At 41.4% G+C, this 288,358-nt stretch overlaps 1 protein-coding gene across 2 annotated transcripts; it reads right to left on the reverse strand.

Annotated features, from left to right (window-relative positions):
• Positions 1-4,501: 4,501 nt before the first annotated feature.
• Positions 4,502-162,766, reverse strand: LOC117515972 (zinc finger protein 469). Of its 2 annotated transcripts, XM_034176808.1 has the most exons (4): positions 162,654-162,766; positions 113,054-113,266; positions 105,754-105,872; positions 4,502-17,562 (listed from the first exon to the last, which is right to left on the reverse strand). In XM_034176808.1, the coding sequence occupies exon 4, from the start codon at positions 17,371-17,373 to the stop codon at positions 5,605-5,607; it is 11,769 nt and encodes a 3,922-aa protein (XP_034032699.1). In that variant the 5' UTR covers positions 17,374-17,562; positions 105,754-105,872; positions 113,054-113,266; positions 162,654-162,766; the 3' UTR covers positions 4,502-5,604. The 2 variants fall into 2 exon arrangements, with proteins under 2 accessions (XP_034032699.1, XP_034032700.1); XM_034176809.1 differs by lacking the exons at positions 105,754-105,872; positions 162,654-162,766 and having other exon boundaries at positions 113,054-113,344.
• Positions 162,767-288,358: the final 125,592 nt, after the last annotated feature.

Consider the following 288,358-nt stretch of genomic DNA (forward strand, 5'->3'; position numbering starts at 1 on the left):
GTATGGTAGAGTGGCCAGACAGAAGCTACTCTTTAGTAACAGGCACATGGTCATGTTTGGAGGAAACCAGGCACCATCCCAACAGTGAAGCATGGTGGTGGCAGCATTATGCTGTGGTGATGTTTTTCAGCAGCAGGAACTGGGAGACTAGTCAGGATTGAGGGAAAGATGAATGCAGCAATGTACAGAGACATCCTGGATGAAAACCTGCTCCAGAGTATTCTTGACCTCAGACTGGGGTGACAGTTCATCTTTCAGCAGGAAAATGACCCTAAGAACACAGCCAAGATATCAAAGGAGTGGCTTCAGGACAACTCTATGAACATCCCTGAGTGGCCCAGCCAGAGCCCAGACCTGAATCTGATTGAACATCTCTGGAGAGATCTGAAAATGGCTGTGCACTGATGCTCCCCATCCAACCTGATGGAGCTTGAGAGGTGCTGCAAAGAGGAATGGACAAAACTGCCCAAAGATAGGTGCAGCAAGGTTATGGCATCATATTCAAGAAGACTTGAAGCTTGAGGCTGTAGTTGCTGCCAAAGTTACATCAACAACATATTGAGGAAAGGATGTGAATACTTATGTACATGTGATTTTTTTTTAGATTTTTTATTTGTAATAAATTTGCACCCCTCCCCCCCAAAATACCTCAAACATTTTTCATGTTGTCATTATGGGGTGTTGTGAGTATAATTTTGAGGCAAAAAAAAAAATTTCATCCATTTAAAAAAAAAAGTGGAAAAAGTGAAGCGCTGTAAATACTTTCTGGATGCACCATATATGGCTTACAGCAGGACGACATGTACAACAACAGATGGCGAGCATTCCACTGACGATGACTCATTTGTTCAAGTTGTTTGAATTCACAAATGTGAGAGGATTTGATGCTTTTCTCTGTTCTGGGTGAAAGGAAGAAAATCCACTGTTTTATGTTAATGGCTCAATGTTGAGCCCAAGCACCGGGCCTCATCAGATTTTAAATTTCAAAACACAAAAAACAATGCATTTGCTACACCTATGGTTGAAAATTTAAGTTACAGTTTAAGAAAAACTACTAAATAAAAAAACAAATAATATATATAAAATTTAACAGCATTAAATTCATCATTTATTTACGTTGGTCCAAAGTATCCTATTTCAATGTTAAAGAAATGGAAGAAAATGATTCATTTATTTATTTGTGTCACATCATAAATTCAGATCAGCAAAATTTGCTCAACTCTTAACATGGATCATCTGTCCACAAAATAAGACAAATGCCATATTTTGAGATCTAGCATCCACACAAACAAGGATGATCTCATAAAATCCACCCTCATCTGTCTCTTGGCAATAATAATTAGCTGTTGGTAAATAAAAAAAAAAAGAAAGAAAAATATTTATAATTGTACTTTCTTTGTTCTATATTGATGTTCTTGCTATTACACTGGTTGTCACTGAAGCAAAAATGCTAAATTATAGGTCACATCTAAGGTCTAGGAGCATGTGCTGGTGTGTTGCATCTACTACACTATGGAACTGTCCTGGGTCCTGGCTGGCAACCAACCTCCCAGCCAGACCGGTCCATCGGCTGCTCACTAAAGTAACCATCGATCTGCTGTAGACAGGTGAAACTTGGGCGTCCCTCTGGCCTTCTGCAGCTGCTGGGATCCTTAACACTGAACCCGTGTGTTGGATGTTGGCAACATGACCAAAAATCACAGCTGATGTCTCCTCACTATGCACGTAGTACTCCTGATCTGTGTTTTTCTAATTAACTGCTCATTTGATACAAAGTCACTAGTAACTGACACTCTGAAGAAACCCGGTCTCAAAGACATCCAGTCATTACCTTAAGTGACTAATTAACTTCCAAGTCTCACAGTCATAGAGTGAGACAAGACGCAGCAGGATCCTGAAGACACAGAGTTTCAATAACCTGCAAAGATATTGCCACTGCCAAACAAGTCTGTCTACTAAGGTCTTCATAAGTCTTATGTGTCTCTCGACCTGAAAGGTTCCAGAGACAAAAATATCACTGCTGAAATAACCTAAATTATAGACATTGTTATATTTTAGCCACAGTTATATAGGTGGGTTAGATACAACCCCAAATCCAAAAAAGTTGGGAAGGTGTGGTCAATACAAACACAACAACAACAACAAAAACAACAACAATCATTGACTTTGGTTTCTAGTATATCACTACAGACAATATGATATGTTATAAAATTTGTGGTCATTACAAAGCTTATAAATCCTTCAGAGCTGTCAGGGATGTCTTGGTGGCTTCCTTCATCAGTCTCCTTCCAGGATCATCACTCAGTTTTTGAGAACTGTCTGCTTGATACAGATTTACCGTACTGTTTGTAATTCATAACGACTGATGTAAATTAAGTCCAAGACATCTTCAGTGACTTTGAAATGTCCATGTATCCATCAAATGACTTGTCTCAAGAAATCTGTACAAGTGATGATTTAAAGTTTCTACTTAAACTATATTGCCCATCCAAACTTTAATATGAATGTGCTGCAGGCATTGAATGCAGGAGTGCATGTATATTAACAAATGAAATGAAGTTGACCACACAAAACATGAAATATCTTGGGTTCATACGGTCTATAATGAAGCAGAAGTCAGCATTTTCTGATTTGAGGTTGTCTTATAATTTTAGTATAGAGTAATAATTACGGCATGAAAGACTGCCCGTGATTCCAAATCGGCTGTTGTAGCACAAAGTGTGACACCTTGGTTCCAATCAAGTGTTACTGCTGTGAGCAGTTGTTTTATCCATGTTAAATGTTTAAAGGATTGTAATGAAAGCCTGATTGCCTTTGTGACAGCACCTCACCTGCTACAACAGAAGCTGTGAATCAGACGTTCATCACTAATGTGCAACGCTTTAGTATCTCTTACTGAGTGTGAATTTGACTCATCTGTAGGCAACTTTGATAAACGATCAGTGAAGCAGAGGCAGGTGTGCAAACTGCTGACACTCGTGCTTGCACCAAAAACATGGGTTCTGTCAGCAGGAAGGCATGCTGAATGAGAGTTGTGGTTACTTGTGTGTACGTGTGTGTGTGTGTGTGTCACCGCTAACTCTGTTGTCTGCGCCAACAAATTTACGTTCACAAAAACAACTTACAAATTTACAGGGGTGATGTGAAACCTAAGATGAGAAATTATGATGTTGATATTTCAAAGTCAACCCATACATGAACTATCTGGAGGTGTTTGAAGCTTATATACTATGGTCCTTGATATGAACAATTTCCTGTTATAAATTCTTTATCAGACCTCATACAATTCTTATTAACATGTGTTAATAAGACTATATCAAAATTATTAATAGCAAAACAAACATATATTATTAGATTATAAGACATAGTTCTGCAAACACATAGTTAAATGTTAATACGTGCTTAGTTATCTGCTAATAAATGCATAATTGTTTATACATCAATCTAAAAATTTAGTTAAACTCGGTAAATACATTTTTTTTTCAGACTGAAATGACTGGCAAAATGACTTGAAGACCAACCAGAAGTCTGTTTGCTGTCGACTAAATATTTGAGTAGCCAACCTGGAAAGCTGAGAACGTTCACAGATAAACTCAATAAAATTTCAAATTGTATTATAAACAATTGTAAGAAAGTCATAGGGCTTTTATTCATGTTCTAATCCTTTTACAGGCTTCTTATGAATATCTAAGTATGTAATAAACATGTTATTATTGACATTTAGAACATATTAATAACCACCTTAGAAGGCGTTATAAGGGACTTACTACTAATTAACTAATGCTTATTACCATAACCTTAATACAAAGTGTAACCAAACACTTTTAACAAACCTGACAGTACTTTTATATGTTTAATTGTATTACAGACAAGCTTTAAAATTAACGTGTTTCTATGTATTAACCTGTTTCTATGTATTTTTATTTTTATTTTTTTTAGCAGTCTTGACAGCCAGCTGGCTGTCAGTACGACTAATGTGTGATCTTTCTGTTGTATCATCTGAATGTCCCAGTTGCTGAGAAATAACCATTTTCTCTCTTCCCTTTCTGTCTGTTCTTCCTGCCCTTCTCCCTTTTGTCTTCCTTTTCTTGGCTTTTCCAGTCAACCAGCTGACGACTCCGTGTTTTTTCTGCATGTCTGCTGCTGTGTGTACTATGGCTTTTTATTCCTATGTGATGATGAAATGTGCTCATGTAGGAACAGAAGCCATGTTACACATAGTAAGAGAGCAACGTGACAGATGTCAGAGTTTTTCCACAGCTGCTCCACAGTCTTCGTGGAGACTAACGTGTACCTGTCGCCTCTTTAACACTTCCCAGCAGTAAAGCTGCATTAATGCTCTTCTCTCGCACAGTGATGTAGCTCGTCGTAGCACTGCTTTGTTTTCTGCGCACCTGTTTTTGCCTCCACGCAGGAGCAGCTTCCACTGTTTTCACTGTCTGACGCATGTTGACGTCGGCCCATTTGCATGATATGTCATTGATAAAAGACAAAAAGAAGAAGAGACAATACAGAGCTTTAATAACCAACTATAAAAGAGGCACTTAGTGAACAACTTTACAACTTGCAAGAAGCATTGCATTTCCCTTTCTGTTCACTGACATTTTTGCACATTATTAAAATAAAACTTTGACATTAAGCATAACACCAAACAATATTCTACCTACAATATTATACAATTTAAGATACATACAGTATAAACAAGATAAAGCACCTTTTTTGTCTTTGTAAAACCATTCATAATTAAACACTTGGAGTTACAAACAGGTGACTGAGTCGGTGATTTGTGTGTGTGTGATTATCAGTGCATGGGGAGAACTGAAATACAGATTTTGGGACTGGGATGTCCATGTATGCACCTGAGTTTAAATTCGTGTTTTCCGCCAACCTGCATACGAACAATATGGATGGTCTGCACAGTATATCGTTATTACTTAAGAGAACCAGTTAAAAAAAAATACAGTTGGATTGTTGTCGCTGCTACACAACTCCCTTCTGAGGACTTTGGTGTTCACATTACAGCACAATGTAGCACCAGGTATTGTTTACACAAAAGGTTAATATGTTGAATGTCACTGTAGTACAGTAAAGTAAAAATAATGCAAAGTGAATACGAGGGGTGTGTGTATGAAAGAGGCACAGACTTCAGTCCAGCTCAGTTATATTGTCATTTGGTCCTTTTTTGTAAAAGAAAGAATTAAAAAAAGTCTTAAAACTGCAAAATCCTAAATGCAAAATTAACATGCATTTCTCAGAAGAAAATCTTTTACTGTATTTTCAAGTATCATTTTTTTTCTCTTTATGTATATGAAATGTAACCTCACAAATGAATAATATCCAACAAAACAAAGAAATTCAATATCTCCCCTGCTCCCCCAAATAGCATCATCATCATTGAGCCAGAATTCATATCTGCCTTGAGTCCTCACATTTGTGTAATAAAAACACATGTACAAAGAAGACATAAAGTGACTACGTAAATATTTTAACATAACATTTCACAGAAAATAGCTGTGCAATCTCATTCGCCATAAGGAATTGTCTTAATTATTTATAAATGTCAAATTTACAGTCTCTTATTCACAGATCCCCCCAAACCCCCTCTCAGTTCATAGATTCAGATGTGTCCTTCCGTAAAGGAATTTTAAAGCTAGTGAGTTTCTGGCCAAACAGCTGGCTTAGGAGGTGGTTCTGGGACTCTGCTGTCCGGAATGAATGGCTTTCCACTGACCTCACTCCCATCTTTGGGCGAGATTTATTCAAGGAATTGCTTATGGGAATTGCTGACACGTTAGAAACCGGGGGATGCAGTTGGCGGCTCAGAGGTGCCCTTTTGTTTTTATAATCCCCATTAAGATGTGCCAACATCTCAGCCTTCTTTGGCACACAGTTATCAAGCAAACTTCTTTTTGATTGCAAACCCAAGTTTGTGGCCTTGCACTTGGAGACGATTTTGTTGCTAACGACGTCGTCCCGCACCGAGGACAACACGGGGTATTCATTCGGTCCGTCGGACTTTCTTTGCATGGACGGGTTCGCACATTTGTTGGGGCGAAATTTCTTTTTGGCCCTCGAATCAACGCCAAAGTTCTCTTGAGTGGCCGGAGAGGAAACTCTTTGCAGGCCGTGTGTTGATTTCAGCTCTTTCCTCTTCTTTTGTGGTCTGACAGATTCTCTGTCTTCATTTGTGAGCGAAGCGGAGAGTGTTACCTTGGAGTGGTAAGTGGGTGTTGATTGTGCAGCTCTCAGGCTGCTCGATGAAGTGCTGTTTTTAATGATATCGCCTGCTTTGGCTGGCGAAGCTTTAGTTTTCATCTGGCTGCTACTTTCCTGCTCAGCACCATGAGAAACAGTTTGCGCTTTGCCATCAGTGCTGCACACTTTCGGCATGGTTAGCCACTGCTCGTCCTCCCTCTGCTTCTCTGTCACATCAGCAGCTGATTCATGCTTTGCTGAGTCGGGCATCTTCAGTGTTATTTGATTTTCTCTAAACGAGATCTCACCTCGTTTTACTTCAGTTTGAACAGTTTTACTTTCAGCACAGCCTTCTGCAGATTTTTCCTCCTCCACATTATCACTTTCTTTAGCACCTGACCATGAGCTTGTCTCTGCTCGGATGCAGACTGACTCAATTTCCTCTTTCACATCACACGGCTCTGTAATTGATTTCCCATTATCTTCTTTACTCAGAATAGGTGAGGGAGGTCGGTCCATTTCCTCCTTCTTCGGTGAAGAGTTCACGTGAATGCATTGCTCCAGCTCCAAAAGTAGCTCTGAGTAATCCTCAGCAACATCTTCAGTCTTCACATTTGTGCTGTTTGCATCACTCTCAAATTCATTTGTAGTTGTCTGTGTGGAGTCATCTGCTGTGAACACAGAGGCTTTTGAAGACTGTGTTTCAGAGTTCTGGCTGAAGTGCAGGGAGCTCACACTGGCGATGCCGCTGTCTGAGCTGTTTTCCTGCAGACTATCAGTGAAAATTCTCCTCTTCTTACTTGCAGGTGAATCGCCTTCGTCTTCTTTGGATGCAGATGCTTTGACAGGTCGTACAACGCCTCTGAACTTGAAGATTTTGTTCCCCCATGACAGATGTTTCTCCATGTGACGATCAAATTGTTCCTTCTTGGAGAACGTATAGTTACAGGTGCTGCAGATGAAGGATTTTTTGATCACATGCATGACATCGGCGCACAGCTCACAGGTGTATAGGGTGGTGTGCTTTGAATCCAGCTCCTCCACCTCCTTGTGGGTGCTCTTTAAATGGTCTTTAAGCTCCTGGGCCTCCTGGTAAGAGACGGGGCATTTGTGACATAGGAAGATCTTTTCTAAATTGTGAACCACTAGGTGTCTCTGAAGCTTGAATGGTTTGGGGAACTGTTTCCCACAGTGGTGGCAGTCTCGTGATGGGTCTTTGCAGTTGGGATGCATCTCCACACTTTTAGCTGTGTCTGTTTTGTGGAGGACCTCCAGTGGTGTCAAAGTGCTTGGCTTTCCACCGGCACTGTTGCTGCTTTTGCTCCTGTGGACCTTTGGCTCTGTCCTGTCTGAGCTTTTCCCCTCTCCCACGTCTCCAGTGGGAGCTTTTTCCTGTTCTTTAATGGCTTTGCTAGACACCTTGTTAGCTTTGCTTGGTCGGTGCTGCATGATGGAAGTGATAAAGTTCTTCACAGCTGTTTCCTGCATAAAGCAGCCAGTAATGCCAAGCATGGAGCCTTGTGTCTGACCCCTGCGGGCAAACTGAGTGGCATGCTCTCGCAAATGTTCATTGTACATCCACACGTCTGATATCTCCTTTAGACACATTCCACATGTCCATATGCCTGTCTTGTTTTTTGCATGCTTCTCTCTCAGATGGTCTCTGAGTTGCTCCCTGGAGCTGAACTTGCGTTGGACACACATGTAGCAGGTTGGGGGTGGGGAAGGGTTGTGTGACAGCTTGTGGAAATTTAGCTCTCCAAGGGTGAGGAACCATGTGAAACACACTTTGCACTTGTACTGCTTATCTTTGACCTTTATGGTGCCATCTTGTCGCTTCCTGCCGCGTCGCTCGGCTGTTTTTTTGGCCTTTTCGTCATCTCTATTCTCCTCTTCAACAGCTACAATGGAAGGAGCCACTGAGATTTCTTTATTTGAGTCAAAGAACTGAATTTCTGGGAGTTGAAATGTCGTGTTGATGTTCTGAATGTCAATACTGTGGAAATTTTGGACGCTATCTGGAGCAGGTGGCTCTGCACAATAGGGTGCAGATGGCAGTGACACAGGTGCAGTGGACCCTTCTGCTTTACTTTGGTCTGAAGAGCTGTTGGTGCCTGCACTGAAACCACTAAAATCACTGGAGCCACTCCATTCTATTGAAGATTTATCAATAGTGCTCACGAGTGGATTCAAGAGGTTGCTGTCGAGTTCTTTATTGTTCTCAGGAATGCCATCGTGATTATTAGCCTTTTGCTTGACATCTGACAGAGGCTGGGTATCACCTTTCATAGTACCATTGTGACACATATTCAACATGATGGCATCATCCATAGATATTGTCTCATACTCGCACTCGTTGCTCTTATTGTCAGTGAATGGCTTGTCTGCTTGCTTTTCTGTGCACTCTTTATTTTGCACATAGCTGTCGGGAGGATGGTAGTCCTGTGTCACATGTGAATTGGGTGATAGCATCTGTCTTTTGTTTCTTTTACCGTAAACTCTTGGGCACTTTTTCCTTTTTGTCTCATCATCTCTGGGGAACAGCTGTGAGAATGTGGTGTCGTCATCAAGCAAGGCCTTCAAATCGGGACTTATGCCGGGAGGGCTGAGAGGAGAAGAATTCAAACAGGACACAGGAAGCACCTTCTCTGAAGGGCTGCTAGTTTTCTTGCATTTGATCTCAACTGCCACTTTTCTAAGAATCTCTTGGGTAAGACTATCTTTTGCTCCATTTGGTTCAGCCATCTCTTTTTCTGCATGTATACTCTTTGGGGACTCATTGCATTTTGATGTAACACTGTTGTCTGAACATACACTGAATTCCGTATTGCTGTTTGTTCGTGTTTCACCACTTGCCATTTCTGTAATACTTGTACTTTTTTTCTCTTCAACATTGCTGGCTTGATTTGATTCCACAGTCTGGTTAAGTGCATTTGTCTCTTTTGTTGGAGATGTGGCTGAATCTGAAGTAAGCTGGGGGAATTCCTCTGTTCCTATAATACCTTTGTCAATATCCACAGTGACTTTCTTAAGGGCCTCAGGAGATTTGCATGGCTTATGTGGTCCGTCACCTTTGAATTCTGGAGTTATTGCTTGAAGAATGTCAGTTTTCAGTATATTTAGAAGCTCATCAGAGAAAGGGTCATTCTTTATATTCGATTCTGTAGTTTTGTTCTTTTTTGTCTTGCTGTTCCGCTTTGCTTTTGTTACCAGTTGAAGGTTTTGATGCCCTATTGCTGCTGTACTTGTCTCGGTTGTCGTTTCCTTCAGGGCAAACTCTGCTACTTTAGATTTGAGAATGTTGTTTGTCTCAGAATAGGGAGGCTCAGACAGCCCGTCTATTGTTGTTTGGTAGCATGCTTGTAAATCGTCTTTATGTTCTTTCTCTGTAGTTTGTGATGGTTCGTAAATGAGCATCATCTCTTGTTGTCCTGATGTTTTGTTTGGCAGGCTGACATGTTTCTCTGTGCGAACCAAATGTTTCATGGCCTTATGCCTCTTTAACCCTGGCACAGTCCTGAAACACATGAAGCAGTGTTCACAGGTCACCTTTGCTTGTTGAATGTTGGTCTTTGCACTTGTCTTTTTTGCCGACGCATCTTGGTGGGTTGTTGAACACTGGCCAGTCTTGATTGCTGATTGCCTCCCAGAGAGGTCTGGATGGACTAGTTGTTCCTTTTCACAGATGAGGAGTGATTTTGGGGTGGGTGGTTCATCTGAAATACTTTTTACGGGAAGTGTGCTGTCCTCACAAGGTGATGTGCCAAGAGTATCTAGTTTCTCTGATTCAACCTTTTTTGGCGTATTGGTGGGAACATGCAACTGATCAAAACATCCACTTAGATTACAGCAGTCCTCCAAATCCTTCTTAACGCTGCCAGTGGAGGAATCTGTGGTTTTAATTTCAGGTGAAAGACCCAATGCAAAGCACGTCATATTTATACTTGCTTGCATAGCTAAGGAGTCATGTGATGGACTTGTTTTAGCACTGTGCATTGATACTGATGTGTTTAACGCAGTTTGAGTTTTGTTGAAAATAAGTGCAGGTTTGACACAGGGGTCAGATGCTTCAGATTCCTGACTGGGACTGCTCTTGATATCTGGTTTCTCTTCAGGTTTACTAGCAGGGGAAACTGGTAGGCACTCATACTGGTTCAGCTGTGGAGGCATGTCTGTGATGGCACCATAGTTGAGAGGGATGATCTTGAAATCATACAGTGGCTCACTTTTTTCTGATACTTCTGAAGGTTCTGCTGTGAGTGGAGAAGGAATATTGGACTCTGAGCTGGGAAACTTACACTCTATAATTCCCAGCTCTAGGTGAGGTGGACTTACCAAAGAATATTCCATCTCAGTCGTTGTGTTCAACTGTTCATTGACATCTAAAGCTTCTTGGACATTTTGGTTATCATCTTTGTTTCTGGGAGATTTTGGATTTTGATTTGATCCTTGCTCTGCTGAGATATTATTACATGTATCCTCTTCTATATCCATTTTCTGCATGGGTGTTTGATGAGAATTTGTAAAAACGGGGCTTGTTGGTATAGCCATGTGTAAAAAAAGACTCTCACCCACCTCCTCTCTGCACGGGGAGTTCTGCTGACTTGCCATGAAATGAACAGGGAGATGTTCTTTGATGTACTGAATGCTCAAAATCTCATCTTGTTGCTGAATATGAACAGATGCAAGTTCTGTTTCGGCTTTCAGATTTTCATGGAATTTATTTACTTTGCAGGAGTCACTGTCAATGATGTCACCAGAAATGCTCATCAGGTTGCTTTGCCCTGCTGTGGTCTGACTCTCTTGGAAGAGTGAGCAGTGACTTGTAGCTTCTATTGTGGTTTCCTCTGTTGGAACTGGACTGCAAGGCTTATCTGCGGTAACTATGTCTGATGGTTGATTAGTTGCAGGACTAGCAGGGTTACAGCTTTCTGCAGACGTAAGTTCATTTAAATTATCTTGTTTAGTTGTTCCAACACTTATTTCACCCATGACGTTATCTGCACGCTCCACTGTCAAGTCACATGCACTTGAAGAACTAAAGTTCTCACAGTCACGCTTATCGGCTAAATGTTCTTCTAGTGCTGTTTTCATTGCAACCTCCATTTTCTCTATAATGTCTGCATTGGCTTCAAGTGGAACTGGTGATGAAGGATGACCAGTGCTTCCTTTCACTTGCCCATAGCTATCTATGTTAGCTTGTTCTGCACCATCACTGATGCTTTTGAACAACAGATTCACTTTGCCTTCTGCATTACTGCTGCCACAGGACTTCTCAACCATCTGCGGGTCACACATCACTGTATTTGAACTATTCTCAGTCATATCCTCCTTTGTTATGTCTGCGGTCTCTACTTTGCCGTCATCTTCTGTGTGCTCACTTGGCTGCAACAAAATTGGCTGGTTTCCATTGACTGTGGGGTCAGCGCCGTTAGAAAGCGACGACTGTGACTCACTCAGAATGAATTCAATATCATCCTTCCGCTCATTGATATTTGGAGGTGATAATATATTCTCCTTCCCGGTAATTGCTTCCTTTTCACAATGAGCTCCTCTCTCAAATGCATCAGTTGCCTGACATTCAATTTCTTGATGTTGTTCACTCTTGAGAGAGGTGACATTCTGCTCCTTATGCTCTGATATAATGGGCTCTTTTTTGAATATGGAATCTGAAATAACTTCAAGGCTTTTCATGAGGTTTTCAGTGTACCTTTTCTGCTCTAAAATGTCTTCTTTTGTCTCTATGGAAGTTTCTCTTTCAGCGTTTCTCTCCTTTACTTCATGGCCCTGATGGACCTCTGACTCTTCCATGTTATCAGTTATCAGATCTGGTCCATGGCCCTCTTTTCCAGTGAAGTGTTCTACGGCCACTGGTTCATTGTGAGCTGGAATGTGGGGGCTGTGATGTCCACTGATCAAATCAAACTGGAGTGGACTGGACCACGGCAGTTCTGGTTCAGTGAAAGATTCAGGAGGCATGGTGGTTACTGGGGCATCAATGGATTGAATGGGACACCTGATATTCAGATCAGTGCTTTCATTCTCTGATTCATCACCCAGACGTAAAGGTGAGAATTTGCTCATCTGCAGCTGCTTGGGGTCATTGTGAACTAGCAGTGGTGGGCTTTCTAACTTAGTCGTCTGAAGCTGGTTTTCGAGCTCGTTCACTATTCTCTTTATCTCCAGCTCATCCTCTGATGCACAGCTGTTGAGATTTGCACTGTAGTCAATTATTTTTTCTGGTAGAGACAATGAAATGTGATTATAATCAGGTTTCTTTTCATTTGGTTTCTCTGAGTTGTTTTTGTACTGCGATATCTCGTCTGGAAGCACTGGGCTAACATCCACTATAAGCCCCCAGTCTCTTTGTTCAAGGAATGGCGAGAAGGAATTCACAAAGTCTTCCTTTTTATCGGCTGCATTGTCTATTGAACTGAAACTCTCTTTGTGTATTGGCATATCGGGGTAAAGGCCAGTGTCAAATCCAGTCAGGTCCCCAAACATTGATGAGGTGTCGAATGAAAGTGGAGATTTCATGAGACTCTGTTCCTGTTCCAGGGGGTAGGGCATAAGTTGGGGCATATCTTTTGGTATTAAATGGCCTTTTGTTTCAGTGGGAGACAGACACACCTCATCGATCAAAGACGTGGAAAGAGATGCAGATTTTGTGTCTAGGTCATTCACTAGAGTAACTGCCTCATTTGTCATGCACAAAGTGTCACTCTGTTTTTCAAAGGTGGATCTGTCTGACAGCTCAGGCTGTGGTGCTTGAGGACCTCCACTATCAGTCCGTTTGTCCTTTACGTTTCTGTTGGTTTCTTTGCGGATGATATGAGGTTGGGAATCAGAGTGTAACGGGTTGTTATCTGTGTTGTTACACTGTGTTTGTTCATTGTTTGGGCTCAGGTTTGCGCTCTGCAGGGTGTTTCTGTCAGTTTCTTTGCTGTACGATAGCAGTTTCTCTCTTGATTTAGTATGTGAGCTTCTACATTTTTCAGGGGTTTTGACTGCATCCTTTGTTTTATGTGAGGACGGTACAGGTTCAGGAACGTCTGTGTTGGAATGATAGTGCACTGGATTCTCCATGCTGTCTTTGTTATCAGAAAGGCTGGGTTTATCAGTGTTATACTTCTTGACAGTTTTAGTGAATGTTAGTGCAAGTGTGCTGGACTCTTTACATAATTTCTGTGGGGGGGATTTTTCGTATGTTTTCTCCTCTGGAGAAGCTGTCTTCTTCTCATAGTCTGAGTCTGTGCGATCAGTGCCTTTGGGGCTGTTGATGCTATCACCAGAAACGCTGATAGATGTGCTGAGTTCACTGCTTGTGGATGACCTGCTTCCCCTTCTTCTGAGTCTCTGGTGAGACCCGCTCTTGTCAGGGGAGAGTGATACCTCTTCACTTTTTTTCACTTCGAAGCACTCCTTTGACTCATGTCTCCATGCGGCCTGGTCCCTTTCACTTCTCGCTCTCCACTTGCACTCTTTTGTGTACGTGTATTTACACCGACTGCTTTGATTCAGGCGACCCTGGCTTGAGATCTTGACAGGTTCACACTCATCATCTGAGTCTGAGACATAGTCGTATTCTCCAAATGCAGGATTTTGTACAGTGGGAGTTAGTCTCTCCATTACCAAAGAAAACTGGAGGTTTTTCGTACCTTTGACATGGAGCTTATGGAGCTTATTTTTCTGTTGAACAATTTTGTGAATAAGTTCTTTGCTCCAGGTGCCCCCTCCTGTGCTTTTCCTCTTGCTATCTTTCACTGCGGTTGTTGATGTTGGTGATGTGGAGGGCTGGGAGGGAGTTGACCCTCTAAGTGCAGAGCTATCCTGAAAGCTTTTGACACCACAACGCTCAGAAAACTTGCTGGATAGGAGAAATTTTGGTGTGCTTGTGCTTTTGTCCCCATTCTTACACTGTTTTCTTCCTTCCTTTGCTTTGTTGTCTTGTTCCCTCATCTTCTCCCTTGGAGCAATTCTTGAATTTTTATGGGAAATGTCTTTTTTTATGTTCATTTTCTCATCTTGTTCCAATTTCAGAGGTATTTTCTCAAGCTTGCGTTCAGCATGCTGCTTATTTGCCGCAGCACTCTCACCATCAGAGTCATAAAAATACCTTCCATGTGTGAAAGACCTGCCATCTTCTGACGCTTGTTTGTGTTTGCTCTCAAACATCATCAGTTCTTTGCTTTTCAGAGTTTGTTTGTTTGCTGTTGCTTTGACGGTGGTGACGTCATCATCAGCAAACGCATCTATAAAGCTACTATCTATCTCTGCGTTGTCTGACTGATATCCCAGTCCATTCAAGGCTTCAGTGATCAGGCTGTCCAATTTGGCATCTTCCATTTCTAGCTCAGGGAGCGGGACAGGTAGTGTGCCAGAGCCAGAGAACAAGTTGAGTTTCATTGGATCATCCTTATTATCTCCTTTTGTTTCACTGTCTGGTAGAAGCTCTCCATTTTTATTGAGGCCCAGTAGAGATAGATGAAGGTCAGATGGGCATCTTGACATGGAAAGGTTTGAAACAGGTGACACCACTTTCGATGGCTCTGCATGGAACTTTCTGGCGTCTTCAGGCTTTGGTCCAACTTTGAGGTCATTCTGTGCTAGAGAGTGCTGAGCACAGTATTGCTTATGGCCGAGGAATGAAGCCACGTTGTTGAAATTCTGATCACACTGCTTGCATGTCAGGAGCACATCTAACTGATCGAGATTTGCTGTAGCTAATGAGGTGGCTAACAGCTGATGTGCAGAGTATGGTGGTGGAGGTTGGTGATGATCCACTCCAAAACTGTCTATATAACCCTTGTTTATATCTATAGTTGTCTTTGGGTGTGCATTGATTTGTAGGTAGCTCATTGTATCATCTTTGGCTCTGTCTGGTGCATAAGGAAGATTTCGAGGAGCATCAGAATGGAACTGGTGAGGGTGAGTACCTATGTGATTTGAAGGTAGTTGAGCTTTGGGTTGGGGTTGGTAATAAAATGTGTGTGGGGGTGCTGACTTTGACATTTGACTGTCCTCTGAACTCAGGTTTACTGGGCTGGTGGACGCTGGAGAAATGGAACTGCAAGTACTGCTTGATGTGAGGTTATGTACTGGAGAGGGCAAGGGGGATTCATAAGGAGACACCATCATAAGCCCCATGGGTGGAACTTGCAAAGGTGGATAGCTGTAGTTTCTTGATGGTGCTCCGGGAAGAGACTGGTTGAGTCCAAAGTAAGGAGATTTATTTTTTGACTCACATATTTGTGCATGGCTCATCTCAACCTTAAAAGATGAAACTGTGTTACTGCCGTGTTTTACAGCCTCGTGTCTTTGATGAGTAAACGCTTCACTTGTTCTGCTGTTTTGAAAGGAATCTGGGCTTTTCAAGGAGCTGTGTTTATGTGACTTACTGTCATCCTGCAAGTCAGAAGGAACAACCAAATAAGCCAATTTTTTGTTGTTGATTTGCCTCGATAACTCTATTCGATTTTGGTTGGGTATTGCAGAAGTTGGATGTATCTGCTGCCAGGGCATTCTGCTGTTTTTAGAGGAATTTGGCCTTTGTTCAATTGCTGGTTGATTGTGAAACTGAAACTTATCATTATTCATGTCAGTATACTGCAGCATGTTTTGATCAGACAGTGAATATGTCTTTTTGGGCCCCTCCCAGGAGTGTGACATCCTATTTAAGACCTTATTATTAATGTTTTTATCAAAAGGTACTGAGCCTGTATGAATACTACTGACTGGAGAGTTAGTAAACCTTTTGTTTGAAAAGTGCAATTGGGGGCATGGGCCTTGTGAATTAGTTCTTGGATGGTGCACATTTGCTTGACTAAGTGTTCTTTGGTTGTTAGCTGTGTCTTTGGATTGACAGTTCCTCTTACTCCCTGATGTGATGACTGCATCACTACTGTCTGTCTGTCCAATAGTCTGTGTGCCGTCTGGTAGGGTAGTCTTCCCTGACTGCTCTGAATGATGTGAGATGGAGCTAGAACTGTCACTACTGACTGAGTCCTCATTCAGATTCCGAGGACACTGGACGGAGGATGCTCCGGTTTGGATAAAGTGTGACTGTTGTGGGTGTGAATAAGAGCTTCTGTTCTCGGGCTGTTGTTGTTCATTACTGAACCGAGTGCTGTTTTGAGCAATGCTTTGGCCTTCTGCAGATATAAAGGAAAAGGAGTTGTGAGTCACATGAACAGACCCTACAGAAGAATCTGACAAGTCTTGAGATTTAGAGTTCTGTTCAGAAGGAAAAGAATCAGTTGCTGATTCCTCCAAAAAGTGATAACCATACTGAAATGGACCAGGCACAAAGGCATTTCCCTTACTGGTTTCTGTAAGCGCAATAGGCTTTTGTGTTGATAGTCCATAGTTAGCACCATTAAAAGTCCTTTCAGGAGACTGCCAAGCATTAGACCCACTCAGCTGAAAGTCTGACAGGATCAGCTGACTGCCTGGCTGTGCACTGCTGTTCTCCATTGAGGCAGGTTGCTGCTGAGACAGGGGTGGATGTGGGTGGGTTGATGTCCCACTTGAGGATCCCAGTGCCTGTGAGGTATAGTTTGTAGAGGTACGATTAGAGGTGGCCTCCTGGAAACAATGGCTGTAGTTGAGCTCTTCTTGCTCAGCCTCTCTCTCTGGTATACTGGGATTGTGGAATCTGTAGCTGCCCGAGACTGGGCCACGGCTGGAGTCCAGCTTCTTGGGTGGTGAAAACTTCTGCTGTGGGTAGGCAATACCAATGTTGGGGTTGGAGCGAGGATTTGTGATGCTTAGTCTGTACAGTTGTTGTGGGTTGCCACGCTCTGACTTTCCTGACCGCTTGGCCTTCTCTCGGATGCGGCCCTTTCCACTTGGAGACTGAGGGCTGCTTTTGCTACTCGACCAGTTCCTGTCGGTGGCAAATTTTGATCTGTTCTGCAGTGACCTGAAGTCAATCTTCCCTGCCTGCTGTGGCCGTATTATAGCTTCACGCTGCTGAGTACAGTCCCGTTCTTTTTCTATATTCCCAGCCTGGGCCTCTGTGCCGCTGGCTCTGGCCTCAGAGCTAGCACTTGAAAAGTGCTCTGAAGACTCCTTTGTGTTTTTGCTACTCTGCTGTTCCAGCACTGTTCCCTCATCCTGCAGTTTGGACTCAGCGTCCACTTCTTTGACAGCATGCGTTCGCTGAGTCTCTCCTGCCATCGTGCACAATGCGTGCAGTGAAGGCCTGGTTTTGAGAAGTGCTATCTGGGAGACAGAGGCATCATCTTCCTGGTAGGATGAATCAGTAAGTGTCCAGTGTCAGCAACTGCAGGGATGGGACACCTCGGTGCAGGCTCATCTATTCACTTTCATTGTGAACTATGTGTCTGGCACCACAGCAAAGCCGACCTGGAAAGACAGAATAGAAAGGAAAAAGATAAGCACTTTTACTCTCTTCATTTTAAAACAGGAAACTGATTAAGCTATTGGCATTTCCAAACTAAATTTGGCAATTATATTCAAACAATGGAACTATGTACATTTCAACATATGGCAATTTTGTGCATTTTCTTACAAAGCTACAATTTTATCTGTTGTTTATTAGGTGAGAAAATAGAAAAATGAGCAAAGACAAGTAAAATAAATCAAATGTCACCCATTAGTTTGAAAAGTACCTAAGTACAAGTTTAATACTTCTGTTTTCTGCCAGCAGAGAGCACTATTGCAACATTACAAAGTCACACCATCAGAATCAGAAGCACTGCTACTATCCAAAGGGAATTTCAAAATACTGCCAAATGCACTCTCCAAAACTTGAAAATACCAGCATTTAAATTTTGACAAAAACAAAAAGACATTTCAAACAAATAAAAGTTGTTATATGTGAGTGTTGGTTTCCTGCTTGGTGACCATGGATTGATGACTGCACACGTATCACAGGCAAAATCCTCTATGTAAACACACAAAGAACACAGCCGGGTCTCAAAATGATGAAGTACATTTATGGCACCAAGGATGAGAAAAATACAGCGTGAGGATCCAAAAAGTACCGCCAGTAAATGAATCACAGGCTCCTTAAGAACAGGGACACAATGCCACAGTGTTTTATTGCTGTGGAGGACTGCAGGTTTAGATCATGGAGGAATATCAAGGATTAGTCAGTAAGCCATAAGACAGTGAAAACTTTCTTCTGTCTTGACTTTTTTTTTGTTGCTTTTTTCAGGCATCCCAGACAGTTCATCTCAGGCTCCATTTTACTCTCCATTGCTACTGCTTTTTTCTTTGAAATGCGACCAGATAAAACTTACACTTGTAGACTTAACACCAAGATCTAATTTCAAGGCCTGTTAGCTAACTGCCACGGACAGCCCTGTTGTCTTTTTCCTTGACTGTTACCTAAGACAGTGTTTGAAGGTTGCCAACTGGTGATTCAGTCTTATATAGAAGACAGAAGTCATCAGATCACAACAGCCTGTTAGAGTAATATCATTTTAATGCAGTTTGTTTATATATGGCCCTCACCCCCACATCCCCCGTCCAGGGTGAGGCACAGACTCTCATCTCCTTCATGGGAAATCTGGGGATAACCAAGGCACCAATTGGTCTCAGGGCCTATATAGGACTTATGATAATTCTTCTTCTTCTTATTATTATTATTTATGTAGCACCAAATCATAGGACAGGCAACTTCAAAGTTCTACAAGATCTAAGATCTCAAGCTGAACACCCTTTTGTGTCACATATCAATTAAGAGTTTAACAATGAACAAATAGAAAATCATTTTTAAAGTAAGAGATACCACTACATTGATACACAGACCCTTGTATCGAAGTACTATGAATATACTATAAATGTACTATGAACCGGTCGATGGCTCGATTATAATGCTATTTTAAGCTTGTTTCACTGCTACTTGCAAGTCTTCAATCTTTCCTAAAAGTTCAAAGTTCGAAGAAAGAAAAAAATCAACATGTCCAATAATGGTAGTGTAATTTATACCTGGTTCATTATGTAATTTACTGCCCCTTTCCAAGAACCAAATCACTGTATTCCTCATTTTGGATTCATTAAAGGTCGCAATGAAAGCTGGACCGGGACCCTCACAGACAGTGTCCATCTTGTGAAAGGCCCAGAAAATGGGTCATACAGCACTTTTTATACAATGTGAGCATTTACAATGGGTGTAGTTTAGTCTTACATTTCTAATGTTACTGGCTCTCACAGAAAGGGGGAGCCCTCCCTGTAACTACAACTTAGACATAAATGATGGAAGTAAAACTTAACTCTTATGTTTAATTGTTAAGCCAGATCCCAGGTACTTCCATTCAAATAGCAAAAGCAAACACTTGATAACTAACATAAAATAAGGACTTAGCACAGATATTATCTAACAGTAGGCAGCATAAAGGGTAAATTTACCCACTTGAAATTTACATTAAGTTCTCAATTTGTTCATTCTGTTATACCAGTTCAAAACTGTAAAATTATGCTATGCTAACAATAGCTGGATTCTTCTGCTGGAATTCTCCCGTGCTGCGCTTTCTGCTGCTGGATGTGGTACTGCCCCCAGTGGTGAACAACAGGCAAGCAGAGGTAGTGCCAATGTGCTGCACCACAGGAGCAAAAGCCTAAATAAGGACCCTGTTACCCTGTTTTTTTATTTTTTAAAATTGGACATGTATTTGAAGGTAAGCAATGTCTACATTAAAGAAAGACAATATGAGATTACATTGTATTGTCCTGAATTAAAATGCACCAAATCAAATTGTTCCATAATATTAAGTATTGTTCCATAATATTAAGTATTGTACATGTCATCCAGAAAGTATTCACAGCGCTTCACTTTTTTCCACTTTTTTTTTATGTTACAGCCTTATTCCAAAATGGAGTAAAATAATTTCTTTCCTCAAAATTCTACACACAATATGCCATAATGACAATGTGAAAAAGTTTTTTTTTTGAGAATTTTGCTAATTTGTTAAAAGTAAAAACAAACAAACAAACAAACAACAACAACAATAAAAAAAAAACCCTAAGAAATCACATGTACATAAGTATTCACAGCCTTTGCCATTGAGCTCATGTGCATCCTGTTTCCACTGATCATCCTCGAGATGTTTCTACAGCTTAATTGGAGTCCATCTGGGGTAAATTCAGAAGACTGGACATGATTTGGAAAGACACACACCTGTCAACATATAAGGTCCCACATTTGACAGTGCATGTCAGAGCACAAACCAAGCATGAAGTCAAAGGAATTGTCTGCAGACCGCTGAGACAGGATTGTCTCTAGGCACAAATCTGCAGAAGGGTACAGAAACATTTCTGCTGCTTTGAAGGTCCCAATGAGAACAGAGGCCTCCAACAGCTGTAAATGGAAGAAGCTCAGATCCACCAGGACTCTTCCTAGGGCTGGACGCCCCTCTAAACTGAGCGATCAGGGAGGTGAGCAAGAACCTGGTTACTATGTCAGCATTCCTCTGTGGAGAGAAGAGAACATTCCACAAGGACAACCATCTCTGCAGCAATCCTGTATGGTAGAGTGGCCAGACAGAAGCCAGTCCTTAGTAAAAGGCATGCCTGCCTGCAGTTTGTCAAAAAGCTCCTCAATGACTCTCAGACCATGAGAAACAAAATTCTCAGGTCTGATGAGACAAAGATTGAACTCTTCGGCATGAATGCCAGGTGTCATGTTTGGAAGAAACCATGCACCATCCCCTGCTGTGGGGATGTTTTTCAGTGACAGGAACAGGGAGACTAGTCAGGATTGTGGGAAAGATGAATGCAACAATGTACAGAGACATCCTGGATGAAAACCTGCTCCAGAGCGCTCTTGACCTCAGACTGGGGCGTTGGTTCATCTTACTGACCCTAAGCAAACAGCCAAGATATCAGAGGCTTCAGGACAACTCTGTGAATGTCCTTGAGTGGCCCAGCCAGAGCCCAGACCTGAATCCGACTGAACATGTCTGGAGGGATCTGGAAATGGCTGTATATCGACGCTCCCCATCTAACCTGATGCAGAGTGTCCAAATATAGGTGCACCAAGCTTGTGGCCTCATATTCAAGAAGACTTGAGACTGCTATCAAAGGTGCATCAACTAAGTATTGAACAATATAATATATTTATAATAATAAATTTGCAAAAATCCCCCCCCCCCCCCCAAAAAAAAACCCTTTTCATGTTGTCATTATGGGATATTGTGAGTAGAGGAAAAATGAATTTACTCCATTTTGGAATAACAAAATGTGGAAAAAGTGAAGCGCTGTGAATACTTTATGGACCCACGGTACCTGAATTATATCCCATGCATCAAGATATGTATGATATAATTTTATAAGGGAGAGATGCACACCCGTCATACCAATGGTGAAGGCCTCCTACTGTGTATGAATGTAAATGCACTGGCAGTAATGATCGCTGTGAAATGGGAGGCCGCAGTGGACTACCCTTGTAACAGTTTCATCGCAATGAGCTCTCAGTCTTTTAGGCTGAGATTCATACACAGTTGGGTGAATGGATGATCATATGTATTTGATTGATGTTGGCTAAATGGACTGCATTTATATAGCGCTCTTCCATCTGCATCACAATAATAATACAATAATGCCTACAATTAACCTCAATGTCAGGGTGCTGCCATACAAGGTGCTCACTACACACTGGGAGCAACTAGAGGATTAAGGACCTTGCCCAAATGCTTAGTGATTTTCCAGGTCAGGCTGGGATTTGAAACCAGGATCCTCTGGTCCAAAGCCCAATGCTTAACCACTAGACCATCACCTCACCTTGCCTATGTTCAAAATCCCCCTGATGATGCTATGTGCACCAACACTTGTCCACACTCTTCTGTGCATTATACCAACTGCAAGATGGTTGTACATCTCCACAATTTCTATATGTCTTGCTTTGCCAATTAAAGCAGAGCAGCACACGAGGAGTGAAGTGTGTTTTGATTCGTGAATATGTCATCATAACACTTGGGTAACAGATCAAGTACGGGATTGCCTGTTGGGGTGAAATACAGCAGTGGGGACCTTGTGTGCCCAGTGGCCAGCCCGGCTATGAATAGTGAGGGTATGTAAAATCTCTCTGTTTGAATAGGATTTCCCTTCTATATGCATCTTCAATTTATAGTAATTTTTAAAATAATACAGTATTTAGTGTATGAAGCTCCTCGTTTTTTCAGTAAAATTACTTTATTCTTAAATATTACAAATAGTAAGTCAATTATAATATCTTATTAAATAATATCTTATTTTTTCAAATTGAGTTTGATCAAACTTTCATTTATACCTCACCAGATTTATCAATGCAACTTTTGCGTAAAAGCTTACCACACGCGAGGCTGATTTTCACAAGCTGCTGTGCACGCATGTTGTTGGGAAAGCTCAGAAACTCACAACTCGAAAAAAAAAAAAAAAAAAAAACATTTTTCTACTTTAGAAAGAAAAATTGGGCTTGTTCGATTCGGGCAAGGTTATAGAGGATCTGTGTTGTCCGATCATATTTTTACTGGTCCCAGACAAACGTTAATGCCCGAAGGATGTACTGTTTCAAAATTTTTTTTGAGGGCTTGTAGCAGTGCCCCTCCTGCAGGTGGCGCTCTAGACAACCACCTATATGGCTTATGCCAAGAGGGTCTGACTACAAAGGCCCAACAGGAACCCTGAATACGAGAAGGCTAACGGGCCCTGGTGAAACAAGAAATCCTCTACAGCGGATCAAGTGAGAGGAGGTGATGCGTCGTAATCCAGCGGCTGTGAAGCCGGATGAAGGTTGCCGCAGGTCCTCAGACCCAGATCGTCTGGGATTTCCCAGCCATCAGACCAGGCTAAGGATCTGTCAAGGATGTTGTTTGTCAGCGTGCAACAACATCCCTCATTAAACACAGATCAAGATGAACCGTCGATGTAGATCCCGTTCGTGAATCGATGAAGAGGGGGCACTTTAACCGTTGTAGTACTGAAGACAGCGGCTCTGATAAAGCACAGAATCTGAAGCTTCTGAACGAGATCAGGTTGATATAATTGCAGTGACAACCATTCCAGAAGATTTGGGCTCACTTTTCTTGGTCTTTTTTTTGGTATTATAAACCGTGATGAAGTGTCCTTAAGTCAAACATTGATTTGATTGTTTTGATCCCTAAATGTGGGATTTATAAGGACAATTGCATGGCTTTTGTTGCTGCCCAGTAAAACCTCCAAGTCACTTGTGGGATGAGTCCCTTCTCTGTTCTAAATGTTTATTTCTACATCTTTTTTCTGGATGATTCAGATCTGGTCACACACACAGCCCAGTCTCACGTTTTTTTTTTTTGTTGGTTTTTTTCATGCTCCCATGACAAAATGCGTCAAATTTTTGTGACGGGGGTTTTTTTTTTTTAAACTCACTATTACTAACCCTACTCCTACCCCCAACCCTAACATTCACCATAACCTAATCCTACTCCTTCCCCCCACCCCCCACCCATGCATCTACATGATTATCAAGTTAAAGAAGCACATTGCAATATTGCATTCTTTAATTTACAATAGCTTAAAACCAGAGGCACACTGAGGAAAACATGCCACTTTTTAACAAAAATTAATAATTTCTGATTTCTGAATATGACAGAATTAGTCTTTTGGGTGGATGGTGACAGACTGCACATATAGGAATCTTCTGTAAACAATGACAGAATAACTTCACAAGTCAGGAGTAAATGTAAATGACAGAGCATTACTTTAGGAGGTGGGGAACAAGCCTGTAACAATGTCTGGTGGTGTTATTGATGGTGCAAATAGAAATGGTATGGCATGTTAATTAATTTACAGTGTGAAATGAGCTCACAGCCCCACAGGAGGAGATTGCTGCTCCAGGGGCACTGACGTAGACGACTTATAGTCCCCAAAGATCTATTTATTCAGTAGATAAAGTCCTTGCCTTTTCATATGCATGCAGATGAGGACAGGAACTGGCGAGTTTTGCCTGAACATTGTCTTGAATGCAATGTTTTTGTCAATTGATTAATGCATTTGGACATTGACTGACAAATAAAACATACACAGAATGTCTTTCCAGGTCTCCTCAGGTCCAGATGAACCCCTCTCTGTCATATTTATCCTCGTCTTTTCTGTCTCATCATCTTCTGGTAAACTTCCCAAAGGTATTTAGCAAGTTGAGCGGGAGGCTCGGGGCTGAGACCTGGCTGGGTTTAGGCCTGGTTGTGAAAAATCGCATCCCCTCTACAGCTTCACAGAACCTGAAAGCCAGAGTGTCTGCTGCTCTGTCACCAACTGGAGAAACTGGTGTGAATAACCATGCCAGCTTCTCCACCAGGCAATGGTTGATCCAGCACTGCACAGTTAAAATCATACATCACAGGCCAAAGTATATTTGCCCAGACTAGCCGCTGAAGTTTGACATCAAGGATGAATGTCTCCAGCTACAAAATTGCAGTACCAGGCTCACAGTGGCCTCATAGAAATAGCACCAGAGTCTCAGCTGTCAGTTTACAAAGAGGACAGGGTCATTTAAATCCTAACAAATGGCTTGTTCACTTCCTCTGAACAGCTTAACAACTATTCACATACACAGATTCCCTCCTTATAAGCCAGAATGACTTTACAGCACTGTATTTATACATATCAATCTGCCAATTTGGCATGGGTTACTGAGTTTTATCTCGAGAAGGAGAAATTGCTCTTGGATTGCATATAAAGACAGTGTGGTGGCAACAGAATTGCAAACTGGGCAAGATGATATCAAATTTTGTGTGACTGCTCTAAAATTTGTTCCATAAAAGTGTGTTTCAGCAGGGTTTACAAGTCAATTAAGGTTGTGTGTGGGCGTGTTTCTGTGTGCGTTTTCTGTCCTGGTATCAAATCAACAAGCCTCACTGGGCAGCGACGACTCATACGGTTGCACCACAACACCACCCTGATGCTCGAGAGTGCTGAGTGCTCAAGAAATGGTGTGTTTGTGGTGTCAGTGTATGAATGTAGATGTGTATTTTGTATATGTGTGTCTGTGCATATGCAACTAAACTTGTTTTTTATTCATACCTCACAGAAGGGTGTGTATTGGTGTGTCTCTCAGGGATGAGGAAGTGGGTAAAAGGTGCATGAATAAAAACTTAATTTCCTGAAGTCCCCCCCCACCCATCATTTTGGTGCAGGATGTACACAGCCTTGGCTTAAGTGAAAATATGCCGGTCACACGGTGAAAAGCCTGTAATTGCTTTTGCAAGTTTTATTTTCCAAAAGACCAAAGTCCCCACTAAGCTCCATATCTCTCAAAGCGAGTTAGCTTAAAACCCTAAAGGCTGCGTGTCAGTTTCTTCTGAGCCATTCAATATATATATATATATATATATATATATATATATATATATATATATATATATATATATATATATATATATATATATATATATATATATATATTTTTTTTCCAAGCACGCTTTGTGTCGCCCTGCCTCAGACTGGCATCCTGTCCAGGGTGTACTCCGCCTCACACCCTATGACTGCTGACCCTTAACTGGCGTAAGCAGGTATAGAAAATGGATTGACGGATGTTTTGTATCTGTAGCATATACACAATGATGTAAAATAAATAATAACAGCTAATCCTTGACATGAAAATATGTGACTTGAATAATTTAATATCTCAGCCTTTTGCTATTGAAGGGGAACTACAGTATTTTTTATTTGGGCTCTAATTTCAAATGTTTTTGAGTTAATCTTTTTCACTCAGGACAAAATCAGATTTAGAACGTAAACACCATTGTGGGCTAAAATGGTACATGGTGTTATTGCATGGGTCAAGCTAAAAACACTCACAGTGAACCACTTCTTGAAGGAAGCATTCTGTAGAATAGAATGCCTTTATTGTAACTATATGTATGTACAATGAGACTAAAAGCAACTCCTTAGTATAAACATATAAAATAATGAAACAATAAGGGGGGATAAGGTGCACAGTCTGAGGTGTATATACAATTGCAAAAAATAAATACTATTTTTGCAAGAAGTCTGAGTATGTATTTATATACATTGTGATATATTGCTTGTTATTACTTAGATGTTACACAGCAGTATTGATCATATGCAATGAATAATGGATATTGGACAGAGAGTTGGGGATAGATACAGACATTTCACAGTAATGTGTTTCACAGTGCTGTGCAATGTCTGTATCTATCCCCAACTTTCTATGTAAGACTGAGCTCCTCATCAGCAATCGACCAGTGTTGCCAAATGGACTGGGAGGCTAAGGTAAGCAGCCAACTGTATAAGTGGTTGTAGTAAAAGGTTGTTTTATTCACATTTAATGGGGTGATCTTGTATGGATCCTCTACATCACAGGTGTCAAACTGATTCCAGAAAGGGCCAAGAGGGTGCAGGTTTTCTTTGCAACCACCCACTGCACCAGGTGATTTCACTGATTAACTGATTCCATCTGCTCAAAGTGATGTTAATCAGTGAAATCACCTGGTGCAGTGGGTGGTTGCAAAGAAAACCTGCACCCTCTTGGCCCTTTCTGGAATCAGTTTGACACCTATGCTCTACATGCTATCAGACACTTCTAATGGAATAATTTTGACCTCTCCAGTGGTGACAAGAAGCTGTTTGCTGTGTGTTTTTAGCTTGCCCGATACAATTATACCATGTAGCCAGTTAGCTCTTGATGATTGGGTGTTCTAAATCAACACTTCTAAAGCTGTTCTAAAGCAACGCACCAATTAAAATCATTTTTGTCCCAAATGAAAAGATGAACACAAAAACATCTAAAAACAGAGGCCTGATTGAAAACTACCAGAGTTCCCCTTTAAAGCCAGCAGCAGGCAAAAGGCCTTTTATAACAATGTAAGTCAGTGAGAAGTATTAAGAGGAATTTCCCAACAAATGCAACTTTTCCAGGTGCTCATTTATTGAAAAATCATCACACAGTAGTCAGAAAGACCACTGAGAGAGAGAAGATAGATGAAGATGAGAGGCGGAGGTGATGAGATCAGTAAGAGGGCAAGTGCAGAGGAAAGGAAGAAACATGTAGGAAGGCTGCATAAACTATTAAAAGTTACTTCATTGAAAATGTATTATTTCACAATAAAATATCCTCTTGTAGACTCGAAAATTGACTCAAGAGAAGGCTGAAGATGCTCAGTAATGGAGAATACCAGCTTTAGGCAGTTTGGATCCACAGCATGTAGAACAGAGTCCAAAAGAAAGCCGCACTCATCATATACATGTGCCAAAATGTATCAAAACAAGTTTCAAACCTTCCAGAATGCCATTCAAGCCAAGAGGCAGTGAGAATTTGATTATTCACGGGAGAGTATTTCAGTGGAGTGTTCATTTAAAGACAGGAAAAATCATAAATAAATGGGTGTCAGATGCAAAGGGCATGCTGTGCAGCCCACTTCTCAGTCGGGTGAGTATTGAAGGGATGCAGTGGGGAGGATCAGGTGGCAGAATAAAAGCCGTCTGACTGCTCTCATCACACGTCTCGCAGCATGACTGGCCCAGGAATGGGAATGTGCAGTGAGAACAGCTGGCCCAGAGCCCATGCTAGGGCGCACCGCCAAAATCTCGGTCAGTGTGCCTGCCTGCTCTTCCGTATTTTTGGAAACATCCATTATGCAAGCCATTTGCCTTTAGGATCCTTGTGCTTATGACCATTCAAAGGCAGACTAGGAGGAGAGATATGTCAGCGATGTGAGAAGAGCCACGCGCTGCTCCAAACCGCTTCCACAATCCAACAGGAATCAGCAAAATGCTGCTGTAAGTGTAATCATCAGTACAGAAACAGTGGATGTGTGAACATAGTGGTTTGTCAATTTATGATCGACTTGACAGATTAATTGCTGCCATCTGTTCTCCTTGATGCTGTGGAGGAAGACTTCAGAATATTTCAAAGATACCAGCGTCTGACCACTTCAAATGAAACAGTGAGCAAAATACTCCGGGCTTGTTATCCTTATGTCTCCATACCTCCAGCACACTGAACCCCGCCCCAAAGCCAATGTGGTTAGCTGCACGGCGGAGACGATGGAAGGAGCAAGTGTGTGCACGAGTGTCTCAGTATGTGTCTGCGTGCGTCCGACTGCATGTGTCTAAGAGGGCTTTGGCGTGTAATTCCAGAGGCTCCCCATACCACCTCCCAAGTTTTTTCCTCTTTCTCAGACAAGTTTTCTTTTTCTTCTTCTTTTTTTTTAAACTAACCACTAGCTTCTGGACTAGGTCTGTTTCCATATTCCTAACCACAGCATTCCACAAACATGATGGAATCTTTGTTTATAGTGTTTAAAGGCTGACACAATTTCCCTTAATTCTATTTGTGATATTAATGGTGTGGGGATGCAAAAATAAATTATGTGGTATGTGGTAAATTATTACATTACAGAGTAGGACAGGATATTAGAGACTGGGCACTGTTAACAAAATTTCCTGCCTCCCACCTAATATCCCGATAACCTTATCCTTAGTGGACAAAATCCCACTGCATTCCTCTTTTCATCGAATCAATATTTTCTCTTCCCTTCTTCTGTCTGGGCCAAAGTATTTAGTTGTTTCTTAAATCGGCTAAATCATATTAAATGTAATCGAAACTGTTCGGGGACAGACTAAATCAGATAAGAATTCCTTAACCAGTGTGTAAACTTAACTATCCCTCAGAGTTTTGAGGATACACACTTGAATTTTGCTGGAAGAGTATTTAAAAAAGATGAACTTGAAGTCTTAGAAACTCAGACCAAGAATCTGGGGATCCAGCAGCTGTTGGTTGAAAAATATTGTGAGATTTAGGAAGAAAAAGACACTCCATCAACATTTTTCTTTGCATAGTCATAAAGCTCCAGAGATGTCTTTGGTTCTAACTTCACACGGGGTAAAAAGGAAGCAATTTTAACATTTGGGAAAAGTACTGAGTGAAAAGAAGTGAATCTGGTTGTTGTGGATGGAAGAAATGCAAAATTCAATATAGGATGTCTTGAGTTCAACGATTTCTGCCACATACTACAATGCAATCAAAAGTTTTAAATTTCCACACAGATCTGCCAAATGAAACTTCTGTTGAAAGACTTGAGAGTAAAATCAACACATGCACTTTGGAAAACAAAACTTGGGCACACTTCATTTTTCTCCGTGTGTTATTGTAACATTTTATTTCTCTATCTTCTCTCCATTCTTACAGTTGGACATGTTTCCACATACACATAAATGGTGTGCACACATCCATATCTGGCCCACGAGCAGAGAAAGCACATGCATTTTTATGTTTTTAATATAGTCCTATTTTGTAAGTGTTTTTGGTGGCCTGGTTACCAAGAAAAATGTGCAAATGTAATGTAATTCCTGGTTATCTTTTGAATTTATATAACAAATTAGTCTGTCATCTGGTCATCAACATTAGAGTTTATGTTCAAATGGACAGCCCTTTTTCATACAGTTGTACCTTTTTGGTTTAAATTAACTGCAGTACATCAAGTTTGGTCTAGTGGTTAAGTGTTGGGCTTCAGACCAGAGGATCCTCGGTTCAAACCCTAGTCTGGCTGGACAATCACTACTACTCCCGGTGTGTAGTGAGCGCCTTGCATGGCAGCACCCTGACATCAGTATGAGTGTGTTTGTGTGACTGGATGAGTGCACCATATAAATGCAGTCCATTTACTATTTGCTCTGACCGTAGATAGTTAAGAAACTACACTGTTTGCGCCCAGCCGAGACACACCTGTGCTGGAATTTGGTCCTGTTTAAAGCAGATAGATGGCTACTTCTGAGAGGCGGGGAAGGACCAATTGTCTCACTTGGTGGTTGCTATCCAGGACCCAATGCTGCTCTTTATAGTGGTGGACATGGCAATGTGTGGCACCAGCACATGCGCTCAGAACTGACTTGACCTGGTGTAACTATGAATGCACTCTAGAGTTTTTAATCATTGCTTAGTTAACATTAGTTTAGAGGTTCTCAGTGGTTGACAGTAATTTACACAGGTATATTATTCATGTTGAGACTTCTTTTTGTTCTCCATTATCATTTACATATCATACTGTAATCAAACCAGAGGTCCTGGAGAAGAGTTTGGTCTCACTACCAGTATTGTGAAAAGTAACTTTGACAAGTTACTTTTTTAGTTGCTTTATACAGTTGCTTTATGCAGTTACTTCATTAGCAGCATTATGCAATTACTTTATTAGAATCTGCCGAAAACTTGCAACTAATAAGTAATGTAACTAATAAGGTAACGATTAATGTAACTTGGTTACTCGTAAGATTGAGCAATCAGCAAAGTAACTCATCAGCAAAGTAACTAATAGTTACTTTTCTGAGTACTAAATCTTAAAAATAACCAAATTAGATTATGAGTAACTTTATTAATTACATTCAGCAGCTGCCGACAAGGTGTCCGCAGCTGCTAATGAACTAACTGTATGAAGTAACTGTAAAATATAACTGTATAAATTAACTAATGAAGTAACTTTCCAAAGTTACTTTCCCCAACACTGCTCACTACCACCAAGGACAATGAACAGAGATGAGAGCAGATTTGCTGAGATCCCAACCTCAGGAGAGTGAGACTGTGTCTGCCCCCCCACCCCCCTCCTGTGGCTCAACCCTCTCATAATTTCACTAACACTGCATATTTTGACAACAGCACTTGTGCCCTCATAGATAATGCATAAGTGGCAAAACACGTCAACGATACATAAAACAAATCTCCTATGAGGAAGTGCTCTGGATATGGTGATGCCACAGTAATGATTTCTTCAGGTGTCATCAGGATGGTGTCTCATGGTACACTTTAATCTTTTCAGCAGCCATGAAATTCAGTATTGCTCTGCAAAAGAACTAAGTAAATGCAAAGTTAGGCAGTATCATCATCATCTGGAACTGTGTGAGTTTCAGAAGAATATATATGTGAAAACTACAGCACAGATCATATTAACTTTATCCCTGTGAAAACCAATACAACATTCTAGTCATGCCCATGGTGTGCGAGGGTGTTGTTTTTTGTCCTGTGTGTCCATCCGTCCATGTATGTATAAAATAACTTGAGGAGTTTTGATCCAAGTTGGATCAAACTCTCAAAAGTCACAATCCATCTACTGCTGCCAATTGAAGCATGGACGTCCCCTTGGACTTCTCCAGCTGTTAGGGTCCTCAACACTGAGGCACCAATCATGCTGGATCATGCACAGAGGAATGTGCCACATGAAAAAAATGTTGAAGCTGATGCTCCCTCACTTTGTCACAATGCAAGTGATACTCCTCATCTGAGTCTCCTTACGTAACCACTCATTTGGCACAAACTAATTCCAGTGGTAACAAAGGATCCTCTGAAGAGACCTGGTACTAAAGACATTGAGTCATCACCTCAGGTTACTGGTTAGCAACCAAATCTCACAACCATACAGTAAGGCTAAAAGCATCAACACCCTAAAAGCTTGGATCTTTGTTCTCCTTTAAAGATATCAGTATTGCTGAAAACCTCAGCAAGGGACAAGAACTAAAAGATTGCCAAGATAAATAAATGAGTTCAACACTTTGTAGTGCATACAGATACACTTCTGATGGCTGATTCCAATAATTAATTGAAAGCCTGAATCTTAGATCTGGATAAACCCAAAACACTCCAATTCCTTACTCGGCTTCTCAAGTGCTACAATTAGGGTACCCATTGATTTCACAAACATCTCAGCATCGTCCGTACAGTCAACATCAGTAACACTTTCCCCACCAGCAAAAGTACCTAAGCTGCTAGTTTCCACAACCCCACTCATCACCCAGTCCATGCAATCATTGAATAGTGTAAGATCCAGAACATATCCCTGATGAATGCCTCTCACTGTGAAAAACTCAGAGATTCTACACCTGCTTTGTACAACACTGACACTGCACTGACTATGATGTCCAGTAACTTCATGGGGACAAAAAGGCCACACAGAACTGAATATCACAGTATCACTGACATCTTTTTGACAAATAATTAATTTGCAGAAATTAGTTTAAAATCTGTAAGGCATAGGTGTTTCATGTTCTGAGTGCCTCCTCTTGTTTGATTTGATTCTCAAGTGCAAAGATCTGAGTGAGCCTGAAGTGAATGTTCTTTGAATATGATGATTACAAGAGTGGAAACATGGGCTCTTTGCCTTGGGGTCACCTTTCTGAAAGAGTCATATTTTAGTGTGCCTGGGCTCTGATGAAAGCGACAGAGAATACTGAGTGTTTCTTTGGTGTAAACTCCAAAGTACCTGCAGGGCATACTCATGACTTTTTGACTTTATTAAAGGCCATTACTTGTAAGGCCCAGGGGGAGGTTTCTGTGTTTCTATATAGCCATACAAGTTAGTGAAGCGATAACACATGACCTAAAAGGGGGCATTACTTGCGAGTGTAAGCTACATAAATGCAAAATATATTAATGCCAAATGAAATAAGCACATTCTCATGAAATGTGGCATTCCTGTGAGACATCAGAAGCAGCAGATCCATAAAAGCACTATTTATGAATGAACCTTTTGATGTACAGTGCATCTGGAAAGTATTCACAGCGCTTCACTTTGCCCATATTTTACAGCCTTATTCCAAAATAGAATAATTTTTTTTGTTCCCTTAAAATTCTACTCACAACACCACATAATGACAACATGGAATGTTTTTGTTGTTGTTGTTGAAATTTGATAAATTTCTTAAAAACAAAAATTTGGCTGGCTAGAGTAGAGTAGAGCCACTTAGATGCCTGGTCTTGAGAACCAGGGATGGTAGGTTGAAAAGCTTTTTTATCCCATGGGAACTCTCCCTACCCACCCAAGCAGCTCAATATGTATGTATATATATATATATATATATATATATATATGTGCAATGACGATAAACAGCCCTGACAATAAACATGCTTCTTTCTCTACAGTGAAGCATGGTGATGGCAGCATCATGCTGTGGGGATGTTTGTCAGTGACAGGAATTGGGAGACTAGTCAGGATTGAGGGAAAGATGAATGCAGCAATGTACAGAGACATCCTGGATGAAAACCTGCTCCAGAGCACTCTTGACCTCAGACTGGGGCGACAGTTAGTCTTTCAGCAGGACAATGACCCTAAGCACACAGCCATGATGTCAAAGGAGTGGCTTCAGGACAACTCTGTGAATGTCCTTGAGTGGCCCAGCCAGAACCCAGACCAGAATTCAATAGAACATCTCTGGAGAGATCCGAAAATGGCTGTGCACTGACGCTCCCCATCCAACCTGATGGAGTTTGAGAGGTGCTGCAAAGAGGAATGGACAAAACTGTCCAAAGATACAGTAGGTGCACCAAGCTTGTGGCGTCATATGAGGTCTGTTAGAAAAGTATCCAACCTTTTTATTTTTTTCAAAAACCTCATGGATTTGAATCACCTGTGCTTGCATGAGCCAACCTTGAACCTTCGTTCGCATGCGTGAATTTTTTCATGCCTGTCGATTGCGTCATTTCCTGGTAAGCAGCCTTTGTGTGAGGTGTGTGTCGTGCGCTCAGCGTTTTTTCATTCCAAGGAAAAAGACAGAACAACTGGAGCAGCGCACCTGCATCAAATTTTGCCAGAAACTGAGTGACAGGCAGGTGGAAACCATTCAGATTATTCAGACGGCTTTCGGTGACGATCCTATGGGCATCACACAGATTAAGGAGTGGTACAACCGGTTTAAAGACGGCTGCACAATGGTGGAGAGCAAGCCGCGCTCCGGGCAGCCATCAACATGCTGAAATGACCAGATCATTTCCAAGGTGAACGCTGTGGTGATGTGGGACCGTCGTGTGACTATCCGAGAAATTGTGGAAGAGGTGGACATCAGCACTTTTTTTGGCACATTCCACTGTGACAGAAGATTTGACCATGAAAAGAGTTGCAGCGAAATTCATGCCGATGGCTTCGGCACGAAGCTGCTGACGGAGCAAAAGCACCACCGCGTTGAAGTCTCACAGGACATGCTGGACTCCGAAAAATGATGCCCACCTCTTCCACCATTCGGAAGATTCAGACAGCTTTCGGTGACTTTTCAGTCGTGTGACTCTCCGAGAAATTGTGGAAGAGGTGAGCATGTCACAACGTCCTGTGAGACTTCAACACGGTGGTGTTTTTGCTCCATCAGCTTCATGCCAAAGCCATCGGCATGAATTTCGCTGCAACTCTTTTCATGGCCAAATCTTCTGTCACAGTGGAATGTGCCGAAAAAGTGCTGATGTCCACCTCTTCGGCAATTTTTCGGAGAGTCACACGATGGTCCCACATCACCACAGCGTTCACTTTGGAAATGATCTGATCATTTCTGCATGTTTATGGCTGACTGGAGCGCGGCACCCTCTCCACCGTTGTGCGGCCGTCTTTAAACCGGTTGTACTGCTCCTTAATCTGTGTGATGCCCATAGGATCGTCACCGAAAGCCATCTGAATAATCCGAATGGTTTCCACCTGGCTGTCGCCCAGTTTCTGGCAAAATCTGATGCAGTCGCGCTGCTCCAGTTGTTCCGTCTTTTTCCTTGGAATGAAAAAACGCCGAGCGCATGACACACACCTCACACAAAGGCTGCTTACCAGGAAACGATGCAATCGACAGGCGTGAAAAAATTCATGCATGTGCACGAAGGTTCAAGGTTGGCTCATGCAAGCACACATGATTCAAATCCATCAGGTTTTTGAAAAAAATAAAAAGGTCGGATACTTTTCTAACAGACCTCGTATTCTAGAAGACTTGAGGCTGCAATTGCTGCCAAAGGTAGATCAACAAAGCATTGAGCAAAGGCTGTAAATACTTATGTACATGTGATTTCTTAGTTTTTTATTTTTAATATATTTGCAAAAAAAAAAAAAAACTTTTTACATGTTGTTATTATGGGGTATTGTGTGTAGAATTTTGAGGGAAAAAAAGAATTTCATCCATTATGGAATAAGGCTGCAACATAACAAAATGTGGAAAAAGTGAAGCGCTGTGAATACTTTCAGATGCACCGTAAGTTCATAAGTTTTCAATTAGGAAAGAAGAATGTTTCAGGTTTAACAAGCTCGCGTGTGAGTACAGTTACACAGTCCGTTTGATATAATTGTATATTTACAGATGTGTCAGTGTGCTTCTGCACGATTTATGTGTGCAAGTATTTTCATGTACAGTTAAACTCCCAGTAACAGCGCATGTGGCTGTTATACATGTTGGTGTTTGTAGACTCTATGATGTATAAAAGCTACCTTTAACAGTTTTGCAAGGTGTTTTTTGTCAGATTTTCCAAGGTTAAAGACTGACACACAGATGAGTGAATAAAAGGGAGAGAAGACTTGATGGCCAGGAAGTAATTAATTTCCTAAAAACTGAACAACTTTGAATGCACAATGCACGGTGGTATAAACAGTTCCGAAATAATCCCAGGACCTTGAAAAAAAAGACTGTGTCAGAAAACCATAAAGAGTAAACGTCCACCTTCGAAATTTCAAACCACAGTGCCAGATGTACAGTATCATATCCTGAATCATGCACTCGCATCTTTCCTTCTTTCCTGCTGTACTTTTCTCTCCTAAACACATACGCACAAATGTACGCACGCATGCATTGCGCACGCACACACACGCGCGCGCACACACACACACACACACACACACACACACACACACACACACACACACACACACACACTATGTTATATTTTCATAAATATTTCTGATTAGGGGTTTTATTCCTCTGGAGTGTTTGGAGAAACAACTGAATTAACTCTGAACCAACCTTCAACAAAATCTGGAATAATATATAAATAAATAATCAGTCAAAATGCCTCGGAAAAAACAGGAAAATGGTATGTTTTTCTTTTTTTTTTTGACTATTTGGTGTTGCATTATGTTTTTCCTTGTACAGGTCCATATTTTGTTAAATTCTTAATGATAATTAAAGTTAATTCATTCAGTGCTATTTCAAATCATATTTTCAACATCTCTGTGCATTTTATTAATGGATTCATGGTAAAATGCTTTACTGATCCAATGTCTTGTTGTACAGATAAATATAAAGAAATTAATTTGATTTTTTTGCTCGAGCCTGTTGGCGCCCTCATACTGCACATACTGATTTAAAGGAGTCAAATTATAAACCTTTTAAGCAAGTTAATAGCAGTCAACAGATGCCTTGCGACAAATTTGATAGTTTTTGTTGTTGTTGGCATAATGGACTTGTTGCTGCACTCTGTGGGAGTAAGTCTGGTGCTGTCTTCCATCAGAGGACAGAACACCTTATGAAGGGTCTAGGGCAGTGGTTCCCAAACTTTTTCAAGACAAGTACCCCTTTGGGCATTTGAGTTTCAGTCATGTACCCCCTGTCACCGGCGGACTTGACATGTCATTTAAGTTTTATCAACCACATAAAATTACATCATATATACGAGGTCTGTCAATAAAGTATAGGTCCTTTTTATTTTTTTCAAAAACTATATGGATTTCATTCATATGTTTTTACGTCAGACATGCTTGAACCCTCGTGCGCATGCGTGAGTTTTTCCACGCCTGTCGGTGACGTCATTCGCCTCTGAGCACTCCTTGTGGGAGGAGTCGTCCAGCCCCTCGTCGGAATTCCTTTGTCTGAGAAGTTGCTGAGAGACTGGCGCTTTGTTTGATCAATATCTTTTCTAAACCTGTGAGACACATCGAAGTGGACACGGTTCGAAAAATTAAGCTGGCTTTCGGTGAAAATTTTAACGGCTGATGAGAGATTTTGAGGTGATACTGTCGCTTTAAGGACTTCCCACGGTGCGAGACATCGCGCAGCGCTCCCAGGCGCCGTCGTCAGCCTGTTTCAAGCTGAAAACCTCCACATTTCAGGCTCTATTGATCCAGGACGTCGTGAGAGAACAGAGAAGTTTCAGAAGAAGTCGGTTTCAGCATTTTATCCGGATATTCCACTGTTAAAGGAGATTTTTTTTAATGAAAGACGTGCGGACGGGTCCGTGCGGACGGGTCCGCGCGTTGGGACGCAGCCAGCGCGGTGCGGCGGCACAGGAAAAACACCTCCATGTTGATAACCATTTGTAAAATCCAGGCGGCTTTTGATGGCTTTCAGTGGAGTGAGTATATGAGAAATTGTTTAACAGCTGGACATGTTCCAACTTGTCCTTAAGGCTTCCAACTGAGGTGTTTTTCCTGTGGCGGAGCGTCACGGTGGCTGCGAGCCGATGCTGCAATCCGCCCGCACGTCTTTCATTAAAAAAATCTCCTTTAACAGTGGAATATCCGGATAAAAAGCTGAAACCGACTTCTTCTGAAACTTCTCTGTTCTCTCACGACGTCCTGGATCAATAGAGCCTGAAATGTGGAGGTTTTCAGCTTGAAACAGGCTGACGACGGCACCTGAGAGTGCTGCGCGACGTCTCGCACCGTGGGAAGTCCTTAAAGTGACAGTATCACCTCAAAATCTCTCATCAGCCGTTAAAATTTTCACCGAAAACCAGCTTAATTTTTCGAACCGTGTCTACTTCGATGTGTCTCACAGGTTTAGAAAAAATTTTGATCAAACAAAGCGCCAGTCTCTCAGCAACTTCTCAGACAAAGGAATTCCGACGAGGGGCTGAACGACTCCTCCCACAAGGAGTGCTCACAGGCGAATGACGTCACCGACAGGCGTGGAAAAACTCACGCATGCGCACGAGGGTTCAAGCATGTCTGACGTAAAAACATATGAATGAAATCCATATAGTTTTTGAAAAAAATAAAAAGGACCTATACTTTATTTACAGACTTTATTGACAGACCTCATATACCACAATATACAGACACATTTGTGTGTATCATTTATTAGAATAACAAATGTTTTATTAACTTCAAATTTAGTGGGCTGAACCTTTGAGGCACTTATTAACAAAACCTACTGAAGCCTCATTTCAGTATCTGCCTTAATTAAAACAATTTAAACCACAATGTGAACAATTATAATGCAATGGAAAACTCCAATGTTTAATGTGAAGTGTGGGCTTGACTGGATGCACACAGCTCAGTAATGTTAGGCTCAATGCGTGAAAGGCTGAGTCTCAAGTCATTTTCAACATTAAGTCTGGCTCTGTATTTTGTTTTCATGTTCGTCAGTGTGGAAAATCCACTTTCACACAAATACGTAGTTGCGAATGGCATGAGAGTCTTAATAGCGCGCTTTGCAAGTGCAGGTTGCTCCACGCGCAAGCCAATCCAAAAGTCAGTCAGTGTCTTCTGATTAAATTCTGCTTTTAGCGATCCATCTGTTGCAATGTCAATAAGGCTCTCCTGTTCCGCTGTTGATAAAGACGTGGTCACGGCACTAAATGGATGACGTATCCACTCGTTTGACCCGTCCGCCTCAGGAAAATATCTGCGCAGCTCTGCAGACAGTGCACCAAGGTGCGCCTTCATCTCTGCTTTCACGCAGCCTCTCAGTCTGAGTTCGTTTGAGCACAAAAACTCATGCAACACTGGGAAAACTTCGGTATTGTTTGACTCAAGGGAGTTTATCCAGAGTTTTACCTTTTTGATCATGGCCTCAGTTTTATCTTGAACATTGAATATTGTTACAGTTAGCCCTTGTAATCCAAGATTTAATTCATTCAGATGTGAAAAAATGTCACAAAGATAAGCCAGACTAGTGAGAAATTCTTTGTTGTGCAAATGTTCTGACAGGGCAAAATCATGTTTACTGAAGAAAACTTTAAGTTCATCTCTCAACTCAAAAAAGCGAGTTAATACCCTGCCTCTTGAAAGCCAGCGCACCTCTGTGTGTAATAACAGCGTCTCATACTCACTGCCCATTTCATTACACAACGCAGCAAACAAGCGCGAGTTCATGGGCCTGGCTTTCACAAAGTTGACCATCTTTATGGTGATGTCCAAAACATTCTTGAGGTGAGCAGGTATTCCCTTTGCAGCCAGCGCCTCACGGTGGATGCTGCAGTGTACCCATGTGGCATCTGGTGCCACTGCTTGAATGCGTGATACCACACCCCCATGTCTACCTGTCATTGCCTGTGTGCCATCTGTGCATATACCCACACATCTATCCCACATTAGGCCGTTTGTGTTCACAAAGTTATCCAGCTTTTGAAAAATGTCAAGTGCAGTGGTCCTTTCCTCAAGAGGTTTACAAAGAGCATGTCCTCTGTTACTGTCCCTTCATGTATGTAACGCACGTATACAAGGAGGTGTGCAAGGTCAGCAACATCTGTGGACTCATCCAGCTGTAGAGCGTAATACTCGCTGCCTCTTACCTGCTGAAGAAGCTGTTTCAAAACGTCCTCAGCCATAGCACTGATACGTCGAGAAACTGTGTTGTTCGATGACGGGATAGTCCGTATAGTCTTTTTTGCCTTTTCCCCAACATTGCTCCAACCATATCTGAGGTAGCAGGGAGTATTAAATCCTCCACTATAGTGTGTGGCTTGTTAGTTTTAGCAACTCTATAGCTGACCATGTATGATGCTCGCAGCCGGTTCCTGTTGGCAGTGTCTGTCTCTGCAATACAACTTTTACTTGCAGATAATAGTTTCAGCTGACGCTCAAAGTATTCACGTGGTTTATTTTTCAAATGGGGATGACTGGTCTCTAAATGCCTGCGCAATAGTGATGGCTTCATTGCATTTTGCGATAGAACTTTTGCACAATTAACACACTGAGGGCGAAGAAATCCACCCGTGTTAACACACGTGAAACCAAGAGCAATGTAGTTGTCATCATATTTGCGATTCTTTGATGTCTTAGTCTCTCGATTAAATAGTCTTTGGTCTTGATCAAAAGTCTGCTGTCTCACACTGCGATGCTCTGCGTCTCTGTCACCGCTGTCCTCTTTGATGCTGCTGGCTACGCTAGCTTGACTCTCGCTAGCCACACAAACATCGGGGTCATCGATCAGATCTGAGTCCGTCATAGTCGCTGTAGTTGGACAATCAGCTGGACTGTTATCGCTAGCACCAAGCTGACTAGTTGTGGCAGGTGTCTTGGCACTGGGCTGTTTTCTTCCCGTTAGCCACTTGTCCATATTGCCGCTCGTGTGGCGGGCTCATGGGGCGGCTAAGTGAGCTGCGCTGGCATGGCAACAGGTGTCAATCACCCAGATAGTCACACCCATCTGTTGCAATAAATTGACTCAACACTAGATGGTAGCATTTACACACATGTATAATAGTATTGCTTCAGACAGCTTATCACAATTACAGCGTGTTATGACATTTTTTTTTCTTTTTTGCTCATTGCCCCGCATACCCCCCACAGGCACTCACGTACCCCCGGGGGTACGCGTACCACCATTTGGGAACCACTGGTCTAGGGGGTAAACTGCTGTAATCTGATACCTCAGAACTTGAGTAGGTAGTAGTTTTAATACTCATACTTTTGGTTTGCTTGCTGCTCAGTCTGACTTCAAGCATGAACATGAGCAGTGCTTTTTTTCAGCTGATGATGATTTTAAAAACAAGCTGGAAACAGGTTGTGACTTCTCAGGATCCCCAAATCGTTGTTACAGTAGTGCTCAGAATAATAGTAGTGCTATGTGACTAAAAAGATTAATCCAGGTTTTGAGTATACGAGTTCTGTTAGAAAAGTATCCGACCTTTTTATTTTTTTCAAAAACCATATGGATTTGAATCACGTGTGACTGCATCAGCCAAGCTTGAACCTTCGTGTGCATGCGTGAGTTTTTTCACGCCTGTCGGTTGCGTCATTCGCCTGTGAGCAGGCTTTGAGTGAGGTGCGGTCCACCCCTCTCATCTATTTTTTATTGCGAATAAATGTCTGAACGATTTGGAGCTTTGCTGCATCAATTTTTTTCCAGAAACTGTGAGAGACCTCCAGGTCGGAAAATTAATATGGCTTTTAGGGACGATTTTATGGGGATTACACAGATTAAGGAGTGATCCAGACGGTTTAAAGACCGCCCACAACTGCTGAGAGCGCGGTGTGCTCCCAGCCCCCATCGACAGGCTGACACCCCGCTGGAACGACCAGATCATTTCCAACGTGAAGGCTTTGTTGATCCGGGACCTCATCTGACTTTCACAAAAAGGCTGAAGATGTGGACATCAGCACTTTTTCGGTACATTCCACCGTTACAGGAGTTTTTTTCATGGAAAGAAAAGCGGAGGGACGCGCCACGGAGCCGTTCATTACGCGGGACAAAACCACCTCGGTGTTGGTCTCACAGGATGGCTTAAAGGTGGATTTCAGATGGATTCCGGTTGCTTTTCAGTCGTGTGATTATCTGATTGTGATTGTGCATGAGCTGGACCTGCCTCAACATGTCCTGGAAGGCTTCATCACGGCGTTGCTTTGCGCCATGCCGCTCCACCGCGATGCGCAGAATTCCTCCGCACGTCTGTCTCAATGTGCCGAAAAAATGCTGATGTCCACTCTTTTCACAATTCCTGTGCTAGTCAGACGACATACCGGATCAAGACAGCGTCCAGTTTAGAAGTGAACGGCACATTCCACTGTTACAGGAGTTTTTGTTATGGAAAGAGGAGCGGAGGGACGCGCCACGGAACCGTTCATTACGTGGGACAAAACCACGTCAGTGTTGGTCTCACAGGACGGCTTAAAGGTGGATTTCAGACGGCTGTCGGTTGCTTTTCAGTCGTGTGATTATCTGATTGTGATTGTGCATGAGCTGGACCTGCCCCAACATGTCCTGGAAGGCTTCATCATCCTCTTTCCATGACAAAAACTCCTGTAACAGTGAAATGTGCCATTCATTTCTAAACTGGATGCTGTCTTGATCCGGTATGTCGTCTGACTAGCACAGGCATTGTGAAAAGAGTGGACATCAGCATTTTTTCGGCACATTGAGACAGACGTGCGGAGGAATTCCGCACGTCGCGGTGGAGCTGCATGGTGCAAAGCAACGCCGTGATGAAGCCTTCCAGGACATGTTGGGGCAGGTCCAGCTCATGCACAATCACAATCAGATAATCACACGACTGAAAAGCAACCGGAATCCATCTGAAATCCACCTTTAAGCTGTCCTGTGAGATCAACACTGAGGTGGTTTGTCCCGCATAATGAACGGCTCCGTGGCACGTCCCTCCGCTTTTCTTTCCATGAAAAAAACTCCTGTAACAGTGGAATGTACCGAAAAAGTGCTGATGTCCACATCTTCAGCCTTTTTGTGAAAGTCAGACGAGGTCCCGGATCAACAAAGCCTTCACGTTGGAAATGATCTGGTTGTTCCAGCGGGGTGTCAGCCTGTCGATGGGGGCTGGGAGCGCGCCGCGCTCTCTGCAGTTGTGGGCGGTCTTTAAACCGTCTGGATCACTCCTTAATCTGTGTAATCCCCATAAAATCATCCCTGAAAGCCATATTAATTTTCCGAACGGTGTCCACCTGGAGGTCTCTCACAGTTTCTGGAAAAAAATTGATGCAGCAAAGCTCCAAATCGTTCAGACATTTATTCGCAATAAAAAATAGACGAGAGGGGTGGACCGCACCTCACTCAAAGCCTGCTCACAGGCGAATGATGCAACCGACAGGCGTGAAAAAACTCACGCATGCGCACGAAGGTTCAAGCTTGGCTGATGCAATCACACGTGATTCAAATCCATATGGTTTTTGAAAAAAATAAAAAGGTCGGATACTTTTCTAACAGACCTCGTATTTCTTATTGTTACATGGGAAACAAGGTACCAGTAGATTCAGTAGATTCTCACAAATCCAACAAGACCAAGCATTCATGATATGCACACTCTTAAGGCTATGAAATTGGGCTATTCGTAAAAAAAAAAAGGAGAAAAGGGGGTGTTCACAATAATAGTAGTGTGGCATTCAGTCAGTGAGTTCGTCAATTTTGTGGAACAAACAGGTGTGAATCAGGGGCCCCCTATGTAAGGATGAAGCCAGCACCTGTTGAACATGCTTTTCTCTTTGAAAGCCTGAGGAAAATGGGACGTTCAAGACATTGTTCAGAAGAACAGCGTAGTTTGATTAAAAAGTTGACTGGAGAGGGGAAAACTTATACGCAGGTGCAAAAAATTATAGGCTGTTCATCTACAATGACTGAAGTGGACTGATGAGAGTAAAATAGTTCTTTTTGGGTCCAAGGGCCGCAGACAGTTTGTGAGACGACCCCCAAACTCTGAATTCAAGCCACAGTTCATAGTGAAGACAGTGAAGCATGGTGGTGCAAGCATCATGATATGGGCATGTTTCTCCTACTATGGTGTTGGGCCTATATATCGCATACCAGGTATCATGGATCAGTTTGGATATGTCAAAATTCTTGAAGAGGTCATGTTGCCTTATGGTGAAGAGGACATGCCCTTGAAATGGTTTTTCAACAAGACAATGACCCCAAGCACACTAGTAAATGAGCAAAATCTTGGTTCCAAACCAACAAAATTAATGCCTCACAGATGTGAAGAAATCATGAAAAACTGTGGTTATAAAACTAAATACTAGTTTAGTGATTCACAGGATAGCTAAAAAAGCAGTTTGAACATAATAGTTTTGAGTTTGTAGCGTCAACAGCAGATGTTACTATTATTGTGAACTCCCCCTTTTCTACTTTTTTTACTAATAGCCCAATTTCATAGCCTTAAGAGTGTGCATATCATGAATGCTTGGTCTTGTTGGATTTGTGAGAATCTACTGACTCTACTGGTACCTTGTTTCTCATGTAACAATAAGAAATATACTCAAAACCTGGATTAATCTTTTTAGTCACATAGCACTACTATTATTCTGAGCACTACTGTAATTCCATGTGATAATCCAGTCATTGTGGTGTCAAGAGTTGTGTTGTGCTTCTGAAGTGAGCAAAAAAGAAAAAAGAAAGTTCCCTCGAAAGGCTCCGTCTTATGCAGTGGACAGCTGCCAACTGCCAGCAAACTTTCAGCGAAGCTGTCCAGTGGCACGCGCGCGTATGTGCAACCCATGCGAGCGCTTAGTGGAGCACACATGGCTGAGTGATAATTGCAGCCCCACGCATGTGCGCAGAGCACTTGTACGCATGTGCACGTGAGGTACGCATCACTGCCTCCCAGTCCGTTCCTGTGTTTGCCATCCAGACGTTTGGACATCGGGCAGTCTGCAGCGCCTTTTGTGGCTGTGTCATCTACCTGTTGTCTACATGCACTTTGGATGCCATTGTGCAGGTGTGGACAAGGTAATCCGGATGTGTCCTGACACTGCTGACCACGGCTCTTTTCCTGTAGACTGCGTCGGATTATGGCAATATTCCTGCACATTCTTGCTGTGTGATGGGGGCTTTACTCTCAAGCTGACAGAGGATGGGCCACAATAGGAGGTCATTTCATATTTGGAAACCCAAAAACAACTTCTCTCTTCTGCCTCTGGTGGTGATCAAAGCCAATTGACTGAAGTGGAGAAGTTAAAGGAGACAATCCACTAGTTTGCAAAGCAGATAAAAGAGGACGATGAGGAGATCAGAAGCTTAAAGAAAACAATTAAAGAAGAGGCAAATGCTAGCATCAACTTTATAGTCCAACAAACAGCAGATGTGAAAGTTCTTAAAACAGAACTGTATGATATGGAAAATCAATCCAAAAAGAACTTTCCAACATGAAGCATGATTTCAAAAAAGTGATGGAGGAGGGAAAAACACTTTCTCCAAGAAAAATAGCAAAATCGCAGGAAACAAGTAAAGTGGAAGACAAATGTTTCACAAAAGAGATGGCAGCCCAGGAAGACCAATTTAAAAGAGAGGATGGCCCAGGAAGACCGGCACAAAAAAGAACTGGAACACAAAGAAGGGATTTTTAGAAAAACAAGAAAGATTAAAAACAGAGCTGGAAGGTAAACTGGCCCGCTTCCATAAAGTGTTGGCAGCCAAAGGCCAGTATAAGAAAGAACAATTCCGAATGGAGCTGAAAGCCAAGAATAACTGGCTTAAGGAAGAACTGGAGGCCACAAAGAAAGAATTCCATAAACAGCTTGAAGCCAAAAACAACTGGCTTAAGGAAGAATTGGAAGCCCAGCAGGAACAATTCTGTAAGGAGCTTGAAGCCAAGGACAATGACTTCAAGAAAGAGCTGTAAACCCGGCAGGACCATTTCCAGAAGGAACTTGAAGCCAAGGACAACAGCTTCAAGGAAGAGCTGGAAGCCTGGGAGGAACATTTTCTTTAAGGAATTTGAAGCCAAGGACAACTGGCTTGAGAAGGAGCCGAGGAGGCAAACGATTGCAAAGAATTTAAAGTCAAGGAGGACAGTCATCAAAAACCTTTGTTCAACCAGAAAAACACTTGACATTGTTACATTGTTGGTGGAATTTTGTTTTTTTGCTGGGTTCTTGACAGCAAGACACCTAACAAATAAAGATGGAGAGGAATGGATGGTGGAGAACTTATTACATTGTGAAATAAGCAAAACAACAATTTTGGAATAAATAAATAAAATAAAAAAATAAAAACAATGGTTATGAACAGATGGTTCTGAAGGGTGTATATACAGTATACACACACACACACACACACACACACACACACACACACACACACACACACACACACACACACACACACACACACACACACACACACACACACACACACACACACACACACACACACACACACAGAGGTCAATGCTGGGACAAAATAAAACATTTACAGAAGACTTTGGAGGAACATTAGTTCAGTTATTGATGGGATTGACAGTCAGGGCTTAATGCCAGAGGAAATACTGCTGATACAAATGAGTTGAGGTTATGTGGAGGTAAGGATTTTGGGCAAATCTGAAAAGTTTTTGCCTATAACATTCTTCTGGAATGTACTATTTTAAGGCAAGGGTAGAAACAGTAGCATAGAAAAAACAAAAACAAAAAAACAACACCTGAGCAATAGTTCACTTTTGCTCACACATTTTTACTCAAGTACTGTACTTAAATACAAATTTGAGGTATTTTACTTGTACATACATATTTTCTGCTACTTCACTAAATTTATCTGATAGCTTTATTTACTGGTTACTTTGTAGATTCAGATTAATAAAAATGGTATTATTATTATTATTATTATTATTATTATTATTATTATTATTACTTCCTGTATCGTCAAGTAAAAGATGTGAAAGATGTGCCCACTATGAATCTGTAAAAATGCCAAAATCAGTAGTCCTCTGGTTAATGGCAAAGAAAGAATTCCAGTGAGTGTTTGCATGAGTCAGTAGCAGCATTTTCCAAATTCACCCTTCCTGCCTCCTTTAAATAGTCTGAGGAAATGTCCAAATGACCTAATTACAGCTCAGGCTTTCCTAAGGAGCTGTGTCAGTGCATGACACGGTATTCAAAAATACAGTCACCCAGCAGCTGGCAAAACCAGTGCTGGTTCTGTTTGGTTTTATTAGTGTTATGGTGCGACAGGGAGCTGGATTTTGTCTGTGTTTGTCTTTGTTTTGTCTTGGCTCTCAAAGCTTCATGGCTTCTCCTCTTCTCTTCAAACACAGCCATTTCCAAACTTAACGACACCGAGGCTCACTTTGAAATCTGAAAATCATATGGGGCCCACCCAAATCTGTAATTACAGCCTTCACACATACATGACATACGTATATATATATACGTATATATATATATATATATATATATATGTATATATATATATATATATATATATATATATATATATATATATATATATATATATATATATATATATATATATATATATATATATGTGTGTGTGTGTGTGTGTGTGTGTGTGTGTGTGTGTGTGCTGGTTCTGCACTTTTCTGCATCCACAACACCACAAAGCCACCTTGGGTCTTGAGTGGCAGCCACCTAGACAGACAAGTGGCCCATTCCTACATCTCTAATATATATATATATCCTGTCCAGGGTGTACCCCACCTCACCTCACGCCCTATGAGTGCTGAGATAGGCTCCAGCCCCCGTCCCCACCCCCGTGACGCTACATTGGAGTAAGCGGTTGAAGATGTGTGAGTGAATGATCTCCCATAGTCCATCTGCAGTACCTTCATGAACCTCCAGGATTTGCAGAAGCTGAACAATTTCCCATAGAAACAGGTTTGATCTGAGCAATTCAAACTTTACTGTATCAGAATCTAAGTATAAAAAGCTGACTGTGTCTGTGTGTGTGTGTGCTCGCCACAGCTGCAGTAATTAAGCAATCAACACCAAACTTGCTATGGTGACGGGGGGCACCAAGGGGGAGTTCACTGGGGCCCTTAAGCTCCGGTCACACGGCACTAATGAAGGACATCGAAGCCAAAACGAAACAAGAAATCTGGACGTACATTGACTTTCGGAGACATCGTTCGGAGACATCGTTCGGAGACATCGTCGTCCAGCTTCATCCAGCTTCGTTCCTGTAGCTGGCGCTTCTTCAACTAACCCTAACACTAACTGTTGAAAAATGTGAATGAATCCTGACGACAACCTCAATTCGTCGGTATGCCGTTTTGCTTTCTGTGTTGACGGTTCCTCATCATATGCGTAGTTTCTGTTCCGTCAGCGTCCAACTTCGTCCAACCTCCCAAGTCTGACATCTTGCATGAATGTTGATGATATCCGAACAGATCAATAACTAAAGATCCGATGAGCTGAACATGATTCGTCCATGTGTGGGATGAAAAGCAACGTTTTCATGCAAAAACAATAGTAGCAAGAACGTTTTATCAACTACTTTAACTATTCACGCACGTTCCAGCAACAAATGAGTGGAACATGCGTGTGGGCACATGTTGTTGTGAAGACAAACCTGTTGTCAAGACAACCAAATCCCACACCTGCAGGTGCCGCGCACACCACAGGCTGGCTGCAGACTTAATCACAGGCTGGCGCTCGGTCTGATACCCGCTATCAAGTCATGTCATCATGAATGTTTCATTTTGATTTTTTTTAAAGCGTCAAGGTCACCGTTTGCTTAGTTTTTCTTTTGTTAGTTTCGGTTTTTTTTTCACCTTTTCTCAATGATTTGTGACTTTGTGACACAACAATAGCTGAACGAAGGAAAAAAGTCACAAAGTCACATTTTTCAACAGTTTGAAAATTATGGTGAAGCACCAGCTACAGGAACGAAGCTGGATGACGGTTAAACGATGTCTCCCAAAGTCAACATAAGTCCAGATTTCTTGTTTCGTTTTGGCTTCGGTGTCCTTCGTTAGTGCCGTGTGACCGTGGCTTTAACTAAAGTGACATGAAATATACAATGACATGACTAAAATTCATCTCTCTTACCTGTTTGTAGAACGGGTAACTCAGCTAATAATACACAAAGTAGTGCAACCTCTGAGTTGTACAATATTCACTAATATACAGTTAAACTATTTTTTTTCAGGGGTTCAATTCTATTTTGTGCCTGAAATATTTTGGTATACTTCAGCAGGCTGCCTGGACACATGCAGAAATGTAGTGCTCGGAAACATTAACAATGCGAACCACTGAAAGAAAAGCCTCATTCATAGAAATGTCATTTCCATGATTCTATGTATATTCTTAAATTGTGTGTGTTGGTTTAGCACAGAGGGAGACGGGACGCCGTATGAATCCTGCTCTAAACCACTAATGGCTTGGAAATAGCCAAGACAATTAAAGTAAAATGAAGGGGGAAAATGATGGACTGCTTGGAGTGCCACATATTCCAACTCTGTGTTTAAATTAAGAGCTTCATCAGGAGCCCACCTTTGTGAGTGAGGCCCTTTTCATTTGCAGCTGCAAAAACTATAAATACAAAGTGGGGATGTGATGCGATGTGACCCCACACTGGTACAGGATCTGAAATCAGATATGTGATTTTAGCAGTTCACTTACACCCATTATGGTATTTGGGAAACCCAAATGCTAGCTTTATGAGAGGGAGTGAGGGAGGAGAGATATGAAAAGGAAGGGAAGGATTCCAGCGGCTGGAGTTCTGAGTGCTCACTGCCAATCTCTCTCAGTTCTGGATGGGATAGTACAGCAGCTTTTCTGTGACAGACAAAGTTCAACAGGTTCTGTTATATCAGGAACCGGAAAAAATGAACCTGCTCTACACCTACAGCTCCATCCTCCATTTCCAAGTTCAGTGCAGCACCAACTTCATGTTAATCACTCCTCATCTTGTAACACCAGATGATTTCATGGATAATCATTTAGACTGTGATGCAATCATGTCAAATTTTGGCAGAGACTTTTCAAGCACAACAGTGAGATCTTGTCCCATCAGATAGCAGCAGCAGCAGCAGTCCTTTATCTCTCCCTTCCTATGCCTTTTAATGTGCTTTCACATCTACCTAGTTTGGTCCAGGCCTTCCGACTTTTCAGTTTGGTATGAATGAAAATAACAAGTGTGAAAGCTGCCTCCAACTGTGGTCTGAACCAAAGGACCAAAATTTGGTTCAACCAAACAATGTGGTTTCGGTCTGGATCAAAATGAACCATGTTCTGTTCACTTGCAGTGTGAAAACGCTTATTTGATGGTTAGGACTTTTGGACCAATTACAGGAAGTTGAAACAGGTTATCATCGTCCATTATTAAACAGTAGTAGAATAAAAGATACTGACAATAATTTAAATGATTGAAAGATACAATGGAGTTTTGGCATCTTGCAGAGCATTATTTTAAAACAGGAAGCTGTGGCTCTGATGGTAACCAAGCGGTAAACTTCGATGGACTCACAAGGCCCACTCTGAAAATTTTCAGTTCCTTGACTGGCTGCTTGAGGATGTCTCCAAAAGTGAGCAGTTTCCCATGGAAGCTGATGTTGAAATGTCCAGATTTAGAGAACAAGAAGAAGAAGAAGAAGAGAAGAAGAAGAAAAAAGTATGCTTCAGCCTGGTACAAAATAAAACAAAAAAAGGTTTCAGTCTCTATAGATAGGTTAATTCTCCTGACAGATCATTTCAGACATCTGGGAGCCACTATTTACATTGACTGAATTATTGTGCAATATAATTAAATTAACGCACCTATTGGTACCTTGAGCCATTCGGTCCAGTTAATCCATAATTACTGAGAAAATAAGTGGGTCCTAAGATTTAATGTCCACACCAAAACAAAGAGTTATGAGAATCACCACATACACATATACAATTCCCGTGAATATGCTTTAATAAACACCTGAACCAAGGTTTATCCAAATATGGGTTAGTTGTGATGTCAGCAATATGGTGATGCCCAGAGCAGCAAACTTTGGACATTATAAGGCTCTTCCAGGTCTCTATGGAAAACCTATGAGTGATGTTGTGCAGAGTTTGCCCAGTACATATACAGACTATGATAGTTCCTTAATTTTTTTCTGTGGTTATAGGTTAATTACTCTCTGTAAGATCACACTATTTATTTATGTTTACCTCCTTAAAACCAGATTACTCTCTGCACTTAAACAGAACATGTCTCACTGCCTGTCTTTTCTCCTCCATCAAAACATAACAAGATTTGTTTTGTCTTTGTTGCTGTGATAGGCAGAAAAAGTTGAAAATTTTTCACGTTTGATTGCAAGTGCCTTTAAATTGTGTGCTGCTGGTAAAAATACTGTAAAAATAATAGTGTAGTTGCAATGACAGGTATCTGTACACAAATTTTTCTCCATTCAAATGAAACTACCTGGCAAACTGACAGCAAGCCAACATCAGATGCACACACGTCTATTAACACCCAATGTCAGGTACAGGGAGATGCAGCTGACATTAATGATATCAGGATGTCAGTACATCAAGAAAAGTTCTTTCATTGCGATGTGAACCCAAACAAACCGGACCACACGTATACAAGCATGGACCTTGGTACGGACCTTGTTCTAGACTTTTAGATATGAAAACACCCTAATTCCCATGTGGCTCTATTCTATGCCACTGATAGGTAATCAGAGTGGAGACGGAGTGCCAAGAAGGTGCAGGTTTTTCTTCCAGGCAATCACCTCAGCAATAATTATTTCCACTTTGAGTTGAGAGGGGATGCTAATCAGGAAAATCACCTGTTGAGGTGAAAAGCTGGAACAAAGACCTGGCACATGGTTACCTACCACTGAACTGTACCTTGTATCTACAGCAGGAGGACGACCCCATGTATCATGGTGTAAAACAGGACCAAAAGGTCTGCCATTGAAAAGGGGCTCTGTACTGCATCGCAAGATCATCTTACATGACCACTTCCTGTTTCCGACCCCCTCCTCAGAGGCAGTCGTGTGTGCCAAGGCCAAAAAAAGCGCAAACAGAGGTGTTCAGTCCATCCAACGGCTGAGCACAGGACTCCATTCATCGTCTTACCAATGTTCCTCCCTTCTTCCCTTCTGACAGCTTCAGAATGGCTTTATTTTAAAATTCACAAGTATTCCCATCTCGGAGGCACGGAAACCAACTGGCTGCTTATTCTCTCTTTGAAGTAGTGCTTGACAGACATGCTGTGTCACTGCTGCCCCCAGATTGCAAAGGTGAATGAAGCAGGTGTGAGGTATTTGTATCTTCTCTGGCCCAGCTGTACTGCTGCCATCTGTCTTGTTACACAAGATGGGAAAGAGAAGAGCAAGTGTCACAGATAACAAGACAGGTCAAAGCTAACCATAAAATATAGGGACACTTCAGGGGTCAGCAAGCCCTTTTTTATGGACAAACTGTCTTCGCCTGTCTGCCTCCCAAAATCTGAGTTTTAATGAGAACTAGAGAAGCAGTGGAAGATATGACCAATTTCACACTTTTAATAGAAATGCAACAAAAATCACAGAAAAATGCTGCTATAGAAGATGAAATAGTATCTACAATGTCTATTTGAAGCAGTAAAGTCATGAAATTTATCAAGTTTTCTTGTGGCAAAATTTGGGGCAGATTAAACTATTTGTTGCAAAACAAAAAAGGATCACTTTGCATCACGACTCCCATTGTGACAATGCAATTGTCTTGTGACTGAGGAAGCAGTGCTACTGTGTGTGTGTGTGTGTGTGTGTGTGTGTGTGTGTGTGTGTGTGTGTGTGTGTGTGTGTGTGTGTGTGTGTGTGTGTGTGTGTGTGTGTGTGTGTGTGTGTGTGTAGACCTGTACTCAGATCTGTAATGCCCCGCTTATACCAGACTGAGACCTATATAAGACCTACAAGATCATGACATTTTGTCAACTCTCAGAAGTGTTGGCTGGTCTCCATTGTGAGCCATTATTGTGTTTACACCAAGCTTGCATTGCGACTGAATTGTGTGAGTGAAAACTATGTTAATATCAGCGATCATTGATGCAACCCCGTGCAGAGTCAATTGAGAGTCTATTACAACCCAAAGGATCAGGTTGAGAGTAGGGATGGGTATTGATAAGGTTTTATTGATATCGATGCCACTATAAATTCTGTTTATCGATCCAATTCTTTATCGATTCCCTTATCAATACCTCCTGTAGATTTTCTGTGTACTAAAACTAGGCTTTACAGGTTATATGTCAACAACATTTTATTGCGACTTAAAGAAAAATTTGGCAGAATGTAAAATTGGACGCCTGTGATGCGATCCCGGATAAGTGGTTGACTATGAGTGATGAGTGAGTTAATATCCGCGATCTTTGATGTAACCCCGTGCAGAGTCAATTGAGAGTCTATTACAACCCAAAGGATCAAGTTGAGAGTAGGGATGGGTATTAATAAGATTTTATTGCTATCGATGCCATTATAAATTCTGCTTATTGATCCAATTCTTTATCGATTGCCTTATCAATACCTCCTGTAAATTTTCTGTGTACTAATACTAGGCTTTACAGGTTACATGTCAGCAGCATTTTATTGCGACTTAAAGAAAAATTTGGCAGAATGTAAAAGTGGACACCTGCGATGCGATCCCGGATAAGTGGTTGACCATGAGTGATGAGTGAGTTAATATCCGCAATGTTTGATGCAACCCCGTGGAGAGTCAATTGAGAGTCTATTACAACCCAAAGGATTAAGTTGAGCATAGGAATGGGGATTGATAAAACTGTATTGATATCGATGCCATTATCAATTCTGCTTATTGATCCGACATGTCTCACTTTTAGGGCCCTGCCCCACCGGCGTTTAGGAGGATTTGCGTATGGATTGCACACAAAATTGGCCCATATTCGCCAAACATCCGCAATATCCGTGTAACATGCCTGTATGAGTCGGCCGTCATCCGAACACATCCGTGATCATCCGCAGAGGCACGCATATCCGCAGCCAGGGTTTCTGAGCTGCTCAAAAATCTGGATGCGGATAACATCCGCCTTACATACTCCATACATACTCAATTCATACACAATACATACTCACTCTATGAGCTGTATATCTGCTGTTAACCGCTGATATCCGCAACTGACAGGAATTTGCAGCTTGGCAGCGGACCGGGACAGTGTGTAAAACAGATATATATCGTGCCCATCATGTCCACATCACAAACTAAAATAAGTTGTAGCGAATGCATACAAATTGGCCACGAATAAAGCGTTTTTATTACATCCGCTTTGCAGCTGATTTGCGGACAATCTGTGAATGCATAACAAACACGTCACGTAAACCCAAAGTACTATATGTGGCAGAAAGCGACATACCTGCCAGTCAGTGCCGGTCCGGCTGTGTAAATCCACAAAGACGTAATAGCTGCTGCAATCGCATCTCCTCCAGGACTTTTATTTAACACCAACAAAAGGAAGAGTTGCTGTTTAGCCACAACTCACGCTGAAGTCTGTTTCTGTGACACTCTCAAAAAAAAAAAAAAAAAACGCCGTCTCACAACCCGAGCCACTTCCCCCCTCCCGCTCCCCAAATCATGAACAGTTAACCCTCGCATGACAACATGAACATTAACTCTGTGATCAACTTGTCCAAGTCCAGCAAATGCTCCAGAGGCTGTATTGTTGGTGTGAATAGTGATGCTGAAAGGCCAGAGTGAGCTTATTTTATGACCGCAATGCAGATGCCGTGCATGCGCAAACACGTGCGCGGTGTATTCATAATATACACATAATACTGCTGTGATAATCGCAATGCGTCGGATCCGTTTCCTCACTAAATGCATTATATAACCGTGACTGTTCATCATATATTCGCTATATATTATTAATATATCCGTAATTCATACTGGGACATGTGTCATTTTTGGCCATTTTTGTTGCGGACGACAATGAATGCCCGTAATTTGTGTACTCAATTCATGCACAATTGATCCTCTCCCCAGTGGGACAGGGCCCTTACATGTAAAAGTGGACGTTATCATGAGCTGCACTGACATTTTCCCCTGCAACATTTTCATATTCCTTTAATCACAACTTTTTGGCTTCTGGAAATACTGGTTGTGGGACTTTTGTAGTAATGCTGAGTCAATCTGTCATTGGCTCAGTAAAGGTAGGAAACTAGGATCTTGAAGATAGTAGATTTCCACTAAGCCAGATTATGTACTGTATACAGCATCCCTATAAGAGCCAACAAGTCAGGAGTATTTAAGATTCTTGGGGAAATGACAAAGTGGCCAAATAACTTAAGATAAATAAACCCAGAGCATCAATAATTAGTCTGTCACTACACTGGATGTTTTTGCTTTTCCATCTCCACATTGCCACAGTGTGTTTTCACTACTGTCCTTGTCATTTCTACCTTTAGTCACTGGGGTCTGCCTTGTTTTTCTACTTTAAATGCATTAAAACAGCACCCGATATATTCATTCCTACCTGGGGGATAAAAAAACATTTCGGCTCCCGGCTCCCTGGGCTTCCCCCTCGGATGTCAGCCTCAGATGAGGGTGAGAAGAATGACGCTCTGTACGGCCACTGCAAGAAGCCTTCATGCAGCCACAGCTAGCCCACAGAAAGTGTGCAACACTGACACATGATGGCAAGAACAGAACCAGTACTGATCCAGGCCTTGCTATCCCCTACATTAGACAACATCGGTATTGATCTAATCCACACTGGACAGGACAGCAGTACTGAAACAGCATGTCCACTGATGCAGGATTACCGCTGTGTCTGACCAAATCAGACAGCACCACCTCTGATTCAGCTAGAAAAAAAAGATTTTTTGCAAGATTCTGTTCAGTTGGGTCAGTGAGCACCTGCAGTGATACAGGAAGATCACGACCCACCACTCAGCTGAGATACTGAATGACCAGTCTGACAGAAACAACACCGCTGGCACTTAATGGGCTTTATTAAGGCACCATAATGTATCTAATGGAACCAAACCTGTGTTTACAGGACTAATCTCTCTATGATCTCTATGATCAACAAACTCAGTCATCCTGCACTACTGTAAATTCTTTTCCACTCTCACCTTATTGGTTTTGCCATTCAGAACAGGAGGCCTTATTATAGTTTAGTGGCCGACAGGAGGCTGAAGAACAAACCAAACCCCTGGCAGAGCTCACATCATTCCTCTCAGACTTACTGAGCCTCACTGGAGACCAGTGCTGGAGGCTTGTATAGAGAAAGTGGCTTCTGTGAACCAACTGTACCCAAACGTTTTGGCTTCCCATGCCTGTGTGTGAGGTGGGCTGCTGGGCCAAGCCAAGAGTGACCCAGAAGTAAATGGTGTGTATTTTGTTTTTTGTTTTCCTCAACTCAGAGTGAATGGATAATATATCTCTTCCTGAGTGCTTGATGGGTTATTAAGTAAAATCAGCAAATGTAACAACAATTATTTTCCCCCCTGCGATAAGCTATAAGATGAATGAGCATAATGCACTACAGGCAATGCTACAACAGAATGGAAATTTCATGCTATACAAGATTAGTTTATTGCTTCAGCTTCAAGGCAGAATATTCAGGAAATAATTTCGATATCTGAGAGATTTTTACAAGGTTTTTGCAATATACTTTGTGGTATTATCACTACAAAGTAATTTTAACCCTGGACAAAAAGACAATAACTGCTCTGGTAATCTGACATTTGACCCCAATAAACTTGCCTTCACCCAAAGGAGGGAGAGTCATAGATTCCCTCTGCTTGATGCTACGGAATCTGGAGTTAACTGCACCAATGGGCCTCAGGGTCTATTTAGGACTTACTTTGACCGTAATAACTAACGTTTGATAAATATGATCTTGCCTGGGCTGTCCTAGCACCCGCCTCCAGTGACAAGTTTGGTGGACATTGGATGTCCTCACAGTGAAAGACATCACTGTGACCTCTCTTTCCCAATTTTCTTGACTTTGCAGACAATCTACATTTTAAAGACAAATCTGGGCTTGATGGCATCCACATATCAATTTGGTGGAATCAGCCTATGGATCTGGGGAGAAGGAGGAAAACAAACATATCAGTAAACTACAATTTTGATCTTTGACCCATCAACTTGACCTTTACCAAAACAAACTACACACCCACACCACCACAGCAGGTTTTTGGTACAACAGCCAGGTTGTAGAAATTGTCCAAAGAACATTGGCGTTGCAGTTGCATGATATTCTCAGATGTATCAAATTGTAATGTTTTGTTTGCCCTCTTGGTTCCAGTACAGCAATGGATGGTGCCGCTTCATAGGTACTGAGACATGTCCAAAAACTGAATATTTGGTAGCACGCAAGTTGCACCACAGGGGACGCAGCTCCTTTCTGGTTCTCCATCTAGTGTGGGAGCCAAAAATCAGCAGAACAAAGATCATAGCTAGGCTAATGTTTGCATATTGTTCATGGTTAAGACATTAGTTAAGGGTTCATTTTAACTCCTTTAGTCACCATTAAATGCTGATACTTTGTCGCAGCCCCTGATGCCAGCACTGGGATAAAAAAAGCTACACCTCCGTCTCACATTCACTATTCAAAAGCTTTGATGTCAACACAGACGTGGGGAATCCCCCATTGGTGGGGTTAGGGCAATACAGATTATAGGCACATACCAGTATGCAGTAGGTATTCTGCCATATCAGACATAAAAGTGTTTGCACTGAACTGCGTGTGCCTGTGCAGGCATTAAGGTGCTTACTGAGTGTTGGCAGTGTTGGCTGAGGGTTGGCATGGGCTGTACATGAGCATGACTGCAGCTATCACACGAGCAATCTGCTGCAACACGACCACACTGCTGTGACCATTCATTTTCCCAGTGTGGAGGTTTAGCTTCACTGCAGTTATGCAGTAGCAAGATAACCTGACAAGGCAGCGCCATTTGATGAGTCTTGGGATAAGGCCGGCCATACCGACCGCACACACAGCGATGACGCGTGTGTTTGTGTAGTTTTCTTCATTCAGTTACAGCAACAGAGTGATTTTACCACCGCTGACTCCTATCGAACATTCACTCACTGTGGGTGCTGAAAGATACAATAGGAACTGACACTGGCACAACACACAGAGTCTTTTCATGAAGCAACACAACACTTAAATTATCATTCATCCACAATGAATCATACTTTGCCCTTTCTTTTTATTTTTACAGCTGTTCCACAACGAGAGCTGTTCAAACACTTTACTCCTCTGCAACTGTAAAAGACAAGAAGTCCTAGAATGTTGCAAGAATCAGTTCTCACAGTCACTCTGTCTCCTCACACTGCACAAAAAGGCAATCAACAATCCCTCCCTTGACCTTTAAAAGCCATAAGTTTCATTGCCCACAAACAATTTGCAGACTTTATTTTCTATATATACTGTAGCCAAATTACTTCAAATTATGTCATATCGACTGTTACAAATTCAGCAACTGGAAATTATTAAAGAAACACTAAAGTATTTTGCGGGACTGTGGCTGCATGCCTAATAGAGGCCTGAGATGACACACAATGCATCTGGAAAATATTCACAGCGCTTCACTTTTTCCACATTTTTAATGTTACAGCCTTATTCCAGAATGGATCAATTCTGTTTTTTTTTTCTCTCAAAATTCTACTCACCACCTGCATAATGAGATCATGAAAAAAAGTTTTTTTTTTTTTTTTTTTTTGCAATTATTAAAATAAAGAAAAAAAGGGGGTGGTGGACAAGTGGTTAATGCGCTTGGTTCAGTGCAGAAAGCTCCAGGTTCAAATCCCACCCCTGCCACATTTCCTCCATGTAATGTGGAGTTGCGTCAGGAAGGGCATCCGCCGTAAAACCTGTGCCAGTTCACATGCAGATTCACCTTGGATTTGCTGTGGCGACCCCGAGTGCAAACAAGGGAGCAGCCGAAGGGACTTTAACTATTAAATAAAGAAAAACAAGTAAGGAATCGCATGTACATAAGTATTCCAACCCTTTACTCAGTATGTTGTTGATGCACATTTGGCAGCAATTGCAGCCTCAAGACTTCTTGAATATGATGTCACAAGCTTGGTGCGCCTATCTTTGGGTACTTGTGTCCATTTCTCTTTGCAGAACCTCTCAATCTCCATAAGGTTGGATGTGAGTACGGTGCACAGTCATTTTCAGATCTCTCCAGAGATGTTCAATTAGATTCAGCTCTGGGCTCTGGCTGGGCCACTCAAGGACATTCACAGAGTTGTCCTGAAGCCACTCCTTTGATTTCTTGGCTGTGTGCTTAGGGTCATTGTCCTGCTGAAAGATTAACCATCACCCCAGTCTGAGGTCAAGAGCACTCCGGAGCAGGTTTTCATCCAGGATGTCTCTGTACATTGCTGTATTCATCTTTCCCGCAATCCTGACGAGTCTCCCAGTTCCTGCCACTGAAAAACATCCCTACAGCATGATGCTGCCACCACCATGCTTCACTTGCGGGATGGTACCTGGTTTCCTCCAAACATGACTCCTGGCATTCACACCAAAGAGTTCAATCTTCACCTCATCAGATCAGAGAATTTTGTTTCTCATAATCTGAGGGTCCTTCAGATACCTTTTTGCAAACACCAGGTGGGCTGCCATGTACCTTTTACTAAGGAGCAGCATCTGTCTGGCCACTGTATCACACAGGCCTGATTGGCTGCAGAGATGGTTGTCCTTCTGGAAGGTTCTCCTCTCTCCACAGAGGAATGCTGGACCTCTGGCACAGTAACTATTGGGTTCTTGGTCATCTCCCTGGCTAAGGCCCTTCTCCCTGATCACTCAGTTTACATCAGCAGCCAGCTCTAGGAGGAGTCTTGGTGGATCCAAACTTCTTCCATTTACGGAAGACGGAGGCCACTGTGCTCATTGGGACCTTGAAAGAAATGTTTCTGTACCCTTCCTCAGATTTGTGCCTTGAGACAATTCCTTTGACTTCATGTTTGGCTTGTGCTCTGACATTCACTGTCAACTGTGGGACCTTATATATAGACAGGTGTGTGCCTTTCGTAATCATGTCCAATCAACTGAATTTACCCCAGGTGGACTCCAGTTAAACTGTAGAAACATCTCAAGGATGATCAGTGGAGACAGGAGGCATCTGAGCTCAATTTTGAGCTTCATTGCAAAGGCTGTGAATACTTATGTACATGTCCTTTCTTAGCTTTTGTATTTTTAATAAATTAGCAAAAATCTCAGAATTTGTTTTTCATATTTTTATTATGGGGTATTGTGTGTAGAATTTTGAGAATAAATGGTAAATGGACTGCATTTATATCATGCTTTTCCATCTGCATCAGATGCTCAAAGCGCTTAACACATCAATGCCTCACATTCACCCCGATGTGAGGCTGCTGCCATGCAAGGTACACACTACACACCAGGAGCAATAGGGGATTAAGGACCTTGCCCAAGGGCCCTTAGTGATTTTCCGATCAGGCTGGGATTTGAACCGAGGATCCTCTTTTCTCAAGCCCAATGCTTTAACCACTAGACCATCACCTCCCCCACTCAGCTCAGAAAAGAATTTCATCCATTTTGGAATAAGGCTGTAACATTAAATGTGGAATAAGTGAAGTGCTGTGAATACTTTCCGGACGAACCATATGAGTCATGAAAGATAAAACAGAAAAAAGAAAAGAAGAAACTATCATAAAAATCTGAAATTGTGATACAAAAAGGTAAAAGAAAACCAACTATGACCAATTATGCTATTAATTAATTATATGTTGTGCTTTAAGTTTCTGTTTCACACTATGCTGACATACAAATGGCACTGGACTTGGTGACCACCAGCACCAGACCTTGGAAATGGGAAGAAGAAGAAGATGAAGGATGAAAAAAGAGAGAAACTGACCAACTCACTTTGAATGACATAAAATCAACTACATCAGCTCCTAATTTCCATCATGCATGTGATGATAAGATTGTACCCTGCAACAGGCTCAGACATGTCAATCAGCTGGTGGACATGTCTGTGCTATATTATATAAGCAAAACAACAAAGGTTTGCGTTTTGTTTATCCTCATTATATGCCCTTTTGATTTGGTGAGTTATGAGACGACAGCGTTTACACTCACCGGCCATGTTATTAGGTATGCCTTGCTCGTACCAGGTTGGGCCTCGTTTTGTCTTCAGAACTGCCTTAATGGCACAGATTCAACAAGGTGATGGAAACATTCCTCAGAGATGTTCATCCATATTGACATGATGGCATCATGTAATCACTCATTCAGTTCTCCTCTGACTTATGATATCAACAACGCATTTTCATCCACAGAGCTGCCGCTCACTGGATATCTTCTCTTTTTTTTTTATCCTCTGTAAACCTTATGGTTGTGCCTGAAAATCCCAGCATCAGCAGTTTCTGAAATACTCAGACCAGCCCATCTGGCACCAACAACCACGTTCAAAGTCACTTAAATCCCCTTTTTGTCCCCATTCTGATGCTCTGTTTGAACTTCAGCAAGTCATCTTCACCACATCTAGATCCTTAAATGCACTGAGTTGCTGCCATGTGATTAGCTTATTAACTATTTACCATGAACAAGCAATTAAACAGGTGTACCTAATAAAGTGGCCGGTGAGTCTATTAATTTATTTAACTTGTTTAACTATCTTTTATCTTTATCCATCTTTTTATCTGTCTATTAATGTACTCACTGGATTTTACAGGGCATGTGCCTAAGCTTTTCCAAAGCCTAACAATGAACAAAATTAACACCACAAATATGAACTAACCGTGAGCATTTCCTTTTGCCACTGTGTGTATCAGTTTCTTTAACCTAAAATGGAAAAAAAAAACAGACTAGGAGAGCAAACTATAAATTGACAACGTCTGTATGCAAGCAGTGTGTTTGTGCTGACCCACATGCAGCTCTGATGAACAAAACATTTGGCCAGTCTCTTGGGAATGGAAGTCCTGTCACAGTTCATTAAAAAGCTGAGACAGCGACAAACCCGTGTCAGTAACCCTGACCCCTTGACCCCTCAGCTCAGCATTGTCATCCTCATGCTGCCTTCACTCACCACCACCACCAGAGAAACCACCAGACTGACTTATTGCCCTCACAACACTTTGTCATGCCAGCCTCGCGTGCTCCACCATTTGTGTTGGCACAGACTGCGTCCAGCAGGAAACCTATTAATCTTGAAGTAGTGGGTCTTTAGGGACCATGGGTGAAGAGAAAGTGCTGTCGGTCAATTAATAAAAACACTCTCAGTCATAAATAGAAGCTAGAATTTCAGATTTTGAAGAAGTAGAAGTACTACATCTATGTGAGTTGCATGCATGTACAATGGGACGACCTTGGGTTTTTGTTGTTTTGTTGCTGTTCAGTAATGCAGCATGAAAGGAAACAATGCATCCAACTAAATTCCCTCATGCTGCAGATGTGCATCAGAAAGCAGCTGCTTTCACATGTAATCATTGCAAATCTCTTACATAACTCAATTTGCTTATTATATGCTCTCCTTATACACAACCAGGCAATAGTACCCGTAGGCATGAAGACAGTAAGGAGTACAGCAATCTGACATTTGATCCCAGTGACCTTTACCTTCACCCAGGAGTATAACAATCTGACATTTGATCCCAGTGACCTTTACCTTCACTCAGGAGTATAACAATCTGACATTTGATCCCAGTGACCTTTACCTTCACCCAGAGGACTGACCCCTGGCTCACCCTGCCAGGGCAATTCTGGGTACCACCTAGGTGTGGTCCACATTTAGTCCATTAGAGATGAAAATCAAATTCCTTCACCTGTGGCTAGCATTTTATTTTAATTTTTTAATTAACCTTTGTTTAACCAGGAAGTCCCATTGAGATTAAAAACCTCTTTTTCAAGGGAGACCTGGTCAAGATGGGCAGCAGCATAAAATAAGTACAACTACAGACACAATATAAAAACAATGACATCACAAGACCACCTACAATAAAAGAAGTATATCAGTAACATTTTAAAACTAGTTCATTGCACAGAATTAAGAGCACTGATAGCTTAAAGAAGCTGCCTCTAAATCCTTAAGTTTAAATTTAAACTCATTCAGAGAAACTAGGTATTCCAGTTGCAAACTATTTTGCAAACTGTTCCATGCAGTGGGGGCAGAATAACCAAATGCCTTTTTCCCAAGCTCAGTACAGACGTTTGGAACTGAGAGTAGGTAAAGGTCATGGGAGCGCAAGGAGTATTGTTCAGTACTCCTTGGCATAGTAACAAAACATAGGCAAGATGGAACCAAACCCAAATTCACCTTGTACATGAAAATATAGCAATGATGAAGCCTGCGGGTGGCCAAAGAAGGCCAACCCACCTGAGAATATAACTTGCAATGATGAGTCAGGACTTTACAATGTGTTATAAATCTCAAGGCGGCATAATAAGCACTGTCAATTTTATGAAGACACTGAGCAGAAGCACGCATATACAAAACATCACCGTAGTCCAGCACACATAAAGTGGCAGCAACAAGCTGCTTTTTTACATTAAAAGAAAAACACAACATATTAAGAAAGTAGAAACCCAATTTCAGTCTCAGTTTTTTCACTAGTTGAAGCACATATACTGTGAAAGTTAGGGAGTTATCAATTAAAATACTCAAATATTTATAAGAACTAACAGTCTCTATGATCCTTCCAAACAGAGTCACCACAGCAGGGATGTGTGCTCTAAACTATGAGTTAATAAAGATCATAAGTTTGGCCTTTTCAGCATTAAGAACAAGCTTTGGCTGAAGTAAGGTATCCTGAATAACATTAAAAGCATCTTACAGGATCTCAATGGCCAGGGCAAGAGTACATGCACAACAATAAATAACTGTGGCATCTGCATAGAGATGAATACATTTTGACCCAGGTTATTTATATATAGGGTAAATTAAAGGGGACCTGAAATAGAACCCTGTGGTACACCCTTGGAGACTGATATGAATTCAGAACACAGACCATCATGAGTAATATGATGGTCTATGTTAGTGACTGAGATGTCACTAACATAGCACCAAAACCAGGCAACTGATTGCTCCGAGAGTCCTGACTGAAAAAGTCTAAGATTTAAAATACTGTGACCACCACATCGAATGTCTTAGACAAATCTATAAAAAGCGACGCACAGTGCTGTTTCTTATCAAGTGCTAGCGAGATGTCATTTATCACTTTCAGAACAGCTGTGACGGCACTGTGCTTTTTCCTAAAGCCTGACTGATAAGTAGAAAGAATGCCATTATAGAGCAGAAACTCTTTTAATTGGTTACTAACCAGAGTTTCAAGGATTTTGGCCAGGTTTGATATCGGCCTATAGTTGTTTAAACAAGCTGGGTCACCTCCCTTCAATAAAGGGAGGGCAAAGGCGGATTTCCACAACCTAGGAACAACCTTAGTTTCCACTGGTATAGTATACTAGTTAGCATACTGGCATAGTATGGAACTGTGCTTCCTATTCTTTTAATTCATCTTATTAATGGAACAGGTTGCAGCCCCTTAGTGAAGCTCAGGGCGAGCTGTCGACAGTCACCTTAGGGCCCTGTCCCACTGGCATTTAGGAGGATTTGCGGATGGAATGCACACAAAAGTGGCCCACATCCGCCAAACAACCGCAATAACCGTGTAACATTCCTGTATGAGTTGGCCGCCATCCGAACACGTCCGTGATCATCCGCAGAGGCACGCATGTCCGCAGCCAGGATTTTTGAGCGGCTCAAAAATCCTGCTGCGGATGAGATCCACATCACTGCCTGAACACATACTGAAGACATATGCAGGACATACACAACCAATGCGCCGCATATCCCCTGTCATCCTCTGATATCCGTAACCGACGGGTTGGCGCGGCTTGGCGGCAGACCGGGACAGCGTGCAAAACAGATATGAAGTGTGCCCAGCACGGCCACATCACGGTCGCAAATGGTATGTCGCGCATGCAGACAGAGTGGGCACGGATGAAGCGAGTGCATCACGGCCGCTGTGCCCCTCATGGGGGTGCCTCCGTGGTCGCCTTCGCTTCTGTTCCCTGTTATATCCGCTTTTCTTCCTCATGTATCCGCCCACCTTTGTTACGGACGCTCAGCTTTTGTCTCCTCATTTCATGTGCAAATCCTCCTAAATGCCAGTGGGACAGGGCCCTTAGTATTCTCTCTGTTTCCCTGTCGATTTACTGCTGATTAAGTCATACCTTAGGTGCAGTTATTTCTGGCTGACTGATTCTGCTCTTTTGCTCTCTATCCAAGGCACCGAGGAGACATCCTGGGCGCTGTACTGACCACGCGATGCCCTGGCTGAAGCTAATGCAGCAGCTGCATTGGACTTCCTTGCTGAGGGTGACCTCTCTGAGCCACTGCAGTCTGCTTTTGGAATGCAGTCTTCCATGAAGACAGCTTTTACTAAAGTGAAACTGACGAGGTAATGGATGGACATTGGCCTTGCACCCCAGGGTGCTCGACATAGCTCATGATGCCCTGTGTACAGTGCCAATGACTGTGCACTAACCTCAATAATGCGCTTTGTTTTTGATTCTATTCTGGGTTTTCCCTAAAAGGGTAATTCTGGGGTTAACCTACATCCACACAGCAAGGTGTGTGGAAACTGGCCTAAGTACTTTGGAGGAGCAGTGGAATGAACAAAAGAATGAAGCAAGAAAGAAAGAAACAAACATTTGTAAAAAAAATTATAGCATGATGTAAAGAAAAACACTTCTCCTTTTTTTATGCAAAAGATACAATCAGATATAATCTGTTTGCCAAGAGCCTCTGCATCCCTTATTTCTCTCTTTTATGCAGTAACAGGATCAGACTGTAATTAAAATGAAATATACGGTTGTAAAGTTTTAAGAAAGAAGGTTCAAAACAATAAAAGGTTGAACCGAGCTTGGAAAATCAGTCACCGAAACAGTGACAACCCAAATCGCCTGCAGTCTTATGGAGAAAGAAAATCAAAGACACGGTGTTATCTAAATAGAAATAACTTACTTTTGTTTATGGAAAATACAGGGGTGAGTCTTCCTTGAAAGTAACAGAGACCTCCAGACTGAATATGAGTGTGTGCAAGGAAAGTAGTATGTCTAAATATGAATACAAAATGAAACGCTTTCCATGTCAATAGGTCTTGGCTTCCTTTTAGAATAAATATATAAATGGTATTTGGTGGTTCAGGGTCCCAGTGAGTTCTTCCTTGTCTCACTTCTCTCAGACTTTTGTTTTTGGCACGGATGCTTGGATGCTCTCAGTGAATGAGTGCTGCAATCTCCACTGCAGGTCCCATCATGAAATTAACTAATTATTCGTGACAGTGGAAGTGCAACATAGGGATCGTACAAACTGCTTTAGATTTGAAGTGTTGGGGGGGATACAGTTCAGCAGAAAGAAACAGCAACCTCCAGTGCTGAAGAATGAACCTAATGTGGGAGTGTCAAATCCTGCAGTTCCCAGAATGACCACTTGAGGCTTGCTCTGAAAGTGAGTCAGTTTTCATAGATGCCTATGGTAAAATTACCATCTATGGGGACAGAAAAGATTGAAGCGTTTGTGGTGTCTATAGCTAATTTCCCTGTTCATTACAACTTTATTTGTGGTTTTATATAACTCATGGGTCCAAGCTATTTTCAGCAATGAAGTTATGAATAGTTAAAGGTGTGGTTGCACTGAGTGACGGCTAGTGTGCACTCACCTGTGTTAGTGCTTTCTGAGCATTTTATTATAAATACTTGAGATAATATAGCTTGCTGTGTAGTTAATTGTATTAGCAGACCATCTAAAAAGCACGTGTGCCAGTATTTCCATTGCGTTACATTACTATTATTAGCTCTGTGATATTAGCTACACTGATGACGCCACGGTTACTGAGACAATGGTCACAGATTTAATATCTGCACCCAATGAAACCATAATGAAAATATGAATTAATCAAACACCCGAACCAAGCTACATATCCTGTTAGTCTTAACTAGTTACTATAAGACAGGTGGGTGGTGTTACTGCCATAAGTTTGGTTTATGTATTTTATTTTGTATTATGCATATTTTACATGGCATTAGGACTTTTATTTTGAAAAGTCCCAGGTAGGAACTATTGTTTGTTTTGTTGGTTCCACTGGTGCACCTAATTGAGATGCATGCTCATGGTGAGAAGTAAGCATGGCAAGTCACGGCAAGAAAGGCCAATTTAAGTTGAACTAAACTTGGAAAGTGTATAAATATATAAATAAGACCTCATTTCTGCATCAGGGATTGGGTCAGATAGCGACCTCTTTTTTGACATTAAGAAGAGGCAGAAGTGATAAGTGGGTTTAGGCTTTATTTGTCCCACCCAGGTCATGCTAGTCCACACTCCCACCAGTTCTCTGAAAGTGCATGTCTTTGAAAGTGGGAGGAAACCAGATCACCTGGAGAGAACCCACACAAACACGGGGAGAAAATACAAACTCCACACAGAAACGACCAAGTTGAAGGATAACCTGGGACCTTCTCGCTGTGCTGACCATGCGATGCCCTGACTGAAGCTAACGCAGCAGCCCCATTGGACCACCTTGCTGAGGGTGACCTCTCTGAGCCACTGACCAGCCTGTCTGGCACCAGCAACCTGCCAACATTTGGTTCCCAGGGCTGATGATGTGATCCGGCTGTGATGGAGGGCATTAAGACAAAACAGTTGTTCAGTGTGGCTTATTACTCTCTTTATAATGGAGTCCTGAAGCATCTGCAGTTAAGTCTTAATGAAAGACTTCCTGGTTGGACTCTGCCACCAGGTTGTTGGTGCCAGTCACTCTACTGCATGTGACGAAGGGTTTGTCCAGAAAAAATGCCATCTACGGTAAAGAAATGGTAGAATCCAGCCAAACCTGAGCAGATTCATTCCAAACTCTTCAGAAATACCCATCCAAGGGTATGACTAATGAAGGATGGCATGCAGAATTCTCCTTACTTTGAGCAGAATGACGCTTGTGAATAAGAGCAATGATTGTTTTAGTTTCCAATGGAGGATCTGAACATCTCAGTGCCACTGTCAAATATTTTTAGAACCCATTCCACCCTTTGTGCAATGCTTCTCACAAGGCTTTAGTATAAACTACCAATTCCAATTCCTAAAAAAACAAACAAACAAAACCCACCTCCGTCTAGTTCCATTAATTTTCCTGGAAGTCAGGAAAAAAAGAATAACAAGAATAAAGCAAGGATGAGACATTAGTTTGGGTGGCTGGCTGAACTGGTACAGTAGCAAACTGTGAGTCAGACTGGAAAGTGAGGAAACATTTGAAGAATGGATGACGATGTGGTGCGAGTGATTCACGACTTGTGTGGTAAACCTCTCAGAGAAGGGCAATGCCACTGGCCCTGTAAAAAAAATCCTCTGTTATTTCATATTTCCAAGCACTAAGTGTTTTAATTGCTGCACCAAGACTCACAAAAGCCTCATCGGTGAAACAGGTGTGTAATAGCAGCACGGTGTGGTAGAAGAGAACAGATGACACTCGGCAGTCACTCGAACTTCTTGAACTCATCTCTCTCATCTTACCAAGCGCTCTTCCTTCTTTGCCTTCTTTGTTCCGTCTCTGCCCTCCCACTACAGTTCTGTTTTCCATATTAACCCCTCCCTCTTCCCGTGTCCGCCCCCCCCTTCTCTCTTCTTTTTGTTTGGTGCTCTCCAGCACTTTAGCTCCGTCTCTCTTTGGAGACAGACTCTTTAACAAGCCTGCCCCAGTGGGCAGTAGACAGAAAGGGGAGGCTATTTTTAGATTGCACACAGATTAAAAGTGGAACGTTTTTCTTCATGCTTGTAAAGCGCGCTCTCTCCGTCTTTCAGTCTGTAATGGAGTTCAGCATCTCCGTGGGGGTTCTCATGTTACCTCCCCCACAAATACCCTTCGCTTCCCCTGCGCCAGACTCATCAAACCCCCACCACCACCGCCACCGCCGCCACACTCATCCTTCCCAAACACTGACATCATCTGACAGAATGAACTCCTTCCTCTGCCTCTGGGGGCTGATCTGTTCGGTCTGTACAGCATGAAATGGGTGAGTCTCAGCTCTTAACACAAATCACAGGCGGGAGGAAAAAACTAGCTGTCAGAAAATACACATCTGCTGCAGCAAAACAAGCGCAATAGATCACTGCAACCTCGGCGTAGTTCTCCTCATATGACCTTTTCCTCAGCGGTACGCTTCCAGCCCCCACGCTCCACTGCATTAGACTGGAGGCGGCTTTTACATACACACATACGTATAAAGCCGCGTTAAAAGAATCAATCACGCGACACAACTGCATTAGGTATAATTAAAGTTTTATCCAAGAGTCGGGGAAGTGACGGGTACGCTGACGTCAGCGCTTTCCTGTCTTGGAACAAAACCAAAGTCTGACATTTTCTTCCTGTCTCCGTACACACACACACACACACACACACACACACACACACACACACACACACACACACACACACACACACACACACACACACACACACACACACACACACACACACACACACACACACAGAAATTTCCCCACCATGTGGTTTGCCTCAGTACTGGTGAAGGAGACATGGCTCTCTGGGTTTTCCTAGTCCTCCATGCACTGACCCAGGCCTTTATCTAAGCTCCTGCTGCATCCATTGAACTGATGTGTTTCTTTGAAAATGATCTCTTTTAAGTTGTGCATCATTTTCTTCAGTTTAATTTGACGAAACAACCCCTTGAAGAGTGGCTGATATTGTGTGGGAGGTGGCAGAGTCCAAGCAGGAAATCTTTCATTAAGACTTAACTACAGATGCTTCAGGACTCCATTATAAAGAGAGTAATAAGGCACACTGAACAACTGTTTTGTCTTAATGCCCTCCATCACAGCCGGATCACATCAGCAGCCCTGGGAACCAGCAGACAATAAATTGTAGAACTTGTAGGTTTCTGACTTACAGCTGTGTTTTGAAGTTGTTTGTGGTCAAATGTGGGACTCAAAGACTTTGTAAAGGTTAGCTGTCCCACTTTTCGATCATGAATTTTCTTTGTATCATTATAAAAGGAAGAAAAAAAACTGATGTGTGAAAGTGGCAGAGTTAACTGAAAATGAATTCTAATCAAGGAGCCCTCTGGTGTGTTACAGCACATCAAACTATTTCTAATTCTTCTTTTCAAATATATTTGATTGGTGCATTGGGATTTGGAGTCAATTACATGTAAATACATCCTACAACTTTACCAAAACACTGGCCGTCTCGCTCTTCCTTATCCAGCACTTCATCTCACTCACGGGAAAAACAATGCAAAACAAAATGTCAGCAGTAATGGTGAATATCTTCTATGAAATTCAACAGAGGAGGCCAAGTGTTATTTCATATGCAGCGTGCATGTGACAGCCTCTGGTTGAATGAAGAGGCTTACGGCAGCTCTGGCTCGGCTCCACTGTTTGTTCTAGTTAGAGGGAAACCTGATCGTAATACCCCTGCTCTGCCCAACCTCTTACTCCCATCATGCTTCCCTCTGCGTCTGTCACCCTGAGTGATGGAGGTGGCTGCACCAAAGTAGGTTTCTACCATGTCATAGAGCTATTAGGAGTTAAAAAAAAACTCCAATGAAGTTCCTTTCCCTTGACTGCCAAAGAATGGGTATTTATGTTTGTATTTGGAGACAAGAGAGAAAGAATGATGGAGGTAAAAACTGAAGCAGTGAGAGTAAAAAATGATAACATCAGTGCTCTGTGGTGATACAACACTCAGGGGATTCGCGATATGCCATTAGATGTCCCTTACCAAAAAATAGTACTGATAAGTATATAAAAAGTAAACTGGAAGTATACTTGCATGTACTACTTTTTGGTAAGGGGTGAGCTTGTGTCTACAATGCAAACTCAGACGTGCCCAGGCTGAGAAAATAAATGCACCAAAGAGAAAGACAGGCTTAAAAGTCTGTGGGACAATCAGGCCATTAAGCTTCCATTTGACAGAAGACATCTGAGAGTTGATGGTTTCACCTTTCAAAACTGCTGCAGGACAGGCGTTTGTGCTGGAAGGCTGTAGAGCAGTCATGTTATTAGCATACCTGCAGCTTCACCTCTTCCAGAAGACATTCATTTCACATGACGTCTCGGCAGCAATAAGCAAAAGTATTTCTTCAGTAAATGTGAATATTTTTAAAGGAACATTCTCGTCTTAGAGTCCTAATAAGGCATGCTGACAGTTACCAATGTGACATGGAGCCAAACAGCATGACTGTTGCTGAAGAACTGTAGTTGTAGTTTACTTATAATCAAGACTAATGTGCATGAATCAACATTTCTGCAAATGCACCACACTCTAAAAACATTAACCACTGTCTCAATGAGAAAAAGTGATGTAACAATTTGCATAGATTTTTTTTAATTTTTTTTTTTATTTCAACTTAACTAAAGTTATTTCAACTTAACTAGAGAAGTCTGTGACATTAACTCACTTGAAAGTTTAAATAACTAAGTTGAAATACCTTTTAAAAATCTATGCAAATTGTTACATCAATTTTTTTCATTGAGAGAGCAGTTCCTTTTTTAGAGTACAGTGCTACCCAGAAGGATATTTTTCTTCCCTTGTCTAGTGTGTAAAGATGCTCCTGAAGACTAGTAACATGGTAAATGAAACTGTTTATGTTAAAACAGGTAAATGATACTAAACCACAAGACCATGACTGGAATTTAATGAAAAGCAGACAAGCAATAAATAGTGAATGTAAATTATAATAAAAAAGATACTAATTATGCACATGTATAAACCATGTAAGAAAGACTAGTGGTTTTTAACCCCCCTCTCAGTGTGTACTACTCTAGTATGAGTCTCATATCTTGCAGAATATATACAAATTTTAATAGTGCTCCTCATGAAATGGTGCTCCAGCTCTTTACCCTTGCATGGATATTAGAGGAGGCTTGAGGTTATGTACAACTGGTCCACATGTGTTTTGTGGCCTTGGACAAGGGATGACCAGGTCCCCTGAGCTGTCCTGTGAGGTACTAGGATTGCTACAACGCACAATTCAGTCTCTATACGTCCAAAGTAGGAGCAACATCCACATTCTTGCCCTCACATCAGACCTGTTCTCTGTGGGTGTTTGACTCAGCCAGGGCTGTTATGGTACAAACTTCCTAGGTCTGCATAAACACACTAATGACACCCTTGTTAGCCCACTGTGCATGAAACACTCCCATAAACTGTGAATGCATCTGCCTCCATAGTATGCTATCTGTATCTATTGTATTTACTTGCTGGGATACTGTGACGCAAAGGGAGAGGTTCTGTTAGTTTAGTCCAGCTGCACAAGCCCACTCACACGATTCAGCTCAAGATGGACATCTTTAAGAGTTTGTACAGTAAAAGCTAGTCACCTACAGTCTTTTGTCAAAGCGCTATCATGAAGTATGAAACTGATATCACCTGGATTATATCTGTTTTGTCGAACATGCTGCTAAACAGGACTGAGCGCAATTTGGGCACAATTCACTTTTTGCAGTTCACCACACTGGGTATTCTGTTTAGGATACTTACTTTAAATTTAACTTATTTCAGTTATGTTTAACTTATTGTGCATTTTATGTGTATATATTCTGCACATCTTTTACTTTTCTTTACTTTCATGCCTTCACCAGGCCTTGAGTATGGAATTTTGTTCCTTTCATGTATTACATGCTTGGAATGACAATAAATTAATCTTGACCTTGATGATAATTTACACTCGAGCCAGATTTATGCAGGCTTAATATTTACCAAAATAAATTAAAAAAATGTGCATGTGATTTCCTTCAAAGAAAATTATATTTAAAAAGGAAGTCCTTGTTGTGAGAATGTGTGTACCTTATGGCTGCTTCACACCATCTGTACACATAGTTTGCTTGTGGGATCTGAATGTGATATGAAAATGTGCAATACAAAGGCATCGGGCTGAATATAATGCTCAACAGCATTACTTTTGTTCTATTGTGCTTTTTCGGTGACCGGTCACTGGAACAGACACACAAGTGTCACTATGTAAACAGCTGAAGAATAGCTTAACATTTCAGATTTTTTTGAAAACGTGGAGATCAGGTTTGCACATGTTTGCAAAGTTCCACAAAGATGGAGATGCACACTACAGAAACATTCATATGCAGAACTTTATAAATTCTTTCAAAACATTATATAGGTTAACAGGAGGTTAACAATGACTGCCTCACACGGTACTATTGTCTAGCAGGGTGTCGGTAGAAACTATGCTACTGTTGGGCAAAGAAGAAATAGAGAATTTTGAATGTTGGCAGGATGGCTGATAAAGGAAGAGAGCTACCTGATATGAGAGAGAGGTGAAAGGTAAACATACAAGAGACCAAGTCGAAGGAAGGTCTCAGGAGCATCTGATGTGGGTTTAAAAAATGTTCCACCATGGTGTGGATGAGGAAATAGTGTTTAGGAAATGTTGAAGGAAAAGTATATTAAGAGTGTGGTAGAGTTGAAACAACTGACAGAGTGATGTTGAATGTCATCAGCACATATGTCCTGCAAACAGGGTGTAAGATGGAGAAGAAAGACTTCTGGACTGAGTTAGATGAGGTGGTACACTCAAAAAAAAAGGAACAGTTGTCTCAGCGAGAAAAACTGATGTAACAATTTGCATAGATCTTTTTAAAAGTTATTTCAACTTAGTTATTTCAACTTTCAACCGAGTTAATGCCACAAGATGTCTCTAGTCAAGTTGAAATAACTTTATTTAAGTTGAAATAACTTTAAATCTATGCAAATTGTTACATCACTTTTTATCATTGACACAGCAGTTCATTTTTTAGAGTGTAGAGAGTGTACCCAAGGAATAAAGATTGGTGATTGTAGCAGATACAGTTCCCTCCAAAAGTATTGGAACACTTGGTATTTCACACATTTTAATTTGTTTATGCCATTTCAAATACATAAATTTCTAAAATTATCTTCCTTAAACTCAAACTCAAAGCCAATCTCTACAACCTGATATAACCTGATTCATTAAAAATATAAAAGCCAAGATGATGGGTTGCATAAGTAATGACAATCTTTGTATAATACCTGTAAATAATCAGTTTAATTGCCAGTTTTATTCAGACAAATCAGGGGATGGATACATGAACATTTCCAAGTCACTGAATATGTCTTGGACTTTATTTATATCAATTATGAAGAAATACAAACCGTATGGCACGTCACGGTAAATCTGTGTGGAGTAGACAGTTCTCAAAAACTGAGTGACTGTGCAAGAAGGAGAAGAGTGAGGAAAACCACCAAGACACCCAGACAACCCAGAAGACGTTAGAGGCTTCTCTGGGTGTGATTGGAGAAATTGTGCATACTGCATGTTTTGTATTTTGTATCCTGTTATACAGCTTCATGATGAAGTGGTGTAGAGGAGGATTTGAAAGTTCAGCTGCAATTTGCCAGAAGGTACGTCTGAGATGCAAGCCTAGATTTAACATTTTGGTGAAAGTAAGGTTTTTTGGTTTGTAAGAAAACCTTGGGAAAAAAACCTAACAACAAAATGGCAATATTTAGCATCTTACCTATCTGTTGCCATGACTATTGAAATTGCAGTTATTGCAAGAGTCTCACTGGGATGACAGGTGTCAAATCCCAGCAGTCACATTCCATCCCTCAATGGAAACACTGTCATTTTGCTATTGTGTTTTGTCAGCATTCTTAAAATAGTACTTAACTTTTATGCAAATCTGTCATGGAAGCCCAGCAACTATTAAAGGGGAAAAGGAGTTGTACCAATTGGCTAGGTAGAGGGACTGAGGTGGAACTGAGCCAACCTGGAGGTACCAGAGCTGGAGATGCTGTGATTATCTTTAAGGGTGACAAGGTTGTCCAGCATTAGCAATGATCATATCAGAGGGACTGTGCAGGTGATATGGATTCTAAACAAAGTTAGAGAGGTGAGATTGAGAAATGTCAGAGATTTGTAGACGAGATACTCCGGGTATATCAGGAGATGGATGCTGAGGATGGAGCCACCCAGTAAAAGGAGAAGAGGAACACCCAAGAAAAGGTTTATGGATGTAATGTAGAGCATGCAGGTGATTGGTGTGATAGGAGAAGATGTAAAGGACAGACTGAAGTGAAGATGGATGAGTTGCTGTGGTGACCCCAAACATGAGCCTCTAAAAGAAGGTGATTAATATGATTATTATTAATTAAAATCAGAGGAAAAGTGGCACAAAGAACGATAAGCCATAAAACAGTATAACTAGTAGTTATGCTACAGATTATGTGACATATACAGAACTAATATAGTTTAAACAAACTTGTGGGTTATTTCAGGCTTCAGTAGTTCTCCAGCAGCATATAGGACTTTTAGTCCCCCAGAGAACACAACAGACAAGAAGATACTGCCACAATCTCTGAGCTGCCACAATCTTAACCTCTCCCATCTGCGTCAGCAGCCACACATGGTTTGCATAACAAGCCCCTTTCTTCTCATCTGAAGTTTAGTGCTACATGCAAACAGAAATTAGATATACACTTCTGGATTGTGGCATAATCTTGAGGCGTGGGCACCAACCTTCTACTGCAAAGACAGAAGAAACAACAAGAGGAACCCCAAGGGACCATTTAAACAAGAACACATGGAGGTGTTTGCAGAAAAACACACACACATGCACACACACGCGTGCACGCATTCACATAGCCATGGTGTCAGCTGTGCACCATACTGTAAATTCCACATGGTAAAATGGGTTAAGGCAGAGTCAAATATACTCCATGTAACAAGATCAATAAAACATCAGGGATCTAAGATTCTCCTCTGGGGCTGAGTTTTTCTTGGATCAATACATTTCCTGTTTTTGTGATCAGTGCAAATTACGGCCTCACAGATGTTACTACCCACTGACAAGGAACACTAAACATAAAGAAAAGAATTGGACTTTTTTTCCCTTTTGGAGTTGCAACACATGTTTGAAATAGAGTAGCTTTTCTAAATATTAAAGCAAAGAAGAATCAGGAACACCAAAAAATAAAGAAACAAAGAAACAAAACTCCTGAATGAAAAAGTCAAAGGAACTAAAGTGAATTAAAGGTGCATTGTGGCCAGTACGACACTCCCTTCAAATGACAATGTTTAACTTTAATTTATACTGAAGTTCATCATTACTCCATCCAGTCGCGTCACTCTTCTGTAACTCCCGTTTCTCACAGTATAGCCACCTGTTTTAGGCCATATACTATAATTAATTTCTTTTGGCTTCTCCTTTTTTGCTCAGGGTCGCAGTGGATCAAGCACGTTTTCATGCCTGCCACAACTCCACCTTACATGGAGAAATGACACAGGTGATGTTGACCCGGGAACTTTCTGTTTTGGAAGCAAGTGTTATGTGCCGACGCGGGTTGAGGAGCGGACCTGCGTCTGACTGAACCCAGCGCTAAATAACCAGAAACGGTTCCAAAAAACAAAACAATTTTATTATCCCCCTCTTGTGCAATACCGGTGTACAACATAAAGTGCGTTTGTCTGGCGGAGTGAAGGACGGCGCTCTCCCAGCACCCAAAGGGATCGAAGCCCGGCGCTTCTGGACTCACATCACTGCCAAACACCCCCCAGGTGGACACGACAAACTGACTCTGTGAAGGATAGAAGAGGTGAGGTAAGTCAACAGCTACAACTAACATCCTTCACAGGCACACACTATCAGCAACACATTCAGGTCTGAATTTATGCTTTATGTAAATGAGCAGCTTCTCACAACAGGTGGAGGATCATGAGTCCGCACGCCACGGCCGTGAGAAGCGAGCTGCACAATTCTCATCAATGTTCAAATATACTGCGTAACAAAATACCAAATTACTATTAACACTTATTCAGACATCAATCACCTCTGATGTGTGCTGACAGCATGTGGCCCTCACCCGTCCTCCTTCACAGGCACGATGTGTCAAACCCAGGCGCGGTCCTCAGCGTCTCACAAACGAACGTCACAAGGTCGAGTTCCCGGCAATTCTGCTTGAATCACTCATGACTTAAATGCAGAACGCCATCTCATTATCTGCTTCAGCTGAAAGTCTTTAAGTTTGCACGAGAGCATCATCCACAGGTGCTGCAAATCATGCTGATGAGGGTGAAGGACTCTTCTGCCAGCACCTTCTCCACAGACAAAAACCAGTTTGCATACCACCTGGAGAGCAAAGAAAAGAAAACAACACAAAACATCCAGCCAAACCCCCCAACACACAAAAGTACCCCCCATCAACGGAAGCCTCCCGGCGACCGAACAAACCAGGCCCGAGAACAGCACCCCCCTCTGGGGTCCATAACAGCAAGCAGACGGCGTAACGCTCCCAAGGTCCATAGCAGACAGCAGGACAGGGCACCGGGCTGGAAGGCCGGCTGGCATCACAAAACCCCAAAAAAGTCCCATATACAACCCCAACATACAAGGAAAACACAAAACCCACCCAAAACCTCCCCAGGGGACCGTCCCATCCACCCCGGGAAGAAAAGAAAAACTCCCAAATGCAAAAACCAACACAGCCCCAACAACACAATACAAACACAATTCACAAAGAAAAATAACAAACAACCCCCCCAGCATGACTTGCAGAGTCCAAACACCCCCCAGAGACCTTTACCGCCAGTTCCAGGAGAAACAGCCAAAGCCGGAATCCCACAGAGGTCCCCAGGTACACATGGAGCAACAGTGCCCCCCAGAGGACCGTACCATCAACCCCAGGAGGCACCCTCCCCACAACCCAGGAACCCCAGACCCGGCCACACTTGGCTAGTCGGCCCCACAAGCCAATTCCCCCCCAGAGGACCGTCCCATCAACCCTGGAGGTGGAACCTGGAAGAAAACACAAGAAACCCAAAAATCCAACCCCCGGCGGACTTCATTAAACTACCCCGGGGGCAAATAAAACAACCGACAAACCCTGTTACCTCCCCCAGCACCCTGAAAGACCCCAGATCACTCCCAGAGCCCATCGTCGGCTCAATTTTGGCAAACGGCACAAAACTACCAAGCTGGGGAAGGAAACAGGAAAAACTAACCCGGTCCCAACCCCGAAGCGCAGCGGAAAACCGGAAATACATCCGGTGCCCCTACCCGACCATACCACCAGCCTATCGGGAGGGGCGGAACTACCGAAATGGCGAACGGCAACAGATCGGCCCACCCCTCCGACTGAGGTATGTTCCCGCTGCACCACACCCCGGTAACACCAATGACGAACGGTCAAAGGCCCACCGAGGCTGGAGTGGAACCGGGCCCTAACCAAACCCCAAAAAAATGCCCCTGACAACCCCCCCCCCTAGGTGCAGAGGTCTTCTGAGAAACACTCAGCGTGACCAACCTGCACCACCCCATAACCCACAAGACGAACGGTCTTAGGGCGAGTGAAGTTGGGGTTAGGGAAACAGGGAAATAAAAAACAACAAAACAAAACGGCCCAATCCCAAACAGAAAATACCTAAATTCAAATAATAAAAACCAACGATTGGCTGAGTCCAGCCGAGCTCTGAACCGCCAGTCGTTCACTCCACCAGAACCGCCTCTAAATCCCCAAACAATTTATAACCCCTTACAAAAAAACAAAAACAGCCCAAATAATTTTTTTTTTGTGTCCACTATTATGCCTGTCCCAGAACACCTGGAGATACGTCATCACTATTTTTCTTGACGCTTATGTGACGGGGCAATATGGCGGCTTCAGCTCGTCCGAGCTGCATGGACTCATCCGCAAGAGGAGCCAGAGGTCCCGTCGGAGGAGTCTCAGTGGGGCGAAGAAGAGGCAGCCCAGATCTGTGTCGGGGAAAGCCCCGAGATGAAAAGACCCGCTCTGATGTCCGCCCTCTCTCGCGTCCACGCTCCTTTATCCGATCATCTAGACGAATAACCAAAGATATTAGCTCATCTAAATCTTTTGGTTCGTCACGGACTGCTAGCTCGTCTTTTAATGAATCGTTTAAACCATCCACAAACACTCCTCTTAAAGCTGCGGCATTCCAACTGGACTGAGCAGAAAAAATTTGGAAATCCACAGAATAATCCGCCGCACTCCGCCTCCCCTGCCTGAGATTCAGCAACCGTTGGGCAACGGCGTCACCTCGGAGCAACTTCGTCACATATGAGACACGGCTACCATCAGAAGAGAAGGAAGCCGGTCGCTGAGCAAAAACCAGAGAACACTGCATCAAAAACAGAGCACAGGCTTCTACGTTTCCCGCATAAGGCTCCGGATGACAAGTAATTGGTTCGGAAGCCGAATCTCTGGGTGACGGAGTTATCTGCACCGGTATCGATGGTGCAGCAGCTGGAGCAGCAGGAAGCGGAACGGCTTGCGCTGCTAGCTCCGTAACGCGGGCATCTGTTTGTTTAATTTGGTTTGCGAGATGCTGTAATTGCTCCCATATTTTCTCCAAGTGTTCTTGAACTCTTTCGGCAAATGGAACCGCTTCTGCCGCTGGGTCCATTTTAGAATGGCCGGGAACTACTGTTTTGTGCCGACGTGGGTTGAGGAGCGGACCTGCGTCTGACTGAACCCAGCGCTAAATAACCAGAAAGCGGTTCCAAAAAACAAAACAATTTTATTATCCCCCTCTTGTGCAATACTCGGTGTACAACATAAAAGTGCGTTTGTCTGGCGGAGTGAAGGACGGCGCGCTCTCCAGCGCCCAAAGGGATCGAAGCCCGGCGCTTCTGGACTCACATTCACCGCCAAACACCCCCCAGGTGGACACGACAAACTGACTCTGTGAAGGATAGAAGAGGTGAGGTAAGTCAACAGCTACAACTAACATCCTTCACAGGCACACACTATCAGCAACACATTCAGGTCTGAATTTAAGCTTTATGTAAATGAGCAGCTTCTCACAACAGGTGGAGGATCATCAGTCCGCACGCCACGGCCGTGAGAAGCGAGCTGCACAATTCTCATCAATGTTCAAATATACTGCGTAACAAAATACCAAATTACTATTAACACTTATTCAGACAATCAATCACCTCTGATGTGTGCTGACAGCATGTGTCCCTCACCCGTCCTCCTTCACAGGCACGATGTGTCAAACCCAGGCGCGGTCCTCAGCGTCTCACAAACGAACGTCACAAGGTCGAGTTCCCGGCAATTCTGCTTGAATCACTCATGGCTTAAATGCAGAAGGCCATCTCATTATTTGCTTCAGCTGAAAGTCTTTAGGTTTGCACGAGAGCATCATCCACAGGTGCTGCAAATCATGCTGATGAGGGTGAAGGACTCTTCTGCCAGCACCTTCTCCACAGACAAAAACCAGTTTGCATACCACCTGGAGAGCAAAAAGAAAACAACACAAAAACATCCAGCCAAACCCCCCAACACACAACAGCAAGGTTCCAAATCTTTATAGTGTAAAAAGTATTAAATCACCACACATTGAGGATGTTCACTCAGCTTTCTTTCCTTTTTAAAAGGTTTTATTGAGAATTTTCAACAATTTAACACCAGTTTCTATTGCTATGATACTATATATCTTGTTTAATAATCTTAATTCTCCAGTTTTCTCATTTCACAGCAAATAAACAAATCACAGCTATGACACCACGTTTGTTGGACATGTCCTTGGGTTGACATGTTTTCCTGAAGAAAAGCTTTAACACTTTAACACCAACAGATTTAATACTTTTAAATATGTTGCAAGATATATTATCTTCCTGACCTATGCCTTCATTATCACCAAATCATTTTTTTAAATATATAAGATGAGAAATTTGCTGATTTTCCTCCAGGCAATCATCTTTATACAATATGTTCCATTAGTACAACACCAGACAAAAGTTCCAGTAACATATTCCTGGCCAGTGCAGATTTATCATTCACCACTGAATATCACTTTCATCCTGCTATCCACACTCCAGGAGTGATTCATTTTCTGTGACTGTAATCTTTCATTATTCTGCTTAGGGGTTATTGCTGCTTCCCGTTTGGTCTTACTATAAATAAATCCAATTTCATTCAGACAATTTTTAACTGTGTTGTCAACACACAGTGATGGCTATAAATGCCCAGTGACTTATCATTTTTTGAACATTTTTATTGTCAAAATTCAAATATTTGAGTTTTCTATCCAATGTATTTTGCCAAACTACCTGTTAGTTTTGTTATGGTTGGAGTTTTACAATTTTTTTCCCCAATGTTTCAATTGGCAACTTTCATGTTTCCTTTCAATAAGCCAAGTTCAGCAGCTTATTATAGGCACTCTCTTTTAAGTGCAGACTAATTACTATTTTAGACTTGGGCCGGTATTTGTTTTAGAAATGTAAACTACAAGGTGATTCCATTATTTTTTCCTCAACCTTGAGTGAGTCCTTATTTTTGTCTCTTGTTGATCTGGAAAACAATATGCTATTAATTTAAATAATCCTATTTACTGTGAGGTGTGTTTCACAAAACCAGCATGTTCTACTGTTGACAACAAACTATTTTGCATCATAATTGTAATTCTATTTTTCATTTGCTGCAAATTAAGAAAACTGGGTGAACATCCTCGACATATTCTAAGGGATTAAATTCTACAATGCATCCAGAAAGTATTCACAGTGCTTCACTCTTTCCACATTTTGTTATGTTACAGCCTTAATCTAAAATGAATGAAATTCATTTGTTCCCTCAAAATTCTACGCACAATACCCCATAACGACAACATGAACGTTTTTTTTTAAGATTTTAAAAATTCATAAAAAAAAAAAAAAAAAAAAAAAAAAAGAAATCACATATACGTAAGTATTCACAGCCTTTGTCATGAAGTTTAAAATTGAGCTCAGGTGCATCCTGTTTCCACTGATCATTCTTGAGATGTTTCTACAGCTTAATTGGAGTCCACCTGGTGTAAATTCAGCTGATTGGACATGATTTGGAAATGCACATTCCTGTCTACGTATAAGGTCCTACGGTTGACAGTGCATGTCAGAGCACAAAACAAGCATGAAGTCAAAGGAATTGTCTGCAGACCTCTGAGACAGGATTGTCTCGAGCCACAAATATGGTGAAAGGTACAGAAACATTTCTGCTACTTCGAAGGTGAACACAGTGGCCTCCATCATGGAAGAATTTTGGATCCACCAAGACTCTTCCTTGAGCTGACCGCCCATCTAAACTGAATGATCGGAGACAAGGGTCTTAGTCAGGGAGGTGACCAAGAACCTGATGGTCACTCTTTCAGAGCTCCAGCATTCTTCTGTGGAGAGAGGAGAACGTTCCAGAAGGACAATCATCTCTGCAGCAATCCACCAATCAGGTCTGTATGGTAGAGTGGCCAGACGGAAGCCACTCCTTAGTTTATAGGTGCGGACCAAATTTGAACTCAATCAGATAAGATTTAGAGGTCCCCCAGAGTGACACATTTTCCTGTCCTTCCACTGACAAGGCAATGTCACCCTAACGTGAGAAGACTCTGATGCCATTATTTTTCTTGTACAGGTACATGAGATGGCTTCTAATCACAAAAAAGTGGTGGTTGATTGGTCACTCAGAGGAGAACATTACTGAAATTACTGGATTACTACATTGCTTGTTTGGGGAAAATTGTTGCTTTTGGGGGACCCCTAAACAATGTCCGATTACAACAAAATTTGGCACAGATCTTTTATTTTATTAGTGGAACAAGAACAACATGTGGCCCAAAAGATTTTGTAACATTTGACATTTTGAACAGGTCTAATACTTATGTACGTGTGATTTCTTAGCTTTTTATTTTTAATAAATCTGCAAAAATTAAAAAAAAAAAAACATTTTTCATGTTGTCATTGCTGGGTGTTGTGAGTATAAATAAATTAATCCATTTTGGAATACGGCTGTAACATAACAAAATGTGGAAAAAGTGAAGCTCTGTGAATACTTTAAGGATGCAGTGTATATTTATTTAATCTCGTTATGTCAACCATTCATTTATTTATTCATTCATTTGTTATACCTGCTTATTTAAAAGAAGGGTCAACGGGGAGCTGGAACCCATCCCAGTGGTTTATCTCAACAAGTCCCACAAAACATGGTTGCTTAAATCAGGAACTTATCTAATAATGAAGGTTATATGTTCACTCCTGTCTGAAGGCACTTCTTGGAATATTCCAAAATGTAGTGAATGTATGTATGCATAGGTGTAAACCTGACTCCAGAAAGGGCAAAGAGGGTGCAGGTTTCTTTGTAACCACCAACTCCATCAGGTGATTTCACAGATTAACAGAAGATAGGATGAGTTCATCAATGAAATCACCTGCTGGAGTTTGTGGTTACAAAGAAACCAGAACCCTCTTTGCCCTTTCTGGAGTCAGGTAGATGGCAGTCCAAATCAGCCAAACAAACAAACAAAAAAAAACCAAAACTTTCCTTACTTTCTTCAATCTTGTGATAAATGTCATTGTTTTTCACTTCTTTAACATTCTTGATTTGTGACATGACAAAAACCTGAACAGGGAAAAAATAACTGTGACTCATGTCTGGAGATAGTGATCAGGTCAGGGTCAGCTTTGGAGCGTGTGGCAGCAGTGTGCATTGTTGTGTCCATCATCTCATAGGACGAGTCCTGACTCGCAGTCAGCTAGGTGCCCTAAAGGTCCATCTATATCTCTTGAAAGTAGCCATCTATCTGCCACAGTTAGGTCTTACACTGGTGTCTTACTGGCCTCATCAAGTTGCTGTTGTTCGACAGTTGACACTCCCTCACAAGTAACCATCATTTACCAGAAATTGGTTGCAGTGATACCCAAGCATTCTCTGAAGAGACCTGCAGCAGTACCAGAGACATCTAGACATCTTTTAAGGTCAACAGTTAACTTTCAGATCTCATAAGCCCTGTAGTTATCTGCATATTGAGATATAAGTGTATACTGTGAATTGTTAATAATTATGGACGCACTGTGTCTTAAGCCTAGTTTACACATAGACGGTTTTGTCAGCGGACAGTACGTAGACCGAAGTTTGCGGTAGTTCCATCTGTTTTCGCGGCGGAAAGGGGCGGAGCATTTCGCCGGCGTTTTGGCCGCCGTACTATCCGCAAATATGCGGATAAAATGCCGCTAAATCCACCAAATAAAGTGGCGTTTTGACGCCGTAGCATCCGGCACACGTCAGGCAACGGGGGTTAATACCCAGTTCTACCCTTTACAATCGCAGGTTAAGACGCGCGTGAGAACGGCGGTGTTCTGCTGCCGCCGATAATGCCCTGTGTACCGCTGGATTTATCCAGGCAAATCCTGCGTTACTCCAGGAACTTTTGCATATAGGCACCGCCCCAGAGTATAATAGGCTGAAGCCTCTGTCACTTCAGGGGGAGGGAGATCATCCTCAGCCTTTTCTTCTCCTTCCTTTCCCCCTCCACCACAGGGCTACCCTCTGCTTCTGAACCAGACCTCTTGGTAAGTCCTTGCCGCTGCCAATTTTCTTTTAGGTGGCATACTGGAGCTTCTCTGCAAAAATATCTGGAGCTGGCCGTGAGTGAGAGGCCTGCATGCAGCGCGCTAGCGTTTTTATATTGACCGCCGCCTATCGCCCGTTTGGAACGCCGTTAACCGGGAGGTGGCGTTTAGAACGGCGTACTGTCCGCTAGCGCCGCCGTTTTGTCTGCCTCTGTCGCCGGTTAAAACGCCCTTGAGGACGCCGATGTGGGCTCTATCGCCGTTTTACACGCCGTTGATTAGGGATACAACTCTGGCCGCCAATTACGGCGGTGTAAACTGCGGCACTACAGGAAGGGTCAGGATGAAACGGTGATTTAAAAGTATCAAACGTCGTTGTTCGCGTTGTCTCCGTCATCACGCAAATTCTCCGGGAGCGCTCTCAGAATTATTCTACATGTTGAATAATTTTTTCGACGATTCCCGGTAAAGCCTGAACTAAGCCACGCCCCCTAGTGGGGCATGTTCTCCTTGAATTGCTGGCTGTCTGAGTGGTGTCCAAAAAATGAGGTGGGCTTCATAGATAATTGGCAAAGCTTCTGGGGAAAACCTGGTCTTGTTAGGAGAGACGGCATCCATCCCACTTTAGATGGAGTAGCTCTCATTTCTAGAAATCTGGCCAATTTTCTTGGATCCTCCAAACGGTGACTGTCTAGCGTTGGGACCAGGAGGCAGAGCTTTGGTCTTATACACCTCTCTGCAGCTTCTCTCCCCCTGCCATCCCCTCATTACCCCATCCCTGTAGAGACGGTGCCTGCTCCCAGACCACCAATAACCAGCAAAAATCTATTTAAGCAAAAAAATTCAAAAAGAAAAAATAATATAGCACCTTCAACTGCACCACAGACTAAAACAGTTAAATGTGGTCTATTAAACATTAGGTCTCTCTCTTCTAAGTCCCTGTTGGTAAATGATATAATAATTGATCAACGTATTGATTTATTCTGCCTAACAGAAACCTGGTTACAGCAGGATGAATATGTTAGTTTAAATGAGTCAACACCCCCGAGTCACACTAACTGTCAGAATGCTCGTAGTACGGGCCGGGGCGGAGGATTAGCAGCAATCTTCCATTCCAGCTTATGAATTAATCAAAAACCTAGACAGCGCTTTAATTCATTTGAAAGCTTGTCTCTTAGTCTTTTCCATCCAAATTGGAAGTCCCAAAAACCAGTTTTATTTGTTATTATCTATCGTCCACCTGGTCGTTACTGTGAGTTTCTCTGTGAATTTTCAGACCTTCTGTCTGACTTAGTGCTTAGCTCAGATAAGATACTTATAGTGGGCGATTTTAACATCCACACAGATGCTGAGAATGACAGCCTCAACACTGCATTTAATCTATTATTAGACTCTATTGGCTTTGCTCAAAAAGTAAATGAGTCCACCCACCACTTTAATCATATCTTAGATCTTGTTTTGACTTATGGTATGGAAATAGAAGACTTAACAGTATTCCCTGAAAACTCCCTTCTGTCTGATCATTTTTTAATAACATTTACATTTACCCTGATGGACTACCCTGCAGTGGGGAATAAGTTTCATTACACTAGAAGTCTTTCAGAAAGCGCTGTAACTAGGTTTAAGGATATGATTCCTTCTTTATGTTCTCTAATGTCATATACCAACACAGAGCAGAGTAGCTACCTAAACTCTGTAAGGGAGTTAGAGTATCTCGTCAATAGTTTTACATCCTCATTGAAGACAACTTTGGATGCTGTAGCTCCTCTGAAAAAGAGAGCTTTAAATCAGAAGTGTCTGACTCCGTGGTATAACTCACAAACTCGTAGCTTAAAGCAGATAACCCGTAAGTTGGAGAGGAAATGGCGTCTCAGTAATTTAGAAGCTCTCCACTTAGCCTGGAAAAAGAGTTTGTTGCTCTATAAAAAAGCTCTCCGTAAAGCTAGGACATCTTTCTACTCATCACTAATTGAAGAAAATAAGAACAACCCCAGGTTTCTTTTCAGCACTGTAGCCAGGCTGACAAAGAGTCAGAGCTCTATTGAGCTGAGTATTCCATTAACTTTAACTAGTAATGACTTCATGACTTTCTTTGCTAACAAAATTTTGACTATTAGAGAAAAAATTACTCATAACCATCCCAAAGATGTATCGTTATCTTTGGCTGCTTTCAGTGATGCCGGTATTTGGTTAGACTCTTTCTCTCCGATTGTTCTGTCTGAGTTATTTTCATTAGTTACTTCATCCAAACCATCAACATGTTTATTAGACCCCATTCCTGCCAGGCTGCTCAAGGAAGTCCTACCATTATTTAATGCTTCAATCTTAAATATGATCAACTTATCTTTGTTAGTTGGCTATGTACCACAGGCTTTTAAGGTGGCAGTAATTAAACCATTACTTAAAAGCCATCACTTGACCCAGCTATCTTAGCTAATTATAGGCCAATCTCCAACCTTCCTTTTCTCTCAAAGATTCTTGAGAGGGTAGTTGTAAAACAGCTAACTGATCACCTGCAGAGGAATGGTCTTTTTGAAGAGGTTCAGTCAGGTTTTAGAATTCATCATAGTACAGAAACAGCATTAGTGAAGGTTACAAATGATCTTCTTATGGCTTCGGACAGTGGACTTATCTCTGTGCTTGTTCTGTTGGACCTCAGTGCTGCTTTGATACTGTTGACCATAAAATTTTATTACAGAGATTAGAGCATGTCATAGGTATTAAAGGCACTGCGCTGCGGTGGTTTGAATCATATTTGTCTAATAGATTACAGTTTGTTCATGTAAATGGGGAATCTTCTTCACAGACTAAAGTTAATTATGGAGTTCCACAAGGTTCTGTGCTAGGACCAATTTTATTCACTTTATACATGCTTCCCTTAGGCAGTATTATTAGACGGTATTGCTTAAATTTTCATTGTTACGCAGATGATACCCAGCTTTATCTATCCATGAAGCCAGAGGACACACACCAATTAGCTAAACTGCAGGATTGTCTTACAGACATAAAGACATGGATGACCTCTAATTTCCTGCTTTTAAACTCAGATAAAACTGAAGTTATTGTACTTGGCCCCACAAATCTTAGAAGCATGGTGTCTAACCAGATCTTTACTCTGGATGGCATTTCCCTGACCTCTAGTGATACTGTGAGAAATCTTGGAGTCATTTTGATCAGGATATGTCATTCAAAGCGCATATTAAACAAATATGTAGGACTGCCTTTTTGCATTTACGCAATATCTCTAAAATCAGAAAGGTCTTGTCTCAGAGTGATGCTGAAAAACTAATTCATGCATTTATTTCCTCTAGGCTGGACTATTGTAATTCATTATTATCAGGTTGTCCTAAAAGTTCCCTAAAAAGCCTTCAGTTAATTCAAAATGCTGCAGCTAGAGTACTGACGGGGACTAGCAGGAGAGAGCATATCTCACCCGTGTTGGCCTCTCTTCATTGGCTTCCTGTTAATTCTAGAATAGAATTTAAAATTCTTCTTCTTACTTATAAGGTTTTGAATAATCAGGTCCCATCTTATCTTAGGGACCTCGTAGTACCATATTACCCCATTAGAGCGCTTCGCTCTCAGACTGCAGGCTTACTTGTAGTTCCTAGGGTTTGTAAGAGTAGAATGGGAGGCAGAGCCTTCAGCTTTCAGGCTCCTCTCCTGTGGAACCAGCTCCCAATTCAGATCAGGGAGACAGATACCCTCTCTACTTTTAAGATTAGGCTTAAAACTTTCCTTTTCGCTAAGGCTTATAGTTAGGGCTGGATCAGGTGACCCTGGACTATCCCTTGGTTATGCTGCTTTAGACGTAGACTGTGGGGGGGTTCCCATGGTACACTGTTTCTTTCTCTTTTTGCTCTTTATGCGTCACTCCGCATTTAATCATTAGTGATCGATCTCTGCCCCCCTCCACAGCATGTCTTTTCCTGGTTCTTTCCCTCAGCCCCAACCAGTCTCAGCAGAAGACTGCCCCTCCCTGAGCCTGGTTCTGCTGGAGGTTTCTTCCTGTTAAAAGGGAGTTTTTCCTTCCCACTGTAGCCAAGTGCTTGCTCACAGGGGGTCGTTTTGACCGTTGGGGTTTTTCATAATTATTGTATGGCCTTGCCTTACAATATAAAGCGCCTTGGGGCAACTGTTTGTTGTGATTTGGCGCTATATAAAAAAAAAGTTGATTGATTGAGTTGATTGATAGTGCCTGCGTTAACAACGGCGTGTGATCCTTCAGACGGCCAAAAACTCTTCCGGGACACTTCCGGGAGCTCTTACCGTCTATGTGTAAACGGGGCTTTAGTGGTTAGCACTGTTGCCTCACAGCATGAAGGTTCCAGGTTCGCGTCAACCTGATCCTTTCTGTGTGGAATTTGCATGTTCTCCCAGTCACTGTGTAGGTTCCCTCTGGGTGCTCTGGCAGCATCCCACTTCCAAAGATATGCAGATTAAGTGATTGGTGACTTTAAAATCACCATGTGTTTGTCTGTATATGTGCAACAGCCCTGTGATAGAGTGGCAACATGTCCAGCCCCAGCTCCCCTGTGACCCTCAACTGGAATAAGCGGTTTCAGAAAATGAATGGATGAATACTTATTGTCAGCAATACATACCAGCAATGAGCTTTGATTGACCGCACATCGTGGGGTATTGTGTTTTTCTAAATTACTCATAACTTCAAATTTTGAATTTCATCATGAAGTCACTTATACCAATCGAACACAACATGGACTGTTCTTTATTTAATTTATTTTGTTCACCCACAGACACACAGGTAGTGTTGTCATACTTAAAGATCTGGAGATTGGTTTTGAGACCACCTTTTCACTTACTCGGTCTTGCTTCAGAAGTGAACGCAATTCTAATCTTGACTTGGTCAAGGTGCTTCACACAAGAAAGGTCTAACCTTACCAACTCCCAGAGGAAGCAGACAGGCGACAGTGGCATGGAACTGAGGAAGAAACCTCAGGCAGACTAGACTCAGCGGGGTGACACAATATACAATAAATATACATATTAATTAAAAAATATAATAACAAAATTGCTAAATGAATTCACATTGTGCTAGCTGGGGCTTTATGTGAAAGGAGATCCCATAGTGCAATGCTCTCCTATAATAATAATAATAATAATAATAATAATAATAATTTATTCATTTATATAGCGCCAAATCACGAGTAATCGCCTCAAGGTGCTTCACAAACATTTAAAAGCAGAATAAAATGAAATAAGATTAAAACACAATAAAAAAAAATGTAACCATAAAAGGTAAAAGAAGTAAAATAAATAAAACGAATAAAAAAGACACACAATCATATAAAATACTAATAATAAAACAGGGAGAACAGATGTGTCTTCAACCTGGCTTTAAAAGTCTCCACAGAGTCCGACTGTCGTATTAGCACAGGCAGATCATTCCACAGAGCTGGGGCACGGTGATAAAAAGCTCTGTAACCCACTGACCTTTTCTTCACCCTCGGGACACACAATAGTCCTGCACCCTGTGAACGCAGAGCCCTTGCCGGCACATAGGACTCAACCAGGCCGGCCAGATAGGGGGGCGCCAGTCCGTGAACAATTTTATAGGCCAATAGTAACACCTTAAAATCCAATCTCAAGGAGACCGGAAGCCAGTGAAGGGATTCTAGAACCAGCGTAATATGATCAAACCTTCTGCTTCGTGTCAGAAGTCTGGCAGCAGCATTTTGAACCAGCTGAAGACCCCTGATGCTGTACTGTGGTAAACCAGAAAACAAAGCATTACAATAGTCCAATCTAGAAGAGACAAACGCATGAATCAGAGTCTCAGCATCAGCCATAGACAGGATGGGACGAATCTTTGCTATATTTCTTAGATGAAAGAAAGCAGTCCTCGTAATGCCCCTAATGTGGAGGTCAAAGGACAACGTAGGATCAAAAATTACCCCAAGGTTCCTCACTTTGCCAGTATGATGCATAACATAAACCTACCCATCTCCTGACTCCACTGGTCTGACTGAGTACCAAGAATGAACAAACAAATTCCGCTGTCATTAGATTTGGTTTCATCAACCACAAAAATTTCATTTGCAGAATGAATTTCAAAATGAAGCATAGTGCAGAATGGAAGTTCTGCAAGTTGTTTTCGGTCTGTTTCTCAATTTGGTCTCACCTCCTCCAAAGACACAGTCTTGACTTGGTCTCAACCACTCCAAATCTTGGCCTTGACTCACACTCCATCGTTTAAGGTCATGGCCTTGACTTGGACTGGATATAGGAGGTCTTGTAACCATCCAAAGACATAGGGCCGATTACAATGCTCTGCTCACTTGGTGACATGCAAAGTAATAAGACCAGACACACCAGGGCCCTCATTTACCAAACTGTGCCTCAAAAAGGTTTTAAATGTGTCACATGAACAAACTTTAGTATCTGTTTAAATAGAAAAAAACAACAAAATTAAATTAAAATTAAAATGAAAAAATATCTGCATTTATTAAGCAGGTGTACGCCAGCCGTACATCAGTAATTATCAGCTATTGATAAATCTCACATGTTCTAAAGCACATGATCATGCACATTCATAGCCATTTGCATTCAGAAACCACATATGGCAACAAAATGTCTGTTTGTTGCTTGGTTACCCACTGGAATAATGGCCAAGAGAGCAAAAAACAAAAACAACTTTTGTGATTGAGGTGCTCTCTAAAAAAATGAACCGCTGTCTCAATGAGAAAAAGAGATGTAACAATTTACACAGATTTGTTTTAAGTTATTTCAACTTAACCAAAGTTATTTCAACTTAACTAGAGAAGTCTGGTGGCATTAACTCAGTTGAAAGTTGAAATAATTAAGTTGAAATAACTTTTAAAAAATCTATGCAAATTGTTATCTCAAGTTTTCTCATTGAGAAAGCGGTTCCTTTTTAGAGTGTGGTCACAGCAGTGAGACAGAAAATACAAAAAAATAATTAAAATAAATACACCACTGGGTGGCATCAAAACATCCAACAGTAGCTTTGAACCCAACTATTTGTGATCGCCACTCAGTCATGGGGTCATATTCCTTCTTTACTTAGACATTAAAATCCCATTTGGACATAATTTTATCATACAACCAGTCTGCTCTGTGTGAGCCTGGTCGTGACAGATCTCAAAGCTTAAGCAATGTGGGTCCTGGTTAGTACTTGAATGGAAGACCAGGGGCTGTGTGCGATTCTCCAGGTAAAAGTGGCATTGCATCAGGTTAAAACTTGTGCCAAATCCTAAAACAGATGTGTGCTGGATCTGCTGTGACAACCCTGAACCAATGGAAGCAACCAAAAGAACAACATGAACATAATTTGAACAAGATTTACAAAGCTTGAAAAACCTTACCACAAAAACCTGCATAATGCTTTGCAGTTAACAGGACACGTAGACAATTATGTATCACTACAATTGTCTCAGAATACTGTTGTCTTTATTAAAATCTCTCAGAAAGAAGCATGAACAGTGAAAATAACGTGGCCTCATTTTAATATAAAACTGCATGTCTGTTTTTTTACTCGACAAAATTACTTGTTAATTTGAGGAAATAAAAGAACATATGTGGATAAAGCTGTGACATCAACAATGCTTTCAAATTGCAGTTCCCCTGTTCTACCACTACGAGATGGTGTGCACATGCATGGTCAGAGCTGTGTGCATATTTACACACATTTCTAAGTACATGTTGACAAATTCTATTCTTTGTATGGAAATTAAAGGTCTCCCGGCACACATTCGGCAGTCTGATACTGTGGAGAGTTTTAAGTCACGTTTAAAGACTTATTTGTTTTCCCTGTTTTATCATTAGTGTTACGATGTGTTTTTATTCTTGTATTCTTTTATGGTCATCTTTTTATTGTGTTTTAAATTTTTAATTCAGTTTTTTGTTGTTGTTTTATGTTGTGTGAAGCGCCTTGAGACGAGTTCGTCGTGAATTGGCGCTATATAAATTAATAAATTTGATTTGATTTTGATTTGTTAGCATGTGCAAAAATCCATGCATAGGATCTGTTGATAAATGACCCTGGACACTTAAACTTTTATCCTCTTAAAACAATACTGGATGCAGTCAAATTGGGTAATGGGGGGAGGGGGTGAGGGGTGGGGTATTGGGAACCATGAAATGTGTCCACAAAAGTGTGTAAAACTCTATACCTTTTTCTGTTTGACACTAAAAAGAACATTCCTAAAAGTTGTGTTCCATTATAAGGGAGCAGCTTTCCCAGTCACAAGCATCAAAAGTGTCAAACAAAAGTGAGTGTAATCAGTCTTGTTGCATAGATCACTGAGGTCAGCTGAGTCCAACCAGACCCCAGAGGTTCCAAATGTGTATCCAGCTTCCCAATGGCATTCCTTCTGAAACCCAGGAACTCTAAATAAATCACTCCAGTCAGGCTAAATTTGTTTCCATGATTATGAATGAGTGAATTGTCCGAGCCTGCATTCCTTTGCAATGTCAGCAGACCTGCGTGTCCCTGTGCTGTATTTCTGAATGCATGCATTACTGTAGCATGTGGGTGGCGAGGGAGAATCATTTAAATTGAGTGAGTTCACTTACACACACACACACACACACACACACACACACACACACACACACACACACACACACACACACACACACACACACACACACACACACACACACACACACACACACACACACACACACACCCCTTCCCCAAAACATACTGTGAATGTTTGCCTGTGCCAGCTGTGCGAGCTTGATGCTGGGCGTGTGGTGTATACAGTTGTGTGACAGAGAGCAGGGTGTGTATACACATACTCATAAACAGAATCTGGAGCGGAAGCACTGATCACCTAGATGTGCTTGACCTTCTCACCCTGGAGCTGACGTTTTATTCTTTCACTATGGTCCACATGGCCGGGCCTTTGGCCAGCGCACTGGACTGCAGCTCAAAATTTTTGTGTGTGTGAGAAAGACGCACACACGGCAGACAGTTTTTATGGCTTCATCTCGATTTGTTTATGTTCTTGATATTCTCATATTGATGTAGATATAAATGAACCAAAGGTCTGTTAGTGTGTCTGTGCATGCAAGTGTGCAATCGTGACTGTGTGTAATTCTTTGATGTTGACCACAGTGGCAATACACTCTACTGAACTTCAAATTCAGAGGAAGCCAGAGACTTGTGCATTCTTTCGCTTCAAAAACATCTGCATTTTTATGTAACTACTCAAAAAAAAATTATACTATACACACAGCCAAAACTAGAAAACAGCCTGCATTGCTGGCTTGTCTGGAGAAAAGCTTCATATAAATGCTGAGGCCAGAAAGAGTGGCTATAGCTTGAAAAACAGAGAGAAATGATATAAAGCTCAGCTGAATTTCATATCCGTCATAATACACAGACAAGGCAACTTTACCAGTCATTTGACTATTAAAAAAGTCAAGTTCCTGTTTTCATAGGATAATAGTTTACATTCTGAGCTAAGGCACCTGTACATTCAAAACCCTAGGGGCCCTATCTTGATGATCTATGGGGCACAGTCTAAGTCCATCTGTGATGTGTCCAACTCATCTTTGCTATTTACACAGCACATAACCTGAGTGTAGGGTGCAGAATGCAAAGGGGTTCGACTCTTCCTTCTCATTTAGTCATGGGCATGTTTTAAGAATAAAATGAAATAAACCAGTCAGAATAGCATGTGTCATCCCCTTTAAATGCTGAAATGCAGCAGGAACATGGAATATTTTGCATACACACTGTGATTTACAAACCAGACTCAGTGTTTCCCCTAGAGTTTTTTTCAAGAGTGGTGATACTCACTAACACCCCCCCCCCCCCCTCCAAAAGTGAGGCAATCACAAATGCAAAAACTAAAGTTAAGTGATGTGCTCATTATTTATGTAACCTTGCATTTGTGATTTTAAGAAAACAAACAAAAACCTACTTTTCACAGAACAATACACAAGTTGTTTTTCATATTAAGAATATCAAAAGTCTGGGATAACTCAGTGTCAGCTTTACTAATTACTAATTGCATGGTGAAAACAATATATTTGGTTAGAAGCAAAATTTAATGTGCATATTTCTTGTCAGAATCCTACCACCCATCACTGACAGACCTCACCCACTTTTTTTTAAGTTCAGAGACCCAGGTGAAGCGTGCCCAAGTAAAGCATGCCCATGAGTCACCAGTTAACAATCCTCATTCATGCGCTGCAGTACGACAGACTTGCTGTTGCACAAATCATCACTCAAACCATGCTAAGAATCACAATTTTCTTATTTTTTTAATGACACACTGGCTTTATCAGCACTGATTCCGGTGTAAAATGCACGAAGGGTGAAGGAGCACTTCATAAAAAAAAAAAAAAAGCAGTGCAAACGCAGAGGAAGAGGCGAAGGTGAATGTTTCTTTTTATGTCATCCAACTAATGGACAACCTTTTTTCTTGTTTTTTTAAGTAATCAAATTCTGTGGAGTAGATGTCAGATTCTGATGCCTGACATCTTCTTCTCCCCCACCGGGAGATTTACCTTCATGCTGTGGAGAGGTGCCTGTCAGTATGATTAAAAGAAAAATGAAGATGATTAGACAAATCATTGTTAAAAAATAACATTTGCTCCACACATTTTTTTTGTTTTTAGAGAATACCAGAAACAAAGTGCTCTGGACATGATGAAATGATTGATTAGTGAGATCAAAATTAATGGATTTTGGGTGTATTTTTTGTTGGCCTTATTAACAACATATTTCTTGCCTGGTGGGGCTTCTCTTTAGCCTGGCGGCCTGTCAGGCCTACAATACTGTAGGTGAAGATTGAGACTTAACTGAGAGGTCTTTTTTGTTGTATTAACAAATCTATGATAACATGTCACATCACATTTTGTTAGTCGACAGCAGACACCAAAGGTCCTTGAGGTGAAGCAGTAAAGTGACGTTTCTGTATTTTTCCATGAGTGTTTACTTTTATTTAATTCAATGGTTGTTTTCAATTCAGTTCAGTTTTAATTACAAGCAAGGTGCATGTGGGTCATAAACGGCGTTATCTACGGCGTGTATGATACCACAAATACACCGTGCTCAACCTTATGCCAGGCTTTTGGTGATATATGGCACAATCGCTTTGTGCTTCTCTATGATACCAACACAGCACTGTGCCTAACCAAACCTCAAATGTAAAACAGTACACCCATGGATGCACAGATATGTGCAACTGGACTTGCAATTTGTTTGTGAAAACCACAACTGCACAGGCCAGAAAGTACCAATAACACTTAGCGTATGCTGCTTTGTGTAGGTCTTTAGTGACTGAGTGTCTACAGTAATGGTTTAAAAAAACCCTTTTGCTTCAAAATACCGCTGTGACCTTTTAGCACAGATCCAACGTGAGGTAACACCAAAGCAGCTCTCACACCTGGTGAAGTTTGGTACTGAGTTTTCTGAGCAGTGCCTTGGTACAGACTGTACGTACATGTCTTGGGAATGTTGGCATACTGCTCAGCACAGATCTGCCCTGGCTGTCCCAAGCCAGGCATGGGCCACCAAAATGCTGTCAAACTCAGCCAGGTGTGGCAGCTGCAATACCGATAGAAACCTACTGTGTAAGTTGTATAAGTTATACATACGTTGTATGTATAAGTTGATATGCATGACTAGAAACACCCAAAATCCACCAGCACTTTACATCACGGCAGCTTTCAACTCCAAATGAGCTGAGGAGCCGCTGTAAACTGTGTCAGCAAACAGAAAGAGCGAGAAAAGTAAGAAATGAAAATATAGCAAACGTATTCATTTAAACTGAAAACAGTGACCAGTGCTAGAGCTTACAGCCTTTGGACTACTAGAAAGGGCCTGACAAATATGTGTATCTGAAGACCAGTGTTGGTGGCAGGGCTGCTATGTGGAATCTAACAGTACAGCCTGATCTTTACCTGTGACACTATGCAGACAGTTTAAATAAGAAAGAACAATAAGCTCAGTCATTGAGAAAAGAACCTCTCCCATCTTCATATATAAGGAAAATGTGCAATCCAAAGCTCCCAAGGCTGAAGCATAATTGATTCTTGCATAATCCAGGTATGGCAAATGATCCTTACACATACATAGAAAGTTAAGTCTGGGAGCATGCTCTGGTGCCGTGCATCACCGCGTCCACCACACCATGAAACTGCCCAGGCAGACATCCAATCCATCTACACCTCTTGACAGTAACCACCCATCTTCCATGGTGTGAAACATTGGAGTGTCCTTAGCCTTCTCCAGCCACTACGTTCGTCATCACTGAGGCACCTATGTGCCGGATCATGCATAAAGAAATGCACCACATGGCTAAAATGTCAACTGATGCTCCCACACAATACAAGTGATACTTCTCACTGGAGTCTTCCTAAGTGAGACAAAGCCATTCCAGCAGTACCCAAGGTTCCTCCAAAAAGACCTAGTACCAGTGATATTAAGTCTCCACCTTAGATCACTGGTTATCGCCCAAGTCTGACAACCATACAGTAAGAGAGGAAGCACCAGGATCCCGTAGACTTGGACCTTAGTTCTCCTGCAAAGATATAGGCATCACCAGACACCTCCATTCAGTGACCTTATGACTATGTAAGTTCTTCCCAGGCATCTCTTGAGCTCACAGGCCAATGATCCAGAGACATGAATGTTACTGGCACGATAAGTGAATCTCTCTCCAAGTTAAACACTTTCACGACATACAGTTGTACATACTTCTGATGACCCAGTCCAGGAAGTCATTAAAAGACAGGATCACCTTGAACCAGGACAAACATAAACCCAAACACTCCAATTCTCCACTCAGCCTCTCAGGTGCTGTAAAGATCATAGCATCGCCTGCAAAGTCAAGGTCATAAAACTTTCCTCGCCAACAATGACACCTAGACTGGTTTCCATAATCCTATCCAACACCAAGTCTATACAAAGATTGAACAGTGCACAATACAGGCAGAACACTTCCCTGAAGAACAGCAGCTTTCACTGGAAAAATAGAGTTTGTTGAGTGCTGTATTTTCACAGCACTCATGGTATTTGTGTATATGCTGGCTTTAATGTCCAACACTGTCTTGTGGATCCCACGAGCGTTCAGCATGTGCCTTGAGCATTGAGCAGCCCAATTAATTGGATGAATTGCTTTGTGAGTATCAGCACTGGCAATATTCACACAGAAAACATGCACACAAAGGGGATTCATTATCCCATTCTTCAGTGGCATGAGGTGCCACATTCATTGACTGCCAAAGCCAATTTGAGAGGTATGAAAGTTCAAGCAGCTGCAGCATGTGACTACTCTGACCCATGAAAGCAATCATTTCTGTTGATTTGATTAACATCATGGTTTCATTTCATTCAGCCATAGCAGTGCATTACACCACAAACAGCAAGTTTGCTTTCTTACAGTAAAAGTCAGCATTAATATCAATGGCAGATTCTTTCAGATAAACAGTGAAACTGAGATTACTTTAGTAAAGATAAAAAAAAACCTCGATAACCGGAGGCCTTCTATATGAACCTTTTTATAATGACATGTCTGTTAACACTTGAAATGAACGTGGTCATTTGTCCGTGACACAGAGCGCTGTTCCACAGATGACAGTCATCAGCCGTCCCAGACATAAGCTTTGAAGTCAGACTACAGCACACTCCTTTCCACCCAGTTCTCATGGTTTTGCCTTTAAATAGAGCATGACATCAGACGCTGCGCACGTCTACCGGCCAGAACCCAAAACAAATGTGTCCAAACAATGCTACATCTGGACCGAAACGCATAGTGAGAGAGAGAACAGGAATGTAACTGAAAAGAGCTTGAAAAAGGGAAAGCACTCCTAAAGCTGTTTACTTCTAGGATGCTGGCCAAGGCATCTGGGGATGTGCCCGAGCTGTAATTTATGAGTGATACCCTTTGCCGTCCACCTACCCACCACCACTCTTCATCCCCCAACCTGATGTCACAACAGCAGGTTCAAGCATCAGATAAAGCAAGCAAATATTTCACTGTCATTGCTTGAAATGTGCATTATTAATACTAATGTCATTAATGATGGATCTCTTCCATTAAGCACAACACAAGGGCTTTAGAACTGGGACACCTAAATGGAATGCAGCCATTATTAATGTTATTACAGTTGCGAGGAAATGAACCATAAAGCATGTTTAGCTTCCACCATGTGACGTATTTCCTTGGGAAACATGATTTTCAGGGGTCTATAAGTTGGGACGAAAATGATTTGGGTATCTGAAAACAGAGGCAATGCATGCAGGAATGCAGTAGAACAAAGTAGGATACAACTCTATATTAGACTATGGAGAATTACTTTTATCAGTTTTGGACCAGCCGCTTCAGTAAGACTTGAACTGTGACCGATATATTGAAAATAATATCATCAAATCATTTTTTGCACGCTGGTCTCATTCCCATTGCGTCAAGTAGTGAGAATATGTCAGAATCCTTAAGGCCTTTCACACTGAGCGCACAGCCATACCTGGCGTCATGGGGGGGGCCTTAGGGTGCCTTGCCTGTCCTTGGAGTCAGTTCGGGCTGCCCTGGACAACTGAGCCTGTCAGTCACCACAAAAAACCAAACCAACCACAAAACAACAAAATCAACCACAAATAAATAAATAAATAAAATCGCAGGCGACCATAATTATAATCTGTGCAAATTTCCAATACAGGTAAATCATAATAATATTGATAAACACACTGTGCTTTATCTGATTTTTACAGAAACGTAAAACAGAAATGATATGTGCAGTGTTGACTACTGGACCTAGCAGTGAAAGAGAGTGATAAGTAAAAAAAACTACAGTATGCTGAATTAAAAGATGGATATATGGTGTTTCTTTAATCAAGGACCATGCAGGGTCCTAGAAGAGAGGGAAAAAGAGAGTGAAAGAAACCAATTATAATCCACAAAGAGAAGAAGGGCATAGTCAAAATGATTTTGTCATGAGATTTATGTCACATTGAGAAATCCTAATTAACAGACACACTGCAGTCATTGTTACATCATCTCCTGTTGTGTTTATAATAAATATTTATATTTATTTATGGTGTCCTTTTTCCTGGTTGAAATGCAGAGATGAATGAATGAATCTACCAGACTTAACAATGTACACATTACTTTTCATGTCATTTTATTTGTCTAAAAAATAAATGTTCAAAGTTCATTATCATGTTAATCAAGAAATCATCTCATCTGAAAGAACAACAACAGATAAGTTATGGTTTTAATTTACAGATGAACATCAAAAATTTCTAAAGAACCTTTTTTTTATTTAAAACTATATTAATTACAAGTTTTCTAATTTAATATTTTTTTTTACTTCAAAATGTACAGTAATCAGAAATTAATCCTGAGGTAAAACAAATATATATATATATATATTATATATATATATATATATATATATATATATATATATATAATATATATATATACGGATTTTCTTTAGACAACTGTTGTGTAGCAGTTCTGATGTTCCTCTGGCACATTTCTGGACTCTGTTTGATGCCTCATTTCTATTGGACATGTGAAGCTACAACACAGCACGCAGCGGTGAATGTTGGACTGAGTTGAACTTTGAGCACGGTGAGTTTGACGTCAAGTGGCTGTGCGCGCTACCGGCGGAGCGTTGCGCAAGCTCAGTTTTTGTGCATTGCACTGCAATGCAGCATTTGCGCAATGCTTCTCATTGAAAATAATGGGTTCTGGAGTGATGTGCGCCACATTTGCACGCTCGGTGTGAAAGAGCGTTTAAGTGTCACTATATGAGTGACAGAGTGCGCTCTCACACTGTTCGCTGAAGTGTAAAGTGTCATGTCTTGCGGATGTTTTTCTGTGCCATGTCATGGTGATGTATTTTGTGATTTTGTGTTCTTTAAATAAATATATATAAAAATCTTCAGCATCTATAGAACTTTTGCATCTGTAGCCTGGTTATTTTATTCAGGTGTGTTCAGCTAATCAAGAGCTAACAGACACGTGAATGACCTAATCTGCTTGTGGCAGAACAGGGACAGATGGAAAATGTGTAAGGACCAGTGTTGGCAACCGCCGGTGTAGAGATTTCACTATACAGTTTCCGGTATGCAAAGGAGGAAACAGTCTGTCATGATCATTATTACATGAAACATCTTATAAGGGGATTCAAACTGGATAGTTGGACCTTAAACTGTAAAACCTGGAGGCTGCACATTACAGGATGGGTCCTATTGACAGTTTGAGGTCCATGAATGACAGAAAATATACTGCAAGCCTGTCTTTGTAGTCAGGGTGAGGAAGAAAACTTTGTGAGAGCCATGTTGGATAGGTATGATTCATACGATGCCCATGCGCTTCCCTGAGAAAGATTCAATATGCAGGTGCCTCAGTGAGGAGGACCCCAAAAAGTGCAAAATGCCAAGAAGATGCCCATCATCTGCCTGTGGCAGGTAGATGGCTACTTTCAGCAGGTGGGGGTGGACTGACCAGGATCCAGGGTGGTTCTGTATTATGTTGGATGCAGTGATATGACCTAGCTCCTTGCTTCCTACGTGCAAGATAATGTGATGGGTAACACAGTACTTTAACGTGCTTAAAAATGACAAAAACAGCTGTGTGGTCCACCAAAACTAGCTGCATAGCAAAATCCTCCAACACACAGCCACTAATCACGTTGCCTAACTCCAATCCTGTCTGCTACAATCAGCTACGTGCATTTTGATACAGCCTCTGGACTTTGCACAATCCTAATACTCTTCTGTATCAATATATCTCTGAATATAAATTCAGTCCATTTATATACAAATAAGTCTTAAGAAAGTCTTCTCAAGTACTTTCTTCTTGTTGCTAGTGTTAGAGTTAATCAGGACTGATGTGTCTGCATTCACACAGCGGACAGAGGACAAGAGTGAGGCAAACACCCAGGCCAATTTTCTGCCTTTTAGGCAAAGTGGCTAATAAACACTAAACAGCTGAACAAAAAGTTGTTTGTCAGTAGACCCCGGCTTTCTCACATACTCTCACTGAAAAAATGTACACAGGGAAACAATAACACACATCACTTACAGTATGTGAGAGCTGAATTAAATGGGTTTGTTTGTGGGAGCAGGCAGCACAATGACTTAGTGGTTAGCACTGTTGCCTCACATCAAGAAGGTCATGGGTTCGATTCCCACCTGTGGCCTTTCTGTGTGGAGTTTGCATGTTCTCCCCGTGTTTGCGTGGGTTCTCTCCAGGTGCTCCAGCTTCCTCCTACATCCAAAGACATGCAGGTTAGGTGGATTGGAAACTTTAAATTGTCTGTAGGTGAGCGTGCGGGTGTGAATGTGTTTGTCTGTCTATATGTGGGACAGACTGTGACAGACTGGCGTCCTGTCCAGGGTGTACCCCGCCTCACACCCTATGACTGCTGGGATAGGCTCCAGTCTACTGACCCTTAATTGGAGTAAGCGGTTGAAGATGAGTGAGTGAGTGAGTGAGTGAGTGAGTGAGTGAGTGAGTGAGTGAGTGAGTGAGTGAGTGAGTGAGTGAGTGAGTGAGTGAGTGAGTGAGTGTTTGTGGGAGCTCTGGGGGCCTTTTGGATTGAAGGTGTGCCCCGACAAACAGAGACTTAGGGTAGGATGGAAAATATGCTGCATCCTGTTTGATGGCGAGGACAAAGATAGAGAGGAATGAGGAAGGAGGTGGGGGAGAGATTTCAGATGAAACCTGAGGGACTCCTCATCTCAACAGTCATGTGTTTCCCATCAGGGCTGTGCTGAATCTCCTCATCCTCAGCCCCTAAATCCTATTTACAGGTCCAGTTCTAAGCATGGATAAAGCTCAGCAATCGGCAAGCGCACTGCCAGCTGGACAGATTCAGAAAAAATTGGTGAATGTAACCTACGAATAAACACTGTAACATACATGGTCCTTTAAAATGGGGATGGACGTGATTGCATTATTGGTCAGTAAACAGTGTTTTGAGAGTGACCACCGTGCTCAGCTGAGTAAGACATGAAGTGAGCAATTGTTTGTATGAAGAGGTCAAGCTCAGTTCAGTGTAGAACCTCTTCATGCTACACACAGTACTTCTGACAAAAATGCACATGAACTGCAAAATATTTTATTAAACTATGGGGGCACTCAAAGAGTTCACACCACTGCAAAAGTCAAACAGACCTCTGTTGACGTCTGTGTTGAAATTCTCCTTTTTTTGGTTCTTGTTCTTTTTTCATTGTGAGGGGTTACCCCTTTGATTGCTTCTGACAACCTTAGATCTTGATTGCTGACCTGTGATCCTGACCCTGACCTTTGTTCTTGACCATTCGTCTTTGACAGCTGATGATTGATTTTGATTGTGAACCTTTGATCCCGACCGCTCATCTTTCATTCTGATCACAGATCCTTGATCTTCTCACCTCACCAAGATAGTTATGCTTTTTGCCTCCATTTTGTCTGTCTTTACTTTGCTTCTGTAATCAAGATCAAAGTAATCAGGATTGATGAGGATCCTAGCATTTGATTCTTATTGCTGAACAGTGATACCAACTGTTGTAATCACAACAGAATCAGAATCAAAGTTCTAAGGCAGGATCAGAATCAAATAAATCAAGATCAAAGATCACACCCAAAAGATCAAGACTCAAACACAGGATTCATTCTTCAATCAAGATCAAGGAAACCAGGCTGAAAAGAATCTAGATCAAAGCTCAAAGACCAAAGGAAAGATCAACTCTTTTATGCCAGATCAACACCATACATTTATCTTCTCTCCGCTGACCCAAGGCTTACCTTTCCACCATATTTCATGAGAGATGGGAAAGGACAACTGTTTCCATTTGACAAATCTGTTCCAAATTTGTCAATCCATCAGAATCAAATAAATCAGGCAACATCAATTCCAATAACATCAGACATCTATTTCAGACAGACTATTTCCTTCTGCAAGCTCATGTGTCATTTCAGATGTCAACAGGGTCTAGCAACCAGGAAAACAGTTGTATTGATGCTGAAAACCTCTGTAGGCCTGAAGTTTTCCACACAGAAATTGATCAGGAATTGGAAAAAGTGAATCCAAAAAGAAACTGAACGATAGGCCAACTACACTCAACAAAAAAATAAACGCAACACTTTTGGTTTTGCTCCCATTTTGTATGAGATGAACTCAAAGATCTAAAACTTTTTCCACATACACGATATCACCATTTCCCTCAAATATTGTTCACAAACCAGTCTAAATCTGTGATAGTGAGCACTTCTCCTTTGCTGAGATAATCCATCCCACCTCACAGGTGTGCCATATCAAGATGCTGATTAGACACCATGATTAGTGCACAGGTGTGCCTTAGACTGCCCACAATAAAAGGCCACTCTGAAAGGTGCAGTTTTGTTTTATTGGGGGGGGATACCAGTCAGTATCTGGTGTGACCACCATTTGCCTCATGCAGTGCAACACATCTCCTTCGCATAGAGTTGATCAGGTTGTCAATTGTGGCCTGTGGAATGTTGGTCCACTCCTCTTCAATGGCTGTGCGAAGTTGCTGGATAATGGCAGAAACTGGTACACGCTGTCGTATACGCCGGTCCAGAGCATCCCAAACATGCTCAATGGGTGACATGTCCGGTGAGTATGCCGGCCATGCAAGAACTGGGACATTTTCAGCTTCCAAGAATTGTGTACAGATCCTTGCAACATGGGGCCATGCATTATCCTGCTGCAGCATGAGGTGATGTTCTTGGATGTATGGCACAACAATGGGCCTCAGGATCTCGTCACGGTATCTCTGTGCATTCAAAATGCCATCAGTAAAATGCACCTGTGTTCTTCGTCCATAACAGACGCCTGCCCATACCATAACCCCACCGCCACCATGGGCCACTCGATCCACAACATTGACATCAGAAAACCGCTCACCCACATGACGCCACACACGCTGTCTGCCATCTGCCCTGAACAGTGTGAACCGGGATTCATCCGTGAAGAGAACACCTCTCCAACGTGCCAAACGCCAGCGAATGTGAGCATTTGCCCACTGAAGTCGGTCACGACGACGAACTGGAGTCAGGTCGAGACCCTGATGAGGACAACGAGCATGCAGATGAGCTTCCCTGAGACGGTTTCTGACAGTTTGTGCAGAAATTCTTTGGTTATGCAAACCGATTGTTTCAGCAGCTGTCCGAGTGGCTGGTCTCAGACGATCTTGGAGGTGAACATGCTGGATGTGGAGGTCCTGGGCTGGTGTGGTTACACGTGGTCTGCGGTTGTGAGGCTGGTTGGATGTACTGCCAAATTCTCTGAAATGCCTTTGGAGACGGTTTATGGTAGAGAAATGAACATTCAATACACGAGCAACAGCTCTGATTGACATTCCTGCTGTCAGCATGCCAATTGCACGCTCCCTCAAATCTTGCGACATCTGTGGCATTGTGCTGTGTGATAAAACTGCACCTTTCAGAGTGGCCTTTTATTGTGGGCAGTCTAAGGTGGAAAAAGTTTTAGATCTTTGAGTTCATCTCATACAAAATGGGAGCAAAACCAAAACTGTTGCATTTATATTTTTGTTGAGTGTAAATATAGCATCAAAGTTGGTTCCCCTACGATTACAAGCCCCACCCCCCTCACCCCCAAAAAATACACTTTTAGTGCTATTTGGCACCATTTTTGTTTTGTGTGTATATGACTTTTGCTTACAGCTACAGTGTGTAGGATTTAGTTTTTTTAATTAGCATAAATGGAATATAGCATTCCTAACCATTAGTGCATAATTAGCTATAACAATAAAATGATGTGTTCTCATAAAGCACTGATCACACTGTTACGGATCAACAAACCGTATGATTCTACACGTTTGTGTTCATTTTTGTCTTGTAAAAGTCCTTTTCCCATCTGCAAAATGTGCTCCTTGTCAGCTGATATCCGCCAAGTTTGTCAGAAAGTTTTGTGTATGTTCAAAACTTTGACTGGAGATCAGGTGGATAAGCTTTCCTGCTGCTTGCATGTTTGTTTGCTGTTTTGTCCTCTGAATGTCATTTATCTTTGCTGCAGCTGCCTGACAGTTCATTCTGGCATTCTGATTGGCCAAAAGTCCAGAACAAGCAAAGAAAAGATTGACACAACAAGCACATCTCCATGTCTTGAAGAAACAGATACAGCAGTCTATTTGTGTCTCTTGCTCTCTTTCTCTCTTTCTGTTTCTCCTGCTCTATCTCAGTGAGGATATACAGCGGAGTTGTTCAGTGAGGAAACATGACGTCATGCTTTCAGACTGCCAAACTCTGCTCAAATGCAGCATATTTGTCTGTAAACTGGGAAAATACTTCTGCTCATAGCAGATCTCAGTGGAAATGTGATATCATCTGCACTGTAAAAATGATCAGGGTGATTTAACTTAAAAACTTAAATTTAATTGCTGACCTAAAAACAGTTATTCAACTTAGGAATTAAGTTACAAGTTGGCAACTGATATAACTTACCTTCTTGATTTGAATTTTTTTTTGTTTGTTTGTTTTTGAAGTTGAGTTGGCATGTTTTTAAGGCAGCAATTGGACTTAAGTTTTTAAGTTGAATCACCCTGATACTTTTTACAGTGTGTTCATTAGTGCTCCAACTTCATGTAAGACTGATGAATTTGCCTACGGACAATCCATTTGCTCTATCTGTCAGAGTGTGACTCTGCCCTAAGGAAAGAATGAGCCCTTCATATCTACTTGGGAATGGACCCCCTCATGGAGACTACCATGCTGTCACAGTAGCCCAAAAGGGTCATACTAACTTTGCCTTTTGTAATCTGTAGTGCAGTTAGAATACTGAAGAAAAAAGATGAGGAATTTGTGGTTGCTCTACACATTGTCTGCTGATTGCTTGTGTAGAAATGTAAAGAAATGAAAATATGAAAAGAAACAAAATCATGACCGCTGACAGCATAATGCAATTTGCAACCTCACCACTAGATGACACTAAACCATACACACTGTAGTCATAAATGGATCAACAAATATCATAAGAACTCCAAACTTAAAACTATTTTTAAAAAGTTGATGAAAAGTATTCATGATGGCATTATGACACCTTAGACCATGCTTGGCTCTATGATAATGACTCATTTTGATAAAGGGCAGAAGCTACAGCCCTTCATCCTGAACAGTTGAAGCATGGACCAGTGTGAGAGGAATCTCACTCGACACTACACCATGATATATTAAAATAGGACCATATTGGTACCTAACAAACATAACACAGCAGTTAATTGCAGAAAAAACACGTACACGTATTGTTGACAGTCTGTTCCTTGCAGCAAAGGAAGAGGGCCCAGAAGCAGTGCAACAGGTTGAGGTCCCATCCGTGGTTGATTGATGCAGAGATCAACTCGAGGTGCTACAAAGCCCTAAAGTGATACAGAGAAAAAAAATATATGTTGAAGCTGGTTGTACTGTATTGACTCCTCCAAATGCTATTCTTCCCATTGTCCAAAATGTGATTTGTTCCCATGATTTGATGAATCTTAAGATTATTGTGTTTTTTACACTTATATGTGAACTTCCAGAGGATACCAGTCTTTCTAAAGGGCGCACCTATTTCTTTTCTTGCAGATCATCTGTGACTAACTCATACAAATTATTCACTTTGTATATCCAGTTACTCCAGCTGGGGGTGGGGCAGAGACTATCCCAGTAGTCACAGGGTGAAAGGCAGGATACACCCTGCACAGGGTGCCAGTCGATTGCAGTGCCATATATCGACAGTTAAACACATTCACACCTATGGTCAAACTGAAGTTTCCAATTTACAGAACCTGCATGTCTTTGGATGTGGGAGGAAGCGAGAGCACCTGGATAGAACCCACACAAACACAGGGAGAACATGCAAACTCCATACAGAAAGGACAAGGCGGGAAGCGATTCCACCTTCTTGCAACAGCACTAACCACAAAGCCACCGTGTCGCGCAGATAACTCATAGAATTCCAATATTTATGAGTTGTATATTGCAGAGGATGGATATAAACACTCTGTGTGTGTGTGTGTGCGTGTGTGTGTGTGTGTGTGTGTGTGTGTGTGTGTGTGTGTGTGTGTGTGTGTGTGTGTGTGTAGTGTAGTTGGCTGTCACTTTATTTCTTGCTTTGATGATTTTACAGGCTCACAGAGCTAACCACTGAAGTTTGTTGGCAGCACACCATCATGGAACCACCAAGTTGTTTAATTATGTTGCACTTTTGGAAAAAAAAAAACAAAAACAAAAATCATTTGCTGAATGTTGGACTGAAATAATGTTTTTCATGATGCAAAAGCGGAATGCAATTGTTTGTTGTTGTTGTTTCTTTGGTGTTTTCCTTTTAATTTGGGCCACAGTGTGCGACTCAGAAGAAAAACAAAGACAACACACTGACAGTAGCTTGTTAATTAGCAGTGTTATTTGGCTTGTTAATGAGGCAATGATTTCATGAATATAACAGGCTTGTTTTTTCATTTTATAATGACGTTACCTTGCGTTCAACAAAGCACTGTGGTTTTCTGGGTGTTTTTCTTCCTCTTTCAGTCACTCTGTGCACATGTAACCTGCAGAAGACGAACATTAGGCTTTCATCTCTGTTAACTACATGATCCATGCGGATTGACGTCATATTTGTTTACAAAGTTCATACTGTTGACCAGGAAATGGTCACAGTTTTGGATCTGTGGCATTTTCACACCACAGTATGCTGTGAAACTGGTAAGTAGTCCTAAACAGTTTACAGACACAAATGTCTGCAAAGAAAATGTGGACTACATATTTTGTCACCGACTCTATCAGGGTGTGATGGTGAAATGATGAGGATGGACATCACATGTGCACGCAATGAATGTTTAGTCTGTTTGAGCTTCTGTATGACATCACCTGGTGACTACTCACATTTTGGTCCTTCACTTATTTGTATAATCCTCTGAGTCTTTTTGAGCAAAACACAGCACTATATATAAAGCAAACACTGGTTCAAAGACCACCCAAGTAAAGTCATAATATCATACGGAAACAAGCGTTTTCAACATTTTTTAAAAAGTACACAATAATTTTGCAGTTCTTGTTGTATTCTCACATTTTGAAGTACAGCTCATTTACTTCTAGAATGATCAGGGGAGATGAATAAATCCCCAGCACAGGTTTTCACTATTGAATTCTACTGAAAAGCAGATGAGGACCAGGTTAACACTGAGGCACAGAAAGCATGACCTGATCACACAGCGTGGGAATTAATGGTGACTAACCGCCATTCTATTATGTAACCTTAGTAACAGTGCTCGACAGTAACCACTGAGCTGACACAGCAAACACTCCAAATATAAAGCCATGCCTACATTTAGAATAGATAAGTCTGTCTCAGTTGGCTAAATCTGCTATACAATACATCTATTCTCTGTCTCAATTCAGTGTCTTTTCATTCATTACTCATATTAAATCTAAATTAAATTAACTTTAATTTAATGTTTATAAACTGAATAGTAGTGCTGACAGGATCTGTTACAGGAGATTATTGTGAATACCCTTCTGTCAAGATAAACTCAAGGTGTGTGTGTGTCCATCAGTTCAAAAAGAAAAAAAAAAAAAAATTAACCAAGCACCTATTGAATATTAAAATCACACATACTGAGGTCATATACTCAACAATTGTAAGAGGTTTTTTTTTTTCAGTTATTCAAAAACCAATCATTGTAAGCATTATATATGGTTTCTACAACTTTTCAAAGAGAGCCCTTTTACTAAGAAACACTAGCCTCATTATTACGTAATGAGGATGTAATAAAATAATTGGCGTTTATTATTTATTTGTCTGTCTGTTAGCAGGACTACTTCAAAACTACTGCACAGATTTTGACAAAATTTTCACCACAGATAGATATTAGGCCATGGAAGACTCCACTGAATTCTGCAGGTGATCCTGATATGGATCCAGAATCAAGATTTTACTTTATATAGGCTCTGAAGGATTACATCAAAACTACTTCATACATTCTCACCAAATTTGCACCACATAGATATTAGGACATGGAAAACTCTACTGAACTTTGGAGGTGATCCGGATCTGGATTGGAGGACGTCAGAAATCTCAGATTGCTCTTGTTTGTTTATGTATCTTTAATTGAATGGAAAATGCTTTATAATTTAGGTTTCAATCCTCATTATGTGGATCAGGATTTGGACATGACATTCACTGTCATGTGAATATTCTGGATATTTTGTCTTCTGTCCTTGGTGATATAACTAATCCTAAATTTAAAAAAAAGAGACATCCTCTCCCTGTGATCTAACATACCACATGAAATGTTCCAAATAAAATGATTCATCTCAATCTGTTGGATAGAAGTTTGTTTTTCCAGCATATCTGTACAGTAATGACTTGTGCAGAACTCTTTTCTTATGTTTATGCAGAAATAGTCTGAATCATCATCATTATATGTAAGGATAGTGAGATTAATAACATTTTTCATTGCAGATAAAGACAACTATCAGAACAAAGTTGTAATTAGAACTTGGAAGTATGGCCCTGCTGAATTTTGGGCAAAATTCATCTTTGACCCACTGCAAGCTGAATGAAAAACTTTACTTAGTGGACTGCATTTGCTACAGAAACACTGAACGGAAGTGGACTGCCAAGGTCAGGTATAGCCGCTTAGATGTCGATGTAAGTGCTCAAAAGCAGGAATGGGGCAAGCCAGCCGGGATAGCGGCTATGTTAAAAGCTAATGTGACTAGCCAGCCGTAGCATCACTGTGTTGAGAAACAATCTACTCATTGGATTATAAAAATGGACCTTTTAAGACTCAGACTCAACACCAAAGTAGAAATGAGAACCTGGTGTTGACTCATCTTCATGGAAATGTGGCTTGACTACAACATGCTGGACTCTACATTTTAGCTTGATCAAAATGCAGACATTCTGAGTAGACAGGGCTGACCGGTCAGGGAAGACTAGCAAACGGGACGTGTGACTGTACATAAACAAAGGCTGATGACTGGTGCACAAACTGCACAGTGGTCAGCAGGATGTGCACAGAGGAAGCAGAACTTTAAACAATTCAATGTCACATTGAGTCTGGTCTGCTTGAGATTTCTTCCTGTAATCAAAAACTGCTGAGGGACTCTATTTCTTACTACTGTCACCAATGCGCTTGCTTGTGGGGTAGGTCAGGTCTAGACCTGACTCATGTATGGTGCTTTGAGGTAAGTTATGTTATGATCTGGCACTGTATAAATATTCAAATTAATACCATCTGCATTACCTGCTTCGACAGTTTACATCAGAACTCATTGCAGCCATTTACATACCTCCTCCATTTACATACCTCCCAGCGCTCAGGTTAAGGAAGCCCTCAGAGAGTGACAAAACATCATTTAGTAGCATAGAGACCACTTGTCTCTTGTCACTGTAAAAACTCTGAAAATGAATGGCAGCTGTTAGATATGCGTCTGTCTCTTGCATCTAATGTGACCAAGGGGTGATATGGTCCCAGGGATGCTTGATAACATTGTAAACGATGATGTTGGAGCACCATCTCCTGGTAAAACTACATAATGATACCATTTCCAACAGCCAAAGTGTTTCTGCTTTGTTTACTTGGTAAAATAAAAGCTTTCACATCAGGAAAAATAATGCTGATACGACATGTTCATGAAAGGCTCATATCAGCTGATGTTATAGAGTAACCAGTAAATTGGTTGGGTTAGTGCCCATGGCATGGGCAACTTACACATCTGTGATGGCATCATCAATGCTGAAAGGTACATCCAGGCTTTGGAGCAACACATGCTGCTTTTTCTTTTTCAGGGATGTCCCTTCTTATTTCAGCAAGACAATGCCAAGCCACATTCTGCATGTGTTACAACAGGGTGGCTTCATAGTAAAAGAGTGCAGGTACTAGAATGGCCTGCCTGCAGTCCAGACCTGTCGCCCATTGAAAATGTGTGGCGCATTATGAAGCACAAAATACAGCAACGGAGACTCCGGACTGTTGAACAACTGAAGTCGTACATCAAGCAAGAATGGAAAGAATTCCACCTACAAAGCTTCAACAATTAGTGTCCTCAGTTCCTAAACACTTATTGAGTGTTGTTAGAAGGAAAGGTGATGTAACTCAGTGGTAAACACTGGCCCAGCTTTTTTGAAACATGCTACAGGCATCCCTGTCAAAATGAGCAAATATTTGCCCAAAAACAATAAAGTCTATCAGTTTGAACATTAAATATCTTGTCTTTGTGGTGTATTCAATTGAATATAGGTTGAAGAGGTTTTGCAAATCATTGTATTCTGTTTTTATTTACATTTTACACAATGTCCCAACTTCATTGGAATTGGCGTTGTAGAAAAGAGAATGAGGACCAAATTAATTGCCTTAATTACTTCCACCAAGGAGGTTACATCACAAAGATTTGGATCAGGATTACAAGTCAGAATCAAAGATCTGTGATCAGGATTACAGGTCAGAATCAAAGATTAGCAATCAAAAATGAGTGACTGTAAACCAAGATTAGGATCAGAATTACAGATCATCAATCAGAAACAAAGATGAGCAATCAGGATCAAAGGTCAGCAATCAGGATCTCAGAATGTTAGCGGAGAGATCAAATTAATCATGCCTCACAATGAGAAAGAAACAGAGAAAAAGAAACAGAGTTATGTGGTTCTAGTTATTGTATTAACCATTTTTAGTGTGTCTGTGTCTGTGGTGGTGGTGGTTATGTAGCGGGTCATGTTAAATTAAGTCAAAGAGTGAGAAGCAGGAGGTGGCCGTGGGGTCAGAGGTCTCCCTGCTCTGGCAAACAAATCAGCCACCTTGTGTGGATCAACAAGGGATGCTTTTCCTGGTAGCCAAGCAAGCCCATGGCAACACGAGCTGCCGGCAAACACGTGTGCGACAATCATGCCATCTGAAGGGTCTCAATCATCACCATATGGAGTCGCCACATAAACACAGTAGAGAGTAAAAGAAGGACAGAATGCAGGGATGGGGAAAGATGTTATGTGGTGCAAAAACAAAGGAGGCGACACAATAACAGACAATGAAGCACCATATGGCAGAATGCCACAACATGCCCTAAAGGCTCATTGGTGGCCGTTTTACAATGCAGCCACTTTCACCATTGCTCGAGTAAGATTAACTGTGTGATGACAGAGAACATCACGGAAGAGATGCTTCTGTTGTATAAACTGCACTCAAGTGGGTTTTTACTGTGTGTTCTATTGTTGCCCCCTGGTGCCTAACGACAAGATGAAGGTCTCCTGCTGGTACTTTTCTGTCTTATAATCCCACTAAATTCACCTTTTTCTGAACAAAAAAAGAAGAATGCTGACATGACTGACAGAGCAGATTAGAAGTGTGCACACATTCTCCCAGTGATTGATTAAGCCACACTGTGTATTATCCACTGCCTTTGATTTCTGACACTTTAATTTCAAACTATTCGCCTTAAGTCTTCATTTTGTATTTTCTTTTTCTCTCCCTCTTGCCAGCTCTGGAAAGAACATTTGCAAAGTTCAACAGCGACACAGGACCGTCTCCTTTATGGCAGACCGTGCTTGTGTTTTTTCAATTAAGCCAGGCTCCTGTACACTATTCATTTGGGAAACCATAATTCTCATGGCCCAGGAGAAACTAATGGAAAGTCACTTAGCTGATTTTTTTTTTTTCCAGGAGAGGTATTGGAAAGACCCGATCCCTAGAAGTGTGTCAGGCTAGTGCGGATGGAGAATAAATGCTGTCTATGAGAAGAAGAGAGGTGTTGATAGGAGGTGTTAAGAGTTCATGAACTCATGGAGAGAACTGAAGCAGGAAGGAAGTGAGCAAAAGAATACAGATGGACAGCTTTCCATGGGAAGGTGGATGAAAGCGAGGCCGGATCTGTAATGCCCAGCGGGAAGGAGGACAGATCCCCTGACATCACATCAAAGCTAATGTCACTGGACTGCAGATAAGTACAGATGGTCTCCTGTCCTATTATTTGCACAAATTATCCACAGTCATTGCTTGCAACATTTGCCTTAAATGGCAATTCAGTTCTGACGATGGTGCACACTGCCTTATAAAATCCTTCACATCTTATGTTAAATTATACCATAATGTGACTGTCATCTGTGCAATATTTGAGACAATGAGGCCAAAACCTGCAGAACGTCTTGTACTCGGTCCACATGTGACAATAACTTTTCCCAACAACAAAATCAATGCTGAGTATCAATTTCAAGACAAATTCATTCTATCTTATCATTAAATGTCCCGCCAGTCCTCTTCCCAGAACACGTCAACACCAGCTGATGACCAGCAGGACTCATTTATCACCACTTATATATTAACATCTCACTGACTGCTGTCATGTGCACTGGTACACACAGTCGAAAATGTACACATGCACACACACAAACCTGCCTACATACTTTCACTCACACACACACACATTAAAAGTGGGAGGGACCAAAAATGGACAGCCCCCACAACTCCTCCACCTCCTACCACAACAATCGGGAGTGACAGTAAAGGAGGACAGTGAGGGAGAGAGGCAGCGGCGGCGCATGAGAAAGGCACAGTACCAGTCTTACCTCAAGAGTGCCGCTGTGGACGTGATACAGGGGGAAGCCTCATGACTGTAGCCTTTTCTGCACTCCGGTGTCTTTGTATGTCTCAGCTGTGGTGGTGGTGGTGCTGGGGGGTGGACACTAAGACAGACAGGGGCAGCCCGGAGCAGAGTGGGAGCGGCAGTCTTTACAGGCAGCGGAGCCTCGCACCCCCGGGCCGGTCCACTCAGACTCTGCCTGAAAAAGAGAGAAAAGAGAAGTCTTCATTACCAGCTGTAGACCACGCCTCCACCCCTCCAGTCTCACCCTCCCCAGTCTCCCCCCATCCCTTCTTCTTCTTCCTCCACCTCCTCCTCCTTCTCAACCTCCCCGCTTCCCTTCTACACTCCCAGCCAGTAGCACGTTCCAGGAGAAGGGGCACAGACTGCCAAAGAAAACCTCCCATCTCCACCGCCTGCCAACACGGAGCAGTGCACAGAAACAGGGAGAAAATAGGAAGGAGAGAGAGATGATATATAGCAAATGGCTTGAATCAACAAAACACTTGTTTTAAAGTTTGGTGTTGGGTTGATTTAGCGATGCATTTTACAGTTAGAGCGGTAAAAGACCTGGTGTGGATGCAAAGACAGGTGATGTGTGGGTGAATGAGACTGAAAGTGCAGCTGAAGAAAGTGAGGCAGCCAGAAGGATAGACACAGACATGGAGGCGGACGGAAAGAAAAACACAGACACAGAAAAGGTAATCAATGTGACACAGTTAGAGAGAAGAGAATGGAGACGTTTTACTTAACTAGGAACTGTTGTAAATTCTAATTAAGACTTGCTGTAAGTTTACATCAAAAGTGTATTGCTCAAGTAGAGGTATGCCGTTCCACTTAAGGAGCAGGGATAACATTTGTATAAACTTGTCTTATGGCCCCATTAAGTTTTCAAACAGCTTCCATCTTACATGTCTAAATGAAGGATCAAAGTATTTGCTCAGTCTTCAGATTCTCCCTCATCTTCTGTGTTCTCTTCTTATGGCTGAGTGAATACTGTCTCCATTACACACAGAAAAAAAAAAATGCTTTAAAAGCACAAGATTTTTATTGTCTGTAATTATGAGGGGCTGGGTACACTAAACCTAGGCTGCTCTGCACCCTGCCCCCAGTGCCACCACACACAGACTTCTGACGGCTGAACCAGACCAAGGCAATGTGAGGCGCAAAGTCAGAGAGTCAGAAAATGCACGAAATACACTAGAAACTACAACCCCAATTCCAATGAAGTTGGGACGTTGTGTAAAATGTAAATAAAAAGAGAATACAATGATTTGCAAATCTTCTTCAACCTATTTTCAATTGAATACACCACAAAGACAAGATATTTAATGTTCAAACTGATAAACTTTATTGTTTTTGTGCCAATATTTGCCCATTTGGAAATGGATGCCTGCAACGCCTTTCAAAAAAGCTGGGACAGTGGTATGTTTACCACTGAGTTACATCACCTTTCCTTCTAACAACACCCAGTATGCGTTTGGGAACTGAGGACACTAATTGTTGAAGCTTTGTAGGTGGAATTCTTTCCCATTCTTGCTTGATGTACAACTTCAGTTGTTCAACAGTCCAGGGTCTCCGTTGTTGTATTTCGCGCTTCATAATGCACCACACATTTTCAGTGGGTGACAGGTCTGGACTGCAGGCAGGCCAGTCTAGTACCCGTACTCTTTTACTACGAAGCCACGCTGTTGTAACGTCCCTGAAAACGACGTTGCTTGGATGGCAGCATGTGTTGCTCCAAAACCTGGATGTACCTTTCAGCATTGATGGTGCCATCACAGATGTGTAAGTTGCCCATGCCATGGGCACTAAAACACCCCCATACCATCACAGATGCTGGCTTTTGAACTTTGCGCTGGTAACAATCTGGATGGTCTTTGTCCTCTCTTGTCCGGAGGACACGACATCCATGATTTCTAAAAACAATTTGAAATATGTGTTATGTGTCGGACGCAGCTCGGAGAACCGACCAGCGTTTGAAGGACCCAGTATGAAATAAGCAGAGCACGGTTCAAAGGCTAACTGAATTTAATACATAACAGTGATAATATAATAACAAAAGGTGCGGCCTGGCGTGGTGCGCTCCCAGCAGCGCTAACGGTCCGGAGCCAGAAGCTGTTTCGGACCCAAGGACCCCGCCGACACCCCCCAGGTGGCCGCAACAACCGAGTCTGTGAAAGAAGGAACCATTATGTGAGTCCACACTCTACACACAGAACACTTAAAGGTGTACAAACAGCAAACACTTCCTGGCTTGATTACTGATCAGCTTCCCAACCTGCAGGCATGGAACAATCAGTTCACAAAACTCCACTGCAGTGAAAGCTGATACATGACTAACAAACAGCTCAATACAATAAGGTGTGAGGGACACCACATTTACTGACTGTATAACTGTTAGTCACAAAATCTAACGTACCTCAGGAAGTGTGCTGACGAGCGTGAAACCTCACCCCCTCCTCTTTCACAGACTGTGCATCAAACCTGGACGTTCTCAGCATCCGCTGCTGATGAGATGGCTCCCGAGACGACGATCTCACCCGTCTGGTCACAAGGTCGGGTCTCTGGCAAATACACACTGTGCACTCCAGTCTTAAATGCCAACATGTTCCAATCCATCCAGATGCACCACAGCTGTGAGTCCTGACGAGTCGCAGGTGATCAGGGTGAGGTCCTGACAGCCTCAGCAACACAGCCACTCAGTCCCAAACGCACGCCACCTGGGAGGAAAACCAAAAGACAGAAACAAACCGGCAGCCAGGCCCCCCCAGCCATATAACAATGTGGACTCATCAGACCACAGTACACTTTTCCACTTTGTGTCTGTCCATTTCAAATGAGCTCGGGCTCAGAGAAGGTGGCGGCGTTTCTGGATGTTGTTGATGTATGGCTTTTGCTTTGCATGATAGAGTTTTAACTTGCACTTGTAGATGTAGTGATGAACTGTGTTAACTGACAATGGTTTTCTGAAGTGTTCCTGACCCCACGTGGTAAGATCCTTTACACAATGATGTCAGTTTCTAATATAATGCAGTGCTGCCTGAGGGATCGAAGGTCACGTGCATTCAGTGTTGGTTTTCAGCCTTGCTGCTTACATGTAGAAAGTTCTGAATCTTCTGATTATTTTATGGACTGTAGATGATGGAATCCCTAAATTCCTTGCAATTGAACAGCAGTACAGTAAACTGTAGTAAAGGAATCAGACTAGTGAGCGATGCTTTCAAGACAATGATGATAATGCTGGGAAGACTCCCTCAGGGAAACTGAGGTTCTAAAAGCATTGTATAGCAGCACACAGGCTAAGAAGCACACAGAGAATCAAAAGTACAAGTAAAAAACAATTTGTAAAATGTAAATACAAATATAAATACCAGAAATAGTGCTCGCTACTGTCTTACTGGCTACTACTGTTCATCTTCTTCCCGTCCCCTGTCTTCCTGTTACTCTTCCTCCCCCCAAGTAAGAAGGGAGGAGGAGTCTGTTGCATAACCAGCAGCAGCTTCTAGATAAAGTGGCACAAAGAAGAAGGAGAGAAGCAAGCCTTATCTAGGCCCTGAGAAATGTTGGTGCCCATGCTTACTTACAGATTCTGTAGTGTAAAGAAGAAGAACTACATTTTCTATAGCAATTTTCGATCTAGTAGATACCCATAGCACTTTACAATGATGCCTCACATTCACGTCCCCAGCCAAAGTCAATACCCAATTTTACAGCTGGGTGGACTGAGACAATGCAGAAGACCAAGGATACAGACAAGTGAACTCAGATCTACATTGCATATTGGCAGACAAGCTCCTTACCCACATCTTACCCCAGAGACACCCTCTCTACATTTAAGATTAGGCTTAAAACTTTCCTTTTTGCTAAAGCTTATAGTTAGGGCTGGATCAGGTGACCCTGAACCATCCCTTAGTTATGCTGCTATAGACGTAGACTGCTGGGGGGTTCCCATGATGCACTGTTTCTTTCTCTTTTTGCTCTGTATGCACCACTCTGCATTTAATCATTAGTGATCGATCTCTGCTCCCCTCCACAGCATGTCTTTTTCCTGGTTCTCTCCCTCAGCCCCAACCAGTCCCAGCAGAAGACTGCCCCTCCCTGAGCCTGGTTCTGCTGGAGGTTTCTTCCTGTTAAAAGGGAGTTTTTCCTTCCCACTGTAGCCAAGTGCTTGCTCACAGGGGGTCGTTTTGACCGTTGGGGTTTTACATAATTATTGTATGGCCTTGCCTTACAATATAAAGTGCCTTGGGGCAACTGTTTGTTGTGATTTGGCGCTATATAAAAAAAATTGATTGATTGATTGATCTTTTGGAGTTACATTTAAACACAGGGGTGCAGTTATTTCTGTTGAGTTCTGTAAAGTAGCAGCTCATATCTCTTATAGGGGAACAACTAGTCTGTGTGTGTGTGCGCACGTGTGTGCATGCACATGTGTGTACAGTGAAATAAGTACACATAATACATGTCACTGTTATTCTGATAAATTATTGTCTTCTTCATATATGATCATTTACACTTTCCCTGCAATATTTGCTCTGGGTGTTTAGTTAATTAGGAGTTACAATCAGTGCAATTTCAGACAATTACTTGTTAAACAGCAGCACATTATGCATCTAATTTCATTTACTGTTTTAGTCAACTGCATTTTAAACTGGGTCCATATAGCCTTAAGGCTATTTTGAACCGAAATTCAATACTCTGGACTGCGCTGACAGAGCACTTTCATAGTCAAAGCTCTTTATTCCATGTTATGACCAATGTGCATGTTAAAAGATGCAGACATGGCACAAAGTAGGACATTCACCAATCTTTAACTACATCTGTGCAATGCAGATTTCTTTAGCTGAATGTCTAGTGGTTTTTATGGGCGGGGGGTCTCACTGAAAATTTGCAGACCAGTTCACTGACTTACTGACTCACTGACTCCATTAATCCTGTGCTTGCCCTGCTAATCACAGGGTACATGGGAATTTCTAATGATTCATCAGGAAACAGTTTCATAACAGTAAGGAGACCCACAGATGTTACATGAAAATAAGATAGAAGAAAATGGAACAACAAGAAAAAGAAAGTAGACAAAGTTTAAAACAGCTGAAAAATTGAAGAATTCAGCATCCTGGAAGGAGAGAACAGTTCAGAGTCATTATCTGGAGGTGACAGAGAATTAAAATAGAAAATACACTGAAAAAAAAAGAAAAATTTGATTTTAATATATGTACATATACCTTGAATAAGTACATCATGCATGTCTTTTTTCAGTGAGCACATGATGAGGTCAGCAAGGATCATACAGATGTTTGGGGCTGTGCTGCACTCGAATTAACACCTCCACAGACCCTCATTGCATAATGCTGTCAAATTTACACAGTTCCACTTAACAGTATTTAAGGTTGTGGGCTGCCCTCATTGTAGGCTGTGAAAGCAGAGGTCTGAAGTTGCCATTTAGAACGCTGGAGTGGTTTAGTGAACAGTTAATGGAAGGGGAGACAAACTTATTCCATTTCACTTTTATTGTGGAGAAACACTAATCCTCTGTAGAGAGACATGGACAGCCCTTCTGCGGTGTTTTATGTCTTTATCTGGGGTTTTTTAGAAACAGATAAAAGGCTAAGCCAACATCTGAAAGCCTGTTTGCTTACTGTTTACTATGTAATTAAAAACTGCCATTGCCATAATGATGAGAAAAAAAAACATGCACAAAGTGACCAGATGATGGAGAAATAAGAGTAGTAATGAGATGCTGTCAGTGTGAGGCTGCTGTGTGTGCTTCAGCATCAAAACCTGGAATTTAGGAATGTGGGAGAATTTTGTGAAAGCATGCAATATTTTATCCAGTCACTAGGGGCTGACATGAGCTATAATATTCATACTGTACAGGGGTAGAGGAAAGTACTTTTAAATTTAGGATATAATTTTAGTCTAAAGATCATTTAATCCCTGATTTATTTGAAGAACTGTGCAAAATCCTACATATTATTACTTCTGCTATAACATAATTTATCTGATATTTGTAATCCCACAAAACAAAGGCCCCCAGAAACATGCAAACATGCAATATGGTCATGAGAGTGCAGCTCAGGAGATGTGTGTGTGTGTGTGTGTGTGTGTGTGTGTGTGTGTGTGTGTGTGTGTGTGTGTGTGTGTGTGTGTGTGGTGTGTGTGTGTGTGTGCGTTGAAATCACTGCATGATTTATCAACCTAATGTGACCTATAGCTGGTACGTCAGTAATACCTGAAAAGAGCAGTAATAACATTGTGATTAATGATGTGTACTTTCCTTTAGAGAGTAACATCCAGGTCAAAAAGTAATTAACTGTGACTGTGTCAACAGTTTTTCCATACTGTGATATCACAATAATTAAAAAACAAAACAAATTTACAACTTTTGAGTAATGTCTACTAACAGTAAGCCCCTTCGGCTGCTCCCTTGCCTGCACTCGGGGTCGCCACAGCATATACGAGGTGGATCTGCCTGTTGAATCAGCGCAAGTTTTATGCCAAACGCCATTCCTGATGCAACTCAACATTACATGGAGGAATGTGGCAGGGTTTGAACCAGGAACCTTCTGCACTGAAACCAAGTGCACTAACCACTTGGCTACCACCCCTGCCACAAAGTAAAATAATGTAAACATCCAATCAATCAATCAATCAATCAATCAATCAGTCAATCAATCAATCAATCAATCAGGGAAGACAATGTTGAGAAACAAAGTCTTGCATTCAAAGCTGGCAGCAGATCACCTTCTGCAGAATATTTATGTGCTACTACAATCAGTGCACTCTGGAGCACACAGTCATTATGTGTTCATCAGTCTACAACATGAATGAGACCTGACAGTGAATGTGTGAAGGACCATGACGTCTCATGACTGTGTTTCAATAAAAGCCACAACAGCTTAACGTGCTTGTAGCTTCTTAGCAGAGACTTGTATAAAGTATCACAGACCATTTTATTGCCAAGATGTAAAATTATATCGGCAACTGATTTTGTTACGCTGGTGGTGTTAACTAGGTAATTCTATAGTAGGTCACATCTGACAAGCAACTTAAATGAAAGGCCTACTCATTCCACCAACACCACCACTGCTACACCGCTCAATTAAGTGCACTATGATGAGTGATGTGGTAAATAAACTCTTTGACTCACTGAATACAAAACACATCAAAGGTATAATGCATAGTTTGATTATCTACTTTTTTAACTTTGTGCATGGAGTTGGGCTTCATCTTAAACATCCCCAGAGCGCCATCATTCTGTGACTGTGCATATAGAAATATCTCCTGCTTTTATAAATGTCACAAAGGTCAACAGACTCCTGAGTTCAATGAGACAAATCCACATTTTCTGTGGAGGAGAAGCAGATAGATGTGCAGACTGACAGTGCACGTTAGAGCACAAACCAAGCATGGAGTCGAAGGAATTGTCTGTGGACCTCCAAGACAGGATCATCTCGAGGCACAAATCTGGGGAAGGGTACAGAAACATTTCTGCTGCTTTGAAGGTCCCAGTGAGCACAGTGGCCTACATTACCTGTAAATGGAAGAGGTTTGGATCCACCATGACTCTTCCTAGAGCTGGCCGTCCGTCCAAACTGAGCGAACAGTGGGAAGGGCCTTAGTCAGGGAGGTGACCAAGTACCTGATGGTCACTCTGTCAGAGCTCCAGCATTCCTCTGTAGAGAGAGGAGAACCTTCCAGAAGGACAACCGGCTCTATAGCAATCCACCAATCAGGCCTGTACGGTAGAGTGGTCAGACGGAAGCCACTCCTTAGTTAAAGGCACATGGCAGCCTGCCTGGTGTTTGCCAAAAGGCAACTGAAGGACTCTCAGACCATGAGAAACAAAATTCTCTGGTCTGATGAGACAAAGATTGAACTCTTTGATGTGAATGTGAGATGTCATGTTTAGAGGAAACCAGGCACCATCCCTAGAGTGAAGCATGGTGGTGGCAGCATCATCATGCTCTGGGGAAGGTTTTCAGTGGCAGGAACTGGGAGACTAGTCAGGATTGAGGGAAAGATGAATGCAGCAATGTACAGAGACATCCTGGATGAAAACCTGCTCCAGAGCGCTCTTGACCTCAGACTGGGGCAACAGTTGATCTTTCAGCAGGACAATGACCCTATGTACACAGACAACATATCAAAAGAGTGGCTTCAGGACAACTCTGTGAATGTCTTTGAGTGGCCCTGCCAGAGCCCAGACCTGAATCTGATTGAACATCTCTGGAGAATTAAAATGGCTGTGCACCGATGCTCCCCATCCAACCGGATGGAGCTTGAGAGGTGCTGCAAAGAGGAATGGGCATAACTGCCCAGAGATAGGTGCAACAAGGTTGTGGCATCATATTCAAGAAGACTTGAGGCTGCAATTGCTGGTAAAGGTGCATCAACAAAGTATTGAGAAAAGGCTGTGAATACTTATGTACGTGTGATTTCTTAGTTTTTACCCAAGGCTATAAGATATGGCAATCGGGTATTGCGAAGGCTTTGCACCCGTCCGTCTGCCTTTCTTTATATATATATATATATATATATATATATATATATATATATATATATATATATATATATATATATATATTTTTTTTTTTTTTTTTTTTTTTAAGAAATTTTCAACTTTTTTCATGTTGTCATTATGGGGTGTTGTGAGTAGAATTTTGAATGCTAAAAAAATGAATTCACTTCATTTTGGAATAAGGCTGTAAAATAACAAAATGTGTAAAAAGTGAAGCACTGTAAATACTTTCCGGATGCACCGAATCAGAATCAGAATAGCCTTTATTCACCAAGTATCTACAAGAATACAATGAATGTCACTCCATTTTGAACTGTACTCTCTCTGTACGAGCACATATAAATTTACACTAAATGCTCAATAATTCACAGTAAAAATGTGCAAATAAAATGTGTAATAAAAAATTGTGCAAAGGAGAAACAGACAGATTGAAGTTGTACATGAGGTATATGAATTAGTGAGTTTTTTGGCAGGTTAAATTGTTCATCAGTGTGATGGCCTGTGGAAAGAAACTGTTCCTGTGTCTAGTTGTTTTGACGTACAGAGCTCTGTAACGTTGACCAGAGGGGAGGAGTTTAAACAGTGTGTGTCCAGCGTGTGATGAGTCTGCAGAGATGTTACCAGCTCGCTTCCTGGTCCTGGACCAGTATAAGTCCTGGATGGAGAGCAGGCTGGGTCTGAAGATTTTTTCTGCAGACCTGACAGTTGGTTGAAGTCTGTGCCTGTCACGTTTGGAGGCAGAGGGAAACCAAACAGAGATGGATGATGGACATGTAGAAGATGATGAGCAGTTCCTGGGGCAGGTTGAACTTCCTGAGCTGTATGAGGAATCCTCTGTTGTGCCTTTTTCCTGATGGAGTCTATGTGGGAGTTGGGAGGTCGGGAATCCCAGGAACCGGAAAGTGTCCATAGTAGACACAGTGTTGTTGAGGAGGCGGGGGTGGGGGGGATGGGGGGGGGGGGGGGTGGTATGAATTCTACTATCATGTCTACAGTCTTGAGCGTGTTCAGCTCCAGGTTGTTTTGACTACACCAGAGGACCAACTGTTCCACTCCCTCTCTGTATGCAGCCTCACCACCATCCTGGATGAGACCAATGATGTTGGTGTTGTCTGCAAACTCCTGAAGTTTGAGGATGACACCAACATCATTGGAAAATGGTCCAGGGGCCACGGCATTGTACAAACATACATCAGGAACCATTTGAAAAATTCTGCCATGGCACAATAGCAAGTTTTGAGGCATACAGAAAACATTTCGTGGCATATATGAGAATGCAAAGGACAGAAGACGGTGGTGGATTACTGTATATGTCCAAATTGTGTCCCTATTACTTGCTTGTTTACTTCTAGTAGATACTGCAGTAACAGCTGGGTAGTACATTCCTAATCAATGTTACACTGTTCTGAAAATCTGAAAGTTATCTGAAAATTCAGTTGTTTTTATGGGAAAAATAAAATAATAATTCTGTAAAATAGACAGTAAAATATGTAAATACCCTTACAGAAAACACTGTCAATTTTATACAATAAAACTGCTGTCATTTCCAAAAAATAAATAAAATCAGAATGCAGCCTTGAATCTGGGATATTCTGTTTGGGAAGCAAACACGTTAACTGCTGCTTGCAGCTGGAGCTGTGTTAGAAAAACCAGATCAACATCTGTATTCTATGCCAAATATCCTGCTGCGGCACTGAGCAAAATGGGAACAGCACAATAAAATCTTATTGAATGGAATTTGATGCACAATAACAACTGCAATTAAATTCTACTTAATTATTTAGAAACAGTATGATTTTAGTGAAAAAAAAAACTGTGGGAGTTCCTGGTTTAAAATGCATTTTTTAGTGAATTACAACAGCTTCATACCATAACATTTACCAGTTCTTCTGTAAAGGTATTTGCATATTTTTTATTTTATTTTATTTTTTACACAATTATTCTGGCAACCACAGCTGCTACTTTTTCTTTTATTTAACAGTGTAGTACATATTGAGCATTTGGATGGAGTAGGTGGTAGGTGATGTCCAGGAGCAGCATTGGTGACCCTTGTTCAATGGGGTAATTTGGGGAAAGAACTACAATATGATCCATGTGTTGGCTGAAATGATGACACCTTAAAATAACATTTGTTCAAGAATTTAAAGGTGGAGTATGGACTTCCACATTGTGCACTAGATATACATCGAGACAAGAAACTGTGTCATAGATATTTCACCAGATTTCAGCTGAGACTGTCTTAACAGGTGCTGTTGGTGAACTAAAAGTTCTCACTTGTTCCTTCCCTGTCCATGCAGCTTTTGGAGCAGGTGAAGTTCAGTGGCCAGGCTCAGTTTTGGGAATTTCTCACCTAAGACAACCATGAACAGTGATGGGCAGAGTCCATCACACCCTGGTGTGCCATTTCTGACCCAGAGAGCCCAGCGGCGGTGAACACATGCTCTCCCCCAGAGCAAATACGGGGCACCCTGGCCACTGTAGATTTAGCAGCTTGCCGATGTGTACTCGCCCCACCATGTGGACCAAGAGTGATGATGTTCCCAGGGAGACGATATCTTGGGGTTTAAACTGAGTGCAGGTGGGGTGGAAAGGTCAGAGGTGAAATAGGAAGTGTACAGAAAGAAAAGTAATAGCATAATTTCTTTATTTGAAAAGCTTTTTTCAATTTAATTTGAGCAAAAACTGGGTTTTCGTCCTTCAACTAAAACAAAAGACAAAAACAACAACAAACTAACCAACCAAAAACAAACAAACAAACAAACAGAAAGAAACGTGACAATTTATGCTGACAGAGTAACAACAAGGTAATTATTATGAAATCAACAACTAGACTGGTTGGTCAGGATAAACTGCAGCTTATTGAAATATGCCTCACTCAAAAATCTAAGTTATGTCCAGATTACAATGCTGAAATGATCAATGGGATATGTTTCAGTGTTTCGGTTCCATCTTCTGGTGTATATATTTTGTAATGGTTGAAACAGAAAAAGGTGGACAGAGCTGCCATTGAACTGTACCGCAGTCTGTGACCCACAGCAAAGCAAACAGAGAGATGCCAGGCCCTCATCTGCACAAACACTCCTTTCAATCCCTCCCCTCACTTTTGTCCCATCAATACTTCACTCTCATGGAGACCAAAGCCACCAACTCCAACCTTCCCTCTGCCCCCTCAAAACACACAGAGGGGTGAATGGTGTCCACTGTACCGTCCACCACTCCCCTCCCTGTGGGGTAGAACACAGTTTGACGAGTTTGTATTTATGGCTGGTTGGAATCTTGTTGAATGAATTATGAAAAGGACCAAAATCATCTTGATGGATGTTCATTTATATTGAATGCTGGTCAGCTGTCTGTATCTCTGTGTGTGGTCCGTGTACGCAGAATAAGGATCATGTGAGTAGAAAAGGGCAGCCGGTAAGATGTGTTAGATGAAGATAAAGATAAAACTCCCAATGACCAACAAGTAGCTTTCCAATCCTGGTCCTCTGGACCAGAAATACTGCATCTTTCCCTTTCCCATTTGTCCTTCATGTGCTCAGACCAGATCGGCTCATTCATGTGTGTTCAGGCCATCAGCAGCTGAACACACCTGATTTGGCTCATGATGTGACGTCAGACCAGGAAGAAATGGACAGTTACCCAGTAGATTGGGTCCAGAGAACTGGGACGGGAAATGTCCCAGTGATCAATGTTTCCCAAACCAGAGGATTGCCTCTGTTCACCTTTTGCTCACCACTAGGGGCAGCATCACACACATTAGCAGAAAGTGGAGCATAGAAGAAGAAGCTAAGAAAAAACCCCAGCTGTTGTTAGCATAGCATAAATAGCACAGTATAACTTCCCCATTCTGAACTGGTATGATAGCGTGAACAAATAGTGAACCGAACATCAACAGGTACATTTGTCCGTTATTGACTTGGTCATGGGCACGTCACTGCCAGATTACTTCCGCGTCAGGTCCATTGCTAGTGTGAAAATCTGCGGCTGTCGACGTGTTTTGCCACAGAGATACATTGTGTATGTGAGAGTGGTATTTGCTCTTGAATTCCAGATATAAGTAATTATTTATTTTAATTTAGTTATATTTCTCTTGTTGGGACATTAGTGTGGCCTTCAGCTATTCAGAGGATTTGGATAATATCGCTTGGGAGTGATATAAAACCAAATTAGCATCAGCAGGACTGGCATCCTGTCCGTACCAACTTGAAGCTGGACGATGGAAAAATGATCCCACACAATGGCCAGATGTTCATTATCCTGATGTATTCCTACCTCATAGACACACCAGGTATTTTTGTATTTTAAATAATTTCTGTCTTGTATGCATTGTGAACAGCTGGTCTGGCCCAGGAGGGGCTATTACTGATCGATGTGATGCATAATCCTCTTGGTGTGTCTGTCTCACTTTGTTGGTACAAGCCATTGTCATGCATTGCCAAGGCATTATAAAAAACTAAAACAGTGGTGAAAATGAAAAAAAAAACTTGCATCAACCTCATTGTCCGCGGCTGATTGTTTACACCCCAGCTGGCACTGCTAAGCATGTTGCTAAGAGCTCACAGACAGAGTGCGTCACGATGGATTCGCTACTGGAGCGAGACAAAACCACCTCCGTTTTGGTCTCACAGGACGGCTTTGAGATGGCGTTCAGACAGCTGTCGGTGGTTTTTCCATTGAGTGATTATCCGAGAAATTGTGGATGTGCCTGGACATGCCAGAACATGTCCCGTGAGGCTTCATCACGGCGTTGCTGTGCGCCATGCGGCACCACCGCGACGCGCGAAGCCTCCGCTCCTCTTTCCATGACAAAAACTCCTGTAACAGTGGAATGTGCCGTTCATTTCCAAACTGGACACTGTGTTTTATCCGGGACGTCGTCTGACTAGCACAGGAATTGTGAAAAGACGTGGACATCAGCACTTTTTCGGCACATTGAGACAGACGTGCGGAGGAATTCAAAGCCGCCCCACCACACATACACACATTGCATGCAGTATTACATGATTCTAACAGGGCAACAAAATGCTTGTTACATATGTAAATACAAACACTCATGGTTGTTCAAAGGGTTTTTATGTGAGTCTTCTGAAATTAATGGGATACAGTTTGCTCGCTGCTTGCCTTGATTGAAGAGACAGCAAAACCATAGCAGCACAAATAAGAAGAAATACAGCTGAAGGAATAGTAAAATGAAAAATATAACACAATGCTAAAATGCTCTTGGCTGTATAAGCATTGTCTTCTTTATAATTTCCAGTTTTTTAATAATTATAATAAAAAATTATAATATATATAATAATAAATTTTAGATATACACACACACATTGATTGTTATTTACATTAAGTATTAAGATCCTATTGACTATTGAACAATTTGTACATGTTCAATAAAGCCCCTCTATCAATCACTGAATCAGTCATGATCAATATTTACGTTTTAAGGGCGTCTGCACGAGGACATGCATGTGCAGCTACATGAGCTTTTGACAAGAGCTAAAGTTATCTTTGAGTTAGCGGACGTTATCGTACACGCCGTCGCAAAATGTCTTGTAAATCACTCCAGGTTACAAAAACAGCATTTTAAATTTTAGAAGTGTTTATTTCTCGCTAGCTTTTACATAATATATGACAAAGAGATTATATTTACACACAAACGAAACAGTTTGCAGCTAGCTACCAGCCTGTGACATCACCACGCTAACGTCTGCGAAATGTCTTGAAAATCACTTCATAGTTGTTATCAGGTTCCAAAAACAGCATTTTCAGTTTCAGAAGTGTTTATTTCTCGCTAGCTTTTACAGAATATGTGAGAAACATGATATGTAAATACAAGCAAAGTGGTTTTGCAGCACCAGAGAGAGGCTAGCCATTGAGGGGTCAGAAAACCAGTCAGTATCTGGTGTGACCACCATTTTCCTCACGCAGTGCAACACAGTTCCTTCACATAGAGTTGATCAGCAGCCAGGCGCCATTGAATGTGATTATTTGCCCGCCCAATTCGGTTACGACAGCAAACTGCAGTCAGATCAGGACCCCGATGAGGATGACGAGCATGCAGATGAGTTTCCCTGAGACGGTTTCTGACAGTTTGTGCATAAATTCTTTGGTTCTGCAAATCGATGGACAGACGACAGGATGGATGGATGCAAAGTCTTCACAATACCCGATGGCCATATTTGATGGCCTCAAGCTAACTCATATCTGTACAAAATTTCCATCATGCCATTCTAAAGTGACAAATATGCCAGTACAGCTATGGTGACATCACTGCCAAAACAGGAAATACATTTTGGTTGCAGCCACAGATTCATTAGTTTTTAACAGCCCCGCTGGTGGCCATACTGTCCTTCGGTTTTGTAGATGGTACAAAGGCAATGATGTGAACAAAAGTCATTGTAATGCATGCCATTTTTGTGTATGTCAATGCATGATTTCCACCTCCGTGCCTTGGAGGGTGTGTGGTAACAATAGGACTGGGGTGATCTAAGGCAGGCTTCCTTGGTTCTTGTCCACATAACCCTTTAATATGAGGCCTCCTCAGGACCAGTTGGCCATCTTTAGGCACTGTACTCTGTAATTGACCTTAAAAATACTTTCCATGGAGGTCGGCAGCCATGTCATTGGCCTTCGGCCCAAGCAGTGGCTGCATCTCCCAAGCCCAGAGGAGCCTGAGAAGGCCTCACAGGGTATATTTAGTGGTCCTATCCTTTGAGTGGAGCAGGAGATGCAGATAATGCCAGTCTGTGCATAAAACCACTCTGCCGCCCACGAGTGGGCCTCTCACAGTCACATTTCCCTCTCCCATGGGGGATTGGGTTGCTCAGGGTCAGAGGTTGGCTTCATGCATGCTGGGTAAATGTACAATTTCAGGAGAAACTGACCAGAATCCACCTCTCTTATATGAATGTTGGGCAAGGCAATTTTCTGGCCCTTAAAACAGGCTTGTGCAAAGGGAAGTAGGTAAATACCTGAATTGGCACCAGCCAGTGGGGTGGAAAAAATGAAGTGATACAGAAGAATGACATTCATTTAACAGAACCAAAACGTCCCTCAAAACATTACTACTGCCCTCATATTTTTTGATAGAAACTGGTATTGCAACTGTAAGTGGAAATTAATCTTTGAGCATCTCGTAGCATCAGTCACCTTTGATACCATATACTCTTATCGTTATTTCTAGATCTAAGTCCTGATTTAGTTGGAAAGGGGCTGTGTTATTTGAACATTCCTGCTTCATGCTCAAGCAGCACAATAAATCTCATTCAGTTTAGAAACAACTGCAGTAGTACTTGAAGCAGTAGCAGTAGTAGTACTGAAGTAGTAGTCACAGTAGTAGTGCGTACGCTTACTTGTCACTAGTAATATCTAATGCTCTTGGGGCTTCCACCCAGTGTGAACTGGTGCCCACAACAATGAAAGCAGTATTGCTGGTGTCCACCTGACACCCATGGTTTTCACAGCCAGCACCCAAGTCCTATAAATCACGAGTCCACTTGTGCACTTGTGAGCATTGTTTAACAGAAGTGTATCTGGGTCTCCAAGGAAAGAGACTGCATCTTTCAAAAAGAACAGCAACTTCATTACAGCTTATACACAGCATCCACCTGCTCAAATCACCTGCTCCACCGCTTATCCCGTCACCAACACCAACAGAGCGGCACGGCCAAACCCAGCCTTTTTTTCTAAGACCTGAGGCCCCTTGCTGGTTCCTTTTGGACATGAAACGTGTGTTGGTTGGCAGACCAAGTGTGGTCAGGGTCAGGGGCAGCCTTTGTTCAGTACTGTCTAAAACCAGAAAGTATTATAGACCACTAAAAACATGGTCTAAAGTCAAGTGCACTGAAACGGTGGAATATTCTGACATGCCTTGTGGATTCACAATGCACTTACACTCTGCTTGCCTGCAACAATATCCGGTAATGTTCATGGCTCATATTGTCACTTGTGTTTATCATAATCATAATGTCACCTGCACATATAGTGATGGAGGATTATGGTCACTGTGGTGGCAGTGGTTAGGTGAGGAGCTTGGAGGAGTGGAGCGGGAGGAGGGAGAATAAAAACATATATTTTATAATAAAAACACTTAATTTCCATGATCAGTTTGTGAGATAAAATAAATTCTCTGAGATTAATGTATCTGTGTAGGCTCTCAGTTGTCCAGGTGGTTTCCATAGTAGAGAAGCTTGAATCTTCGACTGGACTGGGTTGCTTGACGGAGGACGTTTCGCTTCAAATCGCAGAAGCTTCCTCAGCTAAAATTCTAGCTCTGGTAGTTTCACTTCTGTCTAGACTCTTGTAGAGAAGAATACTAGAAGCCACAAAAGCTGGAGTTTTAAACCTAACCTAACCTCTCCTGATGATGTGAATGACTCAATCCCAGTTAAACCTTTAATCCCAGTTTACTTTGAACCTGTTTACACCCCTGAGACAGAAATTAGTTCACCCTAAGGACAGGATCCCTAGTTACAAACAGAGCAATGTAGTGTATTCTATCAGATGTCAGGAAAACTGTAACGAACACTACATAGGTGAGACTAAGCAACCTTTACACAAAAGGCTATACCAGCACCGCAGAGAGGGTGCCGGTGGACCTCAGTCTGCAGTTCATCTCCACCTTAAAGACACTAACCACACTTTTGAGGACAAGGAAGTTAAAATCTTAGCCAGAGAAAGGAAATGGTTTGAGAGAGGAGTGAAGGAGGCATTTTATGTGAAACAGTTGAAACCCAGCCTAAACCGGGGAGGGGGTCTGAGACATGCTTTGTCCCCTGTTTATAATGGGATACTCAGATCAAAGCAGTTTCAGTCTTTTGTTCATGGTAATGAGTCATTCACGTCATCAGGAGAGTCGTCAGGGGAGCCATCAGGAGAGGTGTCCGTCTCATCATTAGGAGGAACAGCTGCCCTGTCATTAGATGGGTGCTAACTAGAGCACAACAGGTGCTAATTAGAGCTATTGTTTAGTCACTAGCCTATAGCAGTCTGCCTCTCGGTAGGAGGGGTCTGGTTAGGTTTAAAACTCCAGCTTTTGTGGCTTCTGTTATTCTTCTCTACAAGAGTCAAGACAGAAGTCAGACTACCAGAGCAAGAATTTTAGCTGAGGAAGCTTCTGCGATTTGAAGCGAAACGTCCTCGCGTCAAGCAACCCAGTCCAGTCGAAGATTCAAGCTTCTCTACTCTGAGATTAAAGTTACAAATTTATGAGACAAAAATCTCACATGAAATAGTGGTGTTTTTCTGTCACAGGACAACGTTGCTTCATTTTGCATCTTCATCACACTAGATGCTGATGCCAAATGTGCACTTTAAGGAGGTGCAACAGTTTTAAACATGCAAAATTAAGTCCTACACAGGCCCAGAGGCCTATCAGAAGGGTAGTTATCCCCAGATAACGTAACATGAAGCAGATAAGAGTCCACGACTTCCCTTAGATGGGACGCCACTCTGTCACATGCTAATTCTCCAGCTAAGCTCAAACACCGTTTTAACAGCTGGTGAACTGGGACAATGCAGATGAATTGTCTTGTCCAAGGACACAGAGAGGTAGCTTGAAGTGCAGACCTGGAAGAGACCTTGGTCTACAATGGCAACAATGCTCTGTGTAAGCCTGATCTCGTCAGATCTCAGAAGCTAAGCAGTGCGGGACCTGGTTAGTACTTGGATGGGAGACCTCTTTGGAACACCAGTGGCTGTGTGTGTTTCTCCAGGTAAAAACTGGACTTGCGTCAGGAAGGGCATAAAACTTGTGCCAAATACCAATGCGGATCTGGCTGTATCCACTGTGGCGACCCCGAACACAAAACGGGAGCAGCCGAATGGACAACAACAAACTGTACATGATGCAACATACACAATGAAAATGAATACGAAGTGACTATGAAATTAAATTAAACTGTTTTACTGCCTCACCTCAGAGAGTTTTGGTGGCTGCTGTTGCTCTATGACAGCTTTCACTAATTCATTATCACACCAGAAGATACTTCATCTGCATGCACTTTCTCAATACTAGAGTGCTGTGCACCTTTTGCACAACATCTTAAAGGAAATCGATGGGTTGATTTTATGTTAAGCCCACAAGCACACAGTGAAAAAGAAAAATTCAACACCAGCTTTGCTTTCATCTTCAAGTGGCAGATGAAACTGAACAATAAATCAAGGTGCTATCCTGTCTCTCAAAGACAGAAACTGAAGTTGATGACAGAACAAAACAAATTCCTTTCCATCGTTTTCTCATTCCTTTACTGACTGACAGTATTAGTGATAGAAAGAGTCTATGCTCCACTGAAGACAAACAACAGGACAGTAGAGTGATGTAACAAAGCCTATCTGATGTGAGTAGCTCCTTCAAGCATTTTCTGAACCTTTCCAATAAAAACAGAGGCATCACAATTGATGTGAAGTTATGACAAGTAGGAAAGAATACTGCAGCTTGGTGCCACTGGCTATTGAGATCATGAAATAGTTGCAACTTCTCTGAGGCTCTTGCCTGTCTTCATATAGAGCATCTGTAGCTTTCTGTGTGTCAGCTCTGCACAATTATTGATGAGAATGTGTTCACACCTTTAAATTCCTCTGAGAAGTAGCTGGAGTGTTGCAGTCACTTGTGCCTGCCTCAAGTCCTTGCCAATGGAAACCACAAGCCTTGGCAAGCTGCTCCACTTGACTAACTTTAGATTTCATAGCCTCTAGTAACGAGAGCTTGGATCCCACACAAAACCAAGTACCAGTCTGAATGTGTCTCAGCTACAGAATTATTGAAATGCTGTAATAAAGTAAAGGGAAATCCTTAAATGGGCTTACTGTGTGACATCTAAAAAATCCACAAGACCAAAGTCAAAAGACTACAAAAATTGGCTAAACATTTTGTTGAAAAAGCTCCATATGCTCTTACAGAGATGCCGTCTCTGAATATACTAAGTTACTGTGCAGAGCACATAACAACCATCAGTTATTTATTTTGTAAGTCTGTTTATTTTGTGAACAAAAAGTGGAAAGAGTCATAAGTCTGCTAGAAATAGTTAATGATATTAGGATTTAATTATTTATTTTGCATGAAGATGATGATACCATTTTTTTTCCCCCACTGAGACGGAAACATTACACTAAACAACTGGTTTAGTGTAGTGACCCGAGAAGAATAAGACACCAAGATAACATTTGCTTTTTAGAAGTTTGCTTGTGGTGTATCTGCCATGTCTACACTTATATCCCAATAAATTAATCACACAGAATACATAGTTTATGAACTGCTGCAGTTCAACTTAAAAAGTTAGATCCATCTCCCAAAATAGCCAGCTGCACTCGGTGTACTGGGGTGTGACCCCAATGCAAAAACAAAACATAACAAACCATATGTATAAGTCCAGAGTTTTCTCTCTCTCTCTTTTGTCAAAACAGAGGATCAGAAACAAAACAACAACAACAACAACAAAAAACAAGCATCTGTGACATATCAGGATGAACAATAACTCAGAATACTTCTAGGGTCCAACAACACAGGGGATCAGTCCACAATGGTTACAGTCTTATGCATGGAGGTGGCAGAGAGCTTTCCAAAAACAGGCTGAGTTCAGTAACAAAAGACTGTCATACCAAAAATGCCTCACGGGGTAACAGTTCACAAGGGCAGGCAATACACAGGAACTCAGAACATCAGCCAAGGTCAGTAACAGGGAAGCAGTGACTAGGAACACAGGTGACTTGTGTAAACCCTTGGAAAGCACTCAATGTTCCAGCAAAGACAGAGGAAGAGACTCAAATACTGTGGCAGAAAATTGACAGTAAGGATCAGCTATGGAACTAATGATTGGACATACATGAGATGATGACAGTTGATGACAGCTGAGGCCACCAGAGAAATTGTGCTGAAAGAAGACACAAGATGGAGCCAGAGACCAGAGGTAGAGAGAAGGAACTGTAACCAAGCCAAGGAGTACTGAAATACAAATGCCAGAGACTAATAAAACATGGATATGGCAATAAGACAGAGACTATTAACCACAAGGGAAAATTAAACAGGTAATAAAAAGAACAACACACAGAGGACATGTGACCCATGACAATAAAAAGGGGAAACTATTCAGCTAATCCGGACAGTAATACTAAAGATAGAACAATGTGGAGATGAAATCATATGCTAAAATGTGACACATGACAACAAGGACACACTTTTTCATAAGTTCAATCCAAAAAGCAACCTTAAATGTAACTTTTCAGCTAAAAGATGAAGTTGGGGAAGAGTCTTTAACTTCTCACTGAATTATGGCATTTGGCAAGGATGTGTTCTGGTGACTCAGACTCTGTTCAATGGTAGCATGGACTAGGCTCTGAGTAGTGTTGCACTGGCCTAGGTGCCATGGTTAGTGAGAAAGTCAGTTCATGTGCCACTAACAAGACGAGCTAACAGACAGTAAGTAAAATATACCATTATGACTTTGACCTTTGATGGTGTTCCAATTTGTCAAAAGATATACGGTGCATCTGGAAAGTACTCACAGCACTTTGCTTTTTCCACATTTTGTTATGTTACAGCCTTATTCCCAAATGGATTAAATACATTTTTTCCTCAAAATTCTACACACAATACCCCACAATGACAATGTGAAAAAGTGTTTTTAGATATTTGTAAATTTACACACACACACACACACACACATATATATATTTATATATATATATATATATATATATATATATATATATATATATATACCGTATTTTCCGGACTATAAGTTGCACCGGAGTATAAGTCGCACCAGCCACTTTATCCATTATAAAGAAAAATAAACCATAAATAAGTCGCACTGGACTATAAGTCGCATGGACATACAGGTATGTTAACATAAAAAGTTCAGATGATAATATTGTGACGGCTACCGTTTTTGTATGCATATTTCACCAGTCGCAACTTGTAATATGCAGAGTATGATGTTCTTTTTGGTGGCATTTTTTTCGGGCCTTCTCCGTTGTCTTGTTAAGTTATCAGTAATGTTGAAATTTTTATTTTTCTATGGTAGTCAGAAGTCACAGGAACAGTCACACAAGCCTTGAGTGCCTTGAGTTTGTATTTTGCGGACCACATTGCAAGCCGAACCATAACCCGCACCATCACTGAACGGTTCTTTTCTAACATATTACCCGCTGTGGACCATAGTACACACCAGGTGTCAGCTGCCGATGTTCGTGCAGCACCTACCTGCACAGCTCATGATCTCCCCGTGGTGTCGACGCCAGCTCTTTCCAAGTGCAGATGCTAATCCTCCGCCGTCACTCACCCAGTGCTCCCACGCAGCTCTCAGCGTCAACTTAAACACTCTGCTCACACTGATATCCAAGGGTTGAAGCTGTTTTGTTAACCCTCCCAGAATAACAGGAAGCACCGTGTTCGTCTGCTTCACACGCTGTTTCACAATCATTGTCTGGGTGAGGTGAGGAATACGCGTCCAATGTTCTGTTCTCTGATTGGTTATCGCGACCAGTGTGACCGATAGGGCGGCCGCCATACTACAGTGCCCATGATGCATTGCATTTCTGTTTCCGGTGGCCATTTTAAAGCATAGAGCGACTCTGTCACGTAAAATTGTTTTATTAAGGTAAATTAATTGAGAATCTACCGGTATATTTTTCATGCCCACCTCTTCCACCATTCAGAAGATTCAGACCGCTTTCGGTGACTTTTCAGTCGTGTGACTATCTGAGAAATTGTGGAAGAGGTGGGCATGTTACAGCATGTCCTGTGAGACTTCAACATGGAGTTGCTTTTGCTCCGTCAGCAGCTTTGTGCCAAAGCCATCGGCATGAATTTCGCTGCAACTCTTTTCATGGCCAAATCTTCTGCCACAGTGGAATGTGCCGAAAAAGTGCTGATGTCCACCTCTTCCGCAATTTCTCGGACAGTCACACAATGGTCCCGCATCACCACAGCGTTCACTTTGGATATGATCTGGTAATTTCAGTGTGTTGATGGCCGACTGGAGCGTGGCTCGCTCTCCACCGTTGTGCGGATGTCTTTAAACCGGTTGTACCGCTCCTTAATCTGTGTGATGCCCATAGGATCGTCACCGAAAGCCGTCTGAATAATCCGAATGGTTTCCACCTGGCTGTCGCCCAGTTTCTGGCAAAATTTGATGCAGTCGCGCTGCTCCAGTCATTCCGCCATTTTCCTTGCAAAGAAAATCAGATGGGAGACTCCACCCATCCTCTCACAAAGGCTGTTAACCAGCAAATGACACAATCGACAGGCGTGAAAAAAATTCACGCATGCGCACGAAGGTTCAAGGTTGGCTCATGAACGCACCCGTGATTCAAATCCATCAGGTTTTTGCAAAAAATAAAAAGGTCGGATACTTTTCTAACAGACCTTTTATCCGGATATTCCACTGTTAAAGGAGATTTTTTTAATGAAAGACGTGCGGACGGATCCGCGCGTCGGGACGCAGCCGACGCGGTGCGGCGGCACAGGAAAAACACCTCCGTGTTGATAACCATTTGTAAAATCCAGGCGGCTTTTGATGGCTTTCAGTGGAGTGAGTATATGAGAAATTGTTTAACAGGCAGGACACGTTCCAACTTGTCCTTAAGGCTTTCAACAGAGGTGTTTTTCCTGTGGCGGAGCGTTGCGGTGGCTGCGTCCCGACGCGCGGACCCGTCCGCACGTCTTTCATTAAAAAAATCTCCTTTAACAGTGGAATATCCGGATAAAATGCTGAAACCGACTTCTTCTGAAACTTCTCTGTTCTCTCACGACGTCCTGGATCAATAGAGCCTGAAATGTGGAGGTTTTCAGCTTGAACAGGCTGACGACGCCGCCTGAGAGCGCTGCGCGACGTCTCGCACCGTGAAAAGTCCTTAAAGCGACAGTATCACCTCAAAATCTCTCATCAGCCGTTAAAATTTTCACTGAAAACCAGCTTAATTTTTCGAACCGTGTCCACTTCGATGTGTCTCACAGGCTTAGAAAAAATTCTGATCAAACAACGCGCCAGTCTCTCAGCAACTTCCCAGACAAAGGAATTCCGACGAGGGGCTGGACGACTCCTCCCACAAGGAGTGCTCACAGGCGAATGACGTCACCGACAGGTGTGGAAAAACTCATGCATGCGCACGAGGGTTCAAGCATGTCTGACGTAAAAACATATGAATGAAATCCATATAGTTTTTGAAAAAAATAAAAAGGACCGTAACTTTATTGACAGCCCTCGTATATATAATACACACTAAAATCAGGACCTAAGTATTTGCCGTTAAGCTCAAACTTGAGCTCAGGTGCATTGTTTTCACTGATCATCCTTCTATGGCTTAACTGTAGTCCACCTGGGTAAATTCGTTGATTGGATGTGATTTGGAAAGCTACACACCTATCTATGTATAAGGTTATAAATAGCTGACAGTGCATGTCAGGGCACAAACCAAGTATGAAGCCAAAGGAATTGTCTGTAGACCGCTGAGACAGGATTGTCTCAAGGCACAAATCTGGGGAAGGGTACAGAAACATTTCTGCTGCTTTGAAGGTTCCAATGAGCACAGTGGTTCATTTTTAAGAAATTTGCAACTTTTTTTAATGTTGTCATTATGGGGTGTTTTGAGGAGACTCTTGGGGGAAAAATTTTATTTACTCCATTTTGGAATAAGGCTGTAACATAACAAAATGTGGAAAAACTGAACGTCATGAATACTTTCTAGATGCACTGTGTAAATAAAATTAGTTTCAAAGTCAGAGCTTCATTTTTCAGTTGACAGAGTATTATTATTATTGTTCAATACAAGTCTTCAAAACAACGAAGTTGCTCCCTTTGACTGTACACCTTGATAAGAGCAGGTAAAAGTCCAAGCACAACTTTGTTTGTGCTTTGGGTTAGTAATAATAATAATGGATAACTACAGAGCTTGAAAAAACTGGGTTTCATGTGCTCACCACGGCCGCAGTGACAGATCTGCCGACCACTCCTTGCCCATCTGGGCTGCTGGTGGCGCGGTGCCTGCTCTCAGAGGACAGTGAGTTCATACCAGTACTGTAATTTAGTTCAGATGAGGTGCAGCAATATTTCCAGATTAATATGACCCATATTCCTTCAGAACTGTCCTTTCTTCTTCTCCTTCCTGCTTTTTTAAAAATATCTTACATGTGCAAGACTATCTGGCTGTGGATGAAAGGAAGATGTGGAAAAGAGAGAGAGAGAGAAGTCAAAAAGAAAAATGTTTTACCCTTAGTCAGGCAGATCTACGGGGGTTAACACAATGGCACCGGCATTTCTTTCCTTTTCTTCCTTTTTTAAAATGCGCCTCTAAAATAATCTAGCATCACAGAACACCTTCTCATAGAAGACGGTGGTTTTGGATCCTTTTTTTACTTACATCCCTTTAAATTATTTGCAATTTGGATGGATGTACGCTCTCCTGATTATATATTCCTCATTTTTACATCATTAAATGATATTAACTAAATCCTTCAGCAGTGCTCTGTTGCTACTAGGCAAATGATCTGAAAGTTATCTGGAACTGATTCAACCAGCTGTACACTACATCTTCAAAAATGCTTCCTCTTCTTGGAACCCAAAGCCCTTTTCTTTAAAAATCAATTTCAAATATATCCACGGTCATAAAATATGTCTGGGCTTCACCAGATCCTAATACAACCTGCAGCACACTGGACTGACAGCTGTGATTACTCTAGTTTGGCACCAGAATCAGTCGCTGGGATGGAGGAAGTCACAGCTGTCCCTGTCCTGCAGCTGTTCTGCTGACTGTGACCGGCCGAATAATCAGCCCATGTTGACCATACACAGCTATCTAAATCTGTGCAGCACTCACAAAACAGCGTTGAGCTATGGTTTTCATGATCTGGCCTGTTCTGATAACTACAATTATGTTTACAGTAAGAAGAAAAAGTATGCGAAGTCAACGTAGCAGCCGGCTTTTCTTGCTGGATGAAAGCCAGTTGGACCAATTGGAACTTCGCATGTCAACGCTTTCATCAGATAGCCATTTTGTTAATATGCTTGAAAAAAAATTGCACCTTAAGCCATGGTCTTTTAGGTAATGGAGCAGCAATTTCACAATCCAGATCCCTAGTCCTTGTGCAGTGTCCCCATAGTGTGCAATGAGGATGTTCCTTCACGTACTTGATGAACACAGGGTTGGCAGGCAGACAGCCACTGTGGCTGTGGTTCCTGCAGCCACATAGGGAAAGCATGTTGATGAAGGACTGATGATGAACATAGTGCCAACGGCACTTTCTCCAGGGTTGTGATTATTTTATGGTTTTTGGATCCTAAAGTAACCATAGAGTTTCACTGTGTTCCTGCTTCGTAAGCAACATCCTTGGCAGCGTGCCACGCTCTAACCAACTCTGTTGATCACTGATGTTTGAAAAATGAGACAATACCCTAAGTCCCGCTTCTGCTTTTACTTTTCTTCCTTTTTTTATATTGTTCTTCCACATCTTTCTGGCACACTGCAAAATTGTGATGTAATCACTGTGATTTTTCATTGGCTAGGCCCTGTTCCCCCACAGAGGTTGAACGGTACAACTGAACAGTGGGTTTTAAAGAGAACATGAAATTAGTGGTGAATCATCTTTGGCTACCATGTTATTATATCGTTTCTTCACCAACAATGATTTCAATCGATTTAAAGTTCCATGAATTTCAGACCAAAAGCCAAAAAAAAAAAAAAAAAAAAAAAAAAAAAAATGCTCCTTTTAAAAAATGTGGATAATATTGTCTTAATGACCACAGACGCTTCCAATTCTATAGACCTTAAGTAATTCAAAGTACGGACAAATTGTCCACTATGGAGAAAATTTCAGTTACTTTGTACATGCCACTTTGCATTCCTAGCTACAAATCACTACAAAAAATTTTGTTGGAAAACTGATGTCCTTACAACATTATATGGCTCATTTCATGCAAACGAAACAGGACTATTTTCCTTTTGAATGTTACATCTTCAGAGCTCACAGTTCATCAGCGTTCATATAGGTAACACTCAGCTGGCCCCTCGCCTTCAGATTCAGTCCCACAACTGTAGTTGTACATCACTGCCATTCTGACAGACTCTATGTGTCTTGTTACCACAATACTATAATCACAACTACATGCATTTTGAATGACATATTATAATGACCACAGTACAATAATGGTGTTGGCCTTGTGGCTGCTCCTGTCTGTTGAGGGTCACCACAGTGGATCCAGCAGAGATCCGCATTTGGATTCAGTACAGGTTTCACACCCGATGCCCTCCATGATGCAACTCCGGTTTACCACACACAGCCCTGGTCTTCCGAAGGGGTCTCCCATCCAAGTATTAACCAGTACCCACTCTGCATAGCTTCTGAAATCTGACAGGATCAGGCTCACACAGAGCAGACTGGCTGCCCCACAGTACAATAATATAACCACAAATAAATTGTTGAAAAAGATTACAGGATAACTGAAAATATACAGTAATAAATATATACATATACGAGGTCTGTGAGACAAGTAACGGACCTTATTATTTTTTTCAAAAACTATATAGATTTGAATCACGTGTGATTACATCAGACATGCTTGAACCCTCATGGGCATGCGAGAGTTTTTTCACGCCTGTCGGTTACGTCATTCGCCTGTGGGCAGTCTTTGAGTGAGGAGTCGCCCACCCTCTCGTCAATTTTTTCATTGTTTAGGAATGGCTCAGAGACTGCTGCTTTGTTTGATAAAATTTTTTTCAAAAACTGTAAGGCACAACTGAGTGGACACCATTCGATAAATTCAGCTGGTTTTCGGTGAAAATTTTAATGGCTGATGAGAGATTTTGGTCTGTTAGTGTCGCTTTAAGGACAGCCCACGGCGCCTGACGGCGATCTGCGCTCCGAGGCGGTGTCGTCTCGCTGTTTCAAGCTGAAAACTTCCTAATTTCAGGCTCTGTGGACCCAAGATGTCGTGAGATAACAGAGAACTTTCAGAAGAATTCGAGATCAGGAGTTCCAGACATTCCACTGTTAAAGGAGATTTTGTAATGAAAGAACATGCGGGCAGATTCGCATGTCGGGCCGGACCCGACAGCGGGGGGTCGCCACAGGAAAAACACCTCCGTTGGAAACCTTAACGGACAAGTTGGAACATGCCCAGCTGTTAAACAATTTCTCAGATACTCACTTGTTGAAAGCCATCAAAAGCCACCTGAATTTTACAAATGGTTTTCAACACGGAGGTGTTTTTCCTGTGGCGGCGCGAACAGATTTGGGGCGTCGTCACGGACCTGACTCGGCAAATTCGTCCGCACGTTCTTTCATTACAAAATCTCCTTTAACAGTGGAATGTCCGGGTAAACTCCTGATGCCGACCTCTTCTGACACTTCTCTGTTCTCTGACAACGACCTGGGTGAACAGAGCTTTAAATTAGGATGTTTTCAGCTCGAAACAGCCAGACGGACGCCACCTCCGACCACGCTGCGCCGATCCGCTTTGTGGGCTGTCCTTAAAGCGAGAGAAACTCCACAATCTCTCATCAGCCGTTAAACTTTTCACCGAAGACCAGCTGAATTTCTCGAATAGTGTCCACACGGATATCCCTCACAGGTCCTGAAAAATTTGATAAAGCAACGCGCGCCGTCTCCAGCAGCGTCTCAGACAAAGAGATTCTGACGGGAGGGGGAGTCCACACCTCACTCAAAGCCTGCCCTCAGGCGAATGACGTCACCGACAGGCATGACAAAACTCATGCATGCGCACGAGGGTTCAAGCTTGTCTGACGTAAAAACATATGAATCAAATCCATTTATTTTTTGAAAAAAATAAAAAGGACCGCTTTTTTTTAATCACAGACCTCGTATATATATATGCATGGAAATGCATGAATGAAATAATCTCTACAGCATGCTACACTTGCTATAAAATACCATAATATTTTTACAGCAATGCAGACATATACCATGGCAGACCCCATTTCTAACAGTAGTATGACTAAAGGCAGGCTGCCATTGCCAATTTTTGACCGCAGATTATGTACATTTTTAGTGGGGAAAAAATTAACGTATGTCCAATCAGGCTCCAAAAATGGATGTAAACTGTAGTAAAGTCACACTGAAGAACACTGTGAGCAACCGGGAAAGTTTTACACAAGTTTAAAAAAATGTGATACTGCGACACATCGTGATCCACAAAACACGAATAATTGGATGTGATTTGTGCATATAGGGGTAATATGCATCTTTTACTTTTACTTTACAAATGGTTTGTTTTAAATTTCGTTAGTGCAGCTTGAAATAAATTATTTCTGCTTGAATGTGGATTTGGGTGTTCAGTTATTTTGATGCCAGACTACAATTAAAGTCTAAATTAAAATAGAATGCAGATTGTTTTCTACTTTGGAGTGAGTAGTGAGTCATTTCATTGGAGCAGGGTGAAAACCGACCAGAGGGGGCAGCGATCATGTGTGCTCAGTCTGCTGTGGCTCTGTGAGGAATATAACGGCTCTGTGAGGTACACTTAGCGCTCTAGCAAAAGCATAAATATCAGACGTGTATGTTATCTATGTGGCAAATGTAGATAGTAGGTAGGAAAACAGACAGTAGGGACAGTACGGACCTGCTGTTCACAGAGCAGAAGCCAATTTCTCATTCTCCTCTGCAATATATAGTTAATCCCATAAAAAGCAAGTTGCGCTCTTAACAGAAGACAGTTAAGAGATTTTATTTTAGAATTTTTTGGGGGACATTTTAGCTTTGTATTAAAGCACAGTAATAACCATACTTGAAACCATAGGCTGTACATACAGAGTGGCTTTTGTACATGCCCACAAGCATTTGTGTCATGGCCCGTGTCTGTATTCGGGTGTAGTCAACATTAAGTGGCTATCATCACAGTATGAACCATGAATTTTGAGTGCTCTTGCAGTAAATCAGACCTGATTTATACAGTTTTGCAATCGGGAAGCAAACTGGAGCGAGGAATTGGCAATGGTAGGCCAACTTTAGTGCAAACAGCAGTGCAAGGGTGAATGTAACAGTGACAAGTTGCCCAAGCATTATGTGTTAACGTGTTCACTATATTGAGGTTGAAGAGTCCATATGATGATACATGATCCACGTCCAGCACTTGCAATATCACTTTCACTCTCCTACTGTGAATGCTGCAAACCAGAGAATGTCACAATGGTCAGAACAGTCTGGAGAGAGCTGGCTTGTGAACCTGACTGGGTATACTGTGTATATAAGAGCACCAGGCCCACAACATTCACTTTAGAATTTTGCTTTTAATGTTTTGTGAAGAACACTACACTGGGAAGACCACACAGTAGCTCAGTGAGAAGAGTGGAACACCAAAAGATAAGTGAGGGGGTCAAATCTGGGTGTCAAAGTGTCCTTGAGCTATCTATTGAAAGAAAATTTCTCTGTCCTGGGTGCGGCATTAAAATCTGCAAGTAGTCCCCAGTATGTCACAAAGCATTTGTTATGTACTATTTTCAACCACAGCTATAATATCAGTGTGATGAGAGCCAGCAAGTTGACTCCTACTACGTTAGCAGTCATGAACACTGGAAAAAAACTAAAATTCAAAATGATATGCTTCTGACTTATTTTCTTCATTTTGAATTGACATAAACACAAAACATAATGTCCTCTAAGCTATGGCATTGCTATGAGACATTATATGGACTAGAGATGGGCAAGAGTCACAGAACCAACATCAAACAGCAACACCCATCTGCACCGCACAAGAACACCCAACTCATCCACACATTCCGCTGCTTGGGTTTGACTTTAACCCTGGTGACCTGTAACCGTGTGTGTGTGTGTGTGTGTCCTGTGTATTTGCACATCCACTGTTCCCAGTGTAGTGGAGGGCCAAGAGACCACACCAGAAGAACAGACGAACTGTGCTTTTATAAACAGCGTTTAAATCAACCACTGCCTTTCTACAATATTTCCCGCTAGATTCCCAGCCAAAAGTCAACAGTAGCACATTTAAATGATTGTGTAAAGTCTTATTTAATCTTCTACACCCTGGCAAAGCTATAACTTTAGTCTAAATCTATTCATCAATATCACAAGTCCCCCCCACCCTGGATTGACCCAAATCAGTCCAGAGTATAGTTTTATCCACGGCGTGAGTATATGAACGGTGACGAGCTGCACATTTGTGTTGAGGTAGCTAGCCAGTGCATATTTAGCCGAGCAGAATGCAGCACTGCATTGCTGAGCATGGCTGAGATTTATGTGACTGCTGTGGGGCGTGCATATGGCTAACAGATGGTGGCATCCTGATCCTCTCTCTTCCTTCAGCACATCGCTGCTTACTCAACGCTCCGCTCTGTCCTAGGCTGCTATTCTTTGGCTGCACCAGCCTCTGTTCCTCCTCTGTCACTTCACAACTTCAAAGTCATCTGAAACTCATCAGTGGTCAGTCACAGTTGTCAACAATTATTAACAAATGACAAACAGTTACTGGATAAGTAAGGCCAGAATCATCTGAACTACACCCGCTCTCATCGCCTTCCACACTGTTTTATACCACACTGCTTAAAAGCAATCAGATTTGATTCATAACCAACACCGAGCACCGGAATAAATCAATAAGGGCTGCAAAACAACAGATAGGCTCATCAAAATGTACAGTATGGCTTTTGAATGATTTATGGTCATAAATTGACATTGTGCCTACTTTCATGGTGGTTATATTATGACCAAAGAGGTTATATATGAGAACTATGTACTATGTACTAAAGCTTATAGTTAGGGCTGGATCAGGTGACCCTGAACCATCCCTTAGTTATGCTGCTATAGACGTAGACTGCTGGGGGGTTCCCATGATGCACTGTTTCTTTCTCTTTTTGCTCTGTATGCACCACTCTGCATTTAATCATTAATGATCGATCTCTGCTCCCCTCCACAGCATGTCTTTTTCCTGGTTCTCTCCCTCAGCCCCAACCAGTCCCAGCAGAAGACTGCCCCTCCCTGAGCCTGGTTCTGCTGGAGGTTTCTTCCTGTTAAAAGGGAGTTTTTCCTTCCCACTGTAGCCAAGTGCTTGCTCCCAGGGGGTCGTTTTGACCGTTGGGGTTTTACATAATTATTGTATGGCCTTGCCTTACAATATAAAGCGCCTTGGGGCAACTGTTTGTTGTGATTTGGCGCTATATAAAAAAATTGATTGAATTGAATTGAACTAGAGGCCGCACTCACAATGAGCCATGTGCCGGCAAGGAGGGGTGGTCACCATTTTAATTCCAGGCAAGTTAGTAATTTGTGTGCATAGAAGCTCAATTAGTCTCATCAAGAAACAGGTGGAATATGCCGGAAAGCTGCTCATGTTGGCAAAGCCACAAACAGAGGAACAAGGGAGACAATATTTCCTTCCATAAGTAAGTGGTTTTGGTTATTCTTGTCACTTTATCCGTGACATTTGGTTGATAAACAGGTGAATGTTTCCTGCCATACCTGTGTCGCCCGATGACACAGACCATTAACTCTTCATTTATGTCTAGTTGATATTTTCCACTGCTAGACCAATGTCTAGTTAAAACACTTCTCGTTACTTGATTAAAACTGTTCAACAAGACCGGCAATTTTTTTTTTAATTTGCACCTTAAAATAATGAGCCGCTGCTCGGAGATTATAATGACCCGCGTTGCGCCGCTCGCAGTCACACCCAGACACAGAGATGTGTACACACACCACTGACTTCATGAATGAAACTCGGTCAATAAAGGATAATTGTGTAAAAAAAAAAAAAAAAAAAAAATATATATATATATATATATTGTAATGGTTTTAGGAGCCGCGCTGCGTTGAACACAGCAGCAGCTGCAGCAGGACGCCTCAGCTCAGCAGCTTAACAGCGCAGATCCATGTAACTTTCAACACTAGTACTTCGGAATGTATGTGTCAGAGTAAGTTTAATACTTTCCTGACATAAGTTAATGTAAATTAATTTTACTGGCTCAATATCCAGGTCAAAATGGCATTTTAACAAGTATTTTGCAAGAGTTTTTCTGAGTGTGTTCAGTCATGAATCCCCATTGAAAATGCATTAACATCCGAGAACTTCATCAATATTTTGCCCAGTTAGGAGATGTCATGTCGCTGTCCATGAAGGGACATTTTCGTTTAGTGCGCAGCATTGGGAGTGTGGACTCTAGTACTCATATATAACCTCTTTGATTATGACGCACATTGTGGCAGGACCAGGTATTGTAATGATGAAGGAAATCCACCAACTGGCTGCTGAGATGTTCGGAAAAGGGCTAAAAAAGAATAAACTCTTTGGGCTCACTGAGTAAATACAATGCATGATCTCAACTGACCACACACACAAAAAAATCGATTTGGGGGGATTTTACTCTGGAGTATTGCCTGATGAATGATACAGCACAAAACGTGAATAAGATTAACAGTTTCTTTCTGGGGACTGCCCTACCATTGGCTCCAGTGCTGGGGCATTTGGTTTGGGGTGTGCAGTGGTGCTTCAGGGTGTCACTGGCTCTTACCCCAGTTGGCTATCTCAGGTAACGCATTGGTCTGGACTCTATGTAGGGTATGGACCCCTGTCTGTTGCTGGGACTGCGGGTCTGTGTTTTATATCTTGCACTCACAAGGCTGATCTGCTCCTCCATGTGGAGTGGTTGGGTGCACATCTTTGTGGTGTAGCTGTTTTGCATTGCACAGGGTCACTCCTTGCCTCCTCTTTGTGTGGGGTACTGGTCCTCCCAATGTGCAAATGGTAGTAAGGGAAACCTGCATCATCTTGGCCATTCATAGCACACTGATGCCCATTCCTGATTTATAGGCCTCACGCGCACATGAACAGACATGCATGCACATTCACACAAGTAATTCACTTAAACTTGATGTACCTTCTAACTCATGGCAAACTCCTCAAGCTTCTATGACTACTATTATTGTCATATTCACTTCCTCCACTAAACACTGTCTGAAGTCTGTTTTTAATTTACTGTCTCTGTTGGAGCTTTTGATATGTTCTTGACACGGCTGTTGTCACTGTTCTGCCACCATTTGCCTTTTGTGTTTTTTTTTTTTAACAATTGGAACAGACCAACGGGATGCACAAGTTGGCTGCAGCATACAGATAACCACCTTGGGAGTTGGGGATGGACCATGTGTCTGCTCGGGTGGATGCCATGCAGGACCCAGGATGACTCTGGAGTGTGGTGGAGGAAGAAGCAGCAACTCTCTATTGCAATATTAAAAATTGTATATATCCTTAATGAGTGGAGCCAGGTGTGACTCATGTACAAGTAATATAAACAGAAAAGGGGAATAAAAAATAAAGGAGAAACCGGTTTCTTCTTCCAGCTTTTTCCACAAGTGCTATAAGTTATTTGTCCCCTTTTTCCATGCAATGAACTAGGTGTCATCAGCAACTACTAAAACCAGATTATCCTCCAGCAGCAGAGACTTATTTTCATTGAACAGATGTTTTAAATCCTGTGTAACAACTATCCAACAAAAGCACAACATAAACTAAACAGCTCCTCACTATCATTTCCCCTAAACAAACATAGCAATGTGTGCAGTGATCAGCTGATCAAACTCAAGAACTTGGAGTTGGCCATTCTTGTGCCACGTATTCAAATTCTTTTTCCAACTAAGATACACATTTCCACAGACACTGTATATACACTGGACAAACCCTGCATGATGTCTAAAGAACTGTTTTAAAGCTCAAATAGGGCAGCTCTACATGTCACGATCTTGGAGGTGGTTACTCCACATAACTCCCGGTCAACCCATAAATGGATAAAGAGGTGGCCTGTGGGCAAGACTAGCCTGACTTGGCGGGTGACAAATGACGCCCAAACACATCCTCATCTCAGAGTTACCAAAGAAGCTAAAGCTAATAGGCTTATCTTGCTTTGGGTGTTTTATTAACTCATTTTTGCAGATTGGGCGGTGGTTTACAGAATATATGGGTTGAGTGCAGGTATTAAAAATTAGAATATTGAGAATACTGCATCAGTAATCATGGAGTAACATTGGCGGTAGCATTACCTAGCTACTGATATAAGCTAATAGTGCTAATGCTGTTAACCTACGTACAAATTAAATAATACAAAAATTTCACTTGACAGAAATACTGCTGCACAGCCTTCTTAGATGGTCCATTAAGACAACTAAGCACACCCACAGCCATATGTTCTGAGATATTTGCAATAAGCTAGCAGCCTCGGCTTGTTCCATCTGTTCGTGGGGTCCTGGACACAGCTCGCTTGCACACACTAGGTGTTACTCAAAGTGGCCATGCGTTTACTTTTTTACATTGATTATGTCTTAAAATATCTTAATCTGATAAGTTATGAAAATAAAAATTCACCCACAGACAGTTGTCATGAAGGGGGAAACTAGCTATAGAGACCAAAACCTGTTTTGTACCAGGCTGTAAGCATGTTTATTTCAGTTGTATAGTTGGACTTTTAACATGGGGGTCAAGGGCCTTAAGTGGCCATTCAAGGAAGTGCATTTTTTTCACTTCCATGTAGACTTTATTTAGAAGCACCAGATGTTGTTCTTGTCTTTCCAGTATCTAATTACTCAATTTTTGAAAAGCTGATCGCTTGTTACAATTCCTGTCACACAAATACCCTCCCTCCGTGCAACTATATATCTCATGGTTGAATTTGTTGATGTCAAGCAGTGATGAGAAAAAAAAAAATCACTATTTGGCAACGATGACGCTCTCCATGCTGTCTTATCAAGGCTTTCACATCAGGCTGGGTGGTCCCGAAGAATAACGCGTGCCTAACATCTCTCACATCAGATGCCAAAACCCAACAATCTGACATATGATACTGACAGCACATACAAATGTAGCAACGCTGATCCTCCTCATGAAATTATATGAGTATAAACTGTAAATAACATCAAATATATTGTCTTTTTGCAAAGAATCAATTCCACCAAACTTAGTGGGAAGTATTGATGTCCAGTTTTGTTGAATTTAAGACCCTTTTTGAAAAATTCTGCCATGTGTTTGCTATGAGTAAACGTTGAACTCTGTGTGACTTGTCAGTCAAAGCAGCCGCACAGTGGAAGAACATCAAATTATATACCAGCTCAAATGGCTGTGTGGCACACACAGCCATTTACACACCCATAAAAGGTTGACCTATGGGAGCTGACTGCAGTATGTTCAGATAATCTAAAAAAAAAAAAAAAAAAAAAAAAAAAAAAAAGCAGCACTGAGGGTTCTTTCCCACACACCCAGAGCTGACATGAGTGTCACAGATCACATTTATGTGCAGACAATGCAAATGCAATCAGACACATGCAAATGCAATCACACAAACACACAGCCCTTGCTTATAGATGCAAGTGTTCCACTCTGCTAATCTTGTCTCACACTCAGAGTCTGGAAATGTACAGCTGTGTGGTTTGTGACACACTGGGCACCGTGCCACAGAGAGTCACCTCGAGGTGTTCAAACCATGTGTGTGTATGTGACGCTCGAGTTCATTTAGTCCACGAGACCACAGAAGGGTGACCACAAGGAGTATTTAGGAGCTTTTACAACTGTCACAAACACACATACATGTACAAAAACACAGGCACACTGAAAGAGGCATGCAACCACAATGGCACATGCACACACATGCACACATGCATGCACGGACGCACGCACGCACATAAACACACACGGAAGGAAAGTTTAGTCATATTTGATACTGAGGTAGTCAGTCAGTTAGATAAGGAGGTGGGCACCTGGGTTTGATTTCCGGTCACGCTACTTGTCTGTGTCCTATGAAAAATCTCTTCATCTCCATTGTCCCAGTTCATCAAGCTGTATGGAAGAGTAGGGTTAGATGTTAGTCTTGTGAAGTGACTTAACGTATGTTGTGACTTGGTGGGGTAGAAATAAATCAAACTGAACTGAGCTGTAAATAGGTAACGGCCATAGTTGAGCTGTGCCATTTTAGCCATGTGATGTGCAGGCTTGATACAGTACACAGGTGCCTCAGTGCTGAGGACCCCAGCAAATGAAAAAGGCCAAGGGGACACCCACACATCACTTGGCTGCAATAGACAGATGGCAGCGTTTGGGAGACGGAGACTGATAAATGGTTTGCCTGAGCGGTTACTATGCAGGGCTCTGGATGGTCCCACAGTGCGATGGATGTGGTGATGGACAGCACTACCACATGCTTCCAGACCCAACATCATCATGAATCAACAGTCGGACAGTGGTATCTTTGACAAATTCAAAATGTAGTTAGTAGATCATTGTTTGGTGCTACTTTTAAATCAATAGCAAGCCATCACTCACGTCTGTATACATGAGATCAAACTTGTATTAAAAAAAATAAATGTAGGTTGCAGGCCAGTGTTTAGTCATTGCCATTCTAAAGTGAGACAAATGGTTGAGAGTTCATGTTTAGTTCTCATCTATATACAGTAGTTCTTTCTTTCAGTTTCTCCCACATTTATTCTTGGTAACTAAAGACAGTACAAAGTAATACTATGTGTACATTTTTTAGAGAGGACTGGATGTTGGTCAGAATGCTAATGTTGTGATTTCTCTCTCATCCTTCATGTAGTATCTTTGCTTTGTAAACACACTCCCCAGAGGGACCACACCATTGGGAAGACACTTCCCACTTAATACAAAAAACATTTGTCCATCTAGATATGAGAATTCTTTCAAATTTGTAAAAACAAAGTGAGGGTAAACTTTTGAGAAAGGCCAGAAGGGCAAGATTAAACCTGGCGAGTAAGAAAACCCAACAGTAACAAACAAGAGATTTGACCCATATATCTTTACGGTTAAGTACAAATGCAATGATGCAACCGGGATTTGTTTGAAGAGGAATTGGACTAGAATAGCGTGACATTGGTATCTTTAAAGCAGGGTGTTTATAGCATGTGTATTCTGAAAGAGGAGCATAAAGACAACCAGTTGTGTTTTACAGTGGACGCCCAAAAGGGGGCTTCCACTTGTTTTGATATGCATGTGTCCGTACGCCTGCAATTGGCGGTGTGGGTGTGCGTAACTCCTGGCGCGTGTTACTCCAGGCTCACCCTTGCTTGACATGCTGGCTGGGAGGCTTTATGATCTCAATGGGACTTGCATCTGAATTAGACAAAGTGCTTGATGTAATCTGGATCCAAGCTTGTGCATGCACCTCTCTTCTCACTTCTTCTCTCACTGGGCAGGGTTTGTTTATTTTCACTCCCAAAATATAAACACAAAAGTGATGCAGTTAAGACAGGAATTTTGGTTCGTAAAGTAAGTTATCTGCCTTCAAACACATCTAAAAATTCATGGTACTTGTCAGGCGATTATGTTCTCCATCCCACGCCTCCACCCAGGATTTTTACTTAAGGTCTTGGGCAAAGCCACTGGGCTTCACTCCAGACTAGTTGAGAGATTGAATGTGCCTCTGGGACACAGACTGATGTGCCTGTGTACTCAAAAATGACACTTTTACAACATATAGACATACTGCTTACTTGGTTTAAAAGTAGATTACATGTGATGTTCACTGAAATTATGCAATCGTGCCAACACCACTATGTAAAAAAGATGAACCTTAAATTATTATTTATATTTGGCACACACATGGACGTTGGGGAGCAGAGACATTAAACATACAAAGCTACACTTGATGATAGATGGACATTTATTTCTCTGTGGGCAATCTTTTTTCATACTTCCATGATGGTTTAAAATTTTTCCTCACTATAACACACACATAAAAAGAGAAAAAGAAATTGGTATACATTCTAAAGTATTCCCAAAGAGCTTTATTACTAACCAAAGCAATGTGACATTTAACAGCTCCAAACAGAGATTAGCAGGGGAGATTTATGAAAAGCAAAGGAAAGGCTCATGAGAGCAGCAAAGGAAAAAAAAATGCAGGTACAAAAATAAACATTTTTCATGCACAAGGGCAGCGGTCGGTACTGATAAGCTAAAAGTTAGCTTTGATAAACACTAATCCACAAACTGGAAAGTTAACTGTGATAACGCTAAACAGCTAAAATACTGAGCTGAAGTTACCATGAACTAATTACCTCCGCCAAGGAGGTTATGTTTTCGGTTGCGTTTGTTTGTTTGTCTGTCTGTTTGTCAGCAGGATAACTCAAACATTTTTGAACGGATTTTGATGAAATTTTGTGGAGTGGTTGGAAATGACAAGAGGAACAAGTGAATAAATTTTAGTGGTGATCCGGATCACGATCCGGATCCAGGAATTTTTTAAAGGATTTTTCACCATTGCGGGATAAGAGGAATTCTGACATTCTAGTTTCTAACTCCACAAAAACAAGGCAGAAAGGCTTGAAAAAAATTAGGGTGTAACATAGTCAAATGTTCTATCAAACAACAAAGTATGGTGATGATCAGATCCGGATTCCGGATCTGGTGATCCAGAAGATGCAAAAATATAGGTAAAATAGAAAATGTGTCAGTGTGAGGTGACAAATGAAGCTAGAGATGCACAACTAACACCAAATTGTAGCTGAATCTGTACTGATTCGGTAAGGTGTCATCAGATTTGATGTAGCTTCAAATGTTATGGAGCTAGATAAATGTTATGGAGCTAGCCAGAAGAAAACCGCCATTACCGAAAAATAATTTTTATACAATAAGTTTTGAACTAATAAAGACATAAAAGTGATTCCAAGTTCTAGTGGTATGTTTTCATGGTCAAGGATGTCAAATATAAAGGAAAGAAAAGTGTATGTATCATAGTTTTGGTTGTAACACTGAATTGTTGAATAGATCACTGTGCCAAGGAGGGAATCTCTTTAGCGTCAGTGACCCTATGGCCTTGTTTTGAGAAGTGTTTCATAAATGTTAAAAAATTCATATATTTGCAGTTTAGTTGAATAATAAATTGAATTTTGTCTCTTATTTGTTTTTGTCTATAAGCACATGCAAAATCAATATCAGTGATCAGATGACAGTAGCTTCTGGGAAAGGTGCAAGTTGCAATAAACTGTGATGCCAAGCGCTAAGGATACATGCTATCCAGTCACAGCAGATGAAACTTTTTTTTACTACTGAGCAAACATCAGTGTTAGACTTTTTTAGGTTCAATGATTCCACGGCGTGTAGATGTTATGGCGTCAGTGACCCCATGGCCTTGGCAGAGGTTTGCACTCTCTGAGTGCTTCTAGTTTAGATTTAGCTTTGATTTTTTTTTATTCTAAAACTCTGATAATAGACCAACTGAGCATTTAAATACACTGAGTCATAAATATGGAGATTCACGAAAAGGTTAAGCATGCCGTAATCAGATGATGATCAAGATGTACAAAAATAATGAAAGGAACAAATGACACTAATGAAGAAGAAATGAAAAGAAAGAAAAATCGTTCTTAAAAATGTCTGCTATCAGTTGTTTTGTGCATGAATTGAAATGAAACCGACAGAACATGTTTGGCTCCAGTTGAGCAGAGGAAGGTAATATTTGAAGGAAAACAGCTGAATCGGGGCCTATATGTCACTCAGTGTCATTCAGCGATAATGTGGCACCAAAGCATTATTTTTTGTGTCAGATCTCATAAGGTTTTGATTTCCTGCAAATTACAGAGTGTCACTTTATTTGGCCCTTCAGAGTGTGAAATCCATCAGGAGGAAAACAGACAAACAATGATGACATGTCCTTCAACTTCACAGCCAAAGTGAAGAAAACCCTTGCGCCCAGTGCGCCGTGCTTTATACTTATTGCCTGCAGCTGTTTATGCTCCTCTACGTCACGTTATTGTTGGCTGATTATGCGCTTTTGCGCAAGGCTTCAAGATTAGACTTATTAAAACAACCATTTGGATTTTTCTTCTGTTTCACCTCATTCTTACGTTACGATTGTTCTCCACTTGTACCAGCAGGGAGCTTAATTACATCATACTAAACAAATTTGAGCTTAAGCTACATAAAAAATGAAATGTACTCCCCTGTTTCTCAATAAAACAAACATCTGTAACTCTTTATGATCAATGGATTTTGGTCTGAGCAGTTTCTGCCCAAATGACAAAGGTAAATTTTTAATTACTCATGAACATATGTTAAAGGAGTAATTTAGGAAAAGTGCTCCCCCTCCCCCAACGGAGCACAATAAGACAACTCCTTGGATTAACTTTTGTGACATTGCTAATTATAAGCCAGTTTAGGTCTGACAGCACGTGTTGGTGCTGCACGTTGCTACATCCACCATACGATGGACCCGCCCTGAGTCCTGATTGGCAAACGCACAGACAGACAACTCTTCCATCCACCAATCTGCTGCAAAGACACTAACATCAACAAACACCTCTGTCAAATGACGTCATGACTCCATAAGCACTTCCCAAGAATCCCTTGATCTGTGAGGTAAGTGAATGTTACAAGTTTGATACTTCAGTTTCATCCCAAACAGACACACTTCTGATGGCTGAGTCCAGGACTAAATAGACTTCCATACTGCTTTTTCATCGAATGCAGATGCTCAACGAGCTTTACAGTTGACACTGACACACACTCACACGCCGACGTCAGCGTGCAGCTGTGCAAAGTGCTTAACTGAGCACAGAGAGCAACTTAGGGATGAAGGACCTTGAATCAAATCAAGGATCCTCTGTTTACAAGCCTGCATCTTTCGCCTCCAAGTTACCACCTTCAAGAGAAACCACTAAAAGCCTCGATCTTAGTCTTGATGTAGGATGTTTGCAAACCCAACACCATACTCGGCACATCAAGAGCTGCTATTAGGGCATCCACTGATTTCAAAAAGAATACAGCATTGTGTGCAAAGTCAAAGTCACTGTACTTTTACTACAACTCTACACAAAACACAGTACATGCAGGCACTAAACAAAGCAGGAGTCAGAATACGTCCCAGAAGATTGTCAGAATTCACTGGGAAGAAGTCAGACACTCAGGTCTGCCAAACACTCTGGCTCCGATGTAAAGGAGTCCTTAATGTACTGTGGGATGCCAAGGTTTTGACACTCTTAATTTCTTATTTATTTATTTTTTTGTTTTTCATAACATCAAATTTAAAAAATTTAACATTGCATTCTGTTATTGGCATTGATGTTATGTTTTATGGAATTTATTCCATGTTACAACAGCTTGGATATGATTTTAGAATTTTTAAGATAGCAAAGCTTGAATTCCTTCCAAAAAAAACAAAATAAAACATGGAATGTAAAAGCCGAAGGGTGCTCAAATGTTTTCATGCTACTTTATATGATCTACATTGTAATAAGCCCTAAAACTACTGAAATATGGCACTAATGAGCAAGTATCTGCAAGCCTACATTTTAATAAATATTTTTTCAGTTCACGGCCTTGTCATGTGTCATATAGTTTGCATTTTGTTTTATTTGAGTAAACCCACTGACAGCATCGAGAAAAATCCTGTAGAAATAATTGAGAAATACCGTCAGTGTTTCAGTGTTCTGCATGTCACTGCATTTATTTGGCTGCATTTTTGTTCAGTGTTTGACAGTTTTTAATCCCTGAAGCTATACTGAGTTCTTCCATTGTTGTATGCATTGATAAATGTAGAGGAGCAAGTGAGGGCTCGCATGCGCTGGCTTTTCCTACGAGAGAATATGCTGTACATTATGCTCTGCACAAGTAGCCCTCCAAGCACTTTCACATGCAATACAAAACATAACGCGGAAGGCTTTTCCTGAAGTTAACTGACCTTTTGCGTATAAAAAGGGCTGCAAAATTTTAATTTGATTGACCATGTTTCTTGGTAATTGCTATAAAAAGGAATGGTGAGTGCATAACACAGGAGAGTGCAGAGGTCAACAGTGAAAGTCTGAGGAAGTAAAAGATTTACTGAACAGGTAGCCAAAAAAAAAAAAAAAGTGGGGAAGGGGGGTTGAAATAAAAAAAACTGAGTCTTAAGGGTGTGACACGCTTCAGGGCTAATATTTAAATAATGAAAACCATACTGTTGCCTACAGAGTATGAGCGGAGACCATATGGGAGAGACGAAGTTAAGATGGGGGAGGAGGGTGAGGAGCACGGAATGCAGAGGTAACGTGAGGTAAAATCTCTGGAGCACTGATATGGTTTTCATTCCAGGAGTGCTTAATGGTCCATTGAAGAGACTGGCCAGAGCTGCTGTCATGCAGCTGGACAGACCTCCTTTGTTATATGCAGTCTCCCTCTTTTGTCCCACCCTTCTGTTTCCATCTGTCCTGTTTCATTTATATTAACTTAAAAAACAAACCCTTAAGTCCATTCTACTGTTTGCAGTGGAATGTCTCTCTGGAAACTCACAACAACATACACCTGGATTCCTAAAATCTGGCCTCCTCCTAAATGATGGCCTCCGATCTCATTCAATCAATCAATCTAACAGTAAAATTTCCAAAAACAACATGTTTAGTTCCTTCACAATAACCACCACATTATGAATACTAATCGAAGCACAAATTTGTGAATGTATTTATTTATTTAGCACACTAAGTATGACAGTGGAAAGCAGGATTATGCTGCTGAGCAGTCTTGAGAGTTTCCAAGGTTGGTTGAATTCTTTTTTTTTTGGTCTTAACCCTCTACCACAGCCAAAACCATGAATATATTAAAAGATGGGACATGGATGGGACTGAAAATTACTGCAGTGTTCATTACAATAACAGTGTGCTTCACATTGTTGTGTCTTTGATTTGTGTTGGCAGATTCACATGGGATAATGGTTTATTTAAGTAACTAAAGAAAATATTGTCTGAAGATGGGGACCTTGTCCCTGTAAGACATACTTAACCTTGCACAAAGGGTTAGTGGTAAGTGAAGATACATTTTCCCCCTCCAGTTACCCCTGGAACACACTGAAAGTGTCACAGATGCGTCATGTCACACAAGTGCAGCAGTTGCGCTTGTGTGTATTTACATCCAGCAGCGTTTCAGCTGAATTTGTGTCGCGTTGCTGCTCCATCTTTCCTCATCATTGTTCTTTAATAATGAATCTATATTATAATAGGCAAATGGCCTCTGTGTACGTGTATGCGTTTGTGTGTATGGCTTTGATGACGAGGAAAATGGCATGAGCTGACATTTGCCGTTTGGTATGTTTATATATTTTGGGTCAAGAATGAATACTGTGAAAATGGAAAGTTGATAGGACTAATATGTTTGGAAAATTAGTGATATTATCTAGTCAATAGCAGGGGTGGTGGCCAAGTGGTTAATGCACTTGGTTTCTGTTCAGAAGGTTCCGAGCTTAAATCCCACCCCTGCCACATTTCTCCATGTAACGTGGAGTTGCATCAGGAAGGGCATCCGGCGTAAAACGGATTTGCTGTGGTGACCCCGAGTGCAAACAAGGGAGCAGCCGAAGGGACTTACTTTTATCTAACAATAGCGAACAATTGGCGTTGTGCTGCAATGCACCATGGGATTTCTGGGTTTTGGGGTTTTAGATGTTGTTATTGTGGTTCATGTTAGCTTAACAGTGTTGTTAGTGTTATTGATTTGTTGTGTTTTTGTAGTTCAATTGGTTTAAGTCAGTTTAGTTACATGTTATGTTGCCATTACCATTTGTGAGAAGGATTGTGAGTTTGATGTCTGCTGCCACGTATTTGTTTGTGGATGTGTAAAAAAAAGTGTGCATGCGTGTGTTCAGTTTCAACCACGGACAAACTGGGGAGAGCTGACATTTGCCGTTTGGTGTGCTTATGTATTTGGGTCAAAGATGAACATCGCCAAAATGGAAGGTTGATAGGAGTAATATTTTTAGAGAAACTATGGATATTAGCTAACAACACTGAATAATGAACATTAATATTTGCATTCTGGACCCACACACCAATCCAGCAGGGGGCGATAAATCATCTACATATTGAAACCGTGTGTGCATGATTTCATTTAGTACGTTCAATGTAAGTACATAATATAATTGTAAATATGTTAAAAAATACCTGAATGCACAAGAAAGTGAAAACACTTATTTCAGTTGTGGTCCATTTAAAAATCAAATGACAAAATAGAAGTAACAATAAAATAAAATAATAATAATAATAATAATAGTAATAATAACTATAGTGTGTACATGATAAAGAATGCAAAAAATTCTAAATACATTAAGATAGTAAATTAATGTTAAAAAAAAATTACATAATTAACAGGAAATAAAAGGGTTGAGCTCTTCTTCATAAAACTGTTGAGGTCAAAGGTCTAAGGTTCTAAAAACCTTCTGGACTCACATGCCATTCCAACTCATTGCTTAATTTATTACCACCCTTGAAAAATGCCAGCTACCTATTTTATAAACACTACCCAATCTAGAGCCCGTGGATCCCCACGGGCAAAGCCATAGTTTTATTCATATTCTGTGTCTTCTGTGGCCGTGCAAAGTTTGGCCTTTTCTTGTGTGAATGTGCGTTTGTGCATGTACAGGTGTGTGTGTGTGTGTGTGCACGCACATATTTTTAACTGGCATATTTAGCCGATATGGCAGTCCACTCGACAATACCTGCCTGAAAGCACACATTAATACCTACAAACTCACCATCAATGTTTATTTTAGTCAATTATTTTTATAATTCAGATTTTGTGAGTCACAGAGTTCTGTGTGGGTTTAGCTGAGGAGCAGTTACAAAAGTGAAAAGCAGGAAGTAACTTCTTATAATGGGACAGCAATCATGTGACTTTTTTCAGTCACTGAAATGGTTTTAGAAAACTATTTTTTATGTCTGTATGCTTTATCCCTGTTATAAAAGCCCAGGTAAGGTGTTATTTAATGTTGCTAGTATGATGTCAAAATGACTGTCTGTTCGCAACATGCAGCACACATGAAAAAACAGGAACTGGGTCTATTCTCTAGAGCGTTGCACTACACAATGCAATACATGCATCTGGGACATTTCTTGGATGCATCCTTCATGTTGGTGGTCTGCACAGTTTAATCTGTCAGGGCCCCTTCACACCCTTCACACATAGTGCAAATTTGGTCAAATTGCGCATGAAGTGCACATGAAGCAGGAATCATATGCAATACGTGTAAAATTGTAGCTGCCTCTAACGCCTCGTACACCTGTTGCTGCAACTATTTGCTCACATCAGCGGCTGAAAGACAGAGTGTGTGCTGTGAGAGCTCATCAAACCCTCTTGTGGCAGGTGTCGGCCAAACTCCAGGTGACACGTACGAACATCTAACACCGCTTGCATGAAACACAGAAAATGTGTGGCCATTTGCACTGTTAACACAACAACAGTCAGCAGACGATCACTGTCAAGATGGATGTGAAATTTGTCGAAGTGCCTCATGAGTGTGGCTTTGCAAACAGACACAGTGCCGTTAGTGTGTGCTGAACTGACAGGGGGTGTGTCCGCTGACCGGAGCAACTGTGGAGATCTGTGGTTCTCAACGTCACAGCAGGAGAACCCATACTGTGTTTAGACGGACATGAACTAACAACTGTCCACTGCGACGCACGTGTGTCTGCTTACTGTCATCATGTGGACATACATAAAAACATATATCGATGTTGCAATGGGCTGCAGTGAGCGCACGCATGCAGTGCACATTGACAGGCTACCCCAGGTGATCCAGACCGTCAGATCATAGCACGCAGTGGGCGATCTGAATGTCACGTCACCCACATGAGCTCTGTTCCACATGACGTAGCGTCTGTCCTGCGATGTGGTGTCCACAAGACACGCATGTCGGGCAGGACACTCTCGCAGGGCCGGCTGGACATGCCACCAGCAGATGTGGACATGATAAGAGCCCCCTGCTTCTCATTCATGTCATTTCATGACTGTATGTCTGTGACCATGGGTCACCTACAAAGGAACAGACGGATCATATTTGTATTGCCTGCTTGATAAGAGAGACTCAATGAAATGCAGTGTTTTTATATGGTGTGTGGTTTTATTTTTTTTAAATACGTCCATGTCCTTCTTGATATCAGGCATTTTCCCGCACCTTTTATAGGACAGCGATGGTAGCTCAGTGGGAAAGTTTCTGACTGGCAATCAGAGCTTTTGGAAAGTGCAGTTTTGAATCTCGTGGGTGGCATGTATTTTTTTATTTTCACAGCAGCTGTGCGAGCAGTTGCTTGATGTTTTTGTGGTTCGCTCATATGAGCTGTTCCGCCGTGAGTCGTCCTGAGTTGTACTTATTTATACTATGTGTGAAGGGGCCCTTAACACAGATATCAAAATAAGAATCAACATGCAATGCAGCAGTTATGCAAATGTGAAGCTTGCAGTGGATAACTGGGTGAATGTGCGGATATTAAAATTCAAGATGGCAGTGTATGAGTATAGAGACGTTTGTAGATGTTTCTATTTGGACAGTGATGATTTTTGTAATTTCATTTCAGTACGCCACTACAATGGAACTGAAAGATAACATTTAACGTGACCATGTTGTGCAAACTATCAGAACCTGATTTAATAAGATCCCAGATAACAAGCAATAAATTGCGTGGGCAATCTAAACTTTTGCGAGCTAGGGTAGAGACAGTTTTGTGAGTGATTTACAAAGCATAAATACAGAGTTGATAGTGGACGGTAATGTGACGTACCCAGCAGTATGTAAATGAGGAGTTTGTATGTGTTAATAGCGGTAAGTGCAAAATACATAAATAAATAAATAAATCAGCCACTTAAGGTAACGGATGCAAATACAAGGCACTTCATTAAACAGATCTAATATATATAGAAGACAAGCTTGTACGTGAATAGCAATATATTTAATTGATTTGTTATTGATGTGCATAGTAACGCATGCAGCAGAATGCACATGCAGTGTGTACAAACATGCATGCATCATCCCAATAGATGCTGTGCACCCAACCTGGAGTCTGACAGAGATGAGGCACAGGCATCTGTGCACAGTGGTGGAATGCACAAACAACTTGATGTGTGCCAACAGCATGCACAGCTCTGTGCGCATCATGTACACAGTTGTTTGTGTGTGTTTCACCAGCGGAACACACATGCACACAGTGCACACAGACGCATCATCCCACATTGACCCCGAGATCTGTGTGTGTGTTTATTTGTGTGACACAGCGTGACAAATCCAAAATTGTTATTATCACGAGTTGCACCAAAATGTACTCTGATTCACACTTATCCTTAATAAAGAATAACCGTTACAAATCTTTTAATATGCCCAACGTTTACAATAAAGGATTTTTCCTTATTCTGTGTATGAGGAGGCAGTGGTCTGCTTGCCTGAACAGCAGTCTGTCAACTGCTATCAATTAACGGCAAGCTTTCAAAGATGCAACATACAGATGCAATCAGCACGTGCTAAAATTCCTTTTGACTTTGATAAATCATGTTGCGTTTGCAAACCTTTTACCTATTTGCATGTTCCCTCCCAGAGGTTTGCACTCTCATGTGGACAGACTCCAAATTGCACATTTATTAAATCAAATTTTATTAAATTTGCTATTAAATTATGCATAGGGCACCAAATGCCCTAAATTGACAATATGCATTATTTTGCACCTTTGACAGATGCAATCCTTGTTGCTCACTGTTGGTATATTACCATGCAGGTGTATTTGCAAATGCAGTGATGTTTGCATGTTGTTATGCACACAAACCTTTAGTTAGTCAGGCCCTTAGTCATAATTCAAGGGTTTTAATTAAACTATTGCATTACACATTTAGGAATTTTTATTCACAGTTGCTCAATTTTCAGACCACATAAATTACAGAAAAGAATTTTATTTAAGAAGAAATTTCAGCTCCAGTTTTCCAGAAGACACGTGAGACTCGAGCCTAGCTGTGATCTGTTTTCTTATATGAAAATCCTTCTCCACAATATCGAGACATTGACAGCTGTTCAGTTTGTGGTTTTCAGCGCTGTATAAATTCAACAAGTTAAAACCAGAGTGTCCCCTGGTGAGTTTCTTTTTTTTAACCTCTTCGTTAAGACACTCTTGCAGGATACAACATATCATTCACAGGGGGAATGACACACCTGGTAGAGGTGAGGATGATTTTCCACCATTTAAACGAGTGGTAGTTAGGCTGGCACACAAAGGCACACTGGCATGACTGAGCAGGTTCCACAAGCGGGGCAGAGAGGAAATGGTGGGGGTAGGGAGGGAGGGAGGGGAGAAGAAGTGAAGTGCCTGGTGTCAGGCAAGGGAACAGACGTGATTGCTGAGTGGGTGTTTGGGGGCTGGGTGTATTCACTCCAGCACAGCTGAGGAATCTGAAACATTCCAGTACCTGGCCTCACCTCCTACAGTGACCTCTCTCTATCTGCTACCTGAGCTCCACCCTTGGGTCCCTCAGCTACACCTTGCAACCTCTTTGCGGCATGCTCGGCTGCAGGGAAACAATATGGAGCACAATCTCTCTCTCTCTCTCAGAGACATGAGGGATTCAGGTGAGACAGAATGACAGCCAGTGATGGCTGACTGTGCAAATGTTATTTGATTATGTTACATTACAGGCACAGCAATGCTCATACCTATGTCACAAAAACAACACCAGCACTCCGATATCTGAATGCATTTTACAAATTATTCAGATATCAGAGTGCTGCTGTTGTTTTTGTGCATTTATTATTTTGTGCATCTATTATGCATCTAATATACTGCAAATAAAAATCCCTTAAACAAAAATTGCAGCACATTTAAATGATGACAGCAAAACGTGGCGGCTGCACATATTGTGTCCAGATGAGGTCTTGATTGTCTACAGTCTCAGTGTCCTTCACTGTGTGTCCAACACCGGCAAAGCTCCAGGAGCAAATCTAACCAAAATCAAAGAGAAACAAACACATGTGCAGATATAATCATGCACAACCTCGTGCGGCAGCATTCACATTGCTGCAACTTCACAGAGTGATTCATACGCTCACCAAACTGCGATCTCAGGAAGGTAAATCTTCCACAAGGGCTAGAAAGTCTAACGGCTGACACGAGGAGGGTTTATATGTCAAAATATGAATAGCAGCCTTCATGGAGCCTGATTCAAAGAAAACTTTCTGCTCAAAGAATCACTGCAGGTATCCGCTTTTGCTCAGTGCTCTAATTCAAACAGGCACACGATGACACTCAATGACATACATATTTACACAGATACACACAAACGCATGCACACATGCAGATGCACCATGAGTGCTCTGGACAGAGAAACACATTCCTCTTCACCTTTCAGGCTGCGCAGAATCCAAAGTCCAAAGTGTGAGGCGTCCTCTCCTTGATCTCTCTGCCTTTCACTCACTTCTCAACCTGCAGTCATCGCATGCCTCCGACGCTCTACTGCAGAGAGTTAGGCAGAGGGAAAAGCAGGAGGGAGGGATAGAGGGATAAATGAATCCTGCCCAGGGTAATGAAGAGAGGCTTCCAAAAAAAAAAAAAAACGCCCTCATGGGAGAAAAGATTAGAACACTTTGCTCTACCAAAATTCACTTTTTTTTTTAAACCACTACTTCCTCCCTCCACACAACAGTAAATTCTTCTTACCATGCACCCCCCCCCCCCCATCTTCACCTCTTTCCAAGAAACAGTGAAGTTTTCCAACTTTCGCTATGCTGGAGTTCCACCAATCATGCTCACTCTGAATTCTTCTTACATTCTCACTTTTATTCCACCTTTACTCCCAAAATGGTTTTCTGGAGCTCTCCCACTCTCTCATCTAGTCTAAATTTGTCCAAGTCCTTCCCCACCCTTCCATCATTTTTCTCACGAAGAAAATCACACACCTTTTTCTAAATTGTGTGTCATTCTGGATGGCAAGACATAAACACTTGCTATTATTAAAGTCTGGGGACGTGCGTGTGTGCAGGGCAGCTCGCGACAACACAACAAAGGAGGATTCCTTATGGAGGTTCCCGGCAGTTGTGTTCCAGCTACCTGGTTAACTGAGACTACTGAAGGCATTTAAAAGCTGATTCAGAGAAATGCACATGTAGCTTTGTGGATGCCTGACTGATGTTTCAGATGACATTATGTAATATGTCCGTCCCAGCTGTCTCATGCACACATGCATGCAGACCTTTCACTTTAAGGTTTTACTGGCGTTCACACCATCTTTCCAGAATGCGAGGAATGCACAATGCTCACAAGGTGATGACTGAGTCCATTCAAAGGAAGGAAAAAAAGTCCATGTGAGTTCCGATTTGGCTCATGACCTTATTTGAAGAAGGGGGAAAAGTGCTAATAAAAATAGAAGGGTACGCTGTAGAGTGTGTACCACAATACCCCATATTAAGCAATGTTTAAAAAGTCAAAACTTCCTGGATCCAGTATGTCATTTTATATATGGTTGGCTGAAAGTATTCACGGCACTTATAGCCTTATTCCAAAATGGATGAAACTCATTTTTTTCCCTCAAAATTCTACACATAATACCCCATGATGACAATATAAAAAAAGTTTTTTTTTCTTAAGATTTTTGCAAATATATTAAAAATAAAAAACAAAGAAATGCATGCACATACGTAAGTATTCACAGCCTTTGTCAAAATGCTCACAACTGAATTCAGGTGCATCCTGTTTCCACTGATCATCCTTGAGATGTTTCTGCACCTTAAATGAAGACCACCTGGGGTAAATTCAGTTGATTGGACATGATTTGGAAAAACACACACCTGTCTACATATAAGGTCCCACAGCTGACAGTGCATGTCAGAGCACAAACCAAGCATGAAGTCAAAGTTTCTGTGTAGGCTCTCAATTGTCCAGGTGGTTTCCATAGTAGAGAAGCTTGAATCTTCGACTGGACTGGGTTGCTTGATGCGAGAACGTTTCGCTTCAAATCGCAGAAGCATCCTCAGCTAAAATTCTTGCTCTGGTAGTCTGAATTCTGTCTTGACTCTTGTAGAGAAGAATAAACAGAAGCCACAAAAGCTGGAGATTTAAACCTAACCAGACCCCTCTTATCGAGAGGCAGACTGCTAAGGCTAGTGACTAAACAATAGCTCTAATTAGCAGCTATTGTGCTCTAGTTAGCACCATCCTAATGACAGGGCAGCTGTCCCTCCTAATGATGAGACGGACACCTCTCCTGATGGCTCCCCTGACGACTCTCCTGATGACGTGAATGACTCATTACCATGAACAAAAGACTGAAACTGCTTTGATCTGAGTATCCCATTATAAACAGGGGACAAAGACCTCCTTGACCCCTCTCTCAAACCATTTCTTTTCTCTGGCTAAGATTTTAACTTCCTTGCCCTCAAATGTGTGGTTACTGTCTTTAAGGTGGAGATGAAGTGCAGACTGAGGTCCACTGGCGTCCTGCTTAGTCTCACCTACTGTACCGAACACTACATAGGTGAGACTAAGCAACCTTTACACAAAAGGCTATACCCCGCACCGCAGAGAGGGCACCAGTGGACCTCAGTCTGCAGTTCATCTCCACCTTAAAGACACTAACCACAGATTTGAGGGCAAGAAAGTTAAAATCTTAGCCAGAGAGAAGAAATGGTTTGAGAGAGGGGTCAAGGAGGCATTCTATGTGAAACAGCTGAAACCCAGCCTTAACCGGGGAGGGGGTCTGAGACACGCTTTGTCCCCTGTTTACAATGGATTACTCAGGTCAAAGCAGTTTCAGTCTTTTGTTCATGGTAATGAGTCATTCACGTCATCAGGAGAGTCGTCAAGGGAGCCATCAGGAGAGGCGTCCGTTCCATCATTAGGAGGGACAGCTGCCCTGTCATTAGGAGGGTGTTAACTAGAGCATAATAGGTGCTAATTAGAGCTATTGTTTAGTCACTAGCCTTGGCAGTCTGCCTCTCGGTAGGAGGGGTCTGGTTAGGTTTAAAACTCCAGCTTTTGTGGCTTCTGTTTATTCATCTCTACAAGAGTCAAGACAGAAGTCAGACTACCAGAGCAAGAATTTTAGCTGAGGAAGCTTCTGCGATTTGAAGCAAAACGTCCTCGCATCAAGCAAACCCAGTCCAGTCGAAGATTCAAGCTTCTCTACCATGAAGTCAAAGGAATTGTCTGTAGACCTCTGAGACAGGATTGTCTTGAGGCACAAATCTGAGGAAGAGTACATAAACATATCTGCTGCTTTGAAGATCTCAATGAGCACAGTGCTTCCATCATCTGTAAATGGAATAAGTTTGGATCCACCATGACTCTTCCTAGATCTGGCCATCCATCCATACTGAGTGATCGGGGGAGAAAGGCTTAGGCGGGGAGGCGACCAAGAACCGATGGTCACTTTGTCAGAGCTCCAGCATTCCTCTGTGAAGAGAGGAGAACCTTCTAGAAGCACAACCATCTCTACAGCAATCCACCAATCAGGCCTGTATGGTAGAGTGGCCAGACAGAGGCCACTCTTTAGTTAAAGGCACGTGGCAGCCCATCTGGAGTTTGTCAAAAGGCACCTGAAGGACTCTCAGACCATGAGAAACAAAATTCTGTGGTCTTATAAGAAAGACTGAACTCTTTGGCATGAATGCCAGGCGTCATGTTTGAAGGAAACCAAGCACCATCCCTACAGTGAAGCATGGTGGTGGCAACATCAAGCTGTGGGGATGTTTTTCAGTGGCAGGAACTGGGAGACGAGTCAGGATTTAGGGAAAGAAGAATTCAGCAATGTACAGAGACATCCTGGATGAAAACCTGCTCCAGAGTGCTCTTGACCTCAGACTGGGACAACATTTCATCTTTCGGCAGGACAATGGCCCGAAGCACACAGCCAAGATTGTTGTGGGCTGGAGTGTTTGGCTGGCTTGGTTTTTGTTTTCTGTTTCTCCCACCAGGTGGTATGCATTCAGGACTGAGTGGCTGAGCATTAGGACCTCACCCTGAACACCTGAGGCTTGTTTTCACGTGCAGGTCATCAGGACTCACAGCTGTGGTGTATTTTGTCTTGATCAGAGATTGCTGCATTTAAACCTTGAATGCACAGTGTGTGATTGCCAGAGACTCGACCTTGTGAGCAGACGTGTGAGATCGACGTCAGGAGAACAATCTCACCATCACGGACACAGAGACTGCTCCAGGTTTGACGCCACAGTCTGTGAAGGAGGATTAGGTGAGGTCTCACGCTCTTCAGCACACTTCCTGAGGTAATTTGGTTTTGGTGACTTTTATGAAGTAATGACAGTGGATTTGGTGTCCCTCACACCTTGTGTTGTTGAGCTGTCACGTTATGCTAATTGTCTAATCAGCTTCTGCTGCAGTGGAGATTTGAACTGAGTTGTTCCGTGCCTGCAGGGTGAGAAGCTGATGTATAGATTTAAGCCAGGAGGTGTTTGCTGATTGCGTGCACCTTTGAGTTGTGTCTCTCTGTGTGGAGTTGGACTCACCTCATGTTTTCTTTCCTCACAGACTTGGTTTGTCGCGGCCACCTGGGGGGTGTCGGCGGGGTCCCTGGGTCCGAACTGCTGTGGCTCCAGACCGTTTGCGCTGTTGAGAGCTCGCCGTGTTTCCACCTCACCAGACCGCTGACTTTTTAGTTGTTTAGCACTACACACACTGTTATGTTGATTAAATTCTGTTATCTTTTGAACCGTGCTCTGCTTATTTTATGCTGGGTCCTTTCAAACGCTGGGTCGGTGCTCCGACCGCGTCCGAAACATAACAAAGATATCAAAGGAGTGGCTTCAGGACAACTCTGTGAATGTCCTTGAGTAGCCCAGGCAGAGCCCAGACCTGAATCCGATTGAACATCTCTGGAGAGATCTGAAAATGGCTGTGCACTAACACTCCCCAGGCAACCCGATGGAGCTTGAGAGGTGCTGCAAAGAGGAATGGGCAAAACTGCCCAAAGATAGGAACGCCAAGCTTGTGGCATCATATTCAAGAAGACCTGAGGCTGTATTTGCTGCCAAAGGTGTGTCAACAAAGTACTGAACAAAGGGTGTGAATACTTATGTTCGTGTGATTTCTTAGGTTTTACCTAAGGCCACCAAATATGCCAATCGGATACTGCAAAGACCTTGCGTCTGCCTGTCCGCCTGTTTGTCTGTCTGTATACAGCATACATCCAGTCCTATTACTGCCAGAGTCTTCAAATTCACAGGAAACATTCTTGGGACATGATGGCTAACCTTGACCTATTTTAAGAGGTTGAAATGTCACATTCTGTTTCATTCCGTTCCTTTGTTTTTTGAGTGACGGGGGTGATAGCTAATCACAGTGGAGCTGCATTGTGATGTCAGTGGCTGGTCTCTCCAAAACTGCTTCTTTTTGTGCATTTATATACATGTTTCTCACATGTTATGTAAAATCTAGTGAGAAATAAACACTTCGAAAACTGAAAATGTTGTATTTGGAAGCTAATAACACCTCTGATTTTCTTCTTATTTACAAGACATTTCACGGACGTTAGCATGGTGACGTCACAGACTGGTCTAGCTAGCTTCAAAATTCTGTTTCGTTTGTGTGTAAATATAACCTCTTTGTCATATATTACGCAAAAGGTGATGGTCTAGTGGCTAAATCATTGCGCTTGAGACCAGTGGCTCCTCAGTTCAAATCCCAGCTTGACTGGAAAATCACTAAGGGCCCTTGGGCAAGGTCCTTAATCTCCAAGTCGCTCCCGGTCTGTAGTGAGTACCTTGTATGGCAGGACCCTCACATTAGGGTGAATGTGAGGCATCATTTGTAAAGCGCTTTGAATGTCTGATGCAGATGGAAAAGCGCTATATAAAAGCAGTCCATTTAAACAATAGCAAGAAATAAGCACTTTTAAAACTGAAAATGCTGTTTTTGTAACCTAATAAGACCTCTCGAGTAATTTACAAGACATTTTGTGGATGTCAGCGTGCAAGCTAACTTCCACTAACTCACAACTAACTTCTGCTCTTGTCAAAAGCTCATGTACACACAGATGCAAGCACTCCATTAAAATGTAAAAATTGTTTATAATTGACTGATTGATAGAGGGGCTTTATTGCACATGTACAAATTATACGTAAGACAATAGGATCTTAATAGTTATTTAAATAACTGCCAATTATAAAGAAGACAGTGTTCATATAGCCAAGGGAATTTTGCATTGCGTTACATATTTATTTTTAATAAATTAGCAAAAAAACAAAAAACAAAAACCTTTTCATTTTGTCATTATGTGGTGTTGCGAGTAGAATTTTGAAGGTAAAATGAATTTACTCCATTTTGGAATAAGGCTGTAACATGAAATGTTGAAAAAGTGAAGCGCTGTGAATACTTTCTGGATGCACCGTAGATCAATTCAGGGGTCTGTTCATCATGTAGTCATATCTATTACTTTAACATCAATTTTCAGTTTGTGACAGCTCATTTACACCAGTAGTTAATACCTAAATATAAACAAAGGTCCAATTATGTCCCCTTGAAGATGTCAAAATCAGAATTATTTTATGTACATCTTCACACAGTGTGCTATCCTTGTGTGACATTTTCATTTAAATCCACCAACCCATTTAGTGGGAGTTGTGTTGACAAGACTCATGGAAAGACAGATGAAGGGACAGAGAAGACCCCCCCGACCCAAAAAAGGTTTTGGCCAAAGATACCAAAACATGTTTGGTTTTTGTTTTTTATGGTGACATGTCCCACGGCGGTTTCTACTGCAGGCCAAACCCAACCTTTTAAAGAATTTTATGAAAATTGGCTCATAATCATTGTGTAATGCTGCTAATAAACCAACCAACAAACAGATGAAAACATGACCTTCGAATATGAAAATGTGGGCAAGGATTTAGTCAAGACACCAGCAATGGCCTATCCCTAATTCTGGGGGATATCATATCATGGCATCATTCTTTCATGTACTCTTAACTTTTACTCACAGATCTCCAAGTATGTGAAAGGGTCAAGAGGAGGAGAAGATATCCAATCCAACTCTTCAGTCATCCTCATCCAAATATGATGGAGAGATAAACCAGAACACTCATGTCACCCTAAACACAGCTTGCACTTCCACCAGCTTTCACGACACGCCCCAGCCCAGTGGGAGGTGAAAATCACAGTCACTTCATGATCATTACAGTTATCAGTTTGGCCCCAACATTACCACAACTCTTGAGAAGTATTATAGCAATCATCCTGAGCTACCTTCTCAAGATGCTTGCTTCACATATACTCCCCTGTTTCTCGACTCCTTCCCTCTTTACTATGTCTTGCTTCATTCCTGACTCTCTGCTCATGTCTCTTCAACTCCCCGGGAGATTAGTACTGCTTGAATCAAAGCCGTGCAGATTACAACAGCAAAACAGAGCACAGTGTTTGAGTGCAATAAGTGATTCACGACTTAAATTATGAGAAAATTCCTGTTTACAGGCACAGGGTCCTTGACCTATGAGTCATGGTGTAGTCTTTGAGAATCTGGCACTGCTTCCTCTTTTTGCTGGATGGTCATTTCTCACTCCCCCAGAGCCTCCCTGCTAAGATCTACTCAGAAACATCCCCATTTCTCTCTCCCTCATTCAGTATAATTTCAAAAGAAGGAGAAGACTGCTGCATATGTACTAAAGCCTCTGGCATAGTTATAACAGTGATTGTGTTGAAGGGATCAACAGCACCAGATGAACTCCAGCCTACCCAAGTGGTAACATGTCAAACAAGTCAGTGACCATTGACCAATACGACATTTTCAAAGTCAGCAGGGGTCCCACCTTTCTGTTACTGGTGTAACAAACACATGGCAGCAAACAAGTAGAATGAAGTCTGTTTTAGCAACATTATATTAGCAATAGAAATGCAGGGGTGGTGGCCAAGTGGTTAATGCACTTGGTTTCAGTTCAGAAGGCTCCGGGTTCAAATCCCACCCCTGCCACATTTCTCCATGTAATGTGGAGTTGTGTCAGGAAGGGCATCCGGCGTAAAACCTGTGCCAATTCAACATGCAGATCCACCTTGGATTTGCTGTGGCGACCCCGAGTGCAAACAAGGGAGCAGCCGAAGGGACTTACATATTAGCAATATAAACCACTGCAATTTGTATTAATGTTAAGTTGAATTATTATTAACTCAACTTTTTGATTTTTCTGGACCTATTTAAAACTGTACACTGCAATGCTAATATAAGAATTAGTATTTCAGGCTTACAGGTCATGTATCACTATTTAATATTCAAAATCAAGAAATTTTCCACATTGCTGCCACTTCTAAAAAAATTAAATTACAGCAGCATAGAAACATCTCTCTGTTAACAACAATTTACGCTGGTCAACCAACTGGAAACTTCCATCTTACATAATGTTACATAGTTGTGGTTACTTAGTTGTTGGCCATAGCTACAACTTAACAGTTTTATAAGTAATCAGTACTGTACATTGAGGGGAAGCTAGTTAGCACTTGCTAACTACAAACTTTAAATTTACACAAAATTACATTCAGTACATATTAACTCATACACAAGACAGTGTCTTCATTCTTGTGCTCTTGTGTGCATCACCATGTCTGCTGGTATGCCTGAATTTGCACAAGTAATGAAGTATATCTGCATATCTTTGTTGTAACATAACCAAAACCTGATTCTTCAGTTCAAATCAGAAAAAAAGCACATTTGGGCGATGCAATTAAATTTAGTTTTTTTTAAAAAAAGGAAGGGGGTGTGGGGTGAGTGTTGTTGCAGACATAGCTTCCATGGGCTGGTGAGTGGATCTGCACATGGAGCCCATGTCTAAACACATGAGTTCCAGACACTCAGTGGAAATTCTGCATCCCAATTCCAGTTAAGATTTGGAGTTATGAGAACTCAGGGGGGCTGACAAGTAATACATGATGGTGGTGATGGGAAAAATGGTGAGGTTTTACTTCAGTGAGCTGAGGTTTGGAAACAGTCACAATAAGCAGAATCATTTAGTCATCACCAGATATCTTTGGGGCAGAATGGCAAAGGGCAGAAACATATTCCTAAGAGTCAGGCATTCACTGGACTATCCACCAAGTACATTTTAACCCTTCATGTCCCAAATCTCAAAGGCCAACTATCCAGCCACCAACACCGTATGTAATATTCACATCTATTGTGTTTGCTGAGCAGCATCACTCCCAGTAACCACAGAAGTACACATGCTGTCATTTTTAGTACCTCTAACAAGCACATGCTTCCATGTATGAAAAAAAAGTCTCAAAGCTAATCTTAATCTTATATACTATAAAATATGATATGATGTGAATTTGTATGGCATTTATACACAATGGTCAGTGCTTTCTTTCTTTGAAACAAATCAGTGACCAGTTACCCATCTTTCTGGAGTTTGCATTTTCTCACTGTGTCTGTGTGGGTTTCCTCTTGATACTCCGGTCTCCTCCCACCATCAAAACATGCACATTAGATTATTCCTCCTTGTACATTTGTAACAGGAAGGGCATCCGGTCTGAAACTTATACCAGATTAAAAAAAAAAAAAAAGAGTTGGAAACAGATAATCTGCTGTAGCAGTCTCAAATAAATGGGTGCAGCTAAAAGGAATAAAGTGAACAGCACTTCATGAGCACTTGGCAGAACAAATTAATTAACTGCTGGCATCACCCTGGCTGACTAACACAGGGCAAGACTTTTCTGATGATGAAGGATCCCCAAAATGGTACAACACACTTGAACAACCAGCCAGTAACCTGCTTCTTCACAACATGGAAGCTCCAGTCAGGTATCAGTGCAACTCACGCCGAGCAGGCACATGAATCAATACACAAGCAAAGCTCAGAAGGACATCAGAAACACCAGAGGATGGAAAAAGCAGCTACTGGATGATAGAGTGATCCAGGTCTCTATGGCCAGACCGACCAATCAGTACTACCTGGACTGACTACAAGAAAGTTTATGATTCAGCAACCCACACATGGACACTGGAGTGTTTGGCTTGAAACAAAAATAACAACTGAGACAAGCGTTGTTGGGAACTCACTGTGGCTGTGGATCACAAAAGAAACACAAACTGCTGCTTTTCTCTATCTATTGTCGCTATTTGTTAACAGATTTTAATAAAAGTAGGCTTGTTTTAAAGCCCTTTAATTGCTCTTTCTAATGAACACATACATGTCTGGGAAGAAAAAAATGTTTTATGTAAAGTGTGGAAATTTGGGGAAAATATGCCATTCTGTTCATTTACTGTGATGTTTTTTTCCCTGTCATCATAATTCTCGATGGATTTTTATAAATGAAGCCTTGTAAGTTGTATTCAAGCTGATTGAAAGCTCCAATGAACCCATACATACCTGGATAAAAAATCCTTATGTATTAAAATATAAATCTGAAATATGCCTTGCCACTGTGGTCATTTACCTTGCTGCTTTTTTCACTGTAATATTATTGCTAGTCTTTTAATGACAACAACATATATATGATTTTTACTAACATTTTATTCCAAGTACATGTAAAGCCATTCAGAATTTATAACTTTTGACCATCAGTCAGAGTAAAAAGTACCTCCTCCATCCCCTCCAACCACATTGTTAAAATGTAAATGCCGCCTGTGACCACCATGCACATATCACATTAAACAACAACTGCAAGTATGTATATATAGACATAAATATATTTAAACATTTTTGTTTCCATATCTGTATGCATGTGAACGCAGCTTAATGCGTAAGTCTCAGTATATCAATATTAAATTGCGACATAACGACTTTAAAATAGACATTTGTTTTGCATACTTATATTAAGGCTATTGTACAGTTCATTTTAGCATTTGAGAATTTGTTTTTGTAGTTGGTGCAGTTGATGGTGAAGCACTGGCTGCCTTTTTTCCCTCATTTCACTTCTGTTTAACAGGCTCAAGGTGCTCTCTCCACCCTTAGTAATGGCCGCCGTGTGGCACGCCACTAGTCATGTGACGTCCATTCCATTCTCTATTTCCATGATTCAGACAACGCCTAGCTTCAGCTTCTGGGCTTCTTCTATGCTGCACTTTCTGCTGCTGTATGTGGTGCTGCCCCCAGTGGTGAGCAAAAGCAAAAAGTAAGCAGAAGCAGTGCCAGTGTGTTATGACCCAGTAACAAAAACTGAAGAAAGTGCCATATTTTTCAAGAAGTATGTATTTTAAGGTAAGCAATGGCACTTTTTGGCTTATTTTAATTTATCATGGAAAATGAATGTCTCCATTAAAAGAAGAACTGTATCAGATTGCATCGTATCACACAGAACTAAATTACATCAAATCAATCGCTCCATAATAAAAAAAGTATCTCACACACACACACACACACACACACACACACACACACACACACACACACACACACACACACACACACACACACACACACACACACACACACACACACACACACACACACACACACAGAGAGAGAGAGAGAGAGAGAGAGAGAGAGAGAGAGAGAGACTAATATGTACAGTAAAATGTAAATTCCTTACTGTTTGCTTCATTCATCATTACATATAAATTATTCAATTCATAAAAGTACCTAATGGTGATTGATGCAGCAATGGGAATTGCTTTATTGTTCCCTAATGGGACAATAAAGTTTACCTTGACTTGACTTGAATGATTCCATATAAAGGAGTCTCATATTGGGTGTAATGCAATGTATCAAAAAATGATAAGTGAATTTGCAAACACATTCAGCTCGATGGCTCCACCAAAGCATTTAGTAAAAAAAAACAGTCTGAAGGACCTAAATGACATGGTGAGATGCTGAAGAGCTTTATTCATCATGTCCACGACATATACATTTTATTCTATGCTTGATTTCACCACAAGATGATTTGAACTGATGTGACATTTGATAGCAGTGACATTTTTGCTGTATGACAAAAACAGAAAAGCAGAGAAAAAGACTTACAGGGATCATTGTAAGCAGAAAGATAAACATGAGATACTGCAGACTCAGATCAGTAAAGATATCTACAGGAGGTCCTTTTCATGCCATACTACAGAACTAGCACCTAATCTGAAGAGGTCCAGTGCACATTTTCATCAGCAGATCCTAAGCTCATTTGAAGAAAGTACCAGGTACTGTTTTAATCCCTACCTTAAAAAGCAATACTTTTCAGTGATTGTGGGGCTACATAGGTGGAGCTTACACCATTACAAGGAACACTGGTCAAGCAGCCATTTTTTTTCTTCATCAATATCACCTCTCCTAATTTGCAAATTATTCTGTGCCCTTCCAACCCTGCAGACTCAAAAACTGAGCCTGCAGCTGGTTATAGTACCTGGAAGTGCAGTATATGAGCCGAATAAGCCATTGCTTGTAGTAACACCTGCTCCTCCTCATATGTGCTGCAGGAGACAAGCATACAAGTTGATGCAGGTAATATGGTGAGATCTATGCGTGACCACAGAAAAGCACACGGCACACTCTAGTCCCTCAAAAATCCTAAGTACAACGCCTATAAATCAAGACTCCAAGCTTGGTGCATGTAGCACAGCTATGACGTCGACAGTTTAAAAATAGTGACTTCAACATCCATCGTGACTTATCAATGACCTGGAAAAACAAGTACAACAGGGTCAAGTGAAGTGCATGTAAAATAAAGGGTGTATGAGCAGGTCTTCCTTCCAAACAGGTGTTCTCTAAGAATGTAAGATAAAGATAAGACACCAGCAAGCTACATAAGACATAAATTAATGATAGAAAAATCCAGCAAACATTTAATACCACAGGCCCTATTTTGACAATCTGTGTCACATGGTCTCAAGAGCATAGCACTGGAGCTGGAGACATTTGAACTTTCAAAATAAAACACTGGTACTTTTACAGAGGATCTGTGTAAAGTATAAGTAATTTCTGTGATATAAATCAAGCAGTTGCCAATCAAAAAGTTTTAGGGACGTGGTCAGAGCCAAGAAATCTAGGGAATTTGTTTATGAGTGAGGGGAGCAGTAGGGGAAATGGGGGAAGAGTAGGGAGGGAGTTGAGTTCTCTGACAGTCTGGTGAATTAAACTGTTCCTCAGTCAGCTGGTCCTGGCCAGAGACTCTGCAGTCTCCTTCCTGATGGTAGCAGGCTGAAGAGGCAGTTTAATGGGTGGTTTGGATCTCCTGTGATGTGGATGGCCTTGCAGCTGAGGCAGGAGTTAAATATGTTTTGGGGGGGGTACCAATGATCTTCTCAGCTGCTCTCACGATGCGCTGAAGGGTCCTGTGGCAGGATGTGATGCAGGTGCCATACCACACCATATCACAGCTTGATAGGATACTCTCAATCATGCCTCTGTTGTTGTGTGGGCCGCTGAAGAGGAGGTACTGCTGGCCCACCACCAGAAGGTGCCCTGCCTGAAGTGCGGGCTTCAGGCACGAGAGGGCGCTGCCGCCTCAGGAACAAGCCGTGGTGACAGCTGTCACCCATCATCCGTGACAGCTGTCACTAATCATCACATCTGGTATAAAAGCAGGAAGACACCTCCACCAAACTGCCGAGATATCATCTTCATCTGGAGGTAATACTCTCAGCCTTTTGTGATTTATAAATCTGTTATTGTGAGTGTTTGCAGGAGAACCGGTCGTTTTTACGGAGGCTGTGCAAGACGGCGCTCCTTTTCATCTGAGACCGCTGCAACGTGTTGAGTGAGAGGTGGAGGTGGCATTCCCACCATTGTTACTGGGTGTTCACACACCCACCCTTTGACTGTCTTTTGCTTTCTGCCAGCAGTACCAGATCCGACACGCCGGGAAGGTGGCCACCTGGGGACTCCAGGACTTGGTGGCTCCAGTATTCCTCGGGTTCAGGTGGCGGTGGAAATCGTGTGGTTCCGGTTCGTTTCCAGACGGGCGTCTCCTATCGTCGAGCCTGCCCACACAACACCTTTATTAATTGACTGTTGCACATTCTGAATCTGCTGTGTTTGGTTGTGACATTCACAACAGTAAAGTGTTATAATTTGTCTCCTTCCACTGTCCGTTCATTTACGCCCCCTGTTGTGGGTCCGTGTCACTACACTTTCCCAACATCTGTAGAAGGTACACATGATGGGGAGCGGGGCCCAGCTCTTCTTAGTTTGTGGAGGAAGTAGAGGCGATGAGCTTTCTTGGCCAGTGATGTGGTGTTGATGTTCCAGGAGACATCCTCTCTGATGTGCACACCCAGGAACTTGGTGCTGCTCACCCTCTCCACAGCAGCACCATTGATGGGCAGAGTGGGGTGTTGGTGTGTGCTCCTGAAGTCCACAACAATTTCTTTTGTCTTCTCCGAATTCAGGCAGAAATTGTTGTGCTCACACCTTGAGGTCAAGTGGTTCACCTTATTCCTGTAATTGGTCTCATAGCTGTTGCTGATAACCCAAACGCCTTAATTCCCATCAAGCCAGGTGGGCCGTATTTTTACCAGATTCAATTTCACTCTGTCTTACCGTCCTGGTTCCAAAAACATCAAACGTGAAGCCTTGTGTCACATTTTTTGCAGGGATGACACGTCCGGGGAGGAGCTCTCCATCCTGGTGCCCTCATGTTGGGCTTGTCTCGTGAGACATGTTACAGTCGGTGAGGGATGCCTCTGTTGGGATCCAGGTCCCTCCTGGGTGCCTGCCTCGTCAGCTGTTTGACCTCAGGTACTACAGTGTGGACACTCCTCACAGCTGACGTGACATTCTGGGGTGAATCACACCATACATTTCGTTCAACAACTGTTTTGGTGGCCTCTCCTGATTCTCCAATGTCCCTAGTCCCACCTCTCATTTGACTTCACTGATCTACCACTATCGCAAGGTAATACAGCCATTCTCACAGTTGTTTAGCTTTTCTAAAATGGTTAATTTTCATTCCCCTCACTAAAGTCCCTTCTGCCAAACAGGTGGCCGAGGCACTCCACCTACATGTTTTCCACCTGCATGGTCTCCCAGTTGATATAGTTTCCAATAGGGGTCCCTAATTCATGTTTTACTTTTGGAGGGAGTTCTGCAGGCTGTTATGTGCTTCGGTCACTCTGCCCTCAGGGTACCACCCCAAGACCAACGGTCAGATGGAGTGGTACAATCAGGAGTTGGAGACTTCATTATGGTGTTTAGTCTCTTGGTGCCCCACCAAATGGGCAGACAAGATCATTTAGGTAGAAAACACCCACACCTCCTTGCTTGTCTCCTCTACTGGTATGTCACCGTTCCAGTGTGTTTATGGCTACCATCCTCTGCTCTTCCCAGAATTGGAGGCTGAGGTGGTGGTGCCCTCAGCAGCTGCCTTAGTCCGCCGCCGTTGCCTTACATGCTGTAGGGCCTGGTCAGTGTTGATTCACTCTTCACTGAGGTATCAGCGGAGAGCGAACCGGTGTCAGTCCGTAGCACCACGATATATGAGGGGGTAGCAAGTCTAGCTCTCTGTGCAGGACCTGCCGTTGTGGGTTCCATGTAGAAAGCTGGTCCCCAGGCTCATCAGTCCATTCCCAGTTTCTAGAGTTTTCAGTCCTTCTGCTATTCACCTGTCTTTGCTCTGGTCCAGTCATGTCCAAGTCAGTTGTGTCTAGTGCTCTGTCTCCTCATGTGGTCTCTCTCCCACCCCACCCCTCCCTGGATGGTGGCTGGTACCCAGGCTTACACCGTACGTCGGCTTCTGGCCGTGTGTCTGTGCGGTCACCACTTTTTAGTTGACTGTGAAGGATATGGCCCTGGGGACCACTCTTGGGTCGACCCCAGTTCCATTTTGGACCCCTCCCTGATTTTGTACTTTTACCTCTCCCAACTGGACATTCTGGTCCGTCTGGGGCTGTTCCTTGATTGGGGGAGGGGTGGCAGTGTCACAAGTCTGTCCTGTCTACTGCACTTCCTGTGTTATTTTGGTATCCCTTGTATGTCTGTTGAGCATTATCATGGCTTTCTTCCTGTGTCTCTCCAGCTGTGTCTCATTAGTATAATTTTGTCTCTATATTATTATGTATTATGCCAAGCTTTCCTGTGATCTTTGTGTTGTTGTACTCCCTAGTTATCGAACACTGCTTTGCCTCCTGTTTTTGGCCCTGATCTGATTCCGAGTCATCTGATTTTGAGTATCTGCCGATACCGAGTCACAATCCGATACTTTAAAAAACTGAATGAACAACGAACAAATGCTAAATATATAATATTTTCATTTTAATCACCTAATTTTATTATTTATCACTTAAACAGTGCACTTCTCCTTGAGGTAGCTTGAACAATCAAGTAATAATGTACCAGACTTAAAAAATGTACAAATTTCCATGTTATTTTATTTGTCTAAAAATAAATGTCCAGGGTTCCTTATGTTAAACAAGAAATGATCTAATCTGAAATAACAGGTGGTTTTAATTTACAGATGAAAGGTTTCTAAAAAAACATTTATTGATTTAGCTATTTTAATTACAAGTGTTTTAAACCTTTTTAAACAGTAATCAGAAATTACAACAACAACAAAAAACATTTCCAAGATTTTTTCTTCAGAAAACTGCTCTATAAATAAGCAGTCCTGTGATACGTTTCTGTTCTGTATCGATCAGTGATTTCTGCACCAATCTGTACAAAACAGGTTTCTGCCACTAGTCTTCCGTGTTTTGGCCCGATGCATCGTTCCTAGAGGACAGTGCGAAGCTACGTCACAGCACAGCATGTCGAAAGTTGGATTGGGTTGAACTTATGTTTTTCTTCTTTTGTTCAATAAAATAAATAAATAAATAAATAAATAAATAAATAAAAAGATTGGGTTGAACTTTGACTGCGTCAGCCTGCCGACAAGCGGCAATGCGCGCTCCCATCAGAAGCGTCGCTTTAGTTCGGCTTTTGACGCGACGCTTCTGATGCCTCTAAAAAGCAACGCGTCTCATTGAAAATAATGCTTTTAAGACTGATTCTTGACGCTTTTGATGCGTGAAAGGCCCATTAATCTGCAATAATGAGCTTGAAATAGCGCTGATCAAAATAATGAGGATAAAATCTATATCGGATTCCTGATCGGGATGCAACGTCCGATTTCGATCATTCTGAAACCACATGATCGGACTTACATTCACAAATACCAATTAAACTTTACTGTGCAAAAAAAGAAGATTTATGTTAACCTTGTCCAGAAATGGTGTCGACGTCTCTGGACTTAGATGCGTCTAGATTGAAATGTGTACTGTGGACAGACAAATATTTCTTGGAAGAAATGGATGCTGTGTGCTCTGGACCAAAGACAAATAGGACCATCGAGAACATTATCAGCAAGATGTCCAAAAGTCATATTATGGGGCTGTGACAGTGCTCATTGCAAATGTAATTTATACTTCTGTGAAAGCAGCATTAATGCTGCCTTCAAGACAACATCTGTTCCAGGGACAACATCCATTTTTCAACCAGACAATGCAAAACCACATTCTGCAGACATTACAAAGACATGGCAGTGGAAATGAGAGAATGTGTAGAGAACAAAAATTGCAACAATGGTAACCTGTGCTTTTGCACACCATAAGATGTATTTGCATGCTTAATTGCTTGGTGTCCTCAATGCCAAAATGTTTGACAATTATGAGAAGGAATGGCAACTTTACAAAATGGCAAATACTTCATCATCCCAGCTTTGTTCAGAATGTGCTAAAGGCCTTAAATGCAACAAACAAAATGAAGTGGACCACGCAAAACATGAAATATCTGATTCATACTGTGTGCAATGAAACAGAATTCAATGTCAGAATCACTACGGTGGGTAATTTGGTTTTAATTTCTTTAAACACATGTGCAGTCCAGACCTGAAACTGCAATCATCTGCACCACCTATAGCAGGCTTTAGTCTCAGTTTCCAAAACAAAGTGCAATGCTCTTAAATGCCACTGAAATGTAGAAGACAATATAAAAAACAAAACTCTACTAGAGTTAGAGCATGGTTTCAAATATTTTTGGTTGCATGAATTCCCTAAAAACATTTACAGTATATAACCAAATCACAGAGCTTTATGTTCATCAAATACTGTATACCCAAAAGCATATAGTATTTGAAGACTTAAGAGGAGATGTTAAGACATGTCTTTCTTTCACCAGACATCTACTGTGTGGCTTCTGGACCACTTACATTTCCTTTATCTGCCTCCTACACTTTCCGGTGTGTTGGACTGGATGGGGAAGAGGACGAAGAGGACTCTCAAGCTAAATACATATCCAGTAGTATGGGTTGTAGAGAGACAGAGAAAGGGACCACAATATGTCGCCAGCGTACAATTATCCAAAACAAGAGTCAAGACAACCTCCTCTCACTGAGACTCTTGAAAAAAACATAACAGAATAAGGCCAACAAAATATTTTCCTGTCCTTTACCCCCTGGATCACATAGACAGATCTTTAATATGCATCCACGCACGTGGATAGAAAAATTTTTTTTTAATGTCATTTGGCCAAAGGCAAGTTACCAAATCCAACACCTTGCTTCAACACATGGCACATACAGGCATTTCTCTGCATTTGGACTGAATTATTAGGAGTCTGTTATGTGTCGGACGCAGCTCGGAGAACCGACCAGCGTTTGAAGGACCCAGTATGAAATAAGCAGAGCACGGTACAAAGGCTAACTGAATTTAATACATAACAGTGATAATAATAATAAAAGGTGCGGTCTGGCGTGGTGCGCTCCCAGCAGCGCTAACGGTCCGGAGCCAGAAGCTGTTTCGGACCCAAGGACCCCGCCGACACCCCCCAGGTGGCCGCAACAACCGAGTCTGTGAAAGAAGGAACCATTATGTAAGTCCACACTCTACACACAGAACACTTAAAGGTGTACAAACAGCAAACACTTCCTGGCTTGATTACTGATCAGCTTCCAACCTGCAGGCATGGAACATCCCGTTCACAAATCACCACCGCAGTGGAAGCTGATACATGACTAACATACAGCTCAATACAATAAGGTGTGAGGGACACCACATTTACTGACTGTATAACTGTTAGTCACAAAATCCAACGTACCTCAGGAAGTGTGCTGACGAGCGTGAGACCTCACCCCCTCCTCTTTCACAGACCGTGCATCAAACCTGGACGTTCTCAGCGTCCGCTGCTGATGAGATGGCTCCCGAGACGACGATCTCACCCGTCTGGTCACAAGGTCGAGTCTCTGGCAAATGCACACTGTGCACTTCAGTCTTAAATGCCAACATACTCCAATCCCTCCAGATGCACCTCAGCTGTGAGTCCTGACGAGTCGCAGGTGATCAGGGTGAAGTCCTAACAGCCTCAGCAACACAGCCACTCAGTCCCAAATGCATGCCACCTGGGAGGAAACACAAAGGCAAACAAACCGGCAGCCAGGCCCCCCCAGCCATACAACAGAGTCAGAATGTAAAAATTTATCTCCAAGAGGTGGTAGCCAGTGGCATTCTTTGGGACTGGAGGTGATTAAATGGAAACAATACCTCACTTTGCAGGTGAAGCTCATGTGTTTCATTCTCACACATTCAAAAGTTCTTCGAAGAGTGACACTGAATTTCTTTTGTGTGACACATTTGTAATGATGCTGTCAATGTGATGAGCAGCATTCCATTCCTCATACGACCTGGAAGAGATCCAGCCAGATACACCCAGGCTGGACAAGCTTTAGGACGCCTGGGGAGGGAAGAGAGATCAAAAGAATGCTGCAATGTGGATGCCGGCTGAACCCATGAACATGTTGCAGATGAGCAAAGGCGCCAGAGAACCATCTGGGGGTTATATAATGATACCGAGATCAGGGTATAATACTGTGGATGCACAGGACACAGCAGACAGTACAGAGAGCACAGAGATAAATCAAACTTTAACCTCTTCCAAGCAACGGTTGCCAGCGGAGGCTATGTTGTTTTTTCGTAAAATGTGATGTACAGATTTCAACCAAATTTTATGTAGTTGCTTACCATATGGGGGTTCATCAAACACTGCAACAAAAACCATGCAATATACTTTTTTCTTTTATTTCTTTCAGCATTCTTGGTTTATAACATCACCAGGCACTGATGTAGTAAAACTGACGGGGGAAAAGCACAATACTAAAAGACCTCATCTGTCAGTCAGGAATTGACTTAATGGAAGTATACGCTGTTTGATCTCCCTTCTAGCTTGTTTGCTTAAGGCACTTCCCACTTTTTTTAAGATTTGGCCTTGGGACACACAAACACACACAATCAAAAAACCAGCTACTCAATGTGCTCATAAGACAGCGTTGCGTCGTCCCTCACAAACTCCCTGCAGCGAGCCTGGCTGTCTATGTGGGATGATCATCCCAGGAAAGCTGCAGGCCCAGACAAGGTGTGTCCCCGACTACTGAAGACCTGCACAACTGAACTGGAAGAACCGCTGGAACCACTGGGAGAACTGCTACAATGTATCTTCTACCTTAGCCTGCAGCGTGGGAGAGTGCCCACCCTCTGGAAGACTTCATGCATCGTCCCAGTTCCTAAGAAGAACCGGCCCAGCAAGCTGAATGACTTCTGACCAGTGGCACTCACTTCACACCTGATGAAGACATTGGAGTGGCTCTTCCTCGACTTCCTCAAACCCCAGGTGCAACACGTCCAGGACTGTCTGCAGTTTGCATATCGGGCGGGTGTTGGTGTGGATGATGCCATCCTCTACCTGCTACACTGAGCCCACTTGCACCTGGATAAGGGAAACAGCACAGTAAGGATTCTCTTCTTGGACTTCTCGAGTGCCTTCAACACCATCCAACCCCTTGTGTTTCAGGACAAATGGAATAGGATGTGAGTAGACCCCTGCCCAGTCACTTGGATCTCCAACTACCTCACTGACAGGCCACATATGTCTGGCTGAGGTACACCACGACTTACACTGTGATCAGCAGCACTGGAGCACCCCAGGGCACGGTGTTGGCCCCTCTTCTCTTCATACTGTACACCTCTGACTTCTGCTACAATTCTGAGCTCTGTCACATCCAGAAGTTCGCAGATGACACAGCCATTGTTGGCTGCATCAGGGATGACAGAGAGGAGGAGCACAGGAGCGTAGTGAAGGACTTTGCTGCCTGGTGCCACAAAAACCATCTATAACTCAACACCTCAAAGACGAAGGAGCTTGTCATTGATTTTGGGAAGTCCAGACCAAGATCGTGACTAGTTCTGATCGAGGGAGCTGAGGTGGAGGCTGTGGATTCCTGCAAGTACCTCGGGCTGTGGCTGGAGAGTAAACTGGACAACCTACACCAACCACCTGTACAGGAAGGGACAGAGCAGGCTGTACTTTCTGATGAGGCTGCGGCCGTTTAACATCTGCAGGAAACTTCTGTGGATGTTCTACCAGTCTGTAGTAGCCAGTGTCCTCTTTTACATCATGGTGTGTTGGGTGGGGCAGCACATCCAAGAATTACACGTGCAGGCTGGACAAAATGATCAGGCGGGCTGGCTCCGTGGTTGACATGAAGCTGAACTCTCTGGTGATGGTGGCAGAGAACAATGGACAAACTGCTGGACACTATGTATGATGCCAGTCCCCCTCTGCAGACTGTCATCAGTAACCAGAGTAGCCTCTTCAGCCACAGAGTGAAGAGGCTATTCTTCTCTACAGCTCCTTTTCAAGAGCAGGACCAGCAGACTGAAAAACCCCTTTGTTCCCCAGGCCATCAGACTGTACAACTCCTCAACCAGGGGAGGAGGAGTAACAGGAAGACAGAGGGTGGAAAGGAAAGGAACATTAGCAGCCAGTAAACCAGTAGCGATAAGTATGTCTGGTATTTATATTTATGTTTGCAAATTTTTAACTTTCACTCTTGATACTCTGTGTGCTTCTTACCCTGTGTGCTGCTATACAATGCTGCTGGAACCTCAATTTCCCAGAGGGAGTTTTCCCAAGGGATTAATAAAGTCTGTATGCACTGTGTGTGCATTCTCCTATGTGTGTTACTGTCCGTATCAATAATCAATCAATAAAGTATACTGCTTTTCGAGTACTGAGTTGTCTTCCATGTGTATTATATCTGGATAAAGACAGGTGCCTCACAGCCGCATCCAGTAACTGGAGTGACTGATTCCATTTCATTTTGCTACTGATATGCACAAAATCCTTATTTATATACTGCTGTGTATGTCACATGACTGCTTTCAATTGCACATTTACTAAATTAATCCCAAAGGTCTTCACCCCAACGTGCACAAGTTTGGATTGCCCATGCAATTTAGCACTCTTTATCTGGGAACTTAGTAAATTAGGCCCTAGTAAATGAGGCATAAACTACATCAGGAGAGATGCTTGTGTTTAAAAAAGAGGACAACAGAATCACACCACATTGTGCGATGTTTATGTTCATCTTTATTGTTGGGATGACCCTCTTGTATTTATTTGGACTGTTATGTTTTTCACTATTAAAACAGATAAAGTTTTTTGTTGTTGTTTTTAAACCTATAATCTCCATAGTTCTGTCCCTTCATGGAATCCCTTCATGAGATACCGGTCTGAAAAGCTTTTGGGAAATTACCCTTTGAAAAATCCCTCATGCGCAGAAAGATGTATTTGCGGAAAACGTGACATGATGATTAAATGGGACATGGTAAGCAAGTTTGCTTTAAAAAAGAATTTCTTAAAAGGTGATCAGGTGATCAACACATAACCTCTGCCACCATCCATTGGTTGACTCATTGGGTGCACACTTGAAAAACGTTGGTTTCTCAGAATGCAAAAGATGAAGAACCTCACCTTACTTTTTCTCATTCAGGCTCAAATATATCAATCAATATCAATATATCTGTGTGTGTGATAAATCACTGTGCTATTGCTATATATATATATATATATATATATATATATATATATATATATATATATATATATATATATATATATATATATATATATATATATATATATATATATATATATATACACAGTGGTGGGCACAGCTAACCAGAAAGTTAGCTTCGATAATCAATAATCAGTTAACTTTTACAATGCTAAACCGATAAACCACTAAAAGTTTGGCGGAAGCTAAAGCTAACCGATAACTTTCTGTATTGTCTCCCGTACACTGGGCTACTGACAGGCCAGTTTTAAGTTTAAACACCGCCAATGCTTCTGATCAGAAGCAAAGGCGATCGCAATCACAAGCACAACACAACATGCCAGCACTTCAGTCTTTGTGCACCTTGCTCACTCCTGTTAGGAAGAGTCATTTCCATTCACAAGATACAGCAGTTCAGCCGTGAGGCTGAAGTCCTCAAAAGGAAAGCAGGTTTGACTTATGGTTTTGATTTTGAAACCAAATTAATCCAGATAGTTTAACTACATTAATGTCACGTCATTTGTACAAAGTGAAAATATACCACACATCTTTTAATTATAAAATAATGCACTAATTCTGAACTTTTGAACATTAATACACACAGATGCCAAATTGCATTATGGGTAAACTGAGCCTCAATTTCAATTCAATTTATTCACTTTATATAGCGCCAAATCACAACAGAGTCACCTCAAGGTCCTTCACACAAAACAATTCAGAAAACAAAATAAAATGAATAAAAAGATTAAAAAGTATAGCAAAAGAGTAAAAAAGTAAACAGCATAGTAACATAATATGCCAGAATGTAATATACCATCCAGTAGATGGGTGAAAATGCATAGAACACTGCCATCTACTGGATGGAACTAAATTTATCGGAAGCTAATTGGTCTGCAGATGGTTTCTGAAGTTAGCTGAAAAGCTAATCCGCTAACAAAAAGTTAGCTTTGATAATTAGCGGATTAGCGAAACTGTATATATTTAATCTACTTTCGGCTGGCCCCATTAAGGGTTGCGACAGCAGGCCAACCATTTCCATCTTACCCTGTCCTATGCATCTTCTTCTGCCACACCAACCTCCTGCATGTCCTCCCACAGCACATCCATAAACGTCCTCTTTGGCTCTTCTCCTCCTGCCTGGTGGCTCCATTTTCAGCATCCTTCTCCCTACATACCCTGCATCTCTCCTCTGCACATGTCCAAACCATCTCAATCGTTTCTCTCTGACTTTGTCTCCAAACCATCCCACCTGTGCTGTCCCTCTGACATGTTCATTCCCAATCCTGTTCATCCTCGTCACTCCTCTCTACCACACTCTCTATTTCTTTTGATAGTTGACCACAAGTATATAAACTCATCTTCTTTCACCACCTCTACTCCTTGTAACCGCACTATTCCATCAGGCTCCCTCTCATTCACTCCATGTAGTCAGTCTTGCTCCTACTGACTTTCATTCCCCTTCTCTCCAGAGCATATCTCCACAAAACCAGGTTAGTGGCACACTGCTCTCTACTCTCACTACAGATCACAATGTCATCTGTAAACATCATAGTCCGTGGAGACTCCAACCTCATCTCGTCCATCAACCTGTCCATCACCACTGCAAACAAGGACTCAGAGCTGATCCTTGAAGTAATCCCACCTCCACCTTGAATGCACCTGCAATTCCTACTGCACATCTCACAGCTGTCACACGGTACTTGTACATATCCTGTATCACCCACACATACTTCTCTGCCATTCCACACTTCCTCATACAATACCACAACTCTTCTCTTGGTACTTTGTCATAAGATTTCTCCAAGTCCACAAACACACAAAGCAACTCCTGGCCTGCTCTATACTTCTCCATCAGCACTCTCAGAGCAAAGATTGCATCTGTGGTGCTCTTTTTCAGCATGAAACCATATTACAGTTCACAGATCTTCACCTCCTTTTTAAGCCTAGCTTCCTCTACTCTTTTCCATAACTTCATGCTGCGGCTTTTCAAAGTTATAGCTCTGTAGTTACTGCAGCTCTGCACATCACCTTTGTTCTTAAAAATTGGAGCCAGCACACTTCTCCACTCCTTAGATATCCTCCAAAATTCCAAAATTTTGTTAAACAATGAAACTCTACTGCAGTCTCTCTTAAAGATTTCCATGCCTCCACTGGAATGCCATCTGGATCAACTGTGTTTCAACTCTTCATCCTCTTCATAGCAGCCCTCACTTCATCCTTACAAATCTCTTGCACTTACTTATTTTTTCTCTCCACATCATCCAGCCTTCTCTCTCTCTCTCGCTCTCTCTTTTTCTTCATTTTTTTTTAGCTCCTCAAAATACTCTCACCACCTTCTCAACACACTCTCAACACACTCTTGTCACTTGTCAATACATCACCATCTGCATCCCTAATCACCATAACCTTCTGCATATAATTTCCAGCTCGACCCCTTTGTCTGGCCAATCAGAACAAACCCTTTTCTCCTTCCTTCATGTTCGACTTCTTGTACAGCTCACCATATGCTAGTTCCTTAGCCTTTACCACTTCTTTTTTCACCTTAATTTCAATTTCAATTCAATTTATTTTCATTAATATAGCGCCAAATGACAACAGAGTCGCCTCGACATGTCACACAAGTAAGGTCTAACCTTACTAACCTCCAGAGCAACAGTGGTAAGGAAAAACTCCCTCTGAGGAAGAAACCTCAAGCAGACCAGACTCAAAGAGGTGACCATCTGCTTGGGCCATGCTACAGACATAAATTACAGAACAATTCACAAAACGAATAAACAGGAAATGCTGTTGGTGCACAGGACAGGAGGGTCTCCAGCACAAATACAACTCCCACCTCTGGATGGAGCTGGACCTTAAACAGAGAGAAAAAACAGAATCAGGCATCAGAAAGACAAGAAATACTGTATAATTTGCCAGCATTAATCAACAAGAAAAACAGAAGAAATACTAAGGTGATCGCCAGCCACTAGCTCTAAGCTTCATGAAAAGACCCAGAATTTAGGTAAACTTGAGGCCGTAGCAGGCGCCGTTTACTAATAAAATGAATTAAAAGAGTAAAAAGCGTAAAACAAAACCATAACAGTATGCTAGCCATACGAAAGGGAAAATAAGTGCTTCTTAAGTCTGGACTTGAAAGTCTCCACAGAATCTGACTGTTTTATTGACGCAGGGAGATCATTCGACAGAACAGGGGCACGATAAGAGAAAGCTCTATGATCTGCAGACTTCTTATTCACCCTAGGGACACAAAGTAGTCCTGCACCCTGAGAATGCAAAGCCCAGGCTTTTTGCTAAAATCTGATCTCACCGGGACAGGAAGCCAGTGAAGGGATGCCAAAATGGGTGTAATGTGGTCAAACTTTCTGCTTCATGTCAAAAGTCTGGCTGCAGCATTTTGAACCAATTGGAGAGCCCTAATGCTAGACTGCGGCAAACCAGAAAATAGAACATTGCAGCAGTCCAATCTAAAAGAGATAAACGCATGGATCAGGGTCTCAGCATCAGCCATAGACAGGATGGGACGAATCTTTTCTATATTTCGCAGGTGGAAGAAAGTAGTCCTTGTAATATTTCTAATGTGGAGGTCAAAGGACATTGTAGGATCAAAAATTACCCAAAGGTTCCTCACTTTATCAGTGTGATGTATGGCACATGAGCCTAGGTTAAGCGTTAGCTGGTCAAATTGATCCTGATGTCTCACTGGGCCAAGAACCATCATTTCAGTCTTATCAGAGTTTAAAAGTAGGATGTTTCTAGACATCCAACTTCTCACTGATGCAAGGCAATCTTCTAAGGATTTTATGTGAATGAGATTCCCAGCAGTTATTGGCATGTTTAACTGAGTATCATCATCATACGTAGCAGTGAAAGGTAATCCCAAAATGCCGTAATATGTGCCAAAGGGGTGCTATATAAAGGGAGAAAAGCAGGGGGCCTAAGACAGACCCCTGTGGAACCCCAAACTTCATGTCACTAAGATTAGAGGTAGTGTTACTCTACAAACACAGTGAGAACGACTGGTCAAGTATGACGTCAGCCATGCAAGGGCACTCCGAGTAATCCCAAAATGATTTTCCTGCCTATCAAGTAGAATATGATGATCCATGGTATCAAACGCAGCACTGAGATCTAACAGCACCAGAACCGTAGTGGTGTCCAAATCCATTGCAAGCAGAAGATCATTCACCACTTTAGTGAGAGTTGTCTCTGTGGAATGATATTTTCTAAAAGCAGACTGCAGTGGCTCAAGGAGATTATTCTCAGTAAGATAGTCCACGAGCTGCCATGACACCATTTTTTACAGAATTTTAGAGCAAAATGATAGATTTGATATCTGCCGATAGTTTTTCAATACACTGGGGTCAAGATTAGATTTCTTAAGTAGTAATCTCTGCAGATTTGAAACATTTAGGAACAGATCCAGGAGTTAAAGAAAGATTAATCATTTCCAGCACAGTAGGCCCAAGAGTGGGCCACAGGTCCTTAAATATTTTTGATGGTATAGGATCAAATAAACACGTTGTTGTTTTTGTTGATGTTACGAGTTTTGTCAGCATGCCTAGTGAGATACTATCAAATTCTGTAAATCTAGGTAATACCTCAGTAATCAATCAATCAATCAATCAACTTTTTTCTTATATAGCGCCAAATCACAACAAACAGTTGCCCCAAGGCGCTCCATATTGCAAGGCAAGGCCATACAATAACCATGAAAAACCCCAACGGTCAAAACGACCCCCTATGAGCAAGCACTTGGCCACAGTGGGAAGGAAAAACTCCCTTTTAACAGGAAGAAACCTCCAGCAGAACCAGGCTCAGGGAGGGGCAGTCTTCTGCTGAGACTGGTTGGGGCTGAGGGAAAGAACCAGGAAAAAGACATGCCGAGAAGGGGGGCAGAGATCGATCACTAATGATTAAATGCAGAGTGATGCATACAGAGCAAAAAAAGAAAGAAACAGTGCATCATGGGAACCCCCCCACAGTCTACGTCTAAAGCAACATAACCAAGGGATGGTCCAGGGTCACCCGATCCAGCCCTAACTATAAGCCTTAGCGAAAAGGAAAGTTTTAAGCCTAATCTTAATCGTAATGGTGCCCACCTCAGTAGCAGGGTGTAGTGGCTGGGTTAATGCATGCTGGGATATGTTTAACCTAATGTTTTCTCTTTTGTTCTCAAAGTAATCCAAGAAATCTTGTGCTGTAAAAGGAGAGCAAACTACAGGTGGTTGTCCATGAATAAGTGTTGCCACTGTGTTGAACAAGATCTTTGAGTTATGCTTGTTTAGGTGGATCAAATCAGAGTAATAGGTCCACTTTGTAGCCAATAATGCATGCTTACAGTCTAAGATAGCATCATGCCACGCAAGGTGGAATACTTCTAATTTTGAATGACACCATTTCTGTTCTAGATCTCTTGCCTTATGCTTGAGGTCACACAGGTAATCACTGAACCAAGGTGACTGTGATTTGGGTGAGCGTGGTTTTAACACAGGTGGCGCAATCATGTCGAGTGTAGTTTTGAGCACTGAGTTTAAGGACCTCAGTGGGGTTCACAGTTGAACTGTTTGGATTTAGGGGTGGTTCCAGAGTAGCATATATAAGATGCCTAGAAGTAGGTTTAGGTTGGAGACATTCCATGCGTGTTGTAGGTAGCAGACACAAAATCTTTCCTATTGCTGGAACAACCACTGGGCCATCCTCAATTTCAACATCATCCAATGTAGTAATGGGTATTAAGTTTGCAAAGCATATCCCTCTATGATTTTTATGGACACGTCTACGGAAGCAGGCAACAGTCTCAACTTGTTGAATTTCCTTCCCTGGCAGATAAACTGCACTATCACCATAGTGGATTTTCTGCACTAATTTCCCCGCTAAGCTAATGGATTCCACACCCACATTTGTCATAAGCCTTGCAGGGTCTCTAATCACCTGCTCTGTGGCCTGCTGTAGATTCCTAATGTTACCCTCCCTGTAGAGCTCTATCTATGTTCGCAGACAAGATGGCAGTGCCTTCCCCAGTAGGGTGGAGGCCGTCCGGCATTAGCAAGCCACGGCGGCCCCAGCCTGAAGGCCAGCTATCAATAAAGCTAAAGCCTTGCTGTCTACAAAATTGCGCCAGCCACCTATTTAACGATGTCAGTACCCTGGGAGGGGAGGGGACCAGAGACTATTAATTGATGAGGACACATCTTTCTGGCAAGGTCACAAGTCCTCTCTATGTCCATTTTTGTGACCTCTGAGTGCTTCATCCTGACATCATTGGTGCCGACGTGAATAACTATGTGACTATATCTCATGTCATGTTCCTTAGTCTGTCTTCCCTTCTGCAGCATCAACACCCTAAGATGGGATGCAATGTCAGGAGCTCTGGCCCCAGGAATACATTTAATGTCAGCCGGCATAACCTGACTTTGCAGGCTCGCTAGCCAGCCCAACACTAACCTCATCTAGAGTGCCTGTAACATCAAACTCCACTGAGCTACGAAGCTGCTCTAAAATACGTCACGGACACGTCTCTAGAGCCGTGTCCGTGCAGCTTCTTCGTGTCTGTAAGCTAGAGCAGCACCTTATGCTGGATCTCTTTGTACTCCTTTCTAATTTCATCATCTCTCTTTCTATCCCAATTCCTTTTTAACAAACCTCTTTCTCCATATGCTTTCCTGGACATTTTTGTTATACCACCAAGTCTCCTTGTCTTCCTTCCACTGTCCAGATGTCACACCTGGCAGCTTCCTAGCTGTCTCCCTTGCCACATCTGCATTCCTTTTCCAATTGTCCAAAATTGTCTGACCTCCATCCAGTGTCTGCCTACCCCTCCCTGAATTTCACACAGTCTTTCTCCTTCAGCTTCCGATCCTTTGTCGAACTCTCATTTTCTTCCTCTTCTTCACCTCTAAAGTCATCCTACAAGCCACTGTCCAATATGGTCTAGCTACACTCTCTACTGCCATCACCTTACACTCTCCCATTTATTTTAGGTTGTATGTCCTACAAAGAATGTAGTCCACCTGTGTGCACCTTCTGTGACTCTTATATGTCATCCTGTGCTGCTCCTTTATATTAAAGTAGGTATTCAGCACAGCCATTTCCATCCTTTTTGCAAAATCTACGACCGTCTGCCTTTCCACATTCATCTCCTTGACACCATATCTACCCATTACATCCTCATTATCTCAGCACTTTGCTTTTTCCACATTTTGTTATATTACAGCCTTATTTGCTTTTTCCACATTTTGTTATATTACAGCCTTATTCCAAAATGGATGAAATTCTTTTTTTTTTCCCCCTCAAAATTTTACAAAATTCTACTCATGATCTCCAGCATGGGAAACAGACACTCTATCCAGTCAGCTAAAACCCGGGCTCTGGCCTCAGTGGCCGGAGTATCCTTTGGCTGTCGAGGGAGTGAGGCCTATTGAAAACCATATGCACAGCGACTCCTGCTGGCCTTCGTCACATGTGTGGCTTGTTTGGGTTGTTACCAACATCTGGTGAATGTTGTGTGGGCCGCCAGAAGAGGAGGTACTGCTGGCCCACCACCAGAGGGCGCCCTGCCTGAAGTGCGGGCTTCAGGCACGAGAGGGCGCTGCCGCCACGGACACAGCCGGGAGTGACAGCTGTTACTCATTATTTCCTGACAGCTGTCACTCATTCTTCATCATCTCACTCCATAAAACCCAGACGTCATCTCCACCTCATCGCCGAGATATCATACTTCATTGGAGGTAATATCATCAGCCATTTGTGTTTATCTTAAGCTGTATATTGTGAGTGTTTGCAGGAGTACCGGTCCCTCTTCCTGTGGAGGCTGAGTGAGTGCAGGACGGCACTCTTTTCCTCTGAGGGATTACTGTAAATACATCAGCATTCTGAGTGAGAGGTGGCATTCCCACCATTGTTGTTACTGGGTGTACACACACCCACACTTGACTGTCTTTGTTCTCACCAGCAGTACTAGATCCGACAGTCGGGGACGGTGAGCACCTGGGAATTCGGGACTTGGCGGCTCCAGTATTCACCAGGTTCTGTGGCGGCGGAAATCGTGTGGTTCCGGCTCCTCTCAGGACAGACGTCTTCTATCCTCGAGCCTGCCCACACGTCACCTTTGTGGATTGACTGTAATTATATTCTGAGATTGTCTGTATATTCGTTGTGCACATTTCACAACATTAAATTGTTACTTTTTGGCTCATCTATTGGCCGTTCATTTGCGCCCCCTGTTGTGGGTCCGTGTCACTACACTTTCACAACAGTGAATGTTTCATGTCAATAGCACCTTAACAAATGTATTTACTGAGAAAAATGTTGACGTGTTCAATACTTATTTTATCTGATGTATATATCAGAGCTGCACAAAAAAGCTTTCTGCTCTCTCTCAGTTGGGCTTCTGTGAATCTGAAAAATCATTCTGTATTCTCATGTGAATGGTTCAGTGTTTTCTGTGTTTGTTTGTGTTCATGAAATCCCTTTTGAAACAAAAAGCTCTTCTTTTCTCCCCATTGTTTCCTTTTCTCAAAAACACATATCTTTAAACTATCTTTTTAGCATTGTCATTGTTTGAACACTGTACTGTCATCACAATGCTTGAGGGTAAATAGTAAAGAGGGTGAGACAGACATGATGTGAATGTTTTAGCAGTGCATGAACCCTTTCTATAATTCCTATTTCATAATTCTTTCCTTCTTTCATGTGGGAGGTGTAGACAGTACAATTAGAACACATAAACTACACGTTCATGTGTGTGTAGACAGTATATCATTCTAAATATAGTATGTGCATCAAATGATGGTGATCTCATTTCTTTCTGCAAACAATATGGAAAGACCAAAGGTAAAACTTTGTGGATACTTCAACAAGTCCTAGCTTGGTGTTGATGGTATCTTTGCCATCTGAGCAAAAGAGTGACAGCAGAAACCACAGGGGAGCATGATGAAGAGGCTCTTGAACACCATGTTAAGTAACAACAGTGGAAACACATCTCAATATGTTTAACAACTCAAAATATAATGTGAGAACTTTAGAATTAATTAAAGAATAAATTATATTTATCTAGCCACATGGAGTGCACAAGCCTCCATGTGGCTAGATAAGTATATTGTTTGAATTGCATAATAATTATGTTATCTATACAAGATAAATGGCATAGGTAACATAATTATTATGCAATTCAAACAATATACTTTATGTATTTTAAATAAATACTGTTATTATTATTGATTTAGAGTCATTAGATTTTATTAATACTAAATACATAAAGCTGAGGATTATGCATTTCAAATGAATAGGATTTATTACAGCAATGAATATGCATCATGTAAGATTTATTTGGTAGGTTTGTATTAAAATTATCTAAAAAAAAAAGTAAATGGGAATCTGTCATGTAATAAAATTACATAAATCTTAAAAGTTAGGGTTAAATATTTCTGTGAGTGTATCAGGAAAGGAAATCAAATGACGTTCCACAGTGCCACGCCTAGCTGATCACGGGTTTTTAGATTTGTACGTGGTAACTTTATCTGACAGCTGTCGACTGCTGTTGTGAATCATGTGACATGTGACAATTCCTCTCCCAAGATGACTGAGCAAAATACTGAAGAAAGGAGCTCAGCATCTGCTCTGGCGGTTTCTTCATCTCTAGGATCAAAGGTGCTTGAGGATGCTAGTCACTTCTAGTAGAGATGACGTGAGCTGGCTTGTGAGATCAAAAATTAATGAGAAAATGAAGAAACAAACAATAATATTTTTTACAGGTACTGCACAAAAATGTCCCATGAGCAGTGAAGGTAGAGTGGGTACGCAAACCATTTTTTTCAGAATCTGTGACCAAAACATCTCACACACCAGTTTAAGAGAACAAACTGCTCACATTCCAATCTATCTCATCCTTCTGGATTAATACCCAAACTTGCCACAAGAACTTGGCCAGTTAAATACTGATTTTCCTGTGATTTATACAGTGGTTATGCTTAAATTTCCATTCGTCAAATGGAGGATGGTCATATCCCAAAGGATCTCCTTTACGGGGAATTAGAACATGGTTCAAGGCCCGTAGGACATCCGCAGCTCCGCTTCAGGGATGTATGCAAGAGAGATATGAACATAATCGCCCTGACTGCCAATAACTGGGAGGTGCTGGCCGCAGATCGTGACAGATGGAGGTCCTCTTGCAGTGGGTCCCTCGAAGCGGGGGAGAGGAAAGTAAGAAATGAAGCCTCTGAGAAAAGAGAGAGGAGGAAGGCTGCTTGTGTACTTGTTGCGGACCTTACTGCTGTTCAAGAATCTGGCTTTTCAGCCACATGAAGAGATGTTCCGCGCTAATGTAATGGTCTTCTGACCGAAGACGGCCAAGGTTGGATTATACTTTTACTATGTATCTTAACATAACATTAGTCGTAGATTATGACCAGGTCTATAGTTGCACCCCCTGGTCCATCATAAATAAGACAACTACTGTCTGGTCTGTAAATTCAAAAAGGCTGGAAACTCCTGTGGTAATTGACACGGGTGTTGACAATAGGACTTCAATGAGCCATTGTGTCTACTCCAACAGTCTTAATAAGGGGACTGCGAATGCTCGGAAGTAGCCGTTGTGCAATGCAAGAGAGATGTGATACTTTTAAGCCAATTTTGGACCCAGAAGATGTACCTGGAGCTGTTATTAACTCCCAGCAACAGTAGCAGAACAAAGTGCAGAATTGTGAGGTTAAAAGGCAAGAAAAAAAATCTGAGAGAGAGGTATAGTTGGTCCCTTTCTAGGAGTTATTACCTTGTAAGTGATGGGGTAAATTGCACATATTTAGAGGTTATATAGCAAATGTTCATAAAATGCTTAATATTTGGCCTTTTCCATTGAAAAAAAAACTGTTGTAATGGAGATAACCTTTGCTACGCATCTTTGAGATCATTCAGATCAGTGTGCGCTACATCGTCTCTGTCTTGAGCCAAGCACATTTCTTGGTGGATGGGACGCCGAACCTCCGGGGGAAGAAAGAAAGAAAGAAAGAAAGAAAGAAAGAAAGAGGAAAAGAGTTGGTTTCTGCACTAAAATGCGACAGGAGAAAGCTACTCTGGGCGAAGGGGGGTGAGCTTGGGAGTGATTTACTCGTCAAATGGCGGGCGTGATTTTGCAAGTTGTGGACAAAACCACTACGAGGTCTGTTAGAAAAGTATCCGACCTTACTATTTTTTTCAAAAACCATATGGATTTGAATCACGTGTGATTGCGTCAGCCAAGCTTGAACCCTTGTGTGCATGCATGAGTTTTTCATGCCTGTCGGTTGCTTCATTTGCCTGTGAGCAGGCTTTGAGTGAGGTGTGGTCTACCCCTCTCGTCTGTTTTTTATTGCGAATAAATGTCTGAATGATTTGGATCTTTGCTGCATCAATTTTTTTCCAGAAACTGTAAGAGACCTCCAGGTGGACAAAAAAGTGCTGATGTCCACATCTTTTCACAATTCCTGTGCTAGTCAGAGGACATACTGGATCAAGACAGCGTCCAGTTTAGAAATGAACGGCACATTTCACTGTTACAGGAGTTTTTGTCATGGAAAGAGGAACAAAGGCGGAGGAATTCTGCGCGTCACGGCGGAGCTGCATGGCGAAAAGAAACGCCGTGATGAAGCCTCACAGGACATGTTCTGGCATGTTCAGCTCATGCACAATCACAATCGGATATTCACACGACTGGAAAGCAACCGGAATCCATCTAAAATCCACCTTTAAGCCGTCCTGTGAGACCAACACCGAGGTGGTTTTGTCCCGCGTAATGAATGGCTCCGTGGCGCGTCCCTCGGCTTCTTTTTCCATGGAAAAAAAAAACTCCTGTAACGGTGGAATGTGCCGGAAAAAGTGCTGACGTCCACATCTTCTGCCTTTTTGTGAAAGTCAGACGAGGTCCCGGATCAACAAAGCTTTCACGTTGGAAATGATCTGGTTGTTTGTGCGGGGTGTCAGCCTGTCCATCGGCGCTGGGAGCACGCTGCGCTCTCAGCAGTTGTGGGCCGTCCTTAAAGGGGCAGTAACACCCCTTAATCTGTTTAATCCCCATAAAATCATCCCTGAAAGCCATATTAATTTTTTGAACGGTGTCCACCTGGAGGTCTCTTACAGTTTCTGGAAAAAAATTGATGCAGCAAAGATCCAAATCGTTCAGACATTTATTCGCAATAAAAAATAGATGAGAGGGGTAAACCACACCTCACTCAAAGCCTGCTCACAGGCGAATGAAGCAATCGACAGGCATGAAAAAACTCACGCATGCACACGAGGGTTCAAGCTTGGCTGACGCAATCACACGTGATTCAAATCCATATGGTTTTTGAAAAAAAAAATAAGGTCGGATACTTTTCTAACAGACCTGGTATATTGGTGGTTTTGATGGAAGTGGTTTGAGCCTAAAAACTGTTGGTGTATCTACCATGCAAGTTTTTTGACTGTTGCAGACTCAGTGGGTTGATGATGACTTGAACTTACTAAACTTTCTCTTATTTCCAGTCCTTCTAATATTGTGAATCCACTTGTTTCTAAGCAGTGCATTCTTAGGAAAAAAACACAGACGTTCACATGTTTATCCCTGAGGTGTTTATTGAAGCATCCAGGGACATAACAAGTAATCCCTGGCATTCTGAGCTTTTGTTTGTTTTCTAAGTGTATCTGTGCATCTGCAGCAGGCACACATTTCCAACAGTCCCCTGCATAACTAAAATCAGATATGCAATCCCCCTATGACGAGGCTGCCAACCTGAGGGGCATCCTGTTGAGATGAACGTGGGACATCAGGCCTTAGAGGGACAGCAGGTGACTTTATTTTGATGTGTGTACAACTTCCCTGATCGTATTTGGGTTCATTTTCTCACAGAGTAAATACACACATACGTAGATTTATGCAGCCTCACACTGCCAAACAACAGACTCACCTCAGTGTGCTGTGGCTGGGTTGCACCCATGGGTGTGCCCTCTGTTAACACCACTAACATACATAAAATGATGCATTTCTGTACTCACAAAACCCTGAAAGCTCTTTCTGAAATATAGAATTATGTTCAAGCATTCAGAATTTAAACTTGAGCACATTCATACTGACATAAGAGCCGAGTTCTTTCTCCTGAAAAAACAAAACAAAACAAAAAAATTAAGCTTTTACTTTCAAATATAGGATATGTAGTAATTCTGTCCTTTACATATGTCAGACTGTGTGAACCTAGATCTACACTCTGCCCATATGCAGGCAGCCCTTATTGTTGAATTACTCACTGTGGTCATCTTGCAGTTCGTAAAAATCAAAGCAGCATAAAGACTGTAATTTTCAAGGCATATAATTTACCTGTTTAAGTTTATAGCCTTAGGTTAACCCTTGGTGTAACACTATGCACAAGTTAATTTTCATTTCTGGGTGAAGCAGCAGGAGTATTTTGAACTTTGTTGGGATTATGGTTAGGGTGAGGGTGAGGGCAGAACCAGAGGGGGTCATCTCTGGGATACATACGCCTCAAATAGCCTACAGCCATGTTTAAAAGGAGGGCTGGGCTTCCTATTAACCATACAGAGACAGTGAGGATTTAGTCATCACCACCAAAAACTGGATTAATGCTGAGTTTAATTTACTGGGGAGCAAAACAAACTAACAAATAAACAATACCTTTGTCTGGTTTCTCTGAATCAGACAATCCAGATTTTTGCACTCAGTGAGCTTGCAGTAAATATTTTGGTTACAGTATAATTCATTTCCATAAACAATCACCGAGGTATCCTTACATACACTCCAGCACTGCTGCACCCCAGTGAGCCTGGGACCTCTGTCTTACAACATGCAGATGTTAGCAATGATAAGACCTTTCCTGGGCATGTTAAAAGTAGCAGCAAACAGAAAAAGTAAACCAAATTAATATATTTGACAAACATACCTTTGAGACTGGTGGCCTGTCAAAGGTGTACCTCGCCTCTCGCTCAGCAACTGCTGAGATAAATTACCACCCCCGCGACATTTAAGTGGAATAAACAGGTTCAGAAAATAAATTAATGAAAATACCTTAAAGGGGACCAAACCATTCATCTTATAAAATGATATTGCGCAATATGAGGGAAGTGCATCTCTTCATTATAAAACAATCTGATGTGTATCTAGATACATAAGGAAGATAGTGTTATTATGAAACAACTGATTTGGTGTGATAGGATGCAATGGCAGCGACCTTCTTCAGGTTTTTGCTAATTGTGCTGCAGAACAATGCCGCTGCTCGCCTTGTGTTCACCACTAGGGGCAGCATTGCATACAGTGTCAGAATGTACATCATAGAAGAAGCCAACTCATTCATCTTCAACTGCTTACTTCAATTAAGGGTCACGGGGGGCTGAAGTCTATCCCGGCAGTCATAGGGTGTGAGGCGGCGTACACCCTGGACAGGAGGCCAGTCTGTCACAGGGCCACATATAGACAATCAAACATATTCACACCCGCTCGCACACCTACGGACAATTTAAAGTTCCAAATTTGGATGTGGGAGGAAGCCGGAGCACCCAGAGGGAAACCACACAAACATGGGGAGAACATGCAAACTCCACACAGAAAGGCCACAGGTGGGTCTTGATCCCATGACCTTCTTGGTGTGATGCAACAGTACTAACCACAAAGTCACTGTGCTGCCCATGAAGCCAACTATTATGAGAATAACATAAAGAGCACAGCATTACTTTACCGTTCTGAATCGGTATGACATCGTAGCAGATTGTAAAAGTTCATTTATGTATTATATCTCTTGCCATGATGAGACATGATTTTGATTTTACCTTGCACAGTCAATGCTTTTGTGACATCACTCTGACCTTTGAACTTCATGTGGAAACACTAGCATATACGATACGATACGATATGATATACTTTATTGTCCCCAAAGAGAAATTTGTCTTGGGCTTCAAGTGCTTTGCAAACATTTCTGTCTCAAAAATCAATAAATACAACAACAAAACAGTACAATGCTTGCATGCCTATGGAACATTCATCACCATATTGCACTTTCCCATAATATAATTTACAATTAAAACATCATAACAAAACAGATAAAAACCACATTAAAACAGATAAGTTAAAATACACACCTTACTTACATACACACACACACACACATATATATATATATATATATATATATATATATACACCCACACATACACATATTCACAAATGCTTACACATCCACGCACACAGCCTTTAACGCTGGTCCTGGACAACCCCGTCCTGGACAACCCCTGCAGCATTCAGGAGTCTGACTGAGGTTGGAACAAAAGAGTTCTTGTTTCTGTTCAGTTTGCACTTGGGGACTCTGTATCGTCTCCCAGATGGTAAAAGTTCATACTCCTGATGGAGGATGTGGGATGGATCACAGAGTATTTTCTGTGCTTGCCTATAGACAGACTGCTCATAGATGGGCTGAAGGGGAAGGGTTCCGGTCCTCCCCATAACCTCCATAGTGGTTTGCACCAGATGAGAAAGCTTTGATTTTAGCTGAACCCATAAGTTTCCATACCATGCTGTCATCCCGTATCTAATGATACTCTCCAACACTGCCCGATAAAATAAGAACATAACTTTCTGATAAACACCAAACACCCTAAGTCGACATAAAAAAATACAGTCTTTACTGTAAGCATGCGCAGAAATGATCAATATGGGTTTCCCAGCTAAATAGATTATCTAAGTGAACACCTAGATATCTATAAGAGCTTACCTGGCAGATTTTTTGATCATGAACTACATACGAGTACAACTGCAGTCTGGTCCCCAACAGGCCGAGGATCTAGTACCATCTCTTACGTTTTATTTACATGTATAACCAGGTGATTGGCATCACACCACTGAACAAAAGACTCAACCTCAGAAAAATAAGATGAGCAATCTTTGTCCTTGTGCAAAAGGCTGAGGATGGCAGTGTCATCAGAAAACTTAAAAATAAGGTTACCTGGGAGACGGCCACTGCATTAATTTGTACACAAACAAGACAGGGGAACTCACACAACCCTGAGGTACTCCTGTACTGATAGATCTGAAGTCTGAGACTGTGTTGTTTACTTTAACATTCTGAGTTCTATTAGTTAAAAAAGAATAAAACCATTTCACAATAAGCGGGTCTACAGTCATCTGAGACAATTTGCTTAACAACAGATGAGGCCACAAAGTATTAAAAAGCAGAACTAAAATCGACAAATAAAAGACGTGCATAAGTCTTGGGGTCCTCAAGATGCTTTAGGGTCAGATGGGTGATACTATTAATTGCATCGTCTGTACCTCGTCCATGTCTATAAGCAAACTGCAGTGGATCAAATTTAGAGCTGACACTGGCTTTCAATATAGAAATGATATATTTCTCCAAACATTTAACTACCACAGAAGTTAATACTACTGGTCTGTAATCATTGCTGTCAGCTGGATATCTCAAACAGTTTATTCAAATCAAGCCACTGACTGGTTCATAGTACATTTAGGTTGACTTAGAGGTCTGTGTGTTTATGTACTTGTATCTTTTACTTTTAAAATGAATTCCAGTTCATTTTTGGTTACTTGTTGCACTTTAACAGACAAGAAATAGTAAAGCAAATTTTAATTATTATTTATATTTTGTCATTTGATTTTTAAAATTGACCACAATGGAAATAAGTGTTTTCACTTTCTTGTGTCATCCATGTATTTTACATTTATTATTTATTAGATTTATTTTATGCACTTACATTGAACTTACTAAATAAAATCAGACGCGCAAGCACGCATGCTTTTAATATAAAGATGATTTACCAAGCCCTGCTGGAATGGTGTATGAGTCCGGGATGTAATTATCAACGTCCGTTGTTCCGTGTTGGTAGCTAATATCCATAGTTTCGCCAAATATATTAGTTCTATCAACGTTTTGGTGAAGTTCATCCTTGAGCTAAAATACATAAGCATACCAAAGATGTTATACACACATTGACACGCACACATGCATGCACGGCTTTTTGTCTATTCTGCATTATGCCGCAAGCAGAATGCTTTTATTTTTACACACCCAGAAACAGGAACAGTGGCGGAAGACATCAAACACACTATCCTTCTCACTCATGGTAACAGCAACATGACACTTAACTGGCTAAATCAATTGAACTACAAAAACACATTAAATCAATAACACTAACAACATTGTTAAATTACCATGAACCACAATAACAACATTTAAAACCCCAAAACTCCAAACTCCCATGGTGCATTGCAGCACAACATCCATTGTTCACTGCTGTTAGCTAATATCGGTAATTTCTCCAAAAATATTAGTCCTATCAACTTTCTGTTTTCACAGCATTCATCCTTGATTCATCCTTGATACCAAGCAGCAAATGTCAGCTCTCCCTAGCTTCTCCATGATCGAAGCCATACCCATGCATGCATGCACGCACGTACGTACGCACGCATGCACGCACACAGAGGCCACTTGAATATTACAGATTTTCTGGATGAGAAACTGCTACATTTTCATTGCAAAATTCCGAAGTTCACTTTGTATTATTGCAAACAAAACAGTATTGCAATGGCATTGGTGAAAACTTCAACTAGTGGCCCCTTACAGAGGTTGAAGGGTAGAGACAGAAGTACTGGAGGAATTTTGCTTGTCTGATCTTGTTTGCGGGTCAGGAAATTAACAAACTATTTTAGACTTTTACTAGAGGATTAGGTGGAATGGTGGAATGACTTCAGAGCCTGTTGTAACAATTAAAAAAACAGTCAGTCATTTGCTGGTTCTATTTGGTAGCTTTTGACAAAATAATTAATTTTATTTTAAATACATTTTTGCTGAAAGACTAGCAGAGCCTTTAAATCTTAATGTCACCCCATTGCAAGCATGTTTCTATCTTAGCTCAGAATGGGTTCCAGGTGAATTGCCTGAATTTCATACCTATGCACATGTTGTCAATAAAACACATATACACATGCACAATGGCTATCTATCTATCTATCTATCTATCTATCTATCTATCTATCTATCTATCTATCTATCTATCTATCTATCTATCTATCTATCTATCTATCTATCTATCTATCTATCTATCTATCTATCTATCTATCTATCTATCTATCTATCTATCTATCTATCTATCTATCTATCTATCTATCTATCTATCGACAACCCCAATTCCAATGAAGTTGGGACGTTGTGTAAAATGTAAATAAAAACAGAATACAATGATTTGCAAATCACATTTGGATGTATTACTCCGAGCCCTGACCGGTGTTCTGACGAGATGTCATTCTTGTCAAATATTTCTGTCGAATGTCATTCCTGTTGAATATCATTCCCGTCCTCATGCACAATAGTGTTGGGACACAGAACTGTCGATTTATGTGACGAGACACACAATTCGACAGAACACTGGCCGCGCGGTGCTAGCTGTTACTGCTGTAGCTGAGACCGAGAGAAATTCTTGTACAGATGCCGCCAAAATGGGTGAATTTAAGCTACCATACAAAAGTATCGATGTGGATTCTGATAGAAAATTATTGTTTCATATTTGATGGATTTGATGGATTTTCACCTTTGATGGATTACTCCATGCCCTTCACAGTCATTGCCATGAAGCTCAGCATTGAGCTCAGGTGCACCCTGTTTCCACTGATCATCCTTGAGATGTTTCTACAGCTTAATTGGAGTTCAACTGGGGTAAATTCAGTTGATTGGACATGATTTGGAAAGGCACACACCTGTCTACATATAAGGTCCCACCGTTGGCAGTGCATGTGAGAGCAGAAATCAAGCATGAAGTCAAAGGAATTGTCTGTAGACGTCAGAGACAGGATCGTCTTGAGGCACAAATCTGGGGAAGGGTACAGAAACATTTCTGCTGCTTTGAAGGTCCCAATGAGCACAGTGGCTTCCATCATCTGTAAATGGAAGAGGTTCGGATCCACCAGGACTCTTCCTAGAATGGACCGCTCGTCTAAACTGAGCGACTGAGAGAGAAGGGACTTAGTTAGAGAGGTGACCAAGAACCCAATGGTTACTCGGTCAGAGCTCCAGCATTCCTCTGTGGAGAGACGAGAACTTTCCAAAAGGACAACCATCTCTGCAGCAATCCACCAATCAGGCCTGTATGGTAGAGTGGCCAGACGGAAGCCACACCTTAATAAAAAGCACATGGCAGCCCACCTGGAGTTTACCAAAAGACACCTGAAGGACTCTCAGACCATGTGAAACAAAATTCTGTAGTCTAATGAGACAAAGATTGAACTCTTTGGTGTTAATGCCAGGCATCATATTTGGAGGTTTTTTCAGCAACGGGAACTGAGAGACTAGTCAGGACTGAGGGAAAGATGAATGCAGCAATATACAGAGACATCCTGGATGAAAACTTGCTCCAGAGTGCTCTTGATCTCAGACTGGGGCGACAGTCCATCTTTCAGCAGGACAATGACCCTAATCACACACCCGAGCTATCAAAGGAGTGGCTTCAGGATAAGTCTGTGAGCCCAGACCTGAATCTCTGGAGAGATCTGAAAATGTCTGTGCACTGATGCTCCCATCCAACCTGATGGAGCTTGAGAGGTTCTCCAAAGAGGAATGGGCAAAACTGCCAAAAAGATAGATGCGCCAAGCTTATGGCATCATATTCAAGAAGACTTTAGGCTGTAATTGCTGCCAAAGGTGCATCAACAAAGTGTTGAGCAAAGGGTGTGAATACTTACATACATGTGATACCTTAGTTTTTTAATTTTTAATAAATTTGCAGAAATTAACAAAAAAAATTCATGTTGTCATTATGGGGTGTTGTGAGTAGAATTTTGAGGGGGAAAATGAATTTACTTTATTTTGGAATAAAGCTGTAAAATCAAATGCAGAAAAAGTGAAGCACTGTGAATACTTTCTGGATGCACTCTATATGATGCATCGCTGCACCACAATTCAGAAAAAGGAAAGTGTAACTGGGGTATTAATGGAGAAGCAGGAATTCCTATGTACTTATGTACTATGACACGATACCTATGTGTATGCATGCACATACACACTTTAACGCTCACACACAAACACTTGTCTGTCACTAACGAAGCTTGAGCATGAAGCCACAGTACATGTTCATTCATGAAGCTACACCTCAGATTTCCATGCCTTGTGACCCCAGGAATCACTCTTGCCTGTCAATCAGCAAGCAAGCTTTCAACAAAGGGAGAGTTAAAGAACACAGAACAAACCCACATAAAAAAGGAGTGACACCAGTCATTTTTTAAGGTGTTCTCCAACTATTCATGCTGACAGTTTAAAGAGAATCAATTAAAACATGACTCTGCAATATGTCAAACATCATATACTACATGTAAAATGGAGAACTGACAGCCAGTGATGCCGGTAACGCGTTACTTAGTAACGCGTTACTCTAATCTGACCACTTTTTTTAGTAACGAGTAATCTAACGCGTTAATCTTTCCAAATCAGTAATCAGATTAAAGTTACTTCTCCATGTCACTGTGCGTTACTATTATTTTTCATTGTGGGTCGATAACAGCATTAAACTTGGTCTGTGGGCAGGAGGTCGGGGTTGGACTGAACTGCCCACTTTAAGTGAGCTGTGAGCTTTTCATCCGCGTTTTTTTGCAGCTGCTCGACTCGTCCTCACCTCTTAAAGCGCGGTGATCAGCACACCTGCACTGAGCTTTACAAAGACATTTTTATACTTTTTTTCCTCCTTTATTTAGAATTCTGATCTGAGCCGCTCCGTATCTGGTCGTTAAAAACAGCTGATCCTCCGCGACGTGTCAACAACTAACACTATTTTCCACTCAAATGCACCTAAACTCTCTTTCTGAGGACCACATGATGTGAAAATGCAATAAAAACTTTCTTACCTGTAAATCTGGTCATGTTTTCTGCATAAATAAATGTAATCCATTCTTTGTTCTCAAACGCCAAAGCAGGGGCGAATGCAGATGGAATGGGGGCGTGGGGCAAGGATGTGCCCCCCTCACAACACCCCTAGATTAAAGGTCCAGTTTTGAAGCCGTTTTTTACTACAACTACTAATATTGCTTAAAATAATAATAATTTCGACAAGTAAAATGTTTAGAGAGAATTTAAATGTTAGAAAAATGTTAGAATTTAATAGTTACATTTATAAAAAATGTAGGTTCGAAATTGCAAGTTTTACTGTTACAGTGCTGTCAACAGTTAAATATGAGGTCAAGAAAGAGGTCTTTATTTTACTTTTTATAAAACAAGTATTTATTTTCATTGAAGTCAAGAAAGGGTGACTATAAAGTGAATTTTGGCAAAACAGGTATCATTGTCATGTTGAGGTGGCAGAGGGTTGTTGTCGACAGCTGGGAAAAGTAACTAAAAAAGTAACTAGTAACCTAACTTAGTTACTTTTACAATTGAGTAATCAGTAAAGTAACTAAGTTACTTTTTCAAGGAGTAATCAGTAATCAGTAATTGGATTACTTTTTCAAAGTAACTGTGGCAACACTGCTGACAGCCCCTAATAATCGCCATGTTCACTTCATTTGAAATGATGAGTTGTAGGGATTAGGGCAGACCTGGGTAAACTGCGGCCCGGGGGCCACATGCGGCCCTTTGCATGTCTCTGTCTGGCCCTCATGAGGTCTGTGATTATTATTACATATATTAAAAATGTCAAGCTTGTGTGTTGTAAATCATTAGAGAGGTTTATTTAGGTATATTTCCATATTATTACAATAATAAAAATTACCTATAAAAGCTATTAAATACGTAATTTTTTGTAAAATTTGTAATGGGAGACAGCTGAGTTATCGATGGTGTGGCCCTCGGACATAATTCAGGTTCACTATGTGGCCCCTTGTAAAAATTAATTGCCCACCCCTGGATTAGGGTATAAATTGTGAGAAAAAAAGATGCTGCATGGTCTCTGTTCAACTCCACTATGAAACTGTGACTGGTGATATAACAGGTAAAAGTTGCATCACAAGCTGTTTCGCTAATTCCAGCCACAGGAGCCTATAACTTCATGGGTTTCTTGGTGGCTTCCCTCACTACTCGTCTTCTTGCATAGAACTATGCCAGACAGATTTGCGAGACAGTGCCATACTGTTTGTATTTCTTAATGATTAATGTAAATGAAAACCAAGATGGCTTGGAAGTATTCACTTATCCATGCTCTGACTTGTCAAAAGAAAAGTGGCTTTAGTCTGTCAATTTACTTTGACAGACTGTGTATAAATGTGCTAAATGTTAATGGAATATTTTGTTAAACCCCTTGAATCAAAGCTGAAAATGAAATGAAATGAAATGAAATTGATTGATCAATCAATCAATTCAATTTCAATTGATTGATTCAATTGATTGATTCAGTTGATTGATTGACGTCAACCCAGTTGTGGTTGTGTACAATGACAACATTACAAAATTGTGTCACTCTCCAAATATGTATGTAGCTGTCGCTATATCTGTCTGACCATTCACCCTACAATATGCGTATTCCAGCATAAGAATTTGACACTACATTCTACAATGGACACTTTGGGCAAAAAGCAATTTAAAAGAGATTTCAATTAAATATTAAAATAAATCAATAAATGAATCATTTAGTCCAATTAGCTTTGTTAATTAATTGGACTAATTGTTAGCGTGTTAGCTCATTTATAGACCAGTAATATATTCTGCTCATACAATTAAGTCCATAAGTCTTTGATCAATGACACAAATTTGATTGTTATTTTATAGGGTCACAATATCATAAGCAAATTAAATTTGTGTTACTCGTCAAAGACTTATAAACCAGAATAAGCAGACCTTATTCCCAGCTCACAAACAAGCTAACAACCTTATTCTCAAGCTAGCTACACAGTAGCTTGTCCAAATAGCCATGTTAGTGAGCTATTGTCCTGAAGCTGCTTGGTTATGACTTGGAAAATAAACTACCATAGCAGTAATTTAAAAAGAATGCAACTGTATTGTTTGTTCCAGTCTTGCAAACTGTGTTGTCAAACAGGGTTTTTAAAATCTAACTTATGTATCAGCCAGGTAATGATAGCCACATTTTACAGTCCCACACATCAACTACATCCAGAAACATTACTGCGTTATTTAGGGTTACCGTGATTTGAAATAGGCATGTCAAACTTTAAGATTTCTGGTGGAAAAAGTGTTTTACAATTGTAGGAGGAAGTAAGCCTTTTCTATGTTATAGTCAAATTTGGATTCCATTCTGCAGCTAAGCACAGTAAAATTATAATTGCTATTAAACGGTAAAGGGGAAATAGTGGCCTAAAGGTTAGGAACACAGCCTTGTCATGGTATAGTCGTGTGCTAGATCCCTTTCCTGAATGGAACTCTCTGGGTGGGAAAAATGAAAGAACATTATTTGTCCCACCCTCATTACCATCACTACGGCACCCTTGAGCAAGGCCCTTAATCTCCAAAAGTTCCAGTGGAGCTGCTTAGTGGCATAAAGATCAGACTGTGGTTGTACAACAAACAGGGCGTGCTTGAAAAATAGGAACGCTGATCGTAAACCATTGACTGTTAAATAAAGATTAAAATAACAAACAAATAGTATCCCCCAAGCTTCAGATAGACAAACCACAGTATACAGTTGTGTACTTTATTATGCCGTTCTGTTAGTTTTATAAGAATCTAAGCTTTAAGTAAATTTTGGTTTCCACTAATTTTCATGAAAGCTTATGTGAAAACTTGTGTAAAGTTAAGTTTTTGGCCACCAAGTCCAAGCTAAAACACGGTAACAATGTAATATATTTTCTGGATTGTAAACTGCACAGTTTTTTTTTACTAGCTTGGATGGTCCTTCTGAAGCATCCTATATGAAAAAATACTACATTATCGTCCGTGGTAACAACATGGCACAGTCTACATGTGTGACAAGTAGTGGTGTGAATCTTTCAGTATCTAATGATTTTATTTGATTCAGACTTTTGGGGTCATGGCTTGATTCAAAATTGATTTTCGATTCAAAAAGATTTTCAATTCAAAATTGATTTTCAATTCTGAATTAATTCAGTACATAAAGCTGCTAATTTCAGGACTACTCAAGTGTGCTACAGTGTGCTAAGAAAGATGGTGTGGAAAATGATGCCAGGAAAGCAAAGTGTGTCTAAGATTGTGTAGTTTTATATTTGAATGTAACAAAAAGTAAATCTACGAATAAAGGTATTTGTTTTCCACGATGTTGTAGGGGTGCAGGTCTTTTGAAATTAAACAGGTGTTGGATGTAATTATTCTGTTTGCATGTTCAGAATATGCTGGAAATTTGTTAAAGTGAAGCAGAATAAAATAAGCTACATAATGTGATTTGTAATCTATTTTAAGAGCCATAACTTCAGCCAATTTAAGTTAAATATGATATAAACTCCATATTTCATTATTTTGTTATATTTCATGTCATTTGATGTTATATATTAGTCCTAAATAATGTTTAAAATATTAAAAACACATTAATATTGGATGGATGTAGCACCTTTTTTACTGCTGTGTTCAGAAATTTACATACAGTATATTTAATCTGTGATCAGCAGAGAGCTTCCATCAGGCACTTAAGCACTGTGAGATAGAGAGCAAATGTAAACTCCTTTTTTTTATTAAATGTTTTGAATTGGATTACAGCTCTTGTCATTAGCATTAGTTGAATTTATGCTGCAGTGTTTTTGTTTGTTTGTTTGTTTGTTTGTTCACTTTCAAGATTTTGTCGATTATAAAGTTTGATTTTTCGCAAATTATGGCATGTTATAAAGCATCACTCTCTACAGATTAAAAATCATTGTTGGCAGCGTCTCAATTTGGCGAACATCCCATGCATGAAATCTTACACCAGTTCATATAAAACGTCAACTTTGTAATAAATTGGCCACATTGTCTAAACATGCCTGCAGCACCGTCTGATCTAACACAGAGAGAGTGATTATCAAATATGGATCGGTATGCTTTGGCTTTTATGTTCCTAGTTTGGAAGAAAATAGTAAATAAACACATTCCATTTATTTTTCCAAATGTTCCAGATGGATGATGCAGGCTGTCCACTCTAGCACTCCTTCACAGTCTGTGCACACACACACCTACACAGGCGCACACACACAGCACACTGACTCCGCCTCCTGTAGACAGGAGGAAACCGTGACAAAAGCAACTTGATGAATGGCAGTGAGAAGAAGCAAACAAAACAGAGACATTTTAATGATCGATTTTGAATCGTTAAGGAATCTCACATACATGTATTTTTTTCAAGACCCCTCGTGACAAGCTACTCATATACACTGATTGAGGTGCTGTGATTAACACTATGGAGCAGAAGTTGGCTACAATGCACTATTAAGCTGGATGTCAACCACTGAAAAACAAAAAGAAGAAAAAGAAGAAGCTATGAAAGACAGATGTTTTGTGTCTAAGAGAATTTGTGAATTTAATAAAACATGCTCTCAAACTGAAAGACGTGCTGTTGAATACAGCGTAGCTTTCATTCTACTCGGCACTCCACTTCTTTCGACTGTGTGAGAAGAACAGCAACAAGACTCCTAGGCTAAGCTAAGGTAAGACTGCAATGGTTTACAAATGATTTTTCAAACTTAAATGATCCCATTAGCTTCTGCTTGCTAACACAGTGTTTGTATTGTAAATAAATGATGCACAGATTAAATTATTCTTGCTTCTTGTTGCATATTAAGCAGTAGTACAAATTTTCAAAAATAAATGTAACTTAGGGCCTGGTCACATATAAGCCTAGTAACCATGGAAACCTTGGGGAATCCTCCTGGCAGATCTATGTGCAAGCATTCTGGAGTGTGCCATGAATCATATGAATGCAGTGTCTGCACACAATTAAAATGAAATTGTCATTTCAACACTAGAAATACATTCGCAAGTGCACAAATTAGCCATAATTAGATGCTTAAATTAACCAGGAAGGAGTTTCATAAAGAAGGCCATATTTATAACAGACAAAGTAGATATCAATACCTTCAAAACTGAATAAATCTGAAGAGTTTTATTTACTGCCCACATGGGCTTTTCTTCTAATAAAATTCGACCACAAAATGTTTTTTTCAGATTTCAGAGGTTTCTCCCACAATAACTGTCTACCACAGATATGCCAAATTTACATATTTCATAGCCAGTATAGCTGGCAATAAGGAGCCAAAAATGGAAAGGCTTCTTTGAGTGTTATGGTATGCTTCAGTGTCTCAAACATGGATGCTCACAATAGTCAATGTAATATCTTCCATAGTTTGAGCATGCATAAACTTCACAGTTTAGTGTCAATGTCTGTTGTTTGACTATAGTCCAAGTCTGGGTGTCCATGACAACTGCCACAGAAAATTTCAGACCTCTAAGTCCATTATTTGCTGAGATATTCTACATTGAACGTGGCTCCAGAAATGACGGCCATAATTTTTGCCTAAAAAACGGCAGACCCCATGCACACTAAATTGGCCATATCTCAGAAACTACTTGGACTACAGGCCTCAAACTTCAGATTTATTGTTCTGAATAGTCTGGGAATATGCGATTAAAATTTAAAGAAATCTGATACAAAGTGTGTGAGGCCCCTCAAATATTCATTGAATTGACATGGAATGACCCTCTTTCCTTTTGGCTCTCCTCTTGCCACTCTTGAAACTCTCTCTCTTCCTTTCTTAAGCACTTAATTATTTTTGGGTCAACAAGGCCCCATGCTAAGCTAACCTAGCTGAAGCTACCACGTGGCATTCATTCTGTTTTTTGTTTTATTCTTGTCTCAATTTTTGAGAATTTTAACATGACACTTTAAGGTGCATCAAGTCTTTCGAAGTTTTAAGAGAACGTCCGATCTGAACTTTTCAAAATAATAGTGAATTTACAGAAAAGCGACTTTCCTTTTTTGTCGGCTAATTTTCCAACGCTCTTAATGTTGCATCTTTTTTCTAAATTCATGAAGACTTTTAATCTGGCTCCAACAAATTTTTAAAAGCTACCAGAAACCATTTTCAACAAACCTCTTCCACCTCTGGGGTCCAGCAAGCTGACGACCTGACTGCAAGCAGCCATCCTTTCAGTAAAGCCACCTGACACTATCCTTTGGGATCACCCAGGGAGACCACTGACCCAAGTGAGCATGCTGCAGAACCTACATCAATAACGGATGGACAGATCATCCGATCCACCTTTTCAACGGACCAGCTAAGTGACCCTGTTAAAGGTTCCAGAAAAAGCATTTGCTGTCAATGGATACAAAGTGGCTTCTCCTTATTATTCTCCTTCTTTTCTAAACATATTCATATGTTTGTTTAATAATTATCTTAAAATTAAATGGCTTCAAATGTCATCACTAAATTCTAATCAGATTTATTTACTTAAAGTCTTTATGCTTCATCTCTCTTTCTTTCACGTCTCATGAGTTAGTAAGAATTGTGTCCATAAATGAACTTATTTAATCACTGTCCACAAAAATGCCAGTAAACTGTTCATTTTTTGTATAATTGTAACTAAATTGTAAATATTTCTGCTGTGGTTCATTTGGTGTTCAGAAGGAGACCTTTGGTCAATCGTATCATAGAATTCAGACTTTCAGACCCCAGACTGTTTAATTCAATTGAGACTGATTGATTCATTTGAGACTGATAAATTAATGAATGTTTAAATTAAAGTGCCTATGCTTCAAATAGGTGGTGCCTATTAAATTAAATTAAATATTAAATAATAATTATTAAACCCTAAAATTGTTAATTATTTTGGTGACCCATTAAGTGGGCTAGGCCAATCTAATTCAATTTGGGAGTTTAACAATACCTAATTACATTTTATTTTGGTGCTCCCGTGTGAGCTGATCTAGAATTGACCAAATTCATTACATCTTTATGGTCCCCCGCGTGAGACACATAATATTCGCTACATTATTATGGTGCCTCCGTGTGAGGTCTAGCAAATACTTTCACTACACTGATGACACACTCCACGCTTCGATTGTCTTCATGCAGTTCAAAAACAAGAGAGACACTTGATGCGCTGTTCCAGACGCCTGATTATTTTTACGCACTAAATAAATAAAATAACTACACCACACACTAACCACACATGCTAAAACACTCCACCACACACAATAAAACACACACTCCAAGCACAGCAAATATCACAACTTTCAAAATTGATTGCCGTCTGCTTTTTACCACAATTTTCTTCTCTCAGCAACCAAATTACGTGGCTTGGGGATCATTGTTTATTTGGTAATATATTTTACACCAGTGATAAAGAAAAATTTGTGTATTTTTTTTACTTGTTTGCTGTCGCAGACAGAGAGAGAAGTCCCGTTCGCAAAACGTGCACGCGTGCGCACACACACACACATTTGGTCTGTGGGTTGTCATCAAACCCACGTGGGAGTTGGTGAATGTGATTGTTTAGCTCCTGTGCTTTCCACCAATGGTAACACCACTTTCTCCTGCTGCAGTTGAGGGAGTCATATTTCATTCCAACCCTCTCACTCCTGCAGCTGAATCAGGAAATTAGTCTAGTTTTTGCAGCGGCTATCTGCAAAATGCACAGTGAATGAGAATATTATCCCCCCCCCCCCCCCCCAAAAAAAAAAAACTTGCATAAATTATTAATCATAATTCAAGTAATACTTGATCTATTAACAAAATTCAAAAAGTGGTGTGGAGGTTGAATTCCACATGCTCAACACACATTCAAACAGACACTCAGAATGGAGCAGATTGTGTGCTATATCCGCTTAATTAGGTAATGCAACTTTTGAAGCGGAGGCACGCCAATCGACTCCAGAGGGTTACACAAAATCAAAACGAAACATCCATGATGAACATGCATGTGCGCACAGCCATTCCAGCCACAATCAGCTGGAATGTGCGCAAATAGTTAAAGTAATTGATAAAATGTTCTTGCCACTATTGTTTCTGTATGACAACTTTGCTTTTCGTCCACACATGAATGAGTCACGTTCAGCTTGTTGGAGCTTTAGTTACTGATCTGTTCAGATATCATCAACATTCGTGCAAGACGTCAGACTTGGGAGGTTGAACAAAGGTGGACGACAGTCAAATGGAACGCTGATGTATTGGAACTACGCAAATGATGAGAAAATCTCAAGACAGAAAGCAAAATGGAATACGGACGAATTGAATTTGTCGTTGGGATTTGTTCACATTTTTCAACAGTTTGAAAATTCTGACAAAGCGCCAGCTGCAGGAATGAAGCTGGATGATGGTTAAACGATGTCTCTGCAAGTCGGCGTAAGTCCAGATTTCTCATTTTGTTTTGGCTTTGGTGTCCATCGTTAGTGCCGTGTGACCGGGGCTTTAAAGACCAGTGCGACTTATATACATTTTATTCCTCTTCATGATGCATTTTCAGACACGAGACAAATACCCAGGTGTGACTTACAGTCTGGAAAATACGGTTGATATGACAACTAAACAGCTGCAGACATTTACACAGATATATAGACATATCATTGACATATTTACAGTTATGTCATGACAACGTAGAGCTTACAATGATTTTGTTTGTTGTTGCTGTTGTCCTACTCCACACATTTTGGCATGAGCCCCAGTACCTCAGTTTCCCCCATGAATCATTTAATGGTAAGCTTATCCTTTGGGATGATACATTCATACTACCTGAAGACACATGAAATCACTCAATCTTTTTCTTTCCACAAAACTCCCTCAACATTATGCACTTAACCCTTTACCTTCACCACTTTCCCACTTATCCTGATTGTTACGGTGATCAAATGTTTATCATATACAGCCACATTGTTCTGAATTGGATCTCGTTTTTTATGCTGAAGCCACTGTTTTCCCTTGCCACATGGCTGTGATGATTTCTGCCTAATGGACACATTATTCACTGTTAATGACAGGAATCCCAGGTCAGGCTAGCTAATAATTTATATATTTCTCACTTGTTTTCTCTAGAATAAACATGCCAGGGGTGCTGCATGTTGTGGTGGTACCGGGAACTAGTAGTGGACTCAAGATGTTGCAAGGCAGGTATTAAAGAAAAATTGTATATTATAATACTGTTGGACAACCAAATAGTGATACTGCAAATGATGGAGACCAGGAGACAGACACATTGGAGGATGGACTGCACAAAAACAAAGACAAACTTGGAATTCACTCCAAAGGCTAGGAAAAAAAAACAAGGTCAAGAGTTCCTTCAAAAAGACACGGAATATAACTGGAGGCCAACATTACCACTCCATGAAACAGAATTATCTGGTGGCATCCTTCTGTTCAGCCAAGGCTTAAGTAGGCACTGCTAATTTGATGCAGGTGGGCCGCAACCACAGATGTTGGTGCTGATTAGCTCCACTGGCAGGGAAACATGGGAAAGAGGGGAGAAAAACAAAACAGGAGCCAGACCAGTTCCCCGAACAACAACACTGTGTTTGACACAGTGTCACTCCAGTGGCACGAAAGGATTCCAGGAAAGTCAACGTATCAATAGCATCCAATCATTGCCTTCAACTTCAAAGGCCTGTCTTCAATCCAGTGTTCATGGGCTTGTTCCTCTAAAAACGAGGAGTGATGCTGCATTGCTGTCCTTGAGGAAGGAGAAAGCAACTGCACCAGATCAATATAATCCTGGTGTAATGATTTTCCCTGTTACTTATGCAGAGCAATATTCAGATACGCCTTACATAGATGGTTCCCAATGTGTGCACCCTTTGCTTGTACACACACGAATGGCCATTAGTGCTCATCATCCTCCTTGTCACTAATTAAACTAAAATGAAACTGAATTGAAAACAAAATTTAAAATGTAATAAAAGTAAAACCCAAGTGTCAATACGAAACTTTTAAAACTCAGGTTTTGAACATATTTTTAGGCTCATTTTCTTCTTGCCCGCATTGACCAAGACACCAACAAGATAGTGCAAGCCACAAGAGTGTGTAGGGTCTTCTACACCTGAGGAAAGGATGGGATATACAGGAGATCAGGTGCTCAGAAGAGGCCAAGGAGTTGCAGGCACGAATAAAATACACAACTACACCTCTTTGTTAACCCTAAATTACTCAACTTTTTGGAAAGTATTTGCATTTTCAATGCAAATACTGATTAACTGATTCCATCTGCTCAAAGTGATGTTAATCAGTGAAATCACCTGCCGGAGTGGGTGGCTGCAAAGAAAACCTGCACCCTCTTGGCCCTTTCTGGAATCAATTTGAGTCCTCTGCTCTAGACAATGAGCAAAGCACAGACCAGGCAGCAATAGAGAGAGAGAGAGAGACACACACAGAGACAGAGACAGAGAGCTGGGTCAGTTTATGTGCTTTCCCCCTTTATGGCACCTGAAATACATCAATTACATATCCTCTCCGTGCTGCCTTGCTCAGTCATGAAATAATTTTCACAGGATGTAATTCCACAGTCACACTGCTCCAAATAGCCAGTCAATGTTATTTATGGTTATTTTTATTTCATCAATCATCTATGAACAGATAAAAAAAATTATCAGGAAAGGGAGTCCACTTTCAAGGGAAAGGACTCAGGAGAAAGATTTCTTTTTTCAAGCATTCTGAAATGACATGCAGCAATTATCCATAATGATAATGAGGTAATAGGAACAATTTGGTCCAAAATAGTGTGTGCAGAAAGGCTGTCAAATTTTGAAGAATAATTTCTCTTAAGAGATCCAGCTGAACAAAAATAGGGAAAATTCCCAGCTGAACACTTCTGTACCTCCTACACCAAAAATTAGTATTTGAAAAAAGCAAACTTTGTAATTTTGGCTGTACAAAAGGCAGTTAAAAACTAACAGGAGAGTTTTACTGCAGAGACCTAATAGCCTGGGTGGAATAATAAATCTGATGGATTTGGTGAGCACAGAGAAGGTTCTCACATCAAGAGCAGAGGATGGTGGAGTCTTACAGTGCAGTACAGACCCAGGCTCAAAAGTGTCCTCGCTGTCTCTGACGTTCTTTAACCTCTCTTGTGGCTTTGAAACCTCATGTCTTTGGCCTCCAGTCACTCTCTATTTATGCAAGAAAATAAAGAACGCTGCCCCTCCTAAATCTGTAAACTGCAATTAAGCTAAATTCCAAGTTTATTTCCAAATGCCGTCCTTGCTCCAGACCATGTGAGAGGCTTCAGTCTAAAATTATCACACTTTTGGTCTGGAGGCCAAGACGAAGCCAGAGCTGCGACCGTCTTCTCACAGGCCACAGGATCACAGAGATGCTGTGGATGGCTGTGACTATTGGAATAATATTTTGGATAGTTATAATTCAGCAACAACAAACAACCACAAACAAGTAGTAACGTTCATGTGAAGCAGCTTGCATGTGTAAGCAGTCTCTTTGATAGAACTTTGATTAAATGGCAGCAATTTCAGAATATTTTATGAAAAGAGTACGTGAACCACGATGGTACAGTACAGCATACATGCCTAAGAATTGAAACATTTGGAAGTTGAGACATTTATCAGAGTTATGGTATAATAAAATGTACCATTATGTTGTTTGGCCCAGAAATAAATAGCTGAATTTCTTACGGTAAAAGATATCATTTCGAAGGAACTCGGTCCAACAGTCCTCCTTTCATCTCTGCTTCACTGTACTGAAGTGTCAGTGGGGACATAAAAATTTGAAAAATGAAATGGATATGTTATGAAAACATTTTTTAATAAAATGATAATGGCTCCACATCCATTGTAAACTCTAACGACATGTTTTTAACCCAAGGTCCACCCCTTCACCAGAGGTAATTGAAATCCATTGAATAAACATGTTTCCATAGCGCTTTTCCATATAGTAGCTACTCAAAGTGCATTTCAATGACGGCTCACATTTACTTCCCTAGCCAAAGCCAGTAGCCATTTTTACATCTGGGTGGCCTGAGACAATGTAGATTCAGTGTCTTGTCAATAGACAGACAAGTAGCACGAGTGAGATTTGAGCCCAGGTCTAGATATTGGCAGGCCAGCTCCTTATCCACTGGACTACATGCTTTACAATGTAAAGAGATTGGGAAAAGTGAATGATGGTAATATTTTCGTGAGCCACTGGCCTGCTGGAAAGGTGAACATTGGTGCTACTCTTTTCAGGCGCCACTCAGTCACATATCATAAAGTTGACTTCCATGGGGAATCCTCTGCTGCTATGTATCAAATTTATAGTGTATTCATACTTCATAAACTCAAGTGTGGATAAGTGTGGATAACAGGAAAAGGACAACATCTGGTATGATTTGGTAACCCATGAGACTGGAAACAAGTAAAAAAAATTGGAGAAAGAATGATTACTGAAAATAAGACACAGTATGATATGAAAGGAGGAAGAAGGTTTGCACGCTGCCATTAAACCCCATCTGTGGCAGTAGAAGCTGAAAGAAGTCCATCCTATTCAGGACAGGTATATACTTTTCCTATGTCTAGCCTTCCGCAAAATCTTCTGTGCTTAGAAAAGGCTTATTCCTCTCTAATTTTCTTCATAAATTTGTTCAAAATCAATGTTACTGAGCATCTCAACTTTGCTGAGATAATCCAGGGGTGTCTCGGATGTATGTGAGAGAAAATTTGTTCAAACAGTTTGATCAAATTATGCAGACACTATGAATGAATAAAAAAATATCTCTGGGTGAAAAACAAAACAAAACAATCTATTTCTTCGCTCAATAAATGTGTTTCTGTGCTTGCTGTTATCCACATAAACACACAGTGACATCTGTCACTGAATTTCAATTTCAATTTATTTTCATTTATATAGCGCCAAATGACAACAAAATTGTTTCAAGGCGCTTCACGCAAGTAAGGTCTAACCTTACTAACCCTCAGAGCAAGCACACAGGCAAGAGTGGTAAGGAAAAACTCCCTCCGATGATTTGAGGAAGAAAACTCAAGCAGACCAGACTCAAAGGAGCAACCCTCAGTTTGGGCCATGCTACCGACACAATTTACAAAACAATTCACAAAACGAAAATGCAGGAAATGTTGCCTGTGCACAGGACAGGAGGGTACAGAAACAGACAACAGACACCACACCCAACTCTGGATGGAGCAGCACCTTAAACAGAGAGAGAGAGAGAGAGAGAAAAACAGAACCAGGCATCAGAAAGAGCGCAAATACAGTATAATTTCTCAGCATTAAGCAACAAGAAAAACAAAGGAAATACTAAGGTGACTGCCGGCTACTAGCCCTAAGCTTCGCTAAAAGACCTAGATTTAAAAAGTAAAAAGCATAGTAACATACTATACCAGTATGCTAGCCATACAAAATGGAAAATAAGTGCGTCTTAAGTCTGGACTTGAAAGTCTCTACAGAATCTGACTGTTTTATTGACACAGGGAGATCACTCCACAGAACAGGGGCACAGTAAGAGAAAGCACTGTGAGCCTTTTATTCACCCTGGGGACACAAAGTAATCCTGCACCTTGAGAGCACAAAGCCCAGGCTGGTACATAGGGTTTAATTAGGTCATCAAAGTAGGGAGGTGCCAGTCCATAAACAATTTTATAGGCTAGTAGCAGAACATTAAAATCTGATCTCACCGGAACAGGAAGCCAGTGAAGGGATGCCAAAATGTGTGTAATGTGGTCAAACTTTCTGCTTGGTGTCAAAGGTCTGGCTGCAGCATTTTGAACCAATTGGAGAGCCCTAATGCTGGACTGTGGTAAACCAGAAAATAAAACATTGCAGTAGTCCAATCTAGAAGAAACAAATGCATGAATCAGGGTCTCAGCATCAGCCATAGACAGGATGGGACGAATCTTCGCTATATTTCGCAGGTGGAAGAAAGTAGTCCTTGTAATATTTCTAATGTGGAGGGTCAAAAGGACAACATAGGATCAAAAATTACCCCAAGGTTCCTCACTTTGTCAGTGTGATGTATAACACACAAGCCTAGGCTGAGCGTTAACTGGTTAAATTGATGTCGATGTCTCACTGGACCAAGAACCATCATTTCAGTCTTATCAGAGTTTAAAAGTAGGAAGTTGCCAGACATCCAGCTTCTCACAGATGCAAGGCAGTCTTCTAAGGATTTTATGTGGATGAGATTCCCAGCAGTTATTGGCATGTATAACTGAGTATCATCATCATAGCAGTGAAAGGTAATCCCAAAACGCTACAATCTGTGCCCAAGGGGTGCTATATAAAGGGAGAAAAGCAGGGGGCCTAAGATAGACCCCTGTGGAACCCCAAATTTAATATCACTAAGGTTAGAGGTAGTGTTACTGTACAAAACACAGTGAGACCGACTGGTCAGGCATGATGTCAACCATGCAAGTGCACTCCCAGTTATCCCAAAATGATTCTCCAGCCTATTGAGTAGAATATGATGGTCCACGGTATCAAACGCAGCAGATCTAATAGCACAGGACCATAGTGGTGTCTGAATCCATTGCAAGCGGAAGATCGTTCACCACTTCAGTGAGAGCCATCTCTGTGGAATGATATTTTCTAAAAGCAGACTGCAGTGGCTTGAAAAGATCAGCAAGGTGGTCACCAACTGCTGTGAAACCACTTTTTCCAAAATTTTAGAGCAAAATGATAGATTTGATATCGCCGTATAGTTTTTCAATACACTAGGGTCAAGATTAGATTTCTTAAGTAAGGGTTTAATCACTGCAGATATGAAACATTTAGGAACAGATCCAGAGGTTAAAGAGAGATTAATAATTTCCAGCACAGTCAGCCCAAGAGTGGGCCACAGGTCCTTAAACAGTTTTGTTGGTATAGGATCAAATAAGCAGGTTGTGCGTTTTGTAGACGTTACGAGTTTCATCAGCACGTGTAGTAAGATACTATCAAATTCTGTAAATCTGTAAAATACCTCAGTAATGGCTCCCGCCATTACTGTGGCTTGAGAAAATTAATGAATGGTATATGATGATATTGTGTCAAAGACTGTAAGTGGGGGATATACATCTCCTTGTGATTGTGGATGTGCTGTATATTCCCGCAGAGTTGACTGTATTGGTTTATGGCATTAGCCAAATGAGAGGAACCAGGCACATGCCGTGAAGCAGCTTAACCAAAGGCATCATGTCAGTTTAATGTTAGCCCTTATAACCAATCGCCTGATGTCTGGTGGCAAACGAAAAGCACTTACATCCCTGCCTTTCAGTCTGTCAGTCTCTCTCTCTCCCGCTCTCTTTGTCGCTCTCTCACTCACTCTCTCTCTTCCTCTCCCTCCATCATGTGTTACATGCTGCTGCAGTAAGTGACAGGGCTGTATCGGAAGTCTACAACCGTGTCATTGAAAGACTGTTGTCTTTTCGGGGAGCTTGGTGGTCAGCAGAGAAAAACAAGCATTTACATCTCACAGGGAGGGACCAAGTATCAACCATTGCATATCCCCTATTGGCTGTTGGTCAGGGTAAGGGCGGTTAACGTGTGGGAGAGCGGACAAAAATGCAGGCAATGTTAAGCTAAAAGGCACAAAATTTACATCAAACACTGATGAATATGATAATTCAAAATAAACGTAATCACATGACCGAATGTCTTATATAAGGACTCGCAAACTCTTGGAGTAAGGCTTTAAGGTATGTTACACAATACAGTAGGTGTGTTTTATATAATGCCTAAATAGATCCATGTCATTTGATTGGTGGTTTGTATGATTGATGGTTTGTATGGATCATTCACCCCATTTGCCATTTTGTTCCATTTACTGTGCAATTTTGGTTCAATACGTTTTGCCCCATTGCACGCTGCGACCACCTTGACACGGTGACGGCACTTAGTTTAAAAACAAACATGGCGGAGTTTGTTTTGGTGAGAGACAACGATTTGAACAAGTTTATTGACAGTGCTTTCACTTCTAACACACATAAACAAATCTAGTATGGCATAAGCCATCTAGAGGCATTTGCAGTATTCACTGAGACAGATGTTTCTGGCTGAAGTAGAACCTGTCGGATGACGAGCTACACAAATTTCTGTCGTGATTTTTCACTGGACTGAGGAAAGCACACAGCAGTCTGTACACAACACTTTTGTATTGGATTGTTTTTGAACTATCGGACTATTTCTGCAGTTGACTGAGAACAGTTTTGGACTGGATTGCTATTTAAAGTTCATGTTGGACTGTTTGGAACCTTTTGACCTCAAAAGAAAAGTGACGCACACCAAAATTAAAGTCCCTTTTCTCTTGTTTGTAAATTAATAAAATATCAATTGACAAGGATATATTTTAGGTGTTATATATAACAAATGAATGTTTTTTCATTAGCGCAATGAAAAAAATATTTAATGAGGAGAAAGATGAAATGTTTCATTCACTGAGGCAAAGCCTAATGGTCTGTTTCTGAATACGTCAGTCATAGATCATGCGGAGCTTCTTATGGTTCTTCATGAGGTGACAGAGGTCACTCGTTTTTGGCAGGGAATGCATAGAGACATCCTACCATTGCCAGGCAGCATTTTGGAGTGAAAAATGCACGATTTGGGGGGTTTTGACACCAGGGTTTACGTACAGGGGGGTTAGACTTGATCATTTGGTCAATGACTTGCATGTTCTTGCCCATAATAACTGTCTCCATATTTTTAAGGGGGTATTTCAAAATATTTGTACTAACACCAACCCCTACCATCATGGACATAAATGCTCACATTATTCAAACCTCAAAATATCTACAATGTTCCTGTAATATAATTTTTGTGGGTGATAAAAGAAAATGCCACAAAACAGCTTTCTTTAGTGGTTTACAGGCTCACTGTCATTGCGAGGTAGCATTTTGGAGTGAAACATGCATGTTTTGGTTGTTTCGACTTCAAGGGGTCTCTACAGGGGGTTAGACTAGATCATTTGGTCAATGATATGCATTTTCTTGTTCATAATAACCATCTGCATATTTTTAAGGGGGAAATACACTAAAACATTTAATTTTGCAAAATAGTACCACCCCCTACTGTTAACTGCATTTCTTATAGCAGAAGAAGAAGAGAAGAAGGGCTGTCCTCTGCATTTAACCCATCCTAATTTCAGTTAGACACACCACCCAACCACTAGGAGCAGTGGGCAGCCACAGTCCGGTGCCCAGGGACCAGCTCCAGTTGTAGCGATGTGGCATTGGTCAAGAGCAAAGAAAGGGCCAATACTCTAATTTACATGTTTTTGATGGTGGGAGGAAACTGGAGTGCCCGGAGAAAACATACACAGACACGGCAAGGAATCAAACTCCAGACCTTCTTGCTGTGAGGCAAGAGTGCTAACCATAGAAGTAACATGCTTGAATAACGGTCACAGAAATATCTAAACTGCGTTGTTCTGTGTGTGTGAGCGTGTGTGTGTGTAGTGGAACTTTACGCTGAAACTCTGCTGTGAAGCATTTGCTCTCTCATCCCACTGGGGTTTTTGGCCTTTAATTTTATTGCGCTGGAATTGGACTGTGAGTTTGGAAAGTTTGAACCAGTGTTGCGCACCCCGGAGTCAGCTAACAATTTGACATTGCCACAGCATTGCCAGAACATTGCACAGAAGTTGCAATGACGTTGTGTTGCAACGTTGTAGCAACGTGAATTTGTAGACTCCCCACAACGTTGTCAGCAACGTTGCTGACAACGTTGTAGCAACGTTGTGGGGAGTCTACAAATTCACCTTGCTACAACGTTGTCAGCAACCTTCCGGCAACGTTGCATTTACGTTGTGTGTTACCCGAAGCTGTCAAACGCTAACAGCTAATGCACAGCAAGTAACTGTTAAATAAAACCAGTGAGAATGGGGCCAAAGAAAGCAAGTTTGACGGAGGATTTGGATGATATCAAGAAGGTACTGGATATTCTTACGGAATATGGTTGTTTCATAAAAACTCAACAGAAGGAGAAGGAGATTCTGGCACGAGTTAAGGAAGATAAGGACTTCCGTGGTCTCATCGAGGAGAAAGACAAATGTATCCCGTCCTTGGAAAGGAGGGTGACTGATATGGAGCAGTACACGCAAATGAATGACGTTGTTGTATCTGGGCTCTACATCAATCCCAGATCGTATGCTAGGGCAGCAGCCTCTGGTAATAGACGTGAGCCCGATGAGCAAGATGCACGCTTCTCGGAGCAACAAGTTGCCGCTTTCCTGCAAACAAAGGGGATCGATCTGGATTTCAACACTATTGAACCATGTCACCTGTTACCCAGGAAGAATATGTCAGACAAACCCACAGTCATCATGAGGTTTGTTAACAGAAAAGACAAAACAATTCTGCTCAAACAAGGATATAAACTCAAAGCATCCAATGTCTGCTTACATGAGCATCTCACCAAGGACAAAGCGGATATAGCAAAGAAGGCAAGATACTTGAGGAAACAACAAAAAATTCAAAACACATGGACAACAAACTGTACAGTATTCATCAAGCTGAACGGGACCCCAGAAGAAGCCAAAGTATTACTGATCAGAAGCATGGAGGACTTGGCAAAGTGTGAATGAAACGTGGCCAGTGAAGGTAACAAACTCCCACAATGACTGACAAACAAACAGACCATTCGTCGGTGCTTTTGACCAGTAATAGCTTAATTGAGATGATACATGGTTATGAGAGTTTGGAATTACAACCTTCTCAGTATACTGAGCATCATATACAGGATCTGGAATATGCAATAGATCCGGACAATCATTTCTATTCCTTTATAAATAACAACTGTCAGTATTATGCAGAGGAAAAATACAACAACTGCATTAAAAGTGATGGGAAACTCTCATTAATCCACTTCAACAGTAGGAGTTTATATAAAAACTTTGTGAATATTAAAGATTATTTAAAACAATTCTGTCATCCCTTTAGTATAATTGCTTCAACTGAAACTTGGCTTACAGGGGTTGATGATACAAACTATGAATTGGAGGGTTATGAATTCAATTGCTTGAACAGACAAAATAGAGGGGGAGGAGTAGCATTGTACGAGGTCTGCTATAAAGGTATCTGACCTTTTTATTTTTTTCAAAAACCTGATGGATTTGAATCACGTGCGCTTGGATGAGCCAACCTTGAACCGTCGTGCGGATGCGTGAATTATTTCACGCCTGTCGATTGCGTCATTTGCTGGTAAGCAGCCTTTGTGTGAGGATGGGTGGAGTCTCTCGTGGAATTTTCTTTGCAAGGAAAATGGCGGAACAACTGGAGCAGCGCGACTGCATCAAATTTTGCCAGAAACTGGGTGACAGCCAGGTGGAAACCATTTGGATTATTCAGACGGCTTTTAGTGACGATGCTATGGGCATCACACAGATTAAGGAGCGGTACAACCGGTTTAAAGACGGCCGCACAACAGTGGAGAGCGAGCCGCGCTACGGTCGGCCATCAACATGCTGAAATGACCAGATCATTTCCAAAGTGAACGCTGTGGTGATGAGGGACCATCGTGTGACTATCCGAGAAATTACAGAAGAGGTGGACATCACCAATCACCACCTTTTCGGCACATTCCACTGTGACAGAAGATTTGGCCATGAAAAGAGTTGCAGCGAAATTCATGCTCATGGCTTCAGCACAAAGCTGCTGACGGAGCAAAAGCGCCTTCGTGTTGAAGTCTCACAGGGCATGTTGTCTCTTCCACAATTTCTCGGATAGTCACACGACTGAAAAGCCACCGAAAGCCGTCTGAATATTCCGAATGGTGGAAGAGGTGGACATGTCACAACAAGAAGCTATCACTGCCTTTAAAAATGATTTACTTTTACATGATTGGAATCCCATATATGAAAAGCAAGATGCTAATCTAGCATATTCTGATTTTGTAAATGTATTTATCAATATATACAAGAAAAATTGTCCAATTATACAGTATAGTAAAAATAATAAATATAAAGCTAACCCATGGATAACAACAGGTCTTCAAAAGGCTTGTAAGAAGAAAAATATGCTATATAGAGAATTCATGAAAAGTAAATCAAGAGCAGCAGAGATTAAATACAAGAACTAAACAACACATTAACAACTACTATGCAAAACTGTAAAAAAATCATACTTTAAAAAATACTAAATGATAATAAAAGCAACATAAAGGAAACATGGAAAAACACTGAATAGTACTATATCAAATAAACCCAAATCAAATAACTATCATAAATACTTTACTTATAACAACAAAGATGAACACAACATAAGCCAAGTAGTGAATAGTTTCAATAAATTTTTCACTAATGTTGGGCCAGATCTGGCAGCTGAAATTCCACACAGCCCATGGGAAATCCTCAATTAATAGACAGAAACCCACACACAATGTTTCTTGGCCCAGCAGATGAAAGAGAAATTATTAATGTAGTTAGTAAATGTAAAAGTGAAAAGTCAACAGATTATAATGATGTACACGTCTTTAGTAAAGCAATAATTACTGAAATTGCAAAACAACTATCACATATTTTCAATGAATCATTTCAAACTGGAATTGTTCCAAATGGTATGAAAGTGGCCAAAGTGATACCTTTATTTAAATCTGGTAGCAAGCATCATTTTACTAATTTTACTAATTATGGGCCCGTGTCTCTGTTGTCACAATTTTCAAAGATACTGGAAAACCTTTATAATAATAGATTGGAAAAATTTATAGAACAACATAACTTGCTTTATGAAAGTCAATACGGTTTTAGAGCGAAAAGGTTCACTGCACTGGCACTGCTCCATTCAATAGAAGAGATCAATAAATGTACAGATCAAAGGGAAATAGTAGCAGGTTTATTCATTGACCTAAGAAAGGCTTTTGACAAAATAGATCACAACATATTATTTCAAAGATGGAAACTGTATGGTATCAGAGGGGTGGCTCTGAACTGGATTAAAGTCACTTACAAAACCGGAAACTGTTATGGCACCTTCACACATAGTACAAAGTTTGGGCGGCGTTTGGACAAAAATGGCAAAACAGCGCAAAACAGCTCGAAATTAGCACACGAAACATCGCGCCGACGGGCAGGCATGCACAAACCTGGTGCAAGTATTCGTGCATGCGCCAGTGTCCGTCGAGCAGGAACAGTGTGAGGTGCACCACATGAGGCACTTATGTGGAAGAAATAAAAACCAGCTGGTACGTGTTGAACCCACATCACTTATGTGGAATAAATAAAAAATAAAAACCAGCCGGTATCCGTGGGGACACATCACAGCGCTTATGTGGAAAAAAAAAGAAAAACATATGACCCACGGGATGCAAACAGCACTGTCCAAAAACCTTTAATTGCCAGTCAGAGACTTTAACACTGAGCTACAGAGCTGCTTCTTTGAAAGCTGCAGGAATCTGCCTCTTATCAGGAAGGACATAGAAGTATTAGCAAAAAATTAAAATCACCACCATATAAAAAACCCGCATTTATCAAGTGAGCAATACAAATATGATCCATTCTGTTTCACTGTAAATGAACCCATGGTCACAGCCATACAATCATGAAATGACATGAATGAGAAGCAGTTCGTTCATGTCATTCATGTCCACATCTGCTGGCGCGTCTCCAACGGCTGCGTGTGTGTGTCTTGTGGATGATGCGTCTGCAGAACACTGTGTCGTGTGGAACAGGGCTCACATGGGGTGACATGGACAGTGAGATCGCCTGCTGCGTGTTCTGATCTGACGGTCCGTTTCAACCAGGGAGCAGCCTGTCCATGTGCGCGCCATGCATGCGTTCACTCACTGCAGCACGTCGCCACAGCGACATATGTTTTTTATTTATGTCCATTTGGTAACCACAAACAGACACGTGCATCACAGTGTGCAGTTGTTTGTCCATGTTCGTCCAAACACAGTACATGGTGTCCAGCTGGAATGTCCAGATCCACAGATCTCCCACAGCTGCTTCAGTGGAGGACAGACCTCCTGCCATGTCAGTGCACAGACAGAAGCCACACTCGTGTGGGACTTAGACAAATTTCTCTGTGGTCATCTGCAGTCTGTTATCGTGCCAAGAGTGTGACTGGCCACACATTTTCTAAGTGCCATGCGAGCGGTAGCGGTGTTAGATGTTCGTGTGTGTCAGCTAGAATTTGGCTGGCACCTGCCGCGAGAGGGTGCGATGGGTTCGCACAGTGCACACTTTGTCTTTCAGGCACTTCTGTATGCAAATAGTTGTAGCAACAGGTGTACGAGGCATTGGAGGCAGGGACAACATTACACGGTTTGCACACGAGTCTTGCATCATGCGCACTAAGTGTGCACTTCATCCAAATTTCAGACTATGTGTGAAGGGGCCTTTAAACTCGGGGACTACTGTTCTTCATATCTGGACATCAACAATTATAAAACTACATTGCAACCATTATTTATTCTTCAAAAATGAGCATTAAGAATAATTCACAATGCATCACATTCAAGACCACACGAACCCATTGTTCATTAAATGTAAAATATTAAAACTCCACGATATGATTTGTTTAAGATTGTTTAATTAATGTATAAAGTGAAACTGCTCTTTAAAAATTCAAGAAATTTTCAGTGAGAGAGAGGGAAAACATAATTTTAAGGGGTGTATCATTTTAAAATTGTTGGCTCTCAGACGACCAGGAAAGGTTTCTGTGTCTCCATTTGTGGCCCTAAAATATGGAATAACTCAAACGGAACTCAAACGATGTCCAAATATTAATCAGTTTAAATATCAATATAAAGAAATGATGTTCTCTAGATATGTGACTGATGAAGAAAGATGTGTTTTGTGCTTTATGTGTTGTTATATTGTAAATGTAATTTGTTCGTTAGCATTCGTATTGTGTCCTTTAAGTTGAAGTGATAAAAGTGGTTGAAAATGGGAGTGGGAATAAATACGTTTTTTCAGTCAGTCTGTCGCAGGGCCACAAACAGATAAACAAAACACATTCCACACCCCACTCGCCTTACCTATGGACAATTTAAAGATTCCAATCCACCTAACCCACAGGAGGAAACCCATGCAAACACAGGGAGAACACGCAAACCCCACACAGAAAGGCCACATGCGGGAATTGAAACCCATGACCTTCTCGCTGTGAGGCAACAGTGCTAACCACTAAGCCACTGTGCTGCCCTGTACAGAGCCACATGATTTTTATTCACATGCATGAATAAACAACTGAGGCAAATGCACTGTTTGTGCCACCTTAAAAGTCAAATAATGTAAGCAATTTCAAATGTGCTTTCTTGATCTAAATTAACCCTGCTGGTTGCCGATAAGGCAGGTATGACTATGGAGTTGCCATGCCTAAATGCAGTGGCCAATGGATCAAGCTAGGAAACAGCATGGTGTCACACTGCTCGTTGTTGCACCTCTCTGTATATAGGCACTCTAACCGACTGTCCCTCTCCCTAAACATTTGTGGTGTAAATTGTGCTTTGTTTGCATTGTGTAACTTCATCCAATACCTTTAACAAGATGCCAGCCAGAACTGTTTGTTACTGGCTGGTTCAGCCACTGACGGTCTCCATTCTCATCTTTTTTCAAGTCTATCTGTTGTTCATACAGTTGATGTCCTGCCAGCCAGTGTTTGAAATACAGTGTCACCAATAAACTAAAATGGGAGTGCATTCATTGTATTTATATTGTTCATAAATGTGCCAGTCTGTGGTCTTGGAAAAGGTTTTGCGTGTTTCTGATGCAATTTTGTGAACACTATATTTTTGCCTATGAAATCAGAGCAGTTTTCCACTTTGAGATGAAAATAAAAAGCAACCAACACATAATTAAAACTTCCTGTATAGTTCTTTTATTGCAGTTTTATTTATTTTTTCACAGTCACGATTGTTTATTTTTTCTATAAGTTTGAGTTATTTAGTAGAAAAACCCTTCTTTCTTCTGAAAAGAAAAAAAGCAGAAATACTGGAATTATATTCCTCACTGTTAGCATAAACCTGACATTTTGTTAATGAACAAATGGACTAAATTCTCTTTTGCTTTCTTACTGAGATATTTTGCAGCTCCTCGGGCTCTAGAGAAGAGAAATGAAAGGTGAGTTTTCAAGAGTAGCACAACAATGCCACAAAATGCAAGGAGTTGAAAGAAAAGAAGTGAATTAGATTCATTTGCCAAAAAGAAAATGTATGAATTTTATATATGAAGGTTATAGTTCAGCGCAGGGTCTATCGGTGCACTAGCATGTACATTACTTGTTGAGTGACGTCTGGGAGCATGCACTGGTGCCACACATCGTCATATCTACCTCTCCACGGAGCCATCCTGGGTCTCAGATGGCTACCACCCAGGCAGACAACTGATCCATCTCTCCCTATTAAAAATAACCATCTATCTGCTGCAGCCAGATGAAACAGGGTGTCCACTTGGCCTTCTCCAGTCACTGGGGTCCTCAACACAGAGGCAACTGCGTGCTGGAGCATGCACGGAGAAACACCACATGGCCAAAATGTCAGCTGATACTCCCACACACTGAAAGTGATACTACTCATACAAGTCTCCCTAAGTAACTGCTCATTTGAAAAAAGTCTTTCCAATGGTACCAGAGGATCCTAGTACCAAAGACATTACCTTAGTTCATGGGTTACTGTCCAAGACTCGCAACCATACAGTATGACACAAAGTAGAAGGACCCCTTGGGGTCAGGAAGACTTGGACGTGGACCTTTGCAAAGATATCGGCATCGCCAAAAACCTCTGTGCAGGAACCTCATGATTCTGTTATCTCTTCCCAGATGTCTTCTGATCTCAAAGACGAAGGTCCCAGCGACATGAATGTCATTCTTGAGATAACTGAAAGCATTTGATTCAGTTTATCGGACTGTTCTCTGGGACATACTGGGAATTTGTGACATCCCCAAGAAATTAATGGACTTCATAGCCAGCCTGTACACAGACACTGTGAGTGCTGTACGGAGTGGAGACAGAGACTCTGAGTTTTTCCGAGTGAAAACTGCCGTTCTGGCTCCAACACTGTTCAATGCTTGCATGGACTGAGTGTTGGGTAGGGCTGTGAAAACCAGTGACTTGGATGCTTTTGTTGGCGAGGAAAGTTTTACAGACCTTGAATTTGAGGACGATGCTGTGATCTTTGTAGAATAATTTGACTGCAGCATTTAAGAAGCGGAGTGAGGAGTCTGAGTGTTTGGTTTGCATTTGTACTGGATCATGACGAAGATTAAGATATTTTAGGGCCCCTTCACACAGAGTGCGAAGTTTGGTCAAAGTGTGCACAAAGTCAGCATGATCAGGAATCGTGTGCAAAACATGTAAAATCGTCCCTGCCTCGAACGCCTCATACACCTGAAAGACAGAGTGTGCGCTGTGTGAATCCATCAATCCCTCTTGCTGCAGGTGTCGGCCAAATTCCAGCTGACATGCACAAACATCTAACACCGCTCGTTTGGCACTTAGAAAATGTGTGGCCATTTGCACTCTTGGCACGACAACAGTCTGCAGACAATCACTGTCATGCTGGCAGTGAAATTTGTCTAAGTTCCCCACGAGTGTGGCTTTGGTGTGTGCACTGAACTGACAAGATTGATTTATTCCACATCAGTGGCGCGATGTGGTGCACCTCGCACTGTGTTCCTGCTCGAAAGACACCATCGCGTGCATGAACCCTCGCACTGGGATTGTGCATGCCTCCCCGTCAGTGCGATGTTTCGTGGTATGCTATTTTGAACTGTTTCGCTGTATTCGACCAAACTTCGCACTATATGTGAAGGGGCCTTTACAACTTCCTGGACTCAGCCATTAGAATTATATCTGTATGTGGTGAAAGTGTTGAACTTGTGGAGACATTAACTTATTTCAGCAGTGACGTTTGTGTCTTTGGGTCCTCTGCCTTTGAGATCAAGAGTTACCTGAGAAGTGAGAAGACCTTATGGAATTATGAGGTCATTGACAGAGTTGCTGTCTTACTGTATACTGGTGGCAATGCTAGATGCTAACCAATGATCTAAGGTGACAACTGGATGTCTTTGGTACTAGGTCTCTTTGGAGGATCCTTGGGTACTGCTGGAATGACTTTGTATCAAATGAGTGGTTGATAAGGAGTATCATTTGCATTATGTAACATCTTTGACATTTTGGCCATGTGGCTCATTTCACTGTACATGATTGAGCATGTATGTGTCTGAGTGTTTCAGTGGCTGGGCAACATCAAGGGGATGCTCATGCTTCGTCTCGTTGTACCAGGATATTTTAAAGATGTGGGAATGGGCCGGTTCACTGCATAGGTGGTTGCCACCCAGAAACCAAGGAGATTCCATGCTAGCTATAGAGACCAAAGCCTTTTTTTTTTTGTACTATGCTGTAAACATGTTTTTGCTGTAAAATGTGACATTTTAACATGGGCTTTTTATGGAGTTCCTCATTTCTGGAGACAGCTACAAGCAGCCATTCAAGGAACTGTTAGAGTTTCTTTATTTATCACAACTGGAGGTTGGGGTTTGAAAAACACATGACTTAGAAGTGTTGCAATGGTTCATATTGATGCCAAATTCATGCAGCAACAACCAACTCATAAATGAGCCATCTGATATTTTTGCCAGCATGGACATATGCTGAAAACAGAGTGGTGCAGTATTTGCTAAGTCACTGTATTTCCATTCAACATGGGTACCATTTTTTCACTAAACTGAAAAAAAAAACATCCTACATTTTGGAAATTAGATTATTTTCTTCTTTATTTTGTATAATATTTTTTCCATAACAAGTGCAGATGAAGAAGCAGCTGCAGACTGGGGAGAAGAAGGTCAGATGCCTGTTTTAAGATGAACACAGTCAGACACACTTAATGCTGTGCAGATTCAAAGCTGCACCGCCGCACATGTGGCCTCAACCTGAACAGAGTTAAACTCAATAAAGACCCAAAGAACAAAAAAGTTAGCAGTTAATGTACTTATACCCAGCCGCATGTGCATGTGTGCATGTGTGTGTGTGTGTGTGTGTGTGTGTGTATAGAGAGAGAGAGCATAATTAAATTTTAGACATAAGCAGCTGTAGGTGCTGAGGATTCGACTTATGAAATGAAGCATAACTGAGCGACTGAGAGAGAAGGGACTTAGTTAGAGAGGTGACCAAGAACCCAATGGTTACTCGGTCAGAGCTCCAGCATTCCTCTGTGAGAGACGAGAACTTTCCAAAAGGACAACCATCTCTGCAGCAATCCACCAATCAGGCCTGTATGGTAGAGTGGCCAGACGGAAGCCACACCTTAATAAAAAGCACATGGCAGCCCACCTGGAGTTTACCAAAAGACACCTGAAGGACTCTCAGACCATGTGAAACAAAATTCTGTAGTCTAATGAGACAAAGATTGAACTCTTTGGTGTTAATGCCAGGCATCATATTTGGAGGTTTTTTCAGCAACGGGAACTGAGAGACTAGTCAGGACTGAGGGAAAGATGAATGCAGCAATATACAGAGACATCCTGGATGAAAACTTGCTCCAGAGTGCTCTTGATCTCAGACTGGGGCGACAGTCCATCTTTCAGCAGGACAATGACCCTAATCACACACCCGAGCTATCAAAGGAGTGGCTTCAGGATAAGTCTGTGAGCCCAGACCTGAATCTCTGGAGAGATCTGAAAATGTCTGTGCACTGATGCTCCCATCCAACCTGATGGAGCTTGAGAGGTTCTCCAAAGAGGAATGGGCAAAACTGCCAAAAAGATAGATGCGCCAAGCTTATGGCATCATATTCAAGAAGACTTTAGGCTGTAATTGCTGCCAAAGGTGCATCAACAAAGTGTTGAGCAAAGGGTGTGAATACTTACATACATGTGATACCTTAGTTTTTTAATTTTTAATAAATTTGCAGAAATTAACAAAAAAAATTCATGTTGTCATTATGGGGTGTTGTGAGTAGAATTTTGAGGGGGAAAATGAATTTACTTTATTTTGGAATAAAGCTGTAAAATCAAATGCAGAAAAAGTGAAGCACTGTGAATACTTTCTGGATGCACTCTATATGATGCATCGCTGCACCACAATTCAGAAAAAGGAAAGTGTAACTGGGGTATTAATGGAGAAGCAGGAATTCCTATGTACTTATGTACTATGACACGATACCTATGTGTATGCATGCACATACACACTTTAACGCTCACACACAAACACTTGTCTGTCACTAACGAAGCTTGAGCATGAAGCCACAGTACATGTTCATTCATGAAGCTACACCTCAGATTTCCATGCCTTGTGACCCCAGGAATCACTCTTGCCTGTCAATCAGCAAGCAAGCTTTCAACAAAGGGAGAGTTAAAGAACACAGAACAAACCCACATAAAAAAGGAGTGACACCAGTCATTTTTTAAGGTGTTCTCCAACTATTCATGCTGACAGTTTAAAGAGAATCAATTAAAACATGACTCTGCAATATGTCAAACATCATATACTACATGTAAAATGGAGAACTGACAGCCAGTGATGCCGGTAACGCGTTACTTAGTAACGCGTTACTCTAATCTGACCACTTTTTTTAGTAACGAGTAATCTAACGCGTTAATCTTTCCAAATCAGTAATCAGATTAAAGTTACTTCTCCATGTCACTGTGCGTTACTATTATTTTTCATTGTGGGTCGATAACAGCATTAAACTTGGTCTGTGGGCAGGAGGTCGGGGTTGGACTGAACGTCCCACTTTAAGTGAGCTGTGAGCTTTTCATCCGCGTTTTTTTGCAGCTGCTCGACTCGTCCTCACCTCTTAAAGCGCGGTGATCAGCACACCTGCACTGAGCTTTACAAAGACATTTTTATACTTTTTTTCCTCCTTTATTAGAATTCTGATCTGAGCCGCTCCGTATCTGGTCATTAAAAACAGCTGATCCTCCGCGACGTGTCAACAACTAACACTATTTTCCACTCAAATGCACCTAAACTCTCTTTCTGAGGACCACATGATGTGAAAATGCAATAAAAACTTTCTTACCTGTAAATCTGGTCATGTTTTCTGCATAAATAAATGTAATCCATTCTTTGTTCTCAAACGCCAAAGCAGGGGCGAATGCAGATGGAATGGGGGCGTGGGGCAAGGATGTGCCCCCCTCACAACACCCCTAGATTAAAGGTCCAGTTTTGAAGCCGTTTTTTACTACAACTACTAATATTGCTTAAAATAATAATAATTTCGACAAGTAAATGTTTAGAGAGAATTTAAATGTTAGAAAAATGTTAGAATTTAATAGTTACATTTATAAAAAATGTAGGTTCGAAATTGCAAGTTTTACTGTTACAGTGCTGTCAACAGTTAAATATGAGGTCAAGAAAGAGGTCTTTATTTTACTTTTATAAAACAAGTATTTATTTTCATTGAAGTCAAGAAAGGGTGACTATAAAGTGAATTTTGGCAAAACAGGTATCATTGTCATGTTGAGGTGGCAGAGGGTTGTTGTCGACAGCTGGGAAAAGTAACTAAAAAAGTAACTAGTAACCTAACTTAGTTACTTTTACAATTGAGTAATCAGTAAAGTAACTAAGTTACTTTTTCAAGGAGTAATCAGTAATCAGTAATTGGATTACTTTTTCAAAGTAACTGTGGCAAACTGCTGACAGCCCCTAATACGCCATGTTCACTTCATTTGAAATGATGAGTTGTAGGGATTAGGGCAGACCTGGGTAAACTGCGGCCCGGGGGCCACATGCGGCCCTTTGCATGTCTCTGTCTGGCCCTCATGAGGTCTGTGATTATTATTACATATATTAAAAATGTCAAGCTTGTGTGTTGTAAATCATTAGAGAGGTTTATTTAGGTATATTTCCATATTATTACATAAATATATAAAATTACCTATAAAAGCTATTAAATACGTAATTTTTTGTAAAATTTGTAATGGGAGACAGCTGAGTTATCGATGGTGTGGCCCTCGGACATAATTCAGGTTCACTATGTGGCCCCTTGTAAAAATTAATTGCCCACCCTGGATTAGGGTATAAATTGTGAGAAAAAAAGATGCTGCATGGTCTCTGTTCAACTCCACTATGAAACTGTGACTGGTGATATAACAGGTAAAAGTTGCATCACAAGCTGTTTCGCTAATTCCAGCCACAGGAGCCTATAACTTCATGGGTTTCTTGGTGGCTTCCCTCACTACTCGTCTTCTTGCATAGAACTATGCCAGACAGATTTGCGAGACAGTGCCATACTGTTTGTATTTCTTAATGATTAATGTAAATGAAAACCAAGATGGCTTGGAAGTATTCACTTATCCATGCTCTGACTTGTCAAAAGAAAAGTGGCTTTAGTCTGTCAATTTACTTTGACAGACTGTATAAATGTGCTAAATGTTAATGGAATATTTTGTTAAACCCCTTGAATCAAAGCTGAAAATGAAATGAAATGAAATGAAATTGATTGATCAATCAATCAATTCAATTTCAATTGATTGATTCAATTGATTGATTCAGTTGATTGATTGACGTCAACCCAGTTGTGGTTGTGTACAATGACAACATTACAAAATTGTGTCACTCTCCAAATATGTATGTAGCTGTCGCTATATCTGTCTGACCATTCACCCTACAATATGCGTATTCCAGCATAAGAATTTGACACTACATTCTACAATGGACACTTTGGGCAAAAAGCAATTTAAAAGAGATTTCAATTAAATATTAAAATAAATCAATAAATGAATCATTTAGTCCAATTAGCTTTGTTAATTAATTGGACTAATTGTTAGCGTGTTAGCTCATTTATAGACCAGTAATATTCTGCTCATACAATTAAGTCCATAAGTCTTTGATCAATGACACAAATTTGATTGTTATTTTATAGGGTCACAATATCATAAGCAAATTAAATTTGTGTTACTCGTCAAAGACTTATAAACCAGAATAAGCAGACCTTATTCCCAGCTCACAAACAAGCTAACAACCTTATTCTCAAGCTAGCTACACAGTAGCTTGTCCAAATAGCCATGTTAGTGAGCTATTGTCCTGAAGCTGCTTGGTTATGACTTGGAAAATAAACTACCATAGCAGTAATTTAAAAAGAATGCAACTGTATTGTTTGTTCCAGTCTTGCAAACTGTGTTGTCAAACAAGGTTTTTAAAATCTAACTTATGTATCAGCCAGGTAATGATAGCCACATTTTACAGTCCCACACATCAACTACATCCAGAAACATTACTGCGTTATTTAGGGTTACCGTGATTTGAAATAGGCATGTCAAACTTTAAGATTTCTGGTGGAAAAAGTGTTTTACAATTGTAGGAGGAAGTAAGCCTTTTCTATGTTATAGTCAAATTTGGATTCCATTCTGCAGCTAAGCACAGTAAAATTATAATTGCTATTAAACGGTAAAGGGGAAATAGTGGCCTAAAGGTTAGGAACACAGCCTTGTCATGGTATAGTCGTGTGCTAGATCCCTTTCCTGAATGGAACTCTCTGGGTGGGAAAAATGAAAGAACATTATTTGTCCCACCCTCATTACCATCACTACGGCACCCTTGAGCAAGGCCCTTAATCTCCAAAAGTTCCAGTGGAGCTGCTTAGTGGCATAAAGATCAGACTGTGGTTGTACAACAAACAGGGCGTGCTTGAAAAATAGGAACGCTGATCGTAAACCATTGACTGTTAAATAAAGATTAAAATAACAAACAAATAGTATCCCCCAAGCTTCAGATAGACAAACCACAGTATACAGTTGTGTACTTTATTATGCCGTTCTGTTAGTTTTATAAGAATCTAAGCTTTAAGTAAATTTTGGTTTCCACTAATTTTCATGAAAGCTTATGTGAAAACTTGTGTAAAGTTAAGTTTTTGGCCACCAAGTCCAAGCTAAAACACGGTAACAATGTAATATATTTTCTGGATTGTAAACTGCACAGTTTTTTTTTACTAGCTTGGATGGTCCTTCTGAAGCATCCTATATATGAAAAAATACTACATTATCGTCCGTGGTAACAACATGGCACAGTCTACATGTGTGACAAGTAGTGGTGTGAATCTTTCAGTATCTAATGATTTTATTTGATTCAGACTTTTGGGGTCATGGCTTGATTCAAATTGATTTTCGATTCAAAAAGATTTTCAATTCAAAATTGATTTTCAATTCTGAATTAATTCAGTACATAAAGCTGCTAATTTCAGGACTACTCAAGTGTGCTACAGTGTGCTAAGAAAGATGGTGTGGAAAATGATGCCAGGAAAGCAAAGTGTGTCTAAGATTGTGTAGTTTTATATTTGAATGTAACAAAAAGTAAATCTACGAATAAAGGTATTTGTTTTCCACGATGTTGTAGGGGTGCAGGTCTTTTGAAATTAAACAGGTGTTGGATGTAATTATTCTGTTTGCATGTTCAGAATATGCTGGAAATTTGTTAAAGTGAAGCAGAATAAAATAAGCTACATAATGTGATTTGTAATCTATTTTAAGAGCCATAACTTCAGCCAATTTAAGTTAAATATGATATAAACTCCATATTTCATTATTTTGTTATTTCATGTCATTTGATGTTATATATTAGTCCTAAATAATGTTTAAAATATTAAAAACACATTAATATTGGATGGATGTAGCACCTTTTTTACTGCTGTGTTCAGAAATTTACATACAGTATATTTAATCTGTGATCAGCAGAGAGCTTCCATCAGGCACTTAAGCACTGTGAGATAGAGAGCAAATGTAAACTCCTTTTTTTATTAAATGTTTTGAATTGGATTACAGCTCTTGTCATTAGCATTAGTTGAATTTATGCTGCAGTGTTTTTGTTTGTTTGTTTGTTTGTTTGTTCACTTTCAAGATTTTGTCGATTATAAAGTTTGATTTTTCGCAAATTATGGCATGTTATAAAGCATCACTCTCTACAGATTAAAAATCATTGTTGGCAGCGTCTCATTTGGCGAACATCCCATGCATGAAATCTTACACCAGTTCATATAAAACGTCAACTTTGTAATAAATTGGCCACATGTCTAACATGCCTGCAGCACCGTCTGATCTAACACAGAGAGAGTGATTATCAAATATGGATCGGTATGCTTTGGCTTTTATGTTCCTAGTTTGGAAGAAAATAGTAAATAAACACATTCCATTATTTTTCCAAATGTTCCCGATGGATGATGCAGGCTGTCCACTCTAGCACTCCTTCACAGTCTGTGCACACACACACCTACACAGGCGCACACACACAGCACACTGACTCCGCTCCTGTAGACAGGAGGAAACCGTGACAAAAGCAACTTGATGAATGGCAGTGAGAAGAAGCAAACAAAACAGAGACATTTTAATGATCGATTTGAACGTTAAGGAATCTCACATACATGTATTTTTTTCAAGACCCCTCGTGACAAGCTACTCATATACACTGATTGAGGTGCTGTGATTAACACTATGGAGCAGAAGTTGGCTACAATGCACTATTAAGCTGGATGTCCAAACCACTGAAAACAAAAAGAAGAAAAAGAAGAAGCTATGAAGACAGACTGTTTTGTGTCTAAGAGGAATTTGTGAATTTAATAAAACATGCTCTCAAACTGAAAGACGTGCTGTTGAATACAGCGTAGCTTTCATTCTACTCGCACGCCACTTCTTTCGACTGTGTGAGAAGAACAGCAACAAGACTCCTAGGCCTAAGCTAGGTAAGACGCAATGGTTTACCAATGATTTTTCAAACTTAAATGATCCATTAGCTTCTGCTTGCTAACACACGTGTTTGTATTGTAAATAAATGATGCACAGATTAAATTATTCTTGCTTCTTGTTGCATATTAAGCAGTAGTACAATTTTCAAAAATAAATGTAACTTAGGGCCTGTTCACATATAAGCCTAGTAACCATGGAAACCTTGGGGAATCCTCCTGGCAGATCTATGTGCAAGCATTCTGGAGTGTGCCATGAATCATATGAATGCAGTGTCTGCACACAATTAAAATGAAATTGTCATTTCAACACTAGAAATACATTCGCAAGTGCACAAATTAGCCATAATTAGATGCTTAAATTAACCAGGAAGGAGTTTCATAAAGAAGGCCATATTTATAACAGACAAAGTAGATATCAATACCTTCAAAACTGAATAAATCTGAAGAAGTTTTATTACTGGCCCACATGGGCTTTCTTCTAATAAATTCGACCACAAAATGTTTTTTTCAGATTTCAGAGGTTTCTCCCACAATAACTGTCTACCACAAGATATGCCAAATTTACATATTTCATAGCCAGTATAGCTGGCAATAAGGAGCCAAAATGGAAAGGCTTCTTTGAGTGTTATGGTATGCTTCAGTGTCTCAAACATGGATGCTCACAATAGTCAATGTAATATCTTCCATAGTTTGAGCATGCATAAACTTCACAGTTTAGTGTCAATGTCTGTTGTTGACTATAGTCCAAGTCTGGGTGTCCATGACACACTGCCACAGAAAATTTCAGACCTCTAAGTCCATTATTTGCTGAGATATTCTACATTGAACGTGGCTCCAGAAATGACGGCCATAATTTTTGCCTAAAAAACGGCAGACCCCATGCACACTAAATTGGCCATATCTCAGAAACTACTTGGACTACAGGCCTCAAACTTCAGATTTATTGTTCTGAATAGTCTGGAATATGCGATTAAAATTTAAAGAAATCTGAGACAAGTGTGTGAGGCCCCTCAATATTCATTGAATTGACATGGAATGACCCTCTTTCCTTTTGGCTCTCCTCTTGCCACTCTTGAACTCTCTCTCTTCCTTTCTTAAGCACTTAATTATTTTTGGGTCAACAAGGCCCCATGCTAAGCTAACCTAGCTGAAGCTACCACGTGGCATTCATTCTGTTTTTTGTTTTATTCTTGTCTCAATTTTTGAGAATTTTAACATGACACTTTAAGGTGCATCAAGTCTTTCGAAGTTTTAAGAGAACGTCCGATCTGAACTTTTCAAAATAATAGTGAATTTACAGAAAAGCGACTTTCCTTTTTTGTCGGCTAATTTTCCAACGCTCTTAATGTTGCATCTTTTTTCTAAATTCATGAAGACTTTTAATCTGGCTCCAACAAATTTTTAAAAGCTACCAGAAACCATTTTCAACAAACCTCTTCCACCTCTGGGGTCCAGCAAGCTGACGACCTGACTGCAAGCAGCCATCCTTTCAGTAAAGCCACCTGACACTATCCTTTGGGATCACCCAGGGAGACCACTGACCCAAGTGAGCATGCTGCAGAACCTACATCAATAACGGATGGACAGATCATCCGATCCACCTTTTCAACGGCCAGCTAAGTGACCCTGTTAAAGGTTCCAGAAAAAGCATTTGCTGTCAATGGATACAAAGTGGCTTCTCCTTATTATTCTCCTTCTTTTCTAAACATATTCATATGTTTGTTTAATAATTATCTTAAAATTAAATGGCTTCAAATGTCATCACTAAATTCTAATCAGATTTATTACTTAAAGTCTTTATGCTTCATCTCTCTTTCTTTCACGTCTCATGAGTTAGTAAGAATTGTGTCCATAAATGAACTTATTTAATCACTGTCCACAAAAATGCCAGTAAACTGTTCATTTTTTGTATAATTGTAACTAAATTGTAAATATTTCTGCTGTGGTTCATTTGGTGTTCAGAAGGAGACCTTTGGTCAATCGTATCATAGAATTCAGACTTTCAGACCCCAGACTGTTTATTCAATGAGACTGATTGATTCATTTGAGACTGATAAATTAATGAATGTTTAAATTAAAGTGCCTATGCTTCAAATGGTGGTGCCTATTAAATTAAATTAAATATTAAATAATAATTATTAAACCCTAAAATTGTTAATATTTGGTGACCCATTAAGTGGGCTAGGCCAATCTAATTCAAATTTGGGAGTTTAACAATACTAATTACATTTTATTTTGGTGCTCCGTGTGAGCTGATCTAGAATTGACCAAATTCATTACATCTTTATGGTCCCCCGCGTGAGACACATAATTTCGCTACATTATTATGTGCCTCCGTGTGAGGTCTAGCAAATACTTTCACTACACTGATGACACACTCCACGCTTCGATTTGTCTTCATGCATTTCAAAACAAGAGAGACACTTGATGCGCTGTTCCAGACGCCTGATTATTTTTACGCAACTAATAAATAAAATAACTTACACCACACACTAACCCACACATGCTAAAACACTCCACCACACACAATAAACACACACTCCAAGCACAGCAAATATCACAACTTTCAAAATTGATTGCCGTCTGCTTTTACCACAATTTTCTTCTCCTCAGCAACCAAATTACGTGGCTTGGGATCATTGTTTATTGGTAATATATTTTTACACCAGTGATAAAGAAAAATTTGTGTATTTTTTTTACTGTTTGCTGTCGCAGACAGAGAGAGAAGTCCCGTTCGCAAAACGTGCACGCGTGCGCACACACACACACATTTGGTCTGTGGGTTGTCATCAAACCCACGTGGGAGTTGGTGAATGTGATTGTTTAGCTCCTGTGCTTTCCACCAATGGTAACACCACTTTCTCCTGCTGCAGTTGAGGAGTCATATTTCATTCCAACCCTCTCACTCCTGCAGCTGAATCAGGAAATTAGTCTAGTTTTTGCAGCGGCTATCTGCAAAATGCACAGTGAATGAGAATATTATCCCCCCCCCCCCAAAAAAAAAAAAAACTTGCATAAATTATTAATCATAATTCAAGTAATACTTGATCTATTAACAAAATTCAAAAAGTGGTGTGGAGGTTGAATTCCACATGCTCAACACAACATTCAAACAGACACTCAGAATGGAGCAGATTGTGTGCTATATCCGCTTAATTAGGTAATGCAACTTTTGAAGCGGAGGCACGCCAATCGACTCCAGAGGGTTTACACAAAATCAAAACGAAACATCCATGATGAACATGCATGTGCGCACAGCCATTCCAGCCACAATCAGCTGGAATGTGCGCAAATAGTTAAAGTAATTGATAAATGTTCTTGCCACTATTGTTTCTGTATGACAACTTTGCTTTTCGTCCAACATGAATGAGTCACGTTCAGCTGTTGGAGCTTTAGTTACTGATCTGTTCAGATATCATCAACATTCGTGCAAGACGTCAGACTTGGGAGGTGAACAAAGGTGGACGACAGTCAAATGGAACGCTGATGTATTGGAACTACGCAAATGATGAGAAAATCTCAAGACAGAAAGCAAATGGAATACGGACGAATTGAATTTGTCGTTGGGATTTGTTCACATTTTTCAACAGTTTGAAAATTCTGACAAAGCGCCAGCTGCAGGAATGAAGCTGGATGATGGTTAAACGATGTCTCTGCAAGTCGGCGTAAGTCCAGATTTCTCATTTGTTTTGGCTTTGGTGTCCATCGTTAGTGCCGTGTGACCGGGGCTTTAAAGACCAGTGCGACTTATATACATTTTATTCCTCTTCATGATGCATTTTCAGACACGAGACAAATACCCAGGTGTGACTTACAGTCTGGAAATACGGTTGATATGACAACTAAACAGCTGCAGACATTTACACAGATATATAGACATATCATTGACATATTTACAGTTATGTCATGACAACGTAGAGCTTACAATGATTTTGTTTGTTGTTGCTGTTGTCCTACTCCACACATTTTGGCATGAGCCCCAGTACCTCAGTTTCCCCCATGAATCATTTAATGGTAAGCTTATCCTTTGGGATGATACATTCATACTACCTGAAGACACATGAAATCACTCAATCTTTTTCTTTCCACAAAACTCCCTCAACATTATGCACTTAACCCTTTACCTTCACCACTTTCCCACTTATCCTGATTGTTACGGTGATCAAATGTTTATCATATACAGCCACATTGTTCTGAATTGGATCGTTTTTATGCTGAAGCCACTGTTTTCCCTTGCCACATGGCTGTGATGATTTCTGCCTAATGGACACATTATTCACTGTTAATGACAGGAATCCCAGGTCAGGCTAGCTAATAATTTATATATTTCTCACTTGTTTTCTCTAGAATAAACATGCCAGGGGTGCTGCATGTTGTGGTGGGTACCGGGAACTAGTAGTGGACTCAAGATGTTGCAAGGCAGGTATTAAAGAAACAATTGTATATTATAATACTGTTGGACAACCAAATAGTGATACTGCAAATGATGGAGACCAGGAGACAGACACATTGGAGGATGGACTGCACAAAAACAAAGACAAACTTGGAATTCACTCCAAAGGCTAGGAAAAAAAACAAGGTCAAGAGTTCCTTCAAAAAGACACGGAATATAACTGGAGGCCAACATTACCACTCCATGAAACAGAATTATCTGGTGGCATCCTTCTGTTCAGCCAAGGCTTAAGTAGGCACTGCTAATTTGATGCAGGTGGGCCGCAACCACAGATGTTGGTGCTGATTAGCTCCACTGGCAGGGAAACATGGGAAAGAGGGGAGAAAAACAAAACAGGAGCCAGACCAGTTCCCCGAACAACAACACTGTGTTTGACACAGTGTCACTCCAGTGGCACGAAAGGATTCCAGGAAAGTCAACGTATCAATAGCATCCAATCATTGCCTTCAACTTCAAAGGCCTGTCTTCAATCCAGTGTTCATGGGCTTGTTCCTCTAAAACGAGGAGTGATGCTGCATTGCTGTCCTTGAGGAAGGAGAAAGCAACTGCACCAGATCAATATAATCCTGGTGTAATGATTTTCCCTGTTACTTATGCAGAGCAATATTCAGATACGCCTTACATAGATGGTTCCCAATGTGTGCACCCTTTGCTTGTACACACACGAATGGCCATTAGTGCTCATCCTCCTCCTTGTCACTAATTAAACTAAATGAAACTGAATTGAAAACAAAATTTTAAAATGTAATAAAAGTAAAACCCAAGTGTCAATACGAAACTTTTAAAACTCAGGTTTTGAACATATTTTTAGGCTCATTTTCTTCTTGCCCGCATTGACCAAGACACCAACAAGATAGTGCAAGCCACAAGAGTGTGTAGGGTCTTCTACACCTGAGGAAAGGATGGGATATACAGGAGATCAGGTGCTCAGAAGAGGCCAAGGAGTTGCAGGCACGAATAAATACACAACTACACCTCTTTGTTAACCCTAAATTACTCAACTTTTTGGAAAGTATTTGCATTTTCAATGCAAATACTGATTAACTGATTCCCATCTGCTCAAAGTGATGTTAATCAGTGAAATCACCTGCCGGAGTGGGTGGCTGCAAAGAAACCTGCACCCTCTTGGCCCTTTCTGGAATCAATTTGAGTCCTCTGCTCTAGACAATGAGCAAAGCACAGACCAGGCAGCAATAGAGAGAGAGAGAGAGGACACACACAGAGACAGAGACAGAGAGCTGGGTCAGTTTATGTGCTTTCCCCCTTTATGGCACCTGAAATACATCAATTACATATCCTCTCCGTGCTGCCTTGCTCAGTCATGAAATAATTTTCACAGGATGTAATTCCACAGTCACACTGCTCCAAATAGCCAGTCAATGTTATTTATGGTTATTTTTATTTCATCAATCATCTATGAACAGATAAAAAAATTATCAGGAAAGGGAGTCCACTTTCAAGGGAAAGGACTCAGGAGAAAGATTCTTTTTCAAGCATTCTGAAATGACATGCAGCAATTATCCATAATGATAATTGAGGGTAATAGGAAACAATTTTGGTCCAAAATAGTGTGTGCAGAAAGGCTGTCAAATTTTGAAGAATAATTTCTCTTAAGAGATCCAGCTGAACAAAAATAGGGAAAATTCCCAGCTGAACACTTCTGTACCTCCTACACCAAAATTAGTATTTGAAAAAAGCAAACTTTGTAATTTTGGCTGTACAAAAGGCAGTTAAAAACTAACAGGAGAGTTTTACTGCAGAGACCTACTAGCCTGGTGGAATAATAAATCTGATGGATTGGTGAGCACAGAGAAGGTTCTCACATCAAGAGCAGAGGATGGTGGAGTCTTACAGTGCAGTACAGACCCAGGCTCAAAAGTGTCCTCGCTGTCTCTGACGTTCTTAAACCTCTCTTGTGGCTTTGAAACTCATGTCTTTGGCCTCCAGTCACTCTCTATTTATGCAAGAAAATAAAGAACGCTGCCCCTCCTAAATCTGTAAACTGCAATTAAGCTAAATTCCAAGTTTATTTCCAAATGCCGTCCTTGCTCCAGACCATGTGAGAGGCTTCAGTCTAAAATTATCACACTTTGGTCTGGAGGCCAAGACGAAGCCAGAGCTGCGGACAGTTCTCTCACAGGCCACAGGATCACAGAGATGCTGTGGATGGCTGTGGACTATTGGAATAATATTTTGGATCGTTATAATTCAGCAACAACAAACAACCACAAACAAGTAGTAACGTTCATGTGAAGCCGCTTGCATGTGTAAGCAGTCTCTTGATAGAACTTTGATTAAATGGCAGCAATTCGAATATTTATGAAAAGAGTACGTGAACCACGATGGTACAGTACAGCATACATGCCTAGAATTGAAACATTTGGAAGTGAGACATTTATCAGAGTTATGGTATAATAAAATGTACCATTATGTTGTTTGGCCCAGAAATAAATAGCTGAATTTCTTACGGTTAAAAGATATCATTTCGAAGGAACTCGGTCCAACAGTCCTCCTTTCATCTCTGCTTCACTGTACTGAAGTGTCAGTGGGGACATAAAAATTTGAAAAATGAAATGGATATGTTATGAAAACATTTTTTAATAAAATGATAATGGCTCCACATCCATTGTAAACTCTAACGACATGTTTTTAACCCAAGGTCCACCCCTTCACCAGAGGTAATTGAAATCCATTGAATAACATGTTTCCATAGCGCTTTTCCATATAGTAGCTACTCAAAGTGCATTTCAATGACGGCTCACATTTTATTCCCTAGCCAAAGCCAGTAGCCATTTTTACATCTGGGTGGCCTGAGACAATGTAGATTCAGTGTCTTGTCAATAGACAGACAAGTAGCACGAGTGAGATTTGAGCCCAGGTCTAGATATTGGCAGGCCAGCTCCTTATCCACTGGACTACATGCTTTACAATGTAAAGAGATTGGGAAAAGTGAATGATGGTAATATTTTCGTTGAGCCACTGGCCTGCTGGAAAGGTGAACATTGGTGCTACTCTTTTCAGGCGCCACTCAGTCACATATCATAAAGTTGACTTCCATGGGGAATCCTCTGCTGCTATGTATCAAATTTATAGTGTATTCCTACTTCATAAACTCAAGTGTGGATAAGTGTGGAACAGGAAAAGGACAACATCTGGTATGATTTGGTTAACCCATGAGACTGGAAACAAGTAAAAAAAATTGGAGAAGAAGAATGATACTGAAAATAATACACAGTATGATATGAAAGGAGGGAAGAAGGTTTGCACGCTGCCATTAAAACCCCATCTGTGGCAGTAGAAGCTGAAAGAAGTCCATCCTATTCAGGACAGGTATATACTTTTCCTATGTCTAGCCTTCCGCAAAATCTTCTGTGCTTAGAAAAGGCTTATTCCTCTCTAATTTTCTTCATAAATTTGTTCAAAATCAATGTTACTGAGCATCTCAACTTTGCTGAGATAATCCAGGGGTGTCTCGGATGTATGTGAGAGAAAATTTGTTCAAACAGTTTGATCAAATTATGCAGACATATGCATGAATAAAAAATATCTCTGGGTGAAAAACAAAACAAAACAATCTATTTCTTCGCTCAATAAATGTGTTTCTGTGCTTGCTGTTATCCACATAACACACAGTGACATCTGTCACTGAATTTCAATTTCAATTTATTTTCATTTATATAGCGCCAAATGACAACCAAAATGTTTCAATGCGCTTCACGCAAGTAAGGTCTAACCTTACTAACCCTCAGAGCAAGCACACAGGCAAGAGTGGTAAGGAAAAACTCCCTCCGATGATTTGAGAAGAAAACTCAAGCAGACAGACTCAAAGGAGCAACCCTCAGTTTGGGCCATGCTACGACACAATTTACAAAACAATTACAAAACGAAATGCAGGAAATGTTGCCTGTGCACAGGACAGGAGGGTACAGAAACAGACAACAGGACACCACACCCAACTCTGGATGGAGCAGCACCTTAACACAGAGAGAGAGAGAGAGAGAGAAAACAGAACCAGGCATCGAAAGAGCGCAATACAGTATAATTTCTCAGCATTAAGCAACACGAAAAACAAAGGCAATACTAAGGTGACTGCCGGCTACTAGCCTCAGCTTCGCTAAAGACCTAGATTTAAAAAGTAAAAAGCATAGTACCTACTATACCAGTATGCTAGCATACAAAATGGAAAATAAGTGCGTCTTAAGTCTGGACTTGAAAGTCTCTACAGAATCTGACTGTTTTATTGACACAGGGAGATCACTCCACAGAACAGGGCACAGTAAGAGAAAGCACTGTGAGCCTTTTATTCACCCTGGGGACACAAAGGTAATCCTGCACCTTGAGAGCACAAAGCCAGGCTGGTACATAGGGTTTAATTAGGGTCATCAAAGTAGGGATGGTGCCAGTCCATAAACAATTTTATAGGCTAGTAGCAGAACATTAAAATCTGATCTCACCGGAACAGGAAGCCAGTGAAGGGATGCCAAAATGTGTGTAATGTGGTCAAACTTTCTGCTTGGTGTCAAAGGTCTGGCTGCAGCATTTTGAACCAATTGGAGAGCCCTAATGCTGGACTGTGGTAAACCAGAAAATAAAAACATTGCAAGTAGTCCAATCTAGAAGAAACAAATGCATGAATCAGGGTCTCAGCATCAGCCATAGACAGGATGGGACGAATCTTCGCTATATTTCGCAGGTGGAAGAAAGTAGTCCTGTAATATTTCTAATGTGGAGGTCCAAAAGACAACATAGGATCAAAAATTACCCCAAGGTTCCTCACTTTGTCAGTGTGATGTATAACACACAAGCCTAGGCTGAGCGTTAACTGGTTTTAAATTGATTGTCGATGTCTCACTGGACCAAGAACCATCATTCAGTCTTATCAGAGTTTAAAGTAGGAAGTTGCCAGACATCCAGCTTCTCACAGATGCAAGGCAGTCTTCTAAGGATTTTATGTGGATGAGATTCCCAGCAGTTATTGGCATGTATACTGAGTATCATCATCATAGCAGTGAAAGGTAATCCCAAAACGCTACAATCTGTGCCCAAGGGGTGCTATATAAAGGGAGGAAAAGCAGGGGGCCTAAGATTAGACCCTGTGGAACCCCAAATTTAATATCACTAAGGTTAGAGGTAGTGTTTACTGTACAAACACAGTGAGACCGACTGGTCAGGCATGATGTCAACCATGCAAGTGCAACTCCCAGTTATCCCAAAATGATTCTCCAGCCTATTGAGTAGAATATGATGGTCCACGGTATCAAACGCAGCAGATCTAATAGCACAGGACCATAGTGGTGTCTGACTCCATTGCAAGCGGAAGATCGTCACCACTTCAGTGAGAGCCCTCTCTGTGGAATGATATTTTCTAAAAGCAGACTGCAGTGGCTTGAAAAGATCAGCAAGGTGGTCACCAACTGCTGTGAAACCACTTTTTCCAAAATTTTTAGAGCAAAATGATAGATTTGATATCGCCGTATAGTTTTTCCCACTACACTAGGGTCAAGATTAGATTTCTTAAGTAAGGGTTTAATCACTGCAAGATATGAAACATTTAGGAACAGATCCAGAGGTTAAAGAGAGATAATAATTTCCAGCACAGTCAGCCCAAGGGTGGGCCACAGGTCCCTTAAACAGTTTTGTGGTATAGGATCAAATAAGCAGGTTGTGAGTTTTGTAGACGTTACGAGTTTCATCAGCACGTGTAGTAAGATACTATCAAATTCTGTAAATCTGTAAAATACTCAGTAATGGCTCCCGCCATTACTGTGGCTTGAGAAATTAATGAAGGTATTATGATGATATTGTGTCAAAGATCTGTACGTGGGGGGCTATACATCTCCTTGTGATTGGGATGTGCTGTCTATTCCCGCAGGAGTTGACGTATTGGTTATGGCATTAGCCAAATGAGAGGAACCAGGCACATGCCGTGAAGCAGCTTAACCCACAGCATCAGTCAGTTAATGTTAGCCCTTATAACCAATCGCCTGATGTCTGGTGGCAAACGAAAAGCACTTACATCCCTGCCTTTCAGTCTGTCAGTCTCTCTCTCTCCCGCTCTCTTTGTCGCTCTCTCACTCACTCTCTCTCTTCCTCTCCCTCCATCATGTGTTTACATGCTGCTGCAGTAAGTGACAGGGCTGTAATCGGAAGTCTACAACCGTGTCATTTGAAAGACTGTTGTCTTTTCCGGGGAGCTTGGTGGTCAGCAGAGAAAAACAAGATTTACATCTCACAGGGAGGGACCAAGTATCAACCATGCATTATCCCCTATTGGCTGTGGTCAGGGAAGGGCGTTAACGTGTGGGAGAGGTGGACAAAAATGCAGGCAAATGTTAAGCTAAAAGGCACAAAATTTTACATCAAACACTGATGAATATGATAAATTCAAAATAAACGTAATCACATGACCGAATGTCTTATATAAGGACTCGCAAACTCTTGGAGTAAATGCTTTAAGGTATGTTACACAATACAGTAGGTGTGTTTTATATAATGCCTAAATAGATCCATGTCATTTGATTGGTGGTTTGTATGGATTGTATGGTTTGTATGGATCATTCACCCCATTTGCCATTTTGTTCCATTTACTGTGCAATTTTGGTTCAATACGTTTTGCCCCATTGCACGCTGCGACCACCTTGACACGGTGACGGCACTTAGTTTAAAAACAAACATGGCGGAGTTTGTTTTGGTGAGAGACAACGATTTGAACAAGTTTATTGACAGTGCTTTCACTTCTAACACACATAAACAAATCTAGTATGGCATAAGCCATCTAGAGGCATTTGCAGTATTCACTGAGACAGATGTTTCTGGCTGAAGTAGAACCTGTCGGATGACGAGCTACACAAATTTCTGTCGTGATTTTTCACTGGACTGAGGAAAGCACACAGCAGTCTGTACACAAACACTTTTGTATTGGATTGTTTTTGAACTATCGGACTATTTCTGCAAGTTGACTGAGAACAGTTTTGGACTGGATTGCTATTTAAAGTTCATGTTGGACTGTTTGGAACCTTTTGACCTCAAAAGAAAAGTGACGCACACCAAAATTAAAGTCCCTTTTCTCTTGTTTGTAAATTAATAAAATATCAATTGACAAGGATATATTTTAGGTGTTATATATAACAAATGAATGTTTTTTCATTAGCGCAATGAAAAAATATTTAATGAGGAGGAAAGATGAAATGTTTCATTCACTGAGGCAAAGCCTAATGGTCTGTTTCTGAATACGTCAGTCATAGATCATGCGGAGCTTCTTATGGTTCTTCATGAGGTGACAGAGGTCACTCGTTTTTGGCAGGGAACGCATAGAGACATCCTACCATTGCCAGGCAGCATTTTGGAGTGAAAAATGCACGATTTGGGGGGTTTTGACACCAGGGTTTACGTACAGGGGGGTTAGACTTGATCATTTGGTCAATGACTTGCATGTTCTTGCCCATAATAACTGTCTCCATATTTTTAAGGGGGTATTTCAAAATATTTGTACTAACACCAACCCCTACCATCATGGACATAAATGCTCACATTATTCAAACCTCAAAATATCTACAATGTTCCTGTAATATAATTTTTGTGGGTGATAAAAGAAAATGCCACAAAACAGCTTTCTTTAGTGGTTTACAGGCTCACTGTCATTGCGAGGTAGCATTTTGGAGTGAAACATGCATGTTTTGGTTGTTTCGACTTCAAGGGGTCTCTACAGGGGGTTAGACTAGATCATTTGGTCAATGATATGCATTTTCTTGTTCATAATAACCATCTGCATATTTTTAAGGGGGAAATACACTAAAACATTTAATTTTGCAAAATAGTACCACCCCCTACTGTTAACTGCATTTCTTATAGCAGAAGAAGAAGAGAAGAAGGGCTGTCCTCTGCATTTAACCCATCCTAATTTCAGTTAGACACACCACCCAACCACTAGGAGCAGTGGGCAGCCACAGTCCGGTGCCCAGGGACCAGCTCCAGTTGTAGCGATGTGGCATTGGTCAAGAGCAAAGAAAGGGCCAATACTCTAATTTACATGTTTTTGATGTGGGAGGAAACTGGAGTGCCCGGAGAAAAAACCTACACAGACACGGCAAGGAATCAAACTCCCAGACCTTCTTGCTGTGAGGCAAGAGGCTAACCATAGAAGTAACATGCTTGAATAAACGGTCACAGAAATATCTAAACTGCGTTGTCGTGTGTGTGACGCGTGTGTGTGTGTAGTGGAACTTTACGCTGAAACTGGCTGTGAAGCATTTGCTCTCTCATCCCACTGGGGTTTTTGGCCTTTACATTCTATTGCGCTGGAATTGGACTGTGAGTTTGGCAAGTTTGAACCAGTGTTGCGCACCCCGGAGTCAGCTAACAATTTGACATTGCCACAGCATTGCCAGAACAGTGCACAGAAGTGCAATGACGTTGTGGTTGCAACGTTGTAGCAACGTGAATTGGTAGACTCCACACAACGTTGTCAGCAACGTTGCTGACAACGTTGTAGCAACGTTGTGGGGAGTCTACAAATTCACCTTGCTACAACGTTGTCAGCAACCTTCCGGCAACGTTGCATTTACGTTGTGTGTTACCCGAAGCTGTCAAACGCTAACAGCTGATGCACAGCAAGTAACTGTTAAATAAAACCAGTGAGAATGGGGCCAAAGAAAGCAAGTTTGACGGAGGATTTGGATGATATCAAGAAGGTACTGGATATTCTTACGGAATATGGTTGTTTCATAAAAACTCAACAGAAGGAGAAGGAGATTCTGGCACGAGTTAAGGAAGATAAGGACTTCCGTGGTCTCATCGAGGAGAAAGACAAATGTATCCGTCCTTGGAAAGGAGGGGTGACTGATATGGAGCAGTACACGCAAATGAATGACGTTGTTGTATCTGGGCTCTACATCAATCCCAGATCGTATGCTAGGGCAGCAGCCTCTGGTAATAGACGTGAGCCCGATGAGCAAGATGCACGCTTCTCGGAGCAACAAGTTGCCGCTTTCCTGCAAACAAAGGGGATCGATCTGGATTTCAACACTATTGAACCATGTCACCTGTTACCCAGGAAGAATATGTCAGACAAACCCACAGTCATCATGAGGTTTGTTAACAGAAAAGACAAAACAATTCTGCTCAAACAAGGATATAAACTCAAAGCATCCAATGTCTGCTTACATGAGCATCTCACCAAGGACAAAGCGGATATTAGCAAAGAAGGCAAGATACTTGAGGAACAACAAAAAATTCAAAACACATGGACAACAAACTGTACAGTATTCATCAAGCTGAACGGGACCCCCAGAAGAAGCCAAAGTATTACTGATCAGAAGCATGGAGGACTTGGCAAAGTGTGAATGAAACGTGGCAGTGAAGGTAACAAACCTCCCACAATGACTGACAAACAACAGACCATTTCGTCGGTGCTTTTGACCAGTAATAGCTTAATTGAGATGATACATGGTTATGAGAGTTTGGAATTACAACCTTCTCAGTATACTGAGCATCATATACAGGATCTGGAATATGCAATAGATACGGACAATCATTTCTATCCTTTATAAATAACAACTGTCAGTATTATGCAGAGGAAAAATACAACAACTGCATTAAAAGTGATGGGAAACTCTCATTAATCCACTTCAACAGTAGGAGTTTATATAAAAACTTTGTGAATATTAAAGATTATTTAAAACAATTCTGTCATCCCTTTAGTATAATTGCTTCAACTGAAACTTGGCTTACAGGGGTTGATGATACAAACTATGCATTGGAGGGTTATGAATTCAATTGCTTGAACAGACAAAATAGAGGGGGAGGAGTAGCATTGTACGAGGTCTGCTATAAAGGTATCTGACCTTTTTATTTTTTTCAAAAACCTGATGGATTTGAATCACGTGCGCTTGGATGAGCCAACCTTGAACCGTCGTGCGGATGCGTGAATTATTTCACGCCTGTCGATTGCGTCATTTGCTGGTAAGCAGCCTTTGTGTGAGGATGGGTGGAGTCTCTCGTGGAATTTTCTTTGCAAGGAAAATGGCGGAACAACTGGAGCAGCGCGACTGCATCAAATTTTGCCAGAAACTGGGTGACAGCCAGGTGGAAACCATTTGGATTATTCAGACGGCTTTTAGTGACGATGCTATGGGCATCACACAGATTAAGGAGCGGTACAACCGGTTTAAAGACGGCCGCACAACAGTGGAGAGCGAGCCGCGCTACGGTCGGCCATCAACATGCTGAAATGACCAGATCATTCCAAAGTGAACGCTGTGGTGATGCGGGACCATCGTGTGACTATCCGAGAAATTACAGAAGAGGTGGACATCACCAATCACCACCTTTTCGGCACATTCCACTGTGACAGAAGATTTGGCCATGAAAAGAGTTGCAGCGAAATTCATGCTCATGGCTTCAGCACAAAGCTGCTGACGGAGCAAAAGCGCCTTCGTGTTGAAGTCTCACAGGGCATGTTGTCTCTTCCACAATTTCTCGGATAGTCACACGACTGAAAAGCCACCGAAAGCCGTCTGAATATTCCGAATGGTGGAAGAGGTGGACATGTCACAACAAGAAGCTATCACTGCCTTTAAAAATGATTTACTTTTACATGATTGGAATCCCATATATGAAAAGCAAGATGCTAATCTAGCATATTCTGATTTTGTAAATGTATTTATCAATATATACAAGAAAAATTGTCCAATTATACAGTATAGTAAAAATAATAAATATAAAGCTAACCCATGGATAACAACAGGTCTTCAAAAGGCTTGTAAGAAGAAAAATATGCTATATAGAGAATTCATGAAAAGTAAATCAAGAGCAGCAGAGATTAAATACAAGAACTAAACAACACATTAACAACTACTATGCAAAACTGTAAAAAAATCATACTTTAAAAAATACTAAATGATAATAAAAGCAACATAAAGGAAACATGGAAAACACTGAATAGTACTATATCAAATAAACCCAAATCAAATAACTATCATAAATACTTTACTTATAACAACAAAGATGAACACAACATAAGCCAAGTAGTGAATAGTTTCAATAAATTTTTCACTAATGTTGGGCCAGATCTGGCAGCTGAAATTCCACACAGCCCATGGGAAAATCCTCAATTAATAGACAGAAACCCACACACAATGTTTCTTGGCCCAGCAGATGAAAGAGAAATTATTAATGTAGTTAGTAAATGTAAAAGTGAAAAGTCAACAGATTATAATGATGTACACGTCTTTAGTAAAGCAAATAATTACTGAAATTGCAAAACAACTATCACATATTTTCAATGAATCATTTCAAACTGGAATTGTTCCAAATGGTATGAAAGTGGCCAAAGTGATACCTTTATTTAAATCTGGTAGCAAGCATCATTTTACTAATTTTACTAATTATGGGCCCGTGTCTCTGTTGTCACAATTTTCAAAGATACTGGAAAACCTTTATAATAATAGATTGGAAAAATTTATAGAACAACATAACTTGCTTTATGAAAGTCAATACGGTTTTAGAGCGAAAAGGTTCACTGCACTGGCACTGCTCCATTCAATAGAAGAGATCAATAAATGTACAGATCAAAGGGAAATAGTAGCAGGTTTATTCATTGACCTAAGAAAGGCTTTTGACAAAATAGATCACAACATATTATTTCAAAAGATGGAACTGTATGGTATCAGAGGGGTGGCTCTGAACTGGATTAAAGTCACTTACAAAACCGGAAACTGTTATGGCACCTTCACACATAGTACAAAGTTTGGGCGGCGTTTGGACAAAAATGGCAAAACAGCGCAAAACAGCTCGAAATTAGCACACGAAACATCGCGCCGACGGGCAGGCATGCACAAACCTGGTGCAAGTATTCGTGCATGCGCCAGTGTCCGTCGAGCAGGAACAGTGTGAGGTGCACCACATGAGGCCACTTATGTGGAAGAAATAAAAACCAGCTGGTACGTGTTGAACCACATCACTTATGTGGAATAAATAAAAAAATAAAAACCAGCCGGTATCCGTGGGGACACATCACAGCGCTTATGTGGAAAAAAAAAGAAAAACATATGACCCACGGGATGCAAACCAGCACTGTCCAAAACCTTTAATTGCCAGTCAGAGACTTTAACACTGAGCTACAGAGCTGTTCTTTGAAAGCTGCAGGAATCTGCCTCTTATCAGGAAGGACATAGAAGTATTAGAAAAAAATTAAAATCACACACCATATAAAAACCCGCATTTATCAAGTGAGCAATACAAATATGATCCATTCTGTTTCACTGTAAATGACCCATGGTCACAGACATACAATCATGAAATGACATGAATGAGAAGCAGTTCGTTCATGTCATTCATGTCCACATCTGCTGGCGCGTCTCCAACCGGCTGCGTGTGTGTGTCTTGTGGATGATGCGCTGCAGAACACTGTGTCGTGTGGAACAGGGCTCACATGGGTGACATGACAGTGAGATCGCCTGCTGCGTGTTCTGATCTGACGGTCCGTTTCAACCAGGGAGCAGCCTGTCCATGTGCGCGCCATGCATGCGTTCACTCACTGCAGCACGTCGCCACAGCGACATATGTTTTTATTTATGTCCATTTGGTAACCACAAACAGACACGTGCATCACAGTGTGCAGTTGTTTGTCCATGTTCGTCCAAACACAGTACATGGTGTCCAGCTGGAATGTCCAGATCCACAGATCTCCACAGCTGCTTCAGTGGGAGGACAGACCTCCTGCCATGTCAGTGCACAGACAGAAGCCACACTCGTGTGGGACTTAGACAAATTTCTCTGTGGTCATCTGCAGTCTGTTATCGTGCCAAGAGTGTGACTGGCCACACATTTTCTAAGTGCCATGCGAGCGGTAGCGGTGTTAGATGTTCGTGTGTGTCAGCTAGAATTTGGCTGGCACCTGCCGCGAGAGGGTGCGATGGGTTCGCACAGTGCACACTTTGTCTTTCAGGCACTTCTGTATGCAAATAGTTGTAGCAACAGGTGTACGAGGCATTGGAGGCAGGGACAACATTACACGGTTTGCACACGAGTCTTGCATCATGCGCACTAAGTGTGCACTTCATCCAAATTTCAGACTATGTGTGAAGGGGCCTTTAAACTCGGGGACTACTGTTCTTCATATCTGGACATCAACAATTATAAAACTACATTGCAACCATTATTTATTCTTCAAAAATGAGCATTAAGAATAATTCACAATGCATCACATTCAAGACCACACGAACCCATTGTTCATTAAATGTAAAATATTAAAACTCCACGATATGATTTTGTTTAAGATTGTTTAATTAATGTATAAAGTGAAAACTGCTCTTTAAAAATTCAAGAAATTTTCAGTGAGAGAGAGGGAAAACATAATTTTAAGGGGTGTATCATTTTAAAATTGTTGGCTCTCAGACGACCAGGAAAGGTTTCTGTGTCTCCATTGTGGCCCTAAAATATGGAATAACTCAAACGGAACTCAAACGATGTCCAAATATTAATCAGTTTAAATATCAATATAAAGAAATGATGTTCTCTAGATATGTGACTGATGAAGAAAGATGTGTTTTGTGCTTTATGTGTTGTTATATTGTAAATGTAATTTGTTCGTTAGCATTCGTATTGTGTCCTTTAAGTTGAAGTGATAAAAGTGGTTGAAAATGGGAGTGGGAATAAATACGTTTTTTCAGTCAGTCTGTCGCAGGGCCACAAACAGATAAACAAACACATTCACACCCACTCGCTTACCTATGGACAATTTAAAGATTCCAATCCACCTAACCCACAGGAGGAAACCCATGCAAACACAGGGAGAACACGCAAACCCCACACAGAAAGGCCACATGCGGGAATTGAACCCATGACCTTCTCGCTGTGAGGCAACAGTGCTAACCACTAAGCCACTGTGCTGCCCTGTACAGAGACACATGATTTTTATTCACATGCATGAATAAACAACTGAGCAAATGCACTGTTTGTGCCACCTTAAAAGTCAAATAATGTAAGCAATTTCAAATGTGCTTTCTTGATCTAAATTAACCCTGCTGGTTGCCGATAAGGCAGGTATGACTATGGAGTTGCCATGCCTAAATGCAGTGGCCAATGGATCAAGCTAGGAAACAGCATGGTGTCACACTGCTCGTTGTTGCACCTCTCTGTATATAGGCACTCTAACCGACTGTCCCTCTCCCTAAACATTTGTGGTGTAAATTGTGCTTTGTTTGCATTGTGTAACTTCATCCAATACCTTTAACAAGATGCCAGCCAGAACTGTTTGTTACTGGCTGGTTCAGCCACTGACGGTCTCCATTCTCATCTTTTTTCAAGTCTATCTGTTGTTCATACAGTTGATGTCCTGCCAGCCAGTGTTTGAAATACAGTGTCACAATAAACTAAAATGGGAGTGCATTCATTGTATTTATATTGTTCATAAATGTGCCAGTCTGTGGTCTTGGAAAAGGTTTTGCGTGTTTCTGATGCAATTTTGTGAACACTATATTTTTGCCTATGAAATCAGAGCAGTTTTCCACTTTGAGATGAAAATAAAAAGCAACCAACACATAATTAAAACTTCCTGTATAGTTCTTTTATTGCAGTTTTATTTATTTTTCACAGTCACGATTGTTTATTTTTTCTATAAGTTTGAGTTATTTAGTAGAAAAACCCTTCTTTCTTCTGAAAAGAAAAAAAGCAGAAATACTGGAATTATATTCCTCACTGTTAGCATAAACCTGACATTTTGTTAATGAACAAATGGACTAAATTCTCTTTTGCTTTCTTACTGAGATATTTTGCAGCTCCTCGGGCTCTAGAGAAGAGAAATGAAAGGTGAGTTTTCAAGAGTAGCACAACAATGCCACAAAATGCAAGGAGTTGAAAGAAAAGAAGTGAATTAGATTCATTTGCCAAAAAGAAAATGTATGAATTTTATATATGAAGGTTATAGTTCAGCGCAGGGTCTATCGGTGCACTAGCATGTACATTACTTGTTGAGTGACGTCTGGGAGCATGCACTGGTGCCACACATCGTCATATCTACCTCTCCACGGAGCCATCCTGGGTCTCAGATGGCTACCACCCAGGCAGACAACTGATCCATCTCTCCCTATTAAAAATAACCATCTATCTGCTGCAGCCAGATGAAACAGGGTGTCCACTTGGCCTTCTCCAGTCACTGGGGTCCTCAACACAGAGGCAACTGCGTGCTGGAGCATGCACGGAGAAACACCACATGGCCAAAATGTCAGCTGATACTCCCACACACTGAAAGTGATACTACTCATACAAGTCTCCCTAAGTAACTGCTCATTTGAAAAAAGTCTTTCCAATGGTACCAGAGGATCCTAGTACCAAAGACATTACCTTAGTTCATGGGTTACTGTCCAAGACTCGCAACCATACAGTATGACACAAAGTAGAAGGACCCCTTGGGTCAGGAAGACTTGGACGTGGACCTTTGCAAAGATATCGGCATCGCCAAAAACCTCTGTGCAGGAACCTCATGATTCTGTTATCTCTTCCCAGATGTCTTCTGATCTCAAAGACGAAGGTCCCAGCGACATGAATGTCATTCTTGAGATAACTGAAAGCATTTGATTCAGTTTATCGGACTGTTCTCTGGGACATACTGGGAATTTGTGACATCCCCAAGAAATTAATGGACTTCATAGCCAGCCTGTACACAGACACTGTGAGTGCTGTACGGAGTGGAGACAGAGACTCTGAGTTTTTCCGAGTGAAAACTGCCGTTCTGGCTCCAACACTGTTCAATGCTTGCATGGACTGAGTGTTGGGTAGGGCTGTGAAAACCAGTGACTTGGATGCTTTTGTTGGCGAGGAAAGTTTTACAGACCTTGAATTTGAGGACGATGCTGTGATCTTTGTAGAATAATTTGACTGCAGCATTTAAGAAGCGGAGTGAGGAGTCTGAGTGTTTGGTTTGCATTTGTACTGGATCATGACGAAGATTAAGATATTTTAGGGCCCCTTCACACAGAGTGCGAAGTTTGGTCAAAGTGTGCACAAAGTCAGCATGATCAGGAATCGTGTGCAAAACATGTAAAATCGTCCCTGCCTCGAACGCCTCATACACCTGAAAGACAGAGTGTGCGCTGTGTGAATCCATCAATCCCTCTTGCTGCAGGTGTCGGCCAAATTCCAGCTGACATGCACAAACATCTAACACCGCTCGTTTGGCACTTAGAAAATGTGTGGCCATTTGCACTCTTGGCACGACAACAGTCTGCAGACAATCACTGTCATGCTGGCAGTGAAATTTGTCTAAGTTCCCCACGAGTGTGGCTTTGGTGTGTGCACTGAACTGACAAGATTGATTTATTCCACATCAGTGGCGCGATGTGGTGCACCTCGCACTGTGTTCCTGCTCGAAAGACACCATCGCGTGCATGAACCCTCGCACTGGGATTGTGCATGCCTCCCCGTCAGTGCGATGTTTCGTGGTATGCTATTTTGAACTGTTTCGCTGTATTCGACCAAACTTCGCACTATATGTGAAGGGGCCTTTAACAACTTCCTGGACTCAGCCATTAGAATTATATCTGTATGTGGTGAAAGTGTTGAACTTGTGGAGACATTAACTTATTTCAGCAGTGACGTTTGTGTCTTTGGGTCCTCTGCCTTTGAGATCAAGAGTTACCTGAGAAGTGAGAAGACCTTATGGAATTATGAGGTCATTTGACAGAGTTGCTGTCTTACTGTATACTGGTGGCAATGCTTAGATGCTAACCAATGATCTAAGGTGACAACTGGATGTCTTTGGTACTAGGTCTCTTTGGAGGATCCTTGGGTACTGCTGGAATGACTTTGTATCAAATGAGTGGTTGATAAGGAGTATCATTTGCATTATGTAACATCTTTGACATTTTGGCCATGTGGCTCATTTCACTGTACATGATTGAGCATGTATGTGTCTGAGTGTTTCAGTGGCTGGGCAACATCAAGGGGATGCTCATGCTTCGTCTCGTTGTACCAGGATATTTTAAAGATGTGGGAATGGGCCGGTTCACTGCATAGGTGGTTGCCACCCAGAAACCAAGGAGATTCCATGCTAGCTATAGAGACCAAAGCCTTTTTTTTTTTGTACTATGCTGTAAACATGTTTTTGCTGTAAAATGTGACATTTTAACATGGGCTTCTTTATGGAGTTCCTCATTTCTGGAGACAGCTACAAGCAGCCATTCAAGGAACTGTTAGAGTTTCTTTATTTATCACAACTGGAGGTTGGGGTTTGAAAAACACATGGCTTAGAAGTGTTGCAATGGTTCATATTGATGCCAAATTCATGCAGCAACAACCAACTCATAAATGAGCCATCTGATATTTTTGCCAGCATGGACATATGCTGAAAACAGAGTGGTGCAGTATTTGCTAAGTCACTGTATTTCCATTCAACATGGGTACCATTTTTTCACTAAACTGAAAAAAAAAACATCCTACATTTTGGAAATTAGATTATTTTCTTCTTTATTTTGTATAATATTTTTTCCATAACAAGTGCAGATGAAGAAGCAGCTGCAGACTGGGGAGAAGAAGGTCAGATGCCTGTTTTAAGATGAACACAGTCAGACACACTTAATGCTGTGCAGATTCAAAGCTGCACCGCCGCACATGTGGCCTCAACCTGAACAGAGTTAAACTCAATAAAGACCCAAAGAACAAAAAAGTTAGCAGTTAATGTACTTATACCCAGCCGCATGTGCATGTGTGCATGCGTGTGTGTGTGTGTGTGTGTGTGTATGAGAGAGAGAGAGCATAATTTAAATTTTAGACATAAGCAGCTGTAGGTGCTGAGGATTCGACTTATGAAATGAAGCATTCCACCGCACTGATTTCTATGAATCATAAATTACTTCAGACTCTGTGAGTGTCAAGTAGAGTTTATCTCCCGGTAACACAAGATATTTGCTTTACTGTTGATGTTGTCAAATTCACACAGATTTCTGAAATGTCATGCAGCAAAATGAGACATACACGGCTTTTACCAAGTGTGAATCAAGACATAAAGGTAACTTAAGAGTCCCAGCTTATCCATCTATTAAATCCACTGTGTGCTAGGCCAGGTCTGGGAGCAGTCCATTGATGCACCATCCTATCACCCTGGGTCCTGGATGGTAATCACTCAGGCAGATCATCAATCCTCCCAAAAGTAGTCATCCATCTGATGCTGTAGCTGGGTTATACATGACCTTTTCCACTTGCTGGGGAACCTCAACACTGATTTATCTGCTTGCAGGATCACGCTCAGAGAAGCACACTACATGGCCACAGTACTGTAATTGATGTTCCATCATTATGCAAATGTACACTCCACCTGGGTATCCTCTTGTACGTTTCATTTGACACAAAGTCATCCTGGCAATACCTGAGGATTCTCCTGCAGACCTAATGTCATGGGTCACATTTCTGGCATTTTATTCTGGCTTTGGGATTACTCTATTTCCAGTGCCATCTCTCTGTATTGAACATCTGCATGTGGTTTTGGATAACTCTTCTGCTGTTCCCTATAAAATCACAGTTGCCTGTTGGACCAGTTTCCCACGTTCTGGACCTCTGCCTGATTAAAGGACCAACCTTATCATCTGCCGCTCCAAAAACTGTTACTGTTTATAGACTGTTGCTATTGCTGGAGGCCTTTATAACAAACCAGCTTCATTGTGTTTCTCTGCATTGGGGTCTCCCGTTGCGCCATTACACTTCATAGCAAAGATATCCACTTGTCCTCTTAGGTCATTGTTTAAGGTCCCGAGACCACATACATAAAACTCTGTGTAGATTTATGAATTAAACTGTGTACACACAAAGCAGAAGTGTGCATACCCATCGTTTTCACCTGTTTTACAAAGCCGTATGTATGCATGATTCTCTGTGTAAACCTCAATCATTGTTAAATTGCATATATGTGAATGAGCCTGATTTCCGCTCCCATCATGAGTCATGAATGGATTCAGACAATTAATTATTTGCCTATAAAAACACTGTGCACTACGGGTTATTAGACATTCCATTAGGGCCTGTGTCGATGTTGCATTTCTTTTACGACAGAACAGTACTGGCAAGGTTCTGCAAAGCACTTTATCCAAGCATTTTCATAAAAAAAAAAATGGATGTGGAATTTGTTCCTATTTTCAACTAAAAGAGCTCACAGTAGCTGCACATGAATCGTGAAATGAAAAAATAAATAAATAAATAAAGGCCATGGGTGCAGCACCTTTTCTCTAAGTGGCCTCTTACAGTTGAACACACTCCATTCTCATTTGGAGAAATTGAAAAAAGGGACTCAGGGAGAAAAAGCTACATGTACACAGGCCTCTCACATCACAGTTAAACACACACACACACACACACACACACACACACACACACACACACACACACACACACACACACACACATAGAATTTGAGACAACATCCAGAGAAGTGGATGTTGTTGGTCTCTGATCTGTAATCACAAAAGAACCAAATGTAAAAATGTAAGGGCCCAGTCACACAGCACACAATGATAGCTGAACAAAGGAAAAAAGTCACAAATTGTTGAGAAAAGGTGGATGAATGATCCTGTACTTCTCCGATCATCGAAAAACCTGTGACTCAAAAGAACAAAACAAAACCAAAATTAACAAAAGAAAATGAAGCAAACGCTGACCATGACGCTTTAAACAAATCAAAACAAAACATTCACGATGAACGTGCACAAATGGCTGGAATGTGCGTAAATAGTTAAAGTAGTTGAATTAATGTTCTTGTTGCTATTGTTTCTGTATAACGTTGCTTTTCGTCCCACACATGGACGAGTCACGTTCAGCTCATTGGATCTTTAGTTATTGATCCGCTCAGATAACGTCAACGTTCATGCAAGACGTCAGATATGGGAGGTTGGATGAAGTTGGACGACAGTCAAATGGAACGCTGATGCTACGGGAACTACGCAAGCGATGGAATTGAAGTTGTCTTCACATTTTTAAACAGTCTGAAAATTCTGATGAAGCGCCAGCTACAGGAACAAAGCTGGGTGACAGTTAAATGATGTCTCCAAAAGTCAAAGTAAATCCAGATTTCTTTTTTGTTTTGGCTTCGGTGTCCTTCATTAGTGCTGTGTGACCGGGGCATAACAGCAGTGACCAACTTGAATACAATGCATGGTTCCAAATATTTATAATATGTACAGACCTCACCTGTGTGTGTATATGAATAAAAATATTTTACCCTGGCATCAGGGTGAATGTGAGGCATAATTGTAAAGCGCTTTGAGCATCTGATGCAGATGGAAAAGCGCTATATAAATGCAGTCCATTTGACTCATAACAAGAAAAGAAATTGGCAACTGGTAATGGTCCTTCAACACCACACATAAGCCAAGATGCACTGAAAGAGAAGGAAGACATGTCTGCATCAGCTATGTTCATCCAAATCCTTCCTGCAGCGTTGTGTGGATTTGTGACCATGTTATTGAGGTTTTTAAGTGGAAGGTTTCTTTATAATCACACCCTGTCCAAAAAAAAAAAAAAAAAAAAACTCTCTTGCAAACATCTCAAAGGTAAACAATTTAAGCACACCATACATGGTCAGAAAGACAACAATGTGGACAGTAAAGTGGTTTAATGTCAACAAAACCTATAGCCTATGAATGAATTATGTAACCACTTTTAGAACAATAATTCTGCAAGGTCATTAATTCTCCTTTGCTTTAAAGTTCTCATTATTATTTTTTCTGTGGACAGATACAAGTTACAACTTTATGTTCTGCAAGAAGTATAGAGTGATACTGCTGAGGAACGTCTTCTCCTCTGGTATGAATTCCCTCAAGACTTGTTGGTGTGATAGCAATCTTTAAATGTTGAGTGAGACGTCCAGCTATGAGACATTGGACGGTACTGGACGAGGAAGAATCTGTTGCATGTTGCAAATGTAGCCCCATAGTCAGAAACATCTCCACACACCTCCGAATTTTGATACACGCTTTCTTGGATGAGACAGACAGAAATCAAAGGTGTATCCACGTAAAATACATATACAGTAAAAGATATTACAGATTATTATTTTCAAACATTGTTTAACATGTGTCTCATATAACAGAACCCTCACAACGCTCCACTGGAAATCTGTTTTTAAATTACAACATTGTGTGTGGTGCAAAAAGGAATACGGTACATCCAGAAAGTATTCATAGGACTTCACTTTTTCCACATTTTATGTTACTGCTTCATTCCAAAGTGGAGTAAATTAATTTTTTCCTCCTCAAAATTCCACTCACAACACCCCATAATGACAACAGGAAAAATGAAATTTTTGCAAATTTATTAAAAATAAAAAACAAAGAAATCACGTGTACATAAGTATTCACACCCTTTGCTCAATACTTTGTTGATGCACCTTTGGCAGCAATTACAGCCTCACGTCTTCTTGAATATGATGCCACAAGCTTGGTGCACTTATCGTTGGGCAGTTTTGCCCATTCCTCTTTGTAGCACCTCTCAAGCTCCATGAGGTTTGATGGGGAGTGTCGGTGCACAGCCATTTTCATATTTCTCCAGAGATGTTCAATCGGATTCAGGTCTGGGCTCTGGCTGGGCCACTCAAGGACATTCACAGAGTTGTCCCAAAGCCACTCTTTTGATATCTTGGCTGTGTGCTTAGGGTCAGTGTCCTGCTAAAAGATGAACTGTCGCCCCAGTCTGATGTCAAGAGTGCTCTGGAGCAAGTTTTCATCCAGGATGTTTCTGTACATTGCTGCATTCATCTTTCCCTCTATCCTGACTAGTCTCTCAGTTTCTACTGCTGAAGAACATGCCACAGCATGATGTTGCCACCACCATGCTTCACTGTAGGGATGGTGCCCGGTTTCCTCCAAACATCACGCCTCATATTCATGCCAAAGAGTTCAATCTTTGTCTCCTATTGCTCAGTTTAAATGGGCAGCCAGCTCTAGGAAGAGTCCTGGTGGATCTGAACTTATTCCATTTATGGATGATGCAAACCACTGTGCTCATTGGGACCTTCAAAGCAGCAGAAATGTTTCTCTACCCTTCTCTAGATTTGTGCCACAAGACAATCCTGTCTCCGAGGTCTACAGACAATTCCTTGACTTCATAATTAGTTTGTACACTGACATGCACTGTCAACTGTTGGACCTTATATGTAGACAGGTGTATTCCTTTCCAAATCAAGTCCAATCAACTGAATTGACCCCAGGTGGACTCCAATTAAGCTGTAGAAACATCTCAAGAATGATCATTACATTACATTACATTACATTTGGCAGACGCTTTTATCCAAAGCGACTTACAATCGAGGACATAATCATAGCATATAACACTTGCAAATACAAAGTGCACAGGAAATATACAGAACAATAGGTGCAAATGCCAAATGAGGTTAGTTTTTTTTTTTTTAATTCAAGTACATTAACACAGGGTTAAGTAGAGTAGACACACATACACACATGACCACAAACCCAACACACAACATGCCTTAGAGTCTACCCCGGGTCTGGGCTAGCTCAAGCATCAGTGCAGTAAATAGTCACGAAAAAGGAGAGTCTTTAATTGCTTCTTGAAAGTTGAGAGAGATTATTCTAGTCTTGTTGCTTCTGGAAGTTTGTTCCACCACTGAGGGATAGTGACAGAGAACAGTTTTGCCTGGGATCGCTTAGAGCGAGCAGGGGGCACGGCTAGACGGTTTGCGTTGGAGGAGCGCAGATCTCTGGCAGGAACATATGGCCTTAGTATGTCCTTCAGATAAGCTTTGGCCGTTCTTGAGGTGGTTTTGTAGGCAAGGGTTAAGACCTTGTGCTTGATCCGGGCAGCCACCGGTAGCCAGTGCAATTCGATAAATAGAGGAGTAACATGGGCCCTTTTGGGTTGAGTGAACACCAAACGTGCAGCCATGTTCTGGACCATCTGCAGTGGTTTTATTGCACAAGCAGGTAAACCTGCCAGCAGGGAGTTGCAATAATCCAGACGGGAGATAACCATTGCCTGAACCAATAGTTGCGCTGCGTGTTGGGTCAGATAGGGTCTGATTTTCTGAATGTTGTACAGCACAAATCGACAGGCCCGGGTGACAGATGCAATATGGTTGAAGAATGCCAGATGGTCATCGATCATGACGCCAAGGTTTTTGGTGACTTTGTTTGGGGCCACAGTGGCAGAGCCGATCTTGAGGTTGATGTTGTGACAGATTGACTCTTTAGCTGGGATCACTAGGAGCTCTGTCTTGGACAGGTTCAACTGTAAGTGGTGTTCCTTCATCCATGTTGACAGGTCGGAGAGGCAGGATGAGATGCGTGCTGAAACCGTGGAGTCATCTGGCTGGAACGACAAATACATCTGGGTATCGTCAGCATAGCAGTGATGGAGAACCCATGTGCTCGAATGACATGTCCCAGGGAGGTGGTGTACACTGCAAACAGAAGGGGCCCCAGCACAGATCCTTGGGGTACGCCTGTGTTGAGGATGTGAGTTGAAGACAATTTTCCTTGCCATGACACATTGAAGGAGCATCCAGAGAGGTAGGAGTTGAACCAGGAGTGGACAGCACCAGTGATTCCCATGGTTGTGAGTATCCTAAGGAGTATCTTGTGGTTGACTGTGTCAAAGGCTGCTGATAGGTCTAGTAGGATGAGGACAGAGGATAGTCCTTCCGTTCTTGCAGTCCTCAGAGCTTCAGTTACTGACAATAAAGCGGTTTCAGTTGAGTGTCCACTTCTGAAGCCGGATTGTTTTGGGTCCAGTAGTCTGTTCTGATTTAGGAATTTGGTAACCTGTTTTGCAACTGCCCTTTCCAGGGTTTTAGATAGAAAGGGAAGCAGTGAGACAGGGCGGTAGTTTTCAACCTGAGCTGAGTTGAGTGTAGGCTTTTTCAGTAGCGGTGTTACCCTTGCTTGTTTGAAGGCAGAGGGGACGGTGCCAGAGGACAGTGAGGAGTTCATGATGGATGTAATCACTGGGACCACTGTTGGAGCAACGTCTTGAAGCAGGTTTGTAGGCACTGGGTCCAATAGGCAGGTAGTGGGATGGCTCTCGGTGATGGGTCTAGAGACATCGCCTTCAGAGAGTGGAGTAAATTCACAGAGTGTTGCAGCAGTGGGTGTGGTTTCCTGAGGTGAGTACTCAGAGGAGGAGGGAGGGTCGCAGAATTGCTTGCTGATGTTTGCTACCTTTTCAGTGAAAAAGGTTGCAAAGTTGTCTGGGTTGAGATCTGTGGCAGCAGGAAGGGGAGGAGGGTTAAGCAATGATTTAAAGGTAGAAAACAATTTACGTGAGTCTGTAGTGTTGCTGATCTTGTCATTATAGTAGGCCATCTTGGCAGTTGTTACAGAAGTGGTGAAGAAGGCTAGTAGAGATTGTAGATTTTCTAGGTCAGATGGGTTGCAGGTTTTGTGCCACTTCCTTTCCGCTGCTCTGAGGGTAGTACGTAGGGCGCGGATGGTTTCAATCAGCCATGGTCGGGGTTGGGAAGATCGTGCAGGTTTAGTGGCTAGAGGGCACACGTTGTCCAGGCAGGAGTTCAGTGTGGAGTTGAGCGACTCAGTAGCAGTATCCACATCTAGTGAGGAGAATGTGCTGGGCGGAGGCAAGGCAGAGGCGACCACTGATGCAAAGCGAGTAGGTGACAGTTTGCGTAGATTATGTCAGTATGTGACCACAGGAGGAGGGCTGACTGATAGCTCAGGTAGGCAGATTGTGAAATAAATGAAAAAATGGTCTGACACGTGCAATAGTGTAATCTTCATGCCATTTGCTTGACAGTTCTTAGTCAAGATCAAGTCGAGTTGGTTTCCATTTTTGTGAGTCGGAGAGCAGCTGGCTAGCTGAATGTCTAATGAGTTCATCAGGGCCTTAAAGTCCGAGGCATATGGCTTGTCTAGGTGTATGTTGAAATCACCGAGGACGAGTAGGGGACAGTCCAGGTCTGGGATGGAGGAGATCAGTGTGATCAGTGGAAACAGTGTGTACCTGAGCTCAATTTTGAGCTTCATGGCAAAGGCTGTGAATACTTATGTACGCATGATTTCTTGTTTTTGTTTTTTTAATAAACTTGCAAAAATAAAAAAAGGCTTTGTCACATTGTCATTATATGTTACTGTATGTAGAATTTTGAGGGAAAACAAAAAGAATTTCATCCATTGTAGAATAAGGCTATAACATAAAAAGGTGTAAAAAGTGAAGCATTGAGAATACTTTCTGGCTGCACTGTAAATCATTGGAGTACAAAAAAATATATTTATCATAAAATGTGATTTACTAACTGAAGGAATTCAATTGAGTTTTATTTATGTAGTGCTAAATTGTAATGCAAGTCACCTCAAAGTGCTTCACAACAGTTAGGTCCGACATTAGCGGACAAGACTCAAATACATTTTGAGAAATACAATGCAAATACTTCCACAGAGAGCTATAAGAATGGCTTTGCTCACGTTAAGTGGAGACGGTCTCCAACATCTCTAGGCCATATTTTGTTCATGCTAAACGGAGAACATGTCCAACATCTGTGGCACATATCGCATCGCATACCAAGGGGTCAATGTGAATTATAACCATCTTCATGACTTAAAGTAGGCATGCATGTGATCAACAGACAGTTTAAATGTAGATCAGATGCACACCTTGATTTGGCTTTTATTTTGCATGTGCACACTGTGCAGCACTTAAGTTATACTTTACACTTCTCCAATTCTCTCTTTATGAATTTAGAACTCAGAATATGTACAGCCAAACAATTAGACTATTGTTCCCATCTACAATGCATTCCATCATGTAAGAGTACAAATGCAAATGTTATTCCTTTGAAAAAAAAAAACCTTTTATATAGAACACTGATGCATTGTGAAGGTCAAACTCTACCAATATAAACAGTTACCATATGAGTTAAGCACATGGTCAGAGATCATGATCCACCAAAGAAAAGAAAAATGGTTTCCTATTAGGAATTCAGCAATATCAAGACTAGAAAGGCAATGCTGCTTGACTCAAACATGCACCCGGTGGCAAACAGAACTGGGCTTCCATTACTCTTCAACTTGCACAAATTGTAGTAGTGAATTCAAAATATGCTCAATGGAAATGCAGGTATTTTGGAACAACAACAAAAACCCTCTCAAATATTGCATATATGTTTTTACATTCACATGAGGTGGTTTCTCAGAAGGTTTTAAACAAAAAACTTATTTTGAAAAACTGCAATGGAAACAGGTTTTCCACTGTTATAGGTCACAAGCCTGACACGACATTCTAAAATAGATGACATGATACATGTGGATAAAATAAAAGACGGAGAGCTTGTTTAACATGATCAGAGATTATGTTCCTGCAGTGCTGGATTTAAAAATAACAATGAAATTGCAAAATTTAGTGGGGCTAAATGCTTCATCATCCAGAGACGGGTACCCCCCCCCCCCCCCCCCCCCGGCTTTAGTGAATCCTATCACGTACCCCGCCCCAGCTTCAGTGAATCCTACCACGTATTTGTTTCATCCTCCCACTAAACCAGCTGATGCTAATTAGTTCTTCAGGCAGGTAGCTGAGCTAATCAGTGAAATCAACTCTTTTAGGTGCACAGGCAGAAGAAATGCATAGCAGGACTTTTATTCACTGAAACCGGGGGGCTACCCACCTCAGCCATCGCCGTGACTATTGGATGACATTTATCGCGAGAACACAGAACCCACCAGTCACATTCCATCAGCTGATAGAAACACTGTCATGCTGCTGTTCTACTTTGTTGATATTCTGAACATATAAACATTTACACAAATCTATAATTTTAACCCAGCTAGTGATTTGATTTTTAGCTGTAAGAGAAGTTGAGGAAAGGGCTGAAAATATCCACACATTTCCTAAATATTCTCAAAACATCTTTTAATATATAGAGGGTGGCAGGTTTTGCTCTCAAAATGTAGGTAAGCAGCAGGTTTTATTCTGAAACAGGAAATACAGGGAAGCAAAGAAGACTGTGTATTCATTTAGTTTTACAAATAAAAATCCATAATAAGCCAAGCAATTATTTTCAATGACATGTGCCCTTTGTCATAGAGAAAAGTGGAAACTAAATTTGATGGCTGTCAGAAACATTTTTGTGTCATCCTTAGCAATTTTATACACTATATTTATTTTATTTTACATACATGTAATGTGGGTCAAATATGCATTTAACAAATCACTATTTTTCTCAGTAAATATATTTGTAAAGGTGCTATTGACATGAAATTTTCACGAGATGGCAGTAAAAATCCAAGTAATACACACATATAATGAAACCAAAACAAATACACATAGAAATTGTTATTCCATTTTATCACACATAACTTAATTTTGGTACTTACACTGTATTTGTTTTGGTTTCTTTGCATGTATGGATTACTTGCATTGTTACCAACATCTGGTGAAAAATTCATGTCAATAGTACCTTTAGAAATACAAAATCTTAGAAAAGAAGAGGATACTTAGGGATCAATCAATCAATCAATTTTATTTATATAGCGCCAAATCACAACAAACAGTTGCCCCAAGGCGCTTTATATTGTAAGGCAAGGCCATACAATAATTACGTAAAAACCCCAACGGTCAAAACGACCCCCTGTGAGCAAGCACTTGGCGACAGTGGGAAGGAAAGGAAGGGAGTGGAGACAAAGTGTGCTGGGTCCTATTTTTAAGAATAAGGGTGATGTGCAGAGCTGCAGTAACTACAGAGGCATAAAGTTGATCAGCCACAGCATGAAGTTATGGGAAGAGAAGTAGAAGCCAGGCTTAGAAAACAGATGAAGATCTGTGTGTGCATCAATATGGTTTCAGAGGGAGTTACATTGTGTATTTGTGGCTTTAGAGAAAGCATGACAGGGTTCCAAGAGAAGACTTGCAGTATTGTATGAGCAAGTGTGGAGTGGGAGAGAAGTAGGTGAAGGTAGAGAAGGACATGTACAAAGGATAGTGTGACGAGAGAGATGCAAAGTAGGAAGGTGGAGGTGGGATTACACCAAGGATCATTAGCTCTGAGTCCTTTCTAGTTCACAATGGTGATAGACAGGTTAATGGATGAGATCAGACAGGAATCTCCATGGACTATGATGTTTGCAGATAACATTGTGATCTGTAGTGAGAGTAAAGAGCAGGTTGAGTCTAGAATGGAATTGTGGAGATATGCTTTGGAGAGCAGGGGAATGAAAGTCAGTATGAGCAAGACTGAGTATGTGTGTGTGAATGAGAGAGAGCCCAGGGAATAGTGTGGTTACAAGGAGTAGAAGTGGTCAAAGTTTAAATACTTGGGGTCAACTATCTAAAGTAATGGAGACTGTGATACAGAGGTGAAGACAAGAGTGCAGGCAGGGCGGAGTGGGTGGCAGGAGTAATTTGTGACCGAAGAATATCTGCAAAAGTGAAGGGGAAAGTCTACAAGACAGTAGTGAGACCAGCTATGTTGTACAGCTTAGAGACGATGGCACTAACAAAAAGACAGGAGGCAGAGCTGAAGATGTGATTCTCTTTGGGAGTGACGAAGATGGACAGGATTAGGAATGTACATATCAGAGGGACAGCTCAGGTGGGATGGTTTGGTGACAAAGTCAGAGAGGTGAGACTGAGATGGTTTGGACATGTGCAGAGGAGGAACCGTGGGTATATTTTGAGAAGGATGCTGAGGATGGAGACACCAGGCAAAAGGAGAAGAGGGAGGCCAAAGAGGAGGTTTATGGAAGTGCTGAGGGAGGACACGGAGGTCGTTGGTGTGACAGAGGAAGATACAGAGGACAGGATGAGATAAAAACAATTGATCTGCTGTGGCGACCCCTAACGGGAACAGCCCAAAGAAGAAGAGTACCTTTATAAATATACATAATGAGAAAAATGGTGACATGTTTACCTGCTGTATCTTATTGCAGAGTAAATTTCAACAAGTTGAGACTGTGGCCTGCTTCCGTAGACGTGTCCATAAAAATCATAGAGGGATATGCTTTGCAACCTTAATACCCGTTACTACATTGGATGATGTTGAAATTGAGGATGGCCCAATGGTTGTTCCAGCAATATCAAAGATTTTGTGTCTGCTACCTACAACACGCGTGGAATGTCTCAAATGTAAACCTACTTCTAGGCATCTTATATATGCTACTCTGGAACCACCCCTAAATCCAAACAGTTCAACTGTCAACCCCACTAAGGTCCTTAGTCTGGGTCTCATTAACGTAAGATCACTATCCTCAAAATCATTGTTGATTAATGATCTAATTATTGACCATCACTTAGATATGATTGGGTTATGTGAAACCTGGCTGAAACCTACAGCTGTCCTCCCCTTAAATGAGGCCTGCCCACCAGCATATACATTTATAAATCTCGGTTTAGCTTATTAGCTGTTGGGGGTCACAAATATAACTCGTTTGAGCATCTGATTCTCCGCTCTGTTCAGGATATTACGCATTGCCAAGGTCAGAAGAGTAAAAATCAGCCGTATTACTTTGTCACTGTATACAGGCCTCCTGGCCCATATTCTGAATTCTTAGATGAATTTGGTGTGTTCATCGCTAACTTGTCAACTAGTGCAGATTACATTCTGATCATTGGTGACTTTAACATTCATATAAATAAGCCATCTGATCGCCTCTGCAAATCATTTATGGAAATTGTGGATGCATTAGGATTTCGGCAATCGACTCGACACACATTAGTGGAAATATCGTAGATTTGGTTCTCGCACATGGTACTGCTGTAACAAATATTGACATCATGCCTCTTACATCCGTGGTCTCTGATCACTCATTTATTAAGTTTACAGTTTCACTGTCGTGTTTAGTGGAACAACAACCTTATATATCACGACGGCGATGCATCAACTGCTCAACTAAGACTGAACTCGAAGCTAGACTGCTTGATGTCTTAGGTTCACATTTGGCAAATACCCAATCAGTAGACAGTCTTGTGGATAGCTTAAACTAAGTGCTCAAAACTACACTCGACATGATTGCGCCACCTGTGTTAAAACCACGCTTCCCCAAAACACAGTCAACTTGGTTCAATGATTACCTGCGTGACCTCAAGCATAAGGCTAGAGGTCTAGAACGGAAATGGCGTAGTTCAAAATTAGAAGTATTCCATCTTGTGTGGTGTGATGCAATCTTAGACTATAAGCATGCATTACTGGCTACAAAGTGGACCTATTACTCTGATTTGATCAACAAAAACAAGCATAACTCAAAGCTCTTGTTCGACACGATGGAAACATTTATTCATAGACAACCACCTGTTGTTCGCTCTCCTTTTACAGCACAAGATTTCCAGGATTACTTTGAGAAGAAAATAAAAGACATTAGGTTAAACATATCCCAGCATGCCTCAACCCAGCCATTACACCGTGCTATTGAGGTGAGCGCCATTGCTGAGGTATTACCTAAATTTACAGAATTTGAGAGTATCTCTCTAGGCGTGCTGACGAAACTCATAACGTCAACAAAAAGCACAACCTGTTTATTTGATCCTATACCAACAAAACTGTTTAAGGACCTGTGGCCCACTCTTGGGCCAAGTGTGCTGGAAATTATTAATCTTTCTTCAACTTCTGGATCTGTTCCTAAATGTTTCAAATCTGCAGTGATTATTAAACCATTACGTAAGAAACCTAATCTTGACCCCAGTATATTGAAAAACTATCGACCGATATCAAATCTATCATTTTGCTCTAAAATTCTGGAAAAAGTGGTGTCACGGCAGCTCACGGACTATCTAACTGAGAAAGATCTCTTTGAGCCACTGTAGTCTGCTTTTAGAAAATATCATTCCAAGAGAGGGCTCTCACTAAAGTGGTGAATGATCTTCTGCTTGCAATGGATTCAGACACCACTATGGTTCTGCTGCTGTTCGATCTCAGTGCTGCATTTGATACTGTGGATCATCATATTCTAATTAACAGGCTGGAAAATCACTTTGGGATTACTGGGAGTGCCCTTGCATGGTTGACATCATACTTGACCAGTCGTTCTCACTGTGTTTGGTACAGTAACACTACCTTTAATCTTAGTAACATGAAATTTGGGGTTCCACATGGGTCCGTCTTAGGCCCCCTGCTTTTCTCCCTTTATGTAGCACCCCTTGGGCACATATTGCGGTGTTTTGGGATTACCTATGCTGATGATACTCAGTTATACATGCCGATAACTGCTGGTAATCTCATTCACATATAATCCTTAGAAGATTGCCTTGCATCAGTGAGAAGTTGGATGTCTACAAACTTCCTACTTTTAAACTCTGATGAGACTGAAATGATGGTTCTTGGTCCAGTGAGACATCAGCATCATTTGAACAGCTAATGCTTAGCCTAGGCTCGTGTGTCATACATCACACTGACAAAGTGAGGAACCCTGGGGTAATTTTTGATCTTACATTGTCCTTTGACCTCCACATTAGAAATATTACGAGGACTATTTTCTTCCACCTGTGAAATATAGGGAAGATTCATCCCATCCTGTCTATCGCTGATGCTGAGACCGTGATCCATGCGTTTATCTCTTCTAGATTGGACGACTGCAATGTTCAATTTTCTGGTTTACTGCAGTCCAGCATTAGGGCTCTCCAATTGGTTCAAAATGCTGCAGCAAGACTTTTGATATGAAGCAGAATGTTCGACCACATTACACCCATTTTGGCATCCTTCACTGGCTTCCTGTCCCAGTGAGGACAATAATTTAAGGTTCTGCTACTAGTCTATAAATGTGTTCATGGACTGGCACCTCCCTACCTAGCTGACCTAATTAAACCCTATGTATTCTCAGGGTGCAGGACTACTTTGTGTCCCTAGGGTGAATAAGAAGTCTGTGGGTCATAGAGCTTTCTCTCATCATGCCCCTGTTCTGTGGAATGATGTCCCTGCATCAATAAAACAGTCAGATTCTGTGGAGACTTTCAAGTCCAGACTTAAGACACACTTATTTTCCCTTTCGTATGGCTAGCATACTGGCATAGTAGTTTTATTAGGAAACAAAGTGTGCCGCGGCCTCAACTTTACCTAAATTATGGGGCTTTTAGTGAAGCTTAGGGCTAGTAGCCGGCGATCACCTTAATATTTCCTGTTTTTCTTGTTTAATGCTGGCAAATTATACTGTATTTCTGATGCCTGATTCTGTTTTTTTCTCTATGTTTAAGGTGCAGCTCCATCCAGAGATGGGTGTGGTATTTGTGCTGGAAACCCTCCTGTCCTGTGCACCAACAGCATTTCCTGTATATTTGTTTTGTGAACTGTTCTGTAATTTATTTTTGTAGCATGGCACAAGCAGAGGGTCACCCCTTTGAGTCTGGTCTGCTTGAGGCTTCTTCCTCAGAGGGAGTTTTTCCTTACCACTGCTGCTCTGGGGGTTAGTAAGGTTAGACCTTACTTGTGTGAAGCACCTTGAGGCAACTCTGTTGTGAGTTGGCGCCATATAAATAAAAATAAATTGAAAAATTGAACTGAAATTGAATTAAGTAAATCAAATCAAATCAAAAGATGCACACCAACGAAGCGCTGCTGCACATCGCAGCCGTGCCACATTACAGAAGAGGCCATTCCTATGCATAAAGCAATGCTTTGAGAGGCTCCCGAAGCCCGCAGCAATGGAGGAACATATACTAGTCATTCCCGGGAGGAGAGTGGATCAAGTGGGGAAAATTATGACGAGGTGCAGCTACCTTTCCTGTGGGGGTCACTCTGCTAGATATCATGGAGAGTGGCACCACATCGCAGAAAAGTGGCCATTCCAGTGAGGACAATAATGCTAAGATACAGTGGGCTTTCACTCTACTGGACATCGTTCTACTCAGTCAGTGAATGTGCTGCCACCAGACAAAACATTCATTCATTTCTTCTTTTTCTTCTCTGTGGAGCCATGCTGGGTGTTTTTTATTATTTATTATTTATGTATTTTATTTTACTATTATTTACAGATGTTTGTCTTCCATGGCCTCAGTCTGGGGTGTTTCTACAGCCTCTTTTCACATAGTAGCAGCCCATAGCCATCCTGAGCACTCTGTTCGCAAACGTGTCATCATTTCAACCGTGCAAGTGGTGATCGACATTTGTGAGAGTGTGGCAAAAGTTTGACATGCAAATCAATGATACTCTTGCACCTGCAAAGGCCGCACAAGTGTATACGGACTACTCGAGATATTTGGCCTTATTTTCACCGCCAGCCTGTGCAAGACTTGGGCGCCATGTTCCAACGTGCCATAAACACCAATTCAGTGAGATTCCAACTGTAAAATTGTCACTAATTTGCATGTTTTGTGGCAAATATGTGTCTCCAACTACATCCCCAATTCCAATGAACTGGGGATGTTGTGTAATATGTAAATAAAAACAGAATGCAATGATTTGCAAATCCTCTTCAACTTATATTCAACTGAATACACCACAAAGACAAGATATTTCATGTTCAAACTGATACACTTTATTGTTTTTGTGCAAATATTTGCCAATTTTTAAATGGATGCCTGCACCACGTTTCAAAAAAGCTGGGAAGGTGGTATGTTTACCACTGTGTTACATCACCTTTCCTTCTAACAACACTCAATAAGTGTTTGGGAACTGAGGACACTAATTGTTGAAGCTTTGTAGGTGGAATTCTTTCCCATTCTTGCTTGATGTACATCTTCAGTTGTTCAACAGTCCGAGGTCTCTGCTGTCGTATTTTGAGCTTCATAATGCACCACACATTTTCAATGGGCGACAGGTCTGGACTGCAGGCAGGCCAGTCTAGTACCTGCACTCTTTTTCTACACAGTAAAATCACCAGTGTTACATTAACACTCTAACCAGAGTAGGACCATATGTACACTGTCAGTGTTAATGTAACACTATCAATGTTAGTTTTACACTGGTGAATTTACTGTGTACGAAGCCACGCTGTTGTAACACGTGCAGAATGTGGCTTGGCATTGTCTTGCTGAAATAAGCAGGGATAGGATATGGTGTCCCTGACAAAGATGTTGCTTGGATGGCAGCATGTGTTGCTCCAAAACCTGGATGTACCTTTCAGCATTGATGGTGCCAAGTTTATCCGGATATTCCACTGTTAAAGGAGATTTTTTTAATGAAAGACGTGCGGACAGGTCCGCGCGTCGGGACGCAGCCGACGCGGCGCGGCGGCACAGGAAAAACACCTCCGTGTTGATAACCATTTGTTAAAATCCAGTTGGCTTTTGATGGCTTTCAGTGGAGTGAGTATATGAGAAATTGTTTATCAGCTGGAGATGTTCCAACTTGTCCTCAAGGCTTCCAACAGAGGTGTTTTTCCTGTGGCGGAGCGTCGCGGCGGCTGCGTCCCGACGCTGCAATCCGCCCGCACGTCTTTCATTAAAAAAATGTCCTTTAACAGTGGAATATCCGGATAAAATGCTGAAACCAACTTCTTCTGAAACTTCTCTGTTCTCTCACGACGTCCTGGATCAACAGAGCCTGAAATGTGGAGGTTTTAAGCTTGAAACAGGCTGATGACGCTGCCTGAGAGCGCTGAGCGACGTCTCGCACCGTGAAAAGTCCTTAAAGCGACAGAATCACCTCAAAATCTCTCATCAGCTGTTAAAACTTTCACTGAAGACCAGCTTAATTTTTCGAACCATGTCCACTTCGATGTGTCTCACAGGTTTAGAAAAAATTTTGATCAAACAAAGCGCCAGTCTCTCAGCAACTTCTCAGACAAAGGAATTCCGACGAGGGGCTGGACGACTCCTCCAACAAGGAGTGCTCACAGGCAAATGACGTCACCGACAGGCGTGGAAAAACTCACGCATGCGCACGAGGGTTCAAGCATGTCTGACGTAAAAACATATGAATGAAATCCATATAGTTTTTGAAAAAAATAAAAAGGACCTATACTTTACGGACAGACCTCGTATAGAGCACCAGGATCTAGTATTCAAACATTCACTGACTGTATGGGAAAAATGTTCTCAAAAACTAATCAAAAAACTGTGTTCATTTGTGGTGACTTAAATATTGATCTGCTCAATCCAAATAAGCATAAAATAACAGATGAATTTATCAATATAATGTACAGAGTTTATATCCAAAAATCACCAGGCCAATCAGAATTACATCCCATAGTGCTACCTTAATTGATAATATATTTAGCACTGATATTGAGAATAACACTGTGAGTGGATTATTAATCAGTGACATTAGTGATCATCTACCAGTTTTCATCGTTTATAATAGAAACCATCGGCGGAATCAGCCAGAGGAGAAAATAAAATGCAGGCGAGTGCGGACAGAGGAAAACATGAACACACTAAAGAAGGATTTACAGGAGCAAAACTGGGAAAAGGTATACAGTGAAAGTGATGTTGATAGTGCATATGAAACTTTTTTACAAATATTTACATCATTATATGATAGAAATTGTCCAATTAAACAATACTACAGAAAACAAAAAATCCAAGATCGACCATGGATGACGAAAGGGTTACGAAATGGATGTAATAAGAAAAATACACTGTATAGAGAATTCATAAAACTAAAGACTAAAGAGGCAGAAAATAGATATAAGAAATACAAAAATAGATTAACTAATATTATACGGGTATGTAGGAAGGAATATTATAGTAACATATTATATAATAACAAAAACAATATTAAAGGAATATGGGATATATTAAATAGCATTATCAGAAATGGTAATAAAAAACAGTTACCCTCAGTATTCATTACTGGTTGTGGGGAAGAAGAGGTAGGGATAAATAAGCTGATGCTTCACCCTACCCCTTTTCGGACATGTTGGGTACACAGTAGGAACTTTTTTTGTTGCTGTTTTCACTGATCTATCTTGTATTTGTTGTTGTATCAAATGTTCGAAATAAACAGTTTTCATTCATTCATTCATTTTCATTCATTCATTCATTCATTGAATATAGGTTGAAGAGGACTTTCAAATCATTGTATTCTGTTTTTATTCATATATTACACAACGTCCCAACTTCATTGGATTTGGGGTTGTACTCCCCAAGAGTTGGAGCCCAGTGAGATAATACACTTTGTGATTTTCTGGTATGGAGAGGAAGCAAAGAGCCTCCTGTTATCTCATGACTTGTAACTTTTTCAGTTAAATGCATAAACAACTAATGCCTGCTGGTCAATGCTATGAGCAATAATGAATCACACATGATTCCACTGAAAAAAAAAAAACACCATTCATATCAAACTTTACAGAGTTTCCCAACTACACTAACATGCGATTAACCAATATGAAAAATTTCCAAACTCCCGTAAGCAATACCAGATATGCGTGTTTGACTCAAAATGAGTGGCCATTGTCAATAATCTCATCAACCACATCAATGTCGAGGGAACTTTTACTGCTCTACAGCCTCTTCCACAGAATGGTGTAGTCATGACTTTTGTATCTCCAGCAGAGCAACCTAGTAACATGGACTGTTCCTGGTCAATGCCAATTTCATTTCTTTCCAATAGTTTCTCTCTGAGTCCTCACATACAGAGCCATCTCATCACTTTTACAGCATTTCAGGTCTGTTTATGTGGGTTTCTGCTTAGTGTTGTGATGGAAAACAGACAGTTCCATTCATTTGATGTCTTATGTGTTTTAAAACCTTTCTGAGGGTCTCAAGTACAACTTAACTGTCTGTCACTCATATGGTTGTCATAGCTACAGACAAACAGATGCATCTAATGGACCCCATGGGGCTCTGGGTTCAGGCTCCCAGTCAAGATAATACAAATCATCCAAACAGTCCACTCCACAAAACCCAGAGTCTGTCCCTTTGGATATGCTTTGGTTAACCTCTCTATCACGTTCAAACCTCTGGCCCTGCTGTTATCCAGACATAAACAAACAACCCACACAGCCAAAATCACAAAACACACACTAATAGCCAGACTCCACTACAGCTCCAACTGCGCACAGACCCAAATGAATATCATTCATTAAACCTGACTAAGTCCCTTGATGGCACTGTCCCTCAAATTCCAACCAATTCATAAGACCGCACTGGACATCAATGCTTTTGAACAGATGTGCTGGGCTACTTAAGACTCCGAAAACACAATTGTGCCTTCTGAGAAATAACAAAACAGACCGTCTCTGAAGGCACATGAATATAAAAAGTTATTTCCTGAACAAGAAAACACACACACAGGAAAAACATTACAGCTATCCACTGCCAAAGAAAACGTCTGTGTCCATAAAAACAAAGTTTAAATATACCAAGCAACTTCATTGGACAACACACCAGTTCCATCATCCTATCCAAATTCAAAACAGGAAATAAAAAAAACCACAGACACAGATGAATATTTACAATTTACAAATGTATATAAACATGTGACACACTCAGCATTCATGCCGATACACAAACGTGTCTATCAGATGTGGTTTTGAGAAATCAATTTTCGTCTTATCCATCTTCAAGGGAACGTGGCCTGAGGTTTGTATGGAGGAATGTAATCCAACACCTTCATAAAGCCCATATGACAGCTTCCAGAAAACAAAGGACTTTTCAGAACAAGAGGGAAGTAAGCCAGTGTTGACTGGCAGTTGGCCTAGGTCAAATTCATCATGCTATCTGAGCACCCAAATACTATAATGTAGTTGGAAAATATATTGTGCTTGGTGTTTGGAAAGTCACGTCCTGTTCAACAGCCATTTTCGCTGGTTTTCACCAATCAGATCATTCCAAACCGCACCGATCCCAATTTGAATATCTACAGGGAAGTTGGTAATCATTCCGAGACAGACAATCTTTAGATGATATACGAGGTCTGTCCAAAAAGTAACGGACCTTTTTATTTTTTCAAAAACTATATGGATTTGAATCACGTGTGATTGCACCAGCCAAGCTTGAACCTTCGTGCGCATGCGTGAGTTTTTCCACACCTGTCGGTTGCGTCATTCGCCTGTGGGCAGGCTTTGAGTGAGAACTTGCTGAGAGACTGCCGCTTTGCTCCATGAAATTTTTTCCAGAAACTGTTAGAGACAGGCAGTTGGAAACCATTCGATAGATTCAGTTGGATATCGGTGAAGATTCTGTCGGCGTCACGCGGATTATGGACTGTTAAATCCTTTTTAAAGACGGCCCACAGCGGCGGAGGGCGCGCGGTGCACCGAGCGGCCATCGACAGGCTGGATCGACCAGATCATTTCTAAACTGAATGCTGTGTTGATCCGGGACATCATGTGACTACCACAGAAATGGCAACAGAGCTGGACATAGCAGTTTTGCGGCACATTCCACTGTTACAGGAGATTTTGTAATGAAAGACGTGCGGAGGATTTCGTGCGTCGGCACGAAGCAGCTCAGGACGCGCAGCAAAAAAACACCTCCGTGTTGGAAACCATTCAGAAGATTCAAACGGCTTTCGATGGCTTTCAGTCGAGTGAGTATCCGAGAAATTGTGTAACAGCTGGACATGCCCCAACATGTCCTGTGAGACTTCCAAGACGGAGGTGTTTTTTTGCTGCGCGTCCTGAGCTGCTTCGTGCCGACGCGCGAAATCCTCTGCACGTCTTTCATTACAAAATCTCCTGTAACAGTGGAATGTGCCGCAAAAGTGCTGTGTCCAGCTCTGTTGCCATTTCTGTGGTAGTCACATGATGTCCCGGATCAACACAGCATTCAGTTTAGAAATGATCTGGTCGATCCAGCCTGTCGAATGGCCGCTCGGCGCGCCCTCCGCCGCTGTGGGCCGTCTTTAAAAAGGTTTTAACGGTCCATAATCCGCGTGACACCGACAGAATCTTCACCGATATCCAACTGAATCTATCGAATGGTTTCCAACTGCCTGTCTCTAACAGTTTCTGAAAAAAATTTCATGGAACAAAGCGGCAGTCTCTCAGCAAGTTCTCAGACAAAAGAAATCCGACGGGAGGGGTGGACCAGTGCTCACTCAAAGCCTGCCCACAGGCGAATGACGCAACCGACAGGCGTGGAAAAACTCACGCATACGCACGAAGGTTCAAGCTTGGCTGATGTAATCACATGTGATTCAAATCCATATAGTTTTTGAAAAAATAAAAAGGTACGATACTTTTTGGACAGACCTCGTACTATGAAACTCCACATGCCATAAGTGTCACCACGGTTCTCTCTTACAACAGTTTTGGTTTGTGCCTTTATTCTCATTTCTGTTTTTGGACTGTTATGTTTCTCTCCTTTCCCACACCTTCATGGACTGTGTTGATTATCTTTTCTGTGAACTGGGTTGTTAGAGAGTCTAGACTGGCGTTGTGGGAGCACATACCCACTCTGCTACTACACTAATGTAAAATCTGTGAAAGTGTTATGGCCCAGAGCAAGTTCACTGCAGCTGCAGTCTCCTAAAGTATTTGTATTAATTCACACAGACATGCAAATACACCTCAAAGCAACCATTTGTGTTTGTTGAGAGCTTATTCATCTCATTACCATGAAAAGAATGTTCTTCAGATCCTGACTTCACACTCCTACCAACAAACTACCTCAAATTATCCACACTAATATTACCCTAGAGACCCAGAACAGCAATGTTCTTGAAAATTCATAAAGCGCTCCTTGTTAGCACTCAATCAACTTCACATTTATGCTTCCATGGAAAAGAAAAACACTTCACAGGCTTTTGAGCAGACAAGCAAATGCAGGCTTTGGCAGTATTAATTTATTATTCATACTGCCAGCAAACACATAAGCATTTTGTCCATTAATTTGCTGTTTAAGATGGTGTTACACTGAACCGGTCATGGTGGTTGACTGAGTTCTGCTTTGCTGTCTGTTTGAGATCCTTCATGGTGGAGAAGCAGTTGTACTGGCTGCACACCGTAGATGAAGATGGAGCGTAAACCAAAGGAGATAAGGAGCCACCAGGACGAGAAGATTCCCTCTACTGCATTCCAGGCAGGACCAGAGCAGTGGCCGGCAGAGTGGGTCCATGCCAGTCGGTGGCACATCTGAGAGAGCCATCCACACATCTATCCATCCATCCTTGATTCTTCCATGACTAGGTTATATGGAGTCTATGTGGAAGATGTCTGACATCCAGAGTGTGCCCATGAGTTAACAATCCATCATGTTGTCAAAAAAGCTGTGACTGAGTGAAACAATGACCTGCTGGTTGTAGTCCATGTTATTAGGACTCTGCTCTTCATATCTTGGTTGCTGTTTGAGCCATCTGTCTTTGTGATAAATGGACGCAATATGAGTGGGTAAGAACCAGAGTCTACCATCCTGCAAATTTCATTTTTTTAGAAAAACAGGTTCAAAGTTCCTGCCTTCTGTAAATTCAGCTGTTTGCCAGATTTTTTTTAAAAGTTTATGCTTAAAAATAACATATTGACAAATATATACAACCCCAATTCCAATGAAGTTGGGACGTTGTGGAAAATGTAAATAAAAACAGAATATAATGATTTGCAAATCCTGTTCAACCTATATTCAATTGAACACAGAACGACAAGATATTTAATGTTCAAACTGATAAATTTTATTGTTTTTGTGCAAATATTTGCTCATTTTGAAATGGATGCCTGTAACACGTTCAAAAAAGCTGGGACAGTGGTATGTTTACCACTGTGTTACATCACCTTTCCTTCTAAGGTTTTAGCCATGCTAATGCTCCCCTGAAGCATTTACTCAAAAAAATGTCTGATGGATCAAAATGACATGGTGAGATGCTGAAGAGCTTCACTTATTCATATCAGCGACACATTAATGGACACTCATCCACAGCCAGAACCAAGTGTCTGTCTAATATACTATCACAGATTACTTTTTTTTTGTCTTTATTGTGATCATTTTGAAGTGACAAATGGGCAAAATAATCCTCTCCTCACATTTGCCTGAAAAAGTGCTGCAAGGACGTCACAGTACCTCTCTGAAAAGATGATGGATTTAAACTTTAAAGCACTTGGAGCTGGCTCACACACACACACACACACACACACACACACAAGAAAAAAAGGTCCACTCAGAAAAAAAAAAGATGCTGGGTGTGGTGTTTTTTTCTGGAGGCTGTTCTCTGTTCAGTATGTTCTCATTTAAAACATTTGGGGGGGAAAATAAATAAATTAAAAGATGCTGGCACCCAGAAAAACGTGCTGTATGGACCCGGGCCCTAAGGGTAACTCGTGTAGTGCCTAGGGGTGACTCATGCTGTGATTTGAAGCTGTATAAATGCACTGAATTAACGTGAATTGATTATTACCTTTAGGGTAAAGCAGATGGCATATTAAAAGAAAAGAAAATAAGCTTTCGACATGATGAAATATGGGGTTTGTGCAGTACCATGCTAATTTTATCAAATAGAAACCTTCCAACACATGTGGGTTTGCACTCACATAGACACAGAGGGTACGGACACACATGTAATCATGTACACTACACTCAGACCATGAGTAACAGTCCACTCTTTATCCCTGTCTTTGGCATCAGTCATTTCCTCAGGATACGGACCACGTTTTGTTTAACTTCAAACACGGCCTCTCCCTGGTTCCTGCCCTGTCGTGTTCCCTCTTGCTCCGCCTGTCTGTGCATCGCCTACTGTCCCTATTATTTGTTCTACCTCCTCATTTCCATTTGTCCTCTAAGGATCATAGACAAAGTTAAAACAGGCACAATGAAGAAAGGAAAGGCTGACCAGAGGAAGAAACTGCAATGCTTTCTAATCTGCTGGAGATGGTAAGAGAAAGGGCCTAAGCTAAAGTTTCCTCCTGTCAGTGTCTCTTTAGTTCAACTAGCCATAACTTACAGTATATGCTTACCCCAATACTAACCACAGACTCAACCCCAAATTACCATCTGCCAAGCATGGCAATCTGGCAAGCCCACCCACAACTCCTGCGATGCTGCCGCCTCAAAGCAGGACAAAGACCTACAACTACCACCTCTGCCTCAGTACACTGTAATCTACCAGAACTCAAACCTAAAGCAATTATTGTATTTATGCACATGAATGAGCATGGGTTTGTGTCTGCATTCATGCAAGCATGTGCAGGGTAGTGCATGCATGTGCGTGTTTAGTTGAGCTAAAGAGATAAGAAATAGGTAAGGAGCAGGTGCGAGTGGCAGGGCGTGCTACTTGTTGGCACGCCGTATGCCCCCTCAGTCGCTGCCAAAGTATCGAGTTTTCCTCACCACAGCTCCTGATAGCATCACCACCTCTGGTTACATGCTCAAGCGCAGTCACGTGTTGTGACAAAAGTTAACCATGATCTTATCTTCTTGGCTACTGTCTGACAAATGCGTCATAAAGAGGAACTGAGGTGGAAGCTACAGCTACAAAAAGTCAGACTCCTGCAAAATTAGCACATCGCACCACTGTGGTGTCCTCAAAGGAATCAGAGCAGAGTTAGAGCAGTTTTCAGAACACTGCCACTGTTCATCATGCCAGGCCGTAATTAAAATGATTTAACGGCTGTTACAAGCAATCACTCTGTTTCAATAGTAGAAGTGAGTCATCCAGAAATACATCTGTTGGGGAACTAACTGGGCTAATCTATCACAGTATCATAACTGTTGCCATCATTAATGTCGTCATTGTCATCCATGTCTACCTCCCATAGTGCAATAGCTACAACAGCAGATTGGCTGCCTTTTCTTGGCTTCTTTTTTAAAGCGAATGATTCATTCCATTCCCCGAGTTCAGTGTTTAATTAATAGCACAAGGAGCCCTCCTGCTGCACGAAGGTGGAACAGAAAACAGCAATTATGTTTGCATAGAGGTGGACATGGATGTGTTGGCGACCAGATCTGTTACGGCTGCCAGTGTTGATCAGTAGCCAGTCTGTCGAACATGTTTGTATCTATTGGATCCATGAGCCAGATATCCTGATGCCCACGAGCAGCTCTTTTTTCTGCTCTGCTATCTTTACATGTCTGGTGTCATGCTCTCATCTCATCTCATCTCATCTGGTTCATTCATTCTGGACCAGGTTCAAATTCATTTTTCTTCCTTTAGACTTCATGTTTATTTTTAAATGGAATATTCATATTTAATGTCTCTTTTTAAACTGATAAAAGACTAATATAAAGTGAACACCGATCACACAACGTGATTTATTAGTTGATTAATTTAAGGATGCACCCACTTCAAGTTGGATTATAACTTAATTACAGCCTAGTCGTGCCTATGTGAAAATTATAACTCCAGTTAAATGTCCTCTTTTGGACAGAGATCTGGACTTGACTCCTCCAGGTTATGAACACGTATTTCTAATCCATTCATCTGTAGATTAGCTGCCAATAATTATGCAAAAGAAAAAAAACTTCCCCTTGTCACTGGTTTGCAGACTGCATTCAGGATTTCCCTTATTTATGCAGCTTTTATAATCCCAGGACTGAAACGATGGCAGAACAGAAGCATCCACGTCTGTGCCACCACACTTCTGTACTCTAATAAATGAACTGCTGTCTCAATGAGAAAATGTGATGTAACAATTTGCATAGATTTTTTTTTCTAGTTATTTCAACTTACCTAGAGAAGTCTTGTGGCATTAACTCAGTTGAAAGTTGAAATAAGTAAGTTGAAATAACTTTAAAAAAAATCTATGCAAATTGTTACATCAATTTTTGTCTGTGACTGAGCTAGAAGATGACACATGAATGTGTCATCAAATGTCTTTACATTTGTAATCTGCACATTCATTCATTCATTCATTTTTCACAGGGGAGCTGGAGCCTGTCCTAGTGGTCATTGGGTCAGAGGCAAGGGACACCCTGAACAGTCTGCCAGTCTATTGCAGCGTCACATATACAGAGGACAAGGTGGGAAGTAATCCCATGACCTTCTTCCTGTGAAGCAACAGTGGTAACTACTAAGCTCAAAATCTAATCTATACAGTGAAGCTAAAATAAACACCCTAAAATGAACAGCAAGCTCCAGAAAATCAACTTCCATCTACTGTATTTTCCAGAATATAAGCTTCACCAGAGTATAAGTTGCTCCTTTTATCTGTATTTTCAGCTCTTTAACTTTGGATTTGTAAGCATTGTTGTAGTGCAATTTTCATTCTTGGCATTTATTCTTTCATTACTGGATTTGTACTTTGACTCTCAGGAAAGTGCAATGTTTGGTATCAGTTTGGTCAGTCACAGTCAGTCAGAGCTGCGTGTCGTCAGAGCGAGCTGCAAAAAGTTTGTACCTGAGTTTTCAGAGGTGGTGTTTGTAGTTGCCATCTGCCACGTCGGTGTTTGCCAACCCGGACAGTGGGAATACCACCTCAACCGGCAACTTAGCCCCGCGACTGGACAGCAACAACGTCCGAGGCCCGCCCAACGTGGTGAATTCACTGAGGCCGCGCGCTGCGTCATTAAAGCCACGCGTCACGAGTGCCGCTTCCCCGAGGCCTCGTGCAGCCACCGCGGATCCATCAGCACGGAAACACCGAGGCCGCGCGGCACCAGCGCGGTGCAGATCCATCCCGGTGACAAACAACGGAGGCTGTTAACATCGGCGATCGACAAGCTGCTCATAAGCCGACCATGGGGCCTAAGAAGGTTCTGACAGCAGAGGAAGGTGACGATATTAAAAAATCTCTGGACTTTCTATCAGA

Source organism: Thalassophryne amazonica, chromosome 8 (assembly GCF_902500255.1).
Source record: "Thalassophryne amazonica chromosome 8, fThaAma1.1, whole genome shotgun sequence".
NCBI classification, from domain to species: domain Eukaryota; kingdom Metazoa; phylum Chordata; class Actinopteri; order Batrachoidiformes; family Batrachoididae; genus Thalassophryne; species Thalassophryne amazonica.

Coding starts and splice junctions, on each gene's coding strand:
- LOC117515972 (XM_034176808.1), bottom strand. CDS start 17,373: ATGGCAGGAGAGACTCAGCGAACGCATGCTGTCAAAGAAGTGGACGCT.